This window comes from Telopea speciosissima, chromosome 10 (assembly GCF_018873765.1).
Source record: "Telopea speciosissima isolate NSW1024214 ecotype Mountain lineage chromosome 10, Tspe_v1, whole genome shotgun sequence".
Classification (NCBI taxonomy): domain Eukaryota; kingdom Viridiplantae; phylum Streptophyta; class Magnoliopsida; order Proteales; family Proteaceae; genus Telopea; species Telopea speciosissima.
The window spans coordinates 1317380-1596776 of record NC_057925.1 but is presented as its reverse complement, the minus strand read 5'-3'; the positions used below and the strand labels follow the sequence as shown (position 1 = coordinate 1596776).

The following is a 279397-nucleotide window of genomic DNA, read 5'->3' as shown; positions in this document are numbered from 1 at the left end:
TCTGAGTCCATTTTCCTTCAGTCACAATGATTCCATTCACCACGGTCCACAGGCTTCTCGCTGAGGCGAGAGAGTATCAGGGGGTATTTTGAGAACACACTGAACCCTAGGATGGTGGTTGGACCTTCACAGCACGGGGGAAAACTTTGTGGTCTTACTTTTCTTCAAACCAATTAATAATCAATTCGATTTTGGTTTCAGTTTCTGTCAGTTACTGTATCGGTTACGTTACAGAGAAGGGGAACATAATGGAAGATGAGGTTGCAGAAGGGGAAGGGGATAAAGCTGCTTCGAGGGCAGCGACCTCCTAGAAACAAAGATAGAGAAAAGAGATTTCATATAAAATTGCTTGATTCCTTTACAACCCATCCCTAACATTATATAAAGCCATCTAAAGAAAATACCCATCTACCCCCGTGCTAATTACCCATCTACCCTAACAAACTACCAGACTACCATAAAACATCAACCTATGATCGTAACAGTTACAACATGAATCAAATCGAATCAAACCATTTAAACTGGAACTGAACCAATTAACACCCTTAACTAGAGATAGAGGTCTCTTGGCTTTATGGACCATCGGGTTTTTTTCGGTTCAAAATCTAGTCCCTTTTTTGGTTCCTGCGACGGCCCTAGAGGTTGGGTCCATGCCTTTTTAATCCTCTGCCTTGATGATCCACAGGATGTACCTCGTACCTGAGCCTTGGCAGAGATTTGCTTAATTCCCAGCATGGTTCGTGATCTCGGTATCTATTGGATCGGATCGGATCAGCCGATACGGATCGGGATCGCCCAAACTCGAGCAAATATGACACTTTTGTCCGATCCCTGTTTTCTTATTAAAAAAATTAATTTTTTTTACATTTTGACCCCTGTCCATACAGCTGGATCGGATCAATATGGGGATCAGTCTCGACCGATACCAATCCAATCCGGCCAAAATCGGCCGATCCAATCCAATACCTCAAACCATGATTCCCAGGGAAAAGCCTCACGGCCTACCATAAGGGCCCAACCTTGAAGATTGTGACAGTGTGGTGGTTCACAAATCACAACTTTACACCAGAGATCCATTGAGGGTAGATCACATCACAAACTTTATTGGGTTGTTTCAGCATATAAGCCAACAAGATATAACATTCAATTTCAAATATGGAAGTATAAAATGAAAGGGTCCAACTCATCTTAGTTGGAAATTGGAAGGATTTGAACTTAGTTGGGTCAGCACTCAACACTGAATATGAGAGTGAAACAAATTGCTTTTTCAAACCTCCACTATGTCACATTCATACAGTTTCAATCAAGAATACTTTCAGCACAAAACAAAAATGTTATTAGGGAGAGAGTTATCTGGGTAAGCAACATAGAGGAGCACCAATGAGGTGTGATGGAAAGATTTCATACATAAAAGATAGTACGGTTATTTCATAATTAAAGATATGTATGATGGTGTGGTGACCAGCATACGAATTGAGTGGGGTCAAAGCAGTGAGTTCCCAATTACAAGAGAGCTTCACCAAGAATCAGCCTTAAGCTTTTACTTGTTTATGTTTATCATGGATGATTTGACTAGAGACATACAAGACGAAGTCCCTTGGTGTATTCTTTTGCTGATGATATTGTGTTGGTGGATGCGACAAATACAAGGATAAACGCCAAGTTGGAACTTTGGAGAGCAGCCTTGGAATCAAAAGGTCCTAAGATAAGTAGAACAAAGATGGAATACACTTTGTGTAACTTTAGCCACATTTGGACGATTGACGAGATGGTCAATATTGAGGAGAGGGAGATTCCTCAAAGTGAGTATTTTAGATATTTGGGCTCTATCGTTAATAAAGAAAGTGATATAGAGGATGGTGTTGTCCAGAGAATTAAAATAGGATGGATGAAGTGGATAAGTGCTTTCGGAGTGCTCAGTGATCATCGTATTCCTTTAAAGCTTAAAAAAAATTTTTATAGGACTGTCATACGATCGATTATGATGTATGGAGTGGAATGTTGGGCAGTTAAGAAGCGACATATAGATAAACTAAGAGTTGCAAAGGTGAGGATGTTGAGATGGATTTGTGGCAAAACTAGGAAAGATAAAGTAAGGAATGATCATATTAGAGTTGAGTTGGGAGTAGCTCCGATCATGATAAGCTACGAGAGAATCGCTTGAGATAACATGGCCATGTTCAACGGAGGCCTTGGAATGCACTAGTTTGGAGGAGTGATTTGATTCAAATCGAAGAAACTAAAAGAACTAAGGGCAGATCTAAATTAACTTTAAGTGAAGTGGTGAAGAAAGATATGCATAGCTTAGGTTTCATACCTTGTATGATTTCAAATGAAACTGAATGAAGAGCAAGGATCTTGCTCCATGTAGCTGACCCCATTTAGTGGCACCGTCTCTGTCTCTTTCTTCTTCACATGAAATGACCTTGCTGCCTTTAAAGTATGAAATTATCCCATCACCTCATTGGTGCTCCTCTATACTGCTTGCTCAAATAACCCTCTCCCTAATAACATTTTTGTTTTGATGGTGATGATGATGATGAATCAAATAGGGTGCTGAAAATATTCTCGATTGAAGCTATATATGAATGTGACATAGTGGAGGTTTGAAAAAGCAAATTGTTTCACTCTCATATTCAGTATTGAGTTCTTCGTTGGACGATATGGAGCCATGGGGGTTGGAGGGGTGTGATAAGATAAGGTGACATGGTTGGTGGTTAATTCTTTTAATTCAATTGCTTGGGCGAGGAGCATAGAATTTCATAGAGAGAATGAGAAATATTAGGGGTGATAAGTTTGGCCCTGTGAATCGAAGCCTACCCTGGGTTTGGGTTACGCTTTTTAGCCAGTAGGGCAGACTTGGGCTAGGATTTTTAGGCCCAAGGTAAAGCCTCGACCCTGATTTTATATAACTATATTAATTAGGGAGAGGGTTAGGCATTCTACCAACTTTCGATAAGCTAGCGGCATGCACCAATCACAGGGCTGGACACAGAAGGGTGTGGGGTTATAGATGTGTTGCAACTGCGGAGGCATAAGAATATTGTCCACCTTTCTCCTACGTCAAACGTCCTTGGCAATTTTAGACTCGATGATGCAACGTATGCATCCCATGGGGGGACGATCATCCAACCATTCCTCACCCTAGCTCGCCTCTTCAAGAACCATTGTGCCTTGTCCAACTCGTTTATGCAAGAATCGTCACAAGTTTTCAGCAAGAAAGAAAGGTAATCGGGCAGAACCTACAAGAGAGTATCTCTTCCCTCACCCGGTTTGCTTCTCTAGGCAGTAGGAACTGTTGTGAGATTGTATATTGGGAAGAAGCACGGTTTGTATTTCTTTTCGGAGTCGCCACCTTGATTGTAAATATATATACAAGTACCGTTGTCTTGTTGACATTTATGGTAAGTCATCAAATATGAGTGAGTCCATGTGATAGAAGACTCTATATCCATCTCATTGGTCAGATTTAAAATCGAAATGAATAAAAAAGTTCACCCAAAATCCATTAGACCTTCCCCATTTCTCTTTCCAACTTCTTTTAACTTGTTACATAAAAATATAAAACCTAGCATGTTTTTAGGTTTCATTGAAATATTCTTTCCACCAAAAACAGAAATTTTAAGCTTAGTAGTGGATGGGGCCCCTCTCCAGCAAGCGCCCAGCCCAGTGAGACATCCAACGGCTGGGTTGATGGGTACGCACCAGGATGTTTGGCTACTTGGGGCCCAGCGCGCATCCAGCCAGCCTGGCCGAGCCGTTGGATGCCTCACTGGACACTCCCTGGGCGATGAGCTCGTTGGAGAGGAGCCTGATCCAGCTAATAATACCTGAAGTATGGGAAACCTGTTTTCTTTTTGGCAACTATTAAACATCATTATTAATTCATAAGCTACACTCTTCTGCTGTTTGAACAAGCTTTTCTGTGCGCAGCTGAAAACCCAGTGGATAAATAGGTAGCTCCTTCATTGGCCACAAGTCAAATTTGATGGCTCAATTCAACAATTTGGTCAACAATAGAATTAGATTTGATTTAGACTTCTCAATTGTCTTTCTTTAACCGTATGACAAACTTTCGTAAGACAATTGAGAAGTCTAATTCAATTGTTTAGTATTTTGGATGCAACAATATAAAATATAAAATAGCTACAAGGCACTAAGTCACTAGAAGAGTTGTGGTATCGTTGTACTAAGTATCTTCTTACCAAACAAGATTAAAATAGCCACAAGGCAGTGTACGCTTCTCATTTGTAAACTCCTAACCAAGACATTAATCATGGGTCACAGTCAAAATCTCAGGCTGTGTTTAGTATGTATTGTCAGAATAGATTTTGGGCCCAAAACGCATTTTGAAGCGATAAAAAACAACATTTTCTCAATTCAAAATGTGTTATAGACCTAGAATCTATTCCAAGAATACATACCAAACAGAGCCTCAGTTTCATTGAGCAACAGGGATTGTGTTGCAGTCATTCTCCAAATCAATACAGAGAAAATTGGAGAGCATAACACCCCCCCCCTTTTCCTCTTTTCTTTCCTCATTCCAAACTAGAATGCCAGGGTAACCTGTGGCCATCTCATATCCAGAACAAGAAGTACGACTGTATATAACCAAATCAAAATGGTCAAATAATGCATAACATCCAACATAGCAGAAAATATATTCCAATGCGAACAGGTTGAGTTTTCGCGAAGAACACAAGGAAGAACTGCTTACTCACTAACGATTATGAAGATTCACCAGTAATGCCTAATCATGGACAATCTTTCTACATGCACGATGTGAAGCATCCTGCCACTCCATCACACAATGCACACTGATCTGAATCCAGTACTCAGCTTCAACAACCTCAAAAAAGGTTGGGAGGGGGGGCGGAATCCAACCCAGATATGGTCCAATACATACTACTTTAGTCGCATTCAGAATCTAAGTTTCATTGAGCATCAGGAATTGTGTTGTAATCATTCTCCTATGCATACCGGCGAAAATGGGTGAGCATAAACTCCCTCCCCCTTCTCCTTTCTTTCCTCATTCCAAACCAATATAACAGAAAAGATATCCCAATGAGAACAGCCTGAGTTGCAGCTAAGAACATATAAAAGATCTGCTTACTCACCATCCACTAGGATGATTCACCAATAATGCTTAATCATAGACAATCTTTCTTCACGTATGCTATGAAGAATCCCACCACTTAACCACCCAAAGCACACTGATCTGAATCCAGTATTCAGCTTCATGGAAAATGGGGTTTTGGTCACCTTGGAAGAAATACTTGATTCAGAGTCTCCTGTCCTGCATGATCTAAGATCAGGATTCTCAATGTCTCCACACGTCGGTGAAAGCCAGCCAAGGGTCAATCCAAATATTGATGGACTCTCGGTCCCTTCCTCCCTATTATCCCTCTTCTAATGCACATTTTCAGATCATGTCTTCCCTTGAGAATACTTATATTCCTTGCCTGCATGAAGTATGGCAAGCATTTCACAGCTTTCTACCCACATGGAATCAGGAAAGAGGCCCCCTCCCAATCCCCACCTATCCTTGCTTCCGTCATCTTCTGAATTTTCCCTTGTCTCTGTTTCCAAAACTGCCTGATTCAAACATCTCCTAGGGTTACCAAAACAACAACAACAAGAAGAAGAAGGCTTGGCAGTTGGCATGGACAGGACTGCAAAGCTCACACACTTATTGCCAGAGACCATAAGTATGAAACCCATATTACATTTCCATCTCCACAAAAATAAAAAATGGTTAAAACATAGTTACTGTGCAGGGAAAATCCACAAAACTGACAAGAGTGTTCATATTCGGCTTTACTTTTTTCATTCAAAGACATCACAAACAACACATAGATTGGACATTACATCTCCAGAAATCACAACTCATTACAATAAGATTGAGGGAATTCTGATCAAAATCAACATCTCACAACAGTATTTCTTTAGAAACAGAAATTATGTCTAATAAGAAAACAAGTTATTGAGCTTACTATGCCGGATGATTATAATGTGACGTATCAATGCCCGCCGCTCGTGCTGGCCTCGTCATCGTGAGAACAACAGCCTCCTCCGTGTCCGTTGGCATGGTGTGCATCATCTGCCTCCTTCGATCGGTCATTACTGTTGTCCTCGTCACTATCGTCGTCGTCGAAAGACTTTTCCTTGTGGAAGATGCAACACTTTTTGGAGCTTTTCCTATTGAGGAATTCATTATCGACGGTACCCTCCTTCCATGTAACCTTCTTCTTCTTCTTCGTCGCCGGTCGCCGGGAGAGGCGAAGAACTAAGATTTGCTGTTGTGGTCGCTGAGATGAATCTGAAGGAGAGGGTTCTTCTATGGTAATGGTAGTAGTTGCGGTGGCGCTGGAAGAATCCAATACCCTAGTGCTACTCAGCGGTCTAGCCATGCCCTTCTGGCTGCGTTTCGAAAGATCAAATTTTGATTATTGCAGACGAAAATCAAGCTTTTTGTAATCAAATTCAGTCGATTGAACAATCAGACTAGGGTTTAGATAAAAGCTTTAAAGCCCGATTCTGAATCACAGGGAAGAAATATTCTTTTTTGGGTAGAATCACAGGGAAGATTAGGAGGAAAATCTGTGAAGAAAAGAACGAGAGAAAGATAGAAGAGAAGAGTTTATGCCATTCCAGGTTTTTTTTTTAATCTATTCTGAGGAGGACAGTTATTGGAGTAGATCCGGATATATCATAGCAGCTATAATTCCTTATCCAACACCATTGGATTGGGATCTTTTTCATCAATTGATGTGGGACCCATCACTGACTAGTCTTCCAGTGCTGTCTTCGCTCCTGCACTTACTAGCAGTGTATCACGGAAAACTCCCACTTTCCCACACCTCGCTTTATATCCTTTCATGGCGAGGACGAGTTGTTACACAACGATACATAAGAAGGGGTTCTCTTCTCAATTTTTCTGCTTCTACGAACTCTGCTAGGTACTGGGTACTAGCCCATCTGGTTCTGAGTCTTCCGACCGATCCAAGGTTCATTTTTTCGATGATTTGATGATTCGTCGATCATCCACCGTCAAGGATAAACCAATAAACCCTTTCGGTCTCCTTTCAAAACCCTTCTCTGTACTCTTTAGTAGCAGAGGAGACGAGATAGATTGACAGGTTAATATTGATTCATTCTGTTGTTTGATTCTCATCAAATAGTTTTCTTTTCCCCTCTCTTCTCCTTGTGTTTTTGCATTCTCTGTTCTTTATCTACTATTGCCCGTTATTTGCTCATGTATCCCCAATGTGATTAGGTAGCGGAACCTCTGGAAAATTATCCATGGAATCTCACCATTCGATGATTAATGGAAGCAGTTAGAGGTAAAACAGATTCTGAACCCCGAGTGAATTCTTTTTCGCTTTTTTATTTTTTTATTTTTTTCCTCTGTCAATACATGAACACTGCAAATGTTGTATATGAAATTGGTTAATCTTTAGAAATATCAATAGAATGACGAGCTAATATATTGGTTTTGGGCGTCTAGTGCTCTGGGTCATATAGTATATTATTGCACTACATGCTTACTGATTTGTATTTGTGGCTTATTAATTCCTACTCGATCTGTATTTGAATACTATAATCTTTGAAACCAATAGTCAAGGGTTAAGAAATTTGGGGAAACTGTATTTTTTAAGAAGGAATGTACTCATCTTCAAGTTTAGTTCATATTCATGTTTCATCTATTTATGGGCCATTGCTTGGTGTGATGGTAAAAGCTTGGTCTGCTGGTTTGAAGACATGGTTTTAACACTGAGAGTAGCTACTTCGTGTGAAATGGTGAAGGTTAGGACCAATTGCACTCATCTCCTCATGAGTCCCAGGACCATGAAAAGGCAGAACTTGCACTGGCTTACAATCTTTTTACTCTCATTTCATCTATTTATGCATTTTATTTTCTTTTGAAGAACAATGTATCTTCACCCAGTATTAGGGCAAGATGTGATTATTCCTTTGAACATCAAGGGACATGATAGAAAAAAATATTTCATCCTTTTTCATTTAAATCAATCTACAATTTTTTCTTGCAGTTTGCTGAACAGACCCCGGGCATCAGCAATGGTTTTTTGACTGGTATTTGGTAATTATTGTAAATTTATTCCATGATGATCCAGAGCATGGATGTCATGTAATCCATCTGGATTCTTACATTCAGTTGGTAATCTCTACAAATTTTTTCAGGACTCTCACTGCCTCACGTGGTTTTGAATACTGGAATTGAGACGCATTGGAGTTTCTTAACATATATACCACCTCAATGTGTATCAGCACAGTCATTGTTGAGAGTTGAGACTAAAATAATAAAGGGCCTTGACTTGCATGAGGGAAAAAAAGAAGGACAACTCATATGCCATGCCAGTCTGTTGCTTAGGTGGGAAGGGTTTCTGACAAAGAGAATAGAAGTAGTCTATTAGACGCATTGGCCTTTAACAGCTGAGTTAGTTTCAACGGGAATATGTATCTGTAGGGAAAACGGACAGCAGATTGTGTAATTCTCTCACCGATGATGGCTCCTCCAAAGAAATCAAAGAAAACCAAAAAGAAATCGCTAACTTCGAAGAAATGCAAAAGCATAAATGTAGTTCCTCTAGAGCCCAAAGCCATTGAATCTGACTGGTGGGAGAGTTTCTGGCATAAAAACTCAAGTGCAGGTATTTCTTTCATCTCCATACTTCTCTTCTTCATAATTTCAAGATAAATTAATGAATAAGTGAAAGATAATTGTATCATTTTGGCTCTTCATTTTAGTTTATATAATATACAACATGTATACAGTATGTTTCCTTTTCATCTCTCTCTCTCTCTCTCTCTACACACACACACATTTTATTCAATATCTATTTGATGACAATCTTTATCCTTGGTCCTTGGAGGTCCTTTTGGCCAAACCCATTACCCAGCTACCCCATATTACGTTACAGAGAATTTTTCCATCTCTTGAGAAAGTCTACTGTCAAATACACTGCTTGGGAGCTGTTGTTTATCATAACTGTGAGTTAATAGAAGTCCAAAAGTTCTATATCTGTGTGTTAAGCTACTGAATTCCATGTGGTTGGTAGCTTAAAGAATTGGTTATACTGATTCCAGTGATTCGAAAAATTGGTATCCACTAGGTAGAAGAACCATTATTTGTTCGTTGGTTGCTTTACTCAAGTTTTGCGCAGGTTTCTGTCATTAAGGTTGTTCATATCAAAAGTTCTAGAAATTGGAAGTCCATGGCAACAAGGTCTAATGCAGTGGAGAGAGAAAAAGCATTGGTTTCCAATTTTGAGTCTCCCTGTGAGTGTATTGGTTTTATTAATATTGTGCAGAAATGTAGGAGATCCAAAAGGAAAGAAATCTTCATTATTTCCTTCCACCTGACAGAACTAGCCATGTCTGGAAGGTAGGAAATTGATTCTCTTGAGGGAAATCACCAAAACATTTTGGATATGCACTTAGTCATTTCCTTTATACTGTTATGCAAGACATGATATCTCTATATGTTGGACCTTAGAAGAAGAAGAAATGAACCCGATTCTCGAGCCTGGAAAAGAACCTTTGGACGGCGGTTCTGGAGAAAACCTGAATTGAACTATTTTTTGTCTTGTTCCAATCCCCTTGAGGTTGAGCATTAAATCACCTGTGTGCTCAGGCTGGGTCAAGGAAACAAGCTTGGTTAGCAAATTGACAATAGGACATCTTAGTTTTGTAGGTGAAATCATTTTTTATCTTTTGAGTTCCAATGCCACGTAGGACTATCAAAATGGTGTTGAGTGCACTGTCATCTGAGTCTTAGATATCTCTAGGATAGAACTTACACTCAGCCTTAAAATCTTTGAGCTAATTTGACTCATAAGTGACATTCTTTTTCTTAGTAATCATGCTTTATGATTGCTTAGCCTATGTTCTGGAGATGTACAGAGAAACAACTGAACAACAAATACTGAGACATCTGGATGCACCAATATGTTTATTGTTTCCTATTTTATTCCTGCATGTTAAATTATCTTTTCAGTTGTCGTTTGCTCAAGCCTTTGGTCAAAGACAATGTTTGATTTCTTCTCCTCCATTCATCAGAAATTGCAGGTTCAACTGTTCCCAGTGATGAGGGAGAAGCATTCAAATATTTCTTCAGGGTATCAAGGAAGACATTCGACTATATCTGTTACCTTGTCCATCAAGATCTTGTGTCAAGGCCTCCATCAGGTCTTATCAACATTGAGGGAAGGCTTCTAAGCGTTGAAAAGCAAGTTGGAATTGCCCTGAGAAGGTTGGCTTCTGGAGAGTCCCAAGTATCAGTAGGGTGGGCCTTTGGGGTTGGGCAATCCACAGTATCTCAGGTAACTTGGAGATTCATAGAGGCCATGGAGGAACGGGCCAAGCACCATCTCAAGTGGCCCAGCCCTGATCGAATAGAGGAAATCAAATCCAAGTTTGAATCAGCTTTTGGATTGCCAAACTGCTGTGGAGCTATCGATGCTACCCACATCGTCATGACCCTACCAGCTGTTGAGACCTCAAGTGACTGGTCCGATCGTGCAAACAACTACAGCATGTTCCTGCAGGGCATTGTAGATGAAGAGATGAGATTCCTTGATATTGTGACTGGTTGGCCTGGGGGCATGACATTCTCGCGGCTCTTAAAGTGTTCTGGGTTCTTCAAACTCTGCGAGAATCAGCAGCGTCTTAATGGACAGGTGAAAATGTTATCCAATGGAGCTGAAATCAGAGAATTCATAGTAGGTGGGGCTGCGTACCCACTTCTTTCCTGGCTCATCACTCCGTATGGGAGTAATGACCTCACAAGTTCCATGGGTGATTTCAATGAACAACATAAGGCGGCAATGTTACTAGCAGCGAAGGCTTTCTCACAGTTGAAGGGTGCTTGGAGAATCCTTCACAAGATTATGTGGAGACCTGACAAGTGCAAATTGCCCAGTATTATCTTGGTATGCTGTTTGCTCCACAATATTATTATTGACCGTGGGGATATACTACAATCAGATGTGCCTTTATTTGATCACCATGACTTCGGTTATGGAGAGGAAACCTGTCAACAAGTTGACCCGCAGGGTAAAATTATGAGAACAAACCTAACAAAACATTTGCAGAATTGCAAAAAGTAGCATTCCTCAAATTGATTTAGTATGTTTCTCGTGGCGCAAATATGATTGTTTCTGCTGGTCCTGCCCTGTTCTGGATTTCAGCCACTGTTTGGGCAGTATAAAAAGTTCCTTTGTTGAAGACTATTGAGGGATGAGTCGAAGTGTAGTATGCTGCTTTGAACCCTGTAGTCAATTTACTATTCTGATCATAACAAACACTGTACTTGGTGCAAATAACAGGTAGAAACTTTATCTGCCTTTCTCCATCAGGAAAATCTAATATATACCTACACAATTAGATGGTTGACATATAGGATGCCCCATCTGCTCTTCATTTCACAATGGTGTTTCCAACAGAACATGTATTTGTAGTGCTAATGTGATGCATTCAGTAAAGCATGAAGGATTTAGAACTTGGACTCGGTGTTGGGATTGCCCTCTATGGATTCCAGTCGAATTTCACTCTAGATATTTTGGCCACTCCACCTAGAGAATGGGGCAGGGGAAGGATGTAGATCTCCTTAGTTTTCCATATTTTGAACTTTTTAGCTCAAGAAACTAGTCTAGGCTTGATCTTTGAGTTTCCTTGATTTGATGTGGTTTGGGGGGCCAAATGAAATGAAATATAGCCTAAATATGAAACAGGGAAGGATTTTCAGTTTTCCATGTTGAGAGTTGGCTGAACTCAGGCTCATGGATTCTGATTCAAATATACCAATTCTCTCAGTTAAATTACGATTTTTGGAACCATGAACATGATTGAGAAAATAAGAACTTGCTCGTGACAATTGTCCATGAGAAAGAAAAATTAGTTTTTTTGTCGATTTTTTAGAAAATTCTTCTGTATATATTTTATCAATTAGCATAGATATGTGTTCCATTGTTTCGAAGCGTGATCGAAATGAGAATTGAAGATCAATCAGCTTGGATAGGATTCCCACCCCCCCCCCCCCCCTAAAATTTTCCAGAGGACTGGTACATTTAGAGTTGCTGACTTATATTCTGATGTTTTCAAGGAATTTATTTGTGATGATTGGAATATTGTAGAGAGAGAGGTTTCAGCCCTCATAAGAATTTCGCCTTGTTAAGTAATGACTTGCAGAATTGCAACTGTAGATACCTCAATGTCACTGTCATCACATTTAAGGACCATTTGTTAGATAGTACAACTATATATGCTTTTTCTTTTCTAGTAGAAAGTACATAAGATCTCCCAAAACAAAAAAGCTACAAATCCAGACAAAGTTCATCAGCCAAGGTATGGTACAACTACATGAACAATAACTAAGGTTCAAGGAAGCTGAAAATCAAGCTTCATCTCCATTCCAACTATTCTTCATCTTAGGGCCAGTAGGTCCTTCTTCCCCTAGCACTTCATCTGGGAGACTCAGAATGACATTCTCAAATGCAGTCTTCAGTTTACCAGGTAGAAATTTCTCCACCTTCTTTAACTCATCAGCTATGTTGTAGCTAATCTTGGGACCCCATTCCCTAGCATAGTTCAGCCATGGGGGTTCGACAACAGTACCCAAATACTCGGCCGAGACAATAGCAGACCTCACTCCTGTATCCATGACGGTTTTGCTCTTGGCGGTGTCATTCCTTATTCCAATTCCAAGTTTAGTGTTCCCTTGAAGAACTAGTCCGGCTTTCGAATAGAATGCATGGCCATGCAAGGATGAATAAGTTACAACCTTATTCCCACCTTCAAACTCTACTTGGGAGGCATCCAACCATGTTCCTTTGCTGTGTTCTGCGAAATAGACTCTCGAAAGCTCACCAGTGAAATTACTAATCCTGAGTGTAACATGTTCCCAATCTCCAACATGTTCCCCTATCTTACCTAATGAAATATTAATCAGTCCTACCTTAGCCTTTGCAGCTCCATTAAATGGGTAGAAAACCCATATAGCTATATCAGTGAATGTGGCACCAAACATTGGCTTTACATGCAAGTAAACCTGACTGCTTTGTAAATCTCCTTTCATCACCTTCTCTTTAGCTCCTCCATCTACAGGAAGATCCAACCAATAGGTTCCATCATTGGAACCACCTTGGGGAAGGTTAGACCCATTTGAATCAATCAAAGCAGGCTTTGATTCTTCACCTTTCTTGTACAACAAAGCTCCATTATTGAAGAACCAGCTCACTGAAGAAGGGAGATATGGCTCATCAGGATGGAAGTAGATCCATGGAGAATATGCTTGTACTAGAGCCTCAATTTGTTTCAGATTAGGCATTGCTGACAAATTAGAACCACTATTTCTTAAACAAGCCACAGGTAAAGAAGAAGCCACGTCTCCAACTTGAGCTATAAAGGTCCCTGTATGGACAGCTTGAGTTTGGGTCCCTATAGTAGTGGGTCTTAAACCATAGACATCAATCTGCAATCCATTTGAGCTGCTCTCCTTATCTGCTCCCCAAATCAACGTGTCGACCTCGCATTGATCGGTAAGGTCGGAATGGACACATCGGATTTTGTCGAGGGGTGGCTTCTCCGGTGAACTTGTGAGAACATGACCCAAGGCTCTATAACCATCAGGTGGGGTTGGTAACCAAATATAGCCATTTCCATCTTGCTTAATTTTCAGAGACTCACTGCTCCAAACAAGAGTATAATCCACCGGCATCTTTAAGGCATTCTTGCCGTCGTCTTTTCCGGCAAGAACCCACCCAAAAAGAGGCTTGTTATTGGGTTGGCTATAGCAGCCAAGCATAAAGAAGCCGGCCGGTATCGAGGAAGGTTCAAAAAAGGTGGCGCCGAGGTTGTCCGGTCCTCCCTCAAGGGTGGCCCAAACCTTGGTGAAGGTTGAGACTTGACACACTTCTAGCCCTCCTAGATTTATGCTTCCACTAGCAAATCCCTTACCTGTAACACAAAATCAAAACTACAACACTCAATGAAACTGAAAAACCATTTTAAAGCAATACTAAATTGAGTACTTATTGATTATTTCTTCCAGGAGAAAGAAAGAAAATCACCTGGTGGCCAAGATGGCAATGGAGATGGTAGATTGAACATTGTTGTAATAGCTAAAGCCTTTCTCTTAATGGAAAGATCAGAAGAAGAAGAAGGCAGAGGAAGACAATTCCCCATGGTGGGAGATCAATAGTAGACTAAGTGAACAATTAAATAAGGAGAGAGAGAGTTGTGAAGCATGTTCTATTCAGTTAAAGCTTTCAAGCATGGAAAAATAGATAGCAAAGGAAAGCAATGGCTGTGTCGTGCACGCAATTTTATTAGGTGCAAAGCTTTCAAGCCTACTACTACTGCTTCTCTTTCAAACTAAGTTGAGGTAGAGGGAATCCTTCTTCTTTAGTTTCCCATTATGAGAAAGATGGAATGCCTTTACATCCTAATCTGATAAGTATTCCCCTTCAATCTAAGATAGAACCATTTATAACCATAAATCTTTGAAGAAAATCTGTAAATCCGGTGTCAATCGGTCGGCCCGGTTGGTTTCATTCGAGCCTAATTAATCGGTCCCCACCAATTTAATGCCCTGAACTGTTTTGATAATTGACGCTTGTAAGCCAGACATGGACTAGTTTTTTATTCAATCGGCCGGTTACTGACCAATAATTGGGCTTATGTTCATTGGGTTAATTGAGCGAATCGTACTATAAACGGGCTAATTGGGGTATAAACAATTAGATAATAGTGCCGGCTGGCCTCAATTAGGTGCTAGTCGAGCGATAACCAAACACCGAGAATAGCCGGTTCTTAATCGGTCTAGGCCTAGCACCGGGCGGTTTTCTAGCTGGTTGGTCCAGTTGCGCCTACTGGTGTGAAATATTTCGATAATATTCTGGTGCCATAGTTCAGTGTTATTTTGATCATTTTGGAGGTATTTTTCAGTTTCAACCAGGGTTGAAAATCCAATTGAAACCAAAATCTTAAACTTTAATTTTAAATCAACACAGCCAATCCAACCAATCAAACCGAACCAAACCGGTCTGACCGACTGCATCCTTGTAATCTTGGCTACCAAGGGTAGCTGAGGATAAAGCCAAAGAGGGCAGCAGTCGCAAGAAAAATATTAAAGATGTATCAGATGGTCCCTTGTGGGCTTTGTTTAAACTTTTTAACTTTAAAACGGCTCTGACAGAAACAACTCAGCAAGAAGAAAAATGAGAGAGAGAGAGAGAACCTTAACCATGCATTTTCCACGAGCATCTTAAGAAAAGTGTGGAAAAAGGAAATTCTCTGAGCTGTACTAGTTTACGCGTTAGAAAACGAAATTCTTTATTCCTGCAGAGACGAAACTAAAAGTTGCAACTCTTGTTTTTGGGTTCCTCTTTCCTAGATTACTTAGACATTTCAGAGTCTTCACCATGCATTTTCCATGTGCATTGTAGGGAAAAGACGGGAAAAATAAAAAAGAGGTATGTTTGGTTGGCAAGAAATGAAAAAACAAGAAAAGAAAATTTTTGAGAAATAAAGAGAGAAAGACACAAACTCAAACGTTGCAACCAAACAAAGCCAATTGTGATCGAAGGAACATTCGTTTAGGATAAGACTTGAGAGAAGAAACACAACTGGTGAATTGTTAACACTCAGTCAGACCAAGTCTGACTTGGCGCAACAATTGAGTTGCACTATTGCAACTTATTGGTTGCGGGTTTAAAACTTGGAAATAGCTTCCCCTACGAAGCAGGGGGTAGTCTAGCCGGGGGTAAGGCTACGTATATTTGCCCCTCCCAGACCCTGCATGGTAGTGGGAGCCTTGTGCACTGGAACGCTCTTTTTACTCAGTCGGACTAAGTCGCTCCAACAGGGAAACAAAATCAATAGAACCAAGTGGATGAAAACATAAGAAGAGGAGTGCTGTGAAGCTACTTGGATGTCTGTAACAAGCTAGGAATCCTATTTTGTGCAAGCATTCAAGCCTAATGCAGATTTTGCCTATGTTTCTCTATCCAAAATCCAAACTAAATTGGTGTTTGATGATTCTCTTTGCCTTCTCTCTCCCTATTTAGGCAAAAGGAGTGTCTTATATCTGAACCAGATGAGCTATTCTTGTTGGATCTATTGGAAAGCTTTTAAACCCATGAATCCAAGAAAACCAATCATTAGAAATGGACTCATTTCGGTTCTTCACTCATAAAATGGGTACATGAATATATAATTGAAATGGTTTCATTTCCTGCAAACCTGAAGGCTCCATTTGGTTGGACGTCAAGTATTGCAAGTTAGAATAAAGAGCATAACCAGTGCATAAGGCTCCCGCTACTAACAGGGTCTGGGGAGGGGCATATGTATAATAGAAAAAAGAACGGATATTCGAAGAGGAACTCTTGGCATCGAAAGCAATTCTGTAGCTCTACCCCGAACTTTAAAACAGAATTGCATCGGTACATCGAATTATGCCTGCTATGTTTTGATGGTCTGAAGGAACTACCTTGAAGTGATTCTGAAGTTTGAAAATTTGAATTGAAAGCTTTGTAGAAGTAATGAATGAAGAATGGATTCCCATTGGGAAAATCTTATTATGACCTTCATCTGGAATGAAAACGAGTATTTCTTTATAAGTGGCCTCAGAAATTGTACAGTTACAGAGGAAATCAAGTTTCAAATGGTGGAAGGCTTGCTACTTGTATACATAACCTAGACCATGGAGGAACACAAAGCTGACCAGATTCTCACCACTACTCTACATATAACCAAAAACACCTACTGTTCTCCAACTTATATTTTGTATACAGAAGGATAGTTGTGATACCATGGGCAGTGGAGATGAAGTCATAATATAGGAAGAGCAAATCTCACTATAAAGGAAGACAGCATCTAGCAGCACAAATTGTTAACCACTAGAAAACAAGATATTTTGTTAACAGAAAAATTGGTGTGCTAAATACATCTATGACCCTAAGCTTTCAAAGAATTGATACTCAATTTTTCTGTAATGCACGAGTACATATCTTCCTTTTACATTGAATACGTGGATTGATGAGAAGTAATGAACATCAACAAAATGACTCAACGGATTAAACAGTTTCCAGAGAAGCACGAGTTTTGGCTGAAGCATGGCGTGCCACGAACGACTCCACAAGTGAATTTACAAGATGAGGTGCTTCATCCTTCATCATCAGCAACAGAACAATTGAGTTCTATTAGAAGCTAATCAACACCGTAGAAATAATTTTCATAAAATATCACGAAAAACTACAGTATGAATATGGAGAGAGAGAGAGACCTGAGGGCAGTGTCCAACATCAGGGAGGACAATGAAGTCTTCTACTGAGCTGAAATTTCCATAGGCTCTTCCAAGTTCAATGGGTTCCCAGGGATCCTTATCCCCCCATGCTACCAGAACAGGGCACTGCAAAAAAGTTTGCAGAAAAAAAAATGAGAGAGAGAGAGAGAGATGAATTAAAAAGAAAATTAATTAAAGATTGGGCTGATGGTCTGACCTTTACTTGAGGTAATAGTTCCTCAGGTAGAGGACCCCCTGAGTAGCAAATGAATTCAAGAAAAACATCTGCAGCTCCAGGCTCAAGTCCAGGCAAAAGAATCTTCTGAACTAGCTCGTCAGTCACCTGAGTGGTGTCATGGTAACACTGGGGACAATCCATCAGAACCAGTCAGCAAAGATGTGTACGACATAAAGTGAATCAATCCTATGTGGTTTATATATTTTGCAGATAACAATTTTGTTTGATTTACTTGTGTGGTAGTCAGGCTGCTCCTAGTTTCCTCTTCAACTGGAGTTTTCTCTAAATAACAATGTTCTTGAGATTTCAGTTCCTACTGTGACTATTACAGCTTCAGCTGACTCTCAATTTTTTTATGTATACTCTCTCCTAACTTCGAATACAAACCACACAATTCCTAACATAAATTTTCACACTGTACCTCATTCAAAATTGTGTAATTCTCTTACTAAACTTTTTTCCCTCATCAATTGTAATTTTTCATTGGTAGCCCTCTTCTCATCCAGGAATCCCCCCTTTTCCCTTTTATATGTATTTTATTTTTGGGTGGGTTTCATTAGAAAAAGGCTTCATATAACCTGAGCATAGCCAACTACGGACCTTTTTAGGTTGAGAAATTTAAGAAAAAATGGATCATAGCTTCTCATCAAACTACCATATTGCATCATAATTAGAGATCTACATTTTATATCCGAAGGGCATGGTTCACTAAGGACATTTTATGTCACCACCAACTAGAATCCTACACTTGGAGAACAGAGGCCAAAATATAGTACATCTTGAATCCAGCTAACTGGGAGGGTACACTACACAAGCCTACACCACATTGACACCAGAGCAAGAAAGCTTTACCAAAACCATGATATGGTATCAGAATGGAGCTCTCTTAGGGTTTTGGTTGCCACTCCGATGTGTTACTCACGAAAAGGTACCCACCATTCAATCTTTCATCAAACAACTAAGGGTGTCTACATTCAAGAGTTAAAACCATGAGGCACCCCACAAAAGGGAAAACCAGCAGTCATTAGAGGAGTCATTAACCACACCCCCTGGGTTTGCTTCCTTTGAGTTCAGTTTTCTTAAAGGAACTTCATCAGACATGGAAACTATGGTTTCAAACACATCTTGGCCCATAACATTGTTCCTGGGCATCAAATAATATACCATTTGGTGATTTTATTTATTAATTAGTACAGTAGCCCATAAAGCACACAGAATACACGGATTATTATAAACCATAGCGGTGGTTAAATTGACCATTACTTCAGATTTTTAACCTGCAATCTCTTTTGTCTTGCAGAGAAGCATTTGTGCTTTGATAGAGTACCTGGCAAAGGATACTTTTCACTGCTTGTGGAGAGGCAACAGTTTTGTAGAAGAATTTTCCCAGAGCAGTATTTCTGCCAAAATAGAATCACTATTTACAATTTAACTTACAGAATAGCAACTAGCAGACAAAGAGAAACCATTAAAACAATGTCACCTTAGAAAATTCTGAAATGATCTGATAACAGGTCTACCATACCAAGGCTGCTTCTTGATATGAAGCATACGTAAGGATATATTTAGAAGGACAATGCCCTTGCAGATCTGAGGCTCCATAACTGCTGCCTGAAGGCCAACAACTCCTGCATAGAGACCACAACATCATGGATAAATCTCAATCAATTTTCCTCATTTTCCACAACAGTTTGAAAGAAAAAGTCTAAATCATCCAAAACTTGTGGCAGACGATGACAAGTATTCTTATTGCTTCATTCTAACAGGATTATGATAACTGGACTAATGACTGCTTACTAGACCAAAGCATCATCAAGAACGAATCGACAATTGACCCAAAAAAAAATAGAAAACCAAAATTTTGGGTCCAAGATTTAGCAAAAAAACTGATCATTACATATTGATGCAAGTGAAAATTATTCCAGAGTAAAATGGGACTCACAATAGAATTAAAAAGAACATCTTACGAGTTTTGGATCATCTTTCTAACTCAGAGAAGTAGGCAAAGGGACACCAAGAGAGGTGAAGTATAACCTATTTATTGAAGCAAAGAGGGATTTTCACAAGCAGTGTTTTTTAAGGAGTTCCAGAGCAGCATGCAGGAGGGTCTTCTGTGGCTGGAATAGCTGGTATAACAGTTGGAGCAGCCTATTTCTGAAAGCAGAATCTTTTTTCAGTACAGACAACACAAGTTTTTGACAACCCAACGGTTTAAGAACATGACTTAAAATTAAGGTCCACCAGATCAGAGATACTCTACAATTGGAGAAGAGATCACCTGAATCCAACTTCAAACTCTCTATCCGTCTGTGTTCTGAGACTTCTAACTACTCAAGCTGCCCATCTTCATTATTTTAAGTCATTACTAATCTCATTATGATGTCACTGACCCTGAAACAGTTGGCACGGTGTCCAGGACATTGCGACATTAGTTAGCACAACAGTTTCCATTTTTACAAACCCTGGCCATGAGATTGGATAATTGATTGGCTGCTAAATCTCAGGAGGACCGATTGGATGACTTTGTCAAAATCTAAGCTCTCCGTGGACCGGTTCTCAGATGCTTTTACAATTTAGAATCTCTGACTGTTGCATCCTTTTGCTAATGTTGTTGCTCCAGACGTTAGATACATAAATTTTCTTTAGGTTCGTATCGTTCGAATATAAAATGTAGCAACGTAAAATATTTTAAGCAGAAAATGGCAACGACATAATAGAAAATAATAACATTTAGATGGTAGTTGAAGAATGAAGTAAAATATTTCCTTTGTCCTATTTTCTATAAAAACCTAAGTAAATTAGTTGAAAACTTCGGTTGCCATAGTAAGTTTTTGGTTTAGTTAAACAATTATTGTTGGTATCAGTTGCAAACTTACATTTCATTTTTGTTTCAACTTTGCATTAATTTACAAAACCTTACATCCGACCAGACACAGCCTTTAGTTTGCTCTTTAGACGGTAGACACCACAGCCTGGAATTTCAGGAGAGGTTAAAAATTCTAAGGGGAAAACTGTTAATTTTAGCTCTGCACTTCCTACACTAATTAGAGTACATAAAAAAGAATCCCCTTGAGTTGTAGTTGAAATTACGCATAATGGCATTATTGTGCATCAAAAAGAAAACAAATAGCATCTGAGGAAGGACAAATAAAAATAGAGACAGGAGAAATAGAATGGAATGAATAAAAGAAGATGAAAAGAAAACCCAAATCTCAAGAAGAAACTAAAGGTAGGAAAAGAAGGCATGCATAAACCTGTAGAAACTATAAGCCTTAAAACAACGTAGCCGCAGAGGTTAGACATACACACAGGGAGTAATGGCCTTCATTACATTCATCTTTCCACACAAAAAAGATGAAAGTCAGAGCCATCTAAAACCGAAAGTTAGAGCCAAAAAGAAAAACTATTTCTTATCAAACCCACTGGGGGCCGTGAATACAAATATATCCCGTATTATGGGCAATTATGTATGAAGTTTCTCTAATTGCATTAAAATCAACATGTTTCCTGCAATATGATAAAAATTCCAGTATAATGACCCGTACTCCTAGAATCTAGAAATGAGCTCATCATCAATGTAGTAAAGGAAGGCCTAAATTCTGTGGAATGAGAAGTAAAACCAAAAAAAAAAAAAGGGAGAGCTTTACAATGTCAAAAACCATACAAGATTTTTTTCAGAAGCAATCAAAGTCCAATAATGATAGAACAATGCTCAAATGAAACAAAAACTCAGAGAAAGTGGTCACCTCCAATCGAATTACATATGAAGAATGCTTCGTCTTTAACCACATCAATGCAAAACTCATTTATCTGATTGGCCCATGTCTCAAATGTGTAAAAGGGGTTGACCCCAAACTCACGTGGATTTGGTTTGTCAGAATAACCATAACCAATAAGATCAATTGAATATACCCTATGCGATCTTGCAAGAACTGGAATGTTTTTCCTCCAATGGTCACTGTTCAGAAGGACAACAATGAATCACAACAGAGTTTAGAAGAGCCAAAAGGAAAACTAAAAAAAATGAACAAAAGTTAGAAACAAATAAAAAGATCAAGCAAGTACATCCTTAAAACAAATATTTCCTTCATCATCAAGATGTGTACGTAATGAATTAAATAACTGACCTTACAAGTAATAAATGGCATAATATATACATATAGACGTCTTTGAATTCATTTTTATTCCACTTGCCATGTCAGTGACTCTTGGACACACTTCAGATTCAGACCCCCATGTTAAAGCCCACGTAAAACTGATCATCATGCATGTTTAATATTTTAGAAATTGAAATTTATACCTACTATTTATAGCCTTTATTTTTAAAATGTGTTACTTTATTTACAATCTAAGAGATGCAACAAACCAACCCCCACATCCGTTTTCTTTTTCTTTGTAGAAACCATTTAAGATACAGATCAACTGTTTACTCATGCAATTAATTTTTATTATGCGTAACTCCATGGGTTTTGAAGGATACGGGTACAACAGATTTTAATCCAGTTTTGTTTTTTTCTCAGTAACAATAGAAGAGTAACTACTACTATCAAAAGGCAATAATCATCATTATATAATATATGGGAAAACCAAAAAGAAGTATGTGTGAAGCTTTTAAGTATCTGACTGGTACATGTATAATGCATTTCCTTTCTCAAAAATATAGTGTATGAAATATGTGAGGAATATTATTCAAAGAGTAAACAATCACACACACACACAAACATATGGATACAATATTGATAATGACTTTTTCCAAAATTACATTAAACGTAAAATTCTACCAAGCTGATGAGCTCCCATATTTTTTTCAATTGAATCTGTATTATGAAACCAAACCATTAATGCAGACCCAGGGGGGTGATCTGCTATGGTGGGCTTCACAGAGAGAACAATAGAAGAATTAGAAGAAAGGAGGGGAAAGGGGAGAGGGAACTCACGCTCACACACACTGAGCTTCACAAATAAACTTCATTAATCAAATCCTCAAATCTGTTGCTCTCCTACGATTACAATGAATAAATAGAAAATAGCTTTGCAAAGGAATAGAAACCTAACTAAAATAGAAATAACTCCAAAAGGAAACTACCTAAGAAGCTCCTATGTAATCTACCCATGAAATAAAATAAACTACAACAAATATTGCATCCTAAACTAAACTACCAGCCCTTGCCAGACCAGAAAACAGGTTTAGGACCAGCCTTTGGTTTGGGTTTCCAAAGTGGATCATGTCGGTCCAGCCAGGCTAAGGCAACTGCATCAACCATTGCCAGACTAACCCTGCCACATGTTGGTTGTAAGCTAAATTTCCAAAAATGTCCAAGGCTATAAAGAAATACATTTAACTGTTAACTTTTTGGATACTTTATTGTTTCAACAATTTAAAATATGCTTCACTTGTTAGGCTATGTCACCTGGAGACTTCAAAAGAGTAGCCATACCAGGGCCAACACTTAACTGTTAAATAAAAAATTCTGTACTCAAGCCATACCCTATCCAAGTTCCCATGATATGTTCATAGGACACACTTAAATGATCCATACTTACAACGACCCTACATTTGTGCATTCTCAAGCTGACACACATAGGACCTGCTTTCGGTGGCCACTTTGTTGCTGCAGTTTGAGTTTTCCAAGATACCTAAGCAATAGCTGGAGGTTGCTAGTGGTGCATTTTCATAAAACCAAATTCCACATTCCTCTATATTGGGTTCAGGACATAAGTCACTTATAATAAGCAAATGCACAACAATTAATTTTTTTTTAAAATGCAGGAATTCTAGTTTACAGGATGTCTGTTTGATATAGTAAACGGTTCATTTGTAAATACAAGCTCACTTACAAACCAAATGTTTGTACTAAATTCACAGACCATGAGGTATACTCAAGGCAGTAATGCAGTGAAGATTACGGTAATAGTTTTTTTTTTTTTTTCACAATGAAGGCAGTTTAGTATCGTCACTAAGGAAGTTCATTCCCCCTTGGTTTCCCCTTTTCTATCCCCACATGGTTAGTTCTATGGACCTATATATCTATTAGTGAGGAAACCCACAAAAAGAGACATTGAAATACATCTTTAGATTTATGAAGAATCTCCTAATCGGTCATTTTAAGTCGAATTCTCATCGGATACAGTTCTTAGACTTATAAGTGGCTAGCCCCACCATCACCATTCCAAAAGATGAATGGAAGGAACATCAGGACCATGTGGATTAAGAAACTCAGCCTCCTGAATTGACAACCAGCAATAAAATTCACAAAGATTCTATCTAATGTTGAATCTTCCAAGGAAAGATATCAAATTATTATAGTTCATTCGCACAAAGAATGCAATAGGTACCGATAAAGTTGAAAGACATAATGAACTAGACAAAATGAATGGAGAACATTTTCATAGCAAGCAATATGTGTATTTAATACCTATGAGAATTAGATGCCAGGTAATGGGAAGGAAAATGTGTACGAGGTAGACCTGTTTGCCCCAAACCCATGAACTAAAACTAGTGCAGGGCCACTGTTCCCCGAATATTGATACCGAATAGAATATCCCCGCCAGTTCCATGTGCTGCAAGAGCATAGACAACAAAAAAGAGTTGAGGAAGAATAAGTTTTTTTTTTTTTTTGGTAAATACTAACAAAAGAGCATTCTAAATAAGTTATTAATTTCATCACCATAAGAATCTTGACTATAACTGTTGAAATGACACACTATGACTTGATCGCTAAAAATGAATTAGCATTAAACCCAAACCACAAGGAAAAAGGAAGTAACAATTAAAGAGCTTAACTTGGATATGGCCATGCAGTGATTAGCTCCAGATAATGAAGGTTTTTAAGGTATAGGATCTATATTCTAAAATTCATGCTTTCTTGTATAAGAATATTCTAAAATAAGTAGGGGATAAGAGAGAGAGAGAGAGAGAAGTGCTTCAATTAATCTCCAAATTCCAAAAGAATGTTTGATGGATTACTCCACTTCACCATAGCAGCAGCACAGATACAAATTCAACTCACAATATAATGCAATCATTGGATATGACAAAGATTAGTCTTTGATGCAGAGAGAATAATAAAAACCCAGTCACAAAACTAAACCCCTTCAATTTGTGTTATTTCCAATTTTCAAAACCAGAAGGATTACCTGCTCAGAACTTCATGTTGGGGGCTCTTAGTCAGCGAATCCATATTGGGGGAACTCTTATCTTCAGCTGGGTCGACCAAAGAAGCATTCAAACAGGAGGCCAAACGATACCCATTTGAATCTAATCGAGAATATGAAGAAATGGGGACAGAAATTGGGATTTTGGGGAGATGGCATTTTCTCATAGGGTTGCATGATGCAATCTTTTTTCTTCCTCGTGAACTGAAAACAGGAAGAACGAAATTGGTCAAGGTGAATGAAGAGCTAGTGCTTGCCATCCCTCGGAACCCACGGAGAGGGACTGAGTGTGGCACACACATACACACACACAGGGAGAGGTTCAAGATTTTTTCTTTGCTTTTTTGAAACAGAATATCGGATTATTGAGCAGAGCTGTAAACAACTCCCAGCGATCGAATTGAAAGCTTTTTTCTTTTTTATAGAAATTAGAGCTTCAGAAAGTAACAAAATTAGAAGCTCAAGCGATTCAAGGGTGGAATGTTTGAAGGTGGGGCCGTTATGAACAAGAAGAAGGTGGTCTCTGCTCTTCCATATACGTGGCAGACTTACCACTATTCTAAAATCTTTCTCTCTTTTTTTTCTTTTTTTTTCTTTTTTTTTTGTTGCTAAAGTGAATCTATTTAAAAACCACTAATTGAGAATCTCTTACACGAAAGTGATCATTAGATCGGAACATTTTCTCTCAAATTATATAAATGTGTATGATTTGGCTTCAACACTCGCTGCATCCACCATGGGATAAAATCAAGTGGTGATCTCCCTAGCATCGACTAGGGAGGATTAAATTTTTCATCTTTCACATTGGCCAGGGTCAAGGGTGTAAATCGGTCCTGAACCGGGTATTCGGTTCGGTTCCTGGGAGTGATCCAAACCAAGTCCTGCTTCAATTCTAAAATATCAGTACTCATACCGAACTAGTATAGTTATGGTTCAATTCATACACAGTTTATACTATTATATAATATAGGGAAAAAGATCTTTACTTGGTGGTGTTTCCTACGCCCTCTCACAGGGCACATGACACCTCTGCCCCCTTGGTAGGTATGGTAGATACCTAGGCGTGCTCCGCCATTGGCTCAGATGCTTGTATAGTGTATGATAATATCTTAGTATTATAGTATATTAGTATATTATAATATATTAGTATTATAGTGTATTAATATACTATTACATAGTAGTATTATACTCTTTTTTTTTTGGTAAGGGTATAATACTTTATTAATATATTATAATATATCGGTACCCAAATTCAGGTTGGTTTCGGTTTTAACTGTCGGTTCTTATGTTGGATCCGGAAAGTAACTAAGTCCTACCTCGGTTCTGTTCCTCAGTTTTGTATTTTAACCAAATTCTATTTGATTCGGTTCAGCTCTAATTATTCAGTTTGGTTCGGGTTCCAATTTGACACCCTCAGCCAGGAATGTCAAAATTCCAACCCAAAACAATTAGACCAAATGAGATTTGATAATTAAAAAAAAAATTGAACCGAAGCCAAACCCTGCAAAAATTAGTCCAAACTAAACACCTAACTGTATGGTTTCGTTTGGTTTTTTTTAGAAATCGGTGTAGTCGAAGACTGAATCGATCAAAAATAGTTAAAAAATCAAATCCGTATAACAATTCGATAACGAATTAATTGATTAGAGCCCGTTGAGCCAAACTCGATAAAATTCAAAATTAAATTTGTTTGAAACCAAAATCAATGAAACTTGACTAATCGACTTTGGTTTGGATTGGTACATATAAAAACCATTTTAGACCAATCAAAATCGAACCAAACCAACCATTTTACACCCTTTTCTCAGCATTTGCCTCATCTTCTTACTTCTTACATTGCATGAGTTTTGCCTTGCCTCTACCTGTATATGATACCAAAATACATGCCTTGGGTCGGTGGGAGCTTTAGATCTTCTTTTTTTGTTTGGTAGAAGGGATTTTAAGATCTTTTGAGAATGTAAACTTTATCCTTCAGACATGCTCACATCTCTTGCCAATATTTACATTACCTTTCCCTTCTCCGCTCTATGCGTGTCCATCCCTCCGCTCCATGCGTGACCTAAAACAACCTATTTCTCCTCCGACCCCCCTCTCCTCCGCAACTACCGATAACATGCCCACCTCCTAGCTTCTACCATGCTCAACCAATCTAACCCCTGCCCTCCTCCTCCTAACCACAACACTGTTTACCCCTCCACCACTGGCCCTGCTATCCCCCTCAACCCTAATGTCCTATCTCTTACAAATACCCCATTTCAATCACAATCCCCAACTGATACCCCCTCCCCTGAAGAGTACCTTGATGAGTCTGAGGATGACGACTTCATGGTGGATGAAGAAACAGAGGACCGACTCTCTACAGATTGGTTGAATACCCTTATAGGACTCATCCTGGACGGTAAGCAGTATCGGAAGCAAGCCATTAATGATGCCCTCATCCCAGCGTGGCATACTAGGTATGGAGTTGTTTCCTCTCCTTACGCTCCTAATCAATACTTGTTCCATTTCCGTCACAATCTTGATCTGGCAAATGTCCTGGAAGAAAGTCCCTGGACGGTGTCAGGGAACCTCATTACACTTGAACGATGGAACGAGAAACGTGTCTGGGGTTTCCATATGACGGACTTATGGGTCCAACTTCATGGTGTGTCGTCCGAACTACTTGATCTGGAACTGGGCTTCCGTCTTGCGACAAAAGTAGGCAATCCAACTCACGTCATAATTATCAATGGAAGATACTTGGGAGAACCTCTACAGTGCATCAGAGCTAGAATAACTGTGGACATCCACCAACCTCTGCGAAGAACTTTCAATCTCAAGCGGCAGAATGGCAGCAAAGTAATTATCCATGTCAAGTATGAAAGACTGCCAATCTATTGCTACCATTGTGGTATCATCGGCCATGAGGACAAACGATGCTCTACCCTCTATGAGTTGGAGCTTGCCCGGCGTCGGCCTACAACTAGAACATCGGCTGGCTCCTCCACGCTAGCAGGCCAAGTTACTTCTCTCTATATTGATGTCTGTGGATCAATCCCAGCCCCTCATCTGATCGAACATGCCCTAACCCTACTCCTGGAGGACTCCACCTTCTTCAAAACGCAGTAAGACACCCACTGCCACAACACAGACCCCAACGTCGGAGAAGATGCCTGAAGCCCTACTATCGTTTCACGATACATCTCAGACGGTGGACAGCTGCTCTGGTCACGCGTCTGACGGCTCATAGAGGAATGTCAGAACGCACCACCCCCTCAGCCACGATAGTACACCTGGCACTACGAGTCAGATCGCAATCCCAAGAGATCTTGCCTCACAACAGCAAATGACCCCAGCCTTTCCCCAAAATCGTTACACCCTGCCCCCCCTAGATTCCCATCCTCAACCCCCAAAACCCATCAACTCCCAACATACCCCACCTTCATCAACAGCTTTTCAGCCAGCCCAAGCTAACCCAGGCTATCCTCTCTCTACTCCCACAATTGACAGGTGTCCAAATTATAAATCAAATATCTTCTTTACCACATTAATCCCTCATAAATTACCCAAATACCCCCCACCACCTGTCTCTGGTCTCGACTGAGGAGACGAACATACCCTTCCCCACCTCACTACTCCCCCCACACCACTTATCCTTCACAACCAGCCAACCAACTCTCCCCTAATGGGACCATACCATGTGGCTCCCACCTCAATCTCTAACCCATCACCCCTCCACCTATGATTCCCATATCTCTGAACCCCGACCCAACATTTCTGAGCCCCATTGGCGAACCACCATCAACTAAAGCCAGGTCCTCCTCTACTTCACCCATATTGAAAAAACCAACAAAGAGCCAGGCCTCCCCCCTCTCCATTCCTACACACTCAGGGGTCTCAAAACAAGAGAGAGCAAGGAAATCCAAAACTGCAGATCCTTCGCAATATGACCCAACTATCCAACCCATGGAGCATTTTTTATCCTTTACCCCCACGGAGGCTGCCAATCAGCTCCACGGGTCACAATGAAAATCATTAGCTGGAATTGTCAAGGTCTGGGGAGCACCTTGACAATTCGAGCTCTCAAAGATCTCTCCAAGAAGATTCGACCAAATATAATCCTTCTGCTTGAAACCAAGTGCATCATGGGTAGACTTGAGATGGTCAAAAGGAGACTGGGCATGGATGAATGTTACTCTATTGATGCTACTGGAAGCTCAGGGGGCATAGGCCTTATATGGAATAACCATATTCAGGTCTCCATTTTATCAGGGGATAATCGGATTTTGGATTGCAAGATTTCTTCCACTGTGGGAGATGCTTTCTACTTCACAGGAGTCTACGGAGATCCGGTTATGCAATACCGTCACATCACTTGGGATAAGCTCAGACATATAGCACACTCTGGTAGGGACGATTGGCTGTGTATAGGTGATTTTAACTCCTTTCTCTCTTGGCGCGAGAAAGAAGGAGGAAATAAAAATGGAAGCCGGGATATGCAACAATTCAGAGACATGACTAATGATTGCTCTCTCATGGAGCTGGAATCTAAGGGGCCTATTTTCACTTGGTGGAACAAACGGAGAGGGGCAGCGGCTATTAGAATCAAATTGGATAGAGCTTTTGCTAGTCCAACCTGGAGGGCCAAGTATGTGGCTGCTACAGTTACTGTCTGAAGCACAGTGGGCTCCGATCACTTCCCTATTATTTGGACACTGAAGGCCACTAACCAAGAGGAAAGAGACCGTTCAGGTTCGAAGTCATGTGGTTTAGGCAACCCCAGTGTAAAGAATAAAAGGCTGAGAAGGTTTGGGCTATTGACTCCTCTGGATCTCCTCCTCAAAACCTCCTCAACAAGCAACAAAATTGTAAGAAAATATTTAGGTGATGGAACCATGAAGTCTTTGGCCAGGTACACTCTAATATAGCTTCTCTCACTACTGAGCTTGATTATTTGCATAGTCTCCCTTTATCTCCTTACTCACAGAATCGTCAAGATAGTGTCTCTAAGCTTTTGGCAGAAGAATTGGCCAGAGAGGAAACCATGTGGAGCTAAAAATCTCGGATCGACTGGCTTCAACATGGGGATCTTAACACAAAAATTTTCCATGCTTCTACTATACAGTGAAGGCATTACAACAAAATTTCTCGTCTCAAGCGGCCATCAGGCTCTTGGACAACTTCAGGGGTGGAAATAGAAGACAAAATTCTTAGCTACTTCTCAGGGCTTTACCAATCCGAAGCTATAGATGAACATTCCCTGTCACAAGTTCTTGACTGTATTCACGAAGGTGTTCCCCCGGACCTGAATGATCACCTCTGTAAGCACCCTGATCTTAATGAAGTCCGAGAAGCCCTTTTTGCCATGAGCCCTTTGAAAGCACCGGGACCAAATGGTCTCCCCCCTGCGTTTTTTTCAAAAATATTGGGAGCTAATTATCCATGATTTGTACGCTACGGTTCTCCACTTCTTCCAGACTGCCTCCATCCCTCAGGCTATGAATCATACTTTTGTCTGTCTGATCCCCAAAAAGCAGTGCCCTGATTCTATTGAAGACTTTAGGCCAATCAGCCCCTGTGGTGTTGCTTACAAGGTCATAACAAAGCTGATTGTTGAACGCCTCAAAGCTGCCTTGGATATGCTCATCTCCCCATACCAATCCGCCTTCGTACCAAATCGACTCATCTCAGACAATGTCTTCCCAGCTCATGAAATCTTTCATTTTCTTCACAACAAAAAGAAAGGAAAACAAAAGTTTCTTGGGATGAAGCTCAACTTGAAGAAAGCTTATGATCGCCTGGAGTGGCGATTCATTGAACAAGTGCTTTTGAAGATGGGGTTCAACCAAGTTTGGGTCCAACTTGTTATGGTGTGCATCACTTCGACATCTTATAGTTTCCTTATCAATGGCTCAATAGTGGGCCATATCCAGCCGGGCAGAGGAATAAGATAGGGGGATCCTCTATCCCCCTTTATTTTCATTCTATGCACGCAAGCCTTATCTGCTGTGGTGATGAAAGCTGAGAACGAAGGTTTGGTTCAAGGTCTTCAGATCAAGAACAGGGGAACTCCTATTTCCCACATGCTATTTGCGGACGACTGCCTTTTGTTCTCCAAGCTCAAACTTCATGAGGTCTGTAACTTGAAGGCATGCCTCCATCTATACTGTGATGCGAGTGGTCTGGCAGTAAATTCTAAGAAATCTTCCTTACTATTTAGTGCTAATACTCCTATAAAATTCCGCAGGTGGTTCTCTCGGGTTTTAAAAATTAAATATGGCTCTGGTACTCCCAAGTATCTCGGTCTACCTACCGAATTTGGTCATGGAAAAACAAAGGTGTTCTAGGAAGTGCAACACAAATTGGGCCAAAAGCTTCAAGGGTGGAAGAGGAAAGTCCTCTCTCAGGCAGGCAAAGATACTTTGCTGAAATCTGTGGCTTTTGCGCTTCCAAATTATGTTAGTTCCCATTTCAAACTGCCACAACACTTTCATGATTCAGCTAGAAAGGAAGCTGCCAAGTTCTTTTGGGGGGAGAAGGAAGGAAAATCCAAGATCCAATGGATTTCTTGGAATCACTTGTACAAATCCAAAGACAGAGGAGGTCTGGGTTTCAAGAATTCGTAATTTCAAAACACTGCAATGCTGGCAAAGGTAGCATGGAGGTTGCTGATCTCTCTATCTTCTCCTTGGGCACAAATGATGAAGAGCATATACTATCCTTCCTCCGATTTCCTTTCAGCTAAACTGGGTTCTAATCCTTCATGGGGCTGGGGAAGTATATTACAAGGCCGAAGCCTTCTTACTCAAGGCCTAATTTGGAAAGTGGGTAATGAAGAACAAATAAAATTTTGGGAAGATAAATGGGTTCCTTTATTGCCAGGTGCAAAAATAACCAGTCAGTGCCCTCATCAGTGCCACCTCAAATGGGTCTGGGAACTTATGGATCAGGCAAATGGTTGCTGGAAGCAAGACTTGTTGGACCTTTACTTTGACCCGGTGGACAGAATTGCAATTATGAAACTCCATCTCAATATCTTCCCCAGAGATGACCAGTTGGTCTGGGGAGAAACCAGAAATGGCACCTTCTCTGTAAAATCACGTATCACCTTCTCAAGAACCAGTAGGACAGCTTGGTGATGCTTCAACCTTCGACCTCCTACTGCAATACCAGGACCCAATCCCTGATAGTGTTTGGAAACTAAAATGGCGATGCCCCACGCTTTTAAAAATCAAAAATTTCTTATGGAGAGCTTGCGCTCGAGGAGTTGCCTCTGGGGATGAATTGGTTAGACGTTAGATTCCAGTGGATCCTATGTGCCTTCACTGTGGTATTTCACCTGAGACAATAGACCATACTCTGCTGGATTGCCCTTTAGCAAGACTGGTCTGGTTTGGAAGCTCCTTATCGTTTATCCCTCCCCCATCTTCCCCTCTTTCGATCTCTTCTTGGATTCAAAGCTGGAAAGTCATAGTGGACCAAGACAAAGGGATTAGTAAGTTCACTATGGGGTTATGTGATTTTATCTATTGGCAACTGTGGAGGGCAAGGACTAATAGAATTTTCAAAACAAAAATTTGGAGCCCTGAGGAGATTATCCAGACAGCGGAGCGTGCTCACCAGGAATTCTGCGAGGCAAATCCTACCACCACCAGCAGTAATCAAGGCCAACCTCTGCCAACTGATCCTGTTATCAGCAGGCATTGGATCAAACCTCCGGAGATCACTGTCAAGCTTAATTCGGACGCTTCTGTTTGCCAGGGTAAGAATAGAGGAGGAGTTGGATTCATTTTCAGAAATCATGAAGGGCAAGTCCTCAAAGCGGTTTTTGAGCCAATGTCTTTCTCTGATGCCCTTACAGGGGAAGCTGTGGCCCTGCGAGCTGGACTCCTACATGCTATCTCTGAAGGTTTTGACCACATCATTGCCGAATCGGATTGCCTTGAGTTAATCCGGTGCTGCGATCAGGGTCAAACCCCTCCTCTCTCTATCTCACACTTGGCTCAGGATATTCGGCATCTAGCTTCTTACTTTCTTTCCTGTTCTTTTCACTTTGTTACAAGAGACATCAACACTGTAGCTGATGCTCTTGCCCGGAGGGCCCTGTCAGTTTCGTGTATGACAGAATGGCCCATTTCCTCTCCGAGGCCCCTGGACTTTTGTCAACCAGAAGCCTCGGCTACTACACGTCCCTCTTTTGAATAAATGTCCTTTTGACCAAAAAATAAATAAAAATTTATCCTTCTTCTTGTCAGGAAGACCTATAAATAACAACAGTACCACTTACCACTTAGGACCCAAGAGGCCAACACCATGTCTCCTTTCCCGGCGTTCCGTATAATCTCTCTCTTCTTCTTCTGTGCATCTCTATGCATTACCACTGAAATCTCAACCATCCAATCTCAAATCAACGTATGGCCTAAGCCCCAAAATATTTCATGGCCCCACCCACAGGCGACTACCCTCTCTCCCACTTTCACAATCATCGTCTCTCTGTCCCTAAACAACCATCCATACCTATCTTCGGTTGTCGCTCGCTACCACAGTCTTATCCTCACCGAACACTACAACCCCATCGTAAGCCAATCTGTCAACCTCACAACCACCACTCTTCCTCTGCAATTCCTCACCCTCTTCGTCACCAATCCATCGGTGCCGCTGCAACACGGCGTCAATGAATCCTACACTCTCATCATCCCGACTGTCAGTTCTTCAGCAAATCTGACGGCGGTAATAGTTTGGGTGCCATAAGAGGTCTGGAGATGTTCTTACAACTGATGTCGAGAAATCCACCACGATTAGCTACGGGTTTGGACATCTGGGACGCGCCACTGTTTGGACATAGAGGGATTTTGCTTGATACAGTGAGGAATTACTATGGAGTGGTGGATATACTGAGGACCATACAAGCAATGAGCTACAATAAGCTCAACGTCTTCCAATGGCACATCACTGACTCGCAATCCTTTCCATTAGTGCTACCTTCGGAGCCAGAGCTCGCCGAGAAAGGGTCATATGGTCCCGAAATGTAGTATTCGCCGGAGGATGTGAAGATGATCGTTGAGTTTGGGCTGGAGAATGGTGTTAAGGTTATGTCGGAGATCGACGCACCATGTTAGTCTTGTTCTTAGATTTCAATTTCTAAGGCGTTAATCATGATATTTGATAATTAATGATGGCTTCAACTCGGACAATTGGATGTCGTGCCTGCCAGGTGTCGATCTCTCCATCCCGAACTGCACCATGGGGAATTGGAGAGGATTTTAATCTTCCTTCTTTGAATGGGGTACACTACCATCTCTCTGGCTATCCTCTTCATATGAAATGATCTTATACCCTCATATTTCTACTCAAAAAAAAAAAAATCTTATACCCTCATATGTAGCGATGTAGGATATTATCTAAGTGTGCTCCTTTATGTTGATTGTTTAAACTCTAGAGAAACCTTTCCTTACAAAAAGGGTGAGGGTTAATGGGCAAACGGCATAAAGAAGTGCACCAGTATTATTGCGTCAAGAAATCGCCTAGTGGTCCCTTCGAGTGTCGTAACCTGCAAAAGGACCTAGATGACAAAGGAGAACCGGTGTGGTTTCGGCCTAGGACTCTCCGATGCCTAAGTTAGATCTCTCTGAATAAACAGATGAATATTTAGAATTCAAGATGGGTTGATGGGGTAGAATACCTTCGTATTTATAGTAGAGTGTGGCGGTGTAGAGAGTCCCAGTTGATGACGAGTAACCCTCGTAGTAGATAAGTTCCTAGGTAGTAGGATTCTTCTCTTGGTTGGTTGCTCTCTTATGGGAGATTAGAGTCTCGGTAAGGTGGATGTTCCTGGTAGATAGACATTTATACGTCTTAGTGTGTTGGATAAGATCCTTGGTGCTTGAGTCCATTTGGGACTGTGTTGCTGGTAGGCGGTACCCTGTACCCATGAGATGATGTATATCTTGTTGTTGGCGGTAGTAGCCTACATGTAGTACCTGGACTTGGTCCTTGATGGTAGTAGCCCTTAGTACTTGGACTTAGTCCTTGATGGTAGTAACCCGTAGTACTTAGACTTGGTCGTTGATGGTAGTAGCTCATAGTACCTAGACTTGGTCCTTGGACTTCCTTGTTGGTCCTTTCCCATCCGGGCTAATCAAGTGAGATATAAGGTGGTCGGGCTTGGAATGGTCTTCCTACTTGGGTCGGGACACGTGGCGGCTCATGTTTGACCCGTGTAATTTTGGGTTTATCAAGTATGATGCAATAAAATGGTATCATACATAGGAGGGTAGCGAGATCATTTCATGTGAGAAAGAGAGAGAGAGATATGGAGGCGTTAGCATACTCTATTCTGATGGCCTAGAGAACTTTTTCCCAAAAAAATAATTGACTTTTCCTTGCCATTGTGAAAGAATTCCTTCCTTTATCGATGGCCATCATTGTGCTTGAATGGGTGTCAATTGTCATAGAATAATGAATGGCATTTTTTGCCTTTAACATAGAGAGGACTAATGATGACTTGAGATTTGTGGGTGAAGGAAAGCTTTCCCCTAATAAAATAGGCAAAAAAATTCTTTTCACTTGAAGAGAAAAGCAATTGCTTGGATTTCATAAATACTCTTCCTTATATGAAAAATGTCTAAAATGCCCTTACACTATTGTAAGAGTTTAATCCAAACACCAGAACCCATGAGTGAAGAGGGTTCATGATGGATGAAATAAAACTAGGTCAAAAAAATAACTAAGAGAAAAAGAGGCCAGGAACACTTAACTATGTATAGAAGAATGATATTATATTCTATATAAGGCACTATAATTTAAGAAAATTGTTATAAAACAATGTCGAACACTGTTATAGTGTCCAAGGGTAATATGCCCTTATTAACCATGTGTCAAGTTTTGGTCTCATGTAAATCATATAATATTTTTTCATAAATCTCACTTCTACCCTTGTATGTTTGAATGACATCTCTATAGTTGTATTTAGAAATTGGCAATTTCTTTTATTATCCTTCTCTTATTCATAAGAGTTCTCTATGTTACTATTGTTAGGACTAGGAGTAAAAAAGGATTTTCAAAAATAGACTGAGTTTTTCTTCAACCATGGTCAAGGGGAATCCCTGACTGCGACTTTCGGATGAGCAAGAGAGGGTATCACACAACATGGGGACGATATTATCATCTTCGTCTAATAAGAAGGATGTTTTAAGACCCTAGATGGTGGCTAAACCCTACACTACGACTGTAGGAACGCTTTCTCCTTAAAAAATTATCATTGTCAACATTTTTCAAGTATACATGTAAAATGACAAAGTTTACCCTCGTTGAAAAAAAATAAAGTGTGTTATACTAAAATGCCAGGAGAAAGTTTTCCTCCACCATTGGTGAAGGAAATGCACACCCATCTAGGGTCATAATTACTCTACCCCTCTATTGTACAAAGTCGATAATCCCTCCCTATTGTTCTCGATGCCCATCCCAAGACACCCAGACTCATCGGCAAAGGAAGATTCGCCATGACTGGACGAAAACTACCTCCAAAAATAATGTAGCAAATTATTTGACACCTTAAGGGGGTGTCAATAAGAAAATCCTTTTAAACGTTCAACAAGTTGATTTGTCAACCAACTTTCAATCTTCATATTGCCAAATATGAAATTCCATTTGACTTTCTTTTGTGTTCTATCAAGACAAGAATATCTACAAAAAAAAAATCCTTTATTTCAAGGCAAGGATCTCACTATAAAATAGCTTAGTTCTTGCTGTTTTGCCTTTTCAATCATCTGATAGTGTTAGTTGACTCTTTTTTCTATTGGTACAAAGTCCCCTTAAAGGGGGCCAAATAAATTAAGCCCCCGAGGGGAGAAGAAGTCGAATTACAATATCTAACAACTCCTTAGGAAACGACTTCTATATTTTGTAGTTGAATTGTTACAATCACTAGTTGGTTTTCAATCCAATTTTACATTGTATATGTTACAATAATGGGTAAAAAGAAATCCACGACGTTAGCATGCAGATTCCTTTATCTGTCCTCTTGCATTTCACGATTCCTGTACATTAAATACCACCTATTGAACTATTCGTTACCCATGACGTCTATTGGTGGGAAACTGCATGTTGGCGCCATGGGAAATTTCTCTCCTAAACTAATATTTCTTTTTCATGGAATGTCAGAATAAATATTTTTGAATTGGTTTAAGCATCAACTTTCTCTAAGAAAAATAATGGGGAAATCCCTATATATGGTGGTCCACATAGCTGATATAAACCACCAAATATGGAATGTGACATATCGATACTCATACCGAACTAGTACAGTTTTGGTTCAGTTCTGATTCCTATTCGGATCATGCATAGTTTATACTATTATATAATATAGGGAAAAGATCTCTACTTGGTGGTGTTTCCTACGCCCTCTCACTGGGCACATGACACCTCTGCCCCCTGGGTAGATACCTAGGCATGCTCTGCCATTAGCTCAGACGCTTGTGTAGTGTATTATAATATCTTAGTATTGTAGTGTATTAGTATACATATAGTAGTATTCTACTTTTTTTTTGGTAAGGTTATTATACTTTATCAATATATTATAATATATTGGTGCCCAAATTCATGTTGGTTTCGGCTCTAACCGTCGGTTCTTATGTTGGATCCGGAAAGTAACCAAGTCCTGCCTTGGTTCTGTTGTTCTGTATTTTAACCAAATTCTATTCGGTTCAATTCAGTTCCAATTATTCAGTTTGGTTTGGGTTCCAATTTGACACCCTCAACTAGGAATGTCAAAATTCCAGCCCAAATCAATCAAACCAAATGTGATTTGATAATTAAAAAAAATTTGAACCGAAGCCAAACCCTACAAAAATTGGTCCAAACCAAACACCTAACTGTATGGTTTTGTTTGTTCTTTTTTTTTTAGAAACCGGTGTAATCGAAGACTTAATCGATCAAAATTAGTTAAAAAATAAAAGAAATCGGTGTAATCGAAGACTTAATCGATCAAAAATAGTTAAAAAATAAAATCCATATAACAATTCGATAGCGAATTAATTGATTAGAGCCCAGTGAGCCAAACTCGATAAAATTCAAAATTAAATTTGTTTGAAACCAAAATCAATGAAACTGGACTGATCGACTTTGGTTTGGATTGGTACATATAAAAAACCATTTCAGACCAATCAAAATCGAACCAAACCAACCACTTTACACCCTTCTCTCAGACATTTGCCTCATCTTCTTACTTCTTACATGGCATGGGTTTTGCCTTGCCTCTACCAGTATATGATACCAAAATCCATGCCTTGAGTCAGTGGGATCTTTAGATCTTTTTTTTTTTTGGTAGAAGGGATCTTAAGATCTTTTGAGAATGTAAAATTTATCCTTCTTCTTGTCAGGAAGACCTATAAATAACAACAGTACCACTTACCACTTACCACTTAGGACCTAAGAGGCCAACACCATGTCTCCTCTCCTGGCATTCCATATAATCTCTCTCTTCTTCTTCTGCGCATCTCTATGCATTACCACTGAAGTTTCAACCATCCAATCTCAAATCAGCGTATGGCCTAAGCCCCGAAATATTTCATGGCCCCACCCGCAGGCGACTACCCTCTCTCCCACTTTCACAATCATTGTCTCTCCGCCCCTGAACAACCATCCATACCTATCTCCAGCCGTCACTGGCTACCACAGTCTTATCCTCACCGAAAACTACAACCCCATTGTAAGCCCATCTGTCAACTTCACAGCCACCACTCTTCCTCTGCAATTCCTCACCATCTCCGTCACCGATCCATCGGTGCCGCTGCAACACGGCGTCGACGAATCCTACACTCTCACCATCCCGACCATCGGTTCTTCAGCAAATCTGACGGCGGCAACAGTTTGGGGTGCCATGAGAGGACTGGAGACGTTCTCGCAACTGGTATGGGGAAATCCACCGCGAGTAGCTACCGGTTTGGACATCTGGGATGCACCGCTATTCGGACATAGAGGGGTTTTGCTTGATACGGCGAGGAATTACTATGGAGTGGCGGATATATTGAGGACCATACAAGCGATGAGCTACAATAAGCTCAACGTCTTCCATTGGCACATCACTGACTCACAATCCTTTCCATTAGTGCTGCCTTCACAGCCGGAGCTCGCCGAGAAAGGGTCGTATGGTCCCGGAATGCAGTATTCGCCGGAGGATGTGAAGATGATCGTTGAGTTTGGGCTGGAGAATGGTGTTAGGGTTATGCCGGAGATTGACGCACCAGGTTAGTCTTGTTCTTTAGTTGACTTCCACTTTTTTTGGAATTGGAGAGCTTTAATAGGGGGGAGGGATAGGAGGGGCTTGGCTCCTGTCCAGTACCCTGCCCGGGCGATGGACACAGTGAGGCATGAAAAGACCACCTCACCCCTGCCCAAGTGTTGTTGGATGTCACACCTGCCAATTGTCGATCTCTCCAACCCGAACTGCATCATGGGGAATTGGAGAGGATTTTACTTTCCTCTTTGAACGGGTAGACCACCATCTCTGTGTCTATTTTTCTCTCGCTCTCCTCTTCATATGAAATGATCTTACTACCCTCATATGTAGCGATGTAGGATATTATCTTAATGTGCTCCTTTATTTCGATTGTTAGACTCTATATAACCCTTTCCTTACAAAAAGGGTGAGTGTTAATGGGCAAACGACATAAAGAAGTGCACTAATATGATGCAATAAAATGGTATCATGCATAGGAGGGTAGTAAGATCATTTCATGTGAGAAAGGGAGAGAGTGAGAGATATAGAGACGTTAGCATACCCAATTTTGGTGGTCTGGAGAACCTTTTCCCAAAAAAATAATTGAGTTTTCCTTGCCATTGTCGATGGCCATTATTGTGCTTGGATGGGTGCCAATTGTTGAGAATAATGAAAGGCATTTTTGGCCTTTAACATAGAGAGGACTAATGATGACTTTAGATTTGTGGGTGAAGGAAAGCTTTTCCCCTAACAAAAAAGGCAAAAAAAAATCTTTTCATGTGAAGAGAAAAGCAATTGCTTGGATTTCATAAATACTCTTCCTTAGATGACAAATGTCTGAAATGCCCTTACACTATTCTAAGAGTTTAATCCAAACACTAGAGCCCATGAGTCAAGAGATTTCATAGTGGATGAAATAAAACTAGGTCAAAAAAATAACTAAGAAAAAAAGAGGCCAGGAATACTTAACTATGTATAGAAGAATGATATTATATTCTCTATAAGAGACTATAACTTAAGAAAATTACTATAAAACAATGTCGAACGCTGTTATAGTGTCCAAGGGTAATATGCCCTTATTAACCATGTGTCAAGTTTTGGTCTCATGTAAATCATATACTATTTTTCCATAAATCTCACTTTTCCCCTTGTATGTTTGAATGGCATCTCTATAGCTGTATTTAGAAATTGGCAATTTCTTATGATTATCCTTTCTCTTATTCATAAGAGTTCTCAATGTAACTATTGTTAGGACTAGGAGTAAAAAAGAGTTTTCAAAAATAGACTGAGTTTTCCTTCAGCCATGGTCAAGGGGAATCCCTCACTGCGGCTTTCGGATGATCAAGAGAGGGTATCACACAACATGGGGACGATATTATCGTCTTCGTCCAATAAGACAGATGTTTTAAGACCCTAGATTTTGGCTGAACTCTACACTACGGCTGTAGGAAAGCTTTTCTCCTTCAAAAATTATCATTGTCTTGAACATTTTTCAAGTATACATGTAAAATGACAAAGTTTACCCTCATTGGAAAAAAAAATGTGTTATACTAAAATGCCAAGAGAAAGTTTTCCTTAACTATTGGTGAAGGAAATGGACACCCATCTAGGGTCATATTTACTCTACCCCTCTATTACATGAAGTCGATAATACCCTCCCTATTGTTCTCGATGCCTATCCTAAGACACCCAGACTCATCGGCGAAGGAAGATTCGCCATGAGTGGACAAAAACAACCTCCAAAAATAATGTAGCAAATTATTTGACACCTTAAGGGGTGTCAATAAGAAAATCCTTTTAAACATTCAACAAGTTGATTTGTCAACCAATTTTCAATCCTCATATTGCCAAATATGAAATTCCATTTGACTTTCTTTTGTGTTCTATCAAGACAAGAATATCTAAAAAAAAAAATCATCCTTTATTTCAAGGCAAGGATCTCATCGTGAAATAGCTTAGTTCTTGCTGCTTTGCCTTTTCAATCATCCGATAGTGTTAGTTGACTCTCTTTTTCTTTTTTGGGTGCAAAGTCCCCTCAAAGGAATCTGCATGCTAACGTCGTAGGTTTCTTTTTTTCCATTATTGTAAGATATACAATGTAAAATTGGATTGAAAATCAACTAGATTCAACTACAAAATATCACTAGTTGATTTTCAATCCAATTTTACATTGTATATGTTACAATAATGGAAAAAAAAAGAAACTCACGACGTTAGCATGCAGATTCCTTTATATGTCCTCTTGCATTCCACAATCCCTGTACATTAAATACCACCTATTGGACTATTCGTCACCCATGGCGTCTATTGGTGGGAAACTGCATGTTGGCGCCATGGGGAATTTCTCTCCTAAAATAATATTTCTTGTTCAAGGAATGTTAGAATAAATATTTTTGAATTGGTTTAAGCATCAACTTTCTCTAAGAAAAATAATGGGAAAATCCCAATATATGGTGGTCCACATAATTGATATAAACCACCAAATATGGAATTAGACAAATAATTTGGAATTTGGATCCTCTGTGGCCCGGGGTTGAGCGGCCATCGTGCTGCGCCCAACCCACAGGCTGCCACGTGGATTTCATTCCAATTCAATAGTTGGTAGATGGTTGCTTGGTATTTTCTAAATTTGAGTGGTAATTTTGAATTTTGAATTGAACTCGTCTACCAACCATTGGATTGGAATGAAATTCACATGGCGGCCTGTGGGTTGGGCGTAGCACAATGGTCACTCAACCACAAGCCGTAGAGGATCTGAATCCAATAATTTGTCATGCAACAAAAGTCCCTAAGAACGAATCTCTCTCTCTCTCTCTCTCTCATATGAAATGACCTCTCTGCTCCCTATGTATGAAATGTTTCATTGTTATTCATTGGTACACCCCTTTATGCTGTATGCTCAGAGATCGCTTTCCCTTTCCTCAAGGGAAAACATTTTCTGAGCCATCCATGGAGGGTACACTAGAATCATCTCTTTCTCTCTCACTCTCTCTCCTATCCTCAAATGAAATGGTTTCGCTGCCCCTATGTGCAAAACCGTTTCGTTGGTATTCATTGGTGCACTCTCCTATACCATTTGCTCAAAGAACCCTCTCCCTTTCTTTAATTCAGCAATGCTCTTATACTAACAAGACTCGAGATGGATGGACAAGAAAATTCTACTTAGCAATCTTATGCTTAGTTGATCTCGCTCTTAAAGTAAGCAGGTCTCTCTTTTTATTGCACTCCCTCTCTTTAAAAAAAATAGGAAAAAGACCCCCACGAATTAAACTGTGGGATTCACACTGACACTCTCTCTTTCAGACAAAATGTGTGTCTCCCTTATTGAACGAATCTATCTCCCGCTGCCCTCTCATTGATTTATATGGATTGTAGGGCACACTGGATCGTGGGCTACAGCTTATCCAGAGATTGTAACTTGCGCAAACATGTTCTGGACAGGACCACCGGGCACTGCATATGCCGATCGTCTCGCATCTGAACCAGGAACTGGCCAACTTAACCCCTTAAACCCCATGACCTACCAAGTCCTTAAGAATGTTATCCATGATGTTGTAGCTTTATTTCCAGAACCTTTCTATCATGGAGGAGCAGATGAAATCGTCCCTGGGTGTTGGAAAGCTGATCCAACCATCCAAAACTACTTATCACAAGGTGGAAACCTTAACCAACTTCTACAAAACTTTATAAACACAACCCTTCCTTACATTACTTCTCTAAATCGGACTGTGGTTTATTGGGAAGATGTCCTATTAGATGCTACCGTGAATGTAAGTTCCTCAATTCTTCGTCCTGAGAAAGTAATTTTGCAGACATGGAATAATGGTCCAAACAATACCCTCCGTCTTGTCTCCGCTGGGTATCGAGTCATCGTGTCGTCGGCGGATTTCTACTACTTAGATTGTGGCCATGGTGGGTGGTTGGGGAATGATAGTAGATATGATCTTCAAGTTGGAGACTTACCAGGACAACCGTTTAACTATGCTGGTGGAAATGGTGGGTCATGGTGTGATCCATTTAAGACATGGCAAAGGGTATATGATTATGATATAACTTATGGATTGAATGAGACACAAGGGAAGTTGGTTTTAGGAGGAGAGGTTGCACTTTGGTCAGAACAAGCTGATTCTACTGTGCTGGATGGAAAGATATGGCCTAGAACTTCAGCTTTGGCTGAAACAATGTGGTCTGGGAATAGAGATGAGACAGGGAAGAAGAGATATGCAGAGGCAATTAATAGATTGAATGAATGGCGTTATCGGATGGTTTATAGAGGAATTGGAGCTGAACCATTGCAGCCCTTGTGGTGTATAACTCGTCCGGGCATGTGTAATCTTGTTCAGTGATTTTGGATTACACTTTTTTTTTTTTTTTTAAATTATGGGAGGAACAATGAGTTGGATAAAATAAAATAAAAAAAGGGAGTTTGAAATACAAAATTATATCTTGTATTTTTTTTTCTTCTTGAAATCTTCTTTTTCAAGAAGCCAAAGAAAAAAAGAAGGATTTTCTTATTGACATCTCTGTTAAATAATTTTATTATTTTACTTTTTTTGGCATTTTTCGTATAACGCACTTTTTTGTTCTTTTAATGAAGGTAAATTTTGTGATTTAATGTTGATATACCTAAATATAACCACCCAATGATGTCACACCACGTCACCGTTGTCAAGGATGGTCCGTTGGATAAAAGCCCACCAGGCCACACTCATGTCTGCCCCAATCGACCCGGAATCAAGGATTCAATTACATAAGGGGATTATCCACCACGTGGGGATTGACAAATCCCATTCCTAATATGCCGCTATCAGGTAGCACCACGCTAGCTCCTATGAGGAAACTACCTCCCAATCATGGGGGCCGGGCAGACGATTCCTACTAACTAGGGATCTCTCTCCCAATAGGACTCCACTATTGATGCTCTTACTATGGTAGAAGACTTAATTAACGGGACTCTCCACGATCGACTCCACCTACAATCTATGCTATATATACTCAAGGTATAAACCTAACAGAATCATCTTGACTATTATTCTCTTATTTGCTTCTAAAGAAACCTGACTTAAGCATCGGAGAGTCCCCCGCCAGAGTAAACTGGCTCTCTTGCGCTTACTCTGATCCTCTATGCAGGCTACCTCACTGGAGGATCCACCTTGACGGTTTCTTGACGCAACAAATGTGTATTCAAAAAACTATACCAAAAAAAAAATAAAAATCTGCACACTACAACCAATCCACAAATTAGGTTATAGAATTCTGTCAATTTTATTTTTTTTGGGGGGGCGGGGGAGAGGGATCTACGTGCCACTCGTGTGTATTGGCATCTTCCACAAATCCAAAAATTAATATTCTGTTGATAGATAATCTTATGGTCCTTTACTCATATGTTAAGTTTCAGTCCAAATGAAGTTGGTCATTTGGTAAAATTGATTTTTGAAAAATCTACGAATATGACAGAAGTACAGGGGATTACTAAGGCATGCATGTACATACATGAGAGAGTATGTCATTATATAGGAGCGGAATGATTAAATTTATGAGTTAAATTTGACATGTGAACTATCCAAAACATCTCTTAGGTATCTAATGGTTATATTTACTATTTGATCCTTTTACATAGTTCAATTTGGTGTCGTGAGGAGGACCCCCTTACCTTCCCCTTACTTGGTCTATTGACCAGGAAAACTTTTGCTTAAATAAATGAAAAATAAATCTCTTAAGGTAAGCTAATATGCTTTTGATATTTTATTATTATTTTAAACTCAGTCTAACTAAGCTCACTTGTTAAATTGCCAACCTAGTCCCAACTCATAGTAAATTTGATTAAGATACTTTTTGCAAAGTCACGTATTGATGATATATTCTTGTCCAGACCACCAAATTTAGCATGTGATCTATTAACTCAACGTCAAATGTATCTAATAGTCAAAATGCTAAATCACCTTGTTTACATGATGAACGATATAAAGGAACGGTTCTCTGAGCAAGTAGCAGAGGAGAGCGCATCAATGTGGAGTGATGAAATGGTTTCATAAATAAGGGGTAGAGAGGTCATTTCATGTGATGTGTGTGTGTGTGAGAGAGAGAGAGAGAGACCTATCATGTTGATCATAAGGACCACCGATCATGGTCTTTCCTATCCGCCTGTTTTTTAAACGGTTGATTCTTGAATTTTGGGACCGATTTCAGCCAATTATAATATTATCCAAGTGTCAATCGATTAGTTTGATAAAGCTAAACTAGTTTCGGTCAAGTATTAGGCCAAACCGAAACCAAGTCATTAAGACAAAATTCGATTTCAGTCCAATTCGATTCAATCTTTTATCGGGTTGACTTAACATGCTCTTATCGGTCCATTATTGGGTTGTTGTCTATTCATTTTCAATTTGTCATATAAACTTACAAATTGGGATAACATGTTTTCTTTGTAATGTTATTCGGTTTTATGGGTTTTCGATTTTGTTCGATTGGTCATAACATTTAGATAATAAACGGAGTTTGTAACGGTAAAATTGCAACGATCAAATAAACGATCAAAAAATAGAGAACGGTAAAAACAAAAACGACGGTACAGTTTTAAACGTTATATTTCAAAAAACAGACCAAAAAACGTTACTATTCTCATATAAATTGAAGAATTTTTATTTGAAATACATGCTTCTATTTTCGTATCCATGCATTGACTTTGAGTTGAAGGTGATATCATGAAAATGTAGCACTTCGAGTCATCTTTACGTGTGAAAGAATCAAGCGATCGAGTTCGGGGAGCGAGATATGGTCGTTAAGTCCAAGGTCTTAAAAACACCAAAAACATGGGAACGTGTTTTAAACGCGTTAAAACGGGAATGCTTGCCGTTTGCCATTTTTACCGTATGTTTGGGAAGCATACGGCAAAACGTGTTTAAACGGTAAAAATGGGAACGTGTTTAAACAGTTTTAACGCTTTTCATTGACTCGATTCAATATTCTACGGTTTCATGTATAAATCCAAAAAGAAACCAAACAAACAAGGGGTTTGATTCTATTTTTCTACGTCGTTCCAACTGAATTAGGTCATTTATGATTAGTTGACCTCTGATTGCAGTCAATCTAAATTTCGTTCTCTCTTACTCTTGCTCTTTGCTTGTGTGACATACTAACATCACTAGTAACATCTATGTCTTACTTTCCTCGATTTCCCCTGATGCTGTGGAGGTTGATGTCTTGATGGGTATAGAACTATAGACTATAAAGTATAGACGTATAGTACTATAGTAGAGCACTAGAAGTCTAGAGCTAAACCAAATATGGTTCTGAATCGACCTAAGTCGCAATTTTACTAATTCAATACTCTATTGACATGGTTTGATTTTACTGTAGATAAGCTCTGATTCTTCGCCGACGACATTGTTGTCTAGGCGTCACCTTGTTGATCAAGGTTCTCGACTTCTCGCCTTTCTTATGTGTTTTCTTGTTTGTTTTTTTTTTTTTAAATATAGTAGGAAAATCAAGTCTTATTTGACACGACTCGTCTTTTAGAAGAAAAAAAACAAACTAGTGACTCAGCCTTGTAAAACTCGGTCAAGATGAGTCACATTTTTTTTATTTTTTAATATTATAAATATGATTATATTTATAACATTATATGACTTGGACAATTTATGACCCTCGTTGTCGTTGGTCCCTCGTTGGAGTCGTTGTTGTTGGCCATTTGCCGAGTTTATCATGACTCAGGTAAAATACCGAGTCTTATATGAGTCAGGTAAGAATTAATTAATTTGGTTTTTGTTTTGCATTGTGATATTGCTTTGTATTTGTACTTAAGAGGTCAAACTTAATCTCTCTCGCTCCTCTCTTTGGCACACGATCAACAAACCCTAGAAACCCCAAGCTCCAACTGAATCTCTCTCTTTGGCACACGCTGAAGCTCCACTGCTCGAGTTGGCACCTGAATCATCATCATCTTCACCTCAAGCTCGAGGAGCTCTACTTGTCTGTCTCTCTCTCTCTCTCTCTCTCTCTCTCTCTCTCTCTCTCTCTCTCATTCATGGTGGAACGAACAGGTTTTCTCTATAAGAAAACCTGCTGCTATGAAACCCTAGATGTCAACAACAAGAATTTAAAACCTTGTAACGATTACAGCACCCCAGGACAGAGACTCGACTGCTGCTATGAACCCTCGCTTGGGAGAACGATGGGTTAAACCCCTATCTGTTCATCTCTGCCTCTGTTTCTGGCCTCTCTCTCTTGCTCTTTATGGAATATGTATAGTCGTATTTTTTTTGCATATTTCTGTCTCTGTTTCTCGCCTCTCTCTCTTGCTCTGTTTATCTTGTGCATTTTTTAAATTGTTTGAAAATCCTGCTTTGTTCTAGTTACTTCACATAGTACAGATGGGTTAAAACTTAAAACATTCAACAAATCTTGCTTTGTTCACCTTTAAACCTAGATGGGCTCAATAGTGAATGGGTATTAAATCTCTCATCTTGTTAATGGATCTCAATTTGCTCTAAAGATGGCAAGGCATGCTGTTCGGATCAAAATCTCTGAACACATCCTTAAATGAGTGGAGAAAGCTAGTGATGTCTCTTTTCATTAATGTTAGGAAGATGACCCTGTGTCATAACCTATTCATACAAAAGTAGATAGTATCAGTGATCTTGTTGGCCCTGGACTGGATTGGAACATAGCATCCTCAAGTGTCACTCATGCTAAAACCTGAGAAACATCCCATTAGTAGTAATCCCTTGCCTTGCTGGATTACCATGAGTGCTGGTTTACTACGATTATTTCGTCAAAAGAAATACTTTATTTTTTGTACAGATTCTGAATTTATTAAGTAATTTGTTGCTATTATGATCTTTCATTATTAAGGGAAGAAGAACCAAGTGAAAGACTATGGTTTTTAGTCTAGAAGTGAATAAATAGGTGTTGGTGATTGCAAGGTTTCAAGTGTTAGATGGTGAAGGCCAAGTGAGGAAAAGAGAGACAATGTGAGAGACAGAGAGAGAGAGTGAAGTGGGCTGAGAGGGGTGGCCAGCTGGCCTGGTAAACCCCCTCCCTGTGCATTTGTGCATGGTCCTAATGAGGGCTGCAATTTCAGACATGCTAGGTGAATTGATTTTTGGGGAAGGTGCTCATGGTGAATAGAGAATCCGATACTGATCTTTCTAAATTACAAAATTCAATGTAAGCTTCTTCATGGCAAAAGTGGTTCATAGTTCATACCATGTTCATAAACATGTTTGGCGTCTATGTCTGGTGTTCTATTTCTGCTTGGAAATAGAGAGATTTTCTCTTTTTCTCTTCACGATGCTACATAAAGAATGCATTCCTTGATCAATCTCTTGCCTGGTTACATGGGATTTAGCTAGTTAAGTAGTCAAATTTGTTGATTCTCTTCTATGTTGATAGGAATGCTGCTTAATTCTATTTCAGTTCATTAACTGAGGAGGCAGCTGCCCTCCCTTTAAACATTTATGCTTTTATTCTTACTTGATTTCGGATCTTGAAAGGTCATATAAGTGTCTATAGTCTGTAGAGTCAATTGAAAGTACTAGAGAATCTTACTTTACTGCACCTCAATCTTGTAGTCCCATTTGTGCTCTGTTTTCTAATTAAAATCTGCATTATATGTTAAAAGTGGAAAATTTTAAGTTTCTGGTTCAGAGAGGGTTCACTGGTGAGGATAAAAGCTTTGACTCTATGGAGTTGGGTTTGATATTATACTTTCCTTGGTGGTTTGTTTCATTTACCCATATATAGCCACAAGCTCTGAACTTTACTCTAGATGAGCTGATTTCTAGATTTCAGAAGATGCCAGCAAATAAATGAGCTAGGCACAAAGCACACTGGCCTCTGTCTACCCTTCACATTAAACTTTACTGCATTTTGTCCAATCAACAATACACCTGCCTATTCTCCAATCCTAGTGACAAAGAAGACTTGAACCACACCATATCTGCAGTAGGGCATGTAACAGATAGAAGGTGATAGACAGAAACTGCAGTCTACAAAAAATGAAGGATTTTTGGAGTTTCAATGGTGTTTTTGTTTCTGCCATTACAGCAACCAGAGGCAGAGGCCGAGATAGAGATATAGAGAGTGGGAAAAAAAAGTAATGGATGGATTAAAAAGGAAAGGAATGAGAGAAGGTGTGATCTGAATCTCAGTTGGACCAGAGAAATATATTCAAATTCCAAAACCCACAAACCATGCAAATGGCAGAAGATCAAAAAAATATAAAACAAAAACTAGAAGATAGGCATACCTGCATGTTGTTGTATCTGTTGAAGGTCTTGCAGCAAACAGGACATGAGAACTTGGTAGGACCAATTAGAATCTGAGAAGGGGTAGGGAAGTGTGGGTTGGTGGGGTCAAAGTGGGCAGTTGGCCAATCTGTTTTTAAGTCCCACCTTACAAAAATCATGAAGTGTATTATGGTTAGTTTACTATTGATCATTATTTTGATTTAAGGTGGAGCCCAGTGTAAGGTTCCTGTTCCTGAGGTGAAGATGACCTCTCATCTCATTTATTTCTGAAATAAAACCTCTATTTTGGGTTGTGAAGCTGCCAGTGAGGTGAGGAGTGTTTATAATGGTTGCTTCTGCATCCAGAGTAGTACTAGTAGAGTACCGTAATAATTGGGTTTTCTTGAGTCACAGACTCACAGTTGGGACCACCTTGTGGGTTGGAATGTGGAAATTGATTGTGACCTTCCTTTATCTTATCTGTTGTGAATTAGAGAGACAGAGAAACAGAAGAATCAGATTCACGGCAACCTCAAAGTGAGGGCAAGGGAGGGCCTAATTGGTGAAGCTGTAAATAGTTTCCCTAATTTAAAGAATTTATTGTTAGAAAGAAACTATTAGAAGTACCATAAGCATCTGTAGTCTCAATTTGTTTTGTATTTATCCACAATTCAGGGAATGAACATGGTATGCTTCCCTCCACGTATCCTCAAAACACACATACCCTAGTCATCTTCAGCCTTTCCCTAGTCATTTTTGCACTTCCAGCATTCCAAATTAACCTTTATAGCTCCCAATTGCTGTATTTGTTGCTCTTTGTTGCACATGGCAGAACCTTCTTAATCAATTTTGCCCCTTGTCTTAATAACTTTTTCCTAATGTAACCATCTTATCACTTATTGGTGAAACTACAATGGTACCCTTCACCTGCAACTGTCATGTTATATGTTCTTTCTAGCCTTCAGCTCTTCTGTAGCCTATCACTGCACCTAGAAGATATCAAAAGTACAGGGCCAATTAGGGAAGATGACAGGATCAATCAAATGCTGGATGATAATGCCTATTATAGAATCTGTTACTTAATCTAATTTGGATTTCTTGTTTTAAAGTTCAGCTGAATCAGGTGGGTCAGCTTGATTCATATTGGGGTTGGGGTGTAGGGGATCCACCAACTTTGGCAAGATAGTCAACTTCATAGGCTACCATAACTCTTTCTAGCTAAAGTTGCATATGAGTAATATTCACATGATGTCTACTAATTTTAGTGATTAAAACAGAGGTAAAAGTACTAAAAATATGTTTAATATCAGATAATCAGGGTCAAAACCAGGGTCTAGATCAGGGTCATCATCAGGGCAAAGATCAGGGCCAAGATCAGGGTCAAGATCTGGGCCAAGATCTGGGCCAAGTTCAGGGCCAAGTTCAGAGCCAAAATCAGGGCCAAAATTAGGGTAAAAAATCAGTGTAAAAAATCAGGGTCGGGCTGAGCCAAAGGCCTCAACCCAGACCCGACCTTACCCTGACTCAGGGTCAGGCATTTCTGACCCTAACCTGCCCTCAGAGCTAGAAATCTTTAGCCCAGGCCCTGTTCGGGCTCAGGGCAGATTCGGGCCAACATGGCCAAACTTGCACCCCTACTAACAGTGTTACAATTAAAAGGAAAATTAACCAAATTGCCCTCATCTTTCCGAAATCGTTTAGGATTGGGGAAAGAAAAAATCAAATGGATCTTACCATTAAACCCACCAAAATCCACTTCAGTGGACTAATATACTTTTTCTATTGGAATAGAAAAAACAGTCACGCATTGAGCCCGTCGCAACTCTGATAGCTTCCACTACGGACTAGGAGGATGTGTTACCGAAAATCGATAACCTGTTGAAATGGCATGTTCTATACAGGCAATCAAGGCTTTTGTTCACCATCAAGGAAGAGGACAGAGAGGATTGGAGTCTGAGAAATCTTCTTCGGCGGAGAGGAACCCGAAGAAGAGGGTTTCTCTTGGGGAATGTTTTGAGATTACCCGAGGTGAGCCACCAATGGAGACGGTCTCAGTCACAGTTGATGCGGAGAGTATAGAGACAAAGAGTACTCTGTTTATGACGCCATGTGCTTCACCTTCTTCCTGCACTCCGTTGCCTTCTCCTCCTCGTGTTGCCGGAGAAAACAAGAGAGGATCTTTCGTCAGCTTAGAAGTTCACAACAGATGAAATGGAAGAAAGCATTAAACCACACGTAGAACGGGAAGGGATTGAATTAGATTCTGAGTAAAAGGTTGGAGTGGAGAGAGGTTATTATTGATTTCGAGTATGAGAGTGGAAGATTCATTATTTTAATTTAGGTTAGGGGGTGGAAGATCCATTTATGATTTGGGATAAGGTGGAGGAAGACCCATGCTTGTTTACAAGTATAGGGTGGACAGAGTTTCGTATTTGATAGAGCGAGATAGATGATATGTGGGGAAGATGAGTTGAAGGTTTTTTATTGCAAAGGCATTTTTAAGGTATTTTGGTCATTTTACTCATTGATTTGAACGTTGTTAGTCCTACACTAATGGAATGGAGGCATGCATTAACTTTTTAGAAAAATAGAGGAACAAGCAAAATTTTCCAAAATTACTAGGTATTTTTGTAATTACATGATACCTTGGGGAGGTACATGAAAATTTTCCTTTAAATTAAAACAAGGGTAAATCTATCTAATCCAGATCGGTATTGCGTGATCCGGATCAGTATCGAGAGAGACCGATCCGTAGCTGATTCCGATTTCTAAAACCCTGCTACTTGTAACACGTGTGCGACAGTGCGAGTGAGTGAGAAAGTGAACGACTTGTAAGGGTTTTATTGAGGATAAAATTTCGTTTTCACCCCTGCTTTTCCTACTTGGTATAAAAAGTGTTTGTTAACATGTGAGATTACTTTTTGATTTCTTTCAATCGAATCATCTCTTAGACTTTAGGGGTATTTTAGGTAACTAAATAACACTTTTGTAACCCAGGGTTTTGGTTATATATGAGGTTGAGAGCCACCCTTGTTTATTTCTTCTGCGAAGTAGGCGTTTTAGGGTTCTGGAGGACTCAGAGGTTCTGCTTTGCATTCGAAGGTCATGGCCGTCGCCGTACCACAACCGGAGGTGAAGCTTTTCAATCGATGTTCGTTTGAAGAAGTTCAGATTTGTCTCATCTGACCAACCTCAATTAGTTCTGTATTTCGACTTCTATTAGATGCTTTCCGGATCACTGTAAATGATACATGCTGAAGCTGTGTTCGTTCTATTTTCTTTATCTTTAATGCTAATGGTGAAATTTCCTGTTTGCGAGAAGCCATCTGAGTCCCAATAGATCCCAGTTTTGCACTAGTTTGTTTCTTGTTTTTCATTCTATAGATCCAGTTCAAAATCATATACTAAGTCTTCTTTATTCTTTTTAATTACACATATTGTGAGATATACTGAATGGTATAATCCAAGCTTAAATTTAGATGGGATTTATAAGAATAAGACGTTGAGAGATCGATGAGCTCCCTATGGAACATCAGTAGCTTATTTTCTGACTCTGAAGATCTGATACTGAGTCCTATGGTCGTATGTCTCCCCTTTTTCTGTGTATATATACTGTTTGCTACTTCAATTAGGTTTACATTGTCGTTCCAAGTTTTTAATCATAGATTTTGTTCAACTTGTATTGGGGATGTCACCGAATAATTGTATTGATTATCCGTTCTACAGAAGAATCTGAACATCACTGTTTTTTATGGATTCTGAAACGAAAGTCAGTTGTTACACCATTCTCTTTTCAGCGAAAGAGTAGTCATTATTGTTCAATGTATAATGCTCCTTTGAGTAGGTGCTATATTTATCTGTATTAAATTGCTTTTGAACTAATCATGGTGCTGTGCCTATTTGACATCTTGAACTTGAAGATGTTAATCTCAGTTCTGATTTTGAGGGCAGCCTTTTTTAGAGAAAAAGTGGAAAATGATTAAAATATATGGTGATCTTCGTCAAGGATACTGTAGTTCTTACATGACCTAAGTTATTTTGTTGGAGGTCGTTTCAATGTTCTAATTTTGGTTCCTTGCAATTGGAATGCCTTTGATAATTTGACTCTTATATTTCTACATATATGAAAATTGTTACATTTTGCTCTCCATAATGTTCGATTTTATGTACATTGGAAAAGTAAGTGTAAATGAATGCACAGTAACTTCAGAGGAAGTTTCAACAATCTCCTAATTAACAGTTTTATGGAAACTTGAGTTTGATAGTGGAAAAAGATGTTAGATAGGAACACGTGTTTGATTATGTTATTGATTTGCCCCACCCCCCAATATCTAAAATAACCTTTCATACTATGGCATATGGTATTTCATGATGGTGGTACGAATATCTGATAAAAAATAATCCATAGTTTGGTCTTATGTTAAAGTTTTGACTTTTGGTTCTCTGAAAGTTTTCTTCAACTACACAGCGTGTAATTCTTTTTGGGTAAGTGTTGTTGATGCTGGTGACATTGGTAGAACTTGACTGAATGATCTCTTCTAATGGATATTTTTAAAGATCAGAAGCACTTATTTCCAGAGTAAAAATAGAAAACCTCAACTAGAGATGAGGGCAGTAATACTCTAATGTCCCAAAAGGTATCAGGAAAGAAAAATTAAAATTGGTCTACAAGAGTTGATAACAGAGACTGCATTAGGATCCAGTGACTAGAATCTTGACTATGTTTAAACTGATTAGAAAAGTAGCAAAGATATGAATTTGCTTGTGGTGGTCCTTATTGTAATTCCTCTGAATTTTGATAATATTGTTTGGATTTTGTGTAGGTTCAAGAAGACCTATAAATAACAACAGTACCACTTACCACTTACCACTTAGGACCCAAGAGGCCAACACCATGTCTCCTTTTCTGGCGTCCCGTATAATCTCTCTCTTCTTCTTCTGCGCATCTCTATGCATTACCACTGAAATCTCAACCGTCCAATCTCAAATCAACGTATGGCCTAAGCCTCGGAATATTTCATGGCCCCACCCGCAGGCGACTACCCTCTCTCCCACTTTCACAATCATCGTCTCTCCGCCCCTGAACAACCATCCATATCTATCTCTGGCCGTAGCTCGCTACCATATTCTTATCCTCACCGAACATTACAGCCCCATCGTAAGCCCATCTGTCAACCTCACAGCCACCACTCTTCCTTTGCAATTCCTCACCCTCTCCGTCACCAATCCATCGGTGCCGCTACAACACGGTGTCGACGAATCCTACACTCTCACCATCCCGAACGTCGGTTCTTCAGCAAATCTGACGGCTGCAACAGTTTGGGGTGCCATGAGAGGACTGGAGACGTTCTCGCAACTGGTGTGGGGAAATCCACCGCGAGTAGCTATGGGTTTGGACATCTGGGACGCGCCATTGTTCGGACATAGAGGGGTTTTGCTTGATACGGCAAGGAATTACTATGGAGTGGCGGATATACTGAGGACCATACAAGCGATGAGCTACAATAAGCTCAACGTCTTCCATTGGCACATCACTGACTCACAATCCTTTCCATTGGTGTTGCCTTCGGAGCCTGAGCTTGCCGGGAAAGGGTCATATGGTCCCAGAATGCAGTATTCACCGGAGGATGTGAAGATGATCGTTGAGTTTGGGTTGGAGAATGGTGTTAGGGTTATGCCGGAGATCGACGCACCAGGTTAGTCTTGTTCTTATATTGACTTCCACTTTTTTTGGAATTGGAGAGCTTTAATAGGGGGATCGAGCGCTGGACACAGTGAGGCGCTCAGGCAGGGGTGAGGGGGTCTTTTCATGCCTCACCAAGTCCGAGGTTGCTATTGGACAGAATCCTTTCCGGGATAGGAGATGGGGATGGTCCCAAGGTGGTTTGAACGCATTACCTCTTATTGGAGGAGTTGGTCTTTTGCGAACTGTGCTGACCCCTTGGGGTTAGTTGATCCACTCTATTCATTGACTAAAAGATTCCAATTTCTAAGGCGTTAGTCGTGGAATAAGTGAATCCGATAATACGATAATTAATGATGGATTCAACTTGGACCGTTGGATGTCGCATCTGGCAAGTGTCGGTCTCTCCAACCCGAACGGCACCATGGGGAATTGGAGAGGATTTTACTTTCCTCTTTGAATAGTTACACCACCATCTCTCTGTCTATCTATCTCTCGCTCTCCTGTTCATATGAAATGATGTTACTACCCTCATATGTAGCGATGTAGGATATTATCTTAGTGTGCTCTTTTATTTCGATTGTTTAGACTCTAGAGAATCCTTTCCTTACAAAAAGGATGAGTGTTAATGGGCAAATGGTATAAAGAAGCGCACCAATATGATACAATAAAATGGTATCATGCATAGGAGGGTAGTAAGATCATTTCATGTGAGAAAGAGAGAGTGAGAGATATAATTGAATTTTCCTTGCCATTGTCCTTCCTTCACCGATGGCCATTATTGTGCTTGGATGGGTGTCAATTGTCGAGAATAATGAAAGGCATTTTTGGCCTTTAACATAGAGAGGACTATGATGACTTTAGATTTGTGGGTGGAGGAAAGCCTTCCCATAACAAAAAAAGGCGAAAAAAATCCCTTGTGAAGAGAAAAGCAATGCTTGGATTTCATAAATGCTCTTCCTTAGATGACAAATGTCTGACATGCCCTTACACTATTCTAGGAGTTCAATCCAAACACCAGAACCCATGAGTCAAGAGATTTCATGGTGGATGAAATCTCACTTTTACCCTTGTATGTGTGAATGGCATCTTTATAGCTGTATTTAGAAATTGGCAATTTCTTTTGATTATCCTTTCTATTACTTGTAAGAGTTCTCTCTGTGACTATTGTTAGGACTAGGAGTAAAAAAGGTTTTCAAAAATAGACTAAGTTTTCCTTTAGCCATGGTCAAGGGGAATCCCTCACCGTGGCTTTCAGATGAGCAAGAGAGGATATCACGCAACATGGGGACGATATTATCATCTTCGTCCAATAAGACAGATGTTTTAAGACCCTAGATGGTGGCTGAACTCTACAGCAAGGCTGTAGGAAAGCTTTTCTCCTTCAAAAATTATCATTGTCTTGAACATTTTTCAAGTATACATGTAAAATGATAAAGTTTACCCTCATTGAAAGGAGAAAAAAAAGTGTGTTGGATTAAAATGCCAGGAGAAAGTTTTCCTTAACCATTGGTGAAGGAAATGCACACCCATCTAGGGTCATATTTACTATACCCCTCTATTGCACGAAGTTGATAATATCCTCCCAAGCGTTCTCGATGCCCATCCCAAGACACCTAGATTCATTGGCGAAGGAAGATTCGTCATGAGTGAACGAAAACTACCTCCAAAAATAATGTAGCAAATTATTTGTCACCTTAAGGGATGTTAATACGAAAATCCTTTTAAACATGCAACAAGTTGATTTGTCAACCAATTTTCAATCTTCATATTTGGCAATATGAAACTCCATTTGACTTTCTTTTGTGTATTATCAAGACAACAATATCTACAAAAAAAAAAAAAAAAAGGATCATCTTTTATTTCAAGGCAAGGATCTCATTGTGAAATAGTTTAGTTCTTGTTGCTTTGCTTTTTCAATCATCCGATAATTTTAGTTGACTTTCTTTTTTTTTGGGGTGCAAAGTCCTCTCAAAAGAATCTGAATGCTAATGTTGTTTTTTTTTTTTTCGATTATTGTAACATATACAATGTAAAATTGGATTGAAAATCAATGAGTGATTACAACAATTCAATTACAAAATATCAGTAGTTGATTTTCAACCCAATTTTACATTATATATGTTACAATAATGGGAAAAAAAATACCCATGACATTAGCATGCACATTCCTTTATATGTCCTCTTACATTTCACAATTCTTGTACATTAAATATCACTTATTGGACTATTTGTCACCCATGACATCTATTGGTGGGAAATTGCATGTTGGTGCCATGGGGAATTTGTCTCCTAAAATAATATTTCTTTTTCATGGAATGTCAGAGTAAATATTTTTGAATTGGTTTAAACTTCAATCTTCTCTAAGAAAAAAAACTGGGAAATCCCTAGTGGTCCACATGGTTGATATAAACCACCAAATATGGAATGTGACCAATCCAAAGGGTTCCTCATCTATGATCTATAAGCCACCAAATATGGAATGAGGCAAATAATTTGGAATTTGGATCCCCTGCGGCCCGTGGTTTAGTAGCCATCATGTTGCGTCCAACCCACAGGCTTTCACGTGGATTTCATTCCAATCCAATGGTTGGTAGATGGTTGTCTGGTATTTTTTGAATTTGAGTGGTAATTTTGAATTGAGCTCGTCTATCAACCATTGGATTGGAATGAAATTCACATGGCGGCCTGTGGTTTGGGCGTAGCACGATGGTCACTCAACCACAGGCCGTAGAGGAATTCGAATCCAGTAACTTGTCATGCAACAAAAGTTTGTAAGAGTGAATCTCTCTCTCTCTCTCTCTCATCCTCATATGAAATGACCTCTTTGCTCCGTATGTACGAAATGTTTCATTCGTACACTCGTTTATGCTGCATGCTTAGAGATCGCTTTCTCTTTCTTCAAGGGAAAACATTCTTTGAGCCAACCGTGGAGGGTACACTAGAATCATCTCTTTCTCTCTCTCTCCTATCCTCAAATGAAATGGTTTCGTTGCCTTTATGTGCAAAACCGTTTCGTTGGTACTCATTGGTGCACTCTTCTATATTGTTTGCTCAAAAAACCCTCTCCCCTTCTTTAATTCAGCAATGCTCTTATACTAACAAGACTCGAGATGGATGGACAAGAAAATTTTACTTAGCAATCTTATGCTTAGTTGATCTAATTGATCATTAGTTAGCTCTTAAAGTAAGCAGATTCTCTTTTTATTGCACTCCCTATGTTTAAAAAAATGGGGAAAAGATCCCCACGAATTCGACTAGATGTGGGATTTCACACTGGCACTCTCTTCTTCAGACAAAATGTGTCCCCCCCCCTTATTTAACGGATTCATCTCTTGCTGCCCTCTCATTGATTTATATGGATTGTAGGGCACACTGGATCATGGGCTAAAGCTTATCCAGAGATTGTAACTTGTGCAAACATGTTTTGGACAGGACCATCGGGCACTGCATATGCCGATCGTCTCGCATCTGAACCAGGAACTGGCCAACTTAACCCCTTAAACCCCAAGACCTATCAAGTCCTTAAGAATGTTATCCATGATGTTGTAGCTTTATTTCCAGAACGTTTCTATCATGGAGGAGCAGATGAAATCGTCCCTGGGTGTTGGAAAGCTGATCCAACCATCCAAAACTACTTATCCCAAGGTGGAAACCTTAACCAACTTCTGCAAAACTTTATAAACACAACCCTTCCTTACATTACTTCTCTAAATCGAACTGTGGTTTATTGGGAAGATGTCTTATTTGATGCTACTATGAATGTAAGTTCCTCAATTCTTCCTCCTGAGAAAGTAATTATGCAAACATGGAACAATGGTCCAAACAATACCCTCCGTCTTGTCTCCGCTGGATACCGAGTCATCGTGTCGTCGGCGGATTTCTACTACTTGGATTGTGGCCATGGTGGGTGGTTGGGGGATGATAGTAGATATGATCTTCAAGTTGGAGACTTACCAGGACAACCTTTTAACTATGCTGGTGGAAATGGTGGGTCATGGTGTGATCCATTTAAGACATGGCAAAGGGTATATGATTATGATATAACTTATGGATTGAATGAGACACAAGGGAAGTTGGTTTTAGGAGGAGAGGTTGCCCTTTGGTCAGAACAAGCTGATTCTACTGTGTTAGATGGAAAGATATGGCCTAGAACTTCGGCTATGGCTGAAACAATGTGGTCTGGGAATAGAGATGAGACAGGGAAGAAGAGATATGCAGAAGCAATTAATAGATTGAATGAATGGCGTTATCGGATGGTTTATAGAGGAATTGGGGCTGAACCATTGCAGCCCTTGTGGTGTATTACTCATCCGGGCATGTGTAATCTTGTTCAGTGATTTTGGATTACACTTTTTTTTTTTTTTTTTTTTTAAATTATGAGAAGAACAATGAGTTGGATAAAATAAAAACAAAGAGAGCTCGAAATACAAAATTATATCTTGTATGTTTTTTTCTTCTTCAAATCTTCTTTTTCAAGAAGGCAAAGAAAAAAAGAAGGATTTTCTTATTGGCATTTCTGTCAAATAATTTTATTATTCTATTTTTTTGGGCATCTTTCGTATAACACGTCTTTTTTTTTTTTTTGTTCTTTCTTTCAATGAAGGTGGATTTTGTGATTTAATGTTGATATTACCTAAATATAGTTACCCAATGATGTCACACCACGTCACCATTGTCAGGGATGGTCAGATGGCTAAAAGCCCATCAGGCCACACTCATGTCTACCCCAATCGACCCGGAATCAAGGATTCAGTTACATAAGGGGATTATCCACCATGTGGGATTGACTAATCCCATTCCTAATATGCCGCTATCAGTTAGCATCACACTAGTTCCTATGAGGAAACTACCTCCCAATCATGGGGGTCAGGCGAACGATTCCTACTAACTAGGGATCACTCTCCCAAAAGGACTCCACTATTGACTCTCTTACCATGGATAGAAGACTCAATTAACGGGGCTCTCCACATCGTCTACACCTACAATCTACGCTATATTTTCTCAAGTATAAACCTAATAAAATCATCTTGACTATTATTATCTTATTTGTTGCTAAAGAAACTTGACTTAAGCATCGAAGAGTCCCCCGCCGAAATAAATCGGCTCTCTTGTGCGTACTTTGTTCCTCTGTGCAGGCTACCTCGCCAGAGGATTCACCTTGACAGTTTCTTGATGCAACAAATATGTATTCGAAAAACTGTACAAAAAAGAATTTGCACACTACAACCAATCCACAAATTAGGCTTATTTGTCCACTAGATCTTTAAGGGAGGGGGATCTGCGTGCCACTCGTGTGTATTGGCATCTTCCACAAATCCACAAATTAATATTTTGTTGATAGATAATCTTATGGTCCTTTACTCATATGTTAGGTTTCAGTCCAAATGAAGTTGGTCATTTGGCAAAATTGATTTTTGAAAAATCTACGAATTTGACAGGAGTGCAGGGGATTACTAAGGCATGCATGTACATAAATGAGAGGGTATGGCATTATATAGGGGCGGAATGATTAAATTTATGAGTTAAATTTGACATGTGGTCTATCCAAAACATCTCTTAGGTATCTAATGGTTATATTTACTATTTGATCCTTTTACATAGTACAATTTGGTGTCCAGAGGAGGACCCCCTTACCTTCCCCTTGGTCTCTTGACTAGGAAAATTTTTGCTTAAATAAAATAAAAATAAATCTCTTAAGTAAGCTGATACGTTTTTTATATTTTATTATTATTTTAAACTCAGTCTAACTAAGCTCACTTGTTAAATTGTCAACCTAGTCCCAACTCATAGTAAATTTGATTAAGATACATTTTGCAAAGTCACGTATTGATGATATATTTTTGTCCAGACCACCAAATTTAACATGTGATCTATTAATTCAACATCAAATGTATCTAATAGTCAAAATGCTAAATCACCTTGTTTACATGATGAACGATATAAGGGAACGGTTCTCTAAGCAAGTAGCAGAGGAGAGCGCACCAATGTGGAGTGATGGAAGGGTTTCATAAATAAGGGGTAGAGGGGTCATTTCATGTGATGTGAGAGAGAGAGAGAGAGAGAGACCTATCATGTTGATCATAAGGACCACCAATCATGGTCTTTCCTAACCGCCTGTTTTGAAACGGCTGATTCTTGAATTTTGGGATCGATTTCAGCCAATTACAATATTATCCGAGTGTCAATCGATTAGTTTGATAAAGCTAAACTGGTTTCGGTCTAGTATTAGGCCAAACCGAAACCAAGTCATTAAGACAAAATTCGATTTCAGTCCAATTCGATTCAATCTTTTATCGGGTTGACTTAACATGCTCTTATCGGTCCATTATTGGGTTGTTGTCTATTCATTTTCAATTTGTCATATAAACTTACAAATTGGGATAACATGTGTTTTTTGTAATGTTATTCGGTTTTTTTTGGGGGGTTTTCGATTTTGTTCGATGCAGTCCGATTCAATATTCTACCTATTTCATGTATAAATCCAAATAGAAACCAAACAAACAAGGGTATGATTCTATTTTTCTACGTCGTTCCAATTGTTTTGGACTAAATCCAACAGTTGAACATTCGAGTTGGAATCCCAGGTTATGGGGATAATAATTTTTCCTTTTCTAACATTTTTTTCCTAGCAGTTCACAATCATGGTTTTAGGAATCGATATCAGCTGAATTGCCTGATCCATATCGGTATATATGATCTCGATCTGATCTTGATCCTAGAACGATCCCATATTGATGGATCGGTACGGATCAAGGGTAAAATGGACAAAAAAAAACCTTTTTTTTTTAATAAGAGAAATTTTCACGTACCTCCCCTAGGGTATCACATAATCACAAAAACACTTGTCAGTTTTGGGAAATTTTGCGTGCCTCTTACTTTTTTCTAAAAAGTTAATACATGCCCCCATTCTGTTAGTGTAGGACTAACAGTGTTACAATTAAAAGGAAAATTGACCAAATTGCTCTCATCTTCTTCAAATCGTTTAGGATTTGAAAAAAGAAAAAAAAAATCAAATGGATCTTACCATTAAACCCACCAAAATCCACTTCAGTGGATTAATTAATATACCTTTTCTATTGGAAAAAACAATCACGCATCGAGCCCGTCGCAACTCTGATGGCTTCCACCACGGACTAGCAGGATGTGTCACCGGAAATCGATAACCCGTTGAAATGGCATGTTCTATACAGGCAATCAAGGCTTTGGTTCACCATCAAGGAAGAGGATAGAGAGGATTTGGAGTTCGAGAAATCTTCTTTAGCGGAGAGGAACCCGAAGAAGAGGGTTTCTCTTGGGGAATGTTTTGAGATTACCCGAGATGAGCCACCAATGGAAACGGTCTTAGTCGCAGTTGATGTGGAGAGTATGCAGACAAAGAGTACACCGTTTATGACGTCATGTGCTTAACCTTCTTCCTGCACTCCGTTGCCTTCTCCTCCTCGTGTTGCCGGAGAAAACAAGAGAGGATCTTTCGTCAACTTAGAAGTTCACAACGGATGAAATGGAAGAAAACATTAAACCACAGGCAGAACGGGAAGGGATTGAATTAGATTCTGAGTAGAAGGTTGGAGTGGAGAGAGGTTATTATTGATTTCGGGTATGGGAGTGGAAGATTCATTATTTGAATTCAGGTAAGGGGGTGGAAGATCCATTTATGATTTGGGATAGGGTGGAGGAAGACCCATTCTTGGTTACGGGTGTGGGGTGGACAGAGCTTCGTATTTGATTGAGAGAGATAGTTGATTTGCAGGTTTTTTATTGCAAAGGCATTTTTGTCATTTTATTTATTGATTTTAACGTTGTTAGTCCTACACTAATGATGGAATGGAGGTATATATTAATTTTTTAAAAGAGGAGTGGGACAAGCAAAATTTTCCAAAATTGATAAGTGTTTTTATAATTATATGATAGTTTGGGGAGGCACGTGAAAATTTCCCTTTAAATTATAACCAGGGTAAATCTATCTATTCCAGATCGGTAATGCGTGATCCGGATCAATATCGAGAGAGACCGATCCGTAGTCGATTCCGATTTCTAAAACCCTGCTACTTGTAACACGTGTGCGACAGTGCGAGTGAGTGAGAAAGTGAACGACTTGTAAGGGTTTTATTGAGGACGAAATTCCGTTTTCACCCCTGCTTTTCCTACTTGGTATAAAAAGTGTTTATTAACATGTGAAATTACTTTTTGATTTCTTTCAATCGAATCATCTCTTAGACTTTAGGGGTATTTTAGGTAACTAAATAACACTTTTGTAACCTAGGGTTTTGGTTATATATGAGGTTGAGAACCATTCTTGTTTATTTCTTCTGCGAAGTAGGCGTTTTAGGGTTCTGGAGGACTCAGAAGTTCTGCTTTGCATTCGAAGGTCATGGCGGTCGCCGTACCACAACCGGAGGTGAAGCTTTTCAATCGATGGTCGTTTGAAGAGGTTCAGGTTTGTCTCATCTGACCAACCTCAAGTAGTTCTGTATTTCGACTTCTATTAGATGCTTTCTGGATCACTGTAAATGATACATGCTGAAGCTGTGTTCTTTCTATTTTCTTTATCTTTAATGCTAATGGTGAAATTTCCTGTTTGCGAGAAGCCATCTGAGTCCCAATAGATCCCAGTTTTGCACTAGTTTGTTTCTTGTTTTTCATTCTATAGATCCAGTTCAAAATCATATACTAAGTCTTCTTTATTCTTTTTAATTACACATATTGTGAGATATACTGAATGGTATAATCCAAGCTTAAATTTAGATGGGATTTATAAGAATAAGACGTTGAGAGATCGATGAGCTCCCTATGGAACATCAATAGCTTATTTTCTGTTATTTATCTCCATCCATGCTTTTCTGACTCTTAAGATCTGATACTGAGTCCTATGGTCGTATTTCTCCCCCTTTTCTGTGTATATATACTGTTTGCTACTTCAATTAGGTTTACATTGTCGTTCCAAGTTTTTAATCATAGATTTTGTTCAACTTGTATTGGGGATGTCACCGAATAATTGTATTGATTATCCGTTCTACAGAAGAATCTGAACATCACTGTTTTTTATGGATTCTGAAACGAAAGTCAGTTGGTACACCATTCTCTTTTCAGCGAAAGAGTAGTCATTATTGTGCAATGTTTAATGCTCCTTTGAGTAGGTGCTATAATTATCTGTATTAAATTGCTTTTGAACTAATCATGGTGCTGTGCCTATTTGACATCTTGAACTTGAAGATGTTAATCTCAGTTTTGATTTTGAGGGCAGCCTTTTTTAGAGAAAAAGTGGAAAATGATTAAAATATATGGTGATCTTCGTCAAGGATACTGTAGTTCTTACATGACCTAAGTTATTTTGTTGGAGGTTGTTTCAATGTTCTAATCTAATTTTGGTTTCTTGCAATTGGAATGCGTTTGATAATTTGACTCTTATATTTCTACATATATGAAAATTGTTACATTTTGCTCTCCATAATGTTCGATTTTATGTACATTGGAAAAGAAAGAGTAAATGAATGCACAGTAACTTCAGAGGAAGTTTCAACAATCTCCTAATTAACAGTTTTATGGAAACTTGAGTTTGATAGTGGAAAAAGATGTTAGATAGGAACACGTGTTTGATTATGTTATTGATTCAATATGCTTCTTCCCACCCCCACCCCCACCCCCAATATCTAAGATAACCTTTCATACTATGGCATATGGTATTGCATGATGGTGGTCCAAATATCTGATAAAAAATAATCCATAGTTTGGTCTTATGTTAAAGTTTTGACTTTTGGTTCTCTGGAAGTTTTCTTCAACTACACAGCGTGTAATTCTTTTTGGGCAAGTGTTGTTGATGCTGGTGACATTGGTAGAACTTGACTGAATGATCTCTTCTAATGGATATTTTTAAAGATCAGAAGCACTTAGTTCCAGAGTAAAAATAGAAAACCTCAACTAGAGATGAGGACAGTAATACTCTAATGTCCCAAAAGGTATGAGGAAAGAAAAATTAAAATTGGTCTACAAGAGTTGATAACAAAGACTGCATTAGGATCCAGTGACTAGAATCTTGACTATGTTTAAACTGATTAGAAAAGTAGCAAAGATATGAATTTGTTTATGGTGGTCCTTATTGTAATTCCTCTGAATTTTGATAGTATTGTTTGGATTTTGTGCAGGTTCAGGATATTTCTTTGGTGGATTACATTGCTGTCAACTCAACCAAGCATGCCACTTATGTACCACACACAGCAGGAAGGTACTCAGTCAAAAGATTCAGGAAGGCCCAGTGCCCCATTGTGGAGAGGCTGACCAATTCTCTGATGATGCATGGACGAAACAACGGGAAGAAACTAATGGCTGTCCGAATTATCAAGCATGCTATGGAAATCATCCATCTCCTTACAGATTTAAACCCTATCCAAGTAATTGTTGATGCAGTTATCAACAGGTACATAGAAGGAAGTTCTGCATTTGCTCTATGTGTTTTAACTGTATCTTAGATTTTCATCTGGTTCTTGTTTCTGTAGTGGGCCAAGAGAAGATGCTACTCGAATTGGTTCAGCTGGTGTGGTGCGGCGTCAGGCTGTTGATATCTCTCCTCTGAGGCGTGTTAACCAAGCAATATATCTTCTTACAACGGGTGCTCGTGAGAGTGCTTTTAGGAATATCAAGACCATTGCAGAATGCTTGGCAGATGAGCTAATCAATGCGGCCAAGGGATCATCCAACAGGTAAAGAAAGAAAAATTCTTTTCAGCTGCCCTATTGGCTAGAGCCTGAATACCCACTCCTGCAGGTAATAATCCCACTCCATCTCACGCTGTTCATGAGGTGAGGATGACTATCTTTGGCCCGTTGGGGTGTGAGATGGGGTGGGGTGATTACCTGCAGGGGAGAGGAACCTGATTCCTATGGCTACGGGGTGAAGTGAGGCAAGGGATGGCTTCTGCTAGAGCACAGATGATGAGGGAGTAAAACTAATTTGAATGATTTGCTCCGAAAATAAAATTCTAGGAAGATTACAGATTAAATATAAGGTTTAAAATCTAATTTAAAAAGGAGAAAAGAACTGTGGCCCATGAATCTGTGTCTCTCCTCGCCCATGTGAGTTTTGGTGTTAATTTTCAGATTGATAACAGGCTGGTCACCTGACTGACATGAACCTACCTGAGGCTTTTCAAAATGAAAATTGAACATGAATCAGAACTGGTTATCTCCCACCAACCTCACCCTATGCTTATCCCGATTTTCATCGATCCTAACTCTGTTATTGTAAGTTAAGGAGTGTTTGTACTTGTGCATAACTTCTTATTCTTTGTTATTTACAGTTATGCAATCAAGAAGAAGGACGAGATTGAGCGAGTTGCCAAGGCCAACCGTTGAGAGGCATTTTCTTTTTTTTTTTTCTGCATCCTTTTTTAGTGACACTATTATACATGGATTGCTCCCAGTTCTGTGGTAGTAAGTTTTGTTGCAAATTATGAATTTTGGCTCTTTTGAATGTTTGCGGATTTTTTTAAGAACAAATCAATTCGATTTTCTTTGCTACAAGTGCATACAAGTGAGCATGAAGATGAATGATTGCTGGGTTAGTGAGAATTATTCTTTCTGCAACTTTCCTTTTGTAATGATAGGATATTGTGATCTCACTCCAAGGCCGATGAGGGGGTGTTTCTCATGGAGACGTTGCCCCATGGTTTGAGGTATTGGTATTGAATCGTGTATATCTATATATACCAGTTTTGTAAGTGACTGATACAAGGATACCAATAAAGGAGAATCATGGGTATGGCTGATACCGATCTTATACTTGATACTGTGCACTAAAACCATGCTTGGCCCATGGCAATATTAAAGGTGCATGTAACTGCAGAAATTAAGCATGGTACAGTGTTCATGCCTATTACTTTCAGTTTGAAAGTAGAGATTACATGATGAGTTCCCGTTTCTTATGGTTAAAATGGTGTGATCTTTTCTGTAATATAATGCCTTCCTGAGTGTGCTGTTTAGGAAACCGTTGATCCTTTTTTATTCAACATTGGGGAGGATGTGGAATGGTAGGTTACATCCCTCAAGACTGCAGCTTGCAAGTATACCATAGTCAAGTCATTTATTAGTCATTTAGAGGGTATGTTTTGATTGGTCACACTCAGCTTATCCATCAGATTCTTACCCTGTAGTCCTTGTGAACCTGATGGCTGATTTGGACGTCACTGTTCAAATTGCAAACTAGCGCGTCAACCATAATTGAGAGTAGCTCTTTAGGATTTAATGGTGGATGGTCCAACCCAAAAGACCTCCTAAGCTCAACATTAGAACTCAATATTTCCTGTTTAATGATCACCCAAAAGGTAATTTGTGCGAATCAACCATTTTGAATGAGTGAAGGTTATATCCTTCTCACATGGTATGGAGCGGGAAGGGCAAAAACTCTCATATCGTTGAGGGCAATGGGTCATTTGTAATTGAAACCATCCATCTAGGATTATGGGATGTGGTTTATGAAGAGAATCGTCTCCAGGGGTTTTTTGTGTAATGGTTCAACCCTTGCAAGCAACGATCTACCAATCATCCAAAACCTTCCACACAAAAAAGTCCAAAATCATTCATTGAGTAAATATGAAGGTATGAGAGAAGGTTCCCATGCCTCCGGTGTGGGACGAATCTCCCATGTCACACCAATCAAGGCAGAGGAAATGATTTTGCAACAAAGGGGTTGACATAATCAAGGAGGAGAGTGTCAATGTAGGTCTCACAAGGCAGGATTTAAGTGGGCGTGAGAAGGATCCCCATGTAGGGTATCTTGCTCAGAGAACCCTTGCCCAATGTATATATAAAATTATAAACCATACATACAGACACTAGTGAAAGATTAGGTTTTGACAAAGAATTCCAACTTTGACTTAGTCTACAAACAGTTCAACATAATCTATACAATAGAGAGTAACAAGGGGAGGAATAATAATTGGAAAACTTGAACTAGCAAATTATTATTCTTATGTAAATATTTCCATGATTCCAAATATACAAGGGTAGGGTTAGGGTTGGCCTTCAATTTTTGGTCCTATGGTGAACTAGGTTTTTCAGGTTAAGTTCAGGGTTGGAATGATCAGGCCACAGATTGGCCCAGCCCAAGTTTAATCCCTACTTATCGGGTTCAATGACTACAAAATTGTAATGACAATGGGATGGGTCAGGGTCAGATTTCTCTTCTTTGATACCCGACTCTTTAAAATAAGCAAAAACATGTTCTCATGATCAACCAGACCTGCAAAGCATGCGTGGGGGATCACACATAACTGACTTTAAAAGTGAACCAAGATGGTGACACCTGCAGGATGAACAGGTAAAGCTAGGATGCAACTTGCAAGGGTATCAACCGACGGATTATTATCCTCTCCAATTTTCTAAGCTTGGCAGTGCGACAATGCGAGGTGGAGATGCCGATACGTGGCAGCTCAGACATTCAATGGTCCGAGTTCAACACAGTCAATGAGCTCGACCATTGGATGTCCGAGCTGCCAAATGTCAGCATCTCCACCTAGCACTACCGCACTACTGAGCTTTAGGGAATTGGAGAGAATAATTTTCCATCAAGCGACCGGTTTAGCCCCGAACCAAAACCCTAATTTGGCTTCAGTTTGATTTTCATAAAATGATAGAAATCGATGGATTGATCAAAACCAAGAACCAAAAAATAATAACTTAAAAAATTCCATAAAAAGGCCAATATTATTTTTGGCAATTTTGTGTATATATATATGAAAAGGGATTGAGTTCCATGTCTAGCTGTGTAGCATACGCTAATGTCTCCCGGTATCTCTCTCTCCTCCCACAATAATAGGGCAGATATGTTATTTCATAAGAGGGAAGAGAGATAGACACAAGGAGGTGCTAGTGTGTACTACGCAGCTTAGCAGAGTTCTTTTCCCCATATGAAAAACCTGATATCGAACCGATAACAGCACAAATAACGATCTGAATACAAGTCTAGTAAGCCACCCTGTTAAAAGCAAGAATTGGATCAAACAGAAAACATGCAAACTTTGGATTAAAAAGGTTTGGTTTTGTTTTGGCCTATTAGGTTCTATATATGGCAACGTTTATGTTCAAAAATAACGTTTCTGAGTAAGAAACAGTTTTTTGTGTTTCTTTGATTTTAGAGTAATTCTATATCAACAAATGTTGTATGGTAAAACTATAATAAAAATTTGTTTCTGTCACCATCAAAAAAGAAAAAACAAACATGTATAAATTGCATATTAAGAGAAGAATTTCTTCTATTATGTGGTGGTGGTGGTGGTTATTCGTGAATATCGAGTCAGTATTTTTTACTTAACAACACTACATACACTAATAATAACATGTCGACAAATCTGGTTGGAGAGAAATAAAAGAAGGTATGACAGCTTAACAACCCCTCCTAAGCACCTTGTAATGAAATGCTTAAGAGAAATTTCTGAAGGCACCAGAATTAAAGGAATTCACGTAAAGACGGTGCAGGACCTGATATTGGCTCGTTCAATGCGTACTGCAATCGCCATCCCACAGCCCAAAAAAATAATTGAAGTGAGCTGGAGAGAACCGGCAGCGGGTTGGAGTAACTTAAATATTGATGGATCATCCCTGGGAAACCCAGGATCATCAGGGTCTGGAGGAATTTTCCGAAATCATATTGGCGTAGTGATCAAGTGTTTTGCAACTTATCAAGGAATTGGAACAAACTTCAATGCTGAAATGGAAGCATTCTTTATTGGCGTCAAAGAGGCTAAGAAACCTAAGATTGATAAATTATGAGTGGAAAGTGATTCTGCTTCTGTGGTTTCATCTATTCTCACGTCCCAGCTTCCAAGGAACTTCCTTCAGGCTTGGTGGGTTGTAACTGATTTTCTACATACCATACAATGGCGACTGACCCATTGTTTAAGGGAAGGAAATGGGCCAGCTAACAAGCTAGCAAATCACGCTGCAGCCACCAAATCATCTTGGACCTGGAACGAAACCCTGCCGTTCATTTCGCATTCTATCTCCCGGGAAGCAATGGGGCGCCCACATTACAGATTCTTGTAACTCTCTGTTTTGGATATATATTTATAACTATGCCATAATGTAACCATATTCCATTTTTATCAATACATACTTTGCTGACCCCAAAAAAAAACACAACATACAGATTTTGTCTCATTTCTATTTCAAAAAAAGTACAAATTTTGACCGTTGGCATACAGAGCTTTACTAGCCCGACCAAAACTGGAACTACCCAATCAGAACGGATCAAATGGGCCGCCTTTAGTAGGCTGCGAAAAAGGGTGGATCTTTGTAAATACCAATGGTCCCTCCATCACCAAATCTATTAAAGCGTAGCACAGAAAGCTGTTTTAATGTGTACAATCTCTGATTGCCATGAATCCATCCCCAGGCCCAAGGCCACCTTCCTTTCCAAGCTTGGGAAAGAAAGGGCATTTCTGTTAGTTGAACCTCACATTGAATAGACCACAAAAGTACTTTTCTCATAACCAGTTTGATTCTCAAACCCCTAAGAATCTGACACTCCAAAACCCATATATTAACTAATCTCAGAGCTTCCACTAGAATCGAGTCTTCTTCTCAATTGAAGTCATAGAAAAGAAGGGCAGAGGAGAGAAGTAGAAAAGAAAGTTTGGTTTGTCTAACTTACAAGGATGACTCTTTAAAGGGTTTGGAATGTTTGGTTGAAGATGTCTGACCTGCCCAAGATCCCCTTCTGTAAGTCCAATCCAAACACACAGAAATTGAGTAATTGGACTCTATATCTACCAGTCAATCCAAACAAACAAACAACTAAAAAATGTTAACTATACGTAGAAGTGAAGAGACACTATTCTCTAGTTTTAATCCCCCAAACACACCCCTTCTCCTACGTTTACGCATGTGACTCTCTCTCTCTCTCTCTCTCTTCCCCACGTAGAATTTTGATACTATTACACGAAAGTGTCTTCAACCCATCTCCTAACCTTAGAGTCCTCCATTAATTCCTCTCTGAGATCCTCCATTTCATGCTCTTGAAGCCTTGGACTCCCTTCTCAAGAAGAAGACTCTATCTAGCTTAGCTTCAATTCTCAGGTGAGTCTATTAACATGAATTCTTGTTTCTCTGTTTCTGCTTCTTCTCGGTTTCTACTTCTTATCTGCAATTCTGAATTTTTTTTTTTTTGTAGAATGCCAAATGCTTACATTTAAAAGTATAATTGAAACAGAGAAGAGAAACTCTCTTTGTTATAGTTAAATTCTTCATTCCCATTTTAAGAATGATTAACTGATCAATTTAAATTCATGTTAGCTCTCAAGAACACTTACAATCATAGAACTTGTTGTAATAATAATTTCTTCTTTTGCTTCTCTGAGCTTTTGGATTTTAAGGGATCATTAGAGCTTGAAAGTTAGTCATTATAGATGACTTTTGGAAGAACAAAAGAAACTTTTTGGTTTGTTTTAGGAACTGTGCTTCTCTCTCTCCATACTCTGTCTGGTGTTTTAGGCGATTACACAACAAATGAAAAAGAGAAATTACTGTTTATGACTAACTTTAGTAAATTATAGATCAATTATGGAAACCTTTTAAGGGTGTCTAATGATCAGCCATTTCTAAAGTTTTTCTCCCTTAATAATCTACATCCGAAATATTTCGAATTCAGAAATTCTCTTTCTACAATGAGAGAAAGGTAAAAAAGAAAACACTTAAAGGGAGAGGGCTAATACTAAAGTGAAATTAAAAAAAAAAAAAGATCATACTCGGTGCACGAGGCTCCTGCCACTGCGGGGTCTGAGGAGGGTCCTAACATATGCAGCCTTTCTTCTGCTTTCTCAAAGAGGCTATTTCCAGAGAATAATAAAATGAAATTAAATATTAAAATAATATAAACTCACACAAAGATGAGGTGTTCATCCTATATCAACGAAACACATATATAAGATATATCTATCATTTTCCTCATATATCAAGACCTAGGATTCTCTAAGCTTACAGGGTATCGTACACCATCCTCTTATGGAGAATAATTGAAGGGAGAGGGTTAATTCTCTTAGCAAGTGGCATAGAGAAGTGCACCAATGAGGTGCGACTGAAAGATTTCATGTAGAAGCTAATAACAAAACCATTTTATGCGGGGAGTAGAGAGAGAGAGGAAGAAGATGCTACATACTCTCCCTTGACAGCTTAGAGAACTTTTTTTGTTATAATTATTTAAAAAATAAATAAATAAATAAATAGAAAGAGAACTAGACACATAGGACAAAAATACATCTCTCCCCCCTTGTTTTGAGGTTGAGAGAGATAGACTCATGGGAATGCCAGTTTAGGCCACACTTCCAGACATAAAACTATTCTGTGAGTTAGCATAGGAAACCTTGATGGCTCAGAGATACTTTTCTTTTAGAATTTGTTAATTGACAGTGTTTTTTCTCTCTCATAGAAATAGAACAAAGGAATCTACACATTGTCCACTTATACCAAACCAATAACGGGTAGCAAAATGGTATATTAATGAAGAGAGTTTATTGAAACCCTTTGAGATTAGGAAAATCAATTACTTAAAAAAAAAATTAGGAGAAACAAGGGGGGGGGGAGTATCGTACGTTTGTTGAATCCAAAGAGGTAGGTGTAGGTGGGGCAGTTTAATAAATTAAAAATTATATTGTGGTCAATGCTCATTACAACAATATGTGAATTACTTTATTACCCCTCCAAGATATTACCATTTTCTCAACGTCCATTGGAAATAATTGGTGACGGTAGGACCACAAAATGATGGACATGGGGGCTTGGTCTCGCCTAATAGTCGTTACGCGCTTTGCCCGTTACTATTCAAACTGAGTCGTCCATGTAGAATATTAGATGGAAGTTTTAAGAAGAAGATCGTGTGGCCCTCAGCCATCCTTAGATAGAACCAACAAACGGTCCCAAAAAAAAAAAGAAGATGGTTTTACTATTGGATGGTTAGTTTAGACTTTTGACTTTGACTTATGGCTGATCGAAGGTTTAGTCATTTTGACAGATTCCAAGCTTTGTTTGATTGGAATAAAAAGGTAAGAAAGGAAGTATGGGACGACTAGTAGGTACGAGGTTTCCCCTTTTTTTTGAAGTCTTTTGTGAAAATCATTTGTTTGGATGAGTGGGGTAGAAAGAAGATTGCTTCCTTTTTTAAACAATGAGTGTTTTTGGGGTGTGAAAGAGAAAGTAAACTGATCATGTAATCCCTGCATCAGTGCGGTCCAATGAGAGTGTACAAAGAGGCATTGGTTTGGATGGAATTTTCGATTTCTTTGGGGATAGAACGGTTTTTTCCAGCACTTCTGTGTTTGGGCACAAAAACCATGCAACTGGTTAGCATTCTTTTTTCCTCTCTTCTTTTGGGGATTGGGGGGATGTTTCAGAGTTTTACATTCCCTTTGTGATGTCGGTAACAAATAGGAATGTTTTCTTGATTGTCATTCCTCCTTTTCCGACCCTTTGTTAGGTTTAAGTTTGATGATTACTTCCTACTGGGTCCATCCACTCCCAATCATATATCAACCAGTCGTGGGGAGAAAGTCTTTGGCATCGAATTTTTATCGTATGCGATTCCTTGATCGGTGCGGTTCTCTAGTGCCTCTCACAAGAGGGGGGGATTTGAATCCGGATCCCTGACAATTTGGTATGAGAGTCGGACCGAGAGCACTCTAGGGATGTGGGTCGAGAACATTACAGTGTGGGTCTCCTTGATGAAAGTAATAGGATTGAATGAAACATAGTAATGTGGGTCCCACATGGGAGTGGGGTCTCGCTAATAAGGGCACCAAGGATTGAGTGGAGGAACTATACAGACTTAAGAAAGGTCTTGGGAATATAGGTGGGAAAGGGCAAGCCCCTAATAAATGCATATTTTAGGGTGTGGACCCATACTCATGGCACTATGCTCTCCCTGGACAGGTTAAAGTGGGGAAAAGGATTCTATCCAGTCGTGGCGGGATCTGATCCCACATGTGAAATGACTACCTCACTCCTATTTTGCTGTCGTTTAGCAGGGTTGGACCGTCTAGTTCCCGCCATGGCTGGACCGTCCAGCTCCCGCATGACATTCCATTTATCTTCTCTCTTTGCTACACGACCGTGCAGGAAATCCATCTGCCACCCACTCCGATCCACTCCATTATCTAATCAAACTTCCATTGGAAGCTAACAGTTGTTTTATGCGCTCAATGTATGTATTGTGATACTCATTTACTAGTCAAAATGACCTCAAATCCAAAGATCTATAGGGGTCAACCACCTACTTCTTTTTTTTTATATCTCTCTCTCTCTCTCTCTCTCTCTCATATATCTGCCATTCCAACAGAACTGAGAGACTGTTAGGTTTGGGTTGTTTTGGCCATTCTTCTAGAGGGGTGTGAGATATGAATGTTAGCTATGAAACTCATCTTTGTGGGTAGTAGTTGTTTCCTCAACACCAAATTCTTGTATGATTATGCCTTGTTAGAAAAAATTAGAGTGATCCACTTATTACTGCCATTCCTTTGTTTTAAAGGTAAGTTTTCCCCTAAATCAATCCTCCCATCTCTTTTAGGTTTTGTTAAGGTCACAAAAAACTTGACCATACCTATCATGACTCTAATTCAAACAAGTCTTTGGAAAGGATATGATTTTTATTTTCCTTTCGAATTTTTTAATTATGAACATAGAAAAAGATTAATTAAACAAAAAACATTCTACATTGTCCTTGATCATGCTAAGAGTCAATCAAACTCCAGCCACCGTAGTCCACCTAAACAATCGATGATCTGATGTTAGACTAAAACCTTTTCAAAAGTTTTGAAATGTCATAAAATAAGTTAGGATTGAGTTTCCTTCCACCCATTCCATTCACCGCGGGCTGGAAAAGGTATCAAGAGGATAGTTTGATATATACTAAAACCCTAGGAGGGTTTTGTGAATCATAGGACGGTGGGTGAACCGTACTCTACGAGTGGAGGAAACTTGATCCAATAAACTATAGTTTTGGCATGGTTAGCTTTTAGTGGTTCCTTGCATTAGTACCCCCACCATATCTTGAGATTTTATCCACACTTTAGAGTTTGACTGAAAAGTTTTCCTTTTTCTTTTTGTTGATAGATAGTAGCCTAGTAGGAAATAGGTGGGGACAATGATGTGATAGGGTCTCTTGGTAAATCATGGCTTCATATCCTAATAGAAAATCCGGATCAGCTACTCACATGGGATGGGTGGGGACAGATCTGACCCCTCCATGGGGGGGGGGGGGGGGACAGATCTAAACTCTCCAATTCCTACTTGAATCAGATTCGGCCTACCGTAATTCGAATGATGCCTCATTTGTAATTGATCATGAATACACTTGAAACACCATATTTAGTACTTCCTCCTTGATTTAGTTAATAAAATAGAAACAAAAAAATAAAGAAAACCTTTCTTTTGCAGTGAGATCTACAAGTCTTTTGAAATTTAAAAAAAAAAATACTCATAAAAATCACATACATGTTGAAATCTTTACTTCTTCTTTCCGATTCTATTTTTATAAGGTTCTAGCTATTCAAATTGAAAATTTTGAAGACCAATCTCGTGTCCAATTGTGGGTTTTTAAACCTTCTGGTAAACACGCAAAAAAACATAGCATGCATTGTTTCCTTTCCAAATTTCACTCTCTCTCCAACTTACATAACATGGCCTGCTTGCTATACCAATTATATACTCTACACACTAGAATGCAAAAAAGAAACCCCACAAATATTTGTTCTAGGCCTAACTACCCCCAATACCTTTGCAACTATTCTCACCCATGGTTTAAGAAATCAAATCGAAATCGGTCGATTTAAAACCGTATTGACCGTCCCTTATTCTGATTATGGCTAATTCCTATCATCCATCTCTATCTCTGACGATGTGATTCACCCCAAACTAGATCAGTTCGATTCGAGTGATTCCAATGTTGGGAATCATTATGCAACTAAAGACGGTGGACATCCATGTCTTTGGCCATGACAATGATGATCTGGTTGGGGTACATGGGCTAGCAGAGGCAGCAGATTGTTCTGACTTTGATCAGCGGTTTGGATTTTTTACTAGAACTACCTCAACCATAGTTGTCAAGGTAATTAAGTGACTCAAGGCGTTAGAAGAGTGCCTACGTAACAAGGAAGCATTGTCTAGGCGCCCCAAGTGTTCAGTATATGACTATATGCACTATAACAATGATAATTTTAGATAGTTATGCTTATATGCAATACTGAATCCATATTAATGCAATATGATATAATTATGCTAATAGTGACCTAATATGAGAAAATTAACATATAAGAAACAACGTATAGGATATAATATAAATATATTCATTGAAAAACAATGCAATAAACATAAATTCATGAAGTATCAACAATGTGTGCTTAGAGGCAGCCATATCAATAGGAATCCAGAAATTATAGGTCTATGGAGATTCATTAGTTGTCATTTGCCAAATGCAAAGGAAGTGGAAGACCAAAGATGAAAAGTTGGGACCATACCAAGAGTACGTTGAGAGTCTTGCACAAAAATTTCAAAGCATCTAATTCGACTACTACCAGAGAGAATACAATCGTTTTGCAAATGCATTGACAACCTTAGCTTCCATGGTCGATGTCAACCCAAATGATTGTATTCGACCATTCGTTGTGGAGCAAAGAGAACAACTAGCTTACCATGAGATCAATGCTCGTACAATAAATGGTTGACCATGGTATGCTAACATCATGGATTATATCTAGGAAAAGAAGTATCCTGAAGAGGACACTAAACAAGAGAGGCGCTTCTAGAGAAGATATGCAACCCAATTGTGCTATTGCCTTGGACCCAAAAAAGAGTCTGGAAATAGGTGGTACCTATGCAACGCCTTCACAACTATAGCCTCAACTTCTTTGTGAGAGCTTTGTTGTCTTCTTGCACGAGATTGGTCACATCAATAGGCTGAAGCTGAATTCTCTTGATGGCAATGATCTTGTCATTGCTTCCCAATGCTCAACCATGTAAACTTCTACACAACCACCTCTTCTGATGATCCCCAAGGAGGTGATGCAGGCCAGCCTTGCATCTCTGTTTTCCTGAGAATTTCAGCTTGTATTCAAGCTAAAACCCACAAGGCCCATGAAATGCTCAAGCCCAAAACTAGGAACCAGTCCAAACAAGGCTGACCCTCAGTTAAAGCCAACTCAAGTCCAAGACCATCGGACTAAATGGGAACCAGCCCCAGATCAACAAGGAGCCTTTTTTTTTTTTTGGTGAAAGATCAAGAAGGAGCCGTGCTAGTGGAGAATCTCTACAATGCCTCTTGAGCTACCTTAGTGGATTGATGATGTGGAGAACTTGCTTAGTGAGTGATGATGTGGGATTCTCTTTCAGTGTACTCTCTTGAAGATTGAATCAAGGCACCTTGAAACAATCTCCTATGTCTTGAAATTAGTCCCTATTTCTTGAAACAATCTCTCATGTCTTGAGACTAGTCCTTATGTCTTAAGCCTCTCTTTTCATATATTTCTTTCTAAAGTCTTCTATGTAGTTTCAATCCTTAGATCTTGTGGGCATGATGGTTTTTGCACTAGTTATTGTATGCCTATAAAAGGTCACTAATTTCTACACTTGGAATAGTAAATTTGGTGAATGAAAGTTACTTTAAAAACTCCTTGAACCAAGATGTGTTCTTCGCTCTTGAACCTAGAAGAGTTTTTCCATATAGCCTAAACGAATTAGGTGTTTTTACCTTGTGTTTCTTGAATCCTAAAAAAGTTGCAATAACACTCTTGGTGCTGCTACACATCCTAGAAGAGAGGTGTTTAAGTCTTATAATTATCCCTTTACAAAAAAAATAAAAAAAATACTTTGTTGTTTTTTTATTTCCAAAACCCGTCCTTATATAAACCCCGTCTTCACGACCAGTTTTCACCAACTTACAGTCAGAATCAGAGAAAACTCTATTTCACAAAAGTTGTAGCCCCACGAGTCTTCTTTCATTTGTATTTTGAATCAACTAAATCCGAATTATATCCATTTTCCCACGCTTGCGTAGTTCTGAAAAATCCTATATCCAAAGTTTATTGGAGCTGATTTCTATCACTCTCCCGATCTGAATCCAATAACGTATCTTGAGGGTTGCACCAGTTCCTTGAGAAGTTGCATAGAGCCAAAGATCAAAGACTACAAGAGAGGTCATTTCATGAGAGAGAGAGAGAGGGTGTAGCTAGCACGCCCTCCCCTGGTGGCTCATAGAACCTTTTCCTAAAACTATTTGAAATGCACAAAAGATCAAAAACCACAAGGGAGGGCATTGAATCTCAAAGTCTCTTTGTTGTATAGTCCAAGCTTTTCCTTTGTTCTGTGCATATGTGCGTATATGTCTAAAATTAAGAAGTAATATAAAGACATTAAGGAGGGAAGAGAAGATTTACGAGTAGGTGAAGCTGACCCAAACAAACAAAGCTTTAACCATAAGTAAACAAGAAATATTCATAAAATGAACCATGCTAGAAAAAGTTCTAATTTCCATCAACAGTTTATATCTGTTGCATTCACAAAGTGCTTTGTCAATTAAAACACACACACACACATCACACTAATTGTATAAGATGATGCAAGTTTGATAATATGAAGTTTTATAATTCCAAATTTAACAAATTTCTATTCACTTGTTGACTTAGATTTCCTATGACTCCTTTTCTTTCTCCCTTAAAATCAATAGTGAAGCCCCTAGTATGGGTTGTAGTTCCTTTATCTCATCAAAGTACTTTTCTTTTCAATCTTGTTTTGAAATTATAGTTAAAATGTTCACTTTTTGAACTGGGTTTTGCTATTGCTAGTGCTATCAAATGCATTTGATCTTGTGCATGATGTTTAACATCTCTCTTAAAATTGAGCATCTACCAGGGTTTTTTTGTTTTTGTTTGGGGGGGGGGGGGGGAAGGGAGACAGATTAGTTTAGCTAGGAATTAAGAAAATCTTTTATATGTGAAAGGAGATCAAATAGGAACTAACACTACTGACTATTCTTTGTTCTTTGCTTCTAGCTTGGAAATTCCAACCAAGCACACTAAAGATACCATTACAAGATGTGGTTGAAAGTCAATATGAAAAAGAGTTACATATGTCACTATAGACTGAATCTTTTTACCACGACGCAATTTTCACTTTTCAAATAGATATCTTACCTTAAAAGGTTACATTTTATGTCATAATGTAGTATTTGGATGTGTTGATGTATACATTTACGCTATCTTTCTCTAATAATTTGAGCTTTTAGGTGAAACGATAGCGAACATGGTATCAAAGCAAGGAGGTTGAGTGTTCAACTCCTGGGAAGTGCATCGGAAGAGTTTTCCCAACATTTCTTCTTACGTGCGAGGTAGTGTTGATGTATACATTTACGTTGCCCTTCCCTAACAAGAGTAAGAGCTTTGCCTAATTGTTTGATGGGTTATTAATAATTTATGCTGCCATCATCACACTTTTGCCTTTTACATGATTTAAGTCTATTAGTATTTCCTACTTAGTTTTCCTCTTTTACTTCATGAATTTTGAAGATTTTACCTTGCTTTAAAGAAGATGAATATATAAATGATTCCCATTTTAGTTTTTTGTATAGATCATAAAAGGTATTTCTCTTCCTTTTTTCCCTCCCATTTCTAGATTCTACTCACTTCACATGTCTCTTGGATAAAAACTATGATTCACCATGCCATGCATATATCAGAAACTATCATCTATTTAAAGAGGAATAGCTGTAAGTGTAACTACTTTGTAGAGTATCTCATGTAAGGTTGAAATAATTTTATATCCTCCAAGAAAAGACTACATAACTTCATCCGTAGAATGTTACAATTACCATATAAGATGAGATGGAGTGGGATTCTATATTTTATGTGATTGAGTTGCCTATATTGTATGTGATTGGGTTGCCTCGTATAGAGAAGATTAAGTTTCAATAGGAAACTCAATCAGGATAACGTGGAAAGAGTAATACATATTCAATATTCATGACTTATGTACATGAAATTCTCTATTACCTCTACAATTGCCTCAAAGGCAAACTTCAATATCGCTTAAGTGTTGTTGCTAATGAAGTTGAATAGAAGTTACTCAGAAGTCTTCAATTTCTATTGCATTAAATGGAACATTTCCCTCCATGAATTGCTGCTAAGTTTAAACAATTGTTTTTGGTTCTTTTCTATTTTGTTTGATTTGGATTCAAATTCTTCTGTGCTGTGGTTCCTGGGTTGATGAAACTTTTGTTCTGTATAAACAGCACTTAATATCTGTAGAATAAGAAATAATTTTGATACCAAATTCTTTGTGTTCAGCTATTTCTAATTACATGATGGCATATGTTAGCCTAAACATTGTAAGTTCAGTATCATACTAGAGTCATGTGTTTTGGGTCTTGTAGCTGCAAAAAATGGATCTAGAAGATCATGAGTAAATGGTTGAGGGGAAAAGGCCAAAAAAAAGAATTTGGTTTTTTCGATTGGAAAATGTATGAAACCTTCTTAAGCAATATGTTAAATTTTATCTAGTTTTGTTTGTTAGATAATTAGCTCCTAATTTGGAATGTGATCTTGATGAGACGATTAAATGATTACTTATAAGAAAGATAATTTTTAGAGCTGATTTGGGAGTAGCTCCAATATAGGATAAGCTACGAGAACGTCATTTGAGGTGGCGTAGCCATGTGCAATGGAGGCCTTGGGATGCTCCACTCTGAAGGAGTGACTTGATTCCAATTGAAGGAGCTAAAAGAGCCAGGGGATGAGGTGAGATATATGACTTCGAATAGATCTGATAGGAGAGCAAGGATCGGTGTAGGTGTCACCAACCCCATTTAGTTGAAATAAGGCTATGTTGTTGTTATAAGAAAGATAATTGTTATACCAAGTAAAATATGCATCATCTGAATTAGAGCTTGGTAGTGTAATATCTTGCTCAATGGTGATGAACAACAACCTAGATATGCGCATTTAGAAATGCAAGCACACAAAAATCAGCAAAAACCCTATAATCTCTCCTTAAGTTCATTGTCCTGCTTTAACCATGTCAAGTAAAGAAAGGAAGAGAAACTTCGGAGAAACACAAATTCTATGTTTATATAATAAAATCTTTCAATCTCCATAGTTTTGTAGACCAAACAAAAGCCACAATATTACAATACCAGTGATAATAACAAGAACAAAACCAAGAACAACAGAAGAGCTAGGCATAGCAAAAAGGTCTGCCCATAATAACATTACACAAAAAACCAATGAAAAAAGAAGCCAACTGTTTTTAACTTCAAACGTCTACTTCCACAACATGTTATTTGCAGAACTTGATTCAGAAACGCTTATTGATGTGATCCAAGAGTCGCTTGTGTTCATCTTCATTATTGAAAGTATTAGTTGCTGAAGATGTAAGTGCAGCTTCCCAAATAGAAGAAACTAAAGGATCTGTTGGTGCAATCGGTTGCTGCTGCTGCTGCTGCTGATGATGATGATGATGCAGTTGTTGTTGTTGGTTTACAAATAATTCTTCATTGATAAGTGAATTGAAGAAAGAAGAGAAAACATCGTCGGTGCAGTAATCCATGCTTATCCCACCATCTTCATCATCCTCGTTACTGTTTCCATGACTTCCTATCATCAATCCATCTGAGTTCTGCCAATTATTCTCGTCAAGATTGGTTTCGTGTGGATTAGGGTTTGTAGAAACTTTTGGTGCAGGTTGAGGTTGAGGTTGAGGTGGAAGTGGAGGAGGATGAGTATCGGCTGGTGGTGATGATGAATTAGGGTTAGGGTTTAATGGCTTGTGTGTTCTTGGATCTATTCCTTGGCTAATCAACTTCTTGCTTAGATGTGTGTTCCAATAGTTCTTGATTTCGTTATCTGTACGTCCAGGAATTCTTCCAGCAATCAAAGACCAACTGCATGTCCACATCAAATTTTAACAAGATTAGAAGTGTAGTTAGCAGAAGAAGAAGAAGAAAGGTAGGGTTTGTTTGTTACCGGTTACCGAGAAGACGGTGAAGACGAAGGATGAGATCTTCTTCATCGGGAGCGATCTGTCCACGTTTGACGGAAGGTCTGAGATAGTTCATCCAACGGAGACGACAGCTTTTACCACAACGGAGAAGTCCAGCTCGCTTCGGCAGTGTCCGCCATCGTCCTTCTCCTTCTCTTTTGATGTAATTGGCGAGAAGCTCATCTTCTTCGGGAGTCCACGGCCCTCTTTTCAGACCAACCTTACTACAACACGGCGTCTTACTCGACGATGAAGAACCAGATGCCATCGTCGCCATCGCCGCCGCCGCTGTTGCCGATGCTGATCCCGTTGCCGGCTTTCTCATTTCTTTTCTTCTTTGGAAGGGTTTTTTGTTTTGTGTATCGTCGGTGGACTGTAATATACCTTATACGTGACGGAAAGTGAGAGAGGGTTAGAGAGAGCCGGAGAAGATGCGAAGTGGGGACGAGAAGAGAAAGAAGTAAAGAAAGTAGGGAGAAATGGATTCTGGATAGATAGAAGGGTGCTCGAGGTGGGGACCATCATACAGTAAGTGGTGGGATCCATTTTCCCTATGTTTCATTTATTTATTTTTATTTTTTTATAAATCTGGACAACAGATAAAAACTGTCTTTGTCTATTTAAGATATGATCCAGTGCATTTTGATGGTCATGTGTAACCTAACCCCATCAGAGAACCAGATGTGTCTACCAATTCGTCGGTTCTGATTGGCCCAAATCAGAACGTAAGATCTATACCCCTCAACTGATGATACCTGACGAACCCAAGCGAGGATCCTATTTCAGGTACGTATAATCAACTTCCCGTAAGCCATGGGTTTCATTGCCAGAGTTTTAAGACTCTGGTGAATCAAATCGGAATCGATGGATTTGATCAGAATCGCTGATTTCTAACGAATTGAGACGGCTGGTTCATTGAAATAAACACCAGAGTCATAAGAATATTCCTTGAATATTACGATTCTAGTGCTTTTTAGACCGATTCAAGCCCATTCCGATATAAATCAAATCAGAATCGGGAGAAAAAAAAAATCCTCTTTAGTGCCTTAATCTTGCAGTTCGGATCTTAGAACTCGACACATGAAAGATGCGACATCCAACAATGCCGAGCTCAATAAGAAAGAAAAAATAAAATGGGTCAATCAAGCTCACACAGTTGGATGAAGCATCTTCCATGTGTCAAACTCTAAGACCTGAACTGCAAGACACCGCAAGATGAAGGAATTGTTGAGGATTTTAATCTAGTAGAATCAACATTGATCGTTGTCATCATAGATTATGAGCTTTAAAACCCTATTCAAAGTAGGCTTCTACCAGATCAATGTCAGGACTAAATTCCCCCCATTGTATCAGTACCCCAAATTGCCGTTGAATTGGAATGGGGCATCAAGAGTCAAGAAGACTCAAGCATAAGGTTGATCAGATGATTAGATTTTTTTAAGAGAAAAAGATCTCTGTCCAAGAGTGTGGCTCCAGTGCCCAATACAACATAGGGCAAAATGACCACCCAACTATGTGCATTCCCATTGGTGCCCACACTTGCACAGGGGCATGCTCCCAAAGAAATTTATCCTCTGTGAGCGCCCATATTTTTACGATTGGATTCTTAAGAATGGTTCATTGTCAGTGCACTTGAGAGGATGAAATCTGTGCTCCCAGATAGATAGAGACAAGGGGTTCGCTTTTTTTAATTTCAATGACCAATCAATTAATACGGTTGACAGTTAGTTTGTTGGAGGTTATGATGGAATCCGACTCGTCTGATTGAAATCAACTGGTCAAATAACTTCAATCGCTATAATCAAGGGTTTTGCTCTCTAACTACCTAACGAACGGACAGATTTGATCGAATATTTTCCCATGTTTGACTTCCTACAATCAAGGCCTTCCCGTACTCCTCCACCTCCACCTCCACCTCTCTTCGAACACAATCACATACACACGTCTCCTTCTCTCCTGGAATAAAAATTCAGATTTGCAGAAAAATCTCTTTCCTCTCCCTTCCTTCCACCCCCGGTGTCCGTGGGGGTGCACGGTAATGTACGAAGATGGCCGATAGGAGATTGATGTTGATGAGCTGGGGGGGAGACGATGACGATCAATTCTTCGAGTCGTTCGATCGGATGTCCTCTGTCATGGCCATGGACATGGCTTCCTCTGGTTCCGACGATGATGAAGACTACGACGACAGCCGCATGTCCTTTGCGTCCTGTTACTCAGCCCCACCAGCGGAATTTCGTGGCCTCATCACCGCAGCGGCGCCACCGGCCTTATCAACATCAACAACAACAACAACAACATCCGTCGCTACAATGTTCGATGACTATAACATCTGGATGGCCGAACCAGGGTCCATTGAGGAGCGGCGCAAGAAGCTTCTTAAAGGCATGGGCTTGGCCGGTGCTGCTTCTATAAAAGCCCCCTCTATAAAAGCCATCTCATCTCTACGTGCGCGCACAATCAAGGTCTCCTCAAAAAGGGAAGAACAAGAACTAATAAAGCATTTGAAGCAATCAGAACATCCACCACTACCAGCCTCCTCTCCTCCATCGGCTCCCACTTTGATTGTTCGATCAGCATCAGATGGATCCATGTCATCTTCCTCCTTGATTGTCCAACAAAGAATGAAAGATCTTCTTGGCGTTTCATCGAAGCGTCATCTTCTCCGAACAGCTTCAGGGTTTGACCGAAACCCTAACCTCTCTGCTCTGAAAGGGGAAGGTGGTGGGTTTGTTCTGATAAAGAATCTAAAGAGCGGTAAGGAGTTCATCGTCGTCAACGCCGACGACGACGGAATGTGGAACAGAGTCAGTGATCTTCAAACAGGGAAAGAGTTAACCCGAGAGGAATTCGAGAAGAGCGAAGGGTATTCCCCAAATGTGTTGAAAGATTTCGGTGTCGCAGTCAGGAAAGTGAGCATAAATCTAACGAACCTGAATCCCATCATTGGGAAGAGCTTGAAATATAGCAAGAGAAGAGGAGCGGCATGGTTGAAGAACATGGCAAACTCGGTGACCGGACTGATAGGCGACAAGGAGAATTGGAATAAGGATAGTTCTCCATTAATGGAGCAACCATCACAATCATGGACCAAAGTGCATCAACATGGGAAATCCTGTAAGGAGTTCACGGGATTATACATGTCTCAAGAAATTCAAGCTCATCAGGGTTCGATTTGGACCATTAAGTTCAGTTTTGATACACGTTACCTTGCGAGCGCAGGAGAAGATCGCGTGATTCATATATGGGAAGTGATTGAATGTGATGCGATATCGTCGGCGGTGGCGGCAGCGGTGGCCGCGGCAAAGTCGCCGGAGGAAGGGAGTACTTCCGTTTCTAGTTCCAGTTCCAGTTCCACACCAATCCATCCCATGGCAGGTGCGATTGTGACCAACCAGCCACTTGAAGAGGGTCAAGTGATTCCATTGGAGAAGAAGAGGAAAGGGAAGATGCCGTCCAACGGCAAAAAAGGTTTGATTCAAGATCATTTGATGATGTCGGACAGTGTCTTCTCCTTGTCGGAGAAGCCCATTTGCTCTTTAGAAGGTCATCTAGATGATGTTTTGGACCTCTCTTGGTCCATATCTCAGGTCAGTCGATCTACTCTTGCAATTCAGATCCTCTACGGCACGCTGCTCGTAGCGGCCTAAGCGGCGCAGACTGAGCTGCATGCCCAATGACCGCCTTTCCCCTGCCTGAACACCTTATGCCCAAGCGGGGTTAAGGCGACCATTGTGCGCACGGCTCAGTCTGCACTGCACAGGCCGCTACGGGCAGCGTGCCATAGAAGATCTGGATCCCTACTATTGTGCTTATGTGTTTGCTACTCCCACAATCACCAACCCGGCTGCCTCAATCCTAGCCCGGCTCAGCCTGACCCAGAACCAACTAGGATTGGAGTCAAGCTGGGCTAGGGTCGAGCAACCCATCCCAAGTGGTTAAGGCCGGGTACCAATCAAGACGGTTCTGATTTATCGAGATGGTTCTTAATCGGTTCTAGTCCCAAGTGACCAATATCTTCCAAAACTAGGATCCGGTCTCATTTAGTAATGAGACGGTTCGAATTTGGTTCTTTAATGGTTCTAGGCACTCTTAACATTAGAATAAGTTTAAAATTCCTAAGTATATACATAATTTGAACATTAATCTTTATTTTTCTTTGTAATTACGAAATAATTATTATATAACTATTAAATTTTAGAATAAAGGTTGGGCACATCGGCATTGTGCCCAGGCTGGGTGTGTGTGTCTCTCTCTCTCTCTCACATCTTATGAAAATGACCCCCATGCCCTCCCAATCCCACCCTCTCCTTGAGACTTTCAAGTCAACTTGTCCCCAAAATTTGAGTCATCCCCATTAGATCTATCACTTGGCAAATATTTATTTAGATTGCTTTGATAAGCTTATACATGCATCACATAAATGATTTATTAAAATTTGTTATAAATAGGAGTACATTTGCTGAAATGATATCGACATCAAGCCCGACCCAAACCAACTAGGGTTGGAGTTAGGCTGGGCTAGGGTCGAGCAACCCATTCTAGGTCGGGTTGGGCCAGGCTCAAGTTGGGCTTCCATTTTCCAAAATCCCATCTAGCTCAACTCGCATTATGAGTCCTAACCATGCTTCTAAAATCATCACCAAATGTATGAAAGGAAATGGAAAAAAGAAAAACGCCATAGTAAAGGGGGCAAATCATAAAATTAGTTTAATTTTGGCAAAAATTGGGAACTAAGGTCAATACACCTAATTCTATCATGTAGAAGAATATTGTTTTAATTTCAACGGTTGGATATCTAGGAATGAGTCACGTGTCAAATTTCTAACTCAAATTCATTCATATACCATACATTCATTTTTCAGAATACCTTCCCGCATGTATGTTCATGCACCATCCTTATATCGTGATTTTTTTTTTTTAATGTTTTAAAAAATAGTTGTTTTTATCGTCTGAGAATACAAAATTGACCCAGAATGCATTCCAAAAATGTATACCAAACATACCTTAAGCTTTGTCAATGAAAGAACAACAAAGTGGATTTTTTTCTTAATGTTTGTGCAGCAATTACTTTCTTCATCAATGGACAAAACTGTTAGGCTATGGGACATGGAAAGCAAGACTTGTTTAAGGGTGTTTGCTCACAATGACTACGGTAAGACACATGCATACTTCATCATAATTTGAACATAGTTATGCAGTATTTATTTTTATATAATTTCATTTGCTCTGTTTATTATTATTATTATTATTATTTTAAATTCTTTGGCAGTTACTTGTACACAATTTAACCCAGTAGACGATAGATACTTCATTAGTGGTTCATTAGATGGAAAGGTCAGATTATGGAATATACCAGATCGGCAAGTTGTGGACTGGACAGATATTCATGAAATGGTCACTGCTACTTGCTACACTCCTAATGGACAGGTTCACATATATTGATTTTGTGACTCTCACTGTTTCTCTTTTTGCTTACCAATTATTAAGTTTGGTACTTCATTGAAGTTAATATGAGCATTTGATTGACTTATATGCAAAAGTTGAGTTTTTTTTTTTTGTTTTTTTCCTAATTGAAGGGTGCATTAGTTGGTTCACATAAAGGGAGTTGCCGTTTATACAACACAACTGGTATGTTGCCATTTTACCGATCTCTTGTTGTATTTTAGACAGCATTTGGTATGCATTCTAGGTCAATTTCACATTTTTGGATGATAAAAATAGTTGTTTTTATCGTTTGGGAATGCAAAATCATCCTAGAATGCATTTCAAGAATGCATACCAAACATAGCTTTAAAAAATTTGTGGTGCTCATGATTCTAATATTATTCTATTAAAATATTTTTTGTTTTTGCTATTATATGATTTTGAACTAAGAGTGTTTGGAGATCTCATTTACTTGTAGAAATCAAGAGAATGTTTTAATTTGAGAAACTTCTAATGATAAATGTGTGTGCACATGATTTTGTGTCCTTTAAAACTCCTTATTTAATATCTTATAAATATTGATGGATTGAATTATTAGTTTATTAAGAATAAATGATACACGGATTCAAATTCCTCGATTAGTGTTGAAAAATAAATTACAAAGATATTTCGAATAAGATTTGGGAATAGTTAGCTTTATATGTTAATCCTCACAAGTAGGATATTTGTACTTCTACTATCACCATGTGAAAGACCTTAACTTTATCTATTACATTTTTTTTTTCTAGATAAATGGAAAACATGGAGGTCTTGAGTAAAAAAATAAAATAAAAATATGGTGGTGTTAGTTGATAACCTCGTAAATAGTATCTTTCTAATAAAATTGTCACTATATGAAAAGCCTTAGCTTAATCTATTGCATATTTCTAGATAAAGAAACATGGTTTTTCAGAAAGAAAATTGATCTATAACTTTGATGACTAAGACCATTCATGTAATTTTATTTTTATACCAAGCAGTTGTTTTAGATGGGGCCTCTCTATGTCACACTCTTGATATGTTTAAAACATGTTCCCAATATGGAGAGTGAACATATTAATATCAAGATTTTTTACTAGTGCTATTCTCTTACAAATCATCTTTTAAATTCCCTTGACATATATTTATATCCATTTTTATGGTTCTTCAGAATATAAACTAGATCAAAAAGGTCAAATAGATGTCCAACCCAAAAAGAAGTCTAATGGAAAAAAGATTACTGGCTTTGAGGTAACTTCTTCTATTTTATCCTTTTGAAAATTTGAAAGAAAATATTTATTTACATTTTGTACTTTTTGAACATTAATAAATAATTTTTACATGTTGCTTATTGTATCAAATGCCCTTGACACTCAGTTTGCCCCAAATAATCCATCTGAGGTGCTGGTAACTTCCGCCGATTCACGAATCCGGATATTTGATGGTTCTGATATCATTCACAAATTTATAGGTATTGTTTACATCAATCTTAATGATGTGAATTTGCAGTACTTTGTGCAGAAATTTCATTAGCACACACACACAAAACTTCATATGAGTGGAAGTGAAATTCATCAAGTATCTTGAAACTATATAATGAATGATTATGCAAAATCATCAAGTATTTTAAAACTATATCTTTGAATTTTGATACAAATAATTGTTTCCAACTTGAGAAAATAATTAGAGGAAAAACTCAATCACTGAAGTGAAACTGCTTATTGTACTTATAAAAGACTAACCACCTAACATGAGAAATTGAGAATAAAATATGTTGTAATTCAGGCAAACTAAACAACAAAATTTCATTAAAATCTACGATGAGTATCACATGCATATGCACCATATGAATTTTAGTTCCGTAATATGATACATGTACCATATTAATTAGTAGTAATTTTATTACTCTTCCATAACTTGATTATTAAAATATACCAATAGACGTGAAGAAAATCTAGTTATCAAGCAGATAAATGAATTTAGTATATGGTAAGGGTGTCAATACACAACCCGAACCGATGAAACCGGCCCAAACCAACCCGAACGAGCCCGGACCACACCGAACCGAGCTCTTAATGGTTCGGTTCGGTTTGTGGATCCAGAAAGGCAAACGGTTTGGTTTGGTTTGGGTTAGCCCGACAGTGCACCGGTAGCCCGAACCCAAATCGAACCGACCTAACCCGATAAATGAGTAAATCAGTAAATGCCTAATGCCCCATTGTCCCCTAAATGTGTTGTGATAGTTTCTCACTTTATCTCATATCCTTTATTAGTGATTACCCAACCAATTGTATCCATAGGCCATAGGACATAGGATACAAAGATGCATTGTATTTGAAATATTTTATGTACTTAAAAGAGAAAGAGAAGAAAAATTAGCACTAACCGGACCTTACTAGTTATATAAAACCGGTACCAAACCGATATCAACCCGTTATCATAAATCGAAACCGACACGAAACCAAACCGCACCGAAATCGAATATTTCTTAATGGTTTGGTTTCGGTTTCTATAAAAGTCACACCGAAATCGAAAAGCCCAAACCGAAACCGGCCCGAACCGGCCCATTGACACCCCTAGTATATGGGAACTAGTTTTCTGTCTAAGAGTGTGGCCTATGCCAGCACTCCCATGAGTCTATCTACCTCCTCCTCCTCAAAACAGTTGAGGAGGAGATAGATAGACTCATGGGAGTGCTAGCGTAGGACACACTCCCTTAGTATATTTACAAACTCTATAAAAAGTATGAGAGAAAGAATGCTACCCGCGCCTACACTTAGCATGGTGACCACACCCAAACATAGACCACCTTGCCCCCATGTAAAGGTGGATTTTTCAAGGCGTCCCAAGGCGGTTCTGTGTCTGGGCGTGGTCGCCACGTAAGGTGCACAACCAGGTAGTGTTCTATTCCACAAAAAATATCTATTAACAATTCCCTATAGAACCTTCTAGTTGGATAGTGTAGTTCAACAAAGTAGCGGTTTATATGTAACAATAGGGAAAAAGATTCCTACAATGTCCTGGTACAAATTCCTTTATATCCTCATCATATAATAAATAGGGGTACCCACACTGATTTTTCTCACTCCTATTCTGACTACGTGGGCCTCATGTAGTCCCATATGGATGATACCATTTTCCAACCCCTCATTGGTTGTAGTGTGCAGATTTCTTCTTACATTGTCCTCGTAGGAAACCCTCTCCCATAACAATAATGAAGAATATCCATAAAAATTATCGTGATACCACTAAATAGATGTTAACCCAATAAAAGATGAGTCCGATTCAATCCACTTTAATTTGTGTGATCAATATTTAATGACAGCATGAACAAATTGGATATTAAGTAAGATAGTTTTCCTTCAGAGTCCATTGCTTCTTAAGCATTCCCAAATATTTGAAATGTAACAACTCAAAGAGGGCTCAAATTGTGGACAGGTGAAGCCTTGGGTCACCTAACTGATTTCAATCCAAACAAAGTTTGTTGAGTACCAAAATAGAGTTTTAAGAAATCCAAAAATATGGGAGAGTGCATAATAATGGTCAGAGTAGTGCCATAAGCATGCATGGACATACATTGGAGGGCATTTGTTCAATTGAGAATGAAATTTAGCACATGACTAGTTTTCTATCCAATAGTCGAAATCACCACATCATTTGTACACATGGCTCAAAATGGTGGAATGTATAAGAAGCCCTTCCTAAATGGGATCATGCAAAATAGTTTTTTTATTTTATTTTAGAATTAATTTATTCTAGTTCATGTGATTTATTGGGTTCATTCACAATAATGATGCTAAGACAAAACTGGCTAGTTATCTATTATAAGTTTAAATTTGTGTGGATTTCATCTTAATACACCTAACAATGCATTGTTACAAATTAAGAGTAAATTGATTGTGGACAGGCTTTCGTAATACAAGTAGTCAAATATCAGCATCATTCACCGCAGATGGAAAATATATTGTAAGCGCAAGTGAAGATTCTCAAATATATGTATGGAAGCGTGATGAGATAAAAAATATAGGTGGTGGAAAAGCCAAAGGTTTGACTACTACTCGGTCTTATGAGCAATTCTACTGCAAAGATGTTTCTGTTGCAATTGCATGGCCTGGTTGTACTAAGTATGAACCACCGATGGTGCCATTGCAATCAAAGAGACAATCAAAGCGTTCATTTTTGCCACCTCTTCCACCTATTGGGGCTTCAAATTTAAACCTTGAAGATGCATTCATGAACAATAGCAATAGAAAAAATCTCCCACCTCTTCCAAGGAAGAATAACATAGTGGAGATGTCAGACTCGAGAATCAGCAATAAAGCGACACATTTTAGGTCGGACTCGGACATCAGTGAGAGTGCCTCATTCACTTTAGCTTCAAGTTCTTTGAAGTATGGGGATTCACCTTCTAATTCTGCTTTAGGCAATTCTTCATCTTGGTCATCTTTTGAAGGTGGCAATAGCAATGGGCCTAATAATTGCATTCAAGCAACAGCATGGGGTCTTGTGGTGGTAGCAGCAGGGTTGGATGGAGAACTCAAAATTTATCAAAACTTTGGGCTGCCAGTTCGGTTAAGTCGCTAAACCAATCTCTTTAGAGAACACACATAACATCTTTAATAGAGAGGAGTGCTTTCTCTTTCTTTGGGTGAGGTGGAGGGTTGATAGGAAAGGGTGAAACTACCATCCTGAAATTTGTATGATTTAAATTTCACAAGCAAAAATTAAGAATCATTTGGAATGGAGAGTTTAGAGCTCTCTCTCTCTCTCTCTCTCTCTCTCTCTCTCTCTCTCTCTCTCTCTCTCTATATATATATATATATATATATATATATATATCTTTATAATTGATTGAAATAAGTTGTAGTTGATTCCCACTGTCTAGCAAACTAGGGACAGTATTTCCTAGGTCAACAATTAAACAAGGAACTCCCTTATTTGGCTGGTACATCTACCACAGATTTTAGGGGTGTAAAATGGTCTATTTTGGCTCGGTTTCGATTGGGCTGAATCAATTTCATATTGGGAAGAAGTGAGACCAAAACCAAACTGTTAAGGAACTTTGGTTTCGATTTTGGTCCGATACGATTTCTTTTTATTTTGATTTTTCAATATTCAGGTTAATACTGGTTGAGATCGGCTTGCTTAGTGAGAAAAGATTCGGTAAAAACACTTTAAATCACCGTTCCCAAATCAAACAAGTAAACAACTAGGAATACAAAAATTGATTTGATGTGTTCATATTGTAAGTAATTCAAACTAAGAGGAATAAATTGTAAGGGTACTAATATTGAAATCAATGGATAAATATAGTTTGTAACGAAATCATTGTTACAAATCAAATCTCTATTTATCATTGTAAGAGGAAGATACTTAATATTGAAATCAATGAATAATTAATAAGTGACAAGATAACCAATATTGAAATCCACAAAATGAACTCTGCTATCAAATCATTCATTTAACTACCAAACTAATCTTGTATAGTGAACAAGGAGATCAATGGAAGGTTGGAAGCATTGTTACAAATAAATTTCCCTATTCATAACCTCATATTCATTGATTTGTAACAATTCCCCTTACTAGTATAAATCTTCTCACTAATATTGAATCGATGGATAATCAATTCACAACATTATACTTAAATAAATATTTTTATTAGTTTCATTCGGTTCAGTTCGATTTGGATATCGATTGATTCGGTGCGATTCAATTTTCAACCAGTCCAGTCGTACCCTGCCCAAAACCAATCACACATATTTTCAATGATATAGAATTGTGTTGTATCACCATTTTCTTTGCTTTATTTTTACACTTTGTATAATTAGATTAGACTTAAATTTGACACCTACATATGAGAAGGTTTGACAATCTATCATATAATTTGTGCTTCACCGGACCTATAAGTTGTAGATTGCAATTTAGATAGATATGCATCTACCTCCCATTTTTTTCTTCTTTTGTTTTTTCAATTTGAATTTTTCATTGAATACCCTACTTGCCCCTCAAAAGGAGTCCCATGAACCCTAATGCTACATTTGGATGCTTTTCAAGAAGATAGGGAAGGGAAAGTTGTTCCTTAAAATTTTTAAAACATGGGTTGTATCCATAAGAGAAGGAAGAAGTCATCATCAGAGAAAGTGCATCCCCTATAAAGGTTTACAAAAAAAAATGGTGGATCACAACTAGCTAGGAAAGGAGATGAAGATATTTTTCATATTCAACCAAAAAACATTGTGAAGGAAATCCCATTAGTCACTTTCCTTGATCTTTAGCTTCCCATAGATCTTTGCAGAAAATCAACCACACATAGTATAAGAGAAAAAAATTCATAATTTATTTAATTTGTAAATAAGTATCTTGGATCTTTATGATCAAGACATTTATATCATCCACAACTAATTCATGATTATATATATTTCTCTAATATTCAAGTAACTCAACATTACTATCATATTCAACTTTATTAAACATTTTTGTCTGAAAGATCAATAACTCTTCTGTCTGAAGGATTACGAATCCATCATAATCGTTACTGCAATATAGTCTATTTCTGTGACAATTTATTGACATATTTTTCAAGGTGGAAATAACATTATGTAATTGATTTTTTGTTTCATTCTTTAAATCTATGTTAACTTTGCTATCTAATTTTTTAACTGATTGATCTAATTTAATATCCATTGCATCTAGTATAGATTTTAGATAACTTTTATTGTTTTTTATTTTTTATCTAATTTTCTAACCCTTGAATGTACTAAATCACATATGGAATTTATTCTACTACTTATATAGGGTAAACTATTTTCTGGTTTTTTATCTATATGAGTAAACTATTTTCTGGTTTTTTATCTATATGAGTAAACTATTTTCTGGTTTTTTATCTATATACCAAATATGATAAAATTCATCACTATTTCCTACCCATCCATGAACTCATGCATTCTATTGAATCATGATTGTCTTCAGCCGTTAGAATATTGATGCTACCTAAGACCTCCTATCGTTGTATTTCTGGTGCCTAAAACATATTCCCAACAACTTGCTTTTACGCCTTCACCACTTTCACTTCACGACAAATAGGAAACAATTGGGATATGGGCTTTGAAATATGGACAGACATGTAGTTTTTACAATAATCTTCTAATAGAAAACTTTCAAGTTTCTCTAGGTGCAAGTGACATAAGATGCAAGTGATTAATTAAATTCTCTATTTAATAATAATAAAAAAAACAACTTATAATATGATAGGGGCAAACAGACCCCGACCAACGACGCAAGGACACGTGGACACCGACACTATCAGCAATGGAACAAATGACGACAATGACGTCACCATCTTACCGTACAAGATAGGGGGACCCTGACTCCTATCCAACCAAGCTACGCAACCGATAGATAACCACTACCTATTGGAGATTGCTCACAAAGGGGGAGGAATAGTCTCACTCTGATGCAACCTCGGGAGACTCCCAGTGACAATGAACTATGGAAGTACAACCGCCTTGGAGGACTTCCAAACTATAAATAGTAGGCGAAGGGACCTAGGTAAAGCATCTCACCATTATTGACTCTGACTCTTTCGTACTTCTTCTACTTACTGTTCTGCCAGACTGACTTTGGCATCGGAGAGTCCCCCCTCGGAGTCTGCTCCGAATCTCTTCAGTGCTCTTCTACCTTTTGCAGATCTCCACGTCATCGAGCAGGATTCCGACGGCAACACAATACATCTACACTCTTTACATTCAACACACACCTACACTCTAATACCATAATTTGAGTGATCAAGATTTGACTAAGTTTAGTAAAAGGAGGTTCCAATGGATGCTAATACCAAGATAGTAGAGTTTGTTATATAGAGCACACAGGAGGCAATAAGTTGGCTAGCATCCATGATTGATAATAATGAAGTTATTGGTAAGCAAACTTGCTAATATGTGAATTTGTTAGGTGGTGGAGATAATAAATGTCTAAAACAAACTAAATGCCTTTCAATTTCATGAAGATGTAATTTTTGTTTCAATTAAATAACAACATTGTTTCGCAAAATTATTGATTAATTTACTTATATAGAAATTCTACATCATAGTGATCATACATGATATTGACTCAAGAGGGTGGACCTCGACACAACAATAAGGTTGCTCCATTGCAACCTAGTGGTCGTGGGTTTGAGTAGGGAAATAATCTCTTCACGAAGCAGGGGTAAGACTGCATACATTATGACCCTCCCCATACCCCACAATGGCATGTGAGCCTTGTGTTGTCTATTAATATTAGATAAAATTTTAAAACAAATAAAATATTCAAAGCCCTATATTTCTTCAATTTCTAGACTCTTTAGGTCTCCCCGTGAAGTAATCTTAAAGATCTTTTTTGCTAGCTATTTCTTCAATTGCTATAAATTCTTTACATTGTTTCGTCTCGAAAGTTCCTTAAATTCATTGTTTCTTCATTTTTTGGAGACTCTTAATGTCTCCTCTTCTTCATACCTCTATAAATAAAAGGAAGCTCTAGCCTTTTGAGCATCAAGTCCTCTTGAGCCATCCATGTGTATGTGTTGAAACTCTATTCTTTTTATTTTTCATTTTTACCAGTCATACTTGTAAGTGATTTTTTTGTTAGTTTGAACCAACCCTATAATACTTGAAGAGGTGTTGTAATCGATGCACGGTTAATGGGGGAGCCAGTGAACTGTTTTATTTTAGAGACATATTCACAATACTCTCAATTGTACCATAAGGGCATCTAAGGTTTTAGGAAGAGTGTCAAGTAGTACGACATAACCTATTAATATTGTTATTACATTTATGCAAAATAAGAGTACACAACATGTATATTTGTAAGATCATATGGACTAAGTTATTGGACCACTGATGTAATCGTTGAATAAAATGCTTAAACCAACCATGATTTTTTGTGGAACGTTTTTTTATTATCATATCAATGAATATGTGTCTTGAGAATGAAATGTTAAGACCTTGATTAATTGATCTAATGATTTTTAGTAGCTCCCCTCACCCTATGGACCCACATGGTTAGAAATATCACAACGAATACATCTATGGTTCATGATTTTATCTTAAGGATCGAGTTTCTCTTGAGTTCAATTCTCCTGGGGGCGTTTCCCAAAAAAAAAAAACACTCTTCTACGGGCCTACCTATAATATAAATAAGTAAATCAAAGATTTTATTATGATTCCCTAACTTTATTATGGTTGGATGGGACTTTGAAGGTAGTATTAGACTTCACACAATAAAGGAGGGGTGATTTATGACCCTTGATTCTCTTGACCGCATATGAAGAGAAATGTTCTCCTTATCTTCAAATTTTAGACACAAATATTTTCACTTGAATACGCAACATTTATAGAATATAAATACAAATTTTTTTTCCAATCAAAGTGTTAAATCCCATGAATTAAGAGTCTCTCTCTCTCTTCACCATGGATGGCAGGAAACTCGATCAAAAAAATAAAAGAAAAAGGAAAACTAGTAATTCAAACTTATGATTCCCACTTAAAAAAAAAAAAAAAAAAAGAGAAACTGGCCCTTAGATGTTGATCATAGACTAGATATATAGTGTCATGGCCATTCAATTCAACGGCTACAAGATCAGTAATGGTTACTAAGTACACAATTTCGTAAATTCCACTACATCAATTCAACATTAGTAGAACTAGGGGGTATCAATATGAATCGGTTTTAGGCATGTACTTGGTCAAACCGAAGTCAAATCATTTAGGTGAAGTTCGATTTCAAGTTATTCAGTCTAGCTCAGTTCCATTTTCATTTTCATGTATATGTATAAAATAGGGATGACAGAATGCTGCTTGAGCCTCTAGAGTCTGCATGTGCAGGCCAAAGGTAGCATACACACAAGCATTGACCTAGGTGGAATTTTTGCCTTTCCATTGGGATAAGACGGTTCTGTGTCTAGATGCAGGAGCCATGTGACCAGGTAGCGTTTTTTTTCTTCCCCATAATAAAGAATGGAAAATTGATTGTTTTTTGGTCTGATTTCCAGTTTCGGTTGGTCCAATCATTTTCGGTCTTTAACAGTTTTTTTAAAACCCAAACGAAACCGGATTATCAAATTTGTTTTGGTTTTTCCGAACGATTTGATTGGTCGGACCAGTTTGGGCTGGAATTTGACACAAAAAGTCCTAACATCTATCACGTGCAGTGGCAACGGTTCAAGGGGCATAATCCCTCTAAAGCCGGGGGGGGTTCACCTTTGGTACACCCTCCGTCGTTTCCCTCCAAAATAGATAAAATCATTGAAAGAAAGATACTTACCCTAATAAACCTCCAAAGCACCCTTTTAATCTAAAACCCAAATCCCTAAAAAAGCCTTAAAAATCAAACAAAACCCTTCTCTTTCACGCTTCCCAACTTTTAGCACTTTCGCTCGGAGTCACAGACGTGGGAGCGAGAAAGAGAGAAGCCCGCCTCCATCTCTATCTTTCTTTGTAGTCTCCTCGGAGCCTCACAGAGCTTCCTTCTTCACTTACTGCAAAACCCTAATTTAGCTTCCATGGATTCCGAGTCGTCTCAGCTTCAACAAGCCCAACTGGCTGCGATCCTCGGCCCCGATACGGCTCCATTCGAAACCCTGATTTCCCATCTCATGTCATCTGGGAACGAACAGCGATCGCAGGCTGAGGCGTTATTTAATCTCTGCAAGCAGAATCAGCCCGATGCGTTGTCTCTCAAGCTCGCTCATCTTCTTCAGTCGTCTCCTCACGTCGAGCTACGGGCCATGTCGGCGATTCTCCTTCGTAAGCAGCTCACCCGTGATGACTCCTACATCTGGCCTCGTCTTTCTCCTTCTACGCAATCGGCTCTCAAAACTCACCTTCTTGCTTGCGTTCAACAAGAAGTTGCCAAGACGATATCCAAAAAGCTCTGCGATACAGTCTCCGAGCTCGCTTCAGGTATCCTTCCTGATGGTGGGTGGCCGGAGCTTCTCCCCTTTATGTTCCAGTGTGTCACCTCCGATAACCCTCGGCTTCAAGAGTCCGCTCTTCTGATGTTTGCCCAGTTATCGCAGTACATCGGGGAAACCCTAATTCCCCACCTCAATACTCTACACACCGTCTTTTTCCAGTGCTTGGCTTCATCCTCGAATTCGGATGTCCGTATAGCTTCGCTTGGCGCTGCCATTAATTTCATCCAGTGCCTGTCGAGCCCCTCGGACCGTGATCGGTTCCAAGACCTATTGCCGGCAATGATTCAGACTTTGACGGAAGCACTGAACTGTGGTCAAGAGGCCACTGCTCAAGAAGCGCTTGAGTTGTTGATCGAGTTGGCTGGAACGGAGCCCAAATTCTTGAGGCGGCAGCTGGTCGAAGTGGTTGGGTCCATGCTGCAGATTGCAGAGGCAGAGTCACTGGAAGAAGGTACACGCCATCTTGCTATTGAATTTGTGATAACACTGGCCGAGGCGAGGGAGAGAGCTCCTGGGATGATGCGGAAACTGCCCCAATTCATAAGTAGATTGTTTGCGATTCTGATGAAGATGCTTCTGGATATCGAAGATGATCCCGCTTGGCACACGGCAGATACTGAAGATGAGGATGCTGGGGAGACCAGTAATTACAGTGTTGGTCAGGAGTGCTTGGATCGGTTGTCAATCTCATTGGGTGGGAATACGATTGTTCCCGTCGCTTCGGAGCTCTTGCCACAGTTCCTTGCTGCTCCCGAATGGCAGAAGCACCATGCAGCACTCATCGCTCTAGCTCAAATTGCTGAGGGATGCTCGAAGGTATTTAAGCTGCTGTGAAAAGATTCATTTTTAAATAAGGAATTGATTGCTATATGTACATATATGTCAAATATCAGATTGGTATTCATAGTCTTTCTTGTTTATAACACTTTCGTAAGTGCTTCATTTTTTATCTCACTTGATGCAGGTAATGATAAAAAATCTGGAGCAAGTGCTGAACATGGTCTTGAACTCATTCCAAGATCCCCATCCGCGCGTGAGGTGGGCAGCTATTAATGCGATTGGACAATTGTCTACAGACTTGGGTCCAGAGCTTCAAACCCAATATCATCAACGGGTATTGCCAGCGCTAGCTGCATCAATGGATGATTTCCAAAATCCCAGAGTACAGGTCAGCGTAGCTTTGTGGTTTATACTTGTTTATATTTGGTTATCAAATTTTCATCGGGTACTATATTCTGACTATTTTTTTCATACTTAAGTATGCTAATTCTCCACTCCTTGAGAGTTGTGATGATTAGATATTTATATTTGCATCTTTGACTTCCCGGGAGGGGGTTACCCTTTAATACCCTCTTAAGGAGTGAATGCCATCTGTTTATAGATAAGGAGGGGGTTACCATTTAATACCCTCTTAAGGAGTGAATGCCATCTGTTTATAGATAAACTCAATTCAAGTCAATATAGTAGTTGGTGTAGCTTTTGCAGCATCATAGTGATTTTTGATGTGCAATTTATGAAATGAAGACAATCATTTTATGTACCCTAACAAATCTATTTCTTTAAACAAACATGGTTAGGGCTTTCTATTAATTGGTTGGGTAGGTCACTAGGTCAAGTGATGTACTTTTGTGAGGATATGTACATTTAAGTGCTTGCGTACAGTGGTGAAAAAGCTTGATTATGCATGAAGCTAGATTTATGCTTTTTCATTGGGTGGTTCAGGAATATGCAGTGAGTTAATTCATTTAGTTGTGGATGGTAAACCTAATAAGCAGTCAAAAAATAGTTGGGACTTATATGTGGGAGAAGGATGGTGGAGGTTAATATAACTTGCTTTGGAGGCATTATAATTTGCTTAGTCCTTGCCTCCTTGTGCTTAGTTACTTGAGCTGATCAAGTTGTGTGTATCGCAAGCCTGGGGAACTGAGAATGTGCAGCACACTAGGTCCTTTATTCCACACTGCAACATCATAGAATGAGAAAAGGAGGGGGGGGGGGCGCGAAGAGTATCATGGGAAATCTTCAATGAGAAAACTCAGCGAATAGCCATTATTAACTTGCAACATGATATCAAGAACTCTATTGGTATTATTCTCAATAATCTATGATCTGTAGTGGAAAAATGGGCATGGACTTCTAATAATGCAAGTCTGCCATATTTAATATGTTTGAGCAGAAATTGTGATGCAAATCATAAGGAGGAGATTTGGAGGATATTCTATAAAATCTAGAGGAGATTTGAGAGAGGGGGGGGATATTATTCTCGCTACTATGGGGATTATGGGTTTCATTGTGGCTTCTTACTTTCTCTTTTGTAGGGTTGGATAGATATGCTACAATCCAACCATAATTTTTATTTTGCAATGTTCTAGATAGTCTATTTTGAATGAAGACTTAAGTTGTAAGGGATCCTTCTACCATACTAGAGGTTTCCTATTTTTGTTGGTGATGCAGATTCATCATCAAACTGGGCTTCTTTGCATAGGAATAAGTCTAAGGTTGTGTTACATACATGTTGGGCCTTTGATCCCATGGGTTTCCAATGTAATAGGTCACTTTTATGGACCTAAAGTATGGGTAATAGGGTTGCATACGGGATTAGCTGTTTTAATTCTTTAGTCTTATTTTTATGTAATTGGTAGTCATGTGATCATGTTTCTTGGTTAAGTGGTCATGTGACTATTTAATTGTTATGTAAGTTGGGCTGGATTAGGACTCTATAAGTCCAGCCATGTTTTGAGTCTTATTTCCTTCAGTATTTCAGTTTCCTAGTCAGTTTAGGTTACCTAATAGGATAAGGATTGTGTTAGGCTTTCTCTTTTTAGTGTAGGAGTCTATTTTTGAGTCTTTTATACAAGGTTGTAAGGGGGGGGGGCAAGCATTATACACGAATTTTGATATTATTGAAAAGCTTTTTGTTGCTTTTCTTCTCCTTTGAAGATTTGTCTTGTGTTTGATCAAGGTTGATGGGATCGGTGTTTGATCCGATTTGACACCTTGTGGTGGGAAGTTTGGGTGGTTCGTTTTGGTTACTTTATTTTCTCCGTTACTGTTCTACATTCAGGCAATATGATCTCAAGGTTTATTCATCATCAACAATTAAGTTCAATTACCAAAATCCTTGGAACTGCAGAAAGATGGAAGAGAATGCTCTTTTCAAAGATGAGAAACTTGAGGAGTACTTATGATTTATTACCCCCATCCCTAACCTAATATATTTGGGTTCCCATTGTTCTATTGGTTTCCTCATATGATTTAATTCCCATTGTTCTCTTGGTTTCCTCATACGATTTAGTTCCCATTGTTCTCTTGGTTCCCTCATATGATTTCTTGTTTATTTGGGTGTTTCTCCTGACCTAATATTTTATCATGGTTTTAAACCGTAAACTGAACCTATCCTTTGGTAAAAATCCTGTTCTCTTGGTTTCCTCATACGATTTAGTTCCCATTGTTCTCTTGGTTCCCTCATATGATTTCTTGTTTATTTGGGTGTTTCTCCTGACCTAATATTTTATCATGGTTTTAAACCGTAAACTGAACCTATCCTTTGGTAAAAATCCTGTTTTGGTTCCTGGTTTGAGCATTCAAATCCAGGACTACATTAGTTGGTTTCTATGAAGTTATAAATAAAGGAGAAGAGGCTTAGATCCTTGTTGCTGCAGTGGTGATTATAGGGGAAGAGAAGAGGGAAGCCATATTAACTTTCCTTTGGTAAGGAAATCATCCATAATGGGGGGATAAGATTTTTTTAATGAACTGGTATTGTCTGAATTTGGGTTTCCGTGTACATACCCTTGCTTGATATGTTCATGCTAGAGCTTTGTGCAATTCTAGGAACATCTCATTTTTGAAGGGGTCATTCGGCTGATGTCTTGGCAGATTGTACCTGCAAAGGAATGTGCTTTGAGGCAGTATAAAATACAAATACGATGTATCCCATTACATGGATATCTACTTTCTTTATGTTATGTTTTGTGGCGGATCATATAATGTAGCATTTGCTTTTTGACATTCGCCTTTTCTGAAAGTAAAATTCATCATTAAAAAAGAAAAAAAGACTTTTTTTAGTTTACCACAGATCTCAGTAATTTCTAGTGCTGTTATTTTCACTCTCTCTCCTATCCTTCTTGCACCCTAACAAGCATATATTCGGTATGTTGTTCTAATGCTATGTTAATCTTTTAACCGCTAAGGTGGCATTGGGCTTTTTGGGGCCTTGGTTAGCTACTCATTTTTTTTGGTGGTGGGGGTGGGTGGGTAATAACCACTCTTGTTTATTATTCATGTTTGTGTGGCCCTTATGCCATTCAAGGTTCAAAATTTCAATTTCGATCCTTGTCGAAACTGAAATATTTATTGAAATGACAAAATTTCGGTCAAAATATTGCACATTTCTTCTAAAAACCAAAATGTGCATTTCGGTGGTCAAATAATTGAATTTTGCCCGGAAACTTCAGGGCAAGCCTATTTAAGCATGATTACACATATTCAAACCATTAGATTGAAAAAAACATACACGGAAAAAACTGCTAATTTGGCTTTAGTCCCTTAGTTGCTATTATATGCTGTACTACTCTGTATCCTATCTCTTATATAACCTATTCTAAATATAATTTAATACTTGAAATTTTCATGATTTTCAAACCAAACCAGAAAATTTTCCACATATTTGTAATTTTTCAAAGGAAAAAGGTTATGTGCACAGTCATGCACCAAACCGTTGGATGGGCACAACCGTGTATGGTACACGGCCCTTCACCCCCATCCAACGGTTTGGTGCACGATCCTGCACTATGCACGGCCGTAACAAAGCCTCTCCTCCTCTTTAAAATAAATTAAAAAATGATTTTGTATAGAAAATAAATTTCGTCTCTGTGAAGTCTTAGATCGGCCATCAATGTCTAACATATAAAAATTTGAAGGCCAACCAATACATATTTGACCTATTTTTGCAAAAATTAATTTTGGGGGAAAAAGAATTTCCCTTCAAATTCGAATCTTGCATAAAGTTGCACTCAAATCCAGCAAATGATCGGTGTAGATACGTTGTACTACATTTTGGTATTGACTAAAATTCCGAACCATGGTGCCATTTTCATTTTCTTTTTGGTTGGCTTGGCTATGCATTTTGTATACTGCTAGTTGCTCCTCATGCTACTATAGGTATGTATTACCTAGTTACTAGATCCTTTAAGATTGAAAGTTGGCTCTATTTTTGCTGCCCGAGAATTTATTATACTGATCAGAACTCAGATTATGTATCTATGTATGTTTTGCTTGTCTAATACAATTTTTTTTGGGGGGGGTGCTCATGCCATCTATTACTATGTTTTGTCTCTACTCGGCTTACTCTTCAAGAAACATTTTCCTTAATATTTTCTCTATAATCTTTTGAATTCTGTAGGCTCATGCTGCTTCAGCAGTCCTCAACTTCAGTGAAAATTGTACGCCAGATATTTTGACACCTTACTTGGATGGGATAGTAAGCAAATTGCTTGTACTCCTTCAGGTATGTCTTTATTGATTGTCACCTGCTTGTATGCCAGATATTCACCCACATATGAATATTTTTATATATTTGTATATTTACTTGTGTGTGTGTGTATATATATAACACACAATACACGCCAGTGTACCCAACTATATGTCTCTTGGCCGTTTGAACATAGAATGTTTTGGAGATTTGAGTGATGTATTGGATAACATTATGTGTTTGGTCCAGAATGGGAAGCAAATGGTGCAAGAGGGGGCATTGACAGCTTTAGCATCGGTTGCGGATTCTTCACAGGTAGTTATTGCAACCTCATTTACTTTATTAGTAATATATTTTGGTATCAACTTATTTAGTCTTACATTTTGCATTTATCCATAGGAGCACTTCCAGAAGTATTATGATGCTGTTATGCCTTATCTGAAAGCTATCTTGATTAATGCAACGGACAAGTCTAACCGTATGCTTCGTGCAAAATCAATGGAATGCATTAGTTTGGTTGGAATGGCTGTTGGCAAGGAGAAGTTCAGGGACGATGCCAAGCAGGTGATAATGAAAAAATGTTTTTACTTCATTGTGGCATTCGTTTATAATTGTAGTGATCTGATAACTTGCAACTGAGAGTCGCTTGTGCAATGTGAAAATCTCGGGCTTCCAGCGTAGTGACGCAGGATTGAGTCTGAAGGTGGTCACTTTGTGCGAAAAATGCCGAATGTTAGGACAGACCCATCCCAACCCTTCCATGACCCTTCGGAAGTGGGAGTTGCACTGGAATTTGACTCCTCTTGATAAATGTGCAACTAGCAATTTCTTTTTTTTTTTTTCAGAAACAAAAATTAAGCCCAATTGTTTTGATTCTTTAATTTGGTGTCAGTTGAATCAGAATTGTAGTTAGTGCTTTGTAGCTGTCAATGGTTATTAGTTGGGAAAAGGTTAATAGTAATTTTGTTCCTTCAGCTAATATACATGTCCAGTGTATATTTTGGATGACCAGGTGGATTTTGTTGAGGAGTATTGAGGTGGGACTCATCTTTGGTTCTTATATTTTTTTGTAAGGTCATGGAAGTGCTTATGGCTTTGCAAGGGTCTCAGATGGAGACGGATGATCCGACAACAAGTTACATGCTACAAGTATGCATATCCATTTAAATATTTTTAAATCCGAAGATTATTTCGATAATGTCTTTTATGCATTATGGTTGTTGAATGATAAGAGATAAATGTCTTCTGTGATGTTTCAGGCATGGGCTAGACTCTGCAAGTGTCTAGGGCAGGATTTCCTCCCTTACATGAGTGTTGTTATGCCCCCCCTCCTTCAATCTGCTCAGCTTAAACCTGATGTAACCATTACATCTGCAGATTCTGATGATGATATTGATCAATCAGATGATGAAAGGTTTGCCTTCAATTGATTTTCGTTAAACTGCTGAGATCATTTTATTCAATGCTTAAGATTGTTACAGCAGTATAATTTTAAAATTTTATTGTATGTCAATGCTTATGTGGACAAAGTCACTGCTCTTTTGAGGCCCAGAATGGACAGCTAGCATAATTGTTAATTACCTTCGTTATTACCATTGTCGTAGATTCGTTAGTTTAAGCAGTCAGGTTTCTTTTTCTGTATGCTTGTTGGATATTGATAGTAGACCATTTTGTGAGTGCCATTTTTTGTGTCTGCCATTTAATTTCATGAAGAAACAATTTCTCCTATGCAGAGTGTTTAACGAAAGCCTCCTCTTCCGAATCTAAGATTTTATGCTTCTCTGCATTTGTTTTTTGGGGAGGGTTGATTAGGTACAAACCTGAGATGGATAGTTGTGTATGATATGATCTTTATATTTCAGTGTCTTAAACAAGAATTGTTTTATCTACTTACAGTTCAAATGTGCATATTTTATACTTATATGTTCTATCTCTATAAGAGGTGTCAATTTGGAGGCCAAACGGAAAAGCCTGACTGAACTTGACTGGACTTCAAAACCAGACCAACCAAATTCTTATTGGTCTGGTTTTGGTTTTGATTTTAGGATAAGTCTTAAATATTGGTGATTGTTCGGATTTGTCTGGGCTCGATTAGACCAATTGAAACGACCAAATGGACTGAAACCGATAAAAAAACTAACAGAAAGCCAATACTTTGTTTTATATACTTAAATCGTTGGGTTATAATTGATTTTAAGTGTTAAAAATCAAGCTATCTTTTGTATATAGATCCATAGAAACTTAATTTAAGTTATTATTTGAAGTTTATATATTCATTATATTGATCTATATTTTGACAACTAAAAAGGGACCAATAACCAAGACCGATAAGAAACTGAAAACTGGCCGGACTGATGGCTAATCTGTTTCAGTTTTGTTTTTAAGGACTGATTAGCATTAACTTGTTGGTCGGTTTCGGTCTGGCCCAATATGTGCCAAGGGCCTAGGTCAGCAACCGAACTAGCTGATATGAACCCCTAGTCTCTATCTATGCCATGAGGCTCCTGACATCCTTGTTTAGTTTGATAATGTATATTTATACATTTCCCATCACCACCCTTTTTCTTGACTCCTTGTCTTTAAATGAATTTCTTTGGATAACATTGACTTATAGAACTTGGATAATGGTTCTCAGCTAAGCAATGCTTTTCTTGTTTGTATTTGTGTAAAAAATTTGGCCTTGTTTGCTAAGTTGCTGTATCTTTATTTCAGTATCGAGACTATTACTCTTGGGGATAAAAGGATAGGGATCAAAACTAGTGTACTAGAGGAGAAAGCTACAGCTTGTAATATGCTATGCTGCTATGCAGATGAATTAAAGGAGGGGTTCTACCCATGGATAGATCAGGTTGGTTAGTGATTTGCAAATGTATTTTTGTTAGGTTTCTCATATGTATATTTTTTTCATGAGAAGTTGGGTTCATAAAATGTGCAGGTTGCTCCTACTTTAGTTCCTCTTCTCAAATTTTATTTCCATGAAGAAGTTAGGAAGGCTGCTGTTTCAGGTATTTACTTAATCTGAAGTTCGTGAACCACTGCGTTTTGTATGAGTTCTGAGATTTCCTTGATCTTTTAACTCTTCTCTTTTGTTTTCTTAGCCATGCCGGAGCTCTTGCGTTCAGCTAAATTAGCCGTGGAAAAGGGGCAAGCCCAAGGTCGGAATGAGTCTTATATTAAGCAGTTGTCTGACTACATAATACCTGCTTTGGTGGAAGCTTTACATAAGGTTATCATCTAGTTTGTAGCCATTGATGTTTTCACTTTTACTACTTTCTGACACGTTTCTTCACGTAGCAGCGGTGCATATTTTTGGGTATTGATGTGTTGTTTGACTTGCAATTGTTGTGTCAGGAACCTGAGACAGAAATTTGTGCAAGTATGTTGGATGCTATGAATGAATGCGTTCAGGTCTGTAATTTTCTTGGATTATATGTTTCTATTAATAACTAAATCTCAAGATATTTGTAGCGCTGGTGCATACTTGTTTTCTTTATTTTTTTTTCCATTTTATTTAACACTGCAAGAAGACCAGACTCAGATTAGAATTTGAGGACATGAATTAAATGGAGGATATGTGACTGATTGATTGAAGAAATTGGTTAAGAAAGTAGAGCTTGAAGGCTGGTTGATGGGTACGGGTTATGGGATGTTCAGTACCGTTAGAAGGTATTACAAGAATTTTCAGAGTGCTAGGATGAACTATATTAGGTGGACTATTGGATGTGGATAGGAAAATCAATGAGTAAATGAGGATTAAATATGGATATGTTAACATCAAATGTAATTAAGAACATTTAAAAAAAAAGAGAAAAAGAGTAAAATTATTTTTTCTCATTTTTTGAAAAATGAGTTGAAAATGGTTGATTTTATAATTCAAATGACCTTTTTGATTTCGAGTCATCCAAGTGCTATAAGTCATCCTAGTCCACAGCCTGTGGCCCATAACAGTTAAAGATGCCTAAGTCAGGCTGAAATGGTTAGGTCAGCCAAAATGACCGAAATCATTTTATTTGGAGGGTCCTCCTAGGCTTCACTATGCATAGTGAAGTGTTATGCTTCACCATCTGCCATGTGGCCCCATCCAAGTACTGCCATGTGGCAAATAGTGAAGCGCAACACTTCCTACTTTTTGGAAATCTAGGCTGAGATCTCACTGAGGCCTCGTACTATGTCTGGAAGTGAACAATGGGATAGGAGTCAACTATAATTTCAGAAATAGGACAATCTGGAAATTGAAATAGAAAAGAAACTATGGCAGGAATAGGGTTTAATTGGCGAAAATTTAGAACTCACAGGATAAGGCTCGGTTGGGGCTGAAAGTCCAATTGATGGAAGCTTCTGGTAGGTTCAACTGTGGCTAAAATCCCAAGGGACTCTCTCAACTCTTAAGGAGGTGCGATGGGGTCTGTGTGAGGATGCGTCCAGAACAGGGATAGGGTGAGAAAGATATGGGTATGAAACTAGGATTGGAATGAGGGTTCAAGCGTAGGGGTAATGAGACATGCATTAACAAAAATAACTGGTAAAGATGCAGCGCTAACAGATCAATACTAAGAGAATCATAGGAAGTCGCAGCCCTGCAGGTTTCAGAAAAGTAAACTAGAAGCAGAGCATTGACTGGGTGTGTTAAGCTAGGGAATAGCTAACCTGATCGATGGCTCTTAGGTACCTGCCTGTGAAAGCTAAGAGCAGCAGGATAGAACTTGACGAAACTTTCAGACCCACCTCTAGGCCTAGGGAATCCACCCAGTTAGCCATAGGAGAATCCACCTCTAGCACACTCATTGATTCCACGACAATAAGCAAATGGCAATTTTCATTAATCAAAGAGAATTCTTTACAATGAAGGGACAACTTCTATTTGTGGGGAAGGGTTCAGCCTTATTACTTGAACTCCCAAGGACAAACTTTCCTAAAACTCAGCGATGAATCCAGAGTAGAAGCTATTCTAACCTGTGAATTTCCAGAACAAATGAAAATATAAACCAACTACATAACACAAATTGGAAACTATGAACTCCTGTCTAGAGGACCTTGAAAGCGTCATACCATGAACAGATTTGGAGGGAAAACCCAAACGAGATTATAGTAGCAGAAAATATTTATTAATTTATGTGAAATTGCAACTTAGCAAACCCCCAAAAAAAGTTACGTGAAAATGAAAGTATAACAGACTTTTATATACACTTGATTAGACCCTTATCTAACTTGAACTCCTGAATAGATAAATTATGGCACAGATTGATAACTTAATGGTACATTGCATAGTTGTGTTGTCTAGGCGATGCCTAGGCGTCCAGGCGCCTTGGTCAACTTGAGCGCCTTGTTGGTGTCCCCTTGATTTTGGACCCTTTCCAACGCCTTGGAGGTCGCCTAGACACTGTGACAACTATGGTACATTGGTTATACTACTATCCTAGTGGTATTAGAATCGTGTGATCTTGGAATTTTTTATTTTTTATTTTTTTGATAACCAAAAGACCTCTTATAATGGCTGCCAATTACTGTCTCTTTGTCATTATTTCTCAAAAATTGGTAAACTGTCTTGCAGAACCTAATCTTTACTGTAGTGCCTGTAACTTCATGAAACTTTTCCTGAGATAGCATCATGCTCACATGTTCCATTTGCTCATTCTGAAAGAAGCCACCCGATCTCACTCTACAATGACTGCTGTCCTCTCTTACAGGTATCTGGACCACTTCTGGATGAAAGCCAGGTGAGATGCATTGTTGATGAAATAAAGCAAGTGATAACAGCTAGCTCAACTAGAAAAAGAGAGAGAGCAGAGAGGGCCAAAGCGGAGGACTTTGATGCAGAGGAAGGGGAGTTGCTTAGAGAAGAAAATGAGCAAGAAGAAGAAGTCTTTGACCAAGTATGTTTTCAAATCTCCTTTTTAATGGAATTTTTTATATCCAAGTACATGTACAAATTTCCAAGTAGGATTGCTCTTGGCTTATGTTACTTTTCTCATTCAGGTTGGTGATTGTTTGGGCACATTGATCAAAACTTTCAAGGCCTCTTTCTTACCTTTCTTCGATGAGCTTTCATCTTATATAATGCCTATGTGGGTGAGTTAAATACACGACTCTATTTATGCTACTAGTACATAAATCTGTTCTTATGGATTTAAGCTGCATATTGTCATGTTGATTGGGAGTAAACAATCCAATTATTCTATTAATCATTGCCTGCACTATTGGTTGCGCATCCCTCTGTGTTACAGTTGCATAATGGAACGATGATGACATCTATGATATGTAATATCACTTTAAATAGGAGACATGTTTTTCTTCTTGGAATTTCCAATTGAAGAACTTGAATTAGGTTGGCGCATTTGCAACTGACAATATATCAATTTATATATTAGCTTACCTGTTAAATACATATTTATGTTCTGTATGTGAAATTTGAAGTTAAACAAACAACTGGAGAGATATTGAAGAATGCAATCTGAAAATTGATCTAGAACAACAGTACTGCAGATTAGAATAAATAATAATAAGGAAGAGAAGAAGATTAGTGTTAGAGAAGAGATATCACCTGATTTGCAATAAAGAACAAAGCAGTAGGCAGAAGAAGAGCCTTCACCCATGACCCATGTTTGCAGAGGTTAACAGCTCAAAAACTCTTGAAAAAACTTCAATTTCTACAATCAAATCAATACTTAATTGATTGGGGGTGTATGCATATTCTCACACATTGACTTAACTAACTGCTATACCTGAGTACAAACTTCACTCCCACTTTATGGGCTTGTAAATTAGGTCAGTTACAATGAAACCCTCGAAAATAAAGGGCTCAACTTATAATATAACTACACAAAGCTTGTTTCAGTCCATTGGACTGCCAACTGCTCCTTGTGGGCCTTCTAGACTTGTGTCTCGGCCTCTATACAGGATCAATGCCTAATGCAACTGCATCAGGAGCATTCATATTTGTTTCTTCTTTGATGTCTCTTAGATTTGTCTGCATTTTCTTCAAATGATTTGAGTTGTCTAATCTGTTTGTTTCATTTGTTCTACCAAAAGAATTGAAGTCTCATGGTCAAGTTCAGATATCTCTTGGTCTATTTTTTGATTGAGATCGACGCAGAACCCAACCTCATTCAATGGCTACTGAACTTGTCTTTGGAACCCGTTGTGAATCCCCCCTCCCAATTGAACTAGTCTTTTCCATTATTATTGTTGTTGACCTTGTATGTCTGCAATGATAAATTTATCTTGCAGATACCCAATTTCTGTTGCTTACTATTGCATTTGGTTTGTCTTGTAAGACTTTGACTCGAAAAAGTAATTACTTGTCTTTAGAAACTTGTACCATTTATCCTTTATTCAATTGAACGAGTTGTTACTGTTAATATCTATGTCGAACTTGGATCTTAAGGAGTTCAACTGTATCTTGCAATGTTGAATATCTGTTACCAAATCTTGCATTTTGTATCACTTATATGGCTTTTTAATACAGGGTAAGGATAAAACAGCTGAGGAAAGAAGGATCGCTATTTGCATTTTTGATGATGTTGCGGAGCAATGCCGTGAAGCAGCTTTGAAGTATGTATTTCCTGCAAAATATTTAAGCTTAAATTAATTATTGAGATTGAGTAATTTTTACATTGTATTTATTCTGTGTATTGGTGGAACAGATATTACGATACTTACCTTCCTTTCCTATTGGAAGCCTGTAATGATGAGAACCCAGATGTTCGGCAGGTTTGTGCTTTGACCAGCACCTATGGTGGTTCTGATTCTTTTGAAGTTTGCAGTTTGTTTGCTTCTTCCCCCCCCCCCCCCCTCTCCCCCATAATTTGAGCTAAATTTTATTTGCCTCACTCCCCCTTTTTTTTTGGGTGAGGGGATGATTTTTCTTGGGGGGGGGGGGGGGTGCATTCTCAATACAAAGTGGACTTTTGGCTCTTTTTTTTTATTATTTTTTTTTAATTTTCAGGCAGCTGTATATGGTATTGGTGTTTGTGCGGAGTTTGGAGGATCTGTTTTTAGACCTCTCGTTGGAGGTAGCTTTCATGTTCTTGCATTTCTTCAATAGTTAGGCCTCTCTTTTGACTTATTTAATTATGTTACTTTAAATGCTGTGTATGAGAAGACTGTTTAATTGGTTTGTTGCAGAGGCTCTTTCCAGGCTAAATATTGTGATAAGACATCCTAATGCACTCCATTCAGATAATGTAATGGCGTATGACAATGCTGTTTCAGCTCTTGGGAAAATATGTCAGTTCCACCGTGACGGTATTGATGCTGCTCAGGTACACTTTCAGGTTCATCCGTCAATGTTGATTTTTGTGGCACCAAGTGCTTGACTAAATGAGCGTTAGTATATGTTTTGGAACCTTAAGCTGCAGTAAAATGAATTTGCATTTTTTTAAACCATTTATTTTCTTTAACATAAGAAAAATGGTTGGCTAGCCATTTTTATTAATCTTTTGGAACTAAAATGCCTCTTTGGTCTTTTTTATTTGTGTTTTGTGGCAGGTTGTTCCTGCCTGGCTTAGCTGCTTGCCAATAAAAGGTGATTTGATTGAAGCCAAAGTTGTGCATGACCAGCTTTGTTCAATGGTTGAAAGGTAATAAACTATATATGGGGCATATTTAGTTATGATTTTCTTCCAGGCTTCATTTTTCTATAACTAGTTGTTCAGTTAATTTTTTCTTTAAAAGTGCTTTCCCCTTGCGGTCAAATTCAAGTTGCATATTCGTGTTTATTTACAGGTCTGATAGGGATCTTTTGGGCCCGAACAATCAATACCTTCCCAAGATTGTTGCAGTCTTTGCCGAGGTGCGTTTATTTATTTGGTTCTTATTCCCCAAGTTATTTAATAAGATTATGAGCATAAGAAAAGTGCTAGATGACTGGAGGAGAAGCATTGTGGTTACGATTTATCCAAATAAAGGTGATATTAAAGCTGTATTAACTATAGAAGAAGAAACTTAAGAGTTCTATTATGGGAGACCAGAATAATTGAAACCCGTTTGAGACAAGAATCTAATATTTCGGATAGCCAATTTGGTTTTATGCTAGGAAGATCAACCACAGAAGCTATTATTTGCTTAGGAGACTTGGTGCAAGAGTCGACCTCGAACCAAGGAAACCAGTGGGAGATCGATTGCAGCCAGGATTAACACAATCAGGATGAACAAATTGAATAACTGAAACTTTTATTGCTTTCCCCCCCCCCCCCCCCTGTTTACACATGAAAGAAGTACATAGAAAGATAAGAAGAAAGGAGAAGAAGATAAAGAAGGGAAGGGGGGGGGGGTAGGGGAATGGCTCTCTCAGCCTGAGTTTCTCACCCACAGCCATCCCAGCTATTGAAACATGGAATTTCTCTCATAACCGATGGCAACAAGGCCTGAAATTTTTTTTCTCCAAATCTAATCCTATTACAAGAGGGGGCTGCCTATTTAATGGAATAGGTCAGCATACAAAATTAGAAACTTAAGAAATAGTAACTTCTAAAAATAGAAACCTAATGACAATAGAAACTAGACTTTATAGTTCAGCCAACATACAAGGAACAAAATTAGAAACTAGTAAATATAGTAACTACTAAAAAGAAAGAAACAAAATTAGAAAATAGAAACCAAGGAAATAGAAACTTCTAAACAAGAGAATTTCCATGCATAAAGCAAGCTTTCATTCATCAACTAAAATCGTTGGTGGGGGGCCCTGGTATATACTGAGCAGAACCCTTCCCTTTCTTACCTATGTTGCTGGTAGAAGAAGGTAAGAGAAGGTTTAATGGTGGAAAAATCAAGTAATTACACAGGAACAATGGCTTTACTGAGGAAGCCTGACCTCCCTACTCAAGAGTAGATTAATTTAGGTTCAAAAGATAGATGCAATCTTCATTCCCACCATGATATTTAACTACGTACAAATAGAAGATAACTGACTCAAGACTCCTCACTACCTCTCCCCTATAACCGCCCACATACAACTTCCCACCTCCAATAACTAACCCCGACATGATCTCACATGTGATCATGGACTCATTTAAAGAAAACTAAATGGACACTACTAAAAGAAAACCGAACCAGAACAGCTTCAACTACCCCCATGCACGTAGGGTGCTACCAATGCGTTATTGCATGTATCATGTTCCTCCCTACTTGAGTTTGGTCTTGACCTCAAGACCAAGTTCAGGGAACTGTAGCCGCATTGCCTCAACATTCTCCCAAGTTGCTTCAGCGGGAGACAAACCTCTCCAGTGTATAAGGACTTGATCTTGCCGTTTGTGGATGCGGTGATCTAATACTGCTTGTGGCGTTGGATGTAGTGTCTTGTCCTCACACACCATAGGCAGCTCGTCTTGAACATGGTGGTGTTCCCCAATTTGCTTCTTAAGAAGAGACACATGAAATGTAGGGTGTATTTTCGAATGCGAGGGTAATGCTAATGTATAAGCCACCTTCCCAACACGCCTGAGAACCTGATAAGGACCATAATATCGGGGTGCCAGCTTCTGCGTCTTCCTCAAGGCAAGAGAAGTTTGGCGGTAAGGATGCAACTTGAGGTAGACCCAGTCCCCTACCTCGAACTCACGTTCCTGATGTGTTTGATCATAGACCCGCTTCATGCGATTCTGTGCTTCCTTGAGATTCTGGCGCAACTCCTTGATTTGGATGTCCCTGTCTAATAATTGTTGCTCCACTGCTTCAACCTTGGCTGACCCAGGTACATAAGTAAGGTGTGATGGCGGCGGTCAGCCATAGACCATGTCGAAAGGTGTAGTTCTAATGGTGGAATGCCAACTGGTGTTGTAGCAGTATTCAGCCCATGCCAGCCATTTTCCCCACTCCTTCGGATGAGAACTCGTGAAACACCTGAGATACATCTCCATTGTTCGATTTACCACCTCACTTTGGCCATCGGTTTGGGGGTGATATGCCGAACTGAGGTTGAAACGTGTTCCATTGAGTTTAAAGAGCTCCTGCCAAAAAATTACTAGTAAAAGTAGGATCTCGGTCACAGACGATGGACTTGGGCATTCCATGCAGTTTGAATACATGATCAAAAAATTGTTGAGCTACACTTGCAGCCGTATAGCGGTGTGACAGAGAAATAAAATGGCCATACTTTGACACTTTGAGAGTCGATCAACTACCACCAATATAACCGTTTTGCCCTTTGAATTAGGGAGACCTTCCACGAAATCCATGGAAATATCCTCCCATACCCGTTCAGGGATGGGGAGCGGTTGTAACAACCTTGCTGGGGTCTGCAACTCAGCCTTGTGACGCTAACACATGTCACACCTTGCCAACTTCTCGAGTATAGTTCTCCGCATTCCTGGCCAATAGAGAGTTGTCCTTATCCTGTGAGAAGTTTTTTGATAGCCTTCATGCATGCTGTTGTGGAATTGGTCAATGATAGTGTCGATAAGTGGAGAATTTTTGGGGAGATAAATTCTCGACTTAAAAAATATCACGCCATCTCTAACTTCCCATGGCCCAACTGCCTCGTCATCCCTTATTTTTTGGATAAGGAGTTGCATATCCTCACTAGACCCAATTTTCTCCTTAATAGCCTCCACCCAATTTGTTAGAGGTCGAGATAGAACCACCAAGTTAGGATGGGCCGATCCTTCTTCTTTTCCTCCTATTTTTTCTCTCCTTGATGATGTGTCAACTCCCACTAAGGTAGTTAGAGTTGCCATATTTGACTTGGCCATTTCTTCCTCTTCCTTCCGTATTTCTTCTCTTCTTGATAAGGTATCAGCCACAACATTCTCTTTCCCCCTTTTATACTCTATTTCAAAATCGTGGTGCATGAGTTTGAATAACCACCTTTGTTGGGCGGGGGTAGTTATTTTTTGCTCCCACAAATACTTCAAACTCCTTTGATCTGTTCTAACCACGAACCGCCGCCCAATCAGATAAGAGTGCCACTTCTGAACTGCTACCACGAGTGCTAGAATCTCCTTTTCATATGTGGAACGGAGAAGATTCCTTCCTTGCAAGGCATAGCTTAGAAAAGCAATAGGCCTTTTTTGTAGGAGCATCGCACCAATACGCGATCCACTAGCATCACATTCCACGATAAATGGTGAAGAAAATCAGGTAACGCCAAGACAGGTTCATGTGTCATCGCGTCCTTCAAGTGCTTGAAAGCCTCATCTGTAGCAAGAGTCCATTCGAAATTGTTCTTCTTTAGCATCCCTGTGAGAGGTCCAGCTATTTTACTATAATTTTGAATAAATTTACGATAATATCCTGTAAGACCCAGGAATCCACGCATGGCCTTCACAGACTTGGGTTTGGGCCAGCTAAGCATTGCTGAGATTTTATCGGGGTCGACTGCTACTCCATCGGCAGAGATTATGTGACCTAGGTACTGTACGCTTGGCTGCCCAAACTGGCACTTCTCTCTTTTCATGAATAATTTTTGCTCCTTTAGAATCTGCAGAGTCTTCTCTAAATGCTCCAGATGCTCTTCCCATGTGGTACTATAAATCAAAATATCGTCAAAGAAAACCAAAATGAATTTCCTTAAGTGTTCTTTGAATACCTGGTTCATTAGAGCTTGGAACGTAGAGGGTGCATTGGTAAGGCCGAACGGCATTACCAAGAACTCATAGTGGCCATGGTGAGTTCTAAACGCCGTCTTCTCCATGTCCTCTGGCACAACTCTGATTTGGTGATATCCGGAGCGAAGATCCAGTTTAGTAAAGAACCGAGCTCCATGGAGTTCATCCAATAACTCATCAATGAGAGGGATCGCCGGATTGGAAACTTGTCCTTAATGGTAATTTTATTCAATGCCCGGTAGTCATCGTACATGCGCCAAGAATTGTCGTGCTTTTTCACAAGTATGACGGGCGATGAATATGGGCTGTTGCTGGGCCGTATGATTCCTGTGGAGAGCATATCCGCCACCAACCGCTCAATCTCTTTTTTTTGAAAATATGGATGACGATAGGCCTTCACACATGTCGGTTGGGAGTTGACTTTGAGTGGAATTCGGTGGTCATGTAACCGAGTGGGAGGTAATCCTTTTGGCTCATCAAAAACCTCTTTGAAACGGTTGAGGAGTTTATGTAGGTGAGTTGAAGTGGGTTCCACCTCAGTCTTGGTGGGTAGAATTGAGCATAGGTGTAACAAGAGTCCTTGTTTGCTCCTTGTTTCACGAGTGGGATCTTCAGTCATGTTATCCATTCTTGTTGATATTCCCGTGAGTGTAACCTCCCTTCCCGCCACCTCATATTTCATGATAAGGTTGGCAAAGTCCCAAGTAATAGGGCCTAGAGTTTGTAGCCAATGGGCACCCAACACAGCTTCATAACCACCCAAGGCTAGGAGAAAGAAACCTGCAATGATTGTAACTCCTTGAACATTTAAAGACACATTTTTGCACATACCTGGGCTTGATATCCTCTCTCCAGAAGCTACCATTACCTCAAATGGTTGCTGATTTGTAGGAGAGATCCCCATTTTTTTTGCTAATTTTAAACTCAAAAAATTATGGGTACTCCCAGAGTGGACCAGCACAGTCACCGCCACGTGGCTGAGCCTCCCTACTACTCATCGTTTCAGGAGTTTTCACCCCACAAATAGCGTGCAAGGAAATCTTTGGTATTTCTTCCACCTCCTCAGCAACATCGTTCACCAGAGTTGTTTCTTCTTCCTCTTCTGGGCCACACCCCTCTATTAAGAAAAGTTTCTTGCATCTATGACCAGGCACAAAACGCTCGTTACAGTTCTAACAGAGCCCCTTTGCCCTCCGCTCTTGCATCTCTCCGGCCGTCGTTCGCTTAACGGGTAAGGTGTTTCCTCCGTTGGAAGCTTCTTTATTGGCTGCCATGAACTTGCGTGTCTCCACCGGTGGAGAACTTCTTCGCATTGATAGGTTCTTAGCCTCGAACAGCCGTGCTAACCCAATAGCACTAGAGAGCGTGGCTGGTTGCGTGACTAGAACGTCAGCCTTGATGTTGTTGCGGAGTCCGCTCACAAAACAACTGATTTGCCGATTAGGTGGCAATTGACCCACCTTTGACAAAATCTTCTCGAATTTTGCCTGATAATCACGTACAGAACCAGTTTGTTGCAACTTGGCCAACTCGCCAAAAAAGTCCTGGAATGGAGTCTGCCCAAATCGAGCGTGTAGCCCTTCACAAAAATCCGTCCATGTCACTCCTCCATCGCTTTGCTTGTATAGCTGATACCCTTCCCTTTCTTACCTATGTTGCTGGTAGAAGAAGGTAAGAGAAGGTTTAATGGTGGAAAAATCAAGTAATTACACAGGAACAATGGCTTTACTGCGGAAGCCTGACCTCCCTACTGAAGAGTAGATTAATTTAGGTTCAAAAGATAGATGCAATCTTCATTCCCACCATGATATTTAACTACGTACAAATAGAAGATAACTGACTCAAGACTCCTCACTACCTCTCCCCTATAACCGCCCACATACAACTTCCCACCTCCAATAACTAACCCCCACATGATCTCACATGTGATCATGGACTCATTTAAAGAAAACTAAATGGACACTACTAAAAGAAAACCGAACCAGAACAGCTTCAACTACCCCCATGCATGTAGGGTGCTGCCAATGCGTTATTGCATGTATCGGGCCCCTCCAAGGGCATTGCATATTTATGGGCAGCCATGCTTGCCTTACAAGTAAGAGAAAATTAAAAACTTGCAAGAAAAAGGAAACAAAGTAAAAATAGAAACTTGAGGAAATAGAAACTTGTAAATAAAAGCTAGGCCTACTTTCTAAATCCGGAATTAGAAACTAAAGAGCTAAGGTTGCTTAATGAACAACCACAAAATATCTAAGAGAATAATTCTAAAAATAGAAACTAAACTTCTAATTCCCCACGCATAGACAAAATTGATCATTCTAAAGAGTCTTCACATGATCTGGTCCTGGGCCCCACAATATCTTCTAGTAGCATCCACACCAAAGCAGTTTGGGGGCTGTGACACTGTTCACATGAACAATGTTTTGGCCTCTTTTTTCTTATTTCGATCTACATCAAATGGTGTTGGCTAAATAGATTCTAGAAGAGACAGTAGAATTATAATAAAGAAAAGGGGGTGGGGCATACAACATCGACACAAACAATAACACAAACTCTAGGGCATTGACCATAGCTATTTACCACTTCTTAACAACCCAACGTCTTGCTCTAGGCCTCGAAATGGAGTGTAAAACAGAAAACAACATCACATGATTATACTCCAACTAAATGGGGTCGACCGTGTAGATCTTTGTTCTCCAATCAGCTCTATTTGAGGTCATACTAGGAACAAGGCCTAAGCTAAGCATGTCTTTCTTCACCACTTCTCCTATGGTCCTATGGTTATCTTAGGCCTGCCCCTGGTTTGTTTGGTTCCCTCAATTAGGATCAGGTCACTCCTCCGAACTGGGGCATCTGGAGGCCTCTGTTGAACATGACCATACCACCTCAAAACAACTCTCTCTAAGTTTATCATGCATCAGAGCTACTCCCAGCCCAACTCTAATATGATCATTCCTTTATCCTTTCTAGTTTTCCCATACATCCATCTCAACATCCTCTTCTCTGCAACACCAAATTTATTTATATGGCGCTTCTTCACAGCCCAACATTCCGCCCCGTACATCATGGCTAGTCTAATGACAGTCATATAAAATTTTCCTTTAAGCTTTAAAGGGATACGTCGATCACACATAACTCCGTTCGCAACTCTCCACTTCATTCACCTTATTTTGATCCTTTGGGCAACATCATCTATGTCGCCCTCCTTGCTTACGATTGATCCCATATATCTAAAGTGATCACTTTACGGGATCTCCCTCCCATCAATATTCACCACCTCACTATCCGTCTCAGAGCTGCTAAACTTACACACTATATATTCGGTCTTAGTTCTACTTATTGTTAGACCTTTTGATTCCAAGACTGTTCCATAGTTCCACTTTGGTGTTAATCCCTGTTTTTCTCTCATCTATCAAAACAATATTATTTGCAAAGATCATACACTATGGTACCTCATCTTATATGCCTCTGGTTAAGTCGTCCATGATAAGCGCAAACAAATAAGGGCTTAAGGTGGATCCTTGGTGTAACCATGGTTTAGAATCTCGCGATATGTCTCCGATATTTCGGTATATTTCGGATATCTCGATATTGTTGAGACGAGATCATGGTTCAAAATCTCGCGATATATCACCGATATTTTGGTATATTTCGGATATCTCACATTGCCGAGATGAGATGACCATACGAAATGAAAAAGTTCAAATTTCGGTATATTTCGTGAAATTTCGGTATATTACTTGAACAATGTGTATTTAACTATTTATACATCAGGGTCCGACCGTATACTGTCAATCAAGGGTGCAAACCTAAAACACCACTTAGTGTTCATTTTTTTGCAATATGAAGGTTTAAATGTGTTTATTTAGCTTAAACAAGGGTGTACATGAAGTATCAGGCCTTAATATGGCCAAAAATCCACCGAGATGGACTGCCGAAATATGGCAGAAAAAATGTCATTTTTCGTTCGGTAAATTCGGATATTTTGGAAATCTCGACCTGCCCGAAATGGCGAGACGAGACAAGATCTTGAACTATGGGTGTAACCCAATTGAGTTTGGGGATTAACTACATTGGCCCCTACTGTTCTAACACTAGTCACCATATAAGCATACATATTTTTAATTGTCTACGTATTTACAAGGCACCCTTATCTTTTCTAAAATATTCCAGATCCCCAAGAAATCCTCTTGGACGCCTAGGCAGCGCTTAAGAGATGCTTTGACAACTATGGTGTGGTGGATGAAGTGGATGGGTGCGTCTGGAAAGATGTGTGATCGACGTATTTCTTTAAAACTTGAAGTAAAATTCTATAGGACAGTTGTACGACCAACAATGATGTATGGTGCTTAATGTTGAGCAGTGAAGAAACAACATATTAACAAACTTAGTGTAGTTGAAATGGGGATGTTGAGATGGATGAGTGGTAAAACTAGAAAATATCAAATAAAGAATGAATAAATTAGAACTGATTTAGGAGTAGTTCCGATACATGATAAGTTGCGAGAAAGTTGTCTGAGGTGGCATGGACATGTTCAACAGAGGCCTTTGAATGTTCTAGTATGAAATGATGATTTGATTCAGATTGATGGAGCTACAAGAGCCAGGGGTAAGCCTAAATTGATTCTTCGAGAAGTGAAAAGACAGGCATAGCTTATGATTAGTAACAAGTATGGCTTTGAATAGATCTGATTGGAGAAATAGGATCCATGTAGCTGACCCCATTTACTAGGGATAAGGTTTAGTTGAATTGAAAAGAGTATTGTCCTCTCCTTCGTTCTTCCCAAAACCCTTGTTCTCCCCTTACTTCTGAAGTACGGGTGCCACCTGCTAATCTGTCCACTGGTCTTGGTAGGTTTGTTTTAACATTTTGTTAATGAGCATTCTATTCACAATAATTAATTTGCTTGTGTTGAAAAGATGTGGTTCTTGAGAATATGATGCAATTTGATCATGTTGGATGGGTTTTATATATTCTGAAATTCAATCAATTTCATGAATGGAGAGAGGTTAGGAAATGTGAAATGAAAAATTCTTGCTCCTCGACTTTTGACACTACAATATTTATATGTATGGCCTATAGTCCTCTTTATGAACTCAGGACCTGTCCCAGGATTTCAAGTATTGGAATTGGATTGGCTGGATTGGCTCATCTTGAAATGGCGGTGCCCAATCCACTAAGATGATCCCAATACTCAAGCAACTCTGCTGCTGTCCACCCCCTCCATTTTTAAAGCTGATAGTATCAGGGCTGATTGGGTTGGGCATGTTGCTTGGTTTCCAGTATTTGGTTTTTCACTGTGATTATTATTTTTGTGTAGGTTCTATGTACAGGCAAAGATCTGGCTACAGAACAAACTGCCAGCCGAATGATCAATATTTTGAGGCAGCTACAGCAGACTTTACCGCCTTCTACCCTGGCATCAACCTGGTCATCCTTGCAGCCTCAGCAACAGCTTGCTTTGCAATCCATTCTCTCGTCGTAGTTCTTTGATATTTGTGTTGGCATCTCGTCGTTTTTTTGGGAGAATTACTGCATTCAGTCGCTGTGTGTCTATTATATGTTCATTACCCATTCTTTTCCATAATGTATTTCCATCATTCCTTTGGTGTGGAATTCTCTGGCGATGTGATGTTTTTGTCAGTCGAGGTTCAAAGTTGTGCGGTTATTAGAAAAATGTTTTTGGTGTAGAATGTGTATATTACAAGCATTATTCATAGTCCGGTTCTGCCCGGAGGAAGGGAAAAAAGGACATGGCTTTTGGTCATTGAGGGCATCTTGTTTGTTTTTGCGAGGTTGAGGATTGCTAAGAGGCAATTCTTGTTGCAGTTTTGATGTTTTTAATATATATGTTTTTGCCAATCTATTTTTTCCTCTTTGCAAATGTGATGAACTGATATTTTATTAAATTACTATTTATGATTTCATTCCATGTTTATTCACTACTTTTTATGATTCCATTCCATGTTCATTCACTTCTTTTGAGCTAATTGCCTCCTTAGTCTCTACAAACAAAAATTTACAGCATATATGTGAATGGTTGGATTGGAAGTAGTGTTTGTCTTGTGTTTGATACCTTTAAGACTGTCATTGTTGGAAGATTAATTACTGGAATACTAGAAATGGCTTTTTGTTGACTGTTAATGATATGTGGAATGATTGAGATTAATGACCAAGTATTGCCAGTGCAAGTGACCTGCAAAACAAGAAGGGTGAAAATTTTCTCCGGACTCTGAAAATTGTGGCAATCAATCAATCAGAATGACTTCAAGTGGAGTTCAAACCCATTGTGAGTCCTATAATATTATTTATGAAAATTTTCTCGTTGTTAGGCCTCAGGTGAGATGGACATGGCATGTATGGCTCCTTATATCTAAGTGGATGTACTATTACCGTGCTAGTAATGCCAATGTTGAGATTTTCAACCCAAAACTTGAACTGTGGAGAGGTTCCACAACTAGCATATGAAGTCATCCAAAATCCCAAACTTAATTGACGTGGGATTATTGAACAGTGTAAAGCATTGGATCAGAATAAGAGTAGGGCAACTACGAGCTGCCTGCTTGGTGAACAATTGAACTTTTACTTTTAGATGTTTCGGAAGTGTGATTTCCATAGCCTCCCATAAAATCAGAGGTAAGTTGTGAATATTGCAGAGGATAGGATACTCCTACAATAGTTACTAGTTAGGTCTTGAGTCAACCTTTGAGGTAAGCTTTGAATATTGCAGAGGTTAGGTTGACTCAAGACCTAACTAGTACTATTATTGTTGGTGAGAGACTGTTACGTGAAAGGGAAGGCTGGTGGATAATTCGTAGTGTTATTATTTAAATTATGTGTAATTATTGAAGTCATCGGCAACCTTTTTTCCAAAACCTAAACTTTCATTTCGTTTTTTGCATTTCTCCATGTAGGAGTTAGAAGAGTTTAATAACTACTTAAATAATGTAACCTACTTAATAGAAGAATGAAAGGAATGATCTCTATTGGTAGTATGAGAATATGAGAATCATTGCTTAAATAATTTCAACTCACTAAGGTCTCTCACCTCAAGGAGATTTAAAACTTTAGTATCTTCCATGAATTTATCATTCTCTCATGAAACAAAAAGCTTTGTGACACCCTAGTGAATGTGCTTGCTATAGGAGGTATTATGGTGGTGTTTGGAGAGAACATGTATACATATTGGTCCCTAGCGAATTAAATAATCTTGTCTTCACTTATTTTATTTAAATTCCTTTATTTATCTACACCGTTAGAGATCATTATTTATTTGAGAAAAGAAAAGAGAGAAATAAAATATGTGTCCAACCACCATTAAGACTTAAGAGGGACCCCATAATCAAACTCTTTTAAGGGTGTTTTGGTGAAGACACATCGTGGGAACGTGCAAGTATGTTATCAATGATTTGCTCCAGTTATTTGGGTATGTTAAACCTAAACCAATTAGATAATTGACTTAATTAGGTTTAACATATACAAACCCTAATACAATTCACCTTATCTATAGATTCTTGCACCATAACTAGGTCTATTCGACATAGATCATGGAGACCCACTTTTTTTCCCCCCCTCTTTCATCCAATATAGAAGATTATAAGAAATCCTTATTAGGGTCTTATTGAAATGATCCCAAGAGGTATACCTATATCCAAAAGATATATCTTTTCCAATTTACACAAACCTTAAACAATTAAACCATTCTATTTGTTATAATCTTTCTTGGGTGGAAATCCCATTTAAGTGTTCAAGCATTAGTGAAAGAGACATTTAGTCTTCCTTTGTGGTTTAGTAAACCCACACTAACCAACAAGAACCAACCCATCCAATGAAATTGTTATGGACATTTAATTATATAAGGATTTAAATAAACTAAGTGTTTAATAAAAATTAAAAAAGGATAAACAACGTGGTTCGGTGATGTGAATAGATGTTCTAACAAACATATATAGCATGCACGATAACAGATTCTCCTCTGTTCATTTACCCTCTAAACTATTGTTAAGGGTTCAATTTACACAAATTTTTTTTTGAATTCCAAAAAAAAAAAATAAAAAAAAAAATGAAGTTTAGGGTCCCATTTTAATTATACGTGGTGTGCCTCCACGCCTTTCTGGTTGGGGTTGACCAACACAGACACAGAGAGAGAGAGAGAGAGAGAGAGAGAGAGAGAGAGAGAGAGAGAGAGAGAGAGAATTATACATGTAATTAAGCAAGAGATCTCTACTTGGTGGTGTTTTCTATGTTCTCTCACAAGACACCATTAAATGATGCCTCTGTCCCCTGGGTAGATACCCAGGTGTGCTCACCCATTGGAGAGCATAGAAAACACCACCAAATAGAGATCTTTTTCCCTTAAGATTAACACTGAATAAACCTCTGTTAACATTTTCGATTTCCTTGAGAAACCCTTTTTTTTTATTGTAATGACCTGAATGTCCTATCATGGTTTTGTATGGATGATATGTGGTTGATCTTCTAGTTCTACAACATATATATAATAACTCATCAATTCAATCTTTCTCATCTGATCCGGTTAATCTTTAGTGGGTTAAGCAATCCATATCACAATTAGACACTACCCATAGTATAGAATTATAAAGTCAATTGAGTTGAGAATTTTTGGTATGGTAAAGAAAAAAAGTATATTTGCCATAACCAAGTCTTAAAACCATCCCTTTCAACAACCCCCTACCCCCTAAAAAAAAGTCTTAAAATCATGAATGAAAAGGGCAAATGAGATATTTTCTTAAGAGGGAGTTGACATGTTTGGCATGAAGAGAATCCATTTTTGAGATACCATTGATAATAGAATAAGAGATATAGGCCCCATAAAATAGCAAATTTTGAGATACCATGTATAATAGAATAAAGGACTTAACTTAAAAACACCCATAAAATAGCAAACATTCAGAAACACCTTAGTAGTATAAAATTATCTAAGGGAACTGCTTTTAGGGAACTCATAGTCATCCTTAAGAATGCATAAATCCAATTGACATAAGAGCTTGAGAAGCTCCTCCTTTGTTGTTTTCCTTGTTTAAATTAAACCCATCTCTCTCTCCCTCTCCTTAGTTCTCAGTCATCTTCTAAACAGATCTCCAAATGGAACTCCAATTCCAACCACAGCAGAAACAGCAACAGCATCAGCATCAACAAGGAGAGCTTTCTGTCAGTAAAGGAAATAAAATCAAGGGGAAAGGGAAGACCAGTGGCAACAACAAGTTTGTTGGGGTAAGACAGAGGCCTTCTGGGAGATGGGTAGCAGAGATCAAGGACACAACACAAAAGATTAGGATGTGGCTTGGCACTTTCGAAACTGCAGAAGAAGCTGCTAGAGCTTATGATGAGGCTGCTTGTCTTCTTCGAGGATCCAATACTCGCACCAATTTCATCACCCATGTCTCCTCCAATTCTCCTCTCGCGTCGCGAATTAGAAATCTCCTTAATCATAAGAAAGGCCTAAAACAACAACCAGTTGATACCTCCTACTACACCAATACCAATACCAACACCAACACCAATACTAGCATCATCACAACTACACCTTGCACTAGCACAGTTAGTATTACTAGTATGAATAGTAGCAGTAGCAGCAGTAGCAACAATAGCTCTGTTTCTTATGAAGAGATACAAGGGGAGCAGATGTCTAATGATGCATATAGACCAGATTTGAGCAATTGTAGCAAGGAATTTGATCTGGGTTCTTCACCATCTGACCTCTCATCCATATTTGGTCCAGCATTTGATAGGTATCCATATACCCAAGGAGAATTGGAGTTGTCCAGAAATGTTGGGTTACCTGAGACCCTGGAATCAAACATTACAGACTTGGAAAGGATGAAAGTAGAACAACAGATATCAGCTTCACTCTATGCCATGAATGGAGTGCATGAGTACTTGGAGACTGTTCATGATCCAACTGATACTTTCTGGGATCTCCCACCTCTCTGTCAGTTGTTCTGTTCAATTTAATGTTTGGTCATTACTATCATTTTTATCTCTTTCTTCCTCTTTCTGTCTTTTTAACTTCTCAAAGAGGAACTTGTTATAGTGAATGATTTTTGTAGTGGATGCAGAAGTTCCAATGACAGAGGGATTTGAAGGGCAACTTATGTTGTGTTTCTTTGTAGCTAGTTCTTACCATTTTAACATTTCTAGTGCAAAAATTGTGGCAAAGTCAACTGCCATCAATCAGGAGAATCTTGTCACTCAAGTTCCTGCTAAGTTTTCAATTATTTTTCATTTAAAAGTTTAACCATACTACATTGTTTAAAGCAATATGTCTCTTTGTATCCCAACTTCTACATATGATTCATGTTTCTTCAACTTCAGCATAAGAGTTTTTAATTGCCCAATATAGTTATTTTTTTAGGGAAAAGGTGGGGTAGCTGTTTTTCTAGGATTCATGTTTTACTCTCAACCCCATGCAGAGTCTTGGCTTCTCCTCTCCTCCTCCAGGTGTGGGGGACCCAATTGATGTAAAGCAAATTTTGTTCCATAAAGGGAAACTGTTTAAGGGTTTGTAGAAGAATTAGCATCTCCAATGACATTAATCTTTAAGAGATCTGGCTAGGGATTCCTGTCTGCAACTTCTCAATATTTGAACATGTTAGAGAATTAGTAGCATTTGGAGAGAGAAAGGGGGTGGGGTTATTTTTTGATGGCCAGAAATGAGAGGGGAGTTTAGACCCACATCGGTCGAATAGTGTGCGATAGTTTAATTTATGAACTTGAAAGGGTCTTTCCACTCTGAAGCTCGGATTTTTGGGTTGGACGTCATTACTTTCTGATATCCTTCAAATAGAAAAAGATAGAACTAAAATAAAAGACTAACAACTTTGTAATTGTTGTTTTGACTTCATATTTTTACCACCAAATTTTTTAAGATGATCATCTTTTCCTTATAGATTTTGTAGGTAACTCCTTCATGTTGTTAAAAACTTATAATATAATTGACAATTATCATCACAACCTATCAATCCTTTCTCTTTGCCCCATTGGTTTGCCTGGTTCTTTCACTTTCATATATATATATATATATTATAGTGGATTTGACTCAATGAGGGTCTCCTCATGCAAGGAGGTTTTTCTAGCATCAAACTTTAACAATTCTCAAGTGGCACATGTTTATTGATTAGGTGCTATGGGCTTATTAGTTGTTAATAAATCAGTATCTCCCTCCATTATGGAATCCAGAAAAGCCTATTCATTTAAATCCAATTGGAGAATTATAGTTGGTCCTTTGATTAATAACAAATATTCCATTGGCTCTCTTTAGTTGGTAAAAAATGATGTGAAATATCAGATTGTAAGATATTTCGAAGTTTGTTTGTCATTAATTTAACATAGTAAAATTATAATTACAGCATGATTACGAGAACAATATATATATAGAAAAAGCTACACACAGATACATAAGTCATATGTGATCCATCCAAAGGCAAGGGTGTCTTCAAGATATTGAAATTTTTATGGGTCCTTCTAGGCGTCACGATGCTCTCTGAAATATAACTCTTCACTATTTGCCACTTGGCAGTACATGAGTTAGGCATGTCATAGAGGACTTCACATACATCTCAATGGCTAAATTTTAGTCCAAAGTAAGCAAGGAAAGTTGCTCAAATTCCGATTGAAAGTTTTATAAAATTACCAAAATGCCATCAAATGGAGATAAATATAAAATACTAAATAGCATATTTTGTAATTTTAGCTACTTCATCTACTCATTTTAAGCTGAAATGTACCAATGAGATACTTCCTTGATCCTCTATCACATGGACCAACCCATGTACTATCATTTGTCAAACAGTGGAACAGTATACTTCACTGGGTATTGTGACAGGGAACAAAACTTTTTTTTTAATTTTTTTATATATATATGAGGAAAGATTTTTATAGTCAAATTGAATGTAAAATTTGTTAGGAAAAAATCCAAAAAATGTAATCCACCCTTAAATTTTTCATGAAAATTTCGATCAAGGAATCAGTTTGGTTTTCATGACATGCAAACAATAGCCAATAATGCCTAGTAAGTACTACTTACTTTAAGATCTCCTAATATATTGTTTTTTAATATAAAAATGTTCACATTTATAACTTATAATCACAGCTAAAGATTTTTTTTACTGGTTATAAGGTAATATTGGTTAGAAGTTATTACCCAAAAAAAAAAAAAATTTTGAATTTTCTTTTCCTGGATGAATCAAACTAGCTTACCATGGCAAAGTACTTTGACAACCCATTTCATCAACCTAGATATAACCAGCTTTAAACAAGAACATCTAGTCTAAAAGGTAGCATTTTGGGCATTTTAAAGTAAAAAATTCTTTAAGTAGACTGTTAAAATGGTTCAATTCTTCTATCAAATGAGATGTTACTCAATTAATTTCAATTCAAACATTGGGTAGCCATTATCCAACTCAAAATGATAAGGTTTAGGTAAACAAATAAGTATGAGTAAGTCATCTACTTTTAAGCTATTCAATAAATTAGATTGTGATTATATATTAGATCACCTACTTCTATCCTATTGGGAAAAGGAGAACCCATGTAGGTGAGATTTTAAGTGAAAAATGAAACATTTTGTGGAGAGAGAGGATAATAATAGTTTTGTACTTCTCTACAAAAATGTCAAACATGGAATTAATCACAATTGAAGGAAATACAAAAGTTCTGGATAAATTATAAATTTGGTTATTATATATTAGATCTTGTAGATCTCTTAACAATTTAAAAAAAAGAAAAAGAAAAGGAAAAGGGCAAGAGCATTAATGTTGCATGCCACTATGGGAGGTACATGCGGTGCTCCCTAAGTTGTAGCATTTATACCTTCCTCTAATAGTAATAATATGTAAATAAATTTTCTTCTTAAAATTGTTCTTAAATGTGAAGAAATTATTAGTCAAAGATCAAGGCAATCAACTTGATTTTTCATAATATCTAGAAAACAATTAATTTACAAAATACAAAAATTAGGGGGCCTATTATGTTATTCTAATATATACTACATAGTATATACAGCTACCTTTTCTGAGTTCATAAAATTTTAAAATAAATTTCCATTATTTTTCTCCTTATTTTCACAAAAAAAAAAAAAAAAATTTTAATATAATTATGGACTTATCTTCTCAAGTTGAAGACCTATTTTCTGCTTCTTCAAACTCCCTTTATCTTGTACCTCATCAAATGGCCCATAAATAAACCCTACATGAGGAAGAGCAGGTAAGTTCACCCCCATCCCTCAAACTCATTAATACCCAAAAAATCCATAATTTCTATGTTTATGTTGCAATTAAACAATGTCAACGAAGCAATTTATTTTTATTATTATTGTTTTGCTAATGAAAAAAGAGAACAATGCTTTTGATACACCCAAGTTTTGATAAAAGCATATCTCCCTAAATCCCTTTTTTTTTTTTTCCCATTATTTTTCTTTGTAGGAATCCCTGTTATATTATAATTATAAAACGTGCTATTCCACTATATTAATATTACCTGACTTTGTTTATTTCAGTTTTCAATCTATATTTTTTGCCCTTTTTATTAATGAAACTACAAAAAAAAAAAAAAAAAAAAAAAAAAACCAAAAATTTTAAGATGTTACAATGATACTAGGGAACTAGGATCAGCCATCTAGAGGATTAATGAAAGAGCGATGTCGTAGTCTAAACATGAAATCTTTAGATGGTTGCACCTCGTTCTACCACATGGAAGAGTGATGTAATAATTCGATCATTAGATATTTGAGGAATGGTGTGGATTTGGCACATGTCAAATTTCGTACCCAAATTTAATTGTATCTACTTCCATATGTAGACATACAATTCTACTTATGTAAATACAACCTATTGGTAGTCCTAGTTATTCAAAATGCTCCTTTTAGCCACTTGGCTAACTCTTATTGAGCTTATAATCATAGCTGAAACATGGCATGTGAATAAGAGACCTTAGGGTCCACCTGTCCATAAAATTTCAGCCTAATCTGAACAGTAATTTGATAGAACTACTTAACTATTCAAAAATTATGTATTTTGGTTGCAAGAAAACTGCTTTCCTTTTTTATTATTAAGTTGTTAACCCAAGACTATCCTTGTATTTTGTCCCACTTCTCCCTTCATCAATTAACTCTTGGAATCAAATAACTACAGACCAATTCAACATTATGTTTTCGATAAGTTTTTGGTTTTTTTGGAATTGGAGAGTTTTAATTAGGGTGCAAGTTTGGCCGTCGGCCCAGCCCGCGAGGCGACAGGTTTGGAGATATTTAGATGGAAACCGGGTTGGTCGGTCGGGTAGGGTGAGCCTCGAGCTGGGATATAAATTATACATTATGAACTATAAATTTCACCCACATTGTTTTATATAATATACTATATATGAAGACAATAAGTGTTATAATATAATTTATTATATTGTTATTTTATGTAAAATTAATAAGTTCTTCCAGTCTATTCCAACCCATGCATTTCTTTCCCCTCCCCATGATCGGGGCCAATTAGGGTCGGCCCGACCCGACCACGAGGGCGGGTTAGGGTTGGATTTTTCTAGCCCGAGTCGAGGGTCGGGTCGGGCTTGGGCCCAACTAAGGGGACTTAGGGTTGGGCTAGGATTCTATAAAGCCCGGCCCAACCCGACCCTGTTGCAGCCCTAGTTTTAATAGATTGGTGGGGTGGGAGGAATAGCGGATGGGGATAACCCCAAGGTGGTTTGAACTCTTGACCTCTTATTTGAGGAGTTGGTCTACGACCAACTGAGCTGACCCGTTGGCACCTGAAGAGAAGAAGCCATTGGTGATGGGACCCTATATTTGAATCATGTGTCATCATTACACTCACCTCCGAATTATTTACGGAATCCCTCCCTAACGAAATCCGATGGTACCAATGACCACGAAGAAGGAATCCTTCACTTCACCAGCTCACCCGTTTCACCGTGGGTACACACAATTTTTCAAAATGCTTCTTCTTCCACCTGCATCTTTCCTTTCGGGAGTCTATATGAAATATAAAGGATCACCAATCCTACAATACCAGATACCATAACGAAGGCTAGCTCCTTCAGATTTGGTATTCAGGAGTTCAAGACTTTAGGAGCTGCTGGACTTCTCTTAAGTTGTTTGTGAAGTATAAGGAATCTTCTCCTAAGCCCCTTCACCTCGTCCTCAAGATTCTAATTCCGTGCTTCCTTCAGCACCTGGATCTGGTGTCAATCAAAAGATTCAGACGGCTAAGAGTGGTACTCAAACCAATTACAATCCAGGGAGAATCAGAATAGGATCTATCAGTTGCTAATCCTATTGCCATGGCTGCAACTCGGCCAATTTGCGCTCTTAAGCTTAGAGCGTTAAAGATGGCTGTACTGAAGAGGAATGACAACACTGGAGATATTGAAATAGCAAATTAGGGTCGAGAATTTCAAAGCCCTGGAATCCATACTAACTGAAGATTGACCTACCTCTATATACAAATTTCCGAACCACCCTCACTGTTCTTAGAACACCAGAACTCATGAGTAATGAGATTCTCTCCTCATCATGGATGACAGAACTCAATCCTTTAAATCTTAATCATGTATTCACAGAACATTATAATAGCCCCGACATTAAAGACGAGTCCTCCACAATGTATGAGACTACACCTTTGCACCCACCCATTGCAAACTCTCTCCAATGCTAAGTTCACAATCCAATACCTCAAAGACGCAATACAGCAACCTGTAATCCAAGTTCAAGCCAGACTTGTCCAGCGAGGTAAATCAACAGGCATGCATGTAACTAGCACCTTACATTCTGAAGAGGACGTTACACTGCACTAAAAGCATATCATTGAGAAGAGGCAATTTGAATCAAGCAGATTCAACAATACATGTCTCTTTCAGGAAAAATTTGGGACCTATCCATAAAAGAAATTTTATAACGAATGCCATAAAGTAGTCACTAACAAAGACCACCTCAAACCATTAGAAACCCACAATTCAAAGCACAAACAAGACACCATTCAGAGGATTTAAAACATGGACAGATATTATATATAGAGAAACAGAAGAATAATGAGTGCCCTCCAATAGTACTCAATAATCTTCCCCTTCCTCTTCATCATCATCAACACCCTCAGCCCCAACTTCCTCATAGTCTTTTTCAAGAGCGGCCAAATCTTCACGAGCTTCTGAGAACTCCCCTTCCTCCATACCTTCACCAACATACCAGTGGACAAATGCTCGCTTTGCATACATGAGATCGAATTTGTGGTCAATGCGAGAGAAGACCTCAGCCACAGCTGTGTTGTTGCTTATCATGCACACTGCACGCTGCACCTTGGCTAGGTCACCCCCCGGGACCACTGTTGGAGGTTGATAGTTGATCCCACACTTGAAGCCTGTAGGACACCTATAAATTCACCCACCAGGAAGCATTAGATTCTACATGTAAAGACCAAAGAAGAAAACAATATTAGAACTCATTCCTACGAACAAGAACACACAAGCTATCCACCCTATCTATGCTGGACATTGGTAAACATCCATGGTTTGAGAGCCATCACTTATTGGGGCATATGAAGGACGCTTTTCTAGGTCAATCTCGACAAATTATACCACATTGAAAACCTAATATCCAGATTTTTCTCCTGTAACTGATCAAGCATTCCGTCTGATGATGCATCTCATCAATCTTAAATTCTACTCCATGTAAGGATATACCGATGTGGACAACTACATTCCATCCACCGTTAATACTAGTCCTCAATTACAAATAAAATAAGGAAAAGGAAGTACATGCTGTCAGTGTGTACTTCCCTCTGTCTTTCTCCTCTCCCATTAATTATGTGAGCCCCTTTCTCTCTCCTTATTAAATATACTATTTTGCTTCCCGCTATTGACTTTGCATGTAAGATACCAATATAAGTGGGAAGCATGTAAATCCTTCTCCTATAAATAAATGCATGCCTAATTCCACCAGGGCTATGGCATTGGCAAGCTCCGTCAGCACTCTCTCATCCCCTATCCCAGGCTAGATAAGGGAGGACTGCATCAGGTTAGCAAATGGACTTCCTTCAACAAAACCATTTGAACATAAACTCTGACAATTAAGTTTTCCAGTATGTTAGAAAACAGGATTCAGGCTTCAAGAAGTTGAAAAAAGGTTTAGATAAGTTGTGTTCGAGTAAAAAGAGATGCTCATCACTCACCAGTCAACAAACTGAACTGTCCTCTTGGTCTTGATGGTGGCAACAGCAGCATTAACGTCCTTGGGAACAACATCTCCACGGTACATCAAACAGCAGGCCATGTATTTCCCATGCCTTGGGTCACATTTGGCCATCATGCTCGAAGGCTCAAACACTGCATTTGTGATCTCAGGAACTGAGAGTTGTTCATGGTATGCTTTTTCTGCTGAGATGACAGGAGCATATGAGGAAAGCATGAAATGTATACGGGGATATGGAACAAGGTTGGTCTGAAATTCTGTAACGTCCACATTGATGGCTCCATCAAACCTCAAGGAAGTAGTTAAAGATGAAATGATCTGAGATATCAAGCGGTTCAAGTTGGTGTAAGTTGGCCTCTCTATGTCTAGGGATCTCCGGCAAATATCATAAATTGCTTCATTGTCCAAAAGCACAGCCACATCTGTATGTTCGAGAAGGGAATGAGTGGAAAGCACGCTGTTATAGGGCTCCACAACTGCTGTGGAAACCTGCAATTCAGGATAATCAAAACTAATCAGAGTTAAAATACTAATGGCTCAAGCTCAAAAGGTTACAGAAGTAGTGTCTCAACTAGACACAGAAATATGGACAGTTAACTGTGTACATAATATCATGTCTATATGAATCAGAAGTTACCTGTGGAGAAGGATAGATGGTGAATCCAAGCTTGGACTTCTTTCCATAATCAACTGATAATCGTTCTAATAGCAAAGAACCCAAACCAGAACCAGTACCACCACCCACAGCATTAAATACCAGAAAACCTTGCAAACCAGTGCAGTTGTCAGCTAATTTCCTCACCCGGTCAAGGCATAGATCTACAATTTCCTTTCCAACTGCAGCACAAAACATCAAAATAGCTTAGACAAAGAAGCACACACTGTGACAGGATCAAAGTAGAAACTTGAGATGCAATTTACCAGTGTAATGTCCTCTGGCAAAATTATTAGCAGCATCTTCCTTCCCAGAAATGAGTTGCTCAGGGTGAAAAAGCTGCCTGTAGGACCCAGTCCTGACTTCATCAATGACAGTGGGCTCCAAATCAACAAATATAGCTCTGGGTACATGCTTTCCAGAACCAGTTTCACTAAAGAAGGTATTAAAAGCATCATGTGCAACACCTACCGAAGTATCACTGCAAGGACAATAAAGCAGTTAGAATCCCACAGTTGGTCTGCTTTACTCAATCAAAGTATAAGGAATGTACTGGCAGTTAGAAACCCTGTTTAAGATGATTGAGATTTCACAGGTTCAATAACTTAACCCCTCCCCAAAAACACCAACAAAAAAGGAGGTCACTATTAAATTCCAACTGAAAGGGCATTCCACATCTGACAAATCCTTCTATGACAGTACCAAATGTCAGAATTTGCAGTGTCACCACCAACTGAAACCCAGAAAGTCTAAAATTCATCCATCTCCGGACACACATGATTTCAATGAATAGGAAGCATACTGATTATCACTCTTAACAGAAGAAACCTAGAAAACATAAAATTAATACAACCTTCTTATTTCCATTTTGATGACACCTTAGAATCACAATGGAAAACAACATAATAAAATCAAATAAATTCTACGTCCCCCAAAAAAAAAATAGAACAAAGTCACCAAAATCCCGTTTTAGGAGCAAAAATGTATATTTTTAGAACCCAAAAAATAAAATTTTAAAAAGTATAGAGGGCAAGTGCAAAGAAAAATGGAAGGTTCTTCTAAATTATCTTCAAACCATCTTTAATGCTCATCGCAAGGCTCATAACATAATTTTTTTTTTTTTGGGGGGGGGGGGGTGGGTGGGGGTAGGCTTGAAGGCCTCCGCATCCTCCCAGTTCGTTTTTTTTTCTTTTGGTAAGCCCTCATCCTCCCAGATCACAATATATGAAACAAGTCCCATCACAAAGGGTGTCTAAGAACCATAAACCACTAATATTCATGTTCAACCTATCAAGAACATAAATTAGGAGTATATGAAACACAATACTATGTAGAATTGCCGACTCTTATGCCTCGCCAAAATTAGAACTGTGCTTCAAGCAAAACAACCATCTGAAGCGGAAAATAGAGTTGGTAAATCAAGAGATCCTTCCAACTAAATCGTCAACGATCAAAGCAAAGCAAAACTGGACAAAACCTAGCAATGCAAGATCGAAGTTTCCCAAAAGTACTTCAGCGAGGAGATCCGGAGGAATATTCTTCAAATTCATAAGAGAACATCCAACTTAATGCTCTTAATATTCCCTATTAATAAACACGAACAATTTTCGCAAAACTTGCAATTATCCATCCCAAAAAAAAAAAAAAAACCCTCCACAAAACGACCGATAAGGACAAGAAACAGAACAGTTTCTCAAATCAACCGGAAATTCACAATCATAGACAAAACGAGATAGAAGAATTCAAAAAAACAACAACCGTCAATCATTTCTTCCATTATCACCATTCACATTCATAGACAAAGAGAGGGAAAAAGAATTCAAAACTTATAACACAACAACCGTCAATCATCCCTTCCATTATAACCATTCACATTCATACAAAAATCGAGGAAGAAGAATTTAAAAATCATAACACAACAACCGTCAATCATCCCTGCCATTATCACTCCGAAACTCCAATGCCGACAGAAATCAGATCAGAAATGAAAATGGAAGGAAATTTTGCAAAATCGCATACCTGGGCATCATTCCATCGGGCTGAATTCCATGTTCAAGGCAGTACAGCTCCCAGCAAGAATTCCCAACCTGAATCCCAGCTTGGCCGATATGGATGCTTATGATCTCCCTCATCTCTCCAGATCGAGAACAAACAATAGAAAACCTAAATTCTCTCTACTCTCTTCCTCGTTTTTCTTCTTCAACGAGAAAGAAAGGAATTGAAAGATCTGGCTCTACCGTTAAAGAAACAAGATAGATCCAGAGAAAAGAAAAAAAACTCTGGATTTGACCTAATCACTCAATAACTCAATTTAATAGACGATTGGTGTCCGAAAAAAGGCGCCAACCCATTTGTGGGTCCCACAGATTCGATAGTTGTCACTGTCGGCGGCCAGTTTTATATACTTAAAATACCCCTCATATGTAAACTGTAAAGACGAAAATGCCACCGTGATCAAATCATGGTGGGCAGAAAGGTTCAATATAGGACCAGGACCAGGACCAGGACCAGGACCAGAATTACGATTTGGGCCACTTTTTACCGGCCCAAAAAAAAGGCAATAACACACCATCTTCTCTTTATCGATGGGAGGAATTGTTTTTTTTTTTTGTTTTTTTGACTCCTTTATTGTTGATCTTAATTGGCTGACCTCATGATAGGACATTTGGAACTACTCCAAATCTTGGCCATACCATTCTAGCTTGAATCTGACCTCATCGAGAGAGAAAGACAACCTAGAAAAGAGGACTCAAGGATTGGATCATGAAACCCTACTTGGAGTAGAGGAGTATTTTGGGAATTTTATTCAATTGTGAGAGTATTAATGATTTTTCACTATTGATTATTTAGATTGTCTGTCTCATCCTTGTTTAATTGACCAGAAAAATTTTGGGCATTAATTTAGATGAGATTTTTTATTTTATATGAAATGGAAAAATACTTTTGTTCCTCTATAGTTGGAGTGGCAAGGATTGGGCTCCTCTCCAAGACACCCTGAGGTGGAGATAGTCAATAGGCGTCGACATATAGTATGGGTGTCATTCAAACGGTGTGGGTTGAGCTAGAAATGGGGAGTTGAATCTTTTTCTTCATTGCATGTGCATCACGCTCAACTATGCTTTGATCTATGCCGTCCAAATGGACACCAGAAGCCATGTGTTGACGGCTACTGTTGCACACTGGACGATCTCTAGCTCGGGGGTATCCTGGAGAGTAGCCGAATCCGGTTCTTTTTCCTACTTTGAATTATGAAAATTTTGAAGCCTTCAAGGACAGTTCTGAAATTGGCCATCCATAATTTGGTCAAGAAATGCATCGAAATTACAAATTTACCAACCTAGTTTATAATTCAAACTTGAATCCTATCTAAATGGGTGGACTTAGCAAATTTAGTAAGCCTAGGAGCAAAGTTGGAATTTCAAATATTGAACCTGACAACCTGTAGTTGTCATATGCGGTCTTATGCTTCATATGGCTAGGCTGTCTTTGGTTGAAAACCTTAACAGCATGGCATTTCTCACCTACCTAAGGAAAAAAAAAATTTGTATTTTTTTGGGGGCCCACGCATGTGTAGGGGCCAATGAGAACATGTGCGAAAACACTTGAGAGGCAGATTTCCACCTTTTCATAAGGGGTGTGATGGTTATTTTGACCCCCACTATGTCTGCCGTGGGCAATATTCTCTATACTTCTCCATAGGTAACTTTTCTCCATTTATTAAAAAAAAATTCTTTTTTGTGTTTTTTTTTTAAAGAGGGGTGATTAATCCAAGAGACAAATAATGTATGCTAAAGAGATAAAACAGAGGTTGAAGACAAAATTATTAAATTTAAAAGTGGGATCTAGATCAAGTCCACTCGGTTTGAGAACAACTGCCTATCAGGATTCAGAAGCAGTGTGGAGTGTAAAACCCCACCCTATCAAGAGGTCTTGGTTCAAGTCTCCTAGTTCTCATCTTCCCTCCCTCCCCCCATAGAAATAGGTGTCTATCTAAAAATAATGAAGGTCTACCCAGTTTAGATTTTGATTTCACTTAATTTAGAACTAAATGAAATTGATTAAGAATCAACTTCAACCCTAAAAATTCAACATGGATCCATCACTTTGGAATCAGCTGGAATGAGAATCAGACTTGGCCAATCTTGATCTGAATTGATCGGTTTAGTAGTTGGAAAGTTGGAATCAATCACGAATCGATTTGAACCCTAAAAAGTCAATATGGATAGACTGCTCCAATTTTGATTTGAATTGACCGATTCAACCCCCCCTCTCCCCCACCCATTCTTGAAACTCTGGTTGGAGCCTCTCAAAACCATGGTTTGAAGAATCGATATTGAATCAATCGGATTGGCCGATGCATATCATTATCTGTGGAGATCAATATCGATTCTTGACTGATCCTGCTTCGGTGGATTGGTACGTATAAGGGTAAAATTGTAAAAAAAATATCATTTTTTGAAAGGAAACAAGAGTATATCTATCTAACCGATCGATCCGGGATCTGTATCAGGTCGATACCGATACCAATACCGATTACTAAAAACCATGCTCAGAACTGCTGACCTTACATTTTCATGTCTCATCTCAGATTCTCAATGAGAGAGAGAGAGAGAGAGATATGGTGAGTTCTTAAGAAATGAGGATAAGCTTGACCACCACCGTAGGGTCTTCCGATACACACCTTCAATAGACTAAAGTTGCTGTATGGTCGGGTGTTGTATCAGCAAGAGTAGTTTTCTTGTGGGGAAATATCAATAAGTATTAAACAACAGGTTCCCAAGTTTGGCATTTTCGAGAAAAGAAGTATTACAAGAATCTTGCAACTTTCATTCCATGTGACTTGGAAGAAGTTCGGATCAAAATAATGGGTCGGGTTTGATAGTGACCCGAGATTGCGCCCAATCTTATGATAAATGGGCAATGGGGATTTTGAGATTCTCCCCTCTCTTTCCTCCCTTCTTTTGGGTTATTGGGTACTAACTACATCCTGGACCAATGAAGAAACATGTATGGCTTCTGTGAGGCAGGGTTTAAAAACCCGGAATCGGATCCGGATTTGTCACAGCTAAATCGGTTGGAATTGGCCAAAAAACGTCCTAATCAATCTGGTCCCGATTCTTTAAATATTAATTCTAGGTCAAGAAACAATGAATTAATTATTTAGATTCATTTCAACCGTATGATTTCTCATGTGTTGATCTTTTCTCAAATTATTGTTTAATTATTTTCAAAATTATTGACTTAAATTATTGTCCTTCACTTATATTTTTATATTTACTTTTTTGTTTAATTGTATTGTATATTATATATATGATTCAGTTTATCTTCACCCACTAATAGGATATGATCCTTTATTGGATTGAGGAAAGGTATTTTTGACTTCGTACAAACTTATAATAAGAGGTGAGAGCTATATAGGATGTTAAGAATCAAGATCAAGTCGGTTCATTCAGATTAAAATTCACAATGGCCAATCCCATTTCAAAATCTAGGGTTAAGGCAACTATGGGTTGAATCTAACCGATTCCTCACCTATCTTGATCAATTCTGATTGAAATCCCGATGACGAGTTTTTAAATCCTAGAAGTTTATGATGACATTCACTCTTCTAGGAGTCCACTCTCGGTGATGGAAGACTTAATATTTGTATGAAAAAAAAAAGGAACGCTAACCGATGTTATGCCTCAGTGTGTATCTACGTCTAAACACAACCGCACCCAAAACGACCGACGCACTGCTAGTCCTTTTCGCCTGTCCAAGGGATATATGAAGAAAAGATTTTACCTATGGATTAGATGGGTTGTTGGGCTATTGAGAATAGAATGATATATCTATCACATGGTTCACATAAAAAAGTAGTATATATTTTGGACTATTTAAAAAAAAATATGCTTAGCTATGTGTTTAAACAGTTTTTAATATATTTAAAGGCTTAGGATAGATGCAAATTGTTTTAAATTTATCTTCTTAGTAAAGACCAAGTAAACTAATGTGGGAAAGATAACTTCAGTGTAAAATATGTTTTTTCTCAATTAGATTGCTGGTGCAGGGAATAAATAATGGTTGTGCCAACCTTTGCACACACCTAAGTTGAAAACACTAATATGCTCATAGGAAGCCATTGATATTGATATTAATGTAATATATTTAGGGTTTAAAAGAAAGGAGGATCCGGATTGGTGTCCATCGATTTTGATTTGGATCAAACTGATCCGGATTGAATCATAATTGGTCTGAATTGGTCAGGAATCGGTCAGAATCGCTCAAAATATATTTCAACCTTAGAAATCCAGTGCACGTTGATTGACTGATCTAGATCGGCCGTATCCGATTTGAATTGGACAATCTAACTGATCCGATCGCGATGTTTTAAATCCTGAATGTATTTGCAGATTTTCTATTACAATAATGTACTCTACCTAGAATTTTAATAGAATTTTAGTTTTGATAAAGGCATGTAGTTGCATGAAAATGCATTAATACCCAAAATGCAATCTTCGCATTAATTTAATATGTTCAAGCGATACTAGTGGTCTAATTAATCTAAGGGAAAATGTTCTTTGCACTTGGGGCAGGATGTGCCCAGACACATGGAAGTGGGCGAAATGATCGACCCGCCCTCCTAAATGACCAAAATGATGCGCTCATCCCACCCCATGTGTCTGGGTGCAACCTGCACCCCTGTACGCTCCCAGATAGGGAACATCACCCATTAATCTAAATGCAATTGTTCTCTCATTAATAATATGCAAGTGTGATTTATACACAGTCATCATATCACACCTGGTTTAGCGATCTGTTTGGTGTGAGGTTTGAGTCATATCTTTGTAATGCACCTAATCTGCTTTTTAAGAATATAAATTGAATGGAACAGCTCATGGCTGAATCAGTTCTTGCAGGTTGCCTATTTCCTGGGTCTTAGGCCTAGCACAAGTCCATTATGAAGTATTTGAGGAAAAAAAAAATGGCTTAGTTCAGCCCAAGGCCCCAAGTGCCCAACCTGAGCCCAGCACACTCACTTCCTTCAAATAAGAATACAATATCGAGAAAATAAGGAATTTTTTTCCTCTCCTGTTACAGCACGGTGCAGTGCTACATCGTGCGGCGCTGCAGAGGCCATGTGCACCATGTAGGGCCCGTTGTGTTATATGGCCTCTGCAGCCGCTGCACGATGCAGCACTGCACCGTGCAGTAACAGGAGAGGATAACGATTCGAAAATAAAGGTTGAAGTTAGAAATAGGGAAAAAGACACGCACGACACAAGAGTGCAAAGGAATCAGCACACCTTTTTGCATAATGACCAATGCGGCCACATTGAGACACTTTTTTTCCTCAATAATTATGTAGGTCTCCCTTTGGATTCATTTCCTCACCCTCTCATTTGTAGGGTTTTACACTTTAACGTCGTTAGAAATCTTTGAGGCATTGGCAAGACCACTCAAATTTAATCTTTAGCCTCTGGTGTGGTGCAATTCCTAGGTTTGTTATGAAAAAAAAGAGTTGCAATGGTTCCCAAGGAAATCCTTCTTGATCCCACGAAATGCTGGAGGCACACACCATGCATGGCATTTGTCGTCCTTGACTTTGCATCACTAAATTTTTCATAAAGAACATAACTGTGATAAGCAAGGTTACATTTTTATTATCGGTATTAGATCGGCTATATTGATATGGGCCTTGGTCAATTTTCGGTTGAGCGTTCGAGCCTGTGTCAATGGAATAGTTCTTTGTAAGGGTACATTTGTCTAGATATTTTTATTAAAAGGGCAAAACCGTTCAATACATTCTAATAAGGTCAATATGTATCGGTATCAGCCAAGACCAGTACGGATACTCTGGTGACAAAAGGGATTTTCTCATTGATACTTGATACCCCTTCAACTGTCAAATAATTTGTAATCTTATTTTTTGTCATATATGATATAATACATTTATTCTTAGAGTGGTGAGCAAAATTGTATACTTGTATTCGAAATGTGTGCAAGACTAGCCTTTCAAATTATTTTGGAAATCTATTTTTGTCATAAACTTAAAGAACTTTTAAGAATACGATAATGAGTAATCAAAAGAATATTAAATATTCTAATTTAGATGATCCCCAAGAAAGAACATAGCCATAAAACTTAACATAGTACTTACATAGCGATAATTTTTTTGAGAAAGAGATTACCGCCTGGGCCTCTTGAGCCGGCAGATAGGCACTGGCCAATGGGAGGGTGCGCACGGGATTTCCACCTTTCCATGAAACAACATAGTACTTTCGCATACTTCTGTGTCTAGATGCAGGAACCACACAATCCATGCAACCAGAGTGAGATTCTCCTTAATTGCCCATTAAATTTTCCAATCTCCTATATTGCTTGCTAAGGTCCTCTTTTGTTTCCCTCTACTGGGCCTCTTCTTTTCTCCACTAATTCATGTTCTAGAATTTGAGGCCAGGTTTGAAGCTCCATCCAGACCCAAGATAGGACAGCCTTGATAGTGTTTAGCTAGCTATGCAACCATAACCACCTGTACCACCTCTCAGGGCCCCATCGCTGTTAATAGCATACCATCTTGGGTCTAGACCATGGTTTGAGGTATAAGTATCTGATTGTCCATATCGGCATCACTAGTTACCAATCTCAATACCATGTCGATATTATATCAGTGAAACGGTACGAATCAAGGTTAAAATAGTAAAAAAAACCTGTTTTTTTAAGAAATCCATAGACAAATTTGTCTGATATAAGTCCATATATGTCGATCCATATTGGTATTATATTGGTTTTGAAGGTGCACTAAAACCATGGTCTGGACTCTGGAGACCTGCAAGGACACTGAACAAAACTTAGTTAGCTTAGAACTCAGCACAATGTTGATGCTCCAAGAGAAGAATTCTTTAATTCCCTATTTTTTGGATTATTAAATTTCTTCATTTAAAATTTAGGAAAAAGATTTTCATGACATAAGACTAGATATTCCTTTTTATGTCCTCTTATAGAATAAATTGTATGGTCCACATCGACATTATCTCTCTTTAGATAAAATGTGGGCCCTTTAATGAAATTTTTTGTCTCCTGTCCTCTTATTGGTGTGGTTTTCTATACTTGGTGTCGTGGAAAACCTCTACCCTTAAATTTAATGAATTCTTCTTCTATTTCTTTTTACCCTTAAAAAACAAAGTATATATGTTAATATTGGGAGTTACACAGAGATACAATCTCACATCAATATCTAAAGCATTGATGTATCTTTATATACTCTTGGGTCATCTTCACGTAGTAATTTAAGATTTTGGATTGGACCCTGAATAGTATTTCATGGGTTTTCTCACTTTGTTTAACGAAATAAAAAATTAGAAAAACAATTTAATAGTAGTTGATTTTTGAAAGTCGCCTATTTGTATAGAAATTGAAAAAATAGTAGACCCTATATTATACGCTTTCTAGTTTTCTCTCTTAAGTAGTTATCGCTATTTTTTTTTTGGGCAAGAGATCTTTACTTGATCGCATGGTCTCTACACAAGCGTCTGGGCCAATGGGTGAGCATGTCTAGGTATCTACCCCAAGGGGCAGAAATGTCATCTCACGGTGCCTTGTGAGGGGATGTAGGAAACACCACCAAGTAGAGATCTTTTTCCTTTTTTTTTTTTTTTTAAATTATTGTAATGCCCTGAAAAGTCAATTATGAAATAAAAGAGAGCAGGATGAACCACAACATGAATGTCGCATGTTAAACTGTTATAAAACTGCCGTGCAAACCTGACTGAGACATTATGTTTAATGGTTCCAAACTGAATCAGTGAATCCTAACTGATGTTAAGAGGTTAGGTTTCACATGAAAACACCATTTCTTTTTAAAAATTCTTTTAATTCGAAAAAAGGGAAAAATATCCTTACAATGCAAACATAATGAGACGTGAGGTTCACACCGGTACTTTATTTTTTCTGATTCATGTGGACCTCATATGAATGACACTATTCTTTGCACTAATGTAGAGTGTAGATTTCTCTGCATTCCGGCATCGTAGGGAACCCTCTCCCTTAGAAAAAATAATAAAGATATGGTGCGGTATAATTTATATAACACGATTGAAAAGTATTTTTGTTTTGGAAATTTGGATAATTTAGGTAAAGAAAGCAATGGATGATGCCCCATTTTGCATTACTTTATGACCATTTTTTTAATCTGGAAAAACGATTAACATAAGGCTCTGTTGTTTAAAAAGTAAAATTTTTTGTTGGGAGCTTATGTAGCTTCTATTTCTAATATTATTAATATAGACTCAAGTTTATATAGATATTTAGAAGGATAGGTCTAATATTCATTTAAATATTGTTAATAGAAAAATCAAGAGAATAATCTTCGATCTTGTTATTGCATATGAAAAGGAATGATATAAATACAAGAAAGTTTCTTATTCTGAAGTTTACGTAGAAGGAAGGAACACCTAATGCAATCTACATACATGGAAAGAATAAACTTGCTTAGATGGAGGAGATATCCCGTAATAAGTATGGTACAAGGTTTTTGGTTTAACATTTTACATAATCGAGTCATGGTTGGTGTCGACTTTGGACACTTGGAAATCAAATTGAGCTAAAAATTTGTGGACAAATAGATCCCAAGTTCTCATACTCACATACTAAGTGTCACCTACATAGAATTGTCCTTGTAACAAAACAAATCATTGAAAAATCTATGAATTTAAAAATGGGTGTTAGGGATTATTAATGTGGCGCATGTACAAACATGGGAGGGTACATTATTACATGGGAAGTAATAAAACTTAAGGGAAGTAGTTTTATGTCCGGAAGTGTGGCCTAACTCTCATGTATCTATCTCTCTTCCTCAAAACAAGGGGGCAGATGTGTCTTTTTATATGGGAAGGAGAGAGATAGACTCATGGGAGTGCTAGCGTAGGCCACGCCACATTTTCAGGCAGTTATTTTTTCCTAAACTTAAATTTGAGTAAGAAAAAAATGGGTGTGTGGTATATCGTTCAGAACATCTTCTAGGTATCCAATTATCGGATTTACCATAAAAAGAAGTTGGAGAACCAAACCCTAGCCAAAACTATTTCCCGCATTGTCATTGGCATGGCATGGGAGATCTTCCCACATTGGCATTTTTATTCTAAGCTAAATTTTAAAAACTCCAAAAGCAAAAATGGTAGAATCCCATTCAAGCAACCTTGTTGAACAGCTTCTCCCTTAAATATGCTATTCTGAATGCATATTTCTCTATCAAGATCATTTGTTATCTATCACGACTTGCTCCTTTAAAAAAAAAAACAAAAACCTATTTCTGTTTTTACTAAACATATTGTTTTGTATTTTTTTCGATCAACAAGAAAGAACACAAAGTTTATTCAAAGAGGGAGGAAACAAAGCCTCCACTCAAAGAAGGAGAAAGAAGTACTAAGGGTGGAGAGAGCCACCAAACTCAGGAAATACCCAAACGCATAGACCTGAAGCTACCGATGAGCCTCTCAATTAGAGGACTTAAGAACAAATTTGAAAACTACATCATGACTAGAAACTAAACGAACAATATCCTGTACAACAGACTTAACAGTCTAGTCTTACGAAGACAAACCATTAACAACAGCTAAGCAATCTGATCGAGTAGACAACTAAAGGAAACAAATCAAATTGTAGAACTAAAAGAATGACATCTTGGATAGCCTCCACTTCAATAATAGCTGTAGAAAAGCTAGATCCAAACTTGCATCTAGCAGTCACAAAAAAACCTAACTTCGTGCAAAAAATGACGCCCCTATCACTTGTAGAAGAACAAGTTTTCCAAGCTCCGTCCGAAAGCATAGCAAAGAAATCAGACAAGGAAAAAATTGAATCCATAGCAATACTTGGTCGAGGACAAGGTATACTGGAGTAGGAGGTGGAAACACAGCTATGCCCTTCCATGATAGAAACATTGACAGTTGAAATAGTGCTCAAGAGGTCCAGTGGCATATGATCAAACACCGCTCTATTGTGAGATTCCCAAATCTGCCATGAAAGAAGACCAAATGATATTAAAATCTGACAAATGATATCCAAATCCGCTCTATTGTTTTGTTTTGGTAGAAGTTTTTACTAATTATTGTACGGCATATGGTTTTATACATACGATACGAGGGCATGGAGGTCATTTAAAGGGATAAAAATTTGCAATGCTCCTGTTACATTGTTACGAGGTTGGCAGCCAAAGAAATGGAATAATTAACTTCTCCTTTGAGTTCATAAATATCATCCTAAGTTTTTATATTTTTTAAAATACCCTTTAAGATCCCATTTCTTTGGCTGCCATTCTTTTAGAAGGGTGTAACTGCAAAATTTCGTTCTAAAGTGGGAGAAAATAAAGATTACCCACCGCGGCGGCTCAGAGAACCTTTCTCCTTCTTGTAAACATCAATCACGGAAGTCACGTTCGATCCAGAATCTGGATTCCAGATTCAATGCCCGTGGACCGTAGTAGGTTTTAGTATAATATTGTTACGAAAAGGGCGATAGGTTTTAGGCGTTTGGCTTTGAATGTTTCTCTTTCTTTCTTGCTTTCTTTATGTGGGCATGGCTTTCGCTTAAAGCCATCTACTGGAAAGTAGAGGCCACGCCTACGGTGGAAGTGCAGGTTTCGTAAATCTTATACAAATCTTCGGCACAACACAAGTGCCAGCTTGTGGGAAGTATCCTTTCCTTTCTTTCTTTCTTTCTGTTTGGAGGGAGGGTTTGTTGAGCAACCCGTCTATTTCCTCAAGGCAGCAAAAGCCCTCTTCACTCTCTTGCTCTGCTCACGTTTCCGATCGAAAAATGGGAGAGAAGCCGAAATCTGGTGGTGTCTGGCCTACTGTGAAGCCATTTGTTAATGGCGGTGCATCTGGGATGCTTGCCACCTGCGTTATCCAACCAGTGGATATGATAAAGGTATCTCCTCCTGCTCCTCCTATGTCCTTACCTTTCTTTACCTGATGGGTCTTTTCTCTGAAATAACATGTTTCTCGAGGGATTGGGCTTTTCTCTTTGACGGGTACCCATTTGATTTGATTTTATGATGATGTAGTCATAAAGATGGTACTATTTTTGAGGATCTGGCAGTTTTTTTGATTATATGGGTCTAATATCTTCGACGATTTGGTGGATTTGATTTTGTTCGGATTCTTATTTCTATTTATATTTTACAGGTGAGGATTCAGTTGGGTCAAGGCTCCGCAGTGCATGTGACAAAGAATATGCTCCGAGAAGAGGGTTTAGGAGCATTTTACAAGGTCTGACTCAAAGAATGCTGGAAATTTGAGATGGGGTTTTTTTTTTCCTTCGCTTGTTCTTTTTGAAAACGAAGCGGGATTTTGGATCTGGTGTTTATGTTTAGTTTTATATATATGGATTTGAGATCAAAATTTTCGAATGCCAAACTTATTCACTTGATCTGCATCATCATAAGAAGATAAACAATAAAAGTTGATAGATCCATGTAACTGGGCTGTAAATCTGTCTGAAATACGCTATTGCTAGTAAATTTTTCCCTTTTGATGATATTGGAACTAAATTGTTGAGAGTAGAGAGAAAATTTTTAATTGGGGCTATATGTTGTAGTTTTGGGATTCTCTGTCAGAATATTTAAAACTGGAATCAGAGGTGCTACCCATTAGAAAATAGAGGCTCATTTTATTTATTTGATTTGATGCAAATGGCTCCGTCAATCTAAGTATATTTACTATTCCACTATGGTTGGTCAACATCAATTACTGTTGTGATCCATACTCTAGTCGTCTTTCTCTTGCAGCTACTGGTGGGAAATTTTCTTTGAGAGTCCGAGAGTAATTTTTTGCCTCACTGGCTGACTATGTACATTACAATAGCAAATCTTGTAGAATACTTATAAGCTGATGATTTACCTCTTGTTACTGAGGTTCCCTTTTAATGTAAAGTGCGTTATTTTCTTGATCAGGGGTTGTCAGCTGGCCTGCTCAGACAAGCTACTTACACCACTGCACGACTTGGATCATTCAGGTGAGAAGTTGTGAAAATCAATTAGTGAAGTATTAGAATGCCATGGTATTGTATATACATTCCGCTTCTGCAAATCAACCCAGAAATACAAGTGTTATGCCTATTATGTTAGTTATGAATAATCTATATTTTATTCTGAAAGATGGGTTAAAATTACGTCCGGTTTTGTACTTTTTTGGGAAGCTATATTTTCCTCAAAATTGACAGTGTGCATGTCTGATATTGAGATAATTTAGTCATAGTGTTCCTTATGTGCAGCTCCACCCCCCCCCCCAGGGGGTAGGGGGTTTTAAACAACAAGATCTTGTTCAGACAACACAAAGCTACATGCCCTAAATGACAATCTGATCTACATACTCTTGCGATTATCAGCCACGCTATGAGAAGTACTTAAGTTTCAATTAATTTTTTGGTTCTCTCTGAAAGCTTCCTTGGTTTGTTGTAGTGGTAAAACCAATTATAGTCTCTGGAGGAAGATTCAGTTTAAATTTTAAAAAGAGTGGATAGATTGGAAATTCCTTTGGTGATGTGATGATTAGGTTGTGGGAATTGATATCTATGCATCCTTTTAAGAATTGAAAAAAGTTTATGAGGTCTCAAAATCTGTCAATGTTCCAGATTAGTGGTCAGACTGTTTGGACCATTGTTCACCATGGATGATGATCCCTACTCCAGGAAAATATGACATAGGATCCTTAACAACTATTGGCTGATCAAAGAGAACCTGGTCCAATTGGTTAGTGTTTCTGCTCATTTAACCTTACATTAAACTCCTACTACTGAGGTTAGAAAAAGAGGGAGTGGGTGGCGAATGCCGCTGGTGAGGCCTAAGATTTGAACACATCGCCCTTTGTTTTACATACAAGTGTATAAACATTGCAGTAGCTGATTTCGTTTGGTAAACATCTGACATTTACACAATTTATTACATATTATAACTAATGCAGATCAAATGATGAATCTGCAAGTGATGGGCTCCCTTAAAGATGGGATGAAGATTCTAATATGATGATGTCAAATCTAATAGTCGGATCTTAGAAGACTGCTAGACCAATCAAATCAGAGGATGAAAAGAAGAAAAAAAAAACTCTGAAATTTAATGCAGTTTTAGGAAAACCAGATTGTTATGGTAATTAAGAAACAGTATACTATGATTGTATTTAAAAGTAGGGAGAGAGGGTTCCCCCCATGCTACCAGTGGGGAGGAATTTGCATGCCACACCAATGGGTGTCCCGAAAAAAGTATCATCCACATGGTATCCACATATTCAGAGCAGGAGAGGGAAAATAATCCAGGCGAGAGGGAAATTGTCCTTTGGCAGCGTGGGGAGGGGTTACTGAAAGATTTCTAAAAGTAGTAAAAGACACCCTAAACCTAAAACAATCTACTAATGGACCCACATAATCTTATCCATTACTTAATCCTGTGTATCCCCAATCCCAACATTTAGGCTTATAAAGAGGCCCATTACCTTAATCAAACCCAGAAATAACAAGCCCAAGACCTATAGAACCCAACCATGGGCCAAAATAAAATATTCTGTGGCCCAGTTGGCTCAATTGGAATCAATTACCATGCAACTGAAAATATCCAAGAAACTGATCCATCATTCTGATATCGGCTTCTTGGTGATGAAACCAATCGATTAACTTGGACTAACCAACAAAATAACCTGAAGAAACAGGCCTATATGGCTCCCTGGTCATCCAGTCTCTTGATATAATGGAACTGGAGAATAAACTCTCGATTCAAGGTTTCTTGACCAAAACAAGGGTCTTGATTTATACTCAGTTACCCATTCATGTCTGCATAGACTCAAAACTTTAGATTTTAGAATAATTAAAAAGCTTCTAAATTGACTTTAAAGTTTAAATGTTCTAGAGCAATTGTGTTTATATCATTTGCCTCCATTTATGTAATTAACTCATACAGAAATCCATTTTAACATTGTTATGAGAGTAGTTTAACTTATCAATCTTGATAAATTTAGCTTCCTTACACATCCTAATGAATATCTACCTATGATACTTAGAAAAGAGAACCTAAGATGGATATGCTGTTTTCCTTTGCCTAACAAAATGTCAAGTCCAGCAACATGGAATAGATAATTGAGGGAAATAATTGTTCTATGGAAGATAGCATATTGCTTCGAAAAGATGGAAAAATGATACATTTTCCCCTGTGTTCTGGAAAGAGACAGTTATCTTCTTCTCATTCTTTCTGGACACTGTTTTTTGTGCCAATTAGGATTTTGACGAACAAAGCAATTGCTGCTAATGATGGGAAGCCACTACCTCTGTACCAGAAAGCTCTTTGTGGGCTGACAGCTGGAGCAATTGGAGCATGTTTTGGTAGTCCTGCTGATTTAGCACTCATCCGTATGCAGGCTGATGCCACTTTGCCTGCTGCACAACGGCGGCATTACAAAAATGCATTCCATGCACTATCCCGCATTGTTGGAGATGAAGGAGTTCTGGCACTCTGGAAAGGAGCAGGTCCTACTGTAGTGAGGGCTATGGCATTGAATATGGGCATGCTCGCCTCTTATGATCAAAGTGTTGAGTTTTTCAGAGACTCCCTTAATTTTGGTGAAGCTAGTACAATAGTGGGTAAGATACTTCACCGGATCAATGATTGTAACATTTTGAAATTCATAACATCCCAATAGTCTAGTAGTGTGAGTAGTGGGTAAGATATCTCATTCTTTTGATAAACTGTAATGACTCATCATCTCCTCGGTGTGCTTTTGGGTTGATATCTGTTTTTTCATAAAGAAAAAGACGTGTAAAATTGCCCGAATTTTTCTCTCCTTTGTCTTCTAGGGGGATGTACCTCAACTCTAATACGGTTAACTGCTTTCTTTCCTTCTGCAGGAGCAAGTACTGTTTTAGTTTGATGCTAACTGCTTTCTTTCTTTTTGCAGGAGCGAGTGCTGTTTCTGGATTCTTTGCTGCAGCCTGTAGTTTACCATTTGACTTTGTGAAAACTCAAGTACAGAAAATGCAACCTGATGCCAACGGGAAGTATCCGTATACTGGATCTTTGGACTGTGCAATGAAAACTCTGAAAGCAGGAGGGCCCTTCAAATTCTACACAGGGTTTCCTGTCTATTGTGTTAGGATTGCTCCCCATGTCATGGTATCTCTCCCCCCTTGTGTGTGTGTGTTGTCTTGAGAATTCTAATTTGTTATACTTCCAATATAATGCTTGTTCCTTCTGGTTTTGATCAGTGGATTTTGTTTCACTTTGTTGCTTTATGAAAGAGAGTTATATTGACTGTGATTATCGGATCTTTTTCTGCAGATGACGTGGATATTCCTGAACCAAATTCAGAAGTTTGAGAAAACAATTGGATTGTAGAATACCAAGTACCAGAATTTTGCTTGGGGTTGGAGCATCAGTCACTACAATAAGATTTTTTGCCTTTGTACTGTTAGTGAGGGCTGGTTTTGACGGCTTTGGCAGCCCTCAACTATTGCTTTATTTTCTTCCAGAAAGTTTGGCAAAATTGACTAGAATACAGGGTTAATAATCATTGGAGCTGTATCACAAACAGTTGTTGCTGATTTTTTTTTTCCCTTTTAATTTCTGCAGAATTGTGGGTAGGAATATTTTTTCAGTGTAGCTAAATTGTTGGCTCATGAAGGTGGTCATGTTGCTTTGATGTGAGAGAACTCAAATCATTCCATTTATGTTATAGGTGAAAGAACCCATCATTTGCTTAAGATACAGGTTTTTGTTTGCTTTTGCAATCAATATATATCTATCCTTTGAATCTGGGAAATCAATTCTGACTAAATGTTGGAGAATGTAGGTGTCATGGTGTGAGCAGAAAGGGCCTGATAAAGTCCTTTTTATAGAGGGAGGAAATTAAAAAGGACCCATGAAGGTGGTTATGTTGCTTAGATATGAGAACTCAAAATCATTCCATTTTATGTTATAGGTGAAAGAACTCGAATCATTTCTTTTTAACCATGGTCAAGAGATTCTCGCACTTTACGACTTTTTGGATGTGAATGTAGGGGCAGTGAGAGAGAGAGAGAGAGAGAGAGAGAGAGAGAGAAGGAGAGAATGATCTTAATTTGATTGTCTTCACTGTGGGTGAAGAAAAACTTTCTCCAACAATTAGACATGCAAAACGTATCTCACACTACCATGTATCCATTTGTTTTCCTCCACAACCCCAAGAAAGTGTTGTAGACATTGCAAAGAAATGCTGTCTGTTATCCCAAAACCATTATCCTAAAGTCTACAATATAATTTGACACCTCTAAGGGTAAAAAAATGATTTTCAAAAATCTAGGTAATGTGACAGTGATTTATCATTATATTATTACAAAAATGTCATTTATATGCACATTTTTATTTTTTCAAGTATATATGTAAAATGAAAAGATTGATCTTCATTGCAAACAAAAAAAATTGTGTTAAAAAGGTGAAAAAAGGGATATGGAATGCTAACAGGTGCTATGCCTGGGTGTGTACCTGTGCCTAAACACTGCCCAGCGCAAAAAGACTGGCACTGCCCTTGGTCCTTTTCTCCTTTCCACGGGGCAGTTCCAGTCTTTTCGCGATGGGTTGTGTCTGAGCGCAAGTACACACCCAGGCACAACATCCGTTAGTGTTCTTTCTCCCGTGAAAAAAATAAGGGCAAATTTCATGGACACCCCCTATAACTATTCGAAAAGGCAAGTACACCCTAAATTTTGTAAAAATATCACAGACTACCCTTATTTTATATTTTTATTTCAACTTAATCCACTCCGTTAGGTCTGTGCAGTAAAGTGGCTGTTAACTCTTTTATAATGGCGAAATTACCCTTACCATAGGGTGAACTTCCTATTATACCCTTAAGGTTAAATCCCCAAGATCCCAAATACAAACCAGAGAGCGTCGCGGTGAGCAAGGTGAGCAACCTCACCAACCTAACAATCCTATACCAAATACAAACCTCACGCGGTGAGCGCACGCCCCTCTCACCGCCCTCAACCCTAACAATCCTATACCAAAAGCTTTTGAATTCAAGAACTACAGAAGATCGATTCGTTCTCGAATCTTTATTGCTTCTTTATCTTCTTCTCAATACCAAAGAACTACAAGGAATCGATTCAACAGGAACAGAAAGGGAAACCATAACAGCACTGAGTAAAGCCCTGTAGATCGAGTTCTATAGTAGGTTGCAGAGAGTTTCCACGGCTTCTGGCAGCGATTCTTGAATCAATTTCATCATCATTAAAGGTATTGGTTCTCGACTTTTTTGCGAGATTTCAACTTTGATTTGGTTTCAACCTTCTTAGTTTGCAGAGGAGGGAGAGAGAGAGAGAGAGAGAGGAGAATAGAGAGGCAGATTGGTCTTTGATTAAGTGTGTATTGATTCACAGAACTTTGTGTTTTCTCTTCAATTGGGTGTTCATGATGCCTAAAGGAGGTTATTATAGTTCTAAGAAGACGGATGATATATGTGAAGATGTTTGTGGCGAGGCATTTCCTCTCTCCTTTCCTAGAAAGGTTTTATTTATTTATTTTTTTTTGCGTTTAGGATGAACTCTCTTTTCCTTTTTCCTCTTCTTTTTTCTCCATCGATTTTTGGTAAGTCATTTAAAATTATTCTGTGCTTTTGGTTTGTTTTACAGTCAAATGGAAAACGACTTCCTCTTTTATTCAATCTGTGTCCCTGGATGTGTACACTTTCCTGGTCGTCGTCATCATAATATGAACCCTAACTCCGTTCACATAAGGGTTTAATTATCCGTTGTTTTGTTATCTATTTAAAACTGGGTGTAGATGTTTGCAGAGAACGAAACAAAGGAAAAAGGTGGAGGAGATTGGAGAAGGTGGTGACGAGGTTGCAGGGAAGCAAAAGAAGGAGGGCTGGAGGGGGTGGCGGTGGTGGTGGTGGTGGTGGTGGTGGTGGTGGCGGCGGTGGAAACAGAAACAGAAGAAGGAGAAGAAGGAGAAGAAGGGAAAATGGGTTTCACAGTTCGATTTGGGAAGATGATGGAATCTTTGTAATTTAAATAAAAATTACTAAGAGGGTAAAATCGATATTTTAATTTTGGGGGGTAATCTTGCTTAACGTCAGGGGAAAGGTTGACATTCTGACAAAATTTAGGATGTACTTACCTTTTTGAATAGTTATAGGGGGTGTCCGTGAAATTTGCCCAAAAATAAAGGTACAAATTATTTGACAATTTAAAAGGATATCAATAAGAAATTATTTTTTTGAGGGTGGTGGGCAAAAATATTCGAAGATCTAGTACAACAATCAAAACAAGGAAGCGTTCGAGTTTTTTTTGGGAAAAAAAAAAAAAAAAACGATGTTTGGGCCTCTAGAGCTTGCACGTGTATGCACAAGTATTACCATGGGTGGGATTTCCATCTTTTCATGAGAGCAATGCAGTACTTTCGAGCGTTTCCGTATCTAAACACAGGAACCATGCGGGCTACGATAGCTTTCTTTTCCCCAACAAAGATTTTGGAGGAGTATAGGATTAATTAAAAAAAAAAAAAAACTGCCTGATCACGACCGTCTATTTTGTAGACTTTTCCCCCAGATATGGTCAGGAGAAAGCGCCGGCTGGAGTTGGATTCGCAAGTCACAATCCAATAATCCATGGAAGTGTGAAGCTTCATGTGAGTCTGCTGTGAGGCCTGAGAGCCTAATCTCATCCCCATTTACCCAATTAAAGTGATATAGGATAAAAATGGCTGCAAAGGGCACTGTTAAGGCGGTTGCTCTCATCACCGGCGACAACAACATCAGAGGTTCTCTTCAGTTCCTCCAGCAACCCAACGGTCTCTCTCTCTCTCTCTCTCTCTCGCTAAAACATTAACATGGGTTGGGAATTGGTTGATCAATTAGTGGGTTCTCTCTCTCTCTCCCTCTCAGAAATCAACATCGACTGGGGATTTATAATCTGTTTGTTTGATTGAATACAGGAGCTACTCATGTCAAAGGGAAGATCACGGGCCTCTCTCCGGGTCTCCATGGTTTCCACATTCATGCCCTCGGTGACACCACCAATGGCTGTAATTCAACTGGTGGGTCCTTCTCTGTTTGCTTTATCCCCTGTTAATTACCCTCCATCAATCTTGACTTCTACCCGTTTCTCCTTTCTTCCTGATTTCCAATGGATGTTCGATGTGCTCACCCATCACGCTTCTGGATTATGATCAATTGAGGTGGGTTTTTCGTGGCTTTCGTTCTACTGAGTGCTGTCCCTTTGCTTCAGGCCCACATTTCAATCCACTGAATCAGAGCCATGGAGCTCCTTCTGATCAACACCGGCATGCGGGTGACCTGGGAAACATATTTGCTGGACCTGATGGTTTGTATACTTGTCTTCTATTTTATCTTCTTGCTCTCCTTTCTTGTTAGGGGTTCTCGTCCTGGGAAATCTGAATGAAGCTGGATTTCTGTCTTCTAGGAATTGCTGAGATCTCCATCATGGACATGCAGGTAATTTGAACTGCTACTTCAACCACTTCCTTCAAATGAGCATCTTATTCTTGTCAATAGCAATTGGTATGCTCAAAAGATTATTTCCCCTTTCTTTGTGAATTTTTAGATTCCTCTAAGTGGTCAGCATTCCATACTGGGAAGGGCAGTTGTTGTACATGCTGATCCTGATGATCTTGGTAAAGGTATGAATTCTCACATTCTTTTCAAGTTCTTTCTATGCCTTGCTGAAATATTACAGGCTCCCTAACTAAAATCTCTTGGACCTGGTTTGGCCAATACTCATATTACTACTAGATAGAAAGACACCAGAAAACCTTGGGACATGATGGTGCATTACAAAGTGGTTTAGGTTGGGCAAACAACAATTCTGACTGCCTATGAATCATTAAAGTTCAATTAATCGATCATTTTATCATTTTCAAATTGAGTTCACACAACAAGGCAAATTTTTACGAACTTTTCATAATCTTGGCTATATCTTAGCTGCCCTTGAGTATCAAACAGTGTGCGAGCAAAATATTAACCTCTTAACATATCCAACAATGGCGAAAAAATGAACCTCTTGACTTATTCTACCATTAGGATGTAACCGTAGCTCATGATTCTCGGTAGATAAAAATGTGAACTATGACTTGACTGCAAATTAAGTGTTCACCACTTTGGACCTGGTTGGGCCCCCCATTCATTTGATTCATTTCTTCCAGGGTTTTGATATATCAACCACAAGTGTGGTTGGGGACTCATTCAAAAAATAATGTAAGAGTGTTCTGTGGAAAGGTAATGGCCTAGTTCTTTTTGCAAGCTTCCTTTCTAAGGGATGTCCAAAACTCAGTTCTTAGGGACTGTCCCTGGCTAATCTGGATGTGCCCTATTGCTGGAATTATTGGAGATCAATCGGGTGCTTTGCTAGAAATTTTGTATTTGGGGACTTTATGGTTGTCCTACATATTGGAACAATTTCATTCTGTTGGTCTAGTTGAGGGATTAAGGGTGAACATAAAGTCATAAACCGAGGGAATGGACAATTTGATGTCAAGTTCAGTGGTGTGAGATGTCAAGAGGGATATGGGAGTTTCAGCATTGATGAGTTGACGGGTGTTTTGGGGCACCGCTAGAGCAGAATGGTGAAATAATAATGCTACATTATTTAAGAAATAAATGAATATATATAGTAAAAAGCTGAGTAATGAACAGCAAATAAGAGAAAAAATAATAATAATAACAGCAGATAAGAGAGTTTGCTTTGTCTTGTGAACTCAGTTTCTGTCAGTTGCCATTAAAATGAGGATTTTCCTTCATTCAAGCAGTATAGTACACTGCTTCTTGGCCATCAATCATTCATACTTAACAATATACCCAAAGATAATGACGATGAAGGCTGTCAGGGTGGTTCCCATCAAAGGAGCCCTTGGTCCGGTGATATTTCATGTTATCAGGCTTTGTGATTTGAACTCAAGTGGTAGTGTACTAGCCTAGTGTCGAGGTGAGATCAACCTGCAGCTAAGATGACATAGCCTTTGGGGATCACGAACTTGTTTCTCCCAGAACTCCTAGTGTAGTGTGACCATACTGTGCTGATTGGGCTCTACTTTTGAACTAGTTGATGGATTCAATTCAGGTAGATCTCTTGAGTTAATGAAGTCACTGACTATGATACAAGGGGAGCTCACTGTCCTTGTTTTGGCATTCATAAACCAACACCGAACCCTTTGTAGTTGAGAATCATGGAACTTTAGATTATTTACTGATAGATGGCACATAATTCTTATGTGCTAAAACACATACTCAGCTATTTTATTTGCTCGAAGCAAAGTTTGTTAAGCTCTTAACTTTTGTTTTTAGAATTGGTCTTAACTATTTATATCTCCTGATTCTTTTATGCTACAGGTGGGCATGAACTTAGCAAGACAACTGGGAATGCTGGTGCAAGAATCGGATGCGGTAACTCCAGTCTGAACCCACTATTATAACATACCGTTTCTTCATTTTTTTATTTTTTTTTCTGTTGAGGAACCTGGGTATTGGTAATAATCTAAACTGTATACCATTTCATATGGTATGCATGGGCAAGGGAGAGGAAAACAACCATTTTATTGTCCTTGGAGTTTTCCTCGGCCAGACACCACCTGCACCGGATAGTTGGAACCACGGAATCTTGCATTTTCTCCGAACTTTGTGATAAAACATTTTGGTCCAGAGGTTTTAGATTGAATGGATCCAATAACCCGAGACAAGCGACGTTTGGAGGAAATGTTCAATGACCAACTTCTTGAATGTGTGCCAAATGTACAGCTATGGCATTGCCGAACCGTTTCTTATGTTCTGTTTGATTTCGCCTTAACAGATCCAATCTGGCTTATATATGGAGGAATCCAAAATACAATATTAACACTGCATTGGTTTCTGGCAGGTATCATTGGGCTTCAGTCAGCTGTTTAGCTGTGGTCTGTTTCATCCAAGACTGGATATCTAGAAATGCCGTAGATTTGGTGTGGAAGGACTTGTCCCTGCTCTAGATTTCCTTAAGAAAAAAATTTAGGGCATGTCATATAGGATTCCTTCTTTTTTTTTTTTTTTTTTTTTTCTTTCTTTCTAATGGTTATGGCACAGTCCCTGTCAAAGTTTTCAAGATCGCAATGCAGAACAGAGCGAGCAACGGTATGATCATTCCACTTTTTTTTTTAATGAAAGTATGAAAATTCTACTTGATATGCTTAAAATCTCAGTCTGTTGGCATTAAGGGGCCCTGTGGAAAGCTCAACTTCTGATAACTAAGGTGTCTTACCTTTGTTTGTAGTGATGGTTGGAGCTTGACTGATTTCAGGAGTTGTCCTAGGGCAGTTGAGACTTGAGAGTGAAAAAGACTATGCAGGGGCAGATCCGGAAACCACTTTGCAAACCAATAATATTACCTGGTCTTCGTACCTAGATGTGGTACTTTGATTTGATCTTGAGGCCTGGTCTAGATCAGCAGCATATAATATTTCAGCCTTAAATTTAACCTTTTATCCTTGCCATCTTGGTAGTGTCTACACCTTACTATATAGTCTTTCAAGTTTTGGCTTTCAAGATGACACCTCTATAGGTTTATATAGAACTAACACTCTTTTTTGTCACCTCATCTTATTGAGGAGTATAAAAGGGTTTTTAAAAATAATTTGAAACGGACTTCTAATTATAAGTCTCTCATTGTTTTACACATGTGAAATGATAATATTTATCCTCATTTGAAAAAGAAAAAAATTATACCACTAGGGTACAAATTGTTTGACATCTTAAAGGGTGTGAATAAGAAAATCTCATTTTGGTATAAATACTTCGAGACTAATAAGTTTTCCTTCATCTGTGGAGAACCCTCCCTAATGCACTGATGGTACCGATTGGATGTTGTGATTTTTCTTTTCCACTGGTGTAGAGAAACTCAATCCAATGCTTTATCTTTATCAAAAAAAAAATCCAATGCTTTATTTTGTCACTCACTTGGCAAAATCTTTTTAAACTGAAACTTAACATGTGATTGGGGATTTGGTGGTCCATTTATGTACAAAATTTTAGCTTCATCTACATTGTCATGTGTCATTAAAAGTGTGTGCAAATCAGGAAATCCCAATCCTAAAATGCCAAAAGTAATCTACTAGACGGTCAATTCATAAATATACTAGTCTGCCCAAAAAATGGCTAAAAATATAAGTATAAAATGTCAATAAATGGGATTAACAAATTTGGATATGCAATTTGGAACATGGCCAATCCAGACCATTCTCTACATATCCAATGGTCAAAATGCTACATTCCTCTTTCCATGCAACACAACAATAAGCAAGACTCAAAATCTCATTCTAAAGGGCGTGGATGGTCGAGTCCTCTTTAAGGCATAATATTGAGAATGATCATTGAATGAGCAATTCAATAAGAGATTTCGGATCAAATTGATGATATACTGAGTATCTGTTTATACAAAGTATTCTAACGATCCCCATGATCCGAGTCCGAGCTGTTGGAATTGGAATAAGTTCGACAACGGATCATGAATCTTGATGATCTTCTCTATCTAATGAATGGAAAGTCCGCTTTGAAATCGTCCGCCCCGCACCCACCCCCCGAGTATATGCTTCAACAGGAATCAAATAAGGGTAGATTAATACAATAAAAACCTATGGTAAAATGCCTACCCGTAACCCAGCAGATAGAGTACATATGGACTGTTAAGAATGTCTTCCTCTTCGGGCCATATATATGATGTTCTACCCCGTTTTAATACTTTTATAGTGTCCCCTAATACAGTACGATCAACAACTGCCAAATACATAAACCTATCGACAAAGCATTCTCTGTACAGTAGGAGTGAAGATGTCCATATTCATATCAAACCTGTTCAGTTATCAGGTCCCCCAATTGAATATATCACTATGATCATTAGATGGCTTCGTACAAACCAAGGGAGAATACCAGAACTACAAGAAAAGCACTGGATGCCTTTATGCCCTATGAACACACAAGGGCCATTTCTCATTACAACTTTACAAGGAGCAATGCAAGCATATCTCTATCCTCTCAACGATGTGTTCCTATATGACGAGTTATCACGTAAAGAAGCATCATGGGCCTTGTATTCCATCACATAGCCATAGGGAAGCTTTAACTGACGTTTGATCGCATCTCTTAAAGCCATCACAGCCTAGCGAAACAGTATAGCAATGTAACATATTAGAATTGACCAAGTTTAAGTTTTCTACTCGCTAATCCACAACAATGAGCAGGTATGATACTCCAATATGACAGTAGGATAAGTAATACTAACCTGGTGATCAGATGCACTGCGATTCCAGACACTCAATATATCTTCATTAAAACGAATACTTAGTACCGCGCCACAAATGTTATTCCCATAGTCAAGTTGGTCACCAACCAAGGCTAGAACCTGGGCAGATTAAGATGGGGGGAGAGGGTCACTTCTAAATAGGGTGAAAAAGAAAATCATTCTTAGCAGATTCACAGACTCTAGCTAAAACCCAACCTAATAACATGACAGAAAGTGGCTTCATAGCCAAATTTCTGCTAATAGAAAATATGACAATTACTAGTAATTCTGACTCCAATTACTAAGAGTTTTAACTTCAATAAAAAGCATTACATTCAAACACTTAAAATAAAATCCAGAAGTTGAAAGGATCATCTGTCTTGGTAAAGAAAATATTTTTCCCTCATGAGCCACACACATATATTAAACTAATAAATATCCAAAGCAATGCTAGTTTGGAAAGAAAATTGAAGAGACAGAATGACAAAGATTCTTTCTTTTTCTTTTCTTTAGTCTTGTTCTGCTGCCAAACAAATATAAACCAAGAGAAATAAATTCAATATGGCATGCTTAAGAGCACTATAATCTACCATAGGATTCAACAGATCCTGTTTGGCTCAGATTGGCTCAGAAACTGCTACATGGAATATCTAAAGCTTTCTTAGAAACAACACTGCAAGAGAAGACATCATATGGAGAGGGGAGGGTATGCGAAGTGATCAGATACTTCAATTACAAATGTATTCTAAGTAGTAGCTCTATCATTTCTTCATTATAAAAACTTTTGCTGAAAAATATGGAGAAATACATTGTACAATCCCACAGAGGTAACATAAAACAAGGTATTATCCCCCTAAAAGGCAAAGGGCAAAGCTGAAGAACCAAACTTCATCCAAGGTTTAAAATCTCGTCTCGTTTCGGTGTTTGTCGAAATATGGTATTTTTTCTATGAGTTTTGCTTGGCCATTTGTGGGTGTAAAATGCTGAAATGACCGAAATAACCAAAAATTCCGAAACGAGATGACCGAAATATTCGAAGTATTCGAGATTTCGACCGAGACAAAACGAGTTTTTGAACTATGACTTCATCATAGGATGATGCCCAACTTAAATGGTTGATCCACTATTTGAATGTGACCACTACAGAAATTAGGCTGCTTGTCAACAACCAGTGTACATTATACCCAAAAAAAATGTGTATATGCTGTTATTGAATCTCCAACGCCAACAGATCCCAAGAAAACTAGGATAATACCTCCCTTTTGATCTTGGAATGCACCTCCAACGCTAGCCTTCCCTGGGTTCACTATAAAACTTTGATCTAAATTCAAGCTTGAGGGAATTTATGGGAGAGGGTTAAATTGTAGGAAATAGTAGCTGGGCATGGAGTGGATCTGATGACCCCACTGCCTCAAGTTAGCAGTCCTTAGAATATGTTGATTGTTTATGCCCATCTAGCAACCTTCAGCATAACGATAAAAATGTGATTATCATCTTTTGTCTGTTTAAGGATCCTATTTTTCCTTTCCTCCCAAAAGGTCCACATACTAACCAACATTGCATTTCTCCAAAGCAGTTTCCCATTTACCTAAGGGTATCACATGCCAAGCCCACAGAAATGTGTTAGGATCAACAGGGACATCCCAAGAAACTCCAAAGGTGAAGAAAATAAGACACCAAAAATCTCCAGACATGAGCAACTATATCATCTACTATATAATAAAAGAGGACTACAATTAGTTTGTTTTGTATTTTAGTTGGTACTAGGCATGTACGTACAATTAGTTTTTTTGTTGGTACTAGGAAAGTAGGATAAATATAAGGGACCTAAGAGGTAAATACTCGAATAGAATAAATTTCATTGGATTCACTTATTACAAATTTCATAGGACAAGAGTTACCTTCAACCAATGCTTGTGGTTGTAGACAAGGTTTATAGTTTTTAAGGATGACATGGTTACTATGTGGAAAAAAAAGAACAGAATATGTTTATCTTAGGGCACTGATCCAGAGCTAAACAAAGTGCCATTGGACGAAAGGAAAGAAATGACGGCATTCTAGAGAATAGAAATACCAGCTGACTAGGTACTTCTGAGAACAGCACATGGAAACAGACTGCTATTGTTTAATAAAGCTTGTGTAAGGCCAAAACTTCCTAGTTCCTATCATCTAAATTGACGGTTCCAGTGGCGGTGCATATGACAACCTCACCATCACTCGCCCCCAAAGCAGGACCTTGCAGATAATTGCTACTAAGCATTAATGCTTCTATAGCCCCTAAAATTGCTCCTAAATATGGCATTCCATGTGCACCAGCTCCCTAGTACTCTGGAAGGGCACAACCAAGTTCCTAAAGGACGTAAACCATAAATAGGAGCAATTATAACTTGGCAAATTCTCATAGGAGAGAACTTTAGCTCAAATCCAGCTTGCTTAATCAAATACAGTTGATCTTGGGGATCAGCTGTGATGAGGCAACCCTCCTCATGATACATAAGGTGATTTCATCTAGATCCTGAAAATGTATATGAAGATTAGAGTAAATTACTGATGTCTTTCATAATACTGGACCTTAATGCAATAATATGTCAAAAGGTGGAGAGATCCCCTTATGTATAATTTTTTGTAGGGGCGCTATTCTCTGTGCCGCAGCGCAGCCTGAGCCCAGGCACAAGGGGTGGGCGCAATGACCACCCTGCCCCCTGCACAGGCTGCCCATGTGCCTGGGCGCAGGCTGCGCTGCGGCACAGAGAACATTCTCCCTTTTTTGTAATAAGGCAGATTTATTTTTTTTTGAAAGAAGTTTTTGGCCACCCTTTTCTAGCCATGTATGGCCAGCACATAGGCTCTCCAACTGATAGGAGAACCCTAGAGAAAGGCACACATGCAGTATTGTCCAAGTCAGACCTACACCTGTATATGGCATGTCCCCTCTGAATAAAAAGCCTTTGGACCTTAAATAAAGCGATACAGGACTTAAAAACCTCAAATCTAGGGCAAAAAACCTGGAGGATTTAAAACCTCGAATCTAGGTACTAAAAACTTGGAGGACTTAAAACCTTAAATCTAGGGAATGTAAGAATATTTTGTTTATGTAGGTAGACTGTTGTTTTCATTGTTTTTCTAGGTATATATGGAGTGGAGATTTTTTTATGAATGACGTTGATGACCATTGAATTTCAATCAAGCATGAAAATTCTGGATCAGATAGAATTATCATGAGTTGCCATTTCCCTCCTTTAAAAACCACAACGAACATGCACAAACTAATGTCAACTTGCAGCTATTTCTCAAGGGACTGCCATTACTTTTTAGAAATATAAAAAACATCATTGCAGGAAAGTTTGCAAAATCAGCCTGGTATATTACTAAGAGAAAAAATATATAGATATAACAACTTAATAAGAAATTTCCCAAGAAATGAATAGATGGTTATGCCTGCCACATGTTACTTTAAAAAAAAAAAAAAAAACAGAATGCAGGGGAAATGTATCCATAGAAGCATCACATCACACTGTTAAAATTATCCAAGTAAGCAGTTACTTGCCTGGGCCACAAGTTGTACTACTGTGAACTTTTCATGTGGCAAAACAATAAAAGACAATACAATCTTGAAACCAAATAATACTACCAGAGCTTTAAAAGCATGTTGCAAGGAATGCCATAGAAACACATATAACATAGGGGGAAAAAATGTAAAAAATCAAACTTTTTCTTACCAGATCCTCCCAAAAGCGACCTGAGACGAGCTTTTTGAATCGTATTATCCACTTTCCACCATTGCAATTGGCAGCATCCTGATCATATGATAATTTTAAGCTATAAGATTTATGCTCTCATGGTTTCCAAATTCTTTCAATAACTGATATGTTTAATTAAATATTACAAAAATACTATAGAATGGATATCAGCTAGAAAAGAATTACTCAAGAGAAAAAAACGAACTGATGGTCTATCTCCCTCTTACCCCCCCCCCCCAAAAAAAATAAATCCAAACTACCTTGCGTATAGGGTTCCAAATACCTACCTCCCATAGAGGGCGAATCCCTTCCTTGAAAAGATGTAAATCTGTAGGAATTGGTAAAGAAGAAGGATGGGCCAGATGGCAGTAGCAGACCCAAAATCCTTCAACCTGTAAATGGAGAATGGTGGGAAAAATATAGTTACAAGTATATAAGCATTAAATCCAAACCAGTGACCCAAGAGAACGAATGTCTCACATAAAGTAAGATTACATGATAATTACACTATAGCACCCTGATTCTTCAAGGCGAAACTTACCGTACTAAACTCCATAATTTTCTTTATATTGTCCTCGTAAGGCTGTGTCCGAATGCCAGGTGTTCTACGTGTGTACCAAAACACAAACTTGTGCTGAAATTTGAACCAGAAAACACTATAGCAAATAAGTGACACTATGGTCAAGAAGATAACAAAACTAAATAAAAGAAATAATTAAGCAAATTAAAAAGTATAAAGGACACTCAACCAAAATAAGAGCATTTCTTCATTAAGATTCAAGGAGATTAGAAACACAAATAAAAAAAATATTCTACGTGGATCAACTTGACAGGTGACCACTCAAATTTCAGCTACGCAGAGGATAGTGTGCTAATCCACAATTGGAACCTTTTCCATGCCTCTTCACATCCTAGAATCGTCAAAACATCTGAATTATTCCATGTGCAGTGGCATCCCACCAATAATTTCATTTGTAACAGAGTTCTAAACCAAGCAATATCAGGACATGAATCTACTACCAGCAGAAATTCACCTTTCAACCTGATAGGATTCTAAACAGTTATCATAGTTTGTTCTCTACTTTTCGGAAGTAAGAGTCGCAGGGTTACTTTAGGGTAAATTGAGACCTTTTAAGGGCTTTCTGTCTTAGAAAAAGGATTTATTCCTAGCAAAGATTCCATGGCCAACCAAATAACCATGGGAGAGTAACTGCTCATTTTCCTTTATCTACTCTACTCCACTTCCCACATGTTCTTTACCTTAGACCTCGCATCTAAAAATAAAGCCTTGGTAATTCCCTCCATCTCGTTGAGAGTCATGGAGAGGGCCAGAAAAGCTTCATTGCCATTAACTCTGTCTACCTTGGTTTTTTTTTTTCTCAAATCCATCAAAGTTCTGGAGTAATCAAATTGATTGCCTAGTAATTCCCTGTCTCTTAGTGATTAAACCATTGCTTGAGGTTACTCTACACCTAGAGAGAATGGAATCAGAAAACTACATCAGAGATCGTAGAGAATAGAGTTCCTGCAGGAAGGCAGAGGCTTAAAGTGTGTCATATTGAAAGTTGAGTGTCTTAGCTTCTCAATTTTTCAGCTTTCTACAAAAGAATCCTTAAGGTTTCACTCAAAACCAAGTAATGCCACAAAGAGTCAAATTAAAATCTTTAAATAACTGAGAAACTTGCACGAGTTGATATAGGAGATATTTTCCCAATTTAGCAAAAACACATGATCTCTCATTTCGAACGGACCTTGACATTCCCATCTTGTGATGACTGGGTAAATTTAGAATCATGCAACTTTATTTATCAATCAGAAAAAATCAAATATTTCACTATGTTCATAAGCACCTCCCAAGGTTCAAATGGATAAGATCCATACATTTTGACTTTCCAAAATGACAGTGATTGAAAAGAATTTCCTCTCAAATTCTCACCTAACCATCTTGCATTTATTGATACTTTATGGATTCAACTATGAGCGGATGGTGGCATCCTCCTCCTTTTCCAAAAAGCAATCACTTAGAATAATCGATTTGTTACGCTCAGGTAAAGATTGCTCACAAAATATTATCTCATAAAACATAACAAAAATTCAATGACTTATCAGAGAGAAGAACATTCAAGACAAGGTCCAATGGTGTATGTTCTTTGCCGATGATATTGTTTTGGTGGATGAGACAAAAGAAGGGATTAATTCTAAGTTAGAGCTTTGGAGGTCAACCTTGGAAACAAGAGGCTTTAAGATTAGTAGAACGAAGATGGAATATATGAGGTATAATTTTAATCACACAATGATGGATACTGATATGGTGCGAATTGAGGAAAGAGAGATACCGCAAAGTGACTATTTCAGATATCTGGGGTCAATCATAAATAAAGAAGGTGACATAGAAGATGATATTTAACAGAGAATTAAAGTGGGATGGATGAAGTGGAGAGGTGCATCTAGGGTGTTGTGTGACCGACGTATTTCTTTAAAGCTTAAAGAAAAATTCTATAGGACTGTGACAAGCTCCGTGAGAGTCGTTTAAGGTGGTAAGGTCATATTCTACGGAGGCCTATGGACGCTCCTGTAAGGAGGAGCGATTTGATTCCAATTGAAGGAGGTAAAAGAACTAGGGACAGACCTAAAATGACCATAGGAGAAGTGGTGAGGAAGGTCATGCATAGACTAGGTCTAGTTCAAAGTATAACCTCGGATAGAGCCGATTGGAGGGCAAGGATCCATGTCTCAGACTCCATTTAGCTGAGATTCTTCCGATGTGTTGGGTTGTGCCTCTTTCCTCTTACTATCTGTCTTTTTTTTTTTTTGGATCCATGTAGCCGACCCCATTAAGTTGGGATAAGACTGAGTTTGTTGTTGTTGTAAAACCCTTCTCTACATAAATAAATTCACTACAAGCGCAAATTATCGAAAGGAAGACAAAGCTGACCAGATTTCAATGCAACATCAATGAGAAACCTGAACTAAGCCGAGAGAGAAACACCTTTAATGGATGCAAACCGGCTTTGAGCTCACGGGCTTGCCATTCATGCTCTTCTGCTTCTTCATCAGCAGCCGTTGAGGGATCGACCACTTGCTGAGCATTCGAGCCTTTGTTATCGCCTTCTTTCTTCTCTGTAATCTCCATCTGCTTCTCCACAAAACCCTGAAAAAATCCAAAAGGGACTCCTTAATCTTAGATTAGTAGAACAGTATCTACTCTTGTCGCTCACGAAGGAAGAGAAACAAAACTGATGCATCAGCTGAACTTAAAAATTCTTAAAAGCGAACTGGATTCAAGTTATTAACGGATCATGGTGGGTCCAGAGCAGTACATGCCTTCAGGATTTTTCCCCCCCCCTCCCCACCCCCGCCCACCTCCTTCTTTCCCCAAGGCTTTTAGGATTGGAATTGGTGCACAAATTTACCCTTTAAAGTTTATTAAACTTTCTACATCAAATGTCAATCAACGAATTTGACAATTTAAATGGTGAAATGAGGACTGAGGATGCAAAAAGCTTGTCTCGCATAGAGTAAGAAAACCGGCAAAATAGTTTCAAATGGACAGCCTTAAATGAAGTTTTTTTTTTTTCTAAAACTTGCAGAGTTGCAGGTATGCTACGAAGATGGCAACAGCAATGAAACTACAGAACTGGATGAGATACTGTGATTTCTCTTCTCTAGTGCGATTTCTGCAACTACCCATTAGACACATACCTCTTACCTGAAAAAGAAATAATAATAATAATAATAACTGAAAGACTGTTGGAAGAAGACTTGAGGTCCAGGATCCAACTGAAACTTCACAGACACAGAGGGATGAAGTGATGCAGTTGTTGGGGTTGGTCGGCCCAACTTGGTAGTGCAGGAGGAACCCCTTTAGCTCTCCCAGCCTAGCCTGGCATCAGAAGTAATTCCTCTTGTTGTGTAATTTTGGATTCATCGATCCTCCTCCTGCAAGCGAAAAAGGGTAAAACTAGTCCAGACTGTAGGTCGAGGTTTCCAAGAGACTCTATGATTGGGTGCTAATATGCATCACATGTGAAATATTATCCTTGTTAAAAAAAAAATGTACATAAAGAAACGCCATCCGATCGCACAACCCGGTGTATACTTGCACCCAGTCACACTCGCGCACGAAATGATTGGCATATTCCCCCAGAAAAAATGAAAAGGATCACGGATATATCAAACATTTCACGCACAGCTGTGTCCGAGTGCAGGTACATGCTTCATTGCACAATTGAGTGGCATTTTTTATTCCAAAGATAAAATTACAAATTATTTGAGACATCGAGAATGCCCATAAGGAAATGAAAGTGCATACACCTATAGAGGTGTCATTCAGATACTCCATTTTATAAATCAAGTAAGGAAGACAATTTACCCATACCCATGGTGAATGAAGAATCCTTTGTCTATATGTACTTGTGCTTTGGGATGCGTATCAATAATAGTGAGAGGGAAATACTGATTGAGTATTGTAGTAGAAAATAGTAATAATGATCCTAGATGATTGGGTGAACCCTATTTCATGGGCGAAATAAAACTTTTTCCCTTAAGATAAAGACACTCTAGGTTTTCAAATTTGAGAGGCCAATTCTAAGGTTTTTAGGACCGATTCAAACCAATCGTAATTTGATAATCAATACACCGATTCAACTCCAATTCCAAGTTTAAACTTTTATCGATAGTTTGATAAAACTGAAACCAACTTTATAAACCTATAGTAATTTTCTTTCTTTTTTTCCTAACCAAAATTCCCTTCACCAATGCTGAAAGAAATTTCCTTCACGCATGGCTCATGGATTTTCTTTACATTACAGCTCAAGGATGCTTAGATGGGACCAGGGGCATTTTCTACCTCAAAATGGAGGGAGGGATTAATGGATCCGGCTCCTCTCCACCGCACCCCCGAGCTGGACATCGTCTGGTGCGATAACAAATATTGACACGTGGTCAAGGTGCCATTCAAACGGTATCCATGAGTGGAGGAAAACTTTCCCCTTTTTTCTCCTCTCATGAAATGAAACTCATTCAAATGATCGGGCTGTAGCAAGTTTACTAAAACAGCCCATCTTGCCCTTTTACAAAACGGATTTGAGTTGCTGACCCTTTAGGATTAAGGACAATGTTCATGACAGTTCCTTCCTTGTTGGTTCTCATTAGAAATCTGAATTGGACTAAAATGGAGAAGGGTAATTTTCTTGTTGTTTTTGCAATTATTAGTTATTTTCTTTCAATGTCTAGAAATCAATGTGTGTACTCTTCTTGAAATCGAACCCATTTTTAATCCTACAAATTATTGAGAGATGGATCACAGACCTCAATTTGTGGGAGTATGGGGGACATAATGCTGCAGATACATTGATCACAATTTCACCTCCCTCATTGTCTTTCTCTGATTTCTGTTTTGTTTTTTCCTTGCTAAACCAAAATGCTATTATTACACTCGTTTGTGATGGGAGCTTTGTGGATGAATCTAAAGATGCTGGTTGGGTTGCTATTTGTGTCTATAAAAATGATTTTGATAGTGCTATTCTGAATTTTGGCTTTACAAGGAGCCAACAGGAGTCCAAGGCAAGAGCCAAACAGCCGTACGCCTCTGCCTTGGACCGGATATGATTAATCTTTTGTTCTAGGTGTACGATTAGACCCAAACAGCCGTACGCCTCTGCCTCGTGGGGTAGACAGTTCACTTTGTTTTCTCTATACGCCGGGGGTAGGTCGGTGAGCATCTTGGCAACGTAGCTTGTGCTGAATACCTTGTGCATGTTTGCAAACTTAATTGGTTGGTCTGGAGGGAAATACGAAGCAAACACGCATTCTTGTGTATTCCTACGCCAAAGAAATTCGCACGCTGCGCACAGAGAATTGGACAAGGACGCCATTTCTCTTCAACTCTGTGACATTTTTAAAATTCAAACACATAAGATTTCGCAACAAGATGACAAATTAGCAGAAATATTTAAATAAATATCGCTAAAATGATTTTGTTAATGTTAGGTACTTGACCAATACGCCAAAAGCTCTGAAGCTAATGGAACACGTTAAATCAAGCCCTTTAACCTATCCCATACTAGGCTAGCCCAATCTAGCGCCCATACACTATAGTGGGCCCCATTAGGCACATAATAGACCACCACGCTTTTGCAACCGTTGTCCTCAGCAGGTCTCACTCTAGGTAGCTTTCACTCTGGCGGTAGATAGCCCTTTCCAAGCGGCTTCACTCTGCTCCAAGGTTTTTGCCTGGTGGCAGGTAGCCCTTTCTTGATGGCTTTCACTCTACTCCAGGTACCCTTCTCCTAGGTAGCTCTTTCCGTGACTCGAACCCGTGACGTGGTACTCAGCTCTGATACCAAATGTTAGGTACTTGATTAGCAAGACTACGTACAACCAGGTATTCTGTTTGCACGCACATTCTGCACGTGTAAAACCGAATACGAGCAAGCGAGAAAAGGAATGGCAGAAGGAAGGCCAGAATTAAGAGTACAGATGAAGGTTGTAAACCTCATCGGTCAGATCAACACCATCTCCCATGGAAACTCCAGTAGTCCAATCAAAGGGACTATTGAACCTATCAAGCTCCTGCTATTGCGACTGAACCTGTTGTTGCTGCTGCTGTTGTGCATAGTTCCCCCTCATCTCATGTTGCTCTCCAGCAGCTACAGCTACGGCTAGATGTTGTGCCTCCATCATCGACTATTGTTGTTGTTGCTCCCGCAATAATAGCTGGAGCTAGGCCTGTGCTTGCGCTTGTGGCAACATATTCATCTCCAACGGAATTTCGTAGGGTACGATGCTGGAAGAAGGGTTCTGAGATGACTGTGAGTACATGAATGGCAGATGGTAAGGGTTTTGATAGAGCATCGCTAATGGACCTATGTCGGTAGCGAGTTGTACATAGGATCGGATATGCTTAATCTTTTGTTCTAGGTGTGCGATTAGACCCAAACAGCCGTACACCTCTGCCTCGTGGGCTAGACAATTCACTTCGTTTTCTCTATACGCTGGGGGTAGGTCGGTGAGCATCTTGACAACGTAGCTTGTGCTGAATACCTTGTTCACGTTTGCAAACTTAGTTGGCTGGTCTGGAGGAAAATACGAAGCAAACACGCATTCTTGCGTATACCTACGCCGAAGAAATTCGCACGCTGCGCACAGAGAATTGGACGAGGATGCCATTTCTCTTCAACTCTGTGACATTTTTAAAATTCAAACACATAAGATTTCGTAACAAGATGACAAATTAGCAGAAATATGTAAATAAATATCGCTAAAATGATTTTGTTAATGTTAGGTACTTGACCAATACGCCAAAAGCTCTGAAGCTAATGGAACACGTTAATTCAAGCCCTTTAACCTATTCTATACTAAGCTGGCCCAATCTAGTGCCCATACACTATAGTGGGCCCCATTAGGCACATAACAGATCACTCTAGGTAGCTTTTACTCTAGCGGTAGATAGCCCTTTCCAAGCCGTTTCACTCTGCTCCAAGGTTTTTGCCTGGTGGCAGGTAGCCCTTTCTTGACGGCTTTCACTCTACTCCAGGTAGCCCTTCTCCTAGGTAGCTCTTTTCGTGACTCAAACCCGTGACGTGGTGCCCAGCTCTGATACCAAATGTTAGGTACTTGACCTGCAAGACTACGTACAACCAGGTATTCTGTTTGCATGCACATTTCGCACGTGTAAAACTGAATACGAGCGAGCGAGAAAAGGAATGGCAAAAGGAGGACCAGAATTAAGAGTATAGATGAAGGTTGTAAACCTCATTGGTCAGATCAACACCAACTCCCATGGAAACTCCAGTAGTCCAATCAAAGGGACTATTGAACCTGTCAAGCTCCTGCTGCTGCGGCTGAACCTGCTATTGTTGCTGCTGCTGTGCATAGTTCCCCCTCATCTCATGTTGCTCTCCAGCAGCTACAACTACGGCTAGATGTTGTGCCTCCATCATCGAGTATTACTGTTGTTGCTCCCGCAATAATAGCTGGGCTTGTGCTTGCGCTTGTGGCTACATATTCATCTCCAACGGAATTTCGTAGGGTACGATGCTGGAAGAAGGGTTCTGAGATGACTGTGAGTACATGAATGGCTGATGGTGAGGGTTTTGATAGAGCATCGCTGATGGACCTATGTCGGTAGCGAGTTGTACATAGGACCGGATATGCTTAATCTTTTGTTCTAGGTGTGCGATTAGACCCAGACAGCCGTACGCCTCTGCCTCGTGGGCTAGACAGTTCACTTCGTTTTCTCTATACGCCGAGGGTAGGTTGGTGAGCATCTTGGCAACGTAGCTTGCGTTGAATACCTTGTGCATGTTTGCAAACTTAGTTGGCTGGTCTGGAGGGAAATACGGAGCAAACACGCATTCTTGTGTATACTTACGCCGAAGAAACTCGCATGCTGCGCACAGAGAATTAGATGAGGACGCCATTTCTCTTCAACTCTGTGACATTTTTTAAATTCAAACACATAAGATTTCGTAACAAGACGAAAAATTAGCAGAAATATTTAAATAAATATCGCTAAAATGATTTTGTTAATGTTAGGTACTTGACCAATACGCCAAAAGCTCCGAAGCTGATAGAACGCGTTAAATCAAGCCCTTTAACTTATCCCATACTAGGTTGGCCCATTCTAGGTCCCACCTTATTTGGGGAGCAGCTAAGAATGGCCTTTTCTCTATCAAGTCCTCCTACCATATGCAATGCAATGCAAGGGAGGTGGAAGAGGCCACCTCGGTTTCTGCTGTGCAAGGTACCAAGTGGAGCAATACCCCATCTGAGATCTGGAAAGCCATCTGGGTTGTGCATGCTGCGCCCAAGATCAAAGCGTTTTTATGGAGAGCTGGGGCAGATGCTTTGGCTACTGGGGAGGGGCTGTTTCGTCGTAAATGCCTCCCATATGCCCTGTGCTCTAGATGTGGTGAGGCCCCTGAGACGGTTAAGCATATGCTTTTTCACTATCAGTTCGCAAAAGCAATTTGGTTCACCTCTAGCCTTGCTTTTAAGACTCCAACCTCTCATAATTTCAACTTTGCTTCTTGGGTTGCCTTGTGGAGAGATTTCAACTCACACCCAAAGAGCGAAGCCAGAAATCTTAAGGGCTTGTGTGCCTATGCAGCGTGGCACATTTGGCTGGCCAGAAATGATATTTCCTTTGGGGGGGGGGGGGAAGCTAACACCGGTTCTAGTCGCTAATGCAGCACTGAGAGCTCACCTGGAGTTCCTCTCGGCACAAGGGTCGAAAGCTACCTCTCCAGTTCCTAGGCAGTGTTGGACGCCACCTACCGCCCCTTATTCTAAATTGAATTGCGATGCTTCTTGGTCTCCAGGGGAGACTGTTGGAGGGCTTGGAATGGTTATTAGAGATCTGGCCGGTCACCCGGTGTTGGCGATCTCTGAGTATGCGCTTTTCGACAACATCCTCTTGGGTGAAGGGCTAGCTATCTCGAAAGGCTTGACGTATGCCTTGTCTGAGGGCATTGTGTTTCTCCAAGTGGAATCAGATTCTCAGGAGCTTATTGGGTATATCTTTGGGTCTCTACCAAACCCTCCCATTGCCATTCAACCGGTCTTATAGGACATTGAGAACCTCATCCTTCGGTTCACACATTGTCATTTCCGGTTTATTTCTAGGGAGTCGAACCATGTGGCTGACTCTTTAGCTAGGAAGGCCTTGTCTATGGAATGTACGACAAATTGGCCACTTTCCAATCCATGGCTGGTGGATCTTTGTACTCTCCCAACCATGAGCTCCTTTCATTCGAATGAATAAAATTCTGATTACCAAATGATAACAACCTCAAGTGATAGAGTTTGGATACGTCCTTATGACGTGGTCATCCACCGTTCCATTCCGGTGTTCATTTTATCAAAAATCAACAAACATCTTAAATGAGTCTTAGCAGTTCCAATTCAAGTCAGTTCTATAACGGTCTTTCATTCGGTTCTTGACCAGTTACAAAACCTGTACCAGAATTGTCCCATCCCATTTAATAATCAATCTCAAATTAAACTCCCAAACCCATCGCATTTAATTATTGGGACAAGTTAGTTCTAGATTTTAGCGAGTTAGTTCGAAGATGTTCTCGAGTTTGATTCCAAATTAGCACCCTTAAGTAAGGGTGTCAATTCGATATTGAAACCATTAACCGAATCGGTACCATACCGTACTAAACACAATTTGGTATGATAACGGTATAGAAAAATGGTACCATACTCGGTATGATATGGTATCAATTTGAAGGTTGATATCGGCGGTACATATCGATACCATATCGAATTACCGAATACCAGTACTATACCATATTATCATAAAATATACTTATATATAATAAATAAATTATATATATATATATGTATTAAATATATATAAGGATATAACATACTAAATATAATATTATTTTCATACCATATATACTAATTATATATATATAATAAAAGAAACTGTATAACAAATACCGTATAGCATATCATATACATACAAAATAAAATCATATACCATACCGATACCATATGGTACGGTATCGGTATGGGGAAAATGGTATCGTATGGGGTACGATATCGGTATGGGAAAATAGTACCGTATGGGGTACCATGGTCTAAATGTTGGAAAGAGAGAGCGTTAGTACGTTACGGATTCAGTAAAAGAATCCTCACACTATTGTTTGATTTTGTAAAGGGTATTTTTGTCATTTCCTCATTTAGGGCCGGTTGACATCAACACTTAACCATTGACTCTAACAGAACATGTATTTCGTCCGTTTTCTGGGTGTCTGTAAATCATGTTTTAAAAAAGTTTGGGGCTACATGATAGGTGAACAGATCTCAAGGAGTCTACAAGAAGTTTACTCTCTAGAATTTAATTTCAATGACTGATTTCCTACCAGTCAGTTTTGGTCTGGCCCACCATGTCCACAAAATTTGGGTCCTATCCAACTCTTAAAAGTTTTACCATCTTTAAATATATGATTGACCCCCAAAACAGATTATGTATATGTGGTTGATGAGATCTAATAAAGGATCCAACTACGCCTTAGTTGGATATCCTGACACAGATCAACTATTTATATCATCATCTAATCACCATGTGTCATTTTGACAATGAAAGAAAAAAAAAATGCATACTTCACATTCTCATAGATTCTGTAGTAATCTAAACTCTAAACACATGTCCAAATAGGCAGATGAATGATAAGATTCCAATTTTTATACAGTAGGATAAAAACATCTCAATAAGTCTAGTTAGAAGTAAGTTGGAAATTAACGTTTGTTGATTTTATACCACTTTTGCTAACTCCAATCCTAACCAAACAAACTTGTTTGATAATTTGTTTCACAATTTAAAGCCCAACAAAATAATTCAATTGGTACGAGCAAAAAATAGGTCAATTCAGCAGCGTTTTGTTCAAATTCTCATTATACGAGTCAAGGGAACGGTTCTCTGGCCTCTAATTTCCATATTAAGAACATGACAACGATAAAGACTCTATTCCTTCTTTTCTGTCGAATCGATCATATAACGCTACCTTATAACTGGAAGGAAACTACTAGAGGACATCATTTCATTTCTTTCCTTCCTATGATTTGGTGGACTAGTGGGTCTGTAGCTTCACAATTCACATGAAGCATGTCACAGACACCACAACAGCCATTTCCATGCTTCTGAAAGAAGAGCCTTCCTTTATGCTCATAATATCCTTAAAGATGCCTCCTCACTCCTTGAGATTGGTAAGGCATGAGTTGCAGCAAGGCCTACTGGTTCCAGAACAGAGGATCTAGATATGGTCTTTTTTGTCCGAGACAAATTACTTTTCTTGTTTGCAGTCAATCAAATTAATCATGTCTTTCAAAATCAACCCACTTTTCTCGAACTTTTAGAACTTCACCCCAAATTGACTATAAAAACAGAACAAGAACCTGTTTGCAAATGCAAGCAAGCTCACTCAACTTCAGAATTTCTCTACTCTTTCACTTTCATCATGAAATCACTGAATGGCGAAGCTTCAGCCATGGCAGTTCTAATGCCTATTTCTCCTGCTTGTCCCAACTTCAAAGGCTGTTATTGCGTGCGGTTATCAAGGACTTTCCTAGTACCAATTACCTTGTAAGTGGCACCGAGAAGCCACCAGCCATATGTTGCAACGGATCCTCCAACCTTTCAGCTGCTGCTGACAAAAGGGCCGCTTCACCCAATGTGTCTGGGCGCAGCTTGCACCCCTTCTTACCAGAGCTTCCTTCTCTGTGTCACTCAGCAGGATTGGTTAAAGTAGAAGATAGGATCACAAAAATATGAAATGCATTCTCGTTCCAAGTGAAGCTGAATCTATTTCATATTTAGGTAATATTAAGCAGCTGATCCTTTGTTTTCTGTTATCCTGTCATAAATGAAGTAATCGATGTACCCACTTGATATTTAAGTAATATAAAACAGCTGACCTTTTGGTGTTTTGTTGTCATAAATAAAGCAGTCTATGTATAATCCTGGCTATCAAGGAATGAATAATACAGTTCTCTAGATCAAAAAACCAAGTATAATTCTCATTATGCCTGGTAATGTCAACAGAAATAAAGGAATCTCCAATAGGAAAAATAAATAACATAAGAAATACAAGTATCTCAAGGTGCTTACTGCCTGTTTTTTAAATCTCATACCTTCTCATATTAGTCATCAAGTCATTTGTCCATCTTCCCTATCCAGACGTTGCAATGTCCTTCAAGATGGATGACAACAATGACAGACACGGGACAAATCGTATGAACCCTCTCTCTAAAAAATTTAGATAGTTGGATGATCAATGACTAATGGATTACTTTTACATTCGGAGATCTCGCATTGAAGCACTAAATGATTTTGGAGCAACGGGGATTGGAATGATCATTAAGATGAGAGCAGGGCTATTGCAACAGAGTACAAAGCATTATGTTTAATACTAGGAAAATTTTGTAAACATCAGAGCACCCACCAAGAGGAAGGAAAATTATATGCCAGTTTTATTTAACTTTCTGCTTCATATCAAAAGTTACAAGTAAAGATACCCAACCAGAAAAATTATGAAATATGGATAACCATGCACCTTATACTATGCCGCAAGTCTTTTCCACCTCTTCACTACAAAACAAATGAGGCTCTCACATACCATAAGAAATATATCTGCATGGGATGTTGGAAATGGACCACTAACAGACACCAGACAAGGACATGTACTCTGAGCAAATGGCTGTTTTAGCCCTTTCTTCATCTAAAAGAGAATCAAATATTGTCATACTCTTAATTGTCCCCAATCATATCCATCACGTCACTACTCCTTAGCCCTGGTTAATCAAGACCAGCTTAAAGTTGTAAGATCAATTATGACTATTTTATTAAACACCATAAAGGCATTTAGGCCCTTCAAATATTGAATTGCTAATAAAAATTTTAATCACAGCTGCAAAAATCAACAGATGTACTAAGAAACATAAGGAAATTTTCCCCTGTAGAAAAGATATCACATCAGAACAAATTAGAATTTGAGTGTGATATCACACCAATGTTATCCTAGGGTGTTCCCCGCCAAAATAAGCGACGTTCAGGAGGAACCCCCTTAGCTCTTCCAGCCTAGCCTGGCATCAGAAGTAATTCCTCTTGTTGTGTAATTTTGGATTCATCGATCCTCCTCCTGCAAGAGAAAAAGGGTAAAACTAGTCCAAACAGTAGGTCGAGGTTTCCAAGATGACTCTATGATTGGGTGCTAATATGCATCACATGTTTGTTTGGGAGAGCTGAATCTCCTTTAGTTAATGCTTATCCTCACCCCTTGCAGCACATTATAAATAATGTCATTTTCTCTCAAGAAGAGGATTAGTGGCATTGCACTCTTTCTCAAACAGGGAAGTTCTCCACCACTAAACTTGCAGCTATATCCCTACAACATCCTTTGCATCATAGGCCCCCTCTTTCCAAATGGTGGCGATTTTTCTGAAAAATTAAAATCCATCCGAAATTTAAAATGTTCTTTTGGCGTGTTTTAAATGCAAGTTTACCTGTCAAGGCCTCTCTCGCTAAATGGATGCCGATCAAGCCTACTTGTCTTTTCTGTGGGGATTGTGATGAATCCCACTGGCATCTTTTTCTATCTTGTGAATGGGTTAAGCGCATTTGGGCCTGTGGACCCCTCGGGTTGAGAACTGAGCATCTCAACAGCTCCTCTTTAGCACACCTTTGTCATTATTGTGTGTGTGAGTGTATGAGAGAGAGAGAGAGAGAAGAAACTTTGTAAGAGGTAAAAAGGAACATGCTCTCTAGTGAAAGTTGGGTGAGGAATTCCCATCAAGTTACAGTTAATGCTGATATAAACGGGCTGGCAATCCTTCAAAGCAATTGAGTTGTAGTATCGACAAGTTCATGTGCAAGCTCAAAGTCCTCTTAGAGATACAAGTGCAAAATAGAAGAGTTGCTGCTAGAAATGGAATTAATTATGGAGGGGAGGTGTTTCAGGCTCAGAACTGGCCGAGGATCCAATACAGCCTTCTTTTGCATCACAACAGTTGAAAAGAAGGGCTCCAAGACAGAATCATCAATAGCTTGAAAAATGCGGATTGCTCTTGGTGGCAATGAGACGCAGTAGCAAGTGAAGTCTTGGGATTCCTTACACTCCCACTGAGTCGGACTAAAACCAGTGGTTAGTATGTTTCCATGTTAGGTTATTTAGCCCATCTCCAATCCATTCAGCATCTCACTTCTTTTTTTCAAGATTTTCTGCTTCATTGGACACTTGGGTGGGAAGGGAGTTTCTAAGGTTGCCCCATGTTTTTGCAACTGAAGCTCAGCACAACATGGAATGAGGAGCACATGGACTCATAAGCCATCAGACTTGCTCGGGCATATGGTCTCTCTTGTTCTTGCTAGGTATTGTTCTTTTTATTGAACTATGTTTTCTGCCTTCTTTCTAATAAAATCCCTTTTCATTCTAAACCCCCCCTTCCCCAAAAACATTTATAGTATCTACGACTCAATTTAAAGGAAATTTACCAACAAAAAAAAACTCAATGTAAAGGAAAAGTGATTGTTTTTTTTTTGTCTCATTCCCTCCTACTATGCTAGAGTCATGGTTATCATCAAGTTAGTTACTGGTATTAAATATAAGATTTGCACAAATTAATCTTATTAGTGAAAGTTTTCTGTATTCATGTAACAAAAGGACCTTATGCCTTTATATACAGAAAAATTGGGAAAACAAAAAGTACCAACTAAGAAAACCTATTCCCAATCTGACTAAAAATTACACCATAAAAAAAATGAACTTTATTCACTTAGGATCATTTATAGGGTAAAGAACAGTCACATAAATCATAAAAACCAATAAGTTCATAGAAGCAAAAGCAAACAAATTATTTTTTTGTTTATTCTTAATGCTAATTAATATAACAGCTTACCTAATGAGATTCTTCGAAGTAATACACGGAACTTTAATTGCAACACCAATCAAACTACTTCCATTAATATGAATTCCCTATAGAAGTTGAGACAGGATGAAGCCTAAAAAATTCAAACAAACCCAGTGAAATCACAGTAAAATCTGGTAAAGATTGTACCATCAAGCAAAATGAATTTTATTCACTTAGGAGCATTTATAGACTAAAGAACAGTTACTCAAACCCAATCAATTCAGAGAAACAAATGCAAACAAATTTTAATTGCAACACCAATGAAAGTACTTCACGTTATATAATCCATTATAGAAGATGTGGCAGGAAAAAGTGCAAGAAATTCAATCAAAACAAGCACAGTCACAGTAAAATCTGCGAAGAAAAATGAATAATTGATATAAAAGCAAAGAGATGGGATGATTATCAGGCAGCACCCAACACAGGAGACACCGATGGCAATCGCTATTCCAATGGCTCAATAAGGTGTAAGGCAAGATCTGCATCAATGCCTGAGAACATGAACTTGATGCTCCTGCCATTATCAAACCAAACATCAGTTTGGTAAGGGGGGGAAATATCCTTCTTTACATGCTTCTGCAGATTCATAGCTCTTCAACTTGAATGGATTCTCAAGGGACCCCTTGGTGGATTCCAAGGTCACAGCAAGTCGATTCCTGCACCACCACCCCCCTCTTCTATTTTTCTTCTTATTGTTCCCAAATTTCTCTTCAACATCCAGATCAGTTTTCCATCTTCTTAACACTTAGTGATATCCTTGTTTAGGTGCAACTATCCAGATTCTTAATTCTTTAAGTATCTGCTAAACTAATGATCAGTTTGAGCTAAACTTTGATATCTGAACTTATAAAACTATTCTCTTACAGTTCTGATCATTAGAACTAAATTTTCTTGCTTAATATATACATCTCTCATACTGCCCTGCTTCTTTTTCAATATTGTCCTAATCGCATCCTCCATCATACCAGAGAATTCACAGAAATTTTACTGATTGTTAGGCCTAAATATCAGTGTCACTTTACCTTAATTTAAAGCCCAGCAGACCAGTCCTTTGTAAGAATATTAAATTTTCTCTTAATTGCCCTAATTTTACTATTCTCGGTTTCCCCAATTATTTCTGATTTTATACATTATGTCTTATCCATTCTCAATCCATTTCTTATTCAAGTCCTCTTATTCCATATTCAAGTCATCTTTCATTGGGGATGAACTACATGCCAACAATAGAAATAATAGAGGTTGATGCAAGACAAGCATGCGCCGAAGGGAATGAACTACATTCCGCCAATTAAGAAAATTGTAGCAATATTGGAGGTTATTAAATCAACCAAAACAACCAAAAGACTGAAGAATCAAAGCTGAAACCTTAAACCTCTAGAACATATAAACATAGAGCTCACTAAATTTCTCTTGCTACTGTAAAAACTACAAATTCACTTACTAAAAGAGTATACAGTTACCACATGCATGGATGCATCACAACTATTTAAAAAGAGGTCAATGCAAGATTAGAAATAATAGAGGTCAATGCAAGACAAGCACAGCCCAAAGGCAACAAAATATATTCCAGTAATTAAGAACAGAAGAGTAGCAGTGAAAATAATTCGGGAGTAGCTGCAGTGTGGTTGCTAAGAATAGAAATAATAGAGGTCGATGCAAGACAAGCACAGCCCAAAGGGAATGAACTTCATCCCGCCAATTAAGAACAGAGGAGCAGCAGTGAAACTACAAATTGAATCAGATCAAACAGAGTATTCAGTTACTATCTGCATGGTCGCATCCCAATTATTTAAAAAGAAAGAAAGAAAAAAAAAAGTCATAGCTGAGAATAGAAATAATAGAGTTTGATGCAAGACAAGCATAGCCCAAATGGAATGAACTTTATTCTGCAAAGTAAGAACAGAGGAACAGCAGTGAAACTACAGATTGAATCAGATCAGATAGAGTATACAGTTACCGTCTGCATGGCCGCAACCCAACTATTTGGGCACAACCAAAAGGCAACAAAATAATTTATGCTAATTAAGAACAGAGGAGTAGCAGTGAAACTAATTCGGGAAAGCTGCAGTGTGGCTGCTGAGAGTAGAAATAATAGAGGTCGATGCAAGACAAACATAGGGAATGAACTTTATTCCGCCAATTAAGAATAGAGGAGCAACAGTGAAACTACAGATTGAATCAAAAGAAAATTTTAGAGATATTGGGGGTTACTAAATTAACCAAAACAATTGAAAGACAGGAACATCAAAGCTGAAACTTACAACTTTTACAACATATAAACATAGAAAGCTTGTTAAATTTCCCTTGCTACTGTAAAAAATACAAATTCAATAGAATGAAACAGAGATTGAGTACAGTGTTACATAAGATGGACTGAAATCAAGCATAGAATCAACGTGAAATAACCCAAAATAAAAGAGGAACATACCTGCAGCGTAATTCCAGAATAGCGGCAGCGTGGTTACTGGCAATGAGGGAATGAACTATTTAAAAAAAAATGGAGGGGTTAGCTGCAGCATGGTTGCTGGCAATGAGGGAATGAACTATTTAAAAAGAAAGAAAAAAATGGAGGGGTTTGGGTGGAGACTTACCTGAGCCGAGAGAGACTGCAGCCTAATTGCTGGCAATGAGGAAATGAACTATTTAAAAAGAAAGAAAAAAACAGAGAGGTTAGGGTGGAGACTTACCTGAGTCGAGAGAGGTAGCCAACCCAGGATAGGAGGAACACAGCAGCGATCGGCGTCTGCGACAAACTACAACAGTTAGGGCAGCAAAACAGCAGTAATCGGTTCCAATCGATAGCAAAATGGAGGGGTTAGGGTGGAGAGACAAGGGAGATATGGAGAGCCAAGGAAGATGGAACGAAGAAGGGAAATCAGCACAGGAATGAAGCCCAAATGACAGAACCACAGTTTAGTCCAGATGGAACTTCCATGCTTCCTACAACACTCCCTCCTTTAGTCCAACAAATATAACCCAAAGGATGACAGAACCACAGTTTTTTCAAAAGCTTATCCCAGAAAAATTAATTTCCAAATGCAACAAAGTGATTCTATGGATTAATCGAAGACTATTACCAACCATAAGGGGTGCAATCCCTGAACCTAAGCAGTAGCAGGGCAGCTAAGAAGTAGAAAACGTCGAGGAGTTCAGGTCTTCATAGGAAAAATATCACTGCAGTTCGGATATCGTGAAAAATTAATGTCTAAAAACCACTAAATCCCTCTCAACATGTGCAGTTCAACAGCACTTCAACTTTTAGAGAGTGACAGATTAACGCATTTATGAAGCCCAACTACTGTGCAAATGCAGATTAAACCGTGACAAGTGATCGAAGGCTTCGAAAAGAACAATAACAACTTCTTTTTAAACTCACATAGAAAGTAACAATCTACCAAAAAAATAAAAAAAACACATAGAAAGTAACGAACCTGAAGGGATAAATCATCACTGCTAAAAATCAGTTTTTCCAGATAACAAGTACTGAACAAAAAAGACTCCTCGACAATAGCCACAGTTATCGGCTCCGCATACTCAACTGCTCGTCAAACCACAAAGAACAATCAGATTACGCATAAGAAGGAGAAAGAACGAAAAACAAATAAAAGAAGAGAGAGGAATTCATTACCTGAAAGAGATCGAATCGCAGTAATAATTGACATTGCAATCGACACCACTGATTTAATCTGCGAATGGTTCCAACTTTCTAGCACTACTCTTCCATCTCCGATCTCCTCAGTGGATCAAACAGAACTTCTCCAAACCAGCTTTGATTGAATCAGAGCGAAGTCTCTGAGAGAAATCCTTCGGTTCTTCCAACAATCACGTGTAAGCACAAAATATGAATGGATGGAACAATTTTGATGAAACAATATACATAATGCACCAATTTCAATAAGTAAACCATGTAAAGGAACTCAATCATTAGCTTACAACATAGTTTCTTCAAGTGAAGTAACATGACAGACCGAACCTTTTTCCCAGGGCGTGACATTTATGGGGTGCACTCTATAAATGTGCATTTTTCTTCATTTGATATGCTCCTAGTAAATGTGCACGTGCAAATGCACGGATGGCCATATATATATATATGGTGGGGCAATAGAGAAACAGGTGAGAAGAGATACATTGAGAGAATGAAAGAGTTTGTGAGAAAGAAGGATCCTTAGATCCTTAATATCAACACTGACAACTTCAGCTAGTGTCTTACCATCTTCACTCTCTTTACAGGTTGGAATTTGTCCCTTGAATGCTTCTCTTGGTTGTTGTGTAGCTGTTGTTGTTGTTGTTGCTGTTGAAAGTAATCTCCTCATGTTTTTTATATTCTCAAGAGCTGTGGCTTCATTGATTCTCAGTTGTTCATTTTCTCGGGTTAGATCCTGCAAACTAATATCATTCTCTGCTAGGCTATCCTTGAGTTTGTAATTCTCATTCCTGGCAATCTCTGCAGCTTCCTTCGCAACATTAGCCTCATTCAATGCTTGTTTGAGTATATCTCACAATTTGTTGGTTTCTTCCTTTGACACCTTAGTAATGTGCTCTGCCTCCCTCATCGATTCTAACAATATGGTGGTCTCTTGTTTTATGTCATGAAACTCCTCTTCAGTTCCTTTAATACAATTAATAAACCCAAGTTCTTTTCTGTTCCAGACCAAGTTTGATTCCTCAGCCTCTAATCTCAGTCTCTCAGCTTCATCTTTGATCTGGTTGATTTCATTTCTTGATTCACGTAAGAGCTCTACATACTTCTCCTCTATGCTTTTCATGATCTGCTTGAGGCATTCTACCTCTCTCATTGCATTCTCTCTTTCAGATTTGCTTGAGATGAGTTTTCCCTTTGCCTCATTGGCCTCCATTGAGACTTCTCTAAGTACTAATGCCAGATCATCCATGGCCTTCCTATTCTTCTCTTCTGCATCTGTAGCTAACTTAAGTTCAGTTCTAGGTTCAACTCATGTGCTAAAGCTTTGGCCTTTGAATGAGGTAGTGCTTCCCCTTCTTGGGAGTGGTTCAAGCATTCGTTTACAAATTGAAGCTCATACTTGAGAGCAGCAACAGTTTCTTCCATGGAATGTGAATAGCAGCTATGAGATGGGGCATATTCTGTACTATTCAGCTCATCTGACCTTTCTAAGTATTCAACCTTCTCATTGAGACAGGTAACTTCAAGCCTACACTCTTCGAGCACAATCTTGGTTTGTTCAAGCTGTTTAGCTTAACATTTTAGATTCTGATTCCTTTGCTTTCTCCATTTCATACTCTATCATATGAAGCTTCATCTTAGCTTCAGATAATTCATCCATTGCTTGAGACTTTGACTCTTTTGTATAGGTCAGATCCTGTTTCAGTTTCTTTAATGATGCTTCTTTCTCCTCCAATACTACCGCAAGGTATTTTGCCTTTTCGAGATCAATCCTGCTTCTACATCTGTATGTTTGATTTCCAACTGTTCCCTTCAATTAGCTAAAGATTCTTTCACGGATTCAACCTCTGCAGACAGTTTTTGGACCATTCTAGCATTGGTCTCAGCCACATTCCTCACATCCTCAGCCATCTTGACAGCAGCATGGCTCTTACTGAACTTCAAAATCATTGCTTCAGTAGCACTTTGATGTGAACATTCTGCATAGCAGCTCAGAATATTCTTCTTCTTTTTTTTTTTTGGGTGGGGTGGTGAGGGGGGGGGGGGGAGTAAATACTATTGGGAACTTTCTTTACAGCAACATTTCTTATTAGGCCAACTTGTGATTCGGTCATCTTTTATTCCTGTTGCTGTTAAAACATTAACACAAAGTTGGTAGTGGATACATCCCAGTAGCAGTGGCAGACCCAGGATTTTGTTTTCAGGGGAGGGATGTCATTGAAATCCTGGGTCAGTGTGTGTGCACCACCACTGGCTATCGATGAGTTCGAAAATGATTAGGAAAATTAACAGACGATGGTATTTCTAGACTCAAAATTTGTGGTGGCATAATATTTCAAGTTTGAAGAAAATATTTTCAGAAGAAAAAGAAAACCAGAAATTATATATCTAAAAGAGCTATGATAGAAGAGGGCGGATACCCAAATTACCCAAGAGGATGCTTGGATTACAGAAGAGGACAATGATATCGAAAGAAACATCATTGAATGCTGTTTCTAAATGTTCACCAGGAAACTAATTGAATTCAAATTACAACCAGAAATTCCAAAACCCCTCTACTCTATATCCGTAATCCAATTTTAAGCACATCCAGAAATTGGAGAATTCAATTAGGCGATTGCTTACCTCAGCTGTCACCTTCCTTTTGTCTCCAGATCAGCTTTATTACCAGCAAGTGCCATAACCATGTTTAGGATTGCCTGGATCCAAACATTAAACTGTTGAGTACAACATGAATGGATAACCCCAGAAATTCATCACTCTTGCTCACACTTTTTTTGGTGGGTTGCAGGGGGTGGGGTAATATTCGCAATAAAATTAAAGATAAAAGGGTAACAAAAAGAAATAAGAACAGATGCCTTCAAACCTGGAATTAATTAATTCTCCAAATCATTAATTCAATGAAAGAAGTCATTCGGATCTTGTTTTTGAAGTTTTTGCACCCACTTCTTGGGTGTGAACGACTCCTGAGGTTCCAAAAAGAGAACAAAAGGGAACAAAATGAATAAAAATAGCCATTCGAAGAACCCAATCTACTTCAGTGGATGCTTCCCCAGTTCAAACACAGAAGAATTAACTAAAATGCAGAATCTAACCAAAACAAGGGAGAACCATTTGAATAAAAAGGAAAACAGAATAAGATTGTACAGACCTGTTTATACTTCTTCTGCCTGCTATCACCGGTCTGGATGACAAATTCGATAGAAAAGATGTTGGAGAGTTTTGCCCATACCCATTCTTACCAACTCCACTGAATCATTGTAATTAGAGAGAGAGATCGCAAGGGGTTCCGAAGGGTTTTTCTTGAAAAACAGAACAATGGAGAGGGAGAGATTACAGGGATTCGGTAGCGTTTTTCCTTGGAAGAAAGAATAATACCGTTTTGGAGAGAGAGATTACATGGATTCGATAGTTTTTTTTTTTGGGAAAAGCAAAACACCGGCTTGAAAGGGGCGAGATCCTCTACTTCCAAATCTTTGGCAGCCATCGCCAAGGATTTTTATTTTTTATTTTTGGAAAGCAGAACGACTTGGAAGAGGCAAGAGAGAGGTTATTACCAAGATTCCAGTTTTCTTTTCCTTTTTCGATTGATAGTTATATCGATGGATGGAGAAATGGTATATATATATATTACCTTAAAATAAAAATAAAAATAAATGCTAAGAAAGGGTACCACGAAATTGGATAATTTAAATAAAATAAGAGATTGAAGGTGTTTCAATAAATAAGAATGATAAAATAGTCCATTAATTCATGCACTTATATAATAGTATGATAATTTGATATATAGTACAATATGATGATATGAGATATATATATATAAGGACGTGTCCAAACTCTATCACTTGAGGTTGTTATCATATGTGTCACAAAATCCTTATAATTGTAAATTTCTATTTCCTCTCCACTACGTCTCACTTGAGACTCACTCCATCCTATCATGTGTCATAACTAGGGGTGTTAATGGGTCGGTTCGGTCTGGTTTTGATTCGGGCTTTTTGATTTCGATGTGATTTTTATATAAATCGAAACCGAACCATTAAGAAATGTTCGATTTCGATGGGATTTCGGTTTCGTGTCGATTTTGGTTTATAATAACGGGTTGATATCGGTTTGGATTCGATTCGGTACCGTTTTTATATAACTAATTAACTAGTAAAGTCCAATTAGTATTATTATCTTCCAAATGCAACAACTAGGTATAGAGATTCCCAATTCATGTCTAACTAGTAAATGAATTTAAACACAAGTTCTTACAAGAGTTGGTTCAATATTAAACCATAAACGAATATAGGAAACTAGTGCAATGATTGCTCTATAGTAATATTACAGAAGCAAGTTTCCTGGCATTAAAGTATTAAACCATGATCGCATATAGGATGAGAGAACATCCATCAAATTTATTTGATCTCAACAGGTCTAAACGCTTTTAAAATTGATATAGATAAGTACATAAATTTATAAAATTTATTTGATCTTAGCATTTTATTGGGTTGGGTCGGTTTGGTTTGGGTTTGGGTCACCAGTGCACCGTCGGACTAGCCCAAATCGAACCGAAATCGATTTCTCTCTGGATCCACAAACCGAACCCAAACCAATAAGAGATCGGTCCGATGTGGTCCGGGCTTGTTCGGACCGGTTTTATCGATTCGGATTGGGTATTGACACCCCTAATCATAACATATAAATAAATAAAATAATATATATATAAACCAATCTAAAAAAGAATCGCATTATCTTAATTTATAATTTATAAAAGGGTAAAGTACACATACCCCCTTTTAATGCACCAAATATTCCTCGTACCCCTCTAAGCGGCTCAATATTCCACGTACCACCCTTGCTTTACACCGCAAATACCAGATAGGTCCAATCCGTTAAATACTGCCGTTAGATGCCAAGATTTTTACTATTTTACCCTTTGCTCTATTTTCTTAAATCTAAAAAGACTTAATTACCCTCACTTATTTGTTGTCATAAACTAATAAAAATGACCATTTTACCCTTTGTTTTATTTTTATAAATGAAAAGACCTAATTGCCCTCACTTATGTATTACCCTAACCTAATTGAAAAAGACTATTTTACCCCTAAATATTTGTTCCAAAACCAACCCTAACCTATTTGTTAAAATTTGAAAAGACCAAAATGCCCTCATCTTCCCCAACCTCACCCAAAGAGGATTTCGATCGAGGCGAAACCCCTTTCCCTGTTGGATGAAGAAAACCCTTTTGGGATTGGAAGTCTTTCGAAGATCTCAAAGCACACTCGTCTTCCCAAATCATCATCTTCTTTTACATACCCCCACCACCACCACCACTACCACCACCACCATGCCACCCACCATTAACACCATCACCATCGTGAAGCCCCACCTCCAGCACCACCACCCCCCACCACCATTAACACCACCAACCATCTTCTTCCCTAGATCGTTTCTCCAAAACATGAAACCCTAAACCCATTTTAGGGTTTCAAAACCCCACTGCCGCCTAACGAGGAAATAGCCAAAACACAGCCCCGGATCAAATATATGGAGAGAGAGAGAGAGAGAGAGAATACGGAAATTATCTCGACCTCTTCAATACCACCAACATCGGCAAACAATCCAACCATGTCATCGCAATCGAGATGGATTGCCCCAAAATGCAGAGTTCAACGACTAATAAGATACTAACAATTTAGAAAATTCACTGAATCAAGTGTAAGCGGTGGGGACTGGGGAGCTAGGGATTCCTGGTCTTAGCTTTGGGTTGGACTCATCTCTTTCTATCTCTTTTGAGTCTTTCCTTGCCTTGCCTTGCTACTTTGTAGAATCCCTAAAACTTTTTGTGGGTTTTGTCGTCTCTGAGCTTCTTTTATTATTATATTTTCTAATTCGAAACACCTCCTTCTTAGTCGAATTTTTCCACTGGAAAAAAAATACACTCTCTCTGCATTGTGACTGGAATTCACTCAGTTCTCTGTTCCCTCTTTATTTACATAAATAGAACAATTGAAAGGTTCATGAATGAGTAGAAAAGATTTGGGTAGAAATCGATCTAATTGTCTAATTTTTCCATGTTTGATTGCATGGTGGCCTTGATGATGGGTTCGATAGATGGTGGAGCCATGTTTCTTATTTGTGTTGCAGAGCTACTCAGACAAGCAATCAAAGAGTAGATAGCAATCCCTGAGAAATACCCATCATCATCATGATCATCCCTTCACGAGATTTTATTTTTCCCACATATCTTGCCACATATCAAATGATGCCTTTCTGAGTCGTTCTTCATCTCTTGGGTTCAGAGCTGTATCAAAGAAAGGGCAAAGTGGTAGAAGTTATCAATCAAACTCAGAAATTAAAGTATTGGGTTTTTGTTTCATATTCTGAGTTCCATAGAGAAACGCTTCAAGGAACTTGAATCCACAAGCCGGTGATGAATTGGCTGTGGAAAAATCCCCTCACCCGATTCCTGAGTCTAATGGCAAACAGACTCTTTCGGGAACTACGCCGGTGAAGAAGGAAGAGGATTCCGAAATAATTCCTCGACCTGAGTTGAAATCCCTATGCATCAAGATGGATGGAAAGGGTTTGCGTTCCTGTGTAGTCAATCATCGTGGTGTGGTGGTGGTGGTGGTGGTGGTGGTGGTGGTGGTGGGGGTATGTAAAAGAAGATGATGATTTGGGAAGACGAGGACATTTTGGGGTTTTAAGAAACAAATATTTAAGGGTAAAATGATTATTTTCAATTAGTTTACGACAACAAATAAGTGAGGGTAATTAAGTCTCTTCACATTTAAGAAAATGGAGCAAATGATTAAATGGTCAAAATTTTAGCATCTAACGGTGATATTTAATGGATTGGACCTATCTGGCATTTGGGGCGTAAAGTAAGGGTGATACGTGGAATATTGAAGGGTGGTATGTGGAATATTGAGCCGTTTAGCGGGGTACGAGGAATATTGGGTGCATTATAGTGGTACGTGTACTTTACCCTTTATAAAATTATAAAAATAAAAAAACAAAATCCAATAAGGAAGGAGGGGTATTTCCGTCACGATATCTATAAACTTTAGGGACAATCCGGCAAACAATGTTGCAACAAGCAACAAGCTTACGGGACTCAATGGGATACTCTGTTCCTCTAAGCTATTAAAGGAGGTTTTGTTCTACTCTCATTGAAACTCATTTTGGAAAATTCTAGAGAATCCGATCGAGAACGTTCTTTATCGATGACGGGGAGGGATGGATCTCTCACCTTTTAAATCTTGATTCCGCTGGTGAAACAAAAAAGGAGGTTTTGTTCTACTCTCATTGAAACTCATTTTGGAAAATTCTAGAGAATCCGATCGAGAACGTTCTTTATCGATGACGGGGAGGGATGGATCTCTCACCTTTTAAATCTTGATTCCGCTGGTAAAACAAAAAACAACAAATAGGATCGGATTTTTTTATAGGGTTTAGCCTTTCCTTTTTTTTTTTTTTCGTTTCTTTTACAGATTTACGTTGATCTTGCAGTAGAGAAGTTAATGGAGTGAGAAAGAAGTTTCACCAGAGGAATCAAGGTTTAAAGGTGAGAGATCCATCGCTCCTCGTCATCCGATCGAGAAGAAAAAAGAGGAGACGCGAAGGCGATCTTACGGTTTTCAATCCGAGAGCGCAAGCGAAGGTAATATTATTGTTGTATGAAGATTTCGTTATTGTTCGATCCTCGGACTTCTTTCTAGGGTTTAGCCTTTTCTTTTATCTTTCTCTTACAGATTTACGTTTATTTTGCAGTAGAGAAGTTAATAGAGTGAGAAAGAAGTTTAAAGACTGATCTGAAGTTTCAGCAGCGGAATCAAGGTTTAAAGGTGAGAGATCCATCGCTTCTACTCTATTTTTTTTTTTAATCTGATTTTGTTTATTTTATTCTTGATAGCCTTGTGATCTCCAAAGTCTGAAACAAAAGATTCGAAATCTTTTAGATTATATATATAGAAGATCTCAACGCAATTGATTTTTCAATTCTTTCTATTTTATATTTGTTTATTGATTCTTTAAGAGGATTTGAATCCAGAAAGAATTTCCGAGAGAGAAGAAAAGATCAGCTTTTCTGCTTTACGCTCCACGCGAAAGAAACCTCTCTCTCTCTCCCTAAATCCAACAAAATCATTTTAGCTATATTTATTTAAATATTTCTGCTAATTTGTCGTCTTGTTGTGAAATCTTATGTGTTTGAATTTTAAAAATGTCACAGGCATAATGAGAATTATACTTGGTTTTGATCTAGAGAAGTGTATTATTCATTCCTTGATAGCCAGGAGTGTACATAGACTGCTTTATTTACGACAACTGAACAACAAACGATCAGCTGTTTAATATTACTTAAATATCAAGTGGCTACATCGATTGCTTTATTTATGACAGGATAACAGAGCAAAGGATCAGCTTCTTAGTATTACCTAAATATGAAATAGATTCAGCTTCACTTGGAACGAGAATTCATTTCATATTTCTGTGACCCTATCTTCTACTTTAACCAATCCTGCTGAGTGAGACACAGAAGGAAGCTCTAGTAAGAAGTATCAATGCACATGAGTATCTGCAATTGGATAGTTATGAGAAATTATTTGAATAGTTCCCTAAACAATTGAAATTACAGTCATTGTAGGAACTGAAGAAAATACATGCTCGGAACAATCCGTGTTAGGTGACAGTGAACGTAAGACTGATTCCCTGTTTCCAGGGAGAAGGGCCTTGGTTGCTTCAATATTTGGACTTATGTCCTCACTGCAGACTTGATGCATTCACAGGCGGCCCCTTTGTCAGCAACAGCTGAAAGCTTGGAGGCTCCGTTGCAACATTTGGCTGGTGGCTTCCCGGTGCCACTTACAAGGTAGTTGACACTAGGTGTCAAGTCCTTGATAACCGCACGCAATAGCAGCCTCTGAAGTTGGGACAAGCAGTAGAATTAGGCATTAGAACTGCCATGGCTGAGGCTTCTCCATTCAGTGATTGCATGATGAAAGTGACAGAGTAGAGAAACTCTGAAGTTGAGTGAGCTTGCTTGCATTTGCAAACAGGTTTTTGTTCTGTTTTTATGGTCAATTTGGGGAGAAGTTCTAAAAGTTCGAGAAAAGTGGGTTGATTTTGGAAGGCATGATTAATTTGATTGACTGCAAACAAGAAAGGAAATTTGTCTCAGACAAAAAAGTCCATATCTAGATCCTCTGTTCTGGAACCAGTAGGCCTTGCTGCAACTCATGCCTTACCCAATCTCAAGGAATGAAGAGGCATCTTTAAGGATATTATGAGCACAAAGGAAGGAAGGCTCTTCTTTCAGAAGCATGGAAATGGCTGTTGTGTAGTGTCTGTGACCTGCTTCATGTGAATTGTGAAGCCACAGACCCACTAGTCCACCAAATCATAGGAAGGAAAGAAACGAAATGATGTCTTCTAGTGGTTTCCTTCCAGTTAGAAGGTAGCATGATATGATCGATTCGATAGAAAAGAAGGAATAATGTCTATTTTTTCGTTATGTTTTTTTTTTGGAAAAAGTCGTCGCATCTTTCTTTGATTCTTTATAATAGATATCCAATCTTTCGTAATCGAAGTTAAATAGTCTTTAACCTCGTCATGTTCTTAATATGGAAATTAGAGGCCAGAGAACCGTTCCCTTGACTCGTATGATGAGAATTTGAACAAAACGCTGCTGAATTGACCTATTTTTCGCTCGTACCAATTGAATTATTTTGTTGGGCTTCAAATTGTGGAACAAATTATCAAAGTTTGTTTGGTTAGGATTGGAGTTAGCAAAAGTGGTATAAAATCAACAAACTTTAATTTCCACTTTACTTTTAACTAGACTTATTGAGATGTTTTTATCCTACTGTATAAAAATCGGAATCTTATCATTCATCTGCCTATTTGGACATGTGTTTAGAGTTTAGACTACTATAGAATCTATGAGAATGTGAAGTATGCATTTTTTTTTCTTCTTTTATTGTCAAAATGACACATGGAGAACTCAAATCGATCTATGATTAGATGATGATATGAATAGTTGATCTGCGTCGGGGTATCCAACTAAGGCGTAGTTGGATCCTCTATTAGATCTCATCAACCACATATACATAATCTTTTTGGGGGTCAATCATATACTTAAAGATGGTAAAACTTTCCAGAATTGAATAGGGCCCAAATTTTATGGACATAGTGGGCCAGACCAAAACTGACCGGTAGGAAATTAAATTTTAGAGAGTAAACTTCTTGTAGACCCCTTGAGATTTGTTCACCTATCATCTAGCCCAAAACTTTTTTAAAACATGATTTACAGACCCTGAAAACGGACGAATACATGTTCTGTTAGAGTCAGTGGTTAAGTGCTGATGTCAACAAGCCATAAATGAGGAAATGACAAAAATACCCTTTACGAAATCAAACAATAGTGTGAGGATTCTTTTACTGAATCCGTAACATACCAACGCTCTCTCTTTCCAACATTTTTTTCTCTTTTTCTGACCATGAGGGCCTTAAGGGTAAGGGTGTCAATCGGCACGGTATCTGGTATTCGGTACGGTACCGAAGCCAAACACTCCATACCGATACCGTACCATACCCCATATGGTACCATTTTCCCATACCGATACCGTACCATACGATATTGATATGGTATACAAATTTATTCTGTATGGATATGATATGCTATACGGTATTTGTTATATGATTTCTTTTATTATATATATAAAAATTAGTATATATGGTATAAAATATATTATATTTAGTATGTTATATTCTTATTCTTATATATATTTAATACATATATACATATATATATTATTTATTATAGATAGATAGATAGATAGATAGAGATTTTATGATTTCCCTTTTGCTTTTAGTCCAACGAAAGCTTTGTTTGCCTCATGAACATTATTGTAATGCTGGGGTTGTGATAAGTAGCACACTAAAGAAACAACTGGGAGTTTGTGAATGTACATGATAATGTCGATTGTTTTCTCTTAAATGGTGTAGTTTGAACGTGGGAGATTTCAGTCTTGCAGTCGCTGCGTGAAGGAGTACTTGAAATAAATAGAAGTAACCATACGGGTGATACTGAGAAGAAAAGCTTGAATTCCTGGCAGGGAATATGACTTAATAAAATATTTATTTTGTTGTGTTTCATAATGATGCGTGAGTGAGCAACAACTTTTTATATTGAAATGCTCCCAAGGTACTTTGTTGTTGATGGAGGACGTTTTCCTGCTTTTACGCCTTGCTGAAGCTTTATCTTCTATTAGATTTCCTTTGATATTTCATGCTGTAAAGATGTAAATGGGGGGGGTTGCTCAGAAGAGAAATCTCCTGTTTCTTTATTTAATTTTGTATTTCCAAGGCAACATTTATATTTCTTTCTTCCCTCCCTTCTAATAAATCTTCAGCCTATTGGATGCATCTTCAACTGTGTAGTTCCATTGCTGTTTTTTTAACTATTGGATTAACTCTATTTTAACTTTCCCAGTGGTATGAAAAGCCACCTAAATGTTGAGTTAGATAGATTTCTCACTGTTGCTTCAATTTCAATTTAAAAGCATAGTAACGAAGTCTACACTTGTTAGTACTTTATTCATTTTTTACTTTATTTCTGACAAATAAATTGATTGAAATTATTCTCATAAAATTCATTTTATTATTTTGAGAGATAGAGCTTAGGTGGAGCAGTTGCTGCACTATATTGTGGAAGAAGCTCTAGAGGGTGCTGAAAGCAAGCATGCTTTCAAGTACACCACTCTGACTTGATCGAAAAGCCAGTTTTATTTGTTGAAACCATCCAAAGTAGACTTTTTTTTACTTACTGCTTCATTATTTTTTATATTATTTTTTTGTTTAGTTTCCCTTCATTGTCAGTGAGATATTTACTTGTGAGATTGATGTCATTCTCCATAACTTACTGGAAGAAAAGGAGGTACATGTTTCTTATACATCATGTTCACATCTCCTTTTTATTACGGGAATTGTCTTGGAATGAGTTCTTCTTAGTTTTGTGACCTTGTGATTACAGCTAATGAATTTACTTTTCTCCTTTTTTGAGTCAAAGCTTCCTCATACCACCCTGCTGGTAGGATACTTTTGCAACGTATCATGTATTATTGTTTCTTATTGGGCATATCTGTTGTAATTGGGTCTGCCTGCTTATTGTAATTTCTGTGAAATGGTAGGTTGTTTTGTGTCTCATGGTTCTGGTTCTTTTATATTTTTCTCCATATAAGGCCCTTTGATTTATATTTAGGAAAGGTGATTTGTGTTGGGTATCGAGAATCATTGATGATGTATTGTGTTGTGAGTCTTATGGTTCTGCTTATTGTAGTTGCTGCTAAACTCTAATCCATTTTTTCAATTCTGGTGTATTCATCTGATTTGTATTTTGTTTGACCCTTGTTTCAGACTTTCACTCGTGAGCTTCCATTAAAATTTTCATACTTTTGAATTTAATTTTTTATCCTGGTCATATAGTTGGTCCATTAGAACTCTTGTTCTGGCCTTCTGTTTATTTTCTTTATGTAGATGTGTTTGGAGCTTGTTGCAACCTTTCGGTCAATGTAGTAAATTTATTTGTATTACTATGTTATTCCTTAAGAGTAAAGATTTTATTAATTATTTAAATTTCTTTATTAGGGTGAGATTTTTTTAATCCTTTTCCTTTTCTACCATCAATCAGTCTGATGATGGTTAGCAATAGATCTAGCTTCTATTAGTTCTTTTCAATATTAAAGTCCTTTACTGCCACGGTGCTTTGTAGCTGCTAAAAGTTATTGTTACCTCTGTTTTTTTCCCGACCCACTTGATCTTTAGTTCAAATCACAAACCAAACTGTTCTATTCAATTTTATTTTTTCGTGTCCTTGTGAGTTGGTTCTTTCCAGTGACTATATTCCTTTCTTTCTCTCCGGACACAATTTTGCTACAAATAATTCACTAATAAAAGAAAGGAATTAGGTTTTTATCTAACAATTGTGGTCTTGACCTTGCTCAATGGGGTTCGCAATCTTGCCCTTGCTTAATGGGGTTCTTCTGTCCCATTGTAGCCATATTTTGTCTATTTTACTCCCTATTCTTTCCTAACAAAATTCAATATTCATTAATATTACGCAAAGTGTGTCTATCAAGTGCTAAAGTTCCTCATATTTTCTGAACCAATTTCATATTAAAAGAGTTCTACACAAGGCATCCTCACACACTTGATATTCCAGTGTCTCCTAAAACCTTATAAACAATTCCCCTCAGGAATTAATTCCCCCATCATTAGTAAGTGTGTTCATCTCTCATAGCCAATCCTATTTTGATTCAGTAAACTTTTCACCTTTCACCTAAATTTTAATCGTGTTGGATAATGTAAACCAGAATACCGTGGGGGTATTCTGGTCTTTTGGAAAGCTTATTTTATGTTTTTAAGTCTGTTTTGTTATTGCCTAGCTATGTCAGCTATAGCAGGGGTATTTTAGTCCTGTATTTTTATTATTAAGCATTATAAATAAAGATGCCTGGGTGATCACATTCGATCATTCAAGCTTTCCCAATTCTGGTTCTGATATTCTGGTTTTGAACATGGTATCAGAGCTAGGGTTTTAAGACCTTCTCGATTTTCAAAACCCTTCCCCTTCCATCGATTCCCCTCTTCTATCCCCTTCATTGATTTCTTCTCTCTCTCTTCTTCCTCCTCCTTTGGTCCACTCAACCCTTCAAGGGCAGCACCCATGAGGTGATCCAACTATGGTTCGAGTGCTGCCCTCCATCCCACCTTAATTTTAAAACCCTTATATCAGATCGATAGCTGCTGCAATTTTCCATCTCTGCGATTTAGGATTGCTTCAACTCTTGTGGAAATCGATCTCATAACAGTTGGGAGATCGATTGTTTTTTTTTTGGAGCATCACTGCAGGCTTACAGACAGCATCTATCCTAACTGAATTCTCACTGATTGAAGAGCTCAAAGCTGCAGTCTATTTCCCCTTCTTATCGATCTCAACTGTCCAAAACCCTGACACCTTATCGATTTGGTTCTTCTAGGCTGCTGTTTGGGAAGACTTTTTGAGGGATTATTCCCTGATTACATTGCTGCAATCGACCTTGTTTCAACACCAAATTACTGCTGTTTTTTGAAGATTAGAATTCTGTCCAATTCAAGATCGATTTCTGCAGAATTTTGGAAAATCAGTTTTTTTTTTCTCAAGGATCGAAATCTGCTTTGCTGCCTTATGGGTGACTCAGAGGTTACCTCGGCTGCTTCTGGAGGAGATCAGACCAGGAATGATTTCCTGCCCTATGCTGCTGCCATCAAATTTGATGGTACCAATTATCTGATTTGGGCCAGATCATTATCCCTGACGTGGTCGGGGGGACTCATGCCACCTTCTGGTACCACCAAACAGCCCATCAAGAAGGGGCTGCCCGCACTAAATGGGCTGCCAATGATGCAATGGTGATGTATTTTGTTCGAATTCCATGACCATCGACCTCTCTAGTCGATACCTTCTCCTTGACACTGCTACTTAGATATGGACTGCTGTCAAGGGTACTTATGGTCGTTCAGGGAGTGGTGCTCAGGTTTATGAGATCAGGAAGACTCTTCAAAACACTACTCTGAAAGAGATGACAGTCACTAAGTACTATGCTGCCCTCAAGTGCTTATGGCAGCAACTGGATCACTATGCTCGATTCCAGCCTACCACTGCTGCAGATATTACTGCCTACCATACCTATGTAGATCAGTTTCGGGTATATGACTTTCTGGTTGGACTTAATGATGATTATGACCCTATTCGGGTGCAGGTTCTTGGTCGGGTTCCTTTCCCCACTTTGGAGGAAACCTTTTCATATGTACACAGTGAAGAGACAAGGAGGGCTGTTATGATGATTACTCCTAATGTTGACAGATCAGCTTTACAGACTACTGGTTCCATCACTACTGACACTTCTGCTGATAATGTTGCTGCTACTGCTACTACTAAAGAGCCTGTGAAGTGTGATCATTGCCACAAACCATATCACACTAAGGCTCAGTGTTGGAAACTTCATGGGAAGCCTGCTGATTTTGAGAGCAAACGTGGTCGTGCTAAATCTAAAAACAAGGACAATCACACTGATAGTGTAGCTCCAGCTCCCACTACTGACATCGGTTTCTCTCAGGACGAACTTCAAGCTCTCCGCCGTCTGTTGAACACATCTGCTGCCCCCACTACATCTCCTGCCAATTCAGTTTCCTTCTTTGCTCGTACAGGTATTTCCTTTGCTGGTCATTGTGCATCAGTAGTTTCCACTCCTTGGATTATAGACTCTGGAGCTACTGATCACATGACGGGTTCCTCTAGTCTTTTTAACACATATTTTCCTGCTTCTGGTAAGGACAAAGTGAAAATTGCTGATGGGTCCCTCTCTTCCATATATGGGAAAGGATCCATTGGCTGTTCCCCTTCTTTGACATTATCTTTTGTGTTACATGTACCCAAGTTCACCACTAATCTTCTCTCCATTAGCAGTATCACCAAATCTTTAAACTGTAAAGTGACTTTCTTTCCTACTCATTATGTTTTTCAGGAACTGGACTCGGGGAAGACGATTGGATTGGGTAAAGTGCATGGCGGATTGTACCTTCTTGATGGAGATCCTGCATCCATGGTACTAAATCTTGTTTCGTTTCGGTGTTTCGGTTTGACCGAAATTTCCGAGATACCAAATTTCGTGAAATCTCATTAAATATGGTATTTTTCTAGGTGTAAAATGCCAAAAATGTCCTAGATTTCCGAAATTTTTGAAACGAGATGATCGAAATTACCGAAATTTCCAAACGAGATGACCGAATTTTCCAAATTTCTCAAATATTCGAAATATTACATTTTTTCATTTCGGACTTGCGTTTCGTTTGGACAAGTTGAGATATTCGAATAATCGATATCTCGACCGAAATTTCGGAGATTTTAGTACTATGCCTGCATCTACTGAGGTTATACCTTCTAGACTTTGTTCCCCAGCATCTTTCTCTTCTGAATTACACATATGGCACTCTAGACTATGACATCCACCTTTAGGTACCTTATCTACTTTATTTCTAGCATTAGGTAATACTTGTAATAAAGAAGATTTGTTTTTGTGAGCCTTGTGTCTACTTTATTTCCAGCATTAGGTAATTATCCCATTTCTAATAAAAGATCATCTTCTTTATTTCATGTTGTTCATTCTGATGTGTGGGGTCCTAGTAGAAAAGTTTCACTTTCGGGTCATCGGTGGTATGTCACCTTTATTGATTGCTATTCTAGGTTTACTTGGGTCTATCTTATGCACAATAAAAGTGAGGTTTTCCCATGTTTTCAGCACTTTCGCCAGTTGGTTAAAACTCAATTTCAGACCACTATTCAAATTTTACGGAGTGATAATGGGCGAGAGTATATGGAAGGTCAGTTCCAAAAATACCTGGTTGCCCAAGGGATCCTCCATCAAACCAATTGTGTTGATACTCCAGCCCAAAATGGTGTGGCTGAGCGGAAGAACCGCCACCTCTTACAGGTAGCTCGTGCCCTTTTGTTTGTCCGGAACGTCCCTTCCGTTTATTGGGGGGATGCTGTCCTCACTGCAGTCTATTTAATTAATAGGCTGCCCAGTAGGGTCCTTAACTCTAGACCCCCTGTTGAGCTATTACTTGGCTCTTCCTCATTTGTTGTTCCACCCAAAGTGCTAGGCTGTGTTTGCTATGCCAGGGATACTAGGTCCCCGGGCAAACTTGACCCACGTAGTCTTCGGTGCATTTTCTTGGGGTACTCAGCTACACAGAAGGGGTATAAGTGCTGTCACCCTCCATCCCGCCGGACTTTTGTTAGCATGGATGTCGTGTTTCATGAGAGTGTCTCCTATTATGTGTCCTTACCTCTTCAGGGGGAGAGTGTTAGTGAAGATGTGTTGACTGTAGACTCTCCACCTCCACTCCAGCCTGTTTATCTGGAGTCTGTTCAGCCTACTTCTAGTCCTCCCCTCGAGTCAGGGGGAGAGGTTGTTCAGCCTACTTCTAGTCCTCCCCCCGAGTCAGGGGGAGAGGTTCCTGTACAGGGGGAGCAGTCCACTCTAGCCCAAACTCCTGTCCAGAGGACCATTAGTGAATTTCAGAGGAGGATTGATGCTAGCAATATGAAGACCTATGGAAGGAAACGTAAGCAAGTTCAATCAACCGTTGCTCCCGTATCCATCCAATTGCCAAACCTGGATCCAGAACCTGCCTCTCCACCTGGTAATATTTCTTCTCCTGAGTTGCCTATTGCCCTTCGCAAAGGTGTCAGGACTTGCACTCAGCATCCTATATCTCATGTTGTTTCTTATGACTCCCTTTCCCTATAATTTCGTGCTTTTATTTCTTCCATTTCTTCTGTTCGTGTTCCTAATAATTGGCAGGAAGCTCTATCAGATGGAAAGTGGAAGGCAGCCATGATGGAAGAAATGGAGGTTTTGAAGAAAAATAACACATGGGAGCTTGTGGTTTTTCCACCTGGGAAGAAAACCGTTGGATGTAAATGGGTGTTTGTGGTGAAACAGAAAGTAGATGGCACCATGGATAGATATAAAGCACGACTTGTGGCCAAGGGTTTTACTCAGACATACGACATTGATTACCATGAGACCTTTGCACTTGTTGCAAAGTTGAATACAGTTCGGGTGTCGTTGTCATGTGCAGTCAACCTTGGTTGGGATTTGCAACAGCTAGATGTTAAAAATGTCTTCCTAAATGGGGCACTGGAAGAGGAGGTATATATGGATATTCCACTTGGGTTTTCTTGTGACAGAAATAAAGGAAAAGTGTGCAGGCTGAAGCGTGCATTGTATGGGCTGAAACAGTTACCCCGAGCTTGGTTTGGTCGATTCCACAAAGCCATGATTTTTGTGGGCTATAAGCAGAGTAATGCTGATCACACACTCTTTATCAAGAGGGTTGGTGAAAAACTCACTGTTTTTATAGTCTACGTTGATGATATAGTGGTTACTGGCAATGATGGTGATGAGATCAGACAGTTGAAGACCTTTGGCCAGGAATTTGAGATTAAAGATCTAGGTAAATTAAGATACTTTCTTGGGCTTGAAGTGGCCAGATCTTCAAAAGGCATATTTCTCTCCCAAAGAAAGTATGTCCTAGACTTGTTGGCTGAAACAGGTTTGCTAAGCTGCCACCCTTCGGATACTCCTATGGATCCTACTGTTCGGCTCAAGGAAAATGATGGTGAGCCTGTTGATAAAGGCCGGTACCAAAGACTTGTAGGGAAGCTGATTTACCTTTCACACACTCGTCCAGACATTGTTGTTGCTGTGTGTGCAGTGAGTCAATTTATTCATGATCTCTACACTTCTCATATGAAGGTTGTTCTTCGTATTCTACACTATTTGAAGTCGGCGCTTGGAAAAGGCATCATTTTGTCTTCACATGGTCACCTACGGATAGAAGCATACACCGATGCTGATTGGGTTGGTTCTGCAGATCGGAGGTCTATTTCTGGGTATTGCTCCTTTGTAGGTGGAAATCTTGTCACCTGGTGTAGCAAGAAATAAAATGTAGTTGCTTGTTCTAGTGCCGAAGCTGAATTTAGAGCTATGGCACAAGGAATTTGTGAGTTACTTTTGTTTAAAGGGCTACTACAAGATCTGGGTATTCCTATTCGCCTTCCTATGATGTTGTACTGTGATAACAAGGCTGCAATCAGCATAGCACACAACCCCGTACAGCATGACCGTACCAAGCATGTTGAGGTGGATAGGCATTTTATCAAGGAGAAATTAGAAGATGGGCAGATTTGTATTCCCTTTGTGACTTCTTCGGATCAGCTTGCTGATGTCTTCACCAAGGGACTGTCTGGAAAGTTATTTCATCCTAATCTAGTTAAGTTGGGCATGATCGACATCTTTGCTCCAACTTGAGGGGGAGTGTTGAATAATGTAAACCAGAATACCGTGGGGGGTATTCTGGTCTTTTGGGAAGTTTATTTTATGTTTTTAAGTCTATTTTGTTACTGCCTAGCTATGTCGGCTATGGCAGGGGTATTTTAGTCCTGTATTTTTATTGTTAAGCATTATAAATAAAGGTGCCTGGGTGATCACATTCGATCATTCAAGCTTCCCAATTCTGGTTCTGATATTCTGGTTTTGAACAAATCTTTACTATGATAGTTGGTTAGTTTTAGAGTTGACACCATTTTGTTTTCTTCAAAACTTAAGCATTCATTATCTTAATTAGCTATCAACTCCTAATATGATTTGCAATGACATCAAATATCCATTGCTTAAGCACCATGATGAAGTGCATTGCAGTAAGTATACTAATCTGTCCTCTCAACTCAGTCAGATATACACATGGAGATTGTCCTCACATACACACATTGTTTATAGATGCACGTACAAGGGTGCCTTCTTTTGATTTTTGTCTTGAATTTGCACAAAAAAATGTCAGCTTGTTGCAGCAAAGTTCTTTCAAAAAACATTGTCTGAAGACAAATTGAAGAACATTTGGCAGCATGTGGTTCATAAGGTGTGCTTTAACTACTGAATCATTTAATGCTTTGGGTTTGGGTTGTTTCAGATAATATTGTTGTGGAAATATAGTTTATTTGTTCTGCTATGAACTGGAACTGGAAAAATATTACTACATTTGAAATCAGATTCCCAGTTGTATAATTCATCATACAGACGTACCTGTGTCTGTGTGGTGCATGCATCTACATTTGAAAGATAAAGTGTCTCTCTCTCTCTCTCTCATCCTTCTGTTCATTCTATCCCGTATCCGACTCTTTCTCACTCATACACCAGTTTTTTGTCTCTCTCTTCTGAAGAACATAAAACCTCTGTTCAATTCTCAGAAGCTATTCTACTGTGACTCGATCAAGATAGGGCCTGATTTTTTTTGTACAAGTTCCTATTCTATTTAACTGGTTTGCATTCCCTGCAATACTGATAAACGTTGATATGAATTAACTTTATTCTTTCGGAGTTTGAGATTGTACACATTTGTCGATGCTGAAATGGTTAGTACATTGGGCAAATACCTGAAACAGACTTTGGTTTGATTTGGAATCCTCGCATCTCTTGATCTATTTGCCACTGATCCAGTGAGTTTACTGATTTGCTATCTTTTATTGTAACTATTCCGACTTTCTTCGATGTGTTGTTCTAATCAATTAGCGTTTTTTATTTTATGTATATATATATATATACATGAGTGGTCAGTCCAACCAAGGCCCACCTGACTTTGGAAATGAAAAAAGAAAAAATTGCTAATTTCAGTTAAATCATGTCAACCCTATAATACTTCAAAGAAATCAAAACCGATATGAAAATCAAAAGTTTCGATTCCAACCACCGAATACCAATTCGTGGGAGAATACTGGCCGGTCCCGATAGTTATGGTTCCTACACAGTATCCATATGGTCATATGGTAATTGTGGTATCCATAAGTTGGCATTTTAAGAGATTTATTAGATTCTTCCTTGAGAAAACAACCAAATTGTCTTGATTTTATCACATTTTCTGTTTCTAACTTTCCAACATTACTTTTCTCCATTGTCTAACTGGAGTCTCTGGTAGGACAAGCTTTACTTAATGACAGGATTCTGTTGGCTCAACTAACTGTGCTTAGCCGGATGATTTGTTGGAGTGACCAGGATTCCTTGGAGCACATTGCCATTTTCTTGACATATCTATGACCTCAACTTCTAAACAATCAGATTAAACTTTCCTAGCACTGTTTGGTTTTGAAGCTCTGAGCTGGCCCTCATTTAAGCTCTTTGTGACTGAGTGATCTCCGAAAAAGGTATGGCTGGGGAGACACTGACATTGTAACCTAAGCAGCATTTAGTTGATATTTGCTCGAGTCATCTATCACATCAACTTTAAGATAGCCAAATTAATCTTGCCTGGTGTTGTCTGCTTTTGACATCTGAGCTGGCTCTGGTATTGCTTTGGGAAGGAATTTTCTTGTACAGTGTATGACGTTTGGTTTTTAGATATTAGTTTATAATTGTACCATGAGCAATGTTCCTTTGCAATAGAAGTTTATTACAGCACCATGAGCATTGTCCCTTTGCAACAGAAAAGCAATTCACAGGCTATTTTTATGTGACTGCTTGGAGTTGCTGCCTCAAGTTATTCATGACGTTTGGTTGCAGATCTTTGCTACCCTTACATTCCCAATCTAGCCTTTGAATTGAAGGGAGAAGTGCCACAAAAATATCTTCACCTTGTCCATATTTGAGTAGGAGCTATTGGGAAAAAAATGTTTTAAGCCTAAGAGCTTATTTGTCTCAATGTGTTGCAGGAATGTAAACAGGTCGGGTTTAGACTTGACATCCATAATTCAGTCACTCTGAGAATCCAAAAAGGAGGCATGCAGTTCTGGGATATGCAGTAAAGTATATATCCTTGAGCTAAACATGATTAAATGTAAACACCTTGTAATATCAAATATGATTTTTTTTAATTAAAATGTCCTGACTTGTTAAGTTTTAAAACTCTATTCCAATTTGCTATCTGATGGTGTGAGATCATTACTCATATATGTGTACAGATATATAAACAAAAATGCTAGCTTGTCAGTCACCCATTAGGGTAATGTTTAAATATTTAATTTTGTATTTTCTTTCTCTTGAACTTTGCAAATTGTGTAGGAGAATTCCATGTGGGATACTGGGATTAGACCATCAATTCCCTGGTAGTGATATGTTAACAGACTCAAATGCATTTAAATTAAAATAAATGAACTGATTATTTACCATTATGGAGAAGTGTTTTCATTCGGATGGAAGGCATTAAAAGAGCCAGGGGCAGGTTTAAAATAATCTTAGGAGAAGTTGCGAGGAAAGACCTGTATAGGCTTAGGTCTAATTTTTTTGGTGTACCTTTTCAATTCTTTATATTAAGTTTGAGGTTAGATTCTTGATATTGCCAAAGAGAATGGACAAAATTTATCCCTTTAATGAAAATCCAAGAGGATCCCTACTCCATTTGTAAATAGGCCAACTGTGTTATAAAGTTCTCAACTTCTCATTAAATGCATACAATAAGATGAGCCCCAATGGATTTTGAGGAAAGTTACAATTTCACCCTCTCTCCTTTGCATACATTTATCACCTCCCCGATCCCTTTTGTTCTCTCTCTCTGTCTCTCTCTCTCTCTCTCTACACACACACATATACATACATAGATTTTTGTCCATACGTGCACGTTTACTAGTATATATATATATATATAAAATAAAAAAAATCGTATAACAAATATCGTATAGCATATCATATGCATACAGAATAAAATCATATACCATACCGATACCATATGGTATGGTATCGGTATGGGAAAAATGGTATCGTATGGGGTATGGTATCGGTATGGGAAAATGGTATCGTATGGGGTACCATGGTCAAGAAAAGAGAAAAAAAATGTTGGAAAGAGAGAGCGTTAGTATGTTACAGATTCAGTAAAAGAATCCTCACACTATTGTTTGATTTTGCAAAGGGTATTTTTGTCATTTCTTCATTTATGACCGGTTGACATAACACTTAACCATTGACTCTAACAGAACATGTATTTCGTCCATTTTCTGGGTGTCTGTAAATCATGTTTTAAAAAAGTTTGGGGCTACATGATAGGTGAACAAATCTCAAGGAGTCTACAAGAAGTTTACTCGCTAGAATTTAATTTCAATGACTGATTTCCAACCGGTCAGTTTTGGTCTGGCCCACTATGCCCACAAAATTTGGGTCCTATCCAATTCTTAAAAGTTTTACCATCTTTAAATATATGATTGACCCCAAAAAAAGATTATGTATATGTGGTTGATGAGATCTAATAAAGGATCCAACTACGCCCTAGTTGGATATCCTGACACAGATCAACTATTCATATCATCATCTAATCATTGATCGATTTGAGTTCTCCATGTGTCATTTTGACAATGAAAGAAAAAAAAAATGCATACTTCACATTCTCATAGATTCTGTAGTAGTCTAAACTCTAAACAGATGTCCAAATAGGCAAATGGATGATAAGATTCCAATGTTTATACAGTACGATAAAAACATCTCAATAAGTCTAGTTAGAAGTAAGTTGGAAATTAAAGTTTGTTGATTTTATACCACTTTTGCAAACTCCAATCCTAACCAAACAAACTTGTTTGATAATTTGTTTCAATTTTTAGAGCCCAACAAAATAATTCAGTTGGTACGAGCAAAAAATAGGTCAATTCAGCAGCGTTTTGTTCAAATTCTCATTATACGAGTCAAGGGAACGGTTCTCTGGCCTCTAATTTCCATATTAAAAACATGACAAGGATAAAGACTCTATTTAACTTCGATTACGAAGGATTGGATATCTATTATAAAAATTCAAAGAAAGATGCGACGACTTTTTCCATAAAAAAAACATGACGTAAAAATACATTATTCCTTCTTTTCTATCGAATCGATCATATAACGCTACCTTCTAACTGGAAGGAAACCACTAGAGGACATCATTTCGTTTCTTTCCTTCCTATGATTTGGTGGACTAGTGGGTCTGTAGCTTCACAATTCACATGAAGCAGGTCACAGACACCACAACAGCCATTTCCATGCTTCTGAAAGAAGAGCCTTCCTTTATGCTCATAAGATCCTTAAAGATGCCTCCTCACTCCTTGAGATTGGTAAGGCATGAGTTGCAGCAAGGCCTACTGGTTCCAGAACAGAGGATCTAGATATGGACTTTTTTGTCTGAGACAAATTTCTTTCCTTGTTCGCAGTCAATCAAATTAATCATGTCTTTCAAAATCAACCCACTTTTCTCGAACTTTTAGAACTTCACCCCAAATTGACTATAAAAACAGAACAAGAACCTGTTTGCAAATGCATGCAAGCTCACTCAACTTCAGAATTTCTCTACTCTTTCACTTTCATCATGAAATCACTGAATGGAGAAGCTTCAGCCATGGCAGTTCTAATGCCTATTTCTCCTGCTTGTCCCAACTTCAAAGGCTGTTATTGCGTGCTGTTATCAAGGACTTTCCTAGTACCAATTACCTTGTAAGTGGCACCGAGAAGCCACCAGCCAAATGTTGCAACGGAGCCTCCAACCTTTCAGCTGCTGTTGACAAAAGGGCCGCTTCACCCCATGTGTCTGGGCGCAGCTTGCACCCCTTCTTACTAGAGCTTCCTTCTCTGTCACTCAGCAGGATTGATTAAAGTAGAAGATAGGATCACAAAAATATGAAATGAATTCTCGTTCCAAGTGAAGCTGAATCTATTTCATATTTAGGTAATATTAAGCAGCTGATCCTTTGTTTTCTGTTATCCTGTCATAAATAAAGTAATCGATGTACCCACTTGATATTAAGTAATATAAAACAGCTGACCTTTTGATGTTTTGTTGTCATAAATAAAGCAGTCTATGTATAATCCTGGCTATCAAGGAATGAATAATACAGTTCTCTAGATCAAAACCAAGCATAATTCTCATTATGCCTGGTAATGTCAACAGAAATAAAGGAATCTCCAATAGGAAAAATAAATAACATAAGAAATACAAGTATCTCAAGGTGCTTACTGTCTGTTTTTGAAATCTCATACCTTCTCATATTAGTCATCGAGTCATTTGTCCATCTTCCCTATCCAGACGTTGCAGTGTCCTTCGGGGGATGACAACAATGACAGACACGGGACAAATCGTATGAACCCTCTCTCTAAAAAATTTAGATAGTTGGATGATCAATGACTAATGGATTACTTTTACATTCGGAGATCTCGCATTGAAGCACTAAATGATTTTGGAGCAACGGGGATTGGAATGATCATTAAGATGAGAGCAGGGCTATTGCAACAGAGTACAAAGCATTATGTTTAATACTAGGAAAATTTTGTAAACATCAGAGCACCCACCAAGAGGAAGGAAAATTATATGCCAGTTTTATTTAACTTTCTGCTTCATATCAAAAGTTACAAGTAAAGATACCCAACCAGAAAAATTATGAAAGGATAACCATGCACCTTATACTATGCCGCAAGTCTTTTCCACCTCTTCACTACAAAAAAAATGAGGCTCTCACATACCATAATAAATATATCTGCATGGGATGTTGGAAATGGACCACTAACAGACACCAGACAAGGACATGTACTCTGAGCAAATGGCTGTTTTAGCCCTTTCTTCATCTAAAAGGGAATCACATATTGTCATACTCTTGTCCCCAATTATATCCATCACGTCACTACTCCTTAGCCCTGGTTAATCAAGACCAGCTTAAAGTTGTAAGATCAATTATGACTACTTAATTAAACACCATAAAGGCATTTAGGCCCTTCAAATATTGAATTGCTAATAAAAATTTTAATCACACCTGCAAAAATCAACAGATGTACTAAGAAACATAAGGAAATTTTCCCCTATAGAAAAGATATCACATCAGAACAAATTAGAATTTGAGTGTGATATCACATCAATGTTATCCTAGGGTGTTCCCCGCCAAAATAAGCGACGTGCTACACTATGACCTGAATGTAGTGAAAAGTGAGCAAGGGTTAGCAAGGGTGTCCCCTATAAGCGATGCGTCGCGTTGGCCCCGGATGTGGTGACAAGTAGGCAAGAATTCTTGCACCATGGAAGAGTGTGGATAAAGAAGCTAGTCCAAAGGCGTAGGATTAGGTCAAACTGGATCTTTAATGAGTAAGAGTCTAGAATTGATAGGTGTGATGAGGAGAAGAAGGATTAACATAGCCTCTATTCAAGAGACTAGATGGACGGGTTAAAAAGCTAAGGAGTTGGACGAATTTAAACTTTGGTATACGGGGGATAAAAGTAATAGAAGTGGAGTAGGCATAGTAGTGGATACAGATTTAAAGAATGGCGTGGTGGATTTCACAAGATTTGGAAATAGGATTATATCCATCAAGCTTGTGTTGGAGAAAGAGGTAGTCCATATAATTAGCACTTACGGACCCCAAGTAGGATTGGATGAAAGTAGCAAGTTACAATTTTGGGAACACATGGATGGATTAGTGCAAGCTCTTAGTTAAGGAGAAAAGATTATTATAGGGGGTGATTTGAATGGACATGTTGGGAGAGATTGTATAGGCTATGAAGGTGTACATGGAGGATATGGTTTTGGAGAGAGGAATGAGGAGGGAATCTCAGTTTTAGATTTTACGGCAGCTTATGATTTATCTATTGTAAACACTTACTTTGGAAAGAGAGGGAGCATTTAGTTACCTTCAAATGTGGGCATCATAGTAGCCAAAGAGATTTACTCCTAACTAGAAAGTCCGATAGATTGTTATGTAAAGACGGTAAGGTTTACCAGGGGAGAGCCTAACTACACAACATAGATTAGTGGTCATGGATATGTGCCTCATTACACAAAATCGTAAAAAAGGTGAGTTTATTTGCCCTAGGATAAGGTGGTGGAACTTAAAAAGAGATAACTTAAAATCATTTATTGATAAAACAGCCAAACAAGGAAAGTGGGACTATAAGGGAGATGCTAATACGAAGTGGAATGAGATGACTACTTGTATTAAGAAGCTTGCTACAGACATCCTAGACGAATCGAAAGGAAAACATCATTCCTCTAGGTAAACTTGGTGGTGAGATGATGAGGTTCAAACAACCCTTAAGATTAAGAAAGCTAGTTTTAAGACATGGCAAAGGACTCAGGATGTAGAGGATATAAAAATGTATAAATTTTCCAGAAATGAAGCTAAGAAGATTGTGGGAAAAGCAAAGGCGAAGAAATATGAAAGTCTTTATAACAATCTGAGCACAAAGGAAGGGGAAAAAGCTATCTATAAGATAGCTAAAAATAAGGGAAAGGAAGAGCAGAGTCTCAACCATGTTAGATGTATTAAAATTGAAGATAGTAAAATACTAATAAAAGATGAGGACATTAAGGAATGTTGGAAAGATTATTTCTATAGCCTACTAAATGGGGACATTTCGACTTTCAAGTAATAATGTCTCAGAAGACTGCAATATCCATCAAGATTATGGTGTCTAAAGTAAAAGAAGCTTTCAGGAGGATGAAAGTAGGTAAGGCACTAGGCCTAGATGAGGTCCCATTTAGGAGGATGAAAGTAGGCAAGGGGACTAGGCTCAGATGGGCCATGAGGTCCCAATAGAAGTGTGGAAGAGCTTAGGAATCTGTGGGTTATCTTGGCTAACCAAGCTGTTTTAATAAGATTATAAGCATAAGGAAAATGCTAGATGAATGGGCGAGAAGCATTGTGGTTCCGATTTACAAAAATAAAGGTGATATGCAGAGCAACAATAACTATAAAGGCATAAAACTAATGAGTCATACTATGAATGTATGGGAGAGGGATATTGAAACTCATCTGAGACAAGAAACTACTATTGCAGAGAACCAATTTGGTTTTTTGTTAGAAAGATCAACAACATAAGTTACTTACTTAGGAAACTCATGGAAAGATTTAGAGATTGCAAGAAGGATCTCCATATGATCTTTACTAACCTAGAAAAAGCTTATGAAAGAGTCCCCATAGACTCATGGAAAGATTTAGAGATTGCAAGAAGGATCTCCATATTATCTTTACTAACCTTGAAAAAGCTTATGAAAGAGTCCCCAGAGAGTTAATCTGCCAAGTACTAGAGAAGAGAAGTCTTCAAGTAAATATGTGGACATAATTAAAGATATATATGATGGTGTGGTGACTAGTGTAAGAACTGTGGGGGGTCAAGGTAGTGAATTCCCAATTATAATTGGGATACATCAAGGATCAGCTTTAAGCCCTTATTTGTTTGCGTTTAGAGACATTCAAGATGAAGTTCCTTGGTGTATGTTTTTTGCTGATGGTATTGTTTTGGTGGATGAGACAAAAGTAGGGATTAATGCCTAGTTGGAGTTATGGAGGTCAACCTTGGAATCAAAAGGTTTTAAGATAAATAGGACAAAGGTGTGTAACTTTATTTACACTAGGATGGATAATGTGGTGGTGAAAATTGATTAGACGGAGATTCTGCAAAGTGATTACTTTAGGTATTTGGGCTCAGTCATAAATAAAGAAGGTGATATAGAGGATAATGTTTCACAGAGAATTAAAATAGGAGGGATGAAGTGGAGAGGTGTGTGGAGTGTTGTGTGATCAATGCATTCCTTTCAATTTGAAAGGAAAATTGTGTAGGACAATCCCGACTATGATGTATGGTGCGGAATGTTTGGCAGTTAAGAGGCATCATGTAGATAAACTCAGTATAGCAAAGATGAGGATGTTGAGATGGATGTGTGTCAAAACTAGAAAGGAGGCCTTCACATGCTCCAGTACGGAGGAGTGATTCAATTCAGATTGAAGGAACTAAAAGAGTAAAGGGCAGACCTAATAGGAGAAGTGGTGAGGAAAGACATGCATAGCTTAGGCCTTGTATCAAGAATGATCTCGAATAGAGCTGATTGGAGGGCAAGGATCCAACCCCATTGAGTTGGGATAAGGCTGAGTTGTTGTTGTATTACATGGAAGCAAATTAGAACTTGAGTGTACAAAAAATATTTGTGTTCTAGTTTACAATAGAGGAGAAAAAAACCAAGTTGGGAGCATGGAACAAATTCAACAACGGAAAATGTTATTTATAGATGAACATATATCCAAAATTTCAATGTACATACACTAAGTGTATTATTAGCAACATAAATCTCATTAGGAACTTGATCGAAAGAGTGTGACAAGCTTATAAACAAGAAACAAGTTAAAACATGACTCTTAACATGTTGAATTCAGAGAGAGAGAGAGAGAGAGAGAAATTAAAAGTTTTAGAAATATAGCCTAATAAAACATGATTGTAACATCGATCCCAACATGGTAGTCATTACATGCACAAATGATTATTACTTAGTAAATTAGGACTAGCTCATATAGTTCAGTCTCACAAATTAATCTATAAGGGAAACTACAATAGTTTTTTACTTACCTAGCTAGAATAGTTACTCAAGCTCATAAGCATCAAATATCCTAGAACAGAATCACGATCGCTCCATTCTATTCAAACAATGATTAATATAAATGACTGGTTATACCAATACTATAGCCTTAAATAGAATAAATATTTGAACCTGTTACCTACTATAGAACGAAATACACATTTACGTATTCAATTAACGAAACTATTTACCAACTTCAAAAGCTGACTCGATGCAAATAATAGGTCATATTGCTGCTACCACATTTGACTACAAGAAGTTTAACAACAGCTAAATGGACATTCAAGTCATTTTATATGCAGGAGCAGCAATAATAGAAAGTTCAATGCAGACATCAACAGGCAAATGTACGCTGGATAAGGAGGGGAAACATGACAAAATATAACAAAAATTTATAGAAAATGATCATCGGGATTCACCTGGTTATATATGTGTCTTCAATAGTGTTGATTACTATCTGATCACCAGACCTAATGAAAGCAGGTACCTGGGGAATTAAGGGAACATATAAGGGGAAAACTGAAGAAACTATTCACCTTGATGCTGTTTAACAATTTCACATTTGACAGACACTTCCAATGTCGCAACATAAGGAAAAAAGCAATAGATAAGCATTCAATGAAATGAAGAGGCAAAACATATAACCATAAAAAGAATATTTACTTCCCATCAATCATCACAGACAAGGTTTCAAACATTTGTTTGGAGATTGAATGGGGGATGTGATAGGTTGGGCCATAGGGCACTGCTGCTGATGGATTCCAGATGTCAAAACTACTAGTTCATGAATAGGTGGAGGCAAAATTTCAGATCTTAATAAACTAAATAGATTAGGCCTTCGGAGATGGAATTTAGTTTGATCTCCAAAAGCTTTTGACATATAGCTCACGTGCCACGATTAGCTGTTTGGGCTGATCCCCCCCCCCCCTCCTACAAAAAAAAAAAAGGGTCTGGGCACTACAAGAAGATACACTCCTTTTCAAATCGGCCCACAAAGATGGGCATTCAGAAAGGTTCTCGAGATTATCAGTCTTCCGGGTGTGCAGGAAGGGAGTAATACAGAATAAGCCCTTCCCATGTGTCAAGTTGAATAAATCAATCCAGCCTAAACCAGAGAGATCAATCTGAGCCTTTGATTTCAGACTGCCAGATGCGGATTATACCCTGTATCACATTTTAATGCTTTTCTTTTATCTAAACAAGTAGTGTACTTCTGGTAAGGCATATTTGGTATCCTCCCCCCCCCCCCCAAAAAAAAAAAAACAAAAAAAAAAACTGTCTATCATCATCGATACACAAAGAAGAAATCCTAGGTAATGAATAATGAAATTAGTGTTTGATAATTTCAATAAAAATAGGGGCTGCACTAGAAATTTATGCTGAACGGAAATTAATATACATTTTCAGGGAAAGTGATAATTGATAAGTGATAATTGGGTATCTTTTGAGTATGGTTGCATATTTGACACTTGGATGTGTATTTTATGTAAATACAAATTGCTCTAACTTTCTTTCTTTTCTTTTTTTTGGATCTTTTGAAAAGCAATGCCCCACTTGTACACCTCACCCTGGGAATGGGAAGCCTTCCCTGAATACAATTGTAACACCTATCCCTCAACTAGATCAGGAGGTGTTACAAAGACAAATATCACCGGATTCCTTTATATCTTGATAAAAAGTTCCACTATCATGGTCATCTGAAAAGTCAAAAGGTAAGTGCATTCTGTCAAATACAATTGAAAAAAGGGTGCTTTAGCAAATGCACAAGGATAAATCACCCCATGCAGATTACCAAAACTTCCTCATCAATCATCTGCTCTTGGAACTTGTTGGCATAGGACATGATCAATAGTGGTGGAAATTTACCTGTGCCCAGTTTACATAGGCATTTCATTACATCCATTTATGTCTGATTCTTTCATTTTTTGCTTAAGGTTCATCTTTTTATGCAAATCGATCAGATCTAATGGATCTGATTGGCCTGCAGGTAATGGGCCCACTAACAGTATGAACTATGAAGAGATACTGATCTAACGGCCAGATATGGTCCAGATCTGATTTCAGATTTAACAGTCAGATTTTGATCTAATGATTGATACAGCCAAATCTGAATCTAGATCTAATAGTTCAAAAATAATAACAGAATTTTTTTTTTGGTGAATAAAGAATTCATTACCAAGAAGCCCCAAAAGGAGAAAAGAGGAAATACAAGAGAAAGAAAACAAAACAAGCAGCACCCAACTCTCAACAGAGTGGGACAAATGGTTGCAACAAAGTCAAAGGCAAGCCCGAGGAGACAACAATAAGCCTGTTCCTTAGAAATCTGGAACACTAAGACGAGGTAACACGTAGAGCTTAGAGCTAACATCAAAGTAGATGGAATTCTAGATCTTATCGAAGGAATAGGAGTTGGAGGTCTATCTGCGAAGTATAGTTATCAAGGTGTCGCCTAGACGGGTGCCTTGCCGTCTTGATGGTGTCGCCTTAATTTTGGACCCTCTAAAATGTCATGGTCACCTTGCCGCCTTGGTAACTATGCTGTGAAGATTGCGCTCCATCCAAATATGATTGAGAGTAGCACCAAGGATGAGCTAGCCGGCAAAATCACAGATTGACTTCCCAGCATAAGTCATATCCACCCAAATCCACTCCCTTGCAATAGGGAGAATTCTTCTATTATATTGCCAGAAAACCATATAATGGTTTACCTCAAATATAGCATTCAAAGAAGAGAACAGCCAGCAAACCAGAAGCTGGCAGTACTACAGAGAAGTGGAAAATAGAGTTGTAGAAAAATGTGGCACCACCTTTGCAACAGGGGTCTTGAAGGCTTGAAAGAGAGCCCTAGGGCGATTCCCATGGGCTATGTCCCACCTCCAACTGACGTCTGATGAGAGAGAGAAAATATGTTGAACCAAAGGGCTGCCAGTACCCCTGTTTTTCTTCTTTCTTCATCAGTCTGTCTTCAAAGCTTCAACTTTTCATTATCAAGTCTTCTAGTTGATGGGTGGAAAACTCAATCCACCCTTCTCTCAACCCAGCTTTGATACCAAGTTCAAATTAATAAAGGAAACAACAAGGGAGAAAAGAGGATGAAGGAAGAAGAAGAAGAAGCGGCAAACACTTGAGGAAAGAATCGATTTCTCACCCCTATATTTACTACTTGAGAATAGATATGTAAGATTACAAAAATACGCCCATGCTAACATGAGAATACCTAAGAAGGTCAAATACATGATTATTTACCGAAGTACCCATAATACCCTTACCACATGAGCTCTAACATGTTTAGCAAGTTCCCATAGAGTTTCCCTCTAACTGCTAATGAGAATGAATCAATCACAGTTTTAAATTACATAGAAACCTCTGTTAAATATTTTTTTGTATTGTTTTGGTAACTGTAGGATAGCAAGAAAAAGAAGGGAGGGGGAAAGATGACAATGAAGAAGCACATAAGCAATTAAGACATGATCAAAGTAGAATAACAGAAAGAGAAGAAAACTATATAAGATTTTACAATAATAACATACCAGTACAGTAAGCCCATTGTCCAGCAAAACCTTTTTGTACCTGTATTTTAACCAAGGTATTGATAAAAGTCATCAAACCAATAACCAAATAGTGACAGCTACAAACATGAAGCAAGTGACTATGCAGATGGATTCAGAAAGTAATTTGACACTAACAGTGAGGTGGACGAGCAAAAAAATCCTACACGAACGAACATTTAACAGTTTTGTACCGAGACTATCTTTGACCTCATTTTTGCTTTTCTGACGACTACGGTAATGTATTGCAGCTGCACACCATATATAATGCAATCCTGGGTCACAAAACCTTGCTTTTGGGTCGCTATGGGCCCACTAGTAAGATTAATATCTCAAATTAATGATTGAGTGACAAATCTGTAACTATATGGAAGTTTTGGACCCCTCTTGGGCAAGCGGCAAGATAACAAAATAAGGGACTAAATGGTAATTAAATCTAAAAGAGGGCCTTTTCTGGAATTCAAATAAGAAGGGGAATGAAATAAAATGGACTCGAAAAAGACAGGAGCTTTGGTGTAATAACAATAAATGTCTTTAAGGGTAATAATAAGAAGAGCACTTCTTCCTCATGATGGAAACAATAATGGTGGAGAGAAGATCTTCTTACGAATGAGAGATCTCTCTCGTATAACCTCTGATTGGACTGAAATTTCAGGAAGTTCCTATCCCACAGTCTTCTAAACCTCAAGGAATAGTCAGCCAAACCAGCCATCAGAGAACTGAAGAAATTTCCCTTCAATAAGGCCAGGTGGTAAAAGAGGAACCAGATCTGAGATTCAGTTTGAAACTCTCAGTTTATAAAGTCTGATGGTCGCAAAATTTGCAACTTGGATCGACCATATGACTCCCAAATTCTGAGAGAAAAAGGAAGAGTTAGGGGAGATCTATTCAATTATGTAGGGCCGTTACTGTCACTAGTTGCAGGAACAGAGAAGTAGCACTAAAACAGGAACTCCTATGTATCTACAAGAATAACCTCAAATAACTAAATAAGCCCCTACCAACCCCCTATTGGACCAGAATCTCGGTTTGGGCTGGGTTCGTCTCGGTCTGGGCTTCCAGATCGAGTCATGTCGGTCCAGCCAGGTACATGCAACTGCATCAATATATCAAGTGTTTATTTCAGTTAAATAGATGCATATACTAAAATTTAGCAAAAAGAGATACATATACTAAAAGGCTAGCAAATCAAGTGGTATATGAAACAACATTATGACACATACTGAGGCGTGGCTGTTATCCCTTTCATAGGATCTTGTGCTTCAGCAACAGTACATGTTACGCGACTTGGAACTGATGCAGACATCGGCTTTCCATCATAAAATTGCAAGGAAACTTTCATATCATCTGTTTCCAAATAAAAAAGAGAAATATCAGTTCATATTATTAAAAAATTTAAGGTTTAACCTACGAATGATATAACTTAAGTGTGACATTTGGCAGTGATGAGCTAGTGCTGTGAATATTATCACCAAGTTATGTGAAGGAGACACAATAAGTGAGAGTGTAGGAAAGATTTACAAAAGCAAGTTCTTTTGCAGAAATCTAATGAACATGCATGGGATATAGATTGGCCTAAGAACAATATAAAATAGAGGCATTTGACCCAAAAGTGCAATATCTGAAAAAAGGAATATAATCACCTGGAAGACTGGATGACATGAGAAAAACTCCAAGGGCTAATACCTATCAAGGTAGCCATATACAACTAGGGACGTAAACGGATCGAATTCGGCTCAAATAGTGCTATATCCGCATCCGCATCCGCATCCGATTAGCTTTCGGACGAATTCGGATAGTGCTAAACGGATACGGATTGGATATTTTATCCGTTTACATGTAAATATAGCTTTTCGGATAGTTATAGCCTATCCGTATCCGCATCTATTTATCTTTCGGACGGATTCGGATAGTGCTAAACGGATACGGAAACGGATTTCGGCGATTCATTTACACCCCTATATACAACAACAAAACCACCCTCAACCCTATTTGGAGTTTTGCACCTAATAATTTTTTTTGGAATTATCTAGCAGATGGTTAGTTTCTAGAGCAATCTTGAAGCATCCATTGTCGAGTTTTCAAGCACCCTTTTCAGGATACTGTATGTTCTCCATTCTAATGATTTTCACATCTATTATCCATTTCCTACAAGAAATTTTATGACTTAGTAAGAAAATCTCCTAAGCCCTTATCTGTTTGAGCTTATCATGGATGAATTAACCAAGAACATCCAAGACGAGTTACCGTGGTGTATGCTCTTCGCCGATGGTATCATTTTGGTGGGTGAGACAAAAGCAGGGATTAATGCTAAGTTAGATATGTGGAGATCAACCTTGGAAACAAGAGGCTTTAAGATTAGTAGATCAAAGATGGAATATATGAGGTGTAACTTTATTCACACTTTGATGGATGATGACATGGTGAAAATTGAGGAGAGAGAGATACCCTGGGGTCTATCATACACAAAGAAGGTGACATAGATGATGATGTTTCACAAAGAATTAAAGTGGGAAGAAGTGGATAGGTGCAACGACACATTCATATAAAGCTTAAAGGATAGTTCTACAGTTGTCCGACCTGCTATGATGTATGGGGCGGAATGTTGGGCAGTTAAGAAGTGTCATATAGTGAAGCTGTGTTGCAGAAATGAGGATGTTAAGATGGATGTGTGGCAAAAATAGAAAGGATAAAGTGAGGAGCGAACATATTAGAGCTGATGTGGGAGTTGCCCCGATCATTGACAAGCTCCGAGAATGTCATCTGAGGTGGTGTGGCCATGTGCAACGAATGCCTAAGGATGCCCCAGTAAGGAGGGTGATCTGATGCTGATCGAAGGATCTATTAGAGCTAGGGACAGGCCTAAAGTGACCATGGGTGAGGTTGTGAAGAAAGACATGCATAGTCTGGGTCTTGTGCCAGGTATGACCTCAGATAGAGCCTATTGGAGGGCAAGGATCCACGTTACCAACACCATGTAGCTGAGATTTTCCTGGTTTCCTGGCTATCCTCTTTCCTCTTACTTTCATTTTTCATTTTTCATTACTCACTTTTCTTATCCCATTTTTTCATTTTTACTCTTCATCCCTCTTACTTTCCTTTCTCTTTGTGAGGACCTCAGTTTTTCTCTACTTTGTTTTGAAAGGATCCATCTAGCCGACCCCATTTGGTAGGGATAAGGCTGAGTTGTTGTTGTTGTTGTTGTTGTAGTAAGGAAATCTCCTCCATTGCTTATATGTTCCATATTTGGAGATTTTGCCTCTAACAATGGAGAATTTCACAGCCACCTAAGTGTCAATATCTATTTCATCCTTGGTATATGTCTTTTCCTTTTAAAAACGTTCATGATTATAAGATTCACCAGAAATTCTAAATGAGACTAAACATAAAATGATCATTTTCCTAGACCGATGCCTTCCATTATTTTGGAAATAAGAAAACAAATGCTTTGTGATGTTTCTGTGTTCATAGAAACTGTGATTGAGGCTAAAAGCACAATATCTCTTTAGCCTCATAAAGAATTTCCTAAATAAGCTTTATAAATACATGAGGGAACAACAGCTCATATAGATGTCCCATCTCCATCAATCTACAGCTGATCTCCCCCTTTAGTCTCACGTTAGAGATTGGTCAGCCAAGTTTGAGTCCAATCTGATTTTGTCACATGAGAACGAAGGAAAAGAACCACTAGTCTTTGAACAATTTTGGACCTTTGTAAATGCAAGAGAGAAAATGCAATGCATGCGTTGAATTAGGGCATCAAATTTGACACGTGACTAATGCATGGTGTCCTCTTCCCATTAGATTGTTTGGATTACCACCATAGTTGTCACGGTGTCTAGGCGACCCAAGGCGTTGGAGTCTTGGAGAGGGTCCAAATTCAAGGCGTCCAAGGCACCCGCCTAGGCGCCCAAGGTGACCAAGGCGCCTGGACGCCTAGGTGACGCCTTGACAACTATGATTACCACTTAGCATTGCATGTGGCAAAAATGGGCGAGGGAACTAACTGCTCTATCTACACTGGCTCACCTGCTTCCTTTTGCCTCAAAATTTGTAGATCACTTCAATTGCTTTTGCAAACCACAACCTGACCATCCAAAACCAAGGAGACTGGGTCAATATTGAAGCCAATCAGTAGTTTGATGACTAGCCTTCCTTTTAAAACCATGAGTTTTCCTTTTGCGCTATGGCACAGGTGTTGACTCTTTGATTGCTTACTTTCCATGAAAGAGCCTCATACTTCAGCATGTCAGGAAGTTTCCAATACATTGGAAGAATGGAAATGTTTGGCATGAGGACGGGTGTGGTGACCCACAAAAAAAAATTTGGGGGAAGAACACCCCTTAGGACACAATGATCAAACCAGTTTATCCCACTCAATGGGGTACACAAAAACATCTTCCAAGTAGACAATAAGATCAGTCACTTCTAATAACTCAACCTCCCATATCTATCTGATGTAGGTCGAACTATGAGGAAAAAAGACCAAAACACTGTTCATGGTACTGTTCACGTGAATAGTGTCACAGCCCATATTTGCCTTGGGTGTGGATGCTTTTTAGAAGATCTTGTGGGCCCATCAAGTGGAGAAAGATTCTATCCTAATGCTGCCATAGTTTAGTTTCTATTTTCAGTTTTTGAAAGTATATTTTATAACATTTAGGTAGCTTCTAATTTCAGTTTGTTACTATTTTTGTTTTTAGGAGTCTCAATTTTGATGTATGGCAGCTAGATTTATAGGAAGTTCCTATTTTGGTTGCAAGCTATTTTGTAGCAAACACTTTCTATTTTGGGCTCAACCCTTGAGTCTATATAACGTAATGCCCATAGAGGCCTCCAATGGTTGAAGATTGAAGAAAATAGAGAGCTATGGCTTGAAGCTGTGAGAGATAGTGGCCGTGGGATGCAGCAACGGTGAGAGGCAGTGGCTGTGGGATGCAGCAACAGTGAGGCCGTGAGTGAGAAACCCTGGACTGAGAGAGTCCCCTATCCCCCTTCCATATCCCCTTCTTCTTCTTCCATACCCTTTTATGTTCTTCTTTCATGTGTTAACAGAAAAGGAGAGAGAAAAAAAATTCAGTTATTTAATTTTCTTCTCCCTTATTTTATTGATCCTGCTGCAATTGATCTCCCACTGGTTTTTCCCTGGTTCGAGTTGCATTTCTATCCCCTAAACCTGAAGTCCTCACCTCTCCTTGCCTGGAGGTAGAAACACATTAGTTAGGATAAGGACTTCTCTTTGATCCTATGAGAGAAATAAAATCAAGGATATCTTCCAGAAACCTTAATCTATTCTCTATACCAGATCATATCTCAGAAGTCTACTGACTCAAGGAAGAATCCTCTTCTTAATACTCTTCCAAAGACCCAAGCATAACTCTATCCACTGCATGTGAGTCGCACCCACTGTCAAGAATTCCGGCCCGCAACAAGATCCAATGATTCTATGACACAAGCTGTGTATCTTTACGGCAAAGCCGCAAAGCCATTTAAAAAGAACGATAATCATAAATTGAAGTATTCAAAAATAAAAGTACCTGTAAGATATGCAGCAGCCTTTCCAAACAAGTCCTTGTCTACTTCAATTTGCTCAAATGTTTTAGGCCTGATTAAAATCATAGAGAGAATGCAAATTAGTTACTTTGCAAATGCACACATTTCCCACAGCAATATTACAAAGGTTCATAATCAAGGAGAATAAAACATTTGCACCCAAAAGACTCACTCCATTAACATAACTGAGTGACCTTCAGTATACAAAAATGTGAAAGATTTCTCCTCAACAAAAACTCCTGCAACACATCACAAAAAGTGAATAAGTCATCAAAAGGAGAGATTGTTTAAAGAGTTCAGGTTTGCTTATGATTTGAACCATACCAAAAAAAAGTGCATCTGTAGTCAAAAGGAAAGGTTAGTTTCAGTTCAGGTTTCACTCATGAACTGAATCATAAGCTGGTAAGGCCAACCTACAGATCTTAGGGGAAAAAAGGAAAGAATATTTGGATCAAGCTGTAAACGGACCAGGAAATGGGAGCCTTTAGAGTTTAGATAGTTTATGAATCTGACGGTTTGTAACATGCTGGAGTGAATGGCAATGAGGGAAATGAAGGGTCGGTGCTGGAGTGCATCACAATAAGGGAAACGAAGGGTCAGACATGACACAACATGGATACGAATAGCCATATGGTCTATATACATGTTGGTTTACAAACGTACGTTTGACATGAAGTAACATTTTTTCTGTTTTATCTTCAATTATGTTGATCGGGTATAACTATTAGTCACATACCCAACGTAAAATATGAACAAATTATTGTTAGAATTTAAAAAGCATACCGGATCATAATAATACGAACACATTAGAGTGCCTATTTTCAAATTGCAATTTCATAATTTCATTTGCATGTTTTCTAAACATTTTCATTATTGAAAAGCAATATAAAAACCTTCTAAATCATTAACCTGCTTGGTAACTTAGAAATTGGATATTATTGTTACGTATAACGTGTCCATTAACCCAAACTCAGCAGGCAGATCGATATTTGCCCAAATCCATATATTGAAAAGTTTTAACAGTTCGATGGATCTGACACCTAGACAAATGTCCATGTTCGATAGTTGTACATGGATCCATGTAACAAAGGGTTTGATTGAAATAATAGAGCCAGAGAGCAAAATAGAATCATTGAAAGTTTGTCATGATATCATCTGCAAGTATGCTTTTGATTACATGACCAGTAGTATGGAAAGAAGGTCTTCTATAATTGAAAATTGATGGAAACTGGCTAAGCATTCACTTCCTTCCTTCTTCAGCTCTTAGTGGAATGATTTTCTATCATTCAAGATAATGATTGGATACAATAATACGCACCACTAAGCCAAATACATTGCCTAAATGATGGTAAGACCTGACCTGTGTTGCTAATGGACCAAATGGCTACAGGAAATATTAAGTGTTTGGAGGTAACCAACAGTTTCAGCAGAGTGTTTGATGCCAACACAAGATATTTCAGGGATTACAATGAATTATATAAGTTTTCTCCCTTTCTATCCTTGCATTGTGGGTGGACTGCACTTTTAGGGGCACAGACGCACAGCCATATTCTATCACATGCACCAACTCACTGGTCATCATTTAATATCAGACAGACCAGCGGATTAGGACCAAATGTACAACCTGCCCAATACCCAACCAATTAAGGAGTAATTACCTATACTGACACCTTTAGCCAAAAGATAGACAAAAATAGCTTAATTGACTGATTAGCCAAAACAAATTAAAGACCGATAACTGAACAACCAAGTATTTACCAGTCTTGGCTTTGAGGATCAATTTATGAACTCGGACAGTTTCGGTCCTGGCCCTCAAAGGTGAAGGACAGATTAAGCCCAACCGAACCGACCAAAATAGACCAGACCTACCAGTTTGACACCCCTGAATAATGTTATTACTTATGTGGATTCCCATTCAGAACTACAAGTCTACAAGTATACAAATAACTTAATTCCAAAAATATAAGATATCTTAAACAATGTAGATCATAGACAAGATGATCCAGTTGAAGGGAACTAAGTCCATTACACAATCACCAACACAGAAAAGGAAATCTCCAATTCATGACTCCTTTAATTGTTAGTGTAAAAATCCTCAAGCTTAAAGAACAGAGCTCAAGATCCATACTTTCAATAGCCTCATCTGTCCGAAATCTTTCAGTTATTTTGTTTCCACTATCAACATCACGGAGCTCCACCTGCAACATCAAGGATCCAATCAATGGTACATCTACAACAAACACAATTTTTATCAACAAACAACTAATTCGCATCTGGAAACCATGTTAAATCATCAGATGGCAATGTAATTCACAAAAGTTCATGAATGAGAAACAAAACCAGATCAAGTAAATGATAGAATGATTGACACTCAGTGTCAACAAACAATTAATTCACATCTGGAAACCATTAAAGCATTAGATTCACAGACTTGAATCATTTGTAAATCCATTATATGTTGACTAAAATTCAGTTTTCAGGAGGGGGAATGGGAATTGATAATCAACCTGTATTGTCGCTCCTCCTCTTCCATGCTGTGTGTGTTGTGCTTTCAGCACCTAAGACCAGATTCTATATCAAATGACATCATCATAACATAATGAAATAACAAAAGTCAACCACTATCTCTGTTTACAGCCTACCATACAAGATGCCATTACCTGGTAAATACGGTCTGAAGTGAATACGCCCACAAGGATTGAGAAACAAACGCATATTGTTGTTAGTGAATGTTAAGGTGAAAATTCAGACTAGATAAGGTGGTAAAGTGTGACCAACCTTTTCTTTGTACGACATTCCCGGGTCTGACCTGCACCAAATTCAGAAGAAATCATAGACTATGTGTGTGTGTAGAGAGAGAGAGAGAGATGGGTATTGCTTTTCCATGATAGAACACTATATAGGGAATGATGGGATCTCATGATTCACCTCAATAACATTAATTTGTGTTGCTTGGAACCACAAACCATGCCTAGCTTTCTGCTTTCTATCGCAACCATTGAATATTTCTCTTTCCAGATTGCAAAAACAATGAATTTGGTTCTCCTTAAAGTTGTAAGATAGAATTCCAGCCTCTAACCATTGTGTTAAGAGTTTGTAATTCAAACTGTCGTGATAAGAATCAAACAACTCCGAATTCAACTATTAAAACTTGTTTTCATTCTTAACCGTAGCACTAGAGAATTGAGTCCACTATTATAGATCTTAGTATTCCAGTCTCTCATAACATAAGTTCTGAACCAATGAAAAATTAAATGGAATGAAATAACAAACTGAAGAGAAACGTACATCAGTACCGAGAACTTTGGCACCTCGGTTCTGAACGGCCGACCAAGGAGTGATGAGGAACCTGAGTGGAAAGAGTCTATCCGGCGTGCCCGCAGAGTGTTGTGACGCTATGTGAAGAGTTCTGAAGGCACCAAGAGAATAACTGGAGCAAGAAGAAGACGCGGCGAAGAGTGACTTGAAAACTCGTCGTCTGATAGCTTGCATTTTCTTCTTTCTCTTTTTGACTGGAAAACTGATCGCCAACCGAAAGTTGGAGGTCGGAGAGCGTGTTCAGCCGGCGGCGCAATCGCACAATTCGCTCGATCCTTTCTTCCACAGTTTCTCGCCTACTTTTCATCACCAGGGACACTTGCGTCTTACCAGCTTAGATGACACAGATCTCCCCATTTGCAGGGATTCTATATATGTACAAAAATACCCTCATCATACTCTCTCTCTCTCTCTCTCTCTCTCTCTCTCTCAACAACAAACTCAGTCTTTTCCCAACTGAATGAGGTCACAACATGGAGGAATGAACAATGGGAACTTGTAAGTGAGAGTAAGAGAGAAGAAGCATAGCCCATCACGAGAATCTCAGCTAAATGCGGTTGGCTAAATGGCTCGTTGGCCCTTCAATATGCTCTATCCAACGTCATACTTGGGGCAAGGCCTAGCCTATGTCTAGCGGCCTAATCTAGTCACTTTGTGATATCTCTTTCTCCTCAATTTCACCATGTCATTATCTATCATAGTGTGACTAAAGTTACACATTATATATTTTGTTTTTTATTTATTAATCATAAAACCTCTTTTTCTAAGGTAGATCTCCATAGCTCTAACTTAGAGTTAATCTCTGTTTTTATCCGCGTCTTGAATATTTTTAGTTAAACCATTCATAATAAGCGAAAACAAATAAGGACTTAAGGCTGATCCATGATGTAACAAGCCTCCCACAGATCTAACACTACAAAAATCGAACCCGATCGTTACGAATAAACTATAGTCTCAATCATAATTAATAAATATGTATATTATATGCGTATAATACATAGATCCCAACGTTTAACTCAAAAAAGCGTTTTTCCCATATAAATGCTCGGATATGAATTTATGCGTGTTTTTTAAGTTTTAAAGTATTATACATATATTTTACGGTTTTATTTAAAAGAAATTAATTAAACTCAATCTAATGATCTAATCTAACTCACGAATGATGGAAGTCACTAAAAAAAGGAAAATTATCAACGCCAACCTCCTATATTTGCCTATATTCTAAGACACACCCACTAACTACCATATTATCAACGTCACCTCTTGCTTTACAGACCTCCTACCGTTAGTTAAGAGCTATTAAGTGATGACATCAACAACTTAATATTTTTTAAAAGATAATTTTGCCCTTCTTAATTGCCTAAGTATCAAATCTATCCTTTTAATTAAAACACCCACAAACCCTTCTTCTTCCTTACACTCAGCCGACCACTAACAAAAAAACCTCATCATTATCCAACTTAATATTTTTTAAAAGATAATTTTGCCCTGCTTAATTGCCTAAGTACCTAATCTATCCTTTTAATTAAAACACCCACAAACCCTTCTTCTTCCTTCCACTCAGCCGACCGCTAACAAAAAAAACTCATCATTATCGAACTCCCGTCCTTTTCATGCCTTCCTCTCCTCTTACCTAGCAACTCATTGACTGAACTCTTCAAACCCAAATCCTATCTCTGATTCTACCAACAATCTATTCCATTTTCTCATTTCTTTCCTCTGAAACTGATCTCACCATTCCATCTCTTATTCACTCTGTTTTAGTCACTTTCTTCCTCCCATTAACCCTTTTCTTTAGCTCTGAACAATACAATCGTCTGAACCAGTGAAGGCTTGCTCAAAACAAAAATCCATGATGACCATTGGAGTTCGATCACAGGGCCTAATCCCACTAGAGTTTGATCGAAAGCAACCATAGGAGTGATCAAAGTGCAACTGTTGCTGTAGTTCAGGAGCGGAGACCACTTTCTATTTATTTATTTATTTTTGTTTCAGGGATTCGGATTACTGAGTTAAGAGTAAAAGAGAAGGATAATTATGTAAAGCGAGGAGACATGGTAACATTTAACAACCCATTTCCAGTGGTAACCCATCTCAGCCTCTCAGGTGTGATCGATGAAACTCATGCAATAGGAATTCAATCAAAGTAAAAAGTTAAGGGATAAATTCCTAACTTCTAACCCTACCGAATGCAAGAGATGGCAACCCCAATAAAGGTCAATATAAACTGATATTTTATTTTGCAATAACATATGGCAGTAGGAAAATATCAGATCTGAACTGTACTAGAACTTCCAGGTCTTGCAAGCCCTCGAACTGAGGTTCAGTATAATGAGTATCGATTGAAACCCCCAAGTGTGAGACTGAAATGGGTGAACACCAGAAGTGATTGATCCTCAATGTGAAGAGCTGAATGGTCACCAGAAAACAAAGCATGTAAGGTAGTTTCTGAAAACTAGCAGTCGATCAAAGAGTTAGGAAGGGTAAGGGGGAAAGAAAGAAGGGTTGGGGTATGTTTTCAGGAGGTTTGGGTGGTGGGGGCCAGCATGGTGGTGGGTTGGATTGCAGTAGGGGGTAGGGGCGGGTGGATGGTTTGAAGAAGAAGAAGAAGAAGAGGAGGAGGGGGCCGGTATGGTGGTTGGAGTTGCAACAGGGTGCAAGGCTGGTGGGGTGGTTTGGGTGTGGTTGCAGCAAGGAGAAGAGAGAGAAGCTATTGCGTGCTGGTGGTATTATCTTATTTCCTCTTTTTATCTTTTAAGTGAGATAAGAAAGAGAGATTAGCAGAGCTTGGAAAAAAACAAGGGATAATGTTCTCTGTGTCGCAGTGCAGTCTGCGCCCAAGCACATGCGTAGTCTGTGCAAGAGAACAGGGTGGTCATTACGCTCATCCCCATGTACATGGGTGTAAGCTGCGCTGCGGCACAGAGAACGGTGCCCCAAAAAAAAAGAAAAATAATCGATAAAAGGTTTGATTTTTGGTCAAAGGAATTTCTAAGGTTAACACCGTTAAAAAATGAGTAATGGCTGATATTATGGTAGTCACTGGGTTTGTTTTAAAATATAGGCAAACGTCAGGGGTGGCCTGATAATTTCCTTGAAAAAATCCCCAAACTCTTGTCCCTGTCTCGCGGATACCAAACCTAGACCCTTTCTTCTTCGTCTCCGTTCCCATTAATTTTAGGCCGGCGACTGAAAAAATCCCCAAACCCTCGGCCCCTTTCTTCTTCGTCTCCATTCTCCGCCTCCGTTCCTCGGCGATTGCCGCGAAGTGCGAAGTGCGACCTCACAATACCGGAATACCCCCTGTGGCAGTCGGCGATTGCAGCGGCAGATTCACCATCTCTGTTCAATTCGGCCAACGAGAATTTAGCTACTGTGTAAGTTTTCTCTATGTGTGTGACTGTGTCTCTCTCTCCTCTATAAATTATCTGAGTTTTGTATCCTTACAGAGATGCTTTATTTGCTTCCTGAATCTTAAAATTGAGCTGAGGTGCTAACTCCATTAGACCAACGAATACTCGGAGCACCTCAATGCATATGATTTCCTTTGTTTCTCTGAGAAGTTAGCTTGTAAGAAACAAAATACATGGAGGTCGATGCTGTCATGCTGCCTTGGAGAGATGAGAAGTCACCGGCTCCTTGAAGAGAGAACATCATCCAAAATGGTGCCTTAGGAGTCTCTAGATGTGGACTGCCCTTCTATGAGGAAGGAGGGTCGATAAATAGAACAGAGCTACAAGTATAATGTTACCATCTTTGCAATGACCCTTTCCTAGTCAAGGTTGATGATTCATAATTTAAAAGCCTCACACATACATAGTGATTAAGAAAAAGTGGCCGCCTATCTCCTTGTCTTCTTACCCTGAGTATGGAAGTTTTGTGCCAATATTACTGAGAAAGGTTAAAACCTTGAACCTTCATAAAGGAATTAGGGTGGATGAACAATCTGTTAACATTTCCCATTTATTCTTTGTAGCTGGCTGTTTTATTTCTATACTAATGGTTATGGTTTTCGGGATTTTAGCTGGTAATAGCGAGGAAGGATTGGAGCGTCTTGTGCACACTGAAATTATTAGAATTGATCTTTGTCTTCATTCCTCCATTTTTCTCAAACTAATCAAATTTCCGGTTACATATTATTGTGTTTATTAGGTGTACATACCTGTTGCATAATGAATATATGCCCGTATTTTTGCTCCCAGATTTTTACAGAGCGACTGTATTAAACACATACCGTATCATTGCCGTACGTGTTTTATTGCGCCAGATTTTTGAAAAGTATTATTGCCTTATGGTCTCTTTAATTGCCGTACGCATCCATACTCGTATTATTGCTATTCCTGAACTTACTAACTATGGTCTCAATATAATTTATTCCAGTTTCAAAAATAATCCCCAAAATGTTATACGCAGCCTCATGTACTTCAGTTAAGAGTTATACAGGAGACCTGTTGTCAGTTTCAAATTGAGGCAACACAATTCTCCATTCTCTTTTCCTTTCTTCTCTAGGATGATGGTATGCGGGTTGCATCTTTGTTTATCTGCTCGTGGTGATGATATACCTAATCTCAATCTCTGCTGGTAAGACTTTATAAACTAATGATTATAACACTAATAGTTGTTCGTTTTCTTCTTCATCTTCCCTTTAATGGCCGCCATGGCCGTGGCATCTTCTGTTCATTCACTTCTGGTATCGCACCGAACGATGTTTCCAATTCCAATGATCCAAGAAATGAGCTGGATGCTTGTATCAGATTCCTACGTGAGAATCCCCATTGCCAGGGTCCAGAAGCGTTTTCACTTTTCAAGCGTGCCATTGATTCTGGATTCAATCCCTCTGCTTCGTCCTGTAATTCTCTTATCGATGCACTCATGAAGTATAGAGAGTATGATCTGGCTATTTCCGCATATAAATGGATGACCCATATGGAAAATTTTCCAAATTACCGGTCATTAAATGGGTTAATGGACTGCTTCATCTATGCCCAGAAGCCCAAATTCACCTTTGGAGTCATAGGGTTAGTCTTAAAGTTGGGTTACACCATAAACATTTTCCGCTTGAACCTTATGCTGAAGGAATTGTGCCGGGCCGGCGAGGTCCTCTGGGCGATGGAGCTGTTTCATGAAATTGGGAGAATTGTGATATCTCCGGGTGTGGTTTCTTATAATACTATCATCAATGGGCTTTGCAAGGCAAACAAATTGGAAGAAGCTCTGGAGTTGCGGGTTGAAATGGAGGCAAAGAACTGTTGCCCTGATGTGGCTACATACAGCATTCTCATGAATGGTCTCTGTAAGGAGGGTAGAGTGGCAGTGGGTTTGTTAAACGAGATGCATAAGAAGGGTCTCGATGCAGATGTTGTTGTGTACAGTACACTTATAAATGGCCTTTGTCGGAAGGGAAATGTCAGTAAGGGTAAGGAGCTGTTTCAGGACATGTTGGATAAAGGAATTTCTCCAAATGTAGTTACTTATACTTGCTTGGTGCATGGGCTTAGCAAGATGGGGCACTGGGAAGAGGCCACAGCAATGTTTAGTTTCATGATTGAATCTGGGACAGGTCCAAATGTTGTTACATATACTGGTATGATTGTTGGCCTATGCAAAGATGGGAAAGCTACTGAAGCTATGAAATTGATGGCTTTGATGATGGAAAAGGGTGAAGAACCCAACATTGTAACGTATAATGGCTTAATCAATGGACTATGCAAAGAGGGCATGGTGTCTAATGCGTTGAATTTTTTGGATACGATGATACAAAGGGGGGCAGTACTCGACGTAGTGACTTATAATACATTGATTGGGGGGCTTTGTAATACTGGGAAGGTTGATGAGGCGGTAGAGCTACTCAATAAGATGGTCGAAGGTGTGTACAATGTTGAGCCGGACACTATGAATTTTAACACTCTGATCCAGGGACTTTGCAATGAAGGTCGTTTTGATGAGGCCCGGGAGATTCATCAGAAGATGGTTAAGGAGAAGAACCTCAGTAATTTGGTCACTTACACCATGCTAATAGGTGGGTCTTTAAAGGCACAAAAGGCCGACAAGGCTATGGAGCTTTGGCAAGAGATGCTTGGCATGGGATTTGTTCCAGACGCCTTCACCTATAGTATCATGATAGATGGATTCTGCAAGATGGGAATGATTGGGTCTGTAAATGGACTTCTTTCTGAAATGAAAGCTCGGGGGCATTGTCCAACTCTGTTTGATTACAACACATTGATGGCATCTTTGTGCAAGGAGGGTAATCTAGAGAATGCAATGAGTTTGTTTCAAGAAATGAGGGATTCAAAATGTGAACCCGATATGATCTCATTTAATATTATTATTGATGGAACACTTAGAGCTGGGGATTTTCAAGCAGCGAAGGAATTACTTGAGGAAATGCTTCAAAGGGGTTTGGCTCCGGATATAATAACTTTCTCCACATTAATTAATTGGTTTTCGAAGGCGGGGCTGATGGATGAGGCTAAAAGTCTATTCAAGACCATGACTGCCCGTGGCCTGTCGCCTGATGCCATTGTATATGACTCATTATTATATGGTTTTAGCGTGAAGGGTGAAAAAGATGAAGTCATCAGTTTACTTCATCAAATGGAAGCCACAGATGTCGCTCTTGACATGGGACTAATTTCTACTATTTTGAAATGCCTTTGTATGGGTGAAGAAAATCCCAAGATCATGGAATTATTTCCTACTTTTTCACTTGGTGCATCAAAAGAAGTAAGTATCTCATGCCATGAGTTGTTGATGAGACTCCATAAATTGCAACCAAGGCTTCAAGTACAGCATGCTTGATATTTTTGAACCCTCTGGTGATAAGAGATGCATGCGATTGCTATGTTGCTTCTTGTGTGTTAATTGTTTAGGTAAATAACTTCACTTGCATTTCTTTTAATTCCCTTTGTATTTGGCAGGCTTTAACATGTTCTATGTATTATTTTTCACAGAATAACTTGATGGTTCCTTAGAAGGATCATTGCTGGATTGTAGAAGAAACACTGACCCCAGGATATGGTGAGATTTCAGAGTTATGGTACACACGCACACACATGCTTATCATATTCGCTCTTCTTAATAAGCATGTCAACATGTTTATGCACCCTTACTTTAACAAACAATTGCGTTTGCAAACTTTCCTACCTATTTCTGTCAGATACAACTGGGAGAAAAAGGGGGAGGGGGGAAGAAAAGGCCTGACATTTGTAGCCAGTGCTCCTTCACATGCATGTTCACACTTCACACACATGCACACTTACACCCTTGACTTAGTATGAGAGATCAAGACAGGACTCATTCGTACACATGTATAGATATTCAAGCATATATGATTTTGTCTATAAAGGACTCGATAAGGTCAATTATGAGAATCTGGTCCACATTGGTCAGCATGTACCACTTGTGCATGATTGACCAGAACATACCCATCAATAGAATTCACTCTTGTTATGTGTGTGTGTGTGTGTGTCCACCCCACCCCCTCTCACATTTGTATCTATCTATCAATCAGATGAAGAGTGTTTGGAGAATATTAATCTGTAGCTACAATAGCAAATGCCAAAACATGTATGATTTCGTTAGTTGATAAGAGTGCCCATAAGAGGACAGTTATGCTGCTCTTAATGGGTGATAATGTGGCGTACTATAGATAACACCATATAAAGGCTTTTACCACTGGGCCAGGAATCAATGACATATTGACACCCATCTCTCGTAGCTGGAGTCACACTTTAGAAGCTGTAGGTGAACAAAGTGTTCACCAATCAGAACAAACTCACTCTCTCCGCCTCTCCTTTTTTTTAATTAGAATTACCCTCTCGTTGCCTCTCCATTTTGTTAACCAGTCCACAGCTGTCCAAGCCCACACCTAAAGTAGTGGGTGCTAATATATGTATCAAAGGGGGTATTTGGTGGGTTGTGGTACAGACATGATTCAATATCTTGACAATTGAATTTTGTGGTATGAAGTTAGGTAAAGCAATGGATATAGAATGGTGGTAAAGAATCGTGGGTATCAGTCCTCATCAAATTAAATTTGTTCTGATCTCATGAAAATAAATGCAGGTATATCGGATGATTCTTCAAACGATTTTTTTTTAGTAAGAATTATTCTTCAATTGATTACTGTGCTATTTAACAACTAAACAAATTCTTTGCTGGTTTGTCCAAAAAAGAGCTACAAGAATAAAATACAAAAAAAATAAATGCTAAGCACCACCTGTTTCTTCTAGACCCATGGAGGGTTAGAATTTACCCTATCATGTGTCATGATTTCACACTAAAACTTATGGACAATTCAAAGAATCTAGCATTAAATTTTCTCAGGGTTTTAAAATATTTTCTGGGTGTGTTGCATGGGGTCTTACTACCACATATTCATTTATTATTTTCCATTTGTGCATGTACTGTATTTACAGTTTCTCTTATACGGGCATGTTTAGAGGAACAATTGTTACTCGTTCCTTTTTTTTCTTTTTTGCAAATGTTGCTTGTAGTCTATTAAACTTTTATAGATTATTATGTCAAATAAATACTTTTAAGAATTGATGACGATGTTGTTATGTTGGTACATCCTTAAGGAATTTGAGGGAATCCAATGCATTACTTAAAGTCGGATAATGTCCTACTTGATGACACACAGAGACTGTCTAACCTTATAAAGCAGCATACAACTCGAGTAAACTCACTAAGCATTATCCAACTATTTGGGGTTTTGTATCGCATCATATGGCTCACTTAATCTTTTGTGCAGCTTTGTCAATTGTGCCTTTTCTCAATAAAGTATATATATGAAGGTAAGTGTGAAATCATAGATATTTCTCATCAGCAAAAACTTTTTCCCATCTTAAAGAATATATCTTAAGTTGTACACCTTTCCTTTAAATTGCTATCTGTTTCTTCTTCTCCACTGTCTTCTTGTCATTTATTCTTTCATGACTTGCATCATTTGCTGGGTTGAAATTTTTTTTATCCTGCATATTTTGAGAACTATTTTTATACAATCAGTGAAAATTATTCAGTTTTAAGTTCTTACAGAGCTTAACTAGATGTTGAACCACTTTTTTATTAGGCAAATATTCTCTTCCCAACCACCATTTCGTTTATATATAGGTAAATATATTGTATATATAACCAGTTTAGTTGCGCTTCAAGATTTTGTTTTGTTGACATGTTGTCCATGTCTTGATTGTGTTAACTTTGGCTGAAACAAATATTTAAAGCTTTGAGAAATGATTGAAAAAAAAAACTTCAGACAGTTTGGTTTAATGTCTTAAAAACAAGAGAAAATGTTCAGTTTATGGTGGGCCATGCCATTGAGCTTAGAAGATTGCTTTTTGAGTTGGTTTAGTACAGTTACAGTTCATATAAAAAGAAAAAAGTTTAATTAGTTTAACGACCTTTTTCTCGGGGGTGGAGGGATAGATAACGATGATGTTTACTAGAAGAGCAAGGAATATAGTAGTACTTGACTTAACTTCCCTTGATTCTTTAAGCTCAATTACTGATCCAGACAACTACGGCAGTAAAATGCCTTTCTGTACTCTATTGTATTTCCCCTTTTAAGTTGTTATAGGCTACTTAGAGACTGATATATGTTCCTTGCATATGTCAAATACAATGTGAAGCTTGGCCTTATTGAAGCAGGATTCTTTTATAATAGCTCCCTATGTTCTTATTAAAGATGCACTAATACAACCTCTTAATGAAGCGAAGACTACAGCAAGGTTTCTTTTCTATGGCTTGTGTGGCTCTGAACACCAATTTTTATTTATTTATTTCTTCTCTTGGTGGTGGCAGTATCATTTGCATGCTAAAAAAAATGGGCACAGTGGATGTTATGATTTTGTTGACTTAGAAGAATTAGTCCATAAAGCTTGTCAGAGACCTGCTTTAGATTTACCCACTTCAAATCCAAACTGTTTGGCTGATTGATCATATTGGATAATCACAATCTTTTATGTGATGGTTTGATTATCTGCTTGGGCTAATTTTTTTGTTGGGATATGTAATTGTGACTGTGTAGTGATTTTTCAACTGACAAACTAGGACACGTTTGGTAACAGGTTGAAAAATTTGCGGCCTACCTATGTTGAAGATGACATGGATACGTTCACGAGGATAATTTTTTGTGGGCAAAGTAGTTTGCCCAGTTGGCCAGTTGTAAGGCCTGTATTATCAACTGGTGGGGTCCTTCTGGTCAGCCAGTGATGTGGCATAGGTTTACTCCTGGCCTCAGAATGGTGCATGAAATGAACCAGAAGGTACTGTAATTTTAAGAGGAAAGCTCACAGATGTACTGCAGAATGAACATGCATCAGTGTGTACACTACTCTTAAGATCATATGGCAGGAATAATTGGGCTCATGTCTTGTCATTTTAATACTACATGCAAAGTGCAAACCAAGTCATATGCACTGTTGCATTTGGAGATTGTGAGTATATGGAATAGCAACCCCCTTGCAAGCTTTATTGGCTATGATTTTGCTCAGATGTTGTAGGATATAGCTAATGAAGTAAAAGGTGTATATCACATTGAAACTCTTATAAAGCAAATCTCATAAAATTTTTAAGTTAACTTGCAACCCACTTGGTAATTCTAGTACAAGAGAATGATGGCATGTTGGTTTATAATGCAGAAACTCTTGATATCAAAAGTTGAATTACTTAGGGTGGTGTAACATAGTACAATGTTGCAGTTACACATTGCCAGGGTGGTGTAACATAGAACAATGTTGCAGTTACACATTGCCAGCACCAAGCTGCTTGGTCCTTTTCATTCCAATTAATGACTCTCAGTTGTGGTGATTATTGGTAAATGATTAAAATCATGCAAGTATATTACATATGTCTACTGTCTCATGTAGGTCTGACACAATGGTTGGGGAAGAGATGCCTCCCAATTAGTTTAGATTGATGGAATTTTTAAATCCCATGTTTTTAGGCTATGTGCCCAATAGAGTAGGACTAAATTTAGATTTAGGTGACAGTCTAGATTCCCAAGTTGAGCCTTTGTGGCATTAGAATGATGGTTTTCTTTACTGTTTTGACTTACATTATAGTTAGTTGCCTGCTTGCAGGTAGGTTGTTTACATTTAAGAAGATTTATGGTGTAATTGTCCTGTAGGCCCATAAGATGCTTCAAGAAAATTTAAAAAAAATACTTGCGGGTAGGAAATAGGTTGTACTGTTGTAGCTAACTGTATTTTTCAATGTTTCATGTTTAAAACTTTGTGAAGTTGTTTGAAGTAGGTTGCAAGTACTGATGGCAAATTTATTTATTTATTTATTTTTGGAAAAGGACTAATCAAATGTCATTGGATCTATATGAAATATGATAATCTAATGTGAATTCAGATAATGAGGTATCTGCATTCTGCTCTGAATCCTTTTTATTTACATCACTAAATATTGGAAGATATGAAGTTGGTTTTTTTTTCTTCTTTTGGTGCAATTCAAGGGCTCACCGACCATCAACCTCAATAGGACCCCACAAGGAGGCAATGAGGTGATCCACATCAAGCGCCTGATGCAGTTCTCCCAAGAGAATAGCGAACCACTAGGCAAGCCCTGGATCAACAATTAACAAAGGTTGTCTGACGGTAAATTGGAAAAATGTAACCACATACTTTCGATAAACAAAAAAAAAGATGGGGCAAGTATATTGCCTTTGACCTTTTTGACGTGTTGTGGGCCCATCGTCTTCCTCGTCCATTGTGACCCGTGACTGGATCAGTTTGTCATGAAGCCCTTAGAGGCTGCCATGTATGATATTTTTTTAGTAGATTTGTTTTATATAATATGAGAGAGTGAAAGGTGTGAAATTACCATGTAGCCACACCTGTCCCGAACAAATTGGGTTTTCTTTATGGCGGGTTGATAGTGACATGCGAGGGGCTGAAGGCATATCTTCATTTAGTGTGGAATTCACCGCCCGCCACCTACTTAGCCTTAAGATCTAAGGATAATAATAAAAATAATAAGAGAAATGAAAGCACCAAGTGGCGTAACATGGATGAGATTTTTTATTTTATGAGGGGTGGCATTAATAAATCGCACTGCTTCTTATACCAACGTGGGACTAATGAGAATACACAATTTACCAAAAAAAAATAATGAGAGTACACACCGGAATATCAATACAAATGGGATTTTTATTTCACATGGGTGGGGTAAGGTGGTAATTTCGTGCACTTTTGTGTTTGAGCGTAGTGGTCACGTGATCAGACATCTTTTTTCTTTAATACAAGAAATTGTTGCTTGGTCACATGACCTCTTGCATCAATGCGGTAGTTGATGAGAGCACACATAAGGACATCAACATGGACATGATTTTTTGAGTCACACAATCAGACAACATTCTTTTCCCCTAATAATAAGGATTAATTATATTTAGGGTACTTAACATCTAGAGAAATTATATTTTGGATACCTTAAGTTTCATAAATATTATGTTTGGGATATCTCATGTTTCTTAAGGCTATGTATGGATATCAAGATTCAAAAAACAAATAAAAGTATGAATATCAAAAAGAGAAAAAAAAAGTTTAAAAAAAAAAAAATGAATTTATGGAGAGAAGATTATACACATAATCAACATTGCATCATCATGGTTTTTGTCTCATTGTATTGTTTTCTTTTATTTTTATGTGTAAATTATTTTATTTATTTTATTTTCAATTTTACTTATCAATATTATGATTGACAATACTTTCTTGCTTTGTTTTCCCCACCTCTAATGGAAATGAGAGAGAATAAACCAACTCAGGTTACTTTCTTTTGGTCAAATTATCCCTTCATTGGTGGGAATAAGTTTCTAGAGGTGGCATTATGGGCAAATTTGAAAATATGAAAAAAATATAACAAACATAATATATCTATCTCAATTCTCTAGACATTGAATATTCTAGGTGTTATTACCGGGAACAAAAAAAAAGAATATTCTAGGTGTAATTTATCTTTATTAATAATAGTGAGAAATAAAGGTAGCAAAGTTCAGCATAAATTGATTCAAACCCAACCAAATCCTTTTCGATTTTGTTTTGGGTTCGGTTTTATAGAATCAGTAGGAATAAAACTTAATTGGACCAATCGGATGTAATGATCGGAACCAATAATCAAATCTAGCCTCATATTAAATCAAGTGACACGTGTGATGGATTAGAATCAAGCATGACTCATGAGGCACATGCCATCAACCCAAGTTGAACCTCCAGCCTCAAGGGCTTCATGTCAGAATCATGCACTAAGAACTTTACACGTAGTTCACAAAAGGAATAATTGCCTACAACACCAGTTCAACCACTGACAAATTTTGTTAACCGTTCCTACTCAAACCTCTCGTCTACCTAAAAAGACGTGATTCCGAGGACAAGAAGGACATTTTTATGGGTGTCATATAATAGGGAAGCCACACTCAGAAGAAGGTAACTTAATTGTCATGCTACTGGTCTATTGGATTCATCTCTAAGCTTTGCTATTAGTTTTTCATCTCCGGCTCCGATAACTGCTATTCCTTTGAGATTTGACTTAGGCATCGAAGAGTCCCCCTACCCCTGGAGTCACTCCGGGTATGCATGTTTGAAACACACCCCAGAAAAATCTTGACAACAACACCAGACAAATAATAACCCTATAAGAAATGGAAACCAACCCCCACCACCCCCCTCCCCCCAAAAAAAAAAAAATTTTATTGACAATTGATTTCAAATCAAATTAACCCAATAACATTATGAAACTAATTCAGCTCGAACCGGACCAAATCGACCCATTGACACTCTTAAATCTTTTTTTTTGGGTAAAAATTCACACCCTTATTCTGAGAACATATAAAATGTAGGAATATCTAATAAAGCTGGACCTATATTGGGAGATGGAACTTGTAAGATAAGTCAGTTTTTAGCATAAAAAAAAAAAAAAAGAAAAAAGAAAAGGCAGTTTTTTTTTTGTTTTAAATTTCTTTCTTTCTTCCATGAAAGCAGAAAAAGCAGGTTTAAAAGGTGCGAAGGAATTGTCAATTGTCGACGAAGGAATTGTCGAGATAGGAAGACAGGGAAAAAGGGGAATTTTCCTTCTTTTATTATTAATATTATTATCTCACAGCCATAAATAAAAGAGGAAAATATAAATAAAGATTGATTTTCTTTCCCTTCCCCACTTCTTTGTTCCTTGGCATCTCTCTTGGATCGGTCTCTCCCCTCTGTATACATCTCTCTTCTCTTCCTTTGGGTTTCATGGCGGCATCTACAGCTTTTATTATCTTTCTCTGTATTTCCGCACTTTCTTTGCTTTGCCTCGCCTCATCGTCGTCAGTGTGCCCTCTTGAATCTCATCTATTCCTCAGGAATCTTCAATCTCAGTGCCCTACGTCGATCTCCCCCTCTCCACATATCGAGGTAACGAAGCTTTGCATTTATTATTGTTTCATTTGTTTGATTTTCTTGTTTGGATTGTGGTTTCTTTTATAATCCCGGTTCAGCTGTGATTGTATTTGTTATGGGATGAAAATCTACTGCCTTCTTGTTGAAACGGTACTTTTTTAAAAAAAATTTCTTCGCTACTTATTTTTCCTCCCTTCCTTCTTGTCTTCCAGAAGGAGGTTTGATTTTATTCCCCTGGTTCCAGGAACAAAAGATGGAGTTATTTCTCCTTTTTTTTTGATATTAAGTAAATAGGTTTTTACTTGTTTAGTTTTTTGGGTTTTTCAGTGGTCTCTGTTTCTCCCTTTCAAGTTAGATTATTCCCCTTCCCCCCTCTCCAGCGCTTGGTAGTGGGGAATTTGTGGGCTGAATTGAAAAATAGAGAATCGGAATAAATTCCTAAATGTGTTGGTTGACTTGGAAAGGCTTTTCGTTTTTGGTTATGCGGGTATCGTTAGTTTAACATTTTCCTTCAGATCATGCGATTGAGCTATTTGATTGTTGCTGACAACTGATATTAGCTTCCCTCTCATATTCATTGAGTTTAGATTATTCGAACAATAGTTTGCTGTTGTTTTAAGGATTTGAATCAATGCAAATTTGTCAAAATGCTCTTTCATATTCTGCCACAATATTGAGAGAGAGAGGTTTGGCTTTACAGACGAAGCCGGACGTCTTGGCTTGGGTGAGGAAGCCTACCTCATCTCTTGAGAGATATTTTATGAATTCAATCGTCCCTTTTCTTCTTCCAAATTCATGAATAAATAGTAATACAATAATAACCATTTAACTACCCACTTAATCCCTTTCTATAAGGTTTAACCAAAAAAAAAAAAACTTTCTATAATAACTCTGTCTCTACTAATTAACTACTCCTGCCTCCACTACTAATAACCTCTCCCTCCAAATAACTACTCACAACCGATTTACATAATCCCAAAGCCCCAAATGATTTACATAATTCACTTAATGACTCCTAGGCTAAACTAAGTACTTACATTATTCAAATTAGAATATATCAGACGCATAACAATCCATCCCCCTAATATTTTGTCTTGTCCTCAAGACCACTAATTACAAATAAAAATTAAAGGGTAAATTTCACGGACACCCCCTATAACTATTAGAAAAGGTAAGTACACCCTAAATTTTGTCAAAATGTCAACCTTCCCCCTGACGTTAAGCAAGGTTACGCCCCAAAATTAAAATGTCGATTTTACCCTCTTAGTAATTTTTATTTAAATTACTAAGATTCCATCATCTTCCCAAATCGAACTGTGAAACCCATTTCCCCTTCTTCTCCTTCTTCTCCTTCTGCTGTTTCTTCCACTGCCGCCACCACCACCACCACCACCGCCACCCCCACCCCCTCCAGCCCTCCTTCTCTTGTGTCCCTGTAACCCTGCCACCACCCTCTCCAGTCTCCTCCACCTTTTTCCTTTGTTTCGTTCTATGCAACTATTTTTTCAAATATGCACTCTCTTCAAACATCTACACCTAGTTTTAAATAGATAACAAAACAACGGATAATTAAACCCTTATGTGAACAGAGTTAGGGTTCATATTATGACGACAACGACCAGGAAAGTGTACACATCCAGGGACATAGATTGAATAAAAGAGGAAGTCATTTTCCATTTGACTGTAAAACGAACCAAAAGCACAGAATAATTTTAAATGACTTACCAAAAATCGATGGAGAAAAAAGAAAAGGAAAGAGGAAAGGAGAGTTCATCCTAAACGCAAAAAAAAAAAAAAAAAAAAACCTTTCTAGGAAAGGAGAGAGGAAATACCTAGCCACAAACATCTTCACATATATCATCTGTCTTCTTAGAACTATAATAACCTCCTTCAGGCATCATGAACACCCAATTGAAGAGAAAACAGAAAGTTCTGTGAATCAATACACACTTAATCAAAGACCAATCTGCCTCTCTATTCTCCTCTCTCTCTCTCTCTCTCTGCAAACTGAGAAGGTTGAAACCAGATCAAAGTTGAAATTTCGCAAAAAAGTCGAGAACCAATACCTTTAATGATGATGAAATTGACTCAAGAATCGCTGCCAGAAGCCGTGGAAACTCTCTGCAACCTACTATAGAACTCGATCTACAGGGCTTTACTCACTGCTGTTACGGTTCCCCTTTCTGTTCCTGTTGAATCGATTCCTTGTAGTTCTTTGGTATTGAGAAGAAGATAAAGAAGCGATAAAGATTCGAGAACGAATTGATCTTCTGTAGTTCTTGAATTCAAAAGCTTTTGGTATAGGATTGTTAGGGTTAGAGAGGGCGGGTGAGGTTAGGGGGCGGTGCTATTGCTCACCGCCGCCGACGCTCTCTGGTTTGTATTTGGGATATTGGGGATTTAACCTTAAGGGTATAATAGGAAGTTCACCCTATGGTAAGGGTACTTTCGCCATTATAAAAGAGTTAACAGCCACTTAACTACACAGACCTAACGGAGTGGATTAAGTTGAAATAAAAATATAAAATAAGGGTAGTCTGTGATATTTTTGCAAAATTTAGGGTGTACTTGCCTTTTCGAATAGTTATAGGGGGTGTCCATGAAATTTAAATAATTCTGCCTGGATCCCAAATGTTGTTGGGGTAATTCCTAAGTTGCTTCAGTCAATTGCCAATGGATATAAATTGGATGCATTTTCGCTGATTGCCAATGGATATAAATTGGATGTTACGCCCTCGAACTCGTCGGTCCAACAATGCTTGAAGAATTTGATGAAAATCCCGTACAAACCCGGGACGGTCAATCTTTGTTGAACAAATCTCTTCCAACCACCCTTGATAAGAAAGAGAGAGAGAGAGAGAGAGAGAGAGAGAGAGGGGTTTGGTGCTTTACGAAGTTGCTGAACGTCGTGTGGAAGCGTAGCTCATCTCTTTAGAGATATTTTAGGATTCCAAAAAGGTTTCCTCTTTATTCTTTACTTTGCTACTTATACAAACAAATTACAATAGTAGTTATCCATTACTACTTACCCTTTTCCAAATTTAACTCTAACTACCGCACTTTTCTCCACTACTCATAACTATTTGGCCGTGTACTATCGTAACAATAACTAAAACATCTAAACTCAATAATAATAATTAAAACATATAAAATCTTAACTAACTATTCCATCCTAAACCGATGATAGCCCGCCCCATTACATACATAACAATTGATCCCCCTAAAATTTGGTCTTGTCCTCAAGACCAATTGTAAGAAACAAAAGAGTTTAGATATTTTAGGATTTCAAAAAAGTCTCCTCTTTACTCTTTACTCTGCTATTTATACAAACAAATTACAATAGTAGTTATCCATTATTACTTACTCTTTTCCTAATTTAACTCTAACTACCGCACTTTTCTCCACTACTCATAACTATTTGGCCACGTACTATCGTAACAATAACTAAAACATCTAAACTCAATAATAATAATTAAAACATATAAAATCTTAACTAACTATTCCATCCTAAACCGATGATAGCCCGCCCCATTACATACATAACAATCGATCCCCCTAAAATTTGGTCTTGTCCTCAAGACCAATTGTAGGAAACAAAAGAGTGCACAAATAAAAATTAAAATAATTCCCACCCGGATCCCAAATCTTGTTGGAGTAATTCCTAAGTTGCTTCCTCTGATGGCCAATGGATATGAATTGGATATTATGCCCACGAACTCGTTGGTCCACCAATGCTTCTCGTACGGACCTGAGGCGGTCAATCTCTGCTGAACAAATCTCTTCCATCCTTGTATTCTAAGCCGTTAAACAGAGGAGGATATTCCCATATAAACCTGAGACAGTCAATTTCCTCTGCCATGCCTGGCTCTGATGCCATTTGTTACGTGCAAGAGTAATCGAAAGAGAAAAGAAAAAAATAATAGGGAGAGAAAGAGAGAAAATAGGACAGAGGTTTGGGGCTTTACGAATGAAGCTGCTAGATGTCTGGCTTGGGTGAGGAAGCCTACCTAAGCTAAGATTGTTATGTATGTAATGGGGTGGGCTATTATCGGTCTAGTTATGAATAGTTGTAGTTATTGTTATGGTAGTATGTGGCCAAATAGTTATGGGTAGTGGAGAGAAGTGTTGGTAGTTAAGAGTTAAATTAGGTAAAGGGTAAGTCGTTATGGATAATTACTATTGTAATTTGCTTGTATAAATAGCAGAGTAACGAGTAAAGAAAAGACCATTTTGGAATCCTAAAATATCTCTAAAGAGATGAGGTAGGCTTCCTCACCCAAGCCAGACGTCTAGTGGCTTCGTCCCTAAAGCCTCAAACTTCTGTCCTATTTTCTCTCTTTTTCTTATTTTATTTTCAGATTATCTTTGCATTTAACAGCCAGTCAAATAATATGGCTTTGAATCACTATGGAATAATGAAATTGATTTCTATTTTGATCATTTTTATTTCTTTTTCAATTGCATCGAGTCATTTTAGAACGACCAACCTCCATAACACCCTTTACTTTAACTCAATAGATTCAGGAGTAGGCTCATTAATTGGACATAATATCTCAAAGGAAAGAAAAAAGTATCTCACGATAGCTCGAAGAAGAAGAAAAAACTTTTACTTTAATTTCCATATTTCAATTTCATTTCAGCCTAACTCGATTCTAAGACTAATAAATTCTATTACCTAGTTACGATTATAAATAAACTTTTGTATCTTCATTCATGGTTCTTTTACTCATTCAATTGGAAGTCTTGATCCAACTCAAAAAAATTATGCTTCGTGATTCCATAGTCCAATTTTTCATATAGATATGTGAAATTCTCATATACTGATCATTGTCACCTGATTCAACCTAAGCTTTAAAAAATGTAAATGGACATACTTTTTGGTCCGTGACTACAACATCTGAAGCATCAATAACTACCTTAAACACCTGTTTAAAGTTTGAAGTTGTAGAACTGGAATCTTGGTTATCATCTTCTTTATCTCCTCTATGATTTGTGGTTGACTTTGTCAACTTAAATCCCTTGGTTATTGGTGTATAATCACTCATGGCAATGCTAAATTTGCAAATCAATGGCCTATAAATGGTGCTAGTCCCCTGGAAGCCTTTCACTTCAAAGGTGACAGTGGGAATGGCCATTTGAGAAGCAGAATTGACCTGTATCTGCTTCAACACCTTGAGAAGAAACAATGGTGCGAAGAACAAAATGCCATTAACCTTGAGTAATGGAACCTGTTTGGACTTCTGTGAAATAGTTGGATTGGACCAGAAATTAACACCTGGCTAGATAATGGTGTGGACATGTCCATTAAGTTTGAGTGCTAACCCAACTGCTGTGTGGCAAAAATAGTACATAGTGCCGGAATGGTTTTGATCACTATCGATGTCGAAGAGGTGTGGTTGATTCTGTACGAGTAACTTAATTAATTTGGTGTTTTGAATGTTAACTGTTACTCTCTCTCCTCTTCAGTTTCTGGAAGTATTGGTCTGATATCATCATTCAGTCCTTGTCGTTGTGGAAGCCATCTCTCAGCTTTACCAAAATAATCTTCGTTTAGTGATCTATGAAAATATATGAATAATATTGTGGTGATATGGTTCAAATTTGAGCTATGCAGGAGGCTAGGGATGGCTGTCTAGCAGAGCCCCTCAATTGAGTTGTGCCACGTGGTATCCGCTGTTTCATTGCTTTTTTTTTTTAGGAACTTTTTATTCCACGAGGCCCAATGCAATTTGAGGGTCCTTAGATGTATGACCCTGGGGTCTCCCAGTCATCTCCTTCGAATTTTTGTTCACACTTGTCTTATATATAATTTTCATTCTTATTGAAGGTGATTCTGTGCTTATTCTAATTCAGCAGGGAATTTATGAGTTATTTTTCATTGAAAGTTGTTGGGTGGAAAATGCTGTAGATATTTCAACATGTTTTGTATGGTATATTAGCCACGGCCTTCTTAGATTGCATGTTTTTTTTTTCTTCTTCCTTTTTGCTTATCCCATTATGAAGATTTAGTGTTGCTTGGCTCTTAATTTCAAAGGTCTCATTGGTTGGAAATTGGATTTAGATGCTCTTTGTGCATATGGTGTAATATCTTTTGATAGCGCTCTTTGGTTTCTAGTATCAGTGTTTACAATGAAGGTTAAGAACTTTGAGTCATAGTTACACATGAATATTCTTGCAAATGTCTGGTTTTGCATTTTCTTCTGCAAGATTTTCAACTGATTTTATTTAGGTTAGAAAGTTGCATTTGTGATATGCACTCAGCAATTGATATTCCTTTAAGAAAAATTTCCTGTTAATGGAACTGCAGAAGTTTCCCTAAGTTGGCTTCATTATGCAGTTGAATTTATTTGTTTTTTGTTTGTTAGTAATAGAAGGAATTCTCGTTCTTGGTTTTAGTTTGACATGGCTGTTTTCTATTTGAAGGTGGATGGAGAATCACTTGACAGAGCTCTGAGCTCCCTCCAGAAGAATCTGATTACTGCTGTCCTCTTCTATGCTTCCTGGTGTCCATTTTCTCATGGTGTGCTTCCAACATTTGATGCCCTCAGTTCTATGTTTCCTCAAATAAGACACTTAGCAGTTGAACAATCTTCGGCCATGCCAAGGTAGGAAGATTTTGACTCCAAATATGTTATGCTATCCTATTACCTGAATCGGAGGTGGAAGGTATCTTCCTCCTTGCTTGAGCCATATATGTTGGTTGAATTTGATGATTTGATTGAGCCACAAAGGATATGCCTAGGCTAAAATTGATTTAGCAGATGATTATTATGATTATCATCTTGAGTTCTCTTTGATTGGTCTCTGGTTGTCCAGACAAATACTTTGGATTGGATAGTCAAGATATTCAATCAAATCAAGTTATGGTTGAGTAGATATCTGAGCTGGACATAGTCTTTGGTGGATTCCATGGACTGTCTAAACTCTAAAGTAGGAAGTTTGCTTTCCGGGGTCGTGTGGGTTCATTGCTTCTCCACAGCCCGACATGTCATGATTTCTGTTATTTATATCAGTGATGGTGTTACCTAGTCTGGGGCTCTGGGCAGATGTTCTGATGTCCTTTCGAAGCCTGAGCCAGGTGGAGTGCTGATATGGTCAATCCAACAATTGGTTGGATAAAGCACCACTTAGATTGCGAACACTCGGATACCTTTGATGATTTCTGCTGCTGCTGTTGTTATTCATTGTTGTTGTTGTCTGCCGACAGTTTGGATGTGAAGCCTCCTGCCCCCAAGCCATGTGTCAAGTTTCCTGTCCCATCTCTGCTGTATGGCCCACCATTTTATGAATTCTACTCTGTTATTTTCATGGTTGGACAAAAATAGCCTTAAAACTTGAAATATTGAATTTGCAACTATTCTCAGAGCTTTATACCTTAATTGGAAAAATTGGATTTGGCTGAAACTTATTAGACTGATAAATGATTAACAGGGACAACATGTCCACCAAATCTGAACCCCAAAAAACTGTCTCTTGTCTGACATTTGGGCTGTCAAGGAAAACCTGACTTTTTCCTAATTATTGTTGTTGTTGTTGTTGCTATGTGGTTAGTTTGGATTATAACTTTGAAAGCTCAACTAATGCACATTTGCTTTGGAATTTGTAGTGTATTTTCAAGGTATGGAATTCATAGCTTGCCTGCAATATTATTTGTAAACCAGACAACAAGTGTGCAGTATTATGGTCCAAAAGATCTGTCCGGCCTCGTACAGTTCTATAAGAGAATAACAGGTAGGGATCCTCTGAAAATAAGGCATGTATTCTATGTTCCTCTTTTCCTTGTTTAAAATTCGAGGACATTATAATTTTGCTGCCTCAAAATCAGGACTTGAACCGGTTGCATATTTCACTGTGGATCAACCTAGTAGCTTTGGAGGTGATAATACATTGCTTCAACTTGGGAATCAGTCTTCAGAAAAGGAGATTCTAAGGAGGGAACCTTATCTTGTGTTAGCAGTATCATTCCTCTGCTTAAGAGCATTCCTGTACATCTTCTCAGAAATGTTATCTTGCCTCAAGGCTTTCTGGATTTCATATATTCCCCACCTGAACTTGGGCGTCTTTGGAGAGACAAGCCAGTTGTTGGGACGTCTCCGCCATATGTTTGATGTGAAGAGGGTTTGGAACAAGCTGAGGCTGTCTAAGACTAGGAACTTCCAGAAAAGTGCAAAAAATGCCCGGGTATGGGCATCTTCTCTGACCTCTGTCTCCTTGGGTGAGTCATCTTCAGCAAGACCAACTCCCTCTGGAGACTGGTGAGCCCAAATGAGATTAATCTGCCACCTTGAGGATTACACTGATGCAATTTAAGGGAAGATGAATTCCTTAGAGTTGATTGGAACGTAATATGAGTATTGTAATTCTCAAGAGTAGGTGGTTTCTCTCTTTTCTCACATGTCCATTACTTTAACTCCTCTTTTCTTTTTTCCTTATTTTATTTGAAGTGGTTGTAACTGAAGTTGTTGACCTCAATTTTTTTTTTCCTTTTTTTTTTTGGGGGGGGGAGGGGAGGCGGGGTTGGGGAATGCAAGCAACCAATTATGTAAATTTGAGAATGTCTATCTTAGTGTATATTATTTGGCATTTGGAGGAACATTGCCTTTTCAGAGTTTCCTTACTATCTGTACAGTGTGTCTGCTCTCTCTCTCTCTCTCTCTTCTTTCTCTCTCTTTCTCTCTCTTACACACACACACACACACACAGCTAATACGTATGCATTTACTATATTCATTTGAACTGATGGACTCTCCGACGGTTGGGACGCATCACCCATTTGGGGGGCGCTATCTGCCAACTCTATTTTATCCTTCAATTTTAGGTATACAGTCTTGTTGCATCTATTTTCATATTCAATATTATTTTATTTCAGTCATCCTCTCCCCCCTCCCCCTACCCCCCAAAAAAAATTCTCTTTGTTCCATTTATTGACTGGGCAACAGGTTTTATATCAGCGTTCTTCCATCATGAATCATGGCCGCGGTCTTTATTCTACAGGGGGTGCCGTGGCATTTGCTGATCAACACTCTAGAAGATTGATTTTGGGATTGGAGCTTCTGACTAGTGCAGAGAGAGGGTTAGTATTGAAGCATGCATGAGATCTTTGAGTTTGTTGGTGAGCATTTTTAGCATTGGATGTAAGAAGCCTTTTTTTTTTTGTTTCCTCTTTCTTTTTCCTTTTGTGAGGAATTGTTGAATCGGCTGGAGACCTGGGTGCAAAATAAGGATTCACTTCCATTCACTGGAGAGCAAAGGGTGTAGCGGTGGGGATACTGGTAGCGAGCAACAGAAGTAATTCTTGTTAGATTTTGCTCAGATAACTCATTCCAACGGCAGAATGTGGTCCAATTTTGCAAAGGTTGGGGCTGTTTGGGTTTTGTTGGAATTTGAACTAGCAGGACCATAGCCGAGTTTTTTGAATTCTGAGCAACGGTTTTCCCCATCAATTCTTGAATTATATAGGTAAGCTGTTTGTGTAAATGCTAGGCTGATCTGCTATGGTGGAGGGAGATTGATATAGTTCCGGAATTTAGTTATGGTTCAGGGAGAAAGATTCATCTAGAAATTGCGAGAGACTTTGGCTTGGCTTGTTCACTAAATGGTTTCTTTAGTACTAATCCATGGCATGTTAATTAACCGTGCGGTGTGTTCTTTAGTACTAATCTACGGCGTGGTAATTAATTGGGTGGAGGTTGGGCACACCGCTAGCTTTCCTGGAGCTACCGGATCAACCAATGGGGGGCTGGGATGGGAAGGGCAGGGGGGACTTTCCCATGGGAGGGGAGGGGGAGGGGGAGGGGGGGGGGGGAGGAGAGAGGCAGACAGTGCTGGGGCTTGGCATGCCCAGCCTTTACCGTAACTTTTATATGTGCTTTTGCTTACATATGATATATTTGGCGAATTGTCTAAACCAATCATTGCTGCTTTGCTTCGTCCTTGACAAATGATTAGTTGAACCCAATGGTCAGCCGCAGAAGTTGATGCTAAAGTTGCTAACCATTTGGGTTTAGTATGTGTAGATGTAATTATGCATGATGAGTTGCAGGGTAATGATAGTTGGGAGTTGGGGTTTGGAATTTTGATCTTGGATCAGCTAGTGATCTCTTTACATGCGGTGTCATGATTATACGCATCCTTTTTCTTTCATAAATGCCTCTCTAAACACTGTTAATGGTAGTTGAAGGTTTGGTTGGCTGTCAAATTGTCCAAGTCTTCGCTATTTTAGAGCTTAGCTTTTCATTTTCACCTGTTTATTAACTTTTGGATCTCTCTCTCTCTCTCTCTTCTCGTCATGAAATGAGATCGATGCCTTTCTGTGTATGAAAGAAACTGTTCTATCGCGACTCATTGGTGCGATCCTCTATGCTGCTCGTTCAGAGAACCCTTTTCCTTATTTTTTTAGTCCAATTGATGTTTACCACTTGTTGTATTGAGCTCTTTTTCTAATCTCCTATTGTGTTGGGTGACCGACTCACTTCCTACCCTTTTTAGTACTTTTGTAAGTCTTGCGACTCATAGAGGGCCATGCCCCATATGTGTGGCCTATCCAACTCTTCAACTACCTGTCCAGTTTTACTGGTACTGCTTGTTCCATGTTTGTTTTTTCAGAGGAACAAAAACAGAGAGAGATTGGGGAAGAGCCTGCGACCACAGTAGGGTCGGTCAGCAGTTTTAAGGCATTGGAGGGTTGTATCTTGTTAAAAAGATTTTATTGACACTACTTAAGGTGTTATATAATTTGTATCTTTATTATTATTTTTTTTTTAATAGATCACATCTTTTCTTTCGACAAAGCGAAAATCTTAATTTCACATTTATATTTGAAAAACATGTGAGACAATTATAATACTTGAAAATGATTTTTTCTTTTATAAGTCGCTTCAAAATAATATTCTAAATACTATTTTTTTTTGGTGTCAAAGTGGGTCTACCATAGTGGTGCCTTGGAGGGGGATTGGGTGAATGGCAGGGCTCGAGGGAGAAGGCGATTTGGCTCCTGTCCTGTAGCTAAACGACACTAAAAATAGGGGTGGGGTGGTCATTTCACATGTGGGTCCCACCTGGGCCCCTCATGTGAAATGACCACCCCACCCCCTGTTTTTAGGTGGTTTTGCTGGGTTGGACGCTCCAGCTCCCGCCATTGCAGGACAGGAGCCGGATCAGGGAGAATGTTGGGGGGGAAGGATGGATAAGAGAAAGTAGGTGGTAGGCTGCCACCGATGGGAGTAGGAGAGTCGATCACTCGAGCTCATTGAACTTCCACCAAATTCACAGCTTGGCGGCTGTCATTGCACTGCGAGTGGTCCAAAATTAAAACTAGGGGCAATCAAAAGAAAGTTATATTTTCTAAGGGAAGTAGTTTTCTGTCCGGGAGTGTGCCCTACACCAACACTCTCATGAGTCTATCCTTCTCCTTCTCAAAACATGAGGTCAGAGATGTCTTTTCATATGGGGAGGAGAGAGATAGACTCATGGGAGTGCTGCTTCCCGGACAGAAAACTTTCTCCCATTTTCTAAATACACTTATAGAGGTATCAGTAAGAATTTTTTTTTTAATGATAATTCTGCCCAGGGATTGATGGGGAGCGGATCAATGGGGTAAGCGTTAGTCATTTTCCCTTCAATAATTACACTGCACTGTTAAGCATAAATTAGCTAGGAGGTCTGTTAGGTTTTAGGAATACAGTTAGCTCCCTTGATTATATAGATTTCTTTGTTTTTAATTTTTTTTTTCCTTTTTCAATATAACATGGAGTGTATAGCTTGAGCAATTTTTTGTTTTTTTTTGTTTTTTTTTAAATAGAGAGGATTCTTTGGCAAGCGACATGGGGAGTTCACCAATGAATGGATAGGGGCATAGATTTAAATCACAGTGTTGGGATCTGGGTTTTAGTAATCGGTATCGGTCTGATACGATATCGATCTGTTTTGGTTCATATCGGTCAAGATCGGATGATTTTACTTAGGGGTGTTAGAATTGAGATAGACTTAGGTAAGCCGACCTGAATCAAATCAAAATGGCCCGAGCTGAATCACACCGATGTCTTATTGGATAGGTTTCGGATTGGGGTTTTATAACCCTGAAATTGATTGAGTCACATCGAAAACCGAAAGAACCCAAAACCAAATAAAAAACCAGCTTGAAACTAAAACCAAATCGATCTACCCCAATATGAAACCGATAATGACCCGAAAACCATTTAAAAACTAGATTTTTCCATAGTTTTATATAAATATGTATGTTAAATCAAACCCAAATTGGACCGAAACTGAACTATTCTTATTGGTTTGGTTCCAGATTCACGTTTACCAGAAAAAAGGTTTCAAATTCACCATTCCCATACCAAAAGAGACTCAACCCGAACTAAAACCGGCCGAACTGACTGATTAACACCCCTAATTTTACTCCTAAACTTTAATAAAATTGTTTTATTTACAATTTTTTATCCTTGAACAGTAACCTTGGATCGGTATCATATCGATTAGGAATCAATATCGTTCTCCACTTCTACCAATACGAATTGGTTGATCCAACCGATTTGATACCGATTCCTCAAACCATGATTGGGATTGAAATCGGCCCTGGTCAATATTGATACTGATACGTAATCATTTTGCCTTTTTAGTATGGACTGATACCCACGGTTGTATCGGATCAGATCGGATACTGACATGTATCGACGGAAACGATACTATACCTTGAATAATGTATATTGGAATTCATCAGTGAAAGTAAGTGAAAGTCGATGAAACGGTCGACTGAGAGATATTTTTTGCAATTAAAAGACTTTCCCATATGTTTTTTTTTTTTTTTGTTTTTAAACTTTTCCGGGGAGGGAACCGGAGGGATAAAGATCCGTCAAATCCTCCTTAAATCTCGTTGAAGAAGAAGACCGACCAAAACTATGAGGAGAAGATTGTGAGTCTTTCAGACTGACGCCATCCCATGCGTCACTTTGTGCAAAGATACCACTCTATACGGCATTTGTTGGGCCATCCATTCTTTGCGTTGGTTGGAGAGAGAGAGAGGTACACACGTCACATCCATCGAATGATCTTCGTGACATTTTTTTGGTAATTTTAAATGTTTCAAAACTTTGTTTTGTCACTTGATAAAATTTTAAGAACGAATTTTGTTTCATATTAATTTTTTTTTGGGTAAAGAGAAGTTTTATTGAAGATTATCGTGTGTCGAAATCAAACAAGGAGTGGAATTTGATCAAACTATCATGCACTTCACTGACAGGATCTTCCAGGATAGAGAATCAATTACAATGTTATGTTCCCTATTAACATAAGAAAAAAAAGACAATAGCAAAGACCAACATCAACTGCCTAATATCAAATATGAGATTCGAAATTAAAAAGAGATAGTTTTGTTTCATATTGGTACATCATTGGATGCGAAGGGTAAAATTACTTCTAAACCAAAACAATAGCGGTTAGAGCTTGTGATGGGATAAGAGTCCGATTATATGATCACAGCACCAATAATTTGAATAAGGGTTTAAAAATCGAAACAAAATAGATTGGAGTTGATCAGGATTAGTGACTAATCGATCAAAATCGGCTAAAAATGCCCTAACCCTACTTTTTGTATAAGAATCGATTTGGCCCGATCAGCCAGAATCGAGATTGGCCTCTACCAATTCCAATCTGAATATTAATCGGATCCGATACCGATTTATAAAACACTGCTACCGATCTGATCCATGATTGGATTATTGAAATGCATTTAGATTCAAATGGGATGTGACACATCGATCAAAATATCAAATATGATTGGGGAATGCATACTGTTAGATTTTCTACATCATGCATGTCAATGTCAAACAGCTAAGAGGCTTTGAGACTCAAAGAACAGATTCTCATGTTAATCATCAAAATTCTTGATTCTAATGTGGATGGATCTTAAAATGGATGTGGGAATGTGGATCGGATCCGGTTCTGACTGTACACTATAAAAGATAAATAAATAAATAAAGTGGAAAAAAACTTTATCGAGATTGTGACTTATGCTAGCACTCCCACGAGTCTCTCTCTCTCTCTCTCATCTCCATATAAAAAAACACCTTTGCCCCCTTGTTTTGAGGAGGAGAGAGATAGACACTACGCCCACACTTTCAGATAGAAAGCCAGTTCTCATAAATAAATGTTGCAGCTGTATAAGAATATTTTCCTTTAGATTTTGATTCTTTAACCAAATCTGTATCCATACTGGCCTCGACTCTCACATCTCAACTGATAACAATTGGTTGTATCGCATTGGATCAGACCATTTTGTATCTTAATTTATTTTACCCTCTCTCATACCGATACTAATATTGAATATGATTGATATCAATACGAATCGACTAATACGATCAATCTAATACCGATACCTTGAACCAAGGTTCCAAATACCTCTCTTGCTACCCTAGAGAAAATTCAATGGTAACCCAAAGAAGATAATTAAACGAGGAGAAGCCCATTTTGTGTTCTTCAAAAAACAGTACAAAATATCTCAAAAAATGACATTTTAATGATCTAAAACTATGATCTTTCTTCGGAGAATGATCTAAAACTATGATAGAGAAACCTTCTTCCCCAAGAAATATCTTTAAGGACCACATAGATGATAGATGATAGATGATAGATGATCGATGATCGCTGTGGTCCTTAATCTTTAATTCGGTGGGTCCCCATGGACATTTGCCCTTTTGTCACTGTTAGGAAGGATAAGCTCTCAAAACTTCTCCTTTTGTGTTTTCTTCTTGTCCCTGTGGGCTGTGCTCATAGATACTTACAGAACCTGCTCTAATGGAGCCACGTATTCTACACTATTAATCATATTTAAACCTTTTTTTTTTTCTTTCATCCTTCACCTTCCCTTATCATCATGGAAAAAGCCTCCTCTGGAGAGATGGATTTGGATGAGTGGGAGTACATCTCTGATGATCGTGATGATCATGGATTCCTTGATATCCAACTCTCAAGGAAGATGGGTTTTGATCAGAAATGTGTGATCGACATGAATTACTTCATCTGCCCATCTCTCACTCCTTCAAGATACATCTTTCATGCTCCCCCAAATTCGACTGTTCCAATTCCAAGAATGGATTCGAATAAACTTGTTCCAATCCCAATTCGATTGGAACCAGTTTCAGGGAAGAACCCAGATCATGAATTTGTGAAAGACATCACTGAGGTTCCGATTGCTAAGATGGCAGATCAGATCATAGCTTCGAGTCCGGAAGCAACAGGAGATCAAGACATGATCTCGCAAGTCTTCTTCAAGAAAATGAAGGAGAATGAATTCGTCGACATGAAAATGGACTCTCCCAACTCCGGGAATACAGCTATTAAGCCTCAAGCAGAGCTGGGCTCCTTCCAGTTTGAGGAGAAAGATGAAGGCTTTAAGGCTGAGGCCAAGGAACATAACAAGCCTTCTTCAAGAGTAGCAACTGAGCAAGGAATGGAGAAGGAGGACAACCCAGATTCCAAGATCAATGGAGAAAGCAACTGGGAAGGAGGGTTTTGCATCTGGAAGTGGAGACTATCTGGGCTTGGTACTCTCTGCTCTGTAGGTTTTGCTGCTGCCACTATTTGCATCTTCATCTTAGGAAGCCACCAGAGACACAAGCATCACCTGAACCAGAACCAGAACCTTCATTTCCAAATCTATGCCGATGACAAGGTTTGCTAATTTCTAATGAATTCAAAACTCTTGATTTTTAGAGGATTTCAAATTTAAAAACGACCCATTAGTAGGAAAAGATCAAATCTAACAATAAAGTTGTAAACTTTGTGATTGCAGAGGATTAAAGAAATGGTTAACCATAGCACCAGATTGAATCATGCCCTTTCAGCAGTGAGAAGTGTCCCATTATCCAGAGCTACCATATCCTTTGGGGGTTACTATGGTGGTCTTTAGAACTAAAAGGTGTCTCCATTTATCTGTTTCTTTTTCATCACTGCATTATAGGATCTTCTACAAATTTGTAGATACTGCATAGCATAGCAGAGCAGAAAATGAACATCTGTAAATACAATGGAGGGAGGGACTAGGTAGTTGGATTCCTTCCCAGAATAAATGGTGCATGTATAATTTCTGCTCTTAAGAATTTAGAAGCAAAGCAATGGAAAGGGATGACAGAGGAGGCCACTGTGTTTATATATATCTGTGTTTGATCTGATTTGTCTGTCACTCAAAAACACTAATCAAATTACGGATTAAGATTTGGTTGGACCACTTATGGCGCCAGACCCACTTAGTTATACTTTTTGAATTGCAATTGAATCCTTCAAGCTTAAGGTATCTTGTAAAGAAAGTTATCTGATGCCTCTGCAAAAGTCCAAATACACTAACGAAATGATGAGAAAGCAAAAGTGCCATTAATGATCATATCCACAAGTTGCAAGCTCAAGCTGTTTGGAATTGATATTGGCATATTGCAGAGTTAACCCTACATGTCCAATCAAGAAAGGAACAGCATTCAAAGGGAGCCTATTTTTTAAGTTCGGTTCCGCTTATCACCTGGACTGTTTCCACAAGGAAATCCATTGCGTGAGATCCATATCTCATGGACGATAGATCCTTATGTGGGGATTGTTCCCACATGAGAGTTGACCTTGATTTGCCATTTGCAAGATTGTAAAAATTGGAATTGGTAGCTAAATCAGTCCAAACCGATCAAAATTGACCAGAATTGCTTCAGAATCAATATAAAATAGCCCTAACCTTAGGCCGGGATCGACACGAGAATAAACTCCGGCTTAAACCTTGCCCATGTTAAAAAGGAAAACTAATGGTTTGCAAGTTTTCCTCCACCATAGGAGAATAAAAAATTCGGCTTCTGATCAAACTAGAGAGATATGGGTTTTTAGAGTGGAGCAAAGATCCGAATTGATCTTGGTTGATTTCCAGGTCGGCCAGAATCGATCACACAATTGCCCAAATTCTGCCTTAACCCTAGAAATGCAGTACAGATTGACTGCTCTAGATCAACTGGCTTGGGCAGTTTGGGTCCCAAATCTTGAATCGTGTAGGGAGAGGGGTTTCAAACAATGTTAATGTACAGTAGGCAATGAACCCTTATGATGACACAAGAGTCTAATCACAAGTGATCAGAGGGTTCTCCCTTCTCCACGGGAAACAAAATCTGTCTATATGTACCAATATGAATTGGCACGAAACCGTCCGTTTCATACGAGTTTGCCCTTGATTTTTATAAATGGCAAGTATTTTTTACCGTTTTACCCCTAGTCCATATCATTTGACTGACACGATATCAACATGATATCAAGATTGGTGACTAATAATATTGATACGGAATACGGCCAATCTGATACTGATACCTCAAACAATGATATCAGGAACTTGGAGAGTGAAAGTTGGGTTCCAATCCAAACTTGGTAGCTCACGAATATACAGTGCCCATTTTCTTTGTACTTCAGCATCCTTCTTCACTGATCTTTTTCAAGAGGAGTTGTCATCAAATCTACTTTAAATAGTTAATTATATCAATCTTTTTCCCATTCGATTAGTTCTATTCAAAGGCATATTTGTTACAAATCATAAGCTATGTATATCTTTCCTCCTAACATTTCTCCTAGAGTCATTTTAAGTTTACTCCGTCCTTATTATTTTTGTTCCTTCGATTTAACTGAGATCACCCTTCTATCTTGAAGCATTCAAGGCCTTTGTTGCACATGACAATCGGAGTGAATCAGATTGAACAACTCTTCCGTTCGATTAAATTACGGATTAAGATTTGATTGGGCCCACTAAAGACTTTGAACTGTATTTCCTCACTAATCTGGGTTGAGGATAACAACAATTTGAAATATTTTGAATTTTGGTTACAAACGTGAATGGAAAAGTGGTTTATGGAGACATGATTGGAATGGTTCCCACCTGGAAGACTTTAGTTTGAACAAAGTCAATAGCCGTTATATTGTACAAGGCCTACTAAAGTGGACTCTTTGAATTGCAATTGAATCCTTCAAGCCTAAGCAAGGTATCTTATAAAGAAAGTTATCCCAAGCCTCAGAAAAAAAGTCCAGATAACCTAACGAATGTCAACAAAGAAAAGCATTCAATGGGTGCCATTTTAGAAAGAAAACTAATGGCTGGGCAATCTTTACAATTTTCAAACACCTAAAATGCTATTTCTGGATTCTTAATCCTTCTTCATTTAACTTCAAGAAGACTTCAGATCATCAAATCTACTAAATCTTAGTATCTTTATGAATGTCAAATGTGTATATTTTGGTTATATTCGAGAAGAAAACACATAAAAGAAGGGGAAAAGAAAGGAAAGTGATTAATTGGACAAATTAGAATACAAGTCTAATTGATTGGGAAACAATGTCAAAGCTGTTGTACTCTGCAGCTCTCTTGTTATCCCCTTCCTCTCAATGCATCTTTAATTAGATTACAGCATATTTGGTAATAATGCCTCTACTTGTTCATAGATCACACAGCATGCTCAGAGAAGGATTCCAACACAAACAACAGCAGATTAAGAGGTTCTACTTCCATTACAACAAAAGAGGATCAAGATATACTCACTAAGTAGCTCAACAAACACTTCATAATAACCACAAATGCAAATAATTTCACACTAAACCAATTACCAAAAGTACCAAACCAAAAACTGTGCAACACTTGTATACCTCAAACCTGGACAGGAAAAAGCCGGTACCAGTCCAAATTCTTTCCAATTTTTTTTGACATATACGGGTAGATCAGGACATCCGATTCAGGGCTGAACTGGATTTGCTTGATTCATCCATGTACAAACATGCTACTCCATTCTTCTTCCTGAACACATGTATATTTCTACTATCTTTTATTATGAAATTCATATCTGTGATGAATTTATTATACATCTATATATTTGGATAAGAAAATCCATATGTTTTAATTGTTAGCTTGTACAAATACTTTGAAAAGGTCGACCAATGGAAAATCCAAAATTTTAACACTTTTAAATAATTAAAAGGATAAAGGTCAATACACAACCACCTTTATATACGCCCTCTCACACCATTCCTGACTCATATACAACGGTTGAAATCAGTAAAAATTCAAATAAATTTGAATTTACATCTCATCTCAGATCAGGTTGAACCAACTTAAACCTCAAATAAACCCACTGTACTGTTTTTAATTGATTAAACCAAACCATCACTCAGTCTCACAACCTTTGGAAACCCTCAAATCGTTTTGGACAACCTTTCTTCCCAAGTCCAACAGAAACCGTCGTTGCTCTTACACCCTTCTTCTCGCTGCCACCAAGCTGCCTGTTCCAAACATCATCGAGTAGGCGACAAGGGGATTGCTCCTACAGACTATCCAGAGAAGTTCAAGTGTAAAAGAGATTGTTTTGCAAAGCATCTCCTCATCTTCAAACTTCGTAGATGCTCTGGATCAAAGAAAGAAGGGAAGAATAGTGATAGCAGCGATGATTTTAGTAAAACAAAAACAATAGCATTGACTGCAAATAGTGTGATAGGTTCATTTGATACAATGACTCCATTTTCTGTTGCTTTTTGTAGAGTAGTTTCTGACGTGGATGAAGAAGAAAAGCTAAGAGAAACACTAGAGAAAGCCAAGAAGAGACTTAGAGAAGGGTACCAACAAGCTGAAAATGCCAAGAAGCTTTGCAAAATTCAAGTCATGGCTTTGAAAGATCTTCTCAAGTAAGGGCTTGGAAATAAAAAAAGACAAATTTATACTAGACGAATATGATCAATCTGTTTCAATTTTTGTCTAAATTGTTTCTTCCAATTTGAATTTCAGATTCCATTTGAATTGTGAACAAATTTGTGAATTCTTGTTTGTTCTTTCATGTAAATCAATTTTCAATTGACTTAGTGTAATCATTTTTTTCCCCCTTTGGAGTCAAATAATACTATCAACAGAAGATGTGCTTGTAGCTTTTATATTTCCAAGTACTCAAGGTTTCAGTTTGTTGTTTCAAGATTCCAAAAATAGCCACTACCCATTTCTTGAGAAAGCGATGTCTTGTTTCTTCTTGTTGCTTGTTTTGAGTTGCAGAGAAGTGTATGGAAACACAAAAAGCATGGTTCTTTTTTAAAACGTCGACCTACGCGATCAAACCAATGATCAAATCAAGCAACATGGTGGAAGCGAGAGTTTTTGTTGGATTTGGGAAGAAAGGTTGTCCAAAACGATAAGAGTATTTTCAATGGATGTGAGACTATATGATGGTTTGATTTAATCGATTAGAAACGATATGGTGGGCTTATTTTGGAGTTTAAGTTGCTTCAACCTGATCTGAGACGTAAATTCAAATTTATTTAAATTTTTGCCAATCTCAGCCGTTGAATATGAGCCGAGAGCAGTGGCACTATCAGAATGCCTGGAAGTACTACGAAAGTACTACCAATGAAAGTAGAGGATCCGAATCCCTCTTTCTCCTTGCAAAGAGCCCATGTAAACAATTTATGACCATCAAATGTTACTTCCCCCTCTAACATATATGATTCCAATATATGAGGATTATATATGATCAACCTTTCCCCATAATTAAAATATATTTATCAATGAACAAATAAAAATAAATATAATTTAAATCATTTTTTATTTTTAAAATTTAACAAATAATAGCTTAATTAAAATAAATTGTCAAAACATTTTACTTGTAATTTAAAAAATACAAATATCTAAAAATTAAATACTTAAAAGACAATAATTTTTTTATCATGAATTAAATTTCATTCCAAAATTTATTATTTAGGGAGAGAAATGGGCACGCAGAAAGCACAACTCACTTGTATTGAAATCATACATGCTAGAGAGAGGTTTTAGTGAGTGTAGAATCGTATACAAGGAGGCCCACATCACTAAATGAAGGAAGAGGGAGGGTATTTGACTCTCCATTGGGATCCCACTGATAATGGGGTGTCACACCACAAGCCAGAATGGGTATATACCCATAGACAGCGGGATGCCCATAGGGAGAAGATACGTATACATATGACGAGATGTGCATAGATGTGATGAAATATTTTATTTTTTATTATTTTACTAAGACCTTATATTTATATATATATAATCTCCATACATAACCTTTCTCCTCTCTCCTTATTTAATGATGTAAAATCTTAATTAAAATTTGACATTTATCAAAACCTCTCTTTTATAAACTAAATATCCCTCTACTTTATTATTATTAATATTTAGAAGAGGGATAGACATGTTGCCACATTAACTTAGCATCATGCACACATATAAAGAAGAGGACAATAAATAAAGTCCACATCATTAAACAAAGAAGGAGGTACATCTCTAACCTAACTTTTCCTCCATTATTTTTGAGTCTAAGAATGACAACCCCCACCCCCACCCCCAATGTGTTTACAAGTTCATTCAATAAATCTATTATTTTACATTAGACTTGCATTATATGACTTGAATTCTTGGTGCTGCGAACCATCATTCAATGGGTGTGGATCCTGCATGTGAGTTCCATACATTAAATGTATGATGGATGAGTGCAGATCAGGTTTTCATACGGATCTTTATCACCCCCAGTACTGGGGGCGTCCTGTGCACATCGGGCGGTGCAGCACGATGTGCACTGGACCGGCCCCAGTACATAATTTTCCGTTTTCATACAAAGATCAACCGTGGGAACCCCCAAGCCACCCATATGGAATCCAAAGGACCCACAGAATATAGTGGATTCCCGTTACAAATTTGGTATGATACGGTACAGTATAAGAAAATGGTATCAACCTCGATACGAGAAAGTATTGGTTTCTAAACTGAAAGCGTTTGGTTAGTCGATATACCATATTTGATAACAAATGCTATTTCATATTCTTCAAGGAATCATTAAACACATAATTTGGTAATCCAAACATGTAGAACTATCCACACAACACATGGTATTACATATCAGAAAAACAATAAAAAGTTAAACGAATCAAAATTTCACCACATTTGAGTATGAACTCACTAATCCAAAACAAGCTAAATAAATCTTCTAAAACTGAGTTTTTTTAATCAATTAAAGTTAGTAGATCAACCAAAAAACAAAAGGTAAAGATTACCCAGATTTCAACAAATTTTCTGTGTTGAAAAAAAAAAACCTAATCCAATATCCCCACCTACCTCTCAGGTATGTGCAGGACTCAGGATCTGAACCGGTTAATTCCGATTCCGAACTGAGTTCTGAAACAATGCCAGGATTACCTACTCGCAAAGTTGAGAACAACTAGAGCAAAATAAAATTCTTACACACCGTAAACCCTAAAACTTGTAACAGGAAGAAAGAGAAGGGAATCAAACTTTGGAACCCAATAACTTAAAAATAGAGAATATCCGAAATTCATCTAAGAAAGGAACTGTAAAGAAATTGTTCCTTACCATCAAATTAATTCGGGAATAAGCTGTATAGAGCAGTATTCACATACCACTCACATACCTCTCTCTTATTGTGTGCCCCTGTCTGAACCGAAGCTGACTAAGTAGTTTTCATCTCCAGTTATTCGAGGGCAATTTCTTAGAATTAACATCAATCACAGAAGAACCAAAAAAAAAAAAGATAGGAAAATAATGATGATGACATTGAAATGATGTCTAAGGAACCTTAGAGGAAAGTTGATGGAAAAGCATTCAAACATTCCACTCAAAAGGGCCTCTCAGAAGATCAAATTGAAAAGATCAAATCAATTTCTGCCTCCTAACTAAGCCAGATGACATACAATGTTCTCATATGGCTACTCAAAGAGGCAACACAGCAGTTTGCACCATCAATACTAAAATCTGCAGGCCAAAAAAGAGAAAAAAAACGATAAGCTCTACTCTAAGAAAAGAAGAATACAAGGAGAAGGTGAGATGTGAAGTCTGCAATTTCGCCACTCGAAACAGGTTGGTACTCACCTGAAGATTTGGACGGATAGGGCGAGCGGCAAGTAAATGAGGTTTTAGGGTTATGTGGTGAATTTATAGCATAGTTCGGACTGTGTTTGAAATTACCAAAGTATCCTTAATACACTCACGCGGGTACCTGATAGGGTTCAAGTTTGGCCAGTGAGCCAGAGCCAACGCGAAGCCCGGTAGGGTTTGGGTTGAACTTTTCAGCCGAAGGCCGTAGGTCAGGATTGAAATTCCTAGGGCCAAGCTAAGGTTGGGTAGGACTTGGGTTGAGTCCAGGCCTATATATATATATATATATATATATATATATTTATATATATAATCTGGTTATTGAGTTGTTGCTATTTAAATTTTAGAAAACGAGAATCTACACATGAGAGGGAGATATTTTTTATTTTTTGTTGGCGCAGAAGATGGAGAGAAGTTGATATGTTAAAAATTTGTTATAAACTATAAGAGGATGGTTTAGTTGGATTCAACTCCTCTTCAAGGAGCCTAGCATGTCCAGGGGCATTCAACCGCGTTGGAATGTGTCGCACACATATCTAGGTGTGCATCGAGATATGTGCCGCACAACCCAACCCTTGGATGCCCCCTGGGTATTCCCTGGGCACTGAGCTTCCTGGAGAGGAGCCAGGTCCGATTTAGTTGGTAAGTACACATATTTTACAATTAAGAGCTCATGAGTTAACTCTCTTGGGGTCTACCTATCATAAAAAGTTGGTTATTATTGGACTAACCAAATGGTCTAATGATAAAATAGGGCCAAACTCAGCCCGCCTAAGCCCGAAAGGATCAGGCCTAGGCTTAAATATCTCAATCCGACCTAGGGAGGGGCCAGGCTTGGGTTGAGCCTTGGTGGCCCTAGGTTGGGCCTGGGTTTTTAAAAACCTGGCCTAACCTGGCCCTATTGTACCCCTGGTACCTACTATTCGATCGAGTCTGATCAAAGGTGTCGGTATCAGCCGTTGTGAATATTAGTCATAGATATTGATACCGATATTGATATGGATTGGTCATATCGGTTTGTATCAGGTCAATTTCAATACAAAAAATCCAATTTTTTTGACTTTATCGGTTAATTGAGCCTCGTAGACTAGGCATAGACACTTATCTATTCGGTCTCTCAGCTATTAGTCCATAATTGGGCTCATTTTAATGGGACTATAATTGGGCCGAAATGAGCTAATTGGTTAATCAGGCTATAACAGACTATTTGGGTTATAAATGATGTCGGTCAGTCTTAGTTCGGTGCCCGTTAGGCTACAATCAAACACTCAGAAGAATCGGTCACTAATTGGACTAGGCTTGGCATCAAGTCATGAACCGATTGAACCTGTGTCCAGCTTTAATTGAACAATGACAACTGGGCATACTGGTCCCAAGAGAATTTAACCAATGACTTTTTGGGATTAAAATCGTCTTGCCCACATTTTCCAGTGCGTTCTTCGGAGCTCCATACGTGGAAGATGATTCATCCCACGGTGTGAGGTCAATTGACCAAATTTTTATTGTTTTTTTTCTCGAGTTCGGCATTGTTGGATATCGCATCTTTCACATGTTGAATTTCGACACCCACACTAGCATACACAGGCACCAAAGAAGATTTTTCTTTTCCAACTTCTTGACGGTGAGGTATTGGACATTGCCAACTTGAGCTATACCCCTTGATGGGAGGTGCTTGTTCATACTACTAGCAAATTCTCTTTTTTCTCCCCCTATGAAGACCAGAAGACCAACTATGTTAATACTCATTTCCTCACCTTACCTTTTTCTCAACATGTTGGAATTTCAAATAATTTTAAAATATTAAGATTCAAAATATTATTTTGTTTTATAAAAGATGTGTTAGATGGTTGAGTCCTTTCATAATAGACACCTAAATAGCTAATGAATCTGTTTATTGGAAGACTTGTTTGATTCGGATTGGATCGATCAATCCAAATCAATATCCGATCCAAGGGTCAATACCCAATCCTTGACCCAGGATTGCACAGGAATCTATATTGGCCTCTAACAATACCAATGTAGATCAGCCAATTCAGTCGAACTAATACCGATTCTTAACACCGTGCTCATTCATGACAATTAGACACCCAAGATCAAGAGTAGAACATTTGTAAACTGAAATATAAAGTACACACCACCAAGGAGTGCACATGTATTCTATCCAATCTTAAAGACGATTGAGACTATTGAATCAAATGAAATTTTGATTTTAAGGCAATTTATGGGCTAAGTATCAAGACAAATGTCTCTCCAACTATAGCTACAATTGCTTTTTTCTTTGGAAAGAACCAAAGGAAATAGAAAAGGTGTTGACTCATCATGTTCAGCAGCGTAGGACCTTAATTAGGTTTCGCTTTGCCCAATTCAAAAATATCTTTGGAAGAGAGATGACTGAGAATTTGAGAGTGCCCTTTAAGCCGAAGCAAAATGAGGTTGAAACTTGAAACTTGATAATTAGATAAGGAAATTTGGGTCTTTCTTTATATTTTCGTAAAATTTCAACCTTTATCATCCGAGCATTTATGTGATGACCCTACTAGTTATAACGGCTAGTAGTGGTTTAATTTATTAATAGCCCCTTTAAAAAGCGATGATGTCACGTCACGTAAACGATGAGAAAATAACGTTGGAAACAATATAAGCAAGGAAACAAGAATGGCCTCCCACTTAGAAAGACATGGATGGCGTCATCCAAAACATATCTTAGAGCTTAAGGAAAAAAATACCCAATATTTTATTGGGGAAAATTTCAGAAGCGATACCATTCAACAAGTGTAGTAAATTTAGTGAATATGTTATTCACATTAATATATAATTTTTAAAAATTTTATTAGATTAGAATAATTTTGGGCAAAATATTTTCTCAATCGCATGGCTCGATCATGAAATCTATAAATGGTCTATTTACGCCTCGCATGATAACACTTTTGTTTCTGGTTATGTTTTTATTTAAAAAATAATTGTTGCCATTTTTTATTTATTGGTCAAATTTTTAGATAAAATAATGCGTTTGATAACACAGTATGAGATATCTTTTCCTAGAATTTTATAAATTTACAAAAATATAAATGAATACCAAAAAAACCGAAAGTGGTGGAGATAGTGGTGACGGCGGCGACAGTGATGGTAGTAGTATCAATAGTTACCCTTTATTTAATTTATAATAAAGAAATTCCAAATTAAAGTTTTCTTTCTCATCAATTAGTTAATTAGAACAAAAAAAATAAACGTATGATAACAAATGTATTTCTATTTTTTTTTGGTTCTCAGTCACGAAAAAATACAAAAATAGACGTATTATCAAACACGGCTTAGCTATGCATTTGTGCCAAGTATTGGTGTTGTTAGTGCAATGCAATTGCAACTCACTTTCCCATTTGATTGATGGAATTTCCCTTCCTTTATTTTATCTCAATTGAAACTAATTTGCTAAATAGCGTATAATTTTATTAGCATAGGGGTGCCATGTCCATTATAAAGATAGCCGCAAATCTATCATGTATCAGACAAGTTTACCCTTAGTTTTCTTAAAAGATCAATTTTTTTTTTTACTGTTTGACCACTATTCAATATCATTTCATTGATACGGTGTTGGCAGTTGGTAGCTAACGATATCGATATGGATAGCTTGATCTGATACTTCAAAGCATGCTCCACATGATTGTATATGGGAGAATGTTCTCTGTACCTCAGCGCAGGCTGCGCCCAGGCACATGGACCTACCACTTAGAGGGGTAGGGGGTCATTGCACCCACCCCTTGTGCCTGGGCGCAGCCTACGCTATGCCACAGTGAACAGTGCCCCTTGTATTTAAATTGGTTGGTTGTTTTGATCACTTTCACTTCTAAGAAAGAAAAACAAAAGTGGGAAAAAGAACCGTGGAAGGTAGCAAAGCCCTACACCAAGACAGAGGGGCTGCGAAATGATTACCTCAACAACCCAATGAAAGGTGGAAATCACATCCCTGCTTATGCTTCAATGCATGTTTCCATTGGCTTCGTGTAGGTGCAGGGACCACATTGACATTCAAGGAACCTTCTCCAAAAAAAATTATAGATCAAAGTTATTATTGGGTCAACCATAGCTGAAGTTAAATCAAAGGGAAAAAGGACTTTATCCGAGTGTAGCTCTTGCGCCTAGACATTTGATAGCACAAAATGATCACCCTGCCCCCATGAAAGGCAAAAATCCTACCCTTATAATGCTGTTTTCCCATGTGCGACCGCACTCCCAAAGAGATTAAGTTCAACGGAAAAAAAATAAAAATAGAAAAACAATTTTCTGTCCCTGAGTGTGGCCTACGCCAACACTCCCTTGTGTCTATCTCTCTCCTCCTCAAAACAAAGGAATATAAATGTCTTTTCATATAAAGAAGAGAGAGATGGACTCATGAGAATATTGGCGTAGGCTACACTCCCGATGAAAGTTCTTTTTCTCAAGAAACATATAAATTCTAATTGATCGGTAAGACGTTGTGGGTTTTTTTTTTTTTTGGTAATGGTGGGACGTTGTGGTCCCTTCCCCATTGTCTCATAAACAGGCCAAACAAGCCGTCCTGAGTCTCCTGACCTACCTACTATAGCGGCCCAAGCACCCCATTGGTGGCTGAGGTTGAGTGGCTGACACGTTCTTTCCAGCTTTAGAAAATTTAAATCTAATACAGAATATGACCAATTGAACCAGCTGTCCATTACTGATTTGATTTGCATATATTATTGGCTTCCTTTTTTAGGATCAAATTTCCCTTCACCCAGTTTGAAAAAAGAATTTGGGTAAAGATTTCTTCAACCATGTCCATTTAGGGTTGTCATTTGTAAATGCTTTGCTTTCTCCATAGTAGTATCTTCCCAGTGTTTTATAAACAGATTTTATATAATTTGGATTCGAGTATTTCACGATCGGATACAAATATCTCTAAACTGATATGGATGTGGATACCTTTTAAACGAATACGGATGCGATCACCAATATTCTTTTACATCCCTACTGTTCCATGCGTTCTTTGCACAACATTGAATCTCTTATCTTAAAAAGTCCTCAAATGTGGGGGAGAAAAACTTCATCCAAAGAATATTAGACCCTCTTATTCCACTAAAGAAGAATAGTTCAGACTTTAGACATTCGACAAGAAGCGGTTATTTTCATTCCTTGTTCTTCAGTTTCGAGTTTGAACTAGGGATTAAATCATAATATTGGTAATGGTATCAGTTGATATTGGAACAAATTGGCTTTATCAGGCTGGATCAGGCCATTATTTTTACCTTTAATAGATTCGATACAATCAATCTATATCAATAACAGTCTCCGCAGATACCAAAATGTATCATTCAATAAACAAAAACGATACAGATATTTGATACCATGGCTTGAACCCATGGTTCTAAGTATCGGTATCGTATCGCTCGTAGCGAATGATACGTACAGATTTTGCTTAAAAATGATCATAAAATTCATTTTTTAAAGAAAATTCAGTAATAATTTTGTCCATATAACTGATCCAGACCGATACCATAGCGACATCGTATCAGTTTTGTGGATTACCAATACCCGTTCCAATACCGTGCATTAAAACCATGCTTGAACCCGTTTCTTCTCTTATTCCAACAAGGGAAAAATAGATATTTTCATTCCATGTCCACCATTACCCGTAAAAAACTTCAACCGAATTCCCACAATTATGAATATAAATGCATTAAAATCCATAGATCGAAGAACTGTATTTACTATTTAAAACTAGGGTAAAGGTTAGACACACCAGCATTGTGCCTAGTTTGAGTCCTCTCTGCCCTATGGAAATGACCCCCTCCATCCTTTCCCATCCCACTCTCTTCATTGGGCACAACCGCTAATTCAAGGAAAGCTTGCGCAACCCTCCTTTAAAATTAAAAGTCATGGCATGATATACCTATATGGAAAATTTAGGGTTACATTATAGCTCACTGTATCTTTATTTTGTATGAAATTTATGGTTTCCTAGGTACAATTCCAATCACCTCTCATGCAAAAAAAAAATCCAATTACATCCATTTGAGAAGAGAACCCGAAAGTACACGTGGCATTCTTTCATTCACAGCCAAAGTATGTTCATACCATGTTATAATTGGTTTAAACTTTAAACTGACTTGGTAGAGGATATGTGTTAGCCGTGATCAGGCCATGTGTTTAGTAAGGAGTAAAGCAGGCATGTTACTGGGGCCACCAACTTTGCTTACTGCAACCACACATCTTCAGGAATCAGGAACAAATCAGAAGCATTCAAATAACGAAATCTAAAAAAGAGTAAACCGCCAAAGTTACTGGGGCCAGCCACTTCGCGCTCAGGAACAAATCAAAAGCATTGAAATAACGAAATCTAAAAATTTAGAGAAAAGGAAAACAAATATTATTGTTGCTAGACAACGATGACATCAATCAAAATTCCAAACAGGAAGAAAAAAAATCTGTCAATCACACCTCTTCTTCCCTTTCCTTCCACTCTGTTCTTCGCTTTCTTGCCCTAAACCACCTTCTTCTCCCTTCTCGTCTCATTCGAACAAGAGAAAAATCGAGAGATATAGAACATAGGTAAAAAAAAAGCTCAAATTACAATCTTGGATCACAACCAAACAAATCATTCTTCAACAATTTTAATACATTATATAACAATCAAGTACATAATAATTAAAAATGAAAACAAAACAAATGAAAGAAGAATAGGTCAAAAGACTCAGAGCCTCAATCCCAATTCTCAGTCTCGGAGTAGATATATCTGGAGCGTAGTAGAAAGTGACCGAGATCTGAAGCGAGAGAGAGACAGAGAAAGTCTTTCTATCTACGTCACTAGATCCATCATCCTCTATTCCTCTGAGAAAGAGAGATTAGAAGAATAATCCGAAGGCGAGAGCAGCTAGAGAAGCAAATACGGTAGGAACGAAGACGGCAGCGTCAGAAGCAGGAGCCGGTGCCGGAGCTTCAGCTGCTGCTACATTCTGAACCGCCGAGACGGCCAAGACCATGAGGACTACAGCGGTGAAGAGTCTCATCTTCAATACCTCCATTTCTGTCTCTTCTTCTTGGGTGTTAGAGAGTGGGAGACACTCTCTACGATTCCTCTTGAAGCGCTGAAGAGAGGAATTGCAGAGAGCAAGAGAAAAGGTTTAAGGTGTGATGAGAATGGGTGAGGGTAGTGAAGCTTATATTGGGAAAAGGGTAGATGATTTTTCGGGCAAGCTGCCCGAAATGACCGTTTAACGACATGCTCTCCGCTTTTCTCTACAGGTCAGAGAAAAGAGAAGAGAGAGAGACAGAGAGGCTGCCCGTTGTTGACAGGGTGTCTGTCCGTCTGGTGCCATACAGCTGTCACTCTTATTTAGTGGGTCCCCACCTTTTGCTGTCATGCTCAACCACCCATGTTACTAGACCCTTTCTTTTTTTCATATATATATATTTTTGGGATTTAAATTAAATTAATTATTTGTTTTTAATTCATTCAAATATCGTTGTATCCGAAAATGTTGATTTTTCTGTCTTTCCGAGTTGATGGAAAACGGCAACGGGTGTTATTACCGTTAAAAGAACTAGCCCACAGGACCGGCCCGTCGTTTCAAAAAAATGGAATCGATTCGGTTGAAAAGGCTGATCTGGATTAGAATTGATTCACATTTGGTCGATTCTAGGGTTTGTTCTCACTGGATTCTGGAGGTTTTCAGATTCGAGGGATTGATTTTATTGTTTTTAAGACCGATCCTGATTGTACTGACTGATTTGATCCCCAATTCTGATTTTCATAATTCGAGACCAGCCCGATCCATCCTTTTGTTTTGTGGGGGTAGTAAGATCTAAGAGAAAGAACGTTATCAAGACCTCATGTTAGCGCCTCCTTGTGCCCATCTCTTATAGTGTACATAACTTGACAACATTCATTCTCCCTAAGATCTGTCAAAATTTAAGACGAGGATCCTCAGACATTGCCAAGAGGGTCTATAGCTTAGAATTTATATTGTGATCATCAATTTTTTCATTGCTTTCAAACAATTCTTGCATGATACGTCTAATTAAACTCAAGTTTGATGGTTGCTGTTTTATTGATTCTTCTTTTTGAGCTTTGTGAGAATATATAAGTTCTTGGGAAAATTTCACGGACACCCCCTAAAAGTATCCAATATCTCAGAAATTTACCATATTTGGTCAAAATGTCACAGACACCCCAAACGTTAAGCACACTTAGTATCGAAAGGTAAAATATCCATTTTACCCCTTAGTTATTTAAATAAAAGGACAAAATTGTCATTTCATCTTCTTCCCTCTATGGCTCCGGCTCCTGCAACCATCACCTCCTCCGACTACGACAACCATTACCAGCGGCAAGGCAAGGAGAAAGCAAATTGAAGAAGGGCGACAAAATGAGAAGATGATCGGACTTCCATTTCCACCCATGGCTGAAGCGAATTGAAGAAGGGTGACAAAACGAGGCAAATACATCTTCCATTTTCGAAACCCCATCACCGACCCTCTCTCAAAACCCATCTCTGCTAAAACCGCCATCATCTCCACTAACCCCTATTTCTCCTTTCATTCCTATTTTTTTCTCTTTATTTTTTTATCATTTTCATTTTAAAAACCCTCATCCCACCATCACCGATTCTCCTCTCCATTTCTTTTCACTTCTAATCTAACCCACATCCTTGTCTAAACAAAACCCCCATCTGAATTCCAGCCATGACTGCACCCATCCTCAACTAATTTATCATTTCTGATCCCATCATGTCTTTGATTTTCTTTTCCATTTTCTCTCCCAATAACCATCGGATCCCTATTTCTTTTCTTTTATTCCCATTTTTCCAAATCCAACACAAAATGAATCCATTGGCTGCCATCATTTTTTTTCAAGTTCTCTAGAATCCATTATCGGCTGTGGTGCAAAGAAATGTGGAGCAGAAAAAATAGAAGAAGATTAGGAAGAAGAAGAGGAAACCCAGGCGGAGAAGAAGGAGATGGGGAGGAAATTGTGCGGACATAGAAGGAGGGCTGGAGGGGGTGGCGCTGGTGGTGGTGGTGGCGACGGCGGAAGAAACAACAAAAGGAGAAGAAGGAGAAGAAGAAGGGGAGAAAAAAGGAATAAAAAAAAAGTATTGAATAAAAACAAGGGCAAAATTGTCTTTTTCTAACTAACTTCTAACATCATTAATTCATCATTAAGGGTATTATAAGGATTTCACTGTGGTAAGGGTAATTTCGCTATTTAAAAAGAGTTAACAGCCACTTAATTGCAGAGATTAACGGAGTGGACTAAATTGAAATAAATTCATAAAAATAGGGGATGTCTGTGACATTTTGACCAAGTATGATAAGTTTCTGAGATATTAGATACTTTTAGGGTGTGTCCGTGAAGTTTTCCCTAAATTCTTTACATGGTTTGACAAAACATTAGTATTTCCAAAACCATCGTGACCATAAATCATCACTAAGGTGTTCAGTTTGCCGGACAATAATGTAAGTGTTCATGTTTTATCATCATCAGAACACATTTACACATTATTATTATTATTATTTTTTGGTAAGAACATTTACACATTATGGAGTATTAGGAAAAATCCACTATGCCAACAAGTCCTATTTCAATCGAATTTTGAGGGAGATCAACCATTCAATTCAAAATCGGTACTGAGTCAACTCATCTAAAATAGTCGATTCAATTCCAATCTCTATATCCATGTCCTAAAGAGTTTTCTCATGATCATGCAAATGAATAATGGTATCAATCGGTCGGGTCGGGTCTGGTCGGTTTATAATTAGGATTAAACTGGCTAATCGGGACGTAAAAAGCAGGTGATCGATTAGTAACCATATTCGATTGGTCCCGGTAGGATGACCAACGGGCCACTACCTTCCACGGGGAATGCCTGATTATTAATTAGTTGGTGCTTGACCTCAACAGAATAGTAATCAGTAGGGCCAATCTCAGGCTTAACCAACCGATTTAGGTCCGGGCTAACAGTGCGAACCAACTTTTGATGCCCTGTCAAATGAAGAATCTTTTGACAGGCTCTCTCATGTGGAAGAGTAATGTGGTAAATTTAATTACTTTTTTTTTTTTTGGGATACTTCTACCTTGATTTTTCATTCCTTTGCTTCTTTTTTTTTTTTTTTTTCATTTGTCTTTTTTAAGGGGAAGAAGTGTAATCCTTGTTTAGCTATTTGACAAACTCCAATTGACATGAAACTTAAGCAATGAGTAAGTGACATAGAGTCATCAAAATGGATGTATTAATTAGACATTACCTAATTTTTTAAGGGGTTTGGTGTGTGTTAAGACATTAGTCATTATCATTTGCATAATTTTGTAGCGTGAAGGGAATAACAATTTGGACTTAGAGGAGGTGATCCATCTGTAATTGTGCTTTAGGATTGAAATTCAGATACTTAAAAAATCCATTCCTAAATGTTTGATTAATGGACTCTAACATGTGCTATCCTTCAAAAAATAAGCAACAACTACTAATGTCATCACTTTTATTGAAAATTCACAAGTTCTTCCAAACAGACTTAATAATGAGATCATTATTATCCTTTAGGTAGAGAAGTTAAATAATCCAAAATAATATATATATATATATATATATATATACTATGATCAATGTGAAAGGAATCCATCCTCATGGAAGGTAGAAACACCAATTTTTAATGAAATGTGACAAAAGAAGGATTAGAACTACCACTTATAACATACTTCTTGTTTGTACTATTTTTCAGTTTTTCTAATGAGTTCTCTTTTGTTTTTGCTTGTTTGTTTGTTTTCTTTTAACTAGAAAAAATTTTTGCTTACCAGGATATTACCTAACACTATAACTAATAAAAACCATTTTAGAAATGCTAAAAAATATAATTTATACATATAGTATGAGAAAATAGACACAAGCCTATTCTAATTGGATAAATTGGGATCAAGAAGACATCATCATATACTGGTCATGTGTCAAATTAAGGGATTCAGATCTTCTACTGCCGAGCTGCCCGGCAGGACCCTACTGCCAAGACACAGTAAGGCGGTAAATGACCGCCTTACCCTCACTCGGGCAAAGCGCTCGGGCAGGGGTAAGGCGGTCATTTTTTGCCTTCTTGTGTCTTGACAGTAGGGTCCGTCGGGCAGCTCGGCAATAGAGGATCCAAATTGCAAATTAAGGGTCCTAATTCATTTGTATGACACACTTTGTATTGCTCAATGATCCAGATTTATTGTTTAAAGATTTGTGTTCTTTCACCATTTTCTTTGCTTAATTTTGGTAAAGTTAGATTGGACTAGAACTTGGCACAAAAGTAGAAGAAAGTGGCGCCTACGTCTTACTAAAATTTGAGTCCCACCTGACTTACCACGTCTTAGATCTAAATATCTTTGAAGTCCAACCCTTTAACCCACCTCCCTCCCCCACCCAAAAACATAAAAAAGAACCGGCCAAACCAACCATCCAAACCCGAACCAAATTGATTCTCCACGTTTTAACAAAAGTGCTTTGTTATGAGAGGATGCCTTTCGGAGCCCTAAGACACCACTTTGGGTTGGAGAACAAATACGATCCCAACCAATGAGATGAATTTTTTGGTTATGTCCATAGTCTCCATTCCAGAATCGAATACAAATGGAGTTTAAGGATCTACAAAATTTCTCAAGGAGTAGAAAACAAGACATAAGATAAGATGGGATTGAAGCAAGTGCAAATTGAATCAAAACCTTCCTTCCCGCATAAGAAAGAAAATTCGTTTATCAAGATGAGATTCTATTGTTGACCCTCTTAACAATGAAATCAAGGTTAACTTTAGACCAGGAATGAAAGAGTTTAGTACCAAGGTAAAGTGAAACCCTGTGACATCTCAGAAATCCCAAGTAGGGAGCACAACTTTCTTCTATCAAGACAATCCACATTTCTACTGAAGAAAATATCACTTTTATTGTAATTTATATATTACCCAGAGAGGGAAGAAAATAGATCAAGTACCAATTTAATTGCGAGAATGACCCTATATATAGAAGAATAAGACCATTGGAAAAACACATGATGTCAAAATGTCTCTGAATGAAAATATTGGAGTTAGCTTTACTGTCTTGCTATGTAAACTACAACTTGTAATCAATTTAAACTAATCCAATACTGCAAGCTTTCTTTCTCCCTCAAGTTTTATTTTCTAAAAAAACACCACAACAGAATACTTTAACAAGGATAAGATCTTGAATATTATCCAAAACAGAATCTGGACAGGAATTGTATCTGTGAACAGTGATGTAGCTGTCATGGCACAACTAGAACTGGCTGTTATACTTGCTGTCATGGTGGCCGTCACATTGATACACTGGCTGGGAAGGCTGTGTTGGATTCTTTCTCGCCTGCTACTTTTTCTGGAACCCTGTTTCTTCATCAGTTTCCTACACCATTGTTTCTCAAACCTAAGATTAATTGGCTGATGATCTAAATTCTTTTCACCTCAATTATGTTGTAGATCTTTAATGGTATACAGCAGAAACTAAAGTTCAGAGAGCTAGTGAAATTGCATTGTCATTTGGCATCAGGGTGTTAAGAAGCAGATGAGCCCTTTGGTTGATGGTAGGGGACATACATGATCTAAGGCCAACTTTGTTGTGATTGAGTTTGAAATTATGCATACAGGAATCTTCAACAGTCTGATTGTTGGGACAAACAGCATTTCCCCTAATGTAGAATTCGAACCATTTGTACAATTTGGTGGTGCCAATTGGTAATGAACTTATGAGCAAAGAAAAATAGCCATCGATTGCCTCATGTATGTTGTGGGATTTGCAGGTTTATATCTTCTGATCAAGTAATGTTGGGGGCAATGACTAGAAACTAACTTCATGGAGTGCTAGTTGATGCATTCACTGATGGGTTTTATGCTTTGAACTACTTGAATCTCTACTCTTTTAAATTCTGCTATTTATCAGTCAAATGGATAAATAGAGTCCTGGAATTCTGAATGAATAGCAACTTTTGTATTCTCTTACAAGTTTATATTCTGTTCTGCATAGATAGAGATAGTCCTCCTTCCATAATTCTAAGAAATTACTTGAGAAATTACAGACTACATTGAGCATGAAAAGGAAACAAAAAGAGACTAGGAAAAAAATATCAATCCCCATTGTACATCTTGGGCAGATGAAAGATTCATAAAAAGCTAAATGCACCACTTTGAATCGGATTGATGAAGAAAAAAGAAGAAGAAGCATCATCACGGGCATGGGCATCGGCAGCAGTGTTGGTGTTGGTGTTGGTGGAGACAACAAGACCAAAACCCATTTTTGGTGGCCTTTTTGACAAATATTTCTGCTTCTTTATACGAGGAGGAAGAGGAAGTTTATAACGCTCCTTGGTGAGAGGGTTAAATATGTAATACTCACTAAGATGCATACCACATAGAATAAGACCATTGGAAAAACAGAAGATGTTGCCGCCCAGAGAGTTTATAATTTCTTGAGATGATTCCAAACTGATGATTTCTTTTGCTTTCGCTGCTGCTGCTGCTGCTGCTTCTGCGGAGACCACCGAGAGGTTTAATGGTGGTGATGATGATGTTGCTGCCAAGAATTTTAATGGAACTGTTAAAGAAATTGAGGTTTGAAAAGTTTTTGGCGTTTGGAAAAAGCCCAAGAGGAGGGAAACACATTCCTACTTAACAAACGGCATGTCAGGTCCCAAACGTTTACGTAGCATCATCACAAGATGTCCCCACCGAATTATTTTCGAAATCAAAGATCCAATGGCCCAGAAAAACACATGCGTGAGTGATTTCAGAGGAACCTGTCAAACATACGGTCAGGAAGCACGCACGAAAGGACATTCTAACCAACCCAATGCAGACCCCAACAAACCGAGAATCAGTCAAATCCGATTCAGCACCTCGCAACAAGTTCCATAGCTCAGATAGTACCTCCAGCTTGCCAACATGATCCAACCAACCTCCAACACCATCCGAGCTCGAGATCGAGACCAGCGACCTAACAAACTGAAAAATATTTTACTCCCTCAACCCTTTACAGACTCAAAGGAGTGGGGGACTTTTGATACATATAAGATTAGCTCACCAATGAGCGGATGCCAATATGAGGTACTATAGTAACCTCTAGAGAGGCTGATGAACCCTCTTTCAGACTATGGCCTTCTTCCAAACAATCCACTTTCTACAACGGGTTAATGTTGAAGTTGAACTAAAGTGGAAGTTTTGGGCATCTTATCAGCAATGGGAGTGACTTGAGTTGCCTTGAATTTTGGCTGTGCGCTTCTGCTGCTTCATTGAGAGATCTCTATAGTGCTTGGAACATAGGTTGTTGGTGGCAGCACTTCCGAAGAAGCCACAATTGTTTGCGCACAAGACTGGGCCTTCTGGTGTCTGGTATTCAGTCTCATCAGTTTCTTTTTTCCAGCTTTCTTGTGCCATCCTGTGAAAACTAGAGAGGGTGGGAGGGGAACCCACAAAAAAATGTCCATGGAAACCAAACTTCGGAAGCAGGTGTGTGGACTGAAAGATAAGAGAAGGCCTAAAGACTCGAAATTCCAATCAGCATTTCTTTAAATACTAGAAAAAACTGCCTTTAGGCATAAATCAGCTCCACAGAAGCACCTTTCTCTCTCTCTCTCTCTGTCCACACCAGTCTCTTCTTCTGCCAGGTCCTATGAGATCCAGTATTAAAATATTGTAGGCTTGGAAAGCATAATTCAGTGCCCCAGAATGTAATTTTTAGTAAGGAAATTTCAGATTGAACCCCAAATAAACCAACCATGACAGGGGATTCCAAAGTGCTATAATGGATATAGATGCTGCTTCTCACCCATAATTTTACTAAACAAATCAAAAGAGTCCTCAAAGAGCTTGACTATGATATATTCAAGATCAAATATCACCTGAAGCCCATGCACAATATCATAGAGGAGGAATTCAGCTCTTACAATTGACCCAAACTGCAGTTCCTCGTCCTAAATTCAAAATCAGAAAAAATTAAGAAATGAACACAGGTACTTAGTAACATTACTATTGCTTGAACAGGCAAAGACGGATAGAAAACAAAATTTAAAGAATTCAAATAAGAACAATATTTCCTAGAAGTTAGAACAGATAAGCAATTTAAATTCATTATGTGTCGGAAGAGATTGCAGGACACAGCTTTTCTTCTCTTTCTCATTCAGTTAACCGGAAGTTACAACAAAAACAAAAATGTTAAACAAGATATTCAAGTCAGAGACAAACACAGGCTCTTATTTATCTCATCAGAAAAGAATGCATAATGAAGAAGTTTCAATAGGATTTACAATACACCAGATCAGAAATATGTAGAATTACTTCAATTAGACAATTTTCAGAGCGACATAGTCAATATTAACTATAGGATTCCAGCTTTTCCATTATCAAATCAGCTACAAGAAATGGAAATATCCAGAGGAAAGATCTGTACTAAATACATAACAGATTCATTAAAACCATAAATCAATCCTAGAAAATATTCAATTTCTAACAGTCCACCATTTTGAGCAATATGAACATATGATGCTGCAATTCCGACCGTTGGATAGAAATGACATGGTCTTGTATAAGCCATATGTCAAATTTCATGGTAAACAAACCACCCCCCCCCCCAAAAAAAAAAATAAAAAATAAAAATGAACTGTTTAATTTTTCAAATCTACGGCGATGGCCTATGGCCACTAATCTTGTAGAAAAAACCCCACAACTGAATACTTTAACAAGGATAAGATTTTGAATATTATCCAAAACAGAATCTGGACATGAATTGCATCTGTGAACATTGATGCAGCTGTCATGTCACGGCTAGACTGGCTGTTATACTTGCTGTCATGGTGTCTGTCACATTGATACGCTGGCTGTGATGGTTGTGATGGATTCTTTCTCACCTCATACTTTTTATGTAACCTTGTTTTTTCGTCAGTTTCCTGCACCATTGTTTCCCAAACCTAAGATTAATTGGCTGATGATCCAGATTCTTTTCACCTCAATTATGTTCTAAATATCTCCCAATACTTATTCTATAATAAACTGATAACCATGATTTGCTAATACCTTCTTCCTCCTCCCCCCCCCCCATATTTTTTTTTCTTGAAATGCTACAGGAGGAACCAGCTATAAGGATTTTGAAACTGTATTCTCTACTTGCCAATGGCTGAAATAACTGTACTAGGGACAAAACACCAAATTGTCATGAATGAGGTTAGTTTTATCCCTTTGTGCCTATCCCCTCCACACTTAAGATGTCTTTGTTACCTTCTTAAGTACTTCATCACTTCATTCTATTGATTTCATTATATGGCTACTTGTGAAGGCAGTTGATCTTGCAAAATGATTCTGCAATGGGACAACACCAAACATCATCATTAGGTACATGAGGACCTTTGTGAAAGACTTTATTGGAACATATACATTTCTCAATCCTCTGCCTCCAGAAGCTGATAGTGTCTTTTGTAGATGGATTGAAACCAAGAAGGTCCAAAGTTCTGATTGAAATTTCACACCCACAATCTAAATGGACTTCAGAACCTCAATGGTGAAGATGGAAGCATGGATTGCTAAGCTAGCATGGAAGAAAGTAACTGATAGCTTGTCTTTTATGATACAGTAGATCTTTGCATCAAAAGAAGAAAAAAAATATTGCCACCGATTTCCTCATTATGTGCAAAGGAACAACAAAGGGTCTTTGATGGGATTTGCAGTTTTATATCTTCTCAAGTAATGTTATGGGCACTGATAGGATAATAACTTATTAGTAGATGCATTCACTGATGGGTTTTATTCTTTGATCAGGGACTGAATTATGTATGGTTCTAGTTTTTTCTTTTCTTATCGATGACTACTGAAATCTTCAAGGATGACTCTGTGTGTATATTGTAATCATCCTTATGATAAAATTTTATTTTTAAGCTTCTCTATTCCCCCTCCTCTCCCCCCCCCCCCAAAAAAAAAAAAAACAAAAAAAAACCTCATTATAAAAGTGTTTACACCCCCACATTGTGTGAACCCCATTGTATCTGTTTGGGTCTGTACATTTATAATATATGTATTCTGTTAGCATTCTCATTCCAAAGGATTAATTCCTGCTTTAGTTTGATGAAAAAATTAGCTTAAAAAGTGTGAGAGAGCAGCTCTGTGATTGGTGTGAAGCAAGTCATTTGCAAACTTGGAGAAGTGGTGACTTGAACCACTTGAATCATTTTTCTAAATTCTGCTATTCATCAGTCAAGTGGATAAGTAGAGTCTTGGAACTCTGAATGAAGAACATAAATTGTTGGAGTTTTTCAACATAATGATGTTGGGAATAGTCCCACATCGGAAACATAAAGGTGAATACTTGAGTATATTTAATAAAGCTCTATCTATTGTTTAAGTTAACAAACAAGGTGGATGCTATGGTGTATGTGCAAGGTTATATTTTTGGACGGTATAAATCGTTCAGTTACGATTTAACGGACCAGATTCAAAGATGGGAGAATCCATCTGTTGGGAATAGGTGCCAAGTGACTTATTAATATCCAGAGATATTTCAAATTTAAAATATATCTCAAAAAAATGTTCTCTTCTTCTCCTCATTCTCAAAGTTGTTCTTGCAGGGAATCTGTTTTACTGCAGGAAA

General features: G+C 38.4%; 19 protein-coding genes and 2 non-coding genes across 25 annotated transcripts; 12 read left to right on the top strand and 9 right to left on the bottom strand.

Annotated features, from left to right (window-relative positions):
* Positions 1–6885: 6885 nt before the first annotated feature.
* Positions 6886–11169, top strand: LOC122641444 (protein ANTAGONIST OF LIKE HETEROCHROMATIN PROTEIN 1). Its single transcript, XM_043834679.1, has 3 exons — positions 6886–7139; positions 8203–8672; positions 10081–11169. The coding sequence occupies exons 2-3, from the start codon at positions 8525–8527 to the stop codon at positions 11127–11129; spliced, it is 1197 nt and encodes a 398-aa protein (XP_043690614.1). The 5' UTR covers positions 6886–7139; positions 8203–8524; the 3' UTR covers positions 11130–11169.
* A 995-nt stretch (positions 11170–12164) lies between these two features.
* On the bottom strand, positions 12165–14279 carry LOC122641443. Its single transcript, XM_043834678.1, has 2 exons — positions 14091–14279; positions 12165–13977 (listed from the first exon to the last, which is right to left on the bottom strand). The coding sequence occupies exons 1-2, from the start codon at positions 14203–14205 to the stop codon at positions 12416–12418; spliced, it is 1677 nt and encodes a 558-aa protein (XP_043690613.1). The 5' UTR covers positions 14206–14279; the 3' UTR covers positions 12165–12415.
* Positions 14280–16862: 2583 nt separating this feature from the next.
* On the bottom strand, positions 16863–24985 carry LOC122641445 (pheophytinase, chloroplastic). 2 transcript variants are annotated; one of them, XM_043834680.1, is made up of 8 exons: positions 24681–24985; positions 24012–24104; positions 21290–21501; positions 19027–19171; positions 18871–18943; positions 17523–17669; positions 17306–17431; positions 16863–17189 (listed from the first exon to the last, which is right to left on the bottom strand). In XM_043834680.1, the coding sequence occupies exons 1-8, from the start codon at positions 24956–24958 to the stop codon at positions 17097–17099; spliced, it is 1167 nt and encodes a 388-aa protein (XP_043690615.1). In that variant the 5' UTR covers positions 24959–24985; the 3' UTR covers positions 16863–17096. The 2 variants fall into 2 exon arrangements, with proteins under 2 accessions (XP_043690615.1, XP_043690616.1); XM_043834681.1 differs by having other exon boundaries at positions 23960–24104; positions 24681–24819.
* Positions 24986–32183: 7198 nt separating this feature from the next.
* Positions 32184–43264, top strand: LOC122642209 (beta-hexosaminidase 2-like). Its single transcript, XM_043835641.1, has 3 exons — positions 32184–32793; positions 38195–38923; positions 42271–43264. Exons 1-3 carry the CDS (start codon positions 32184–32186, stop codon positions 43239–43241), a joined length of 2310 nt encoding a protein of 769 aa, XP_043691576.1. The 3' UTR covers positions 43242–43264.
* Positions 43265–54016: 10752 nt separating this feature from the next.
* Positions 54017–59174, top strand: LOC122644198 (beta-hexosaminidase 2-like). The gene is made up of 2 exons (XM_043837816.1): positions 54017–54820; positions 58177–59174. The coding sequence occupies exons 1-2, from the start codon at positions 54019–54021 to the stop codon at positions 59145–59147; spliced, it is 1773 nt and encodes a 590-aa protein (XP_043693751.1). The 5' UTR covers positions 54017–54018; the 3' UTR covers positions 59148–59174.
* Positions 59175–63110: 3936 nt separating this feature from the next.
* Positions 63111–66250, top strand: LOC122642698 (40S ribosomal protein S5-like). The gene is made up of 4 exons (XM_043836253.1): positions 63111–63253; positions 64959–65224; positions 65304–65507; positions 66104–66250. Exons 1-4 carry the CDS (start codon positions 63182–63184, stop codon positions 66156–66158), a joined length of 597 nt encoding a protein of 198 aa, XP_043692188.1. The 5' UTR covers positions 63111–63181; the 3' UTR covers positions 66159–66250.
* An 8180-nt stretch (positions 66251–74430) lies between these two features.
* Positions 74431–82129, bottom strand: LOC122642697 (transcription repressor MYB5-like). 2 transcript variants are annotated; one of them, XM_043836252.1, is made up of 4 exons: positions 81797–82129; positions 81093–81714; positions 76816–76826; positions 74431–74442 (listed from the first exon to the last, which is right to left on the bottom strand). In XM_043836252.1, exons 1-2 carry the CDS (start codon positions 82087–82089, stop codon positions 81129–81131), a joined length of 879 nt encoding a protein of 292 aa, XP_043692187.1. In that variant the 5' UTR covers positions 82090–82129; the 3' UTR covers positions 74431–74442; positions 76816–76826; positions 81093–81128. The 2 variants fall into 2 exon arrangements, with proteins under 2 accessions (XP_043692187.1, XP_043692186.1); XM_043836251.1 differs by lacking the exons at positions 74431–74442; positions 76816–76826 and having other exon boundaries at positions 80912–81714.
* A 1699-nt stretch (positions 82130–83828) lies between these two features.
* LOC122642208 (WD repeat-containing protein 44-like) lies at positions 83829–91860 on the top strand. Its single transcript, XM_043835640.1, has 7 exons — positions 83829–85402; positions 86877–86967; positions 87085–87242; positions 87392–87443; positions 88429–88508; positions 88635–88728; positions 91165–91860. The coding sequence occupies exons 1-7, from the start codon at positions 83861–83863 to the stop codon at positions 91839–91841; spliced, it is 2694 nt and encodes an 897-aa protein (XP_043691575.1). The 5' UTR covers positions 83829–83860; the 3' UTR covers positions 91842–91860.
* A 5774-nt stretch (positions 91861–97634) lies between these two features.
* Positions 97635–122114, top strand: LOC122642055 (importin-5). The gene is made up of 20 exons (XM_043835452.1): positions 97635–99024; positions 99173–99376; positions 103613–103717; positions 103931–103996; positions 104081–104245; positions 104756–104830; positions 104941–105095; positions 106394–106529; positions 106617–106686; positions 106780–106907; positions 107033–107089; positions 109369–109554; positions 109658–109750; positions 111147–111232; positions 111325–111391; positions 111627–111693; positions 111806–111942; positions 112169–112260; positions 112406–112472; positions 121545–122114. Exons 1-20 carry the CDS (start codon positions 97795–97797, stop codon positions 121707–121709), a joined length of 3351 nt encoding a protein of 1116 aa, XP_043691387.1. The 5' UTR covers positions 97635–97794; the 3' UTR covers positions 121710–122114.
* A 3139-nt stretch (positions 122115–125253) lies between these two features.
* On the top strand, positions 125254–126329 carry LOC122643133 (ethylene-responsive transcription factor ERN1). The gene has a single exon (XM_043836775.1). It carries the CDS (start codon positions 125330–125332, stop codon positions 126197–126199), a length of 870 nt encoding a protein of 289 aa, XP_043692710.1. The 5' UTR covers positions 125254–125329; the 3' UTR covers positions 126200–126329.
* A 1532-nt stretch (positions 126330–127861) lies between these two features.
* LOC122641328 (tubulin alpha-3 chain) lies at positions 127862–145134 on the bottom strand. 2 transcript variants are annotated; one of them, XM_043834535.1, is made up of 7 exons: positions 145129–145134; positions 136105–136257; positions 134352–134566; positions 134068–134267; positions 133411–133919; positions 132251–132611; positions 127862–127898 (listed from the first exon to the last, which is right to left on the bottom strand). In XM_043834535.1, exons 2-6 carry the CDS (start codon positions 136215–136217, stop codon positions 132296–132298), a joined length of 1353 nt encoding a protein of 450 aa, XP_043690470.1. In that variant the 5' UTR covers positions 136218–136257; positions 145129–145134; the 3' UTR covers positions 127862–127898; positions 132251–132295. The 2 variants fall into 2 exon arrangements, with proteins under 2 accessions (XP_043690470.1, XP_043690469.1); XM_043834534.1 differs by lacking the exons at positions 127862–127898; positions 145129–145134 and having other exon boundaries at positions 132144–132611; positions 136105–136286.
* A 1689-nt stretch (positions 145135–146823) lies between these two features.
* Positions 146824–151806, top strand: LOC122641330 (mitochondrial dicarboxylate/tricarboxylate transporter DTC). The gene is made up of 6 exons (XM_043834536.1): positions 146824–146994; positions 147252–147335; positions 148019–148080; positions 150329–150690; positions 151005–151219; positions 151385–151806. Exons 1-6 carry the CDS (start codon positions 146881–146883, stop codon positions 151439–151441), a joined length of 894 nt encoding a protein of 297 aa, XP_043690471.1. The 5' UTR covers positions 146824–146880; the 3' UTR covers positions 151442–151806.
* A 2925-nt stretch (positions 151807–154731) lies between these two features.
* On the top strand, positions 154732–158065 carry LOC122641571 (superoxide dismutase [Cu-Zn] 2-like). The gene is made up of 7 exons (XM_043834847.1): positions 154732–154876; positions 155021–155122; positions 155314–155409; positions 155509–155540; positions 155650–155725; positions 157431–157484; positions 157954–158065. The coding sequence occupies exons 1-7, from the start codon at positions 154786–154788 to the stop codon at positions 157980–157982; spliced, it is 480 nt and encodes a 159-aa protein (XP_043690782.1). The 5' UTR covers positions 154732–154785; the 3' UTR covers positions 157983–158065.
* A 1815-nt stretch (positions 158066–159880) lies between these two features.
* LOC122641321 (eukaryotic translation initiation factor NCBP) lies at positions 159881–167881 on the bottom strand. The gene is made up of 8 exons (XM_043834524.1): positions 167818–167881; positions 167074–167245; positions 164626–164718; positions 164372–164476; positions 164064–164141; positions 160345–160464; positions 160068–160221; positions 159881–160035 (listed from the first exon to the last, which is right to left on the bottom strand). The coding sequence occupies exons 2-7, from the start codon at positions 167215–167217 to the stop codon at positions 160090–160092; spliced, it is 672 nt and encodes a 223-aa protein (XP_043690459.1). The 5' UTR covers positions 167218–167245; positions 167818–167881; the 3' UTR covers positions 159881–160035; positions 160068–160089.
* A 9165-nt stretch (positions 167882–177046) lies between these two features.
* LOC122643912 (elongation factor P) lies at positions 177047–224765 on the bottom strand. Of its 2 annotated transcripts, none has more exons than XM_043837485.1 (11): positions 224467–224765; positions 223957–223987; positions 223839–223852; positions 223686–223736; positions 223307–223376; positions 221351–221417; positions 221163–221230; positions 216849–216972; positions 215608–215647; positions 212497–212564; positions 177047–177389 (listed from the first exon to the last, which is right to left on the bottom strand). In XM_043837485.1, the coding sequence occupies exons 1-11, from the start codon at positions 224668–224670 to the stop codon at positions 177377–177379; spliced, it is 750 nt and encodes a 249-aa protein (XP_043693420.1). In that variant the 5' UTR covers positions 224671–224765; the 3' UTR covers positions 177047–177376. The 2 variants fall into 2 exon arrangements, with proteins under 2 accessions (XP_043693420.1, XP_043693419.1); XM_043837484.1 differs by lacking the exon at positions 177047–177389 and adding an exon at positions 208193–208373 and having other exon boundaries at positions 224467–224761.
* A 4267-nt stretch (positions 224766–229032) lies between these two features.
* On the top strand, positions 229033–231540 carry LOC122641334 (pentatricopeptide repeat-containing protein At4g28010-like). Its single transcript, XM_043834544.1, has one exon. The coding sequence runs from the start codon at positions 229096–229098 to the stop codon at positions 231295–231297; it is 2202 nt and encodes a 733-aa protein (XP_043690479.1). The 5' UTR covers positions 229033–229095; the 3' UTR covers positions 231298–231540.
* A 7129-nt stretch (positions 231541–238669) lies between these two features.
* Positions 238670–247326, top strand: LOC122644151 (5'-adenylylsulfate reductase-like 7). The gene is made up of 4 exons (XM_043837767.1): positions 238670–238892; positions 245301–245482; positions 246484–246608; positions 246703–247326. The coding sequence occupies exons 1-4, from the start codon at positions 238731–238733 to the stop codon at positions 247134–247136; spliced, it is 903 nt and encodes a 300-aa protein (XP_043693702.1). The 5' UTR covers positions 238670–238730; the 3' UTR covers positions 247137–247326.
* Positions 247327–253623: 6297 nt separating this feature from the next.
* On the top strand, positions 253624–254790 carry LOC122641921. Its single transcript, XM_043835255.1, has 2 exons — positions 253624–254550; positions 254671–254790. The coding sequence occupies exons 1-2, from the start codon at positions 253753–253755 to the stop codon at positions 254785–254787; spliced, it is 915 nt and encodes a 304-aa protein (XP_043691190.1). The 5' UTR covers positions 253624–253752; the 3' UTR covers positions 254788–254790.
* A 6427-nt stretch (positions 254791–261217) lies between these two features.
* Positions 261218–261388, bottom strand: LOC122644452. The gene has a single exon (XR_006330380.1). It is a non-coding gene; the product is annotated as a small nucleolar RNA snoR138 (small nucleolar RNA).
* A 74-nt stretch (positions 261389–261462) lies between these two features.
* LOC122644438 lies at positions 261463–261586 on the bottom strand. Its single transcript, XR_006330367.1, has one exon. It is a non-coding gene; the product is annotated as a small nucleolar RNA U19 (small nucleolar RNA).
* Positions 261587–268372: 6786 nt separating this feature from the next.
* On the bottom strand, positions 268373–268818 carry LOC122641923 (arabinogalactan protein 13-like). The gene has a single exon (XM_043835257.1). It carries the CDS (start codon positions 268812–268814, stop codon positions 268635–268637), a length of 180 nt encoding a protein of 59 aa, XP_043691192.1. The 5' UTR covers positions 268815–268818; the 3' UTR covers positions 268373–268634.
* Between the last annotated feature and the right edge of the window lie 10579 nt (positions 268819–279397).

Excerpts from the sequence above, each read along its gene's own strand:
- LOC122641444 (XM_043834679.1), top strand. The coding sequence starts at position 8,525 with ATGATGGCTCCTCCAAAGAAATCAAAGAAAACCAAAAAGAAATCGCTA. Across the intron at positions 8,673-10,080 it reads GCATAAAAACTCAAGTGCAG|AAATTGCAGGTTCAACTGTT; the intron begins GTATTTCTTTCA and ends TCCATTCATCAG.
- LOC122641443 (XM_043834678.1), bottom strand. The coding sequence starts at position 14,205 with ATGGGGAATTGTCTTCCTCTGCCTTCTTCTTCTTCTGATCTTTCCATT. Across the intron at positions 13,978-14,090 it reads ATTGCCATCTTGGCCACCAG|GTAAGGGATTTGCTAGTGGA; the intron begins GTGATTTTCTTT and ends TTTGTGTTACAG.
- LOC122641445 (XM_043834680.1), bottom strand. The coding sequence starts at position 24,958 with ATGGCAAGCACTAGCTCTTCATTCACCTTGACCAATTTCGTTCTTCCT. Across the intron at positions 18,944-19,026 it reads TCATTTCAGAATTTTCTAAG|AAATACTGCTCTGGGAAAAT; the intron begins GTGACATTGTTT and ends CTATTTTGGCAG. Across the intron at positions 17,190-17,305 it reads ATGTTGGACACTGCCCTCAG|GATGAAGCACCTCATCTTGT; the intron begins GTCTCTCTCTCT and ends CTGATGATGAAG.
- LOC122642209 (XM_043835641.1), top strand. The coding sequence starts at position 32,184 with ATGGGGTTATGTGATTTTATCTATTGGCAACTGTGGAGGGCAAGGACT. Across the intron at positions 32,794-38,194 it reads GAGGGCCCTGTCAGTTTCGT|TTTCAACCATCCAATCTCAA; the intron begins GTATGACAGAAT and ends TTACCACTGAAG. Across the intron at positions 38,924-42,270 it reads GCCGGAGATTGACGCACCAG|GGCACACTGGATCGTGGGCT; the intron begins GTTAGTCTTGTT and ends TATGGATTGTAG.
- LOC122644198 (XM_043837816.1), top strand. The coding sequence starts at position 54,019 with ATGTCTCCTTTTCTGGCGTCCCGTATAATCTCTCTCTTCTTCTTCTGC. Across the intron at positions 54,821-58,176 it reads GCCGGAGATCGACGCACCAG|GGCACACTGGATCATGGGCT; the intron begins GTTAGTCTTGTT and ends TATGGATTGTAG.
- LOC122642698 (XM_043836253.1), top strand. The coding sequence starts at position 63,182 with ATGGCGGTCGCCGTACCACAACCGGAGGTGAAGCTTTTCAATCGATGG. Across the intron at positions 63,254-64,958 it reads TTGAAGAGGTTCAGGTTTGT|GATATTTCTTTGGTGGATTA; the intron begins CTCATCTGACCA and ends GTGCAGGTTCAG. Across the intron at positions 65,225-65,303 it reads GTTGATGCAGTTATCAACAG|TGGGCCAAGAGAAGATGCTA; the intron begins GTACATAGAAGG and ends TTGTTTCTGTAG.
- LOC122642697 (XM_043836252.1), bottom strand. The coding sequence starts at position 82,089 with ATGGCGACGATGGCATCTGGTTCTTCATCGTCGAGTAAGACGCCGTGT. Across the intron at positions 81,715-81,796 it reads CACCGTCTTCTCGGTAACCG|TTGGTCTTTGATTGCTGGAA; the intron begins GTAACAAACAAA and ends GTGGACATGCAG.
- LOC122642208 (XM_043835640.1), top strand. The coding sequence starts at position 83,861 with ATGGCCGATAGGAGATTGATGTTGATGAGCTGGGGGGGAGACGATGAC. Across the intron at positions 86,968-87,084 it reads GTTTGCTCACAATGACTACG|TTACTTGTACACAATTTAAC; the intron begins GTAAGACACATG and ends ATTCTTTGGCAG. Across the intron at positions 87,444-88,428 it reads CCGTTTATACAACACAACTG|AATATAAACTAGATCAAAAA; the intron begins GTATGTTGCCAT and ends ATGGTTCTTCAG.
- LOC122642055 (XM_043835452.1), top strand. The coding sequence starts at position 97,795 with ATGGATTCCGAGTCGTCTCAGCTTCAACAAGCCCAACTGGCTGCGATC. Across the intron at positions 104,831-104,940 it reads CAACAAGTTACATGCTACAA|GCATGGGCTAGACTCTGCAA; the intron begins GTATGCATATCC and ends GTGATGTTTCAG. Across the intron at positions 111,233-111,324 it reads TGCCGTGAAGCAGCTTTGAA|ATATTACGATACTTACCTTC; the intron begins GTATGTATTTCC and ends TTGGTGGAACAG.
- LOC122643133 (XM_043836775.1), top strand. The coding sequence starts at position 125,330 with ATGGAACTCCAATTCCAACCACAGCAGAAACAGCAACAGCATCAGCAT.
- LOC122641328 (XM_043834535.1), bottom strand. The coding sequence starts at position 136,217 with ATGAGGGAGATCATAAGCATCCATATCGGCCAAGCTGGGATTCAGGTT. Across the intron at positions 133,920-134,067 it reads CCATCTATCCTTCTCCACAG|GTTTCCACAGCAGTTGTGGA; the intron begins GTAACTTCTGAT and ends CCTGAATTGCAG. Across the intron at positions 132,612-133,410 it reads ACAGTTCAGTTTGTTGACTG|GTGTCCTACAGGCTTCAAGT; the intron begins GTGAGTGATGAG and ends GTGAATTTATAG.
- LOC122641330 (XM_043834536.1), top strand. The coding sequence starts at position 146,881 with ATGGGAGAGAAGCCGAAATCTGGTGGTGTCTGGCCTACTGTGAAGCCA. Across the intron at positions 148,081-150,328 it reads GCACGACTTGGATCATTCAG|GATTTTGACGAACAAAGCAA; the intron begins GTGAGAAGTTGT and ends TGTGCCAATTAG. Across the intron at positions 150,691-151,004 it reads TGAAGCTAGTACAATAGTGG|GAGCGAGTGCTGTTTCTGGA; the intron begins GTAAGATACTTC and ends TTCTTTTTGCAG.
- LOC122641571 (XM_043834847.1), top strand. The coding sequence starts at position 154,786 with ATGGCTGCAAAGGGCACTGTTAAGGCGGTTGCTCTCATCACCGGCGAC. Across the intron at positions 154,877-155,020 it reads GTTCCTCCAGCAACCCAACG|GAGCTACTCATGTCAAAGGG; the intron begins GTCTCTCTCTCT and ends GATTGAATACAG. Across the intron at positions 155,123-155,313 it reads CAATGGCTGTAATTCAACTG|GCCCACATTTCAATCCACTG; the intron begins GTGGGTCCTTCT and ends CCTTTGCTTCAG.
- LOC122641321 (XM_043834524.1), bottom strand. The coding sequence starts at position 167,217 with ATGGAGATTACAGAGAAGAAAGAAGGCGATAACAAAGGCTCGAATGCT. Across the intron at positions 160,465-164,063 it reads GTCGCTTTTGGGAGGATCTG|GTTCTAGCCTTGGTTGGTGA; the intron begins GTAAGAAAAAGT and ends TAATCTGCCCAG. Across the intron at positions 160,222-160,344 it reads GCAGTGCATCTGATCACCAG|GCTGTGATGGCTTTAAGAGA; the intron begins GTTAGTATTACT and ends CTGTTTCGCTAG.
- LOC122643912 (XM_043837485.1), bottom strand. The coding sequence starts at position 224,670 with ATGCAAGCTATCAGACGACGAGTTTTCAAGTCACTCTTCGCCGCGTCT. Across the intron at positions 215,648-216,848 it reads GGGATAACAGCCACGCCTCA|GTACAAAAAGGTTTTGCTGG; the intron begins GTATGTGTCATA and ends GTTAAAATACAG. Across the intron at positions 212,565-215,607 it reads ACAATGGGCTTACTGTACTG|GTACCTGCTTTCATTAGGTC; the intron begins GTATGTTATTAT and ends TTAATTCCCCAG.
- LOC122641334 (XM_043834544.1), top strand. The coding sequence starts at position 229,096 with ATGATTATAACACTAATAGTTGTTCGTTTTCTTCTTCATCTTCCCTTT.
- LOC122644151 (XM_043837767.1), top strand. The coding sequence starts at position 238,731 with ATGGCGGCATCTACAGCTTTTATTATCTTTCTCTGTATTTCCGCACTT. Across the intron at positions 238,893-245,300 it reads CCCCCTCTCCACATATCGAG|GTGGATGGAGAATCACTTGA; the intron begins GTAACGAAGCTT and ends TTCTATTTGAAG. Across the intron at positions 246,609-246,702 it reads GTTCTATAAGAGAATAACAG|GACTTGAACCGGTTGCATAT; the intron begins GTAGGGATCCTC and ends CCTCAAAATCAG.
- LOC122641921 (XM_043835255.1), top strand. The coding sequence starts at position 253,753 with ATGGAAAAAGCCTCCTCTGGAGAGATGGATTTGGATGAGTGGGAGTAC. Across the intron at positions 254,551-254,670 it reads AAATCTATGCCGATGACAAG|AGGATTAAAGAAATGGTTAA; the intron begins GTTTGCTAATTT and ends TTGTGATTGCAG.
- LOC122641923 (XM_043835257.1), bottom strand. The coding sequence starts at position 268,814 with ATGGAGGTATTGAAGATGAGACTCTTCACCGCTGTAGTCCTCATGGTC.